The sequence below is a fragment of the Amphibalanus amphitrite genome, unplaced genomic scaffold (assembly GCF_019059575.1).
Source record: "Amphibalanus amphitrite isolate SeventyFive unplaced genomic scaffold, NRLGWU_Aamphi_draft 000496F_arrow, whole genome shotgun sequence".
Taxonomy (NCBI): domain Eukaryota; kingdom Metazoa; phylum Arthropoda; class Thecostraca; order Balanomorpha; family Balanidae; genus Amphibalanus; species Amphibalanus amphitrite.
In genome coordinates, this window is record NW_024881990.1 from 1 (window position 1) to 220,000 (window position 220,000).

At 52.0% G+C, this 220,000-nt stretch overlaps 8 protein-coding genes and 1 long non-coding RNA gene across 45 annotated transcripts in view; 3 read left to right on the plus strand and 6 right to left on the minus strand.

The window, feature by feature from the left end:
• Nucleotides 1-3,356: 3,356 nt before the first annotated feature.
• LOC122392676 (transient receptor potential channel pyrexia-like) lies at nt 3,357-41,887 on the minus strand. Of its 2 annotated transcripts, none has more exons than XM_043387814.1 (2): nt 41,426-41,887; nt 3,357-6,195 (listed from the first exon to the last, which is right to left on the minus strand). In XM_043387814.1, exons 1-2 carry the CDS (start codon nt 41,604-41,606, stop codon nt 3,923-3,925), a joined length of 2,454 nt encoding a protein of 817 aa, XP_043243749.1. In that variant the 5' UTR covers nt 41,607-41,887; the 3' UTR covers nt 3,357-3,922. The 2 variants fall into 2 exon arrangements, with proteins under 2 accessions (XP_043243749.1, XP_043243750.1); XM_043387815.1 differs by lacking the exon at nt 41,426-41,887 and adding an exon at nt 15,465-15,947.
• Nucleotides 41,888-45,648: 3,761 nt separating this feature from the next.
• Nucleotides 45,649-59,364, minus strand: LOC122392672 (dyslexia-associated protein KIAA0319-like protein). Of its 2 annotated transcripts, none has more exons than XM_043387808.1 (16): nt 59,315-59,364; nt 57,431-57,832; nt 56,772-57,106; nt 56,317-56,511; nt 55,528-55,762; nt 55,015-55,138; nt 54,412-54,516; nt 53,809-53,953; nt 53,391-53,502; nt 52,821-52,966; nt 51,076-51,266; nt 50,408-50,560; nt 49,775-49,951; nt 48,811-49,030; nt 47,774-47,965; nt 45,649-47,372 (listed from the first exon to the last, which is right to left on the minus strand). In XM_043387808.1, the coding sequence occupies exons 2-16, from the start codon at nt 57,538-57,540 to the stop codon at nt 47,209-47,211; spliced, it is 2,604 nt and encodes an 867-aa protein (XP_043243743.1). In that variant the 5' UTR covers nt 57,541-57,832; nt 59,315-59,364; the 3' UTR covers nt 45,649-47,208. The 2 variants fall into 2 exon arrangements, with proteins under 2 accessions (XP_043243743.1, XP_043243744.1); XM_043387809.1 differs by lacking the exon at nt 59,315-59,364 and adding an exon at nt 59,101-59,161.
• A 275-nt stretch (nt 59,365-59,639) lies between these two features.
• On the plus strand, nt 59,640-127,741 carry LOC122392671 (nuclear hormone receptor FTZ-F1-like). Of its 8 annotated transcripts, none has more exons than XM_043387806.1 (9): nt 59,640-59,734; nt 60,659-60,914; nt 62,739-62,759; nt 102,980-103,276; nt 115,153-115,706; nt 124,539-124,797; nt 125,118-125,218; nt 125,574-125,718; nt 126,081-127,741. In XM_043387806.1, exons 2-9 carry the CDS (start codon nt 60,668-60,670, stop codon nt 126,104-126,106), a joined length of 1,650 nt encoding a protein of 549 aa, XP_043243741.1. In that variant the 5' UTR covers nt 59,640-59,734; nt 60,659-60,667; the 3' UTR covers nt 126,107-127,741. The 8 variants fall into 8 exon arrangements, with proteins under 8 accessions (XP_043243741.1, XP_043243737.1, XP_043243742.1 ...); XM_043387802.1 differs by having other exon boundaries at nt 59,641-59,734; nt 125,109-125,218; XM_043387801.1 differs by lacking the exon at nt 59,640-59,734 and adding an exon at nt 59,803-59,821 and having other exon boundaries at nt 125,109-125,218.
• A 5,534-nt stretch (nt 127,742-133,275) lies between these two features.
• Nucleotides 133,276-140,944, plus strand: LOC122392663 (F-box/WD repeat-containing protein 5-like). Its single transcript, XM_043387790.1, has 13 exons — nt 133,276-133,490; nt 133,776-133,820; nt 134,151-134,310; nt 134,628-134,788; nt 135,152-135,326; nt 135,609-135,751; nt 135,969-136,298; nt 136,483-136,561; nt 136,779-137,022; nt 137,437-137,542; nt 137,780-137,886; nt 138,248-138,398; nt 138,914-140,944. The coding sequence occupies exons 1-13, from the start codon at nt 133,449-133,451 to the stop codon at nt 139,034-139,036; spliced, it is 1,866 nt and encodes a 621-aa protein (XP_043243725.1). The 5' UTR covers nt 133,276-133,448; the 3' UTR covers nt 139,037-140,944.
• On the minus strand, nt 140,794-144,285 carry LOC122392664. The gene is made up of 3 exons (XM_043387791.1): nt 142,360-144,285; nt 141,887-142,017; nt 140,794-141,515 (listed from the first exon to the last, which is right to left on the minus strand). The coding sequence occupies exons 1-3, from the start codon at nt 144,012-144,014 to the stop codon at nt 141,499-141,501; spliced, it is 1,803 nt and encodes a 600-aa protein (XP_043243726.1). The 5' UTR covers nt 144,015-144,285; the 3' UTR covers nt 140,794-141,498.
• Nucleotides 144,286-144,413: 128 nt separating this feature from the next.
• Nucleotides 144,414-158,129, minus strand: LOC122392665. Of its 2 annotated transcripts, none has more exons than XM_043387793.1 (8): nt 158,068-158,129; nt 156,023-156,204; nt 149,629-149,820; nt 149,203-149,344; nt 148,462-148,601; nt 147,594-147,746; nt 146,364-146,489; nt 144,414-145,843 (listed from the first exon to the last, which is right to left on the minus strand). In XM_043387793.1, the coding sequence occupies exons 2-8, from the start codon at nt 156,194-156,196 to the stop codon at nt 145,643-145,645; spliced, it is 1,128 nt and encodes a 375-aa protein (XP_043243728.1). In that variant the 5' UTR covers nt 156,197-156,204; nt 158,068-158,129; the 3' UTR covers nt 144,414-145,642. The 2 variants fall into 2 exon arrangements, with proteins under 2 accessions (XP_043243728.1, XP_043243727.1); XM_043387792.1 differs by lacking the exon at nt 158,068-158,129 and adding an exon at nt 156,998-157,147.
• Nucleotides 158,130-163,927: 5,798 nt separating this feature from the next.
• On the minus strand, nt 163,928-166,389 carry LOC122392667 (endocuticle structural glycoprotein SgAbd-1-like). Its single transcript, XM_043387794.1, has 3 exons — nt 166,333-166,389; nt 164,522-164,668; nt 163,928-164,229 (listed from the first exon to the last, which is right to left on the minus strand). The coding sequence occupies exons 1-3, from the start codon at nt 166,339-166,341 to the stop codon at nt 164,059-164,061; spliced, it is 327 nt and encodes a 108-aa protein (XP_043243729.1). The 5' UTR covers nt 166,342-166,389; the 3' UTR covers nt 163,928-164,058.
• Nucleotides 166,390-203,634: 37,245 nt separating this feature from the next.
• On the minus strand, nt 203,635-208,219 carry LOC122392659. Of its 3 annotated transcripts, none has more exons than XR_006258568.1 (4): nt 207,873-208,219; nt 204,531-204,834; nt 204,136-204,283; nt 203,635-203,958 (listed from the first exon to the last, which is right to left on the minus strand). It is a non-coding gene; the product is annotated as an uncharacterized LOC122392659 (long non-coding RNA). The 3 variants fall into 3 exon arrangements; XR_006258569.1 differs by having other exon boundaries at nt 204,531-204,823; nt 207,447-207,878; XR_006258567.1 differs by lacking the exon at nt 207,873-208,219 and adding an exon at nt 207,447-207,735.
• Nucleotides 208,220-208,279: 60 nt separating this feature from the next.
• The window catches only part of LOC122392660 (salivary glue protein Sgs-3-like), a 17,070-nt gene continuing 5,349 nt past the window's right edge, over nt 208,280-220,000 (plus strand). The window contains exons 1-7 of one of the 25 annotated variants that reach the window (XM_043387774.1): nt 208,280-208,317; nt 211,034-211,116; nt 212,358-212,525; nt 212,685-212,951; nt 213,327-213,410; nt 215,117-215,213; nt 215,550-215,941. In XM_043387774.1, coding sequence (XP_043243709.1) covers nt 211,047-211,116; nt 212,358-212,525; nt 212,685-212,951; nt 213,327-213,410; nt 215,117-215,213; nt 215,550-215,553 — 690 coding nt within the window. In that variant the 5' untranslated portion in view covers nt 208,280-208,317; nt 211,034-211,046 and the 3' untranslated portion in view covers nt 215,554-215,941. Of the gene's footprint in view, nt 208,656-209,522; nt 209,681-211,033; nt 211,117-212,357; nt 212,526-212,684; nt 212,952-213,326; nt 213,411-215,116; nt 215,214-215,549; nt 215,942-220,000 lie in introns of those variants that run through there. The other 24 variants (XM_043387773.1, XM_043387770.1, XM_043387775.1 and 21 more) reach the window with 24 other exon arrangements.

The window sequence follows — 220,000 nt, forward strand, 5'->3', positions numbered from 1 at the left end:
TCTCTGCCTCTCTCTCTCTCCTCTCTTCTCTCTCTCTCTCTCTCTCTCTCTCCTCTCCCTCTCTCCCTCTCTAGGTTTATTCACTATCTTGCCCCCAATGATTGTGCCATATATCGACGCGACTAGCCTAAACCATACTACAACACAGTTAGTTAGAGACCTAGACAATTCAACTAGCCGGAGAGAGGCTGGTTCGAGCCAGGCCCCTGTGCCTGTTTTGACTCTGCTGACACCGTTGATCACTGCGAGATGGGAAATGAGTATTCCGTGACTCGATGAATTCTACTGCGTATTCCCATGAAGTATAGCAAAGGCACCGAGCGGCTAGCCGTCCGTGTCGACCGGACTTTGAAGGGCTAGGGCTAATATGTAAGAGTGTAAGAGCGATAAACGAGGGCAAGGTTGCCGAGTTATAGTGTCGCGGAGTGGCTCCGCCGAGGTGTTCAGAAGAAACACAGAGTTATAGTTTCGCGGAGGGCTCCGCCGAGAGTATTATCGTTTAGGAACTTATCCCTCAACTGAAGCACAACCGGACCACCCACAACACCGAGTCGACAGACCGGCAGAGGTGCGTACAACCGCTGTTTCCTTTGAGCTTGGGCGAAATTATCCGCACTGTGGCAGTGCGCGCGCGCGAGAGAGAGAGAGGTGGTCGATGGAAATGTAAGAGTTGTTATGCGGAGTGGCTCCGCCAAGAGTATTATCATTTAGAAACTTATCCCTCAACTGAGGCACAACCGGACCACCCACAGCACCGAGTCGACAGACCGGCAGAGGTGTGTACAACCGTTGTTTCCTTTGAGTTTGGGCGAAATTGTCCGCACTGTGGCAGTGCGCACGCGAGAGATAGAGGTGGCCGATGGAAGTGTAGAGTTGTTATGCGGAGTGGCTCCGCCGAGAGTATTATCATTTAGGACTTTATCCCTCAACTGAAGCACAACCGGACCACCCACAACACCGAGTCGACAGACCGGCAGAGGTGTGTACAACCGTTGTTTCCTTTGAGTTTGGGCGAAATTATCCGCACTGTGGCAGTGCGCGCGAGCGAGAGAGAGGTATAGTCGATGGAAATGTATGCACTGTGGCAGTGCACGCGATTGAAGAGCAGGCAGTGGCCGGGAGCGCATGAGAAACGTAGCTTCAATGGAAGAGAGTAATAACGTAAATGGGGTCAGAAGGACACCCAGTGCCAATTTGCTTAGAATTCAGGGACTTAAAGGGGCTAATACCTCATTATACGCGCATAAGTACCAAACAGGGTATAAACTCACCTCAGGAGATAACCATGCAAATTTCAGCGCCACTGGGAGGATTAGATGGAAACGGGAGGGTCGGTTTGTCTAGCCGAATGTTCTTCGTAGATGTATGCATGATCGAATAAATGGATGCGTGTGCGGATGAAAAGGGAGTAATGAATGGTTATATTAAGGACCAGTGGGAGCTAGACACTCATGCTCGAATTGCATTTTATTTCTCTGATGGGATAGAGCCCTTGGCATCGAACGGATACGAAATGGGAACATGGGAAGGCCTTGCCCTGGGGTTTAAAGCCAAGCAATTCCATCAGCCGGTGACAAATCCCATCCCTTCCAAATTGGACCTATTCCTCCCCGAGCAGTGAAGACTATATGTTGTAAGGAAATTGCAAGCCTCTCAAATAAATTTGTACTGCACGACGACGGAGCCAGTGCCATGTGGGAATCAGACAGGCGTTAAGGAGGAGACGATACACCTGCCCACCCGGTGTCGTCCTCCGAGGCGGACGATCACACCGCTTACAGCCTCACGTCACTCACACGGCACACGTGCACCGCCAAGCCGCCCAGCCGCACCGTTACAGATAGAGCGGTAAGGCTGCTTAGTTGGACTGCCGCGCTTATTGTGTTGCGCGAAAAGTCCGTGCTTAGCGATTCATGGCGAGGGAAAATCAAGACTGGGTATTGCATTTTCGGGACCTAGGTGAAGGAAGCATTTTATGTTAATTTCCGTTATAGGTATGTAACGTTCTTCGTCGTCGCAGCTTCTACGTAAGGCGGTATTTTCGCTTGTAAATAGGTGTGGACATAATTGATGTGAAGAACACGAGCGACAAAAGTGTAGACATCCCTTACTATCAGGCTGATAGAGAATGCTATTTTCAGATTTTGTGGTGCCTCTCCTGAACCGGAGCTTCGTCAATCACTTGTGGTGGAAGCGTCTCAGAATGATTGCGTCGGTGTACTGTGTACATGGGAGCTTTGAGTTTGACGTTCCAACATTCTTTACACTATTATGTTGATTTGTGGCCATCGACAGCGACCAGCGGGCACTAATACTTTGAAGACGTCAAATATTGTCGCAATAAAATTTATCAACGGGCTTCCCCTGACCAAAAGAAGCGTCTCTGACGGGATTTCTGTCATAAGTGTTAATTACGGCTTACTGAGGTGACCACGACTCTAGGTGAGGACGAAATGGCTGCAACGGCGACAAGCCATTTTCCTGATAGTGATCTTTGGGTGTATTCTATTACGTGTACTTCTTGACCTCAATAGCGAGCATTGTGCTCTTGGTGTCACTGAAGCCGCCGATTGTCTTGAACTAGTTACGTAAATGCCAAGGTAACCTTTTTTACCTCGAGCTGCTTGCTAACTCGTGGGCCTGAATGAACGCGTAACGTTCGTTTTACCATGTACATATGTACGACACTTACCTACGAGACCTACACAACGCTTATGCTCAAACCACCGAAGCCATCGACGACGTACGGTGCAATGGTCTGAGATGATCATTGAGCATCACTGATATTAAAATTATCATTAAATGATCAGTGATCCTGTATGCATACATCAGCTCTCCGTCGCCGTGTCCGTGTCTTTACCCTGCCCACAGTTTCCACAAATGGTCCAGATTGTAAACCCGAGCCTCTGCTCCTTGTCTGCTGTAGTGGCAGTGACGGGCACTCTGTCCTCTCGATACCGGATCCGACCGAGCCCATCCGTCGGGACGACTGCGTCCGGCTGACCGCTGATGGCGAGACAAGGTCACTCTGTGGCGACCAAGGGGCTGCCCGAGCCGCGGATACAGCTTTGGCACAAGGGGAGACGAGCGTACGCCCCAACCGCAAGCTATGGAGACGGAATCCCGTGGAGCCGGACACCGCGGCGCACACGGGACACACATCGAGTGACCTTCAGTGGGTTTAGGTCTATGGCTGGTGATCATCGATCTCTTCAGATTTTGATCCATGGAACATCATGGCTGACATTAACAATGTTCGTGTATTTGTCTTGTAGCATTCACCAATACAAGCAAAAGTCAACGACGTAAAGCGTGACCCTTGAAAAATATACACACCTTCCAATAAATACACTCTGTAAAAGACTAGCATATATCTCTTTAATCGGCTTCAGAAGGACACACCATTTCTATTTTCAATGACATTAAATAGAAGCCACATGGAAGTGTACTTGTAGTAAAATGGAACGAAGCACCATTAAAGCACGAGTCACAAGCACATCTGTTCGGAAGTTTCAAATACAAAGCAACGCCAATAGACTTCTCACAACTCACAATGGACGCTCTGGAAGGCACTGACACAGCGAGCTCCGACACCATCCTGTATCGCTCTTCACCGCATCACAGAGATCGCAGACAAACTGAACCAGCACCGGACCGACCTCATCCGCCGCGCTCCTAATGCCCCGCCCGGTCTCTGCCGCCGCCGTCACAACCGTTCACCTTTCAGGCACTATAGTGTAGCCATCAGGACATGTTACGGCTAACGTCCCCACTGCGACAGGGCATCTTAATGACAGTCCGGCGACGCAGAACAGCCCACTTCCCCCTACTCGTACAGCTGCCATACAGAGCCCACGGCAGCACACATTCTCACAAGCACAGCGTCGCTCTTGGAGCGCCCCATCCCGCCCCGTTTCGCGCCTCAGCTGCTAGCAGTCTCTGAAGTGTCTCGCTCATTAGACGACTCTGTCCGTGTCCGGGCGGTCACCTCAGCCCGCAACTCGTCCAGCTGACGCTGCAGCTGCGCCGTCAGACGCGCCTCCATATTACTCAGCAGGTCCTTGATGTCTTCGAAGGAGACGGCGCGGGCTGAGGCCACCTCGCGACCTCTGTGCATGCGCAGACCGCCTTCAGGCTCGCTGGGAACACGCAGCGAAGTGTGGCGTCTGTTTTGTCCGGCCGCCACCGGCGGCTGCTGCTGGCTGCGCCCGTTCGCCGTCGCACCACCCGATGATGAGCCACCCTCGTGGCCCTCCTGCGCGTGCAGGGCGCGCCATATACGCTCCAACATCTCCTTGTTGATCTTGTGCTCGCGGATCGCCTTGGTCTTGTAGTCGAGGATCTGCAGCTCGTGCGACTTCTGTGGGTGGTTGGGCATCAGGAAGACGCGTTTGGAGAGCACGTCCAGGTGAATCGAGTCAAGGATCGGACGCGTCATGGAGTGTAACCAACCGCAATGGAAGAGGGACTTCATGAAGGCAGTCATCAGCTCTGTGTTGTAGATGAGCTGAGACTGTTTCTTTAGGCGCTCCAGGTGCGCGCCAGCCCGCAGCCCCTGGACGTCGTTGACAGCCAGGGCCACCAGGAGGTTGGAGAGGATGATCGACACCAGCACGAGGAAGAAGAAGAAGATGACATGGCTGGTACCCCTGAGAGGAATTGCCGCTGGGTCTAGAAACAAACCCTCATAGTCCACCTCGCCTATCATCAGTGTTAGCGTTTTCATAAACGAGTTGAACGGGTCCTTGAAGGCACCGGCCTTGCGGAAGGCAAGGTGGAAGCTGATGGAGAAGGCTACCAGCAGGCTGAAGTACACGAAGAAGATCCTGCAGAACACCTTGGCAACTCGGATGAACATGCTGACGTAGATACCGCAGCTGGGGAACTGCCCGATCATGTGCATCGTTTTGGACCAAAGGAAGAGCACGTAGAAGGCGGCTAGGTGCGTCTGCCACGCGCCATCACTGTCAGCACTCACCGCGAAGAACATGCAGAATAGGATCCAGTTGAGGCACGACACACCGTTGGTGAAATAGTTGGACGCCGACGAGATGATGTTGAGAAGCTCGTGTATCACCAGGATGACCACCATGCTCACTGACGTCCAGTAAAAGCCGAGTTCCCACTCCATTATCCTGGTGGCGAACGCGGTCACACTCTCACTGTCACCGAGCTCACCAGACTCACCGGACGCGTTCGTCGCGCTCGCGTTCACCGCAGGGTATATCACACGGTTGGTCCTATCCCACACAAACTTGTTCAAAATGAAGAACGTGCTCACAATCACAAACACCAGGTAGAAGAGCAGCTTCAGCAGAAACAGCTTGACGACGCGATGCCACTTGAGCGCGAGGAACGATTGACACACAGGATGAATGAGCACCTCTGACTCTCCGATCTTGATGAAGTTTCTCAACAGGTCCGTGTGGCATAGAGCGTCCGCACGAATCAGCGGCTTGAAGTTGATGGTGATCTCGAAGTTCTTGTTGTTCTTGGGCAGTTTGTTCGGCACCAGACAATGATCAAGAATCTGATCCAGCGCGTTTGGGATGTTGCGCAACATCATGGCCAGCGCTGTCTCGCCTTCCGAGTTCTTGGCCTTCAGGTCTGCGCCCCCGTTGAGGAGGGCCACCACGTTGGGTATGGAGCCGGCCTTTGCGCACTTGTGCAGTGGCGTCTCGCCCTGGTTGTCGGGTAGGTTCACCTCTGCGCCGGCCTCCAGCAGCAGACGAACGCACCGCACCTCGCTGCCCAGCGCGGCGTCGTGCAGCGGCGAGTAACCTCGCATGTCCTGCACGAACACAGCCGCCTTCTGCCGCGCTAGCAGCACGCCCATGCACTCGGCGCAGCCGGCCACCGCCGTGAAGTGCAGCGGCGTCTGGAAGAACTTGTTCTCGATGCTGGCGTCGGCTCCGCGCGAGAGCAGCAGCTCGACGCCGTGCCGCCAGCGGATGCGCGCCGCCTGGTGCAGCGCCGACTCGCCGAAGAAGCCGTTGACGGCGTTGACGTTGGCGCCGCGGTCCAGACAGGCGGTGACGGCTTCCAGACTGCGCCGGTCGATGGCCTCGAAGAGCTGCTGGTCGGCCTCGGTGGGCTGAGGCGGGTTCAGCGGCGAGTAGCGATGCGACATGTTGTGCTTGCGCCGCGACATCTCCAGCCAGCCGGACGGCTGGTGACGCAGAGAGCGGGCCATCACTGCAACGGAGAGATGGAGAGCGGTCAGAGATTGACAGACGGAGAGCGGTCAGATGCTGACAGGGGTGCTTAAAGACAGGTAACACACGTTCAGAGACTAGCAGTGGCATTAGCTTGAAGACCGTCCTCAAACGGCCAGACACTGGCAGACGGATACTGACATGCTGCCAAAAGTAGCGAGACACTGGCATCAGGCATACGGCAAACGCTCAAACACGGGCACAGACTGCGTCGGATGCTGACAGTAGTCGGCACATGTTCAGAGACGGACGGACGTTTGCAAACGGTAAGCAGAGGTTTACCGACGTGGTCTTGTGAGGCTGCTGCAAGTGGCTTTGTCAAAACTCAAAGGTTGAATGGAAGAGGTAAACTCGTGTGCTGGTAGACAGGTCACGTGTTCAGTCAATAACAGAATAGACCCGATGGGGGCTGCCAGGAGCGCAAATGGACGGGACAGTCCGTTGTACATGGACGGAACGCCGTGTCAGGAACGCCGTGCCAGTTCTTCCGTGGTAACCCTAACCAGATAAGTTTTTTTTTTACCCTAACCAGATAAGGTGTTATCATGAAAACTGAACAATTTTTTCAGACACAGCAGTCATGGTGTAGAAAAGATCAGCCACGTACCGGGCCCCTGACTGAAACATGAACTATACAGTTACAGGAATGTTGCTGAGAGCAAGTACTAAATTGGGACTGGTTCCCGGGCGCCCTGTAGGAAAGGCAGCCGATACGAGTCCCTAGAAATGCCTGTACGAAAGCCCGACATTTCCTCAGCCAATGAGTCCCGCGCACAATGCCCGTGGTCGCAACGTTTCGGTCAAATTGCTGACACCGAGTGGACAGTGGTTCGGGTTCCCTTATACGCTAATGTCAGTCGTTACGCGTAGCGTAAATACATGTGTATATGTGCCGCCAGATCATCAAGAAGGGATTTCATGTCGCTCGCCTTGTAATGGAGCCGTTATCCCATAATCATTGTGAATGTTATTTGACAGCGATTATTATCGCTGGTTGTGTAGGGGCCAGAAGTAAGCGAAGGAAGGCGTGTGGTGAACAATTTTTAATGTTTATGTTGTAAAAAAGATAAGCACTTCGCAGGTATCTGCGCTCAACAGCTTTCCTTAGCGGCTAGCTGGGTAAGGTAAACTTTGCGATCAGTACTTTGTGGATACGGCTTTGATGTCCGTAAAGAAATTGGCCCACGCAAGAAATTCTGATGGATAAAGGTTGCAGATTCGGAAGTTTATCTGGCGAGGAAGGCATCATGTACGAATGCCGAATGCATACATACATAGGTAGGTACATATCACATATGTACATGTGTAATGACTATTGAGTGTCCGTTTATCTAGGTACTACGTTATAGGGACGGCTGATTGTCTAACCCCTATCGCCGGGTATTGTGCACAATATTATTTTAACGGCCCACATTTATACCACTCATTTTATCCCTCATGGCTCACGTTTTGATAATCATCTAAGCAGATAGTGGTCGACCAACGGCACGCAATGAATGTCGCCGTCGCTGCATTCGCGATTGTTCTCTGAAAAGCTCATGTCGGCATTGTATCGAGATTGGTGCAATTTTATGGCTCATCAGCCTACACTGAGATCGTCGTGTGGACATGCCCCCTACGTTGTGACATTCAGCGTGTCATCATATTTCGCGATCAAAGAACGACGCCGACCGCTGGTCAAGCGCACGTTTACGGAAATAATGACGCCGCAGGAGCCGGTACAATAAACAGAGTGACGCGTAAAACGGCACAGAAATAGCGGGACGGGATGCGACAGTCATGTTCCCCCGGCCTTCGTTTGTTTTCCAATAAATTGCGAATTATGTTTCTTATATATTATATGGCGAGACGGCTGTTTGTTTCGTCCCAAGGCCATTGGATCATTGAGTATGGATTCAGTGCCACCTGCCATATCAATGAAGCTCGTCATTTTTTAACTAAATCAAGGGCTTCTAGCAAATTAAGCAGTACCTACTTGCTTAGGTAGTATTGGTAGTATTTTTTCATGGATATACTCTTTTGCTTTTATCCGCTCTCAACAAGCGTGATCTCGAAAAGTTGCATTCTTTATCCATGTCATCTACAAAGGAGGTGATAACTTCAAATAAACTGCGGTTTTTAATGCATAATGTCTCGCAATAATCCACCAAGCACTCACAGCAGTGAGTCGAGTCACCTTCCACGGTGCCTGGTACAGAATATCCGTCTGTTTTATACGCTCGTGCCGAACCCGTTACACAATTCACTCACGTTTCTGCAGGGAGAGCGACAGACTGCGCAGATTGTGTTTGGCGCTGGCCGTTTTCGCCTCGGCCAGTCCAGGCAGGTGACCCGCGTCCCAGACCCGGTCAGGGATGCCTGAGTCGCTGGCGCGTCGGTTGAACACCACCTTGCTCTGCAGGTCAAAGTCGTTGACCATGATCGCCGGGGGCTGACAGGGGTCTGGGTTGCCGCTTGGAGGCGGTGAGACCATCGCCTCAGCGGTCATCTCAGTCACCGTTCCGGCCTCCATTGCCGCGGGGCAGCGAGGCCGCTCCGCTGTGGTATGTAGAGACCTCGGATGTCAGGCGTCCGATATATCACCACTATACTCGGTTCCACTGCGCCCCGACTCAGAACGGATGGCTGTAATCACTGTGTCACGGCCGGTCCACACATCCCAGGGGCGTCTCGCTCTGCCGCCGTCACGGGGCCGCTGCCAGTGCCCTGAGGCGCTGCCGGCCGAGCGCTTGCACACCTGACCCACCGTCCAGCCGATTGACGACTCGACTGTGTGAGCGGCGGGCCGGCGCCGCGCGCGCGGATCAGGTAAAGATCCGACGGCCTTGGTCTCCGCTGGGGCGGACTGTCTGTTCCTGCCTCGTAAGACGCGGAGCTGAGCCGCCTCTAACCGGTCCCCGCAGACGACGGAGGATGGCCCACTGCCAGCCAATGAGCGGAGATTACTGCACCCGTCCACCAATCGTGGGCGACACCGCCGAACCCACGGAAACGCCTAATGTCACGATGAGTGACGCGGGCGGATTGTTGTGCGCGTCTGGTAGGTCGTGGCCCGGTCACCTGGGGTCTCTATGCCACGCGCCAGGCACGCGCTACTTCTTCGTATTGCTCTTTCCGTGACCGTGCGGTCGAATGAAGGGGCGCGCTTCGGCTGATTGCAGCTTGAGTGTCCGATTTAGGGTAGTGATGGCATGAGACAGCCTCAAAAAAATGGTCACAGAAGGGTCATCGTGCGTAAGCCGTCGGCAGAACTTAGCACAGCGCTTGGGTCAGCTTCTGTATCTGGCGTAGCTTGGAGATGAAATAGCTCCTGCCCATGCTGCCGTGCACGAACTCCGAAGCCGCTAAGCCGCTTAGTGTCAAATACAGCTGGGTCTAAGGGCTTCCGCTAATGCTAGTTAGTGCTGATATCCGGGAACGTCGACCCGGTAGGTAGAGGCCGATGCCAGGCGATCGCTGCGAGATAGCTCAGATCCCTGATACCATCTACAAGTGGCGGAATGCAGATTCCTCATCGCGTGTAGATAGGGCTAGAGCCGCGCTGCGAATGCGATTATACTTGAACCGGGCTCAGCATCTATGTTCTCCCCAGTCATGACGTTCCAGGGTCCCGGAAGCTAGACATGCGGTCGCGAAATATTCACTTTTCGATATTCATTGACCCGCCACTAACAATCACTGTGAATGACAGGCCTGCATGATAACTGATTTGTCTGATGTCACAGTAAGCCAAGGTCAGGGTCGCCAATGCAATGGGATTGCAGAGGACATATCAGAGCTGCTCATACATACCTTCTGACAGTTTGCGCATCCCCTCTCTCCACGCTGCGCTCTCCTCACTCTTTCCACTCCACTCTCTCTCCTTGGAGCCCGGTGCTCCCCGGTGTTCGCCCACAGGAGCCCGGTGCTCCCAATGTTCGGCCACAGGAGCCCGGTGCTCCCCGTGCTCGGCCACAGGAGCGCGGTGCTCCCCCGCTGTTCACCACAGCACCGAGACTAACGGCTCTGCCACTCTGCCGGGCCCCACCGCTAGGTTCGAGTTTGTGTGTGAACGAAGCCACTCCCGCTCATCTAACACATACAGAGGAAACCGGGAGAGGAGACGACCGGGCTGCCGGGGCCGCTCGGCCGACACATCATTAGCAGATAAACAGCCGACTGCTGTGGGCTGGCAGCCACGCCGGTACCGTGCGTACGCAGGCTGCAGCGGAGCCCGCAGCTTGGCTATATGTGGACCGGACGCGACGGAAATATAGGAACGCCGGTTTGGTACGCAGTGGCACTTTCAGCTCCGCGTGGCACCGGCGCCGCGTGTCCCGTTTAGGAAGGGTCGACTTGAACGTCGACGATGGAGAAAACAACAGAAAAGCACCGGGCTTATTGGGAATAGTTTTCGACCATACCTCGCATGCATTTATTTGTGCCAGCCAGCCATTGCCCACAAAAGTGACACTGGCTGGCTGGCTGCGTGATAGTTTACATTTCCACCGCTAGGTGGTTTAGGCGATAAACGCCTGAATATATACTGCGCCACATTACAGCACTTCGCCCGCGGCCCGGCCCAGATGCGCAGATGGATCAAAGACGGCACAGTGGTGGGTCCAAGGGCAATTCGTGCATTTGACCTTTCCGCAGAGTCCGATATTGAGAAGTTATGTTGTTGTTTTTTCTCGCGTAGAAATGAAACTGCGTTTTCCTTTGCCATATCCGAATTGTAACCTTATTCAAAGCTTATTTTTTACTGCACGGTAACGCGTAAGGAAGCGAAATCTGCGGAGTCTCTTCTGGGGATTAAAACCACTGCAATATCCCGAACCACTTCTGGATTTAGTAATGGCCTGGTAGCGTTTTGAGTGCCATAAATCAATCGTCAGCAATGAACACTGAACAGCCGGTTCGGGCTCCTCCGGGTCCCGCATCGCCGCAGCGTGCCCAAAACGAACGCGGCTGCTAAATTCAATCAATAAATGGCGGCGCACATGTCAGTCACCACCCGACTGCGAACGCAAACAACCCGCTCTGACTCCCGGAGCGCGTGAATTCTGCGCAGGTTGTGCGGTCACAAAAACGTGACGGGGTCGAGCTTCGAGTCCCTATGGATAGCAGAAAGGTCATTGAGCCTTAGGCTGGTTAATATAAGCTCCGATGACGTTTGGACAGTGTGTTTGCGTCGCACTTATCAGTGAAATTCTGGTACATTCGCTGCGCTTCAGGTGAGCGGTCAACTCGTATCGGTCGGTGTCTGATTCAGTAGAGGTCGAATTCCTCTCGTGGTCACAGTTTCAGTCGACCCCTTGTTTTGCTGGTGAGGCGCCGGTGGAACGACGGGGGGCGTGTCAGAACGCCGACTGTGCGCCGCGCTGTGCCCGGCCTCAAGGTAAACGCTGCGGCCTATTTCTGTGCCCGGCTCCGCCACCGCAGCCGCCCCTCCCCGCCCCAGCTCCGTCGAGCTCGCCACAAGCTCCGATTCATGGTCGCCGTGCGGCTATATGCTGCCGAGTTACGGTCTTTGAAACAGATTCATGGAATACCGGCACGATCCGTGACTGAATCGATATTCCGATAGAGCGAGGCTTAGGTTTTAATTCCGTCGGATGTCGAATGCCGTATTTCAAAGAATGATAAGACGTCAGCGGTGACGTTGTTTTCAGGTATTCGGCCGTTACGTAGTTCATACTGTCACAGCGAATCGATTTTCGTGCAGAGCACCGTTCTGTTAGATTTGCGAGCACCATTCTTTCAGAACTAAGACTGAAAGTTGATGGATATTTATGAACTGTCTTGGTTGTGATGCCATGCCATTCGTGCGTCACGAACTTGAATTATTATTTGATTCAGAAGTAGGTAATCATCGAAAACTGATGGAGCGGACGTGCATACTGTAGGCAATCTCTTAACTTCCGTCCTGTTTTGCATGTGCATAAGACAAGCTGTGATAAAAATGTTGAATATCGCTACCGAAATTAGATAGACCCAGTGACAAGGGACGCCGATAATTTTGTTGAATCCATTCACATGTTAATCTTTTCAGGATAGTCTTTTATTGGCTCACGCAAGGTTACAAAATCTACCTGCTCTTATTTTCCGTTGTCGGAAGGCACTTCAGTGACCCAGATCAAGCCCCTAACCTGCCCGCATTATTCATTTACCACCTCGTTTCTGGTAGCTTGCAAATCTACCTTCTCGCTGCGGCGTGGCACCTCTCAGAAGCCCCTTGTGCTGAATGACAGATGAAGGGCTGCAGTCTGTTCACAGCGAGATGGGGTGGCGGTCCTTCCCCGGCATTTTCTGGTAACCTCTGGCAGGGAGAGGCCCACCGAGTGGGTTCACTGCGGCCGAGAGGATGACTTGTCAAACGAGTTTTGTTTTGTTTATACGGAGGCACGCCTGCCCTGAGTGTTCAGTGTCTATTCGTGGATTTTGAGGGCATTTAGCGCTGCAGTGACTCATGGTTATGAAGCGCGGCTGGTAGCGACCATTATGCAATGAGCCGCATCGCTAACCTTCACCTAGTTACGAGTCAAATGCCCGTGAAAAAGTTTCAATGGCTGTTTTAAAGCCTACCTTGGTGAAGTGACGTAACGTCAGTGGCGGATCCAAGGGGGGGGGTCACATGGGTCATGCCCCCCCCCTTGAGGCCCGGGGGCCCAAAGACCTGCCAGGGGCACCACCGGCCCATCAGGGGTATCACAGTCCTGACAGGGGCACCACAGGACCGCCAGGGGCAACACAGGCCTAGCAGGGACACCACGGGCCTGGTGCCCCTGGGCCCTGACAGGACTGTAACGCCCCTGACAAGCCTGAAGTGTCCCCGGCAGGCACGTGGTGCCCCTGACAGGCCTGAGGCGCCCCTGCAAGGCCGGTGGTGCCCCTGGCAGGCCTGTGGTGTCCATGGCAGGCCTGTGGTGCCCTTGCTAGGCCTCTGGTGCCCCTGACAGGCTTGTAATGCCCCCTGGAAGGACTGTGGTGCCCCTGGACCCTGACAAGCCTGAGGTGCCCCTGACAGGCCAGTGGTGCCCTTGCTAGGCCTGTGGTGCCCCTGGCAGGCCTCTGGTGCCCCTGACAGGCTTGCGGTGCCCTTGGAAGGACTGGTGTCCCTGGGCCCTGACAAGCCTAAGGTGCCTCTGACAGGCCCCGTGGTGCCCTTGTTAGGCCTGTGGTGCCCCTGGCAGGCCTCTGGTGCCTTTGCTAGGCCGCTGGTACCCCTGCGCCCGGAGAGGACTGGTGCCCCTGAAAAGTCTGAAGTGCCCCTCGGCAGGCCCGTGGTGCCCCTGACAGGCCCAAGGTGCCCCTGCGAGGCCGGTGGTGCCCCTGGCAGACCTCTGGTGCCCCTGGCAGGTCTGTGGTGCCCCTGGCAGGTCTGTGGCGCCCCTGGCAGACCTGTGTTGACTGGTGCCCCTGCTAGGTCGCTGGTGCCCCTCACAGACCTGTGGTGCCCCTGGGCCTTGACAAGCCTGAGATGCCTGGCTATGACAGGCTTGTGGTGCCCCTGATAGACCAGTGGTGCCCTTGCTAGGCCTGTAGTGCCCCTGGCAGGCCTCTGGTGCCCCTGCTACCCCTGCGCCCGGAGAGGACTATGGTGCCCCTGAAAAGCCTGAAGTGCCTCTCGACAGGCCCGTGGTGCCCCTGGGCCCTGACAGGCCCAAGTTACCCCTGCGAGGTCGGTGGTGCTCCTGGCAGGCCTCTGGTGCCCCTGGCAGGTCTGTGGTGCCCCTGGCAGGCCTGTGTTGACTGGTGCCCCTGCTAGGCCGCTGGTGCCCCTCACAGGCCTGCGGTGCCCCTGGAAGGACTGTGGTGCCCCTGCCCCTAGGGGTGCTCATGGGCCCAACAGGCCCGTTGTGCCCCTGACAGGCCTGTCGTGTATACTTGCTAGACTTGTGGTGCCCCTGCTTCCTGGCAGGCCTGTGGTGCCCCTGGCGGGCCTGTGGCGCCCCTACAAGGCCGTAGGTGCCCCTGACAGGTTTGTGGTGTCCCTGGAAGGACTTTGGTGCCCCTGACAAGCCTGAAGTGTCAAGGACAGACCCTTTAGACGCCAGGGTCAAGTTCGTCGGACTGACAACGATTTGCTTACCTGATAACGTTCCTGGTAAGTACTCACTACTCAGCGTCCACAACATATATACACATAGCACATTCATATATACTTGCTTACAATTGGTAAATGTGTTGTGGCTAAGAGTTAAGATACTGACTAAAAATAAAAAATAAAAATAATAAAAAAACTGAAAATGGGGGCACCACCAAAATGAAGTGGACGAAATCCGTTGAGTTTTTAATTTTGGGTATAGGTAGGGGCACCACTTCGATTCATGACCCTCCCCTTGGAGTTTTCCTGGATCCGCCCCTGCGTAACGTGCGCCATTGAATTGCGAATACAGGACAACTGTTTCATTGGCAATTGCGGGAAAAGGTTGTATTATCTGTGTTGCATAATCAAGGTACTGGGATGTCGCCTGGCCCTGCAATATGTTGGTGCTAGGATAATGGTCCGTTACGTTAAAACAACCATTTATCTCATGTTTCGCCGATTTATCAATACCATAATCCTATTCCCATGTTCCCATTTTCCATAATCCTACATTGTACACCCTCATAGCCATAATATGAATCGTTTTTACTTGTTCTATAGACACTGTCATAAGCAGGGTTGTGCTTGACTCATGAGTCGAGTCAGAAATTTGACTCAACTCTGACTCAAATGAGTCAGATTTGAGTCGAGTCAGATAAAATGTTGAGCTGTTGAGTTGAGTCAGAGTTGAGTCGGACAAAAATATTAAGGTGTTGACTTGAGTCAGAGTTGAGTCAGTAAAATAACTTTTGACATTGAGTTGAGTCAAGAACATTTAGGAACATGAGTCAGCTGACTCAACTTTTTAGAAACAATGTATAGTATAAGTTTTTCATTCTCCCCCCGCTTAACAACTTAGGCCTGGCCCTGCTGCCGGATTTTTTCACCCCCCCCCCCCCCCCGCTCAACAACTTTTTTATCTGAGTCAATTTTGAGTCAACACACTTGACTCAACAAAAAATTTGAGTCAAGTTTGAGTCAACTCATATTTTCATTGAGCCGCTTGAGTCATGAGTCGAGTCAAGGGAAAAAACAGCTCCTTGTTTGAGTCAGAGTTGAGTCAGGGCATTCTGAAGTTGAATGATGAGTCGAGTCGGCAATTTTTTTTTTTAGTCGAGCACAACCCTGGTCATAAGAATGCTTGGAAGCCCGCGTTTGGATTAGTGAGTTGACCAGCCTACCCCAGTTTGACCCGATGGTAGAGTTGGGTGGCTCCTCTTCTTTCTGCTCCGTAGTCGACATCTGAGCCTCTTTTTATACCGATTGCCGGTTGATGGTAAACACACTCCACATGGGCCAGTCTCGCCAGTCAACAAATTCAGCCACACTGCATACTGTCTGTGAATTCAACCATATCGCGCTGTCCACCGGCAGCGGATGCCTGTCACTGTTCACTGTTCAGCACGGAATCGAGCCACACTGCACTGTCTATAACTAGCGACGGATGCTTGCACTGTTTGATACGCAATCAAACCACACTACACCACCCGGCGGCGGCGGATGTCCCGTTCACCACTTCGCCTAACCACTCTGCACCGTTCACCGGTTAGTCTGGTATCTGAGCACACCTTTCGCCGCGAGCTGCAGCTACACTGCATTGTCAGGCAGCTCTCGTCGCGAGCTAGAGCTGCACTGCCCCGTCAGGCCGCCGCTGATCGGGCACTGGTGCTTACTGATCCGGTGCGGTCTCGTCGCACCGCGGAGGCCCACTGACCGTGACGTTACCATGGTAATTTACCGAGCGAGTCCGTGCAGTGTGGCCGACAGACCGTGGATTGTGGGGGCTGCGCCGTGCCAGCCCTCGCCGATCGGTTATACTTGATACAGCCCGTCAGAGGGACGGAGTGATGACCTTCACCGCGTCATCGCCAGAGATGTAGCGTGTCTAGAGGCTGGCTGGTGGTTAGAAGCATGACTGAAGTAGCTGCAGCGAGCATGCAAGCAAACAGCAAACAAGCAAATACCGAAGTAGCTGCAGCGAACATACCAAGTGGCGCCGCAGCACGCGTGCAAAGTGCGTGGTCTCAACATGACTCATGCGGCCATGCCGTTACCGCCCTGGCCCGTCGGTATAATGTAATTAGCGTTCTGCCGGATTACCTGCTGTCAGCCATGTTTGTACCGCTTTGGAAACACCAACATCAACATCCAACAGGTCACTACTAGTCAACGCTACATATCGCCTGCTTCAACTAAGCACCAGGCAGGAAGACGCTACGTAGGTCCCCGTTCTCCATCAGCGCTCAGGAGTCGGCCATTTCTTCGGCATTCCTGCAGCTCCAGGCACCCGGCATCGGGCCGGGAAGTGTGCAGGAATAGTCTGCGATTGTAACACGCGGCCCCGGCGGATGCGGCGGCAAATATTTGGTGTCGGTGACCGGGCATGGAGTGCGCCTCAGTCGGGTGCAGAGTGAGGCGCCGGCGGGGAGAGGAAGTGGGATGATTGGAGGGGGCGTCCCAAGGGATGCAGGGCTGTCCAAACTGTCATATGGCTGTCCCAACTCATGTGGCTGCTATATGACTGCCTCAGGCAGGGCTGCGGAGTCGGGAGTCGGAGCTGGAGTCGTTCGTAGTCGACAATTCTGCCCGGAGTCGGAGTCGATTTTTGAAGCCGGAGTCGGAGTCGAAGTCGGAGTCACTCGAAAATCCATCGACTCCGCAGCCCTGGCCTCAGGTGTAGCAGGGCTGTCCCATCTGTGATAACCCGGCCCCAGCTGTCAAAGTGTGTGCAGCTGTCACATGGCGGCCTTCACTGCCGCAGGACTCTGTCGGTTGAGGCATTCCGCAGCGGCGGCGATAGCGTGTCAGTCGCTTCTCGGCTTCTCGCTTTCAGCAATGCCCTTGCCCTTTGTCTGCCGAGTGTTTCGGGGGCTCGGCATTATCTAGTCGTTGGGGACGAATAGTTTCGGCCATCTGCGCCTTCGCACTTCGCACCCTGCACCTTTTGTAAAGGGTAGGGGTACGAAGCAGACGTGCATGGATCTGGGAAAATGGATCTGGGATCCGATCCCACGGATCTTAATCTCAAATCCTCGGATCCTGCTACCTTAATTAAGCATTGCCGTGAAAGATAAGACTAGCATTTTGTATAAATTGTTCAGTTTTATTTCACAGCAAGAAAAACGATCAAATTTCGTCAGTTTTCCGACGCTGCGGTAGGGACAAATAGTTCAAAAACGACCACCCTTTATTGAACCCGCCAGTAACAGACAACGCAGTCGGATGCCACGACTCCAGAGAGTTTAACTGAGCCCACTTACAACACCTTGATGTATTGTATAACCCTGCAGGTGCACTGTGCAATCTGCATAAAACATGTGACTCCCATGTGTTACGGAGCCCGTCATCATGCCTTTGTGTGGTCTGACTGGCTAATTAAGGACACGTTCAGTCGAAATGTAACGATTATCATCTCGCGGGTGGTGGCGGCTGAAGAAAAATACATGGTAAATAATGTTGATAGCTTCATTTCTACATAGGCCAGCGCGGAAGCCTTGCGACAGTATTTTAGCCTTTACAAACCCGCTACCCATTAAAGACGGCTGTAGCCATCTGAGCTGCTCTCCCCGGTCGTTCTAATAGAGCCCAAAAACAATTAACATATTTACACTATATACCCACGCTGATAGAAGAAAGCCGTTCGTGGAGGGCGAGCTATTTACTGTGCCTGAGTTGCTTGCGAATGGGTGAAGCATATACGGTAATTTAGTTATGTGTAACATGCTCCTTATGATTACCTTTATAGCCTTGCATAACTTTACGAAAAGTACGTCAGTAAAAAATTTAGTTATGTGTAACATGCTCCTTATGATTACCTTTATAGCCTTGCATAACTTTACGAAAAGTACGTCAGTAAAAATGGTGATCTATGGGCAATCATTACCTACAGTTATTATTGAATGTAAAGCTTTGAAAGGATTTATGAAGCTACGTGCTGCTTTTTCTGATACATATGCATACGAGTATAATGTGCTCCGTAAGTCGTAGTAGCCTGTGAAGAGCAGAAAGCTTAATGTATTGCCCTTTACCTTACCAAATTTACTTGGTAGATAGGCTAAAAAAGTCAGCATCCAGCGCCCTAACTAAATACATTGTTGATTTAGGTAGTGTCCTCTGTGCATTTTCCAAATATGACGTACCGTCTCTTTCAATGTGGTGCAAAGGTACACTACGAATTAGTCCACATTCACGTTGTCGGTATATGTTAATCAACACTTGATGACTATTAATTGTTTTCCATCCCTTTGTCCGCCTTTGGTCGGCCCACCTGTGTCGTGTTTCTCCTTAGGCCGTCTTGTGCTGCAGTCCGGTTATTTGGTATAGAGCGGTGAGGACGCCCACCCGCGAGCCTGCTGCCCGGGGCGAGCACACGTGACCCCGCCCCTCCGTCAGCACCGTCCACACTCCACACCCCCTGTGTTCCGGCTGAATACAAATGGGCATCGATAGCAGGTGTTAGAACACGCCTCGCCACCCACAACGACCGCTTACCTGTCACATGTTCAGCGCCGATGCGCTGTCTTCGTGAGAAACGCATCCTGGCATGGATATATCAAACAGCATCGATGCTCCATTACTTATATCTATTTATTATTTAATATAACCAGCCCCGCGCGGGTTAACCCGCGCGGGGCTGGGGTCTCCAGCCGAACGCGCGGGGCTGGGGGGGGGGGTAAATTTTACCCCCCCTGTTATCTCCCGAACTAATGGTCCGATTTGGAAAATTCAAACGCCAATCGAAAGCTCTCATCACGAACTACTAAAAACATGTACTTAATTTAAAGTTTGAGGTCAAGGTCAAGGTCAGGTCAAGGGTACAAATTGCAAGTTTCTACAGTATCGGCCTTGCACCGTAGTTACCGAAGAATGGAGTCATGGACTGAGACTGATCGCCCAAAACGTGTTCTTAGGCTACCATGACAATATTCGTTGCATACAATATCATTCAGAGGTCAAGGTCAAGGTCAGGTCAGGTCAGGTCAGGTCACCAAAAAACAAAATATAGAAAAGGGCATGTGCGACACATGTTTTATGGGTCATTTTACTCATAGAATTCAATAGGCACACTCAATAAGTGATATGGACCACCTCTGGATGAATTTCAGGTCGAGGTCAGGTCAAGGTCAGGTCAAGTGAGGTCAAATTTTGATGTTGGTTGTTAAGGCCTAAAAAGGTGTCTATCTGATGCAGTTTTTCACGGCGAATCGAATGGTGCTATTTTTGTTTCCCTACGAGGTCTAGAACTTCCAAAAAAGTCATTTTTCAAAAAAAATTGTGTGTCGTGATGTCATAAAATTTTGAATAACTCCCACATTTTTGAACTGATTCTTCTAAAATTTGGTATGTCGGTGCACATAGACCACTTCTCTGACATATATTCCGGTTTTTTCGATAGACTCAAAATTTTGGATTTTATAATGATTTTCCCAAAAAAGTCAGTTTTTTGAAAAAATTTAGGCCAAAATCCAAAATTTTCAAAAAACCGAGATAGCCATTTGATAGACAAAGTAAAATTACGTATAACCTTTTTGTTACGTCTTGATTCCTTTAAAAATGAAGATGGTAGCGGCGTTTGAACTTTTGCCGTTTTTGAGGCGAAAATGGCGAACATGACGTCACTAAAACGTCAATTTCTCAAAAATTTTCCGACGGATTTTGCTCAAATTTTCAGGGAACGTGTCAAATTGATGTAAGAAAAGGTACTGAAAGTTTTGCGGCGCTGAGCGCCGCCGTTTTTGAGATATCGCAAAAATTCGCGAGGGGGGGTAAAATTTACCCCCCCCCAGCCCCGCGCGGGTTAAGTAACGTTTCGCTAGATCGTTTCGTCTAACCTTATTCTTACCTAACTGCCTACTGAGAAGTGAAAATGGATGAAGCGTTTACTACGTGCTCAACATTTTTGCCGGTGCCGGCCATTCACCGTGCCCGCCATTGAAGAGAGACGTGGCGGGTCATTGGCGCCTCGTCATCGGAAATAATTTCGGCCGATTTAGCTATCAGCATCGGCCGCCTTTCATGTTCATTAGATATGGGCGGGACAGATAATTACATGGTTTTCGAGGGAGGTCCATTAGAGCCTCCACTTGCGCAACCGAGCCCCGAATATCGCATTGGTCGCGGTCAGTTCGTTTGGCACTGATCGCGAGACGGGAGTGGTGAATGGTCTCCGGACGGACCTCGCCCCCTCCCCTCTCAGTCAGAGATATGTACGGGGACGGGGAGGCGTTTCGGACCACCCCCGGTGCCTGGAGTGCCGATGACGTCGACCCGCTACGACTCTATCGTCGGTAATGGCTTTGGGCACGTGCGACGCCACCAGGTGTTTCGTTCCTGTGCCGCCAGGTGGCAGGGGCGGCCTGGACGGGTCGGGGTAGCATGCGACACCTGGCGGAGCGGTATCTGTCAGCTGCACTGAAAAAAATCGGGGAACCCCATTTCTTACAATCTGACACCACATACTCCAAAATATTCCTAAATTAGGCTCCGTTTTCATGATTTTAGGATGTCATGGGTGTTGTGACACCCGACACGGGAGCCCCATTACCTTTTGACGCCGCAAAAATGTACATGACCCCCTTGGGAGAGGTTCGGCTAGCGAACTCCCCAAAAATTGCAGGCCAAAAAAATTGGAGTGTCGCTGAGACACCCCCGTTGAAACCCCTCTGGGGTGTTATTATCCTGGAGTGACACCCCGTGTTTTCAGCTTCAAATCCTACCGATAGATGGCGCAAACTAAAGTTAGTAAAATCGGGACCTGTTTTTCACGAATGGCTGGTGCATGTTTGGAGCTAAGGCAAAAGCGTGCATAACGTAGAGTGGCCAACTATATCATGATGATATCTAGACTGATTACCGTGTCATACGTTGGTCGTGCACACTACAGGGCGCCGCAAGGCCGCGAACGGAAAGAGTAACTCCTCACCCGGTTATAAATATAGTCTGAGATTCTCGTTCCGAAGGACATTTAATCCTCGCCGGGAGTTTTTCGGAAGTATAGGGGAGTGAAACTTCTCTGAGAGATTGCTTGCTGAAGGCGCGGGGTTCCCCGCGTGGGGGTCAGGAACAATATGGGGAGTTATATCAGAAAAATAGGGGAGTTGAGCTGCTATATTTTACACCCTAATTTGGGAGTTTGACACCCTGTCGGGTGCTTAGGGACCAAAAAGGGGTGCTCGGCTGATATTTGAGGGGTGTCACCTGCAGTCTAACGGAACCCCATGTGGGCCGGCGCTGACCCCCCTTTAGCGGCTGCGACTCCCCACTATGCACTGAAAACAATTCAACCCGCGTACAGCGAGTAAAACCTGCTGCTGGCGGGTACACCTACCCACCACCTAATTTGACACTCTACCAGCGGGTGCGTTTACCCGCATATCGCAGGCTGTCAACCCGAGTATATTGTGTACCTAACCCGCATAGGATGGGGACTCAACCCACACACAGAAGGCAACCTACCCGTTCGCAGCGGGTACACAATCCGCACATGGCGTATTACCTGCGCTGCGTGGGTTGGGAACTCGCTTTCTGCGAGTAAAAATATCCGCTGGTAGGGTGTCCAAATCAGCTGGAGGGTAAAGTACCCTCCAGTGGCGGCGTTCAAGGAGGAAAACGCCGCCAACCCGCCGGGATTCGAACCCGATATCTTTGATATTGCAAACCGATGCGCTACCAACTGCGCCACAGGCGACCTGACGCAAAGCGACTGAAATGTCGGTGTATATCAGATTAAAGTGAAGAACTGACGGCGGACTCAATACAGAAAGTAAAAAGGCTTATCTTAGACAATTGACATGAATCCGCCTAAAGTGTTTTAAACATTAAGGAATAGTTTGGACAAATATTTCATTTGCATCGGGAAATATTTATTTATCCAGGCTTATTTTTACCAATAAAATGTGCTAAGAACGGTCTGCAAACTTCACCACAATGCGCCAGATTCGCGGACTACAGAATATTCTGCTGAGCGTTCCAGCGAAATATTCTGCCGGCCAAGACGAGAAGGGCTGAAGCAGGCCGGCGCATGCATGGCCTTGGACCGGCGTATGCAGGCAGCGGCAGCTTCCGCAGAAAAATCCAGAAAGTCCACGTGGTCATCATGGCATGCGTGATCAAGGCAACCTGCGTATAGCATGTCACTTACCTTGGCGCAGCGAGTTACACGATGCAAAACCTGCGTGATGCGCTTACTCCGTGGGCGCGAGTAACGCCTGCCGCCACAACCCGCTGCGGACGAGTGATTGACCCCGCCAGAGGAGGTTTCATGTATCCGCGCATGACGGGTTGCTGTTTTACCCGAGTATAGCGGGCGTTGACACCCGTGAAGCGGGTGAAAGCTACGATGATAACGGGATGCTCTGCGAAACGCGGGAAGCTAAACGGGTAGTCAGCCTACCCGGCAGCAAAAACTCGCGTAGAGCGGGTAATTTCTTCAAAATACCCGCGATACTCGGGCCAACTCGCAATCCGCGGGTTGAATTGTTTTCAGTGTGCGTCGAAACCCTCCTGGGGTGTACGCCAAACACCCCATTTATAATAGCTCAGCGACTCCCCTCAAAACACCCCACTCGGGTGTTATTTTTGACATGACCGTCAATACCCCGTACAGGGTGTCATTTTTTCTTTCAGTGTGGGTCTACGTCTGGGGGAACTGACAGCTCCAGCAGGCCTAATTTGACTACCCATGAGGTTCTGAAGGGAAGCCCTCGGGTGTTGAGGCGAGGCAGTTGCTCTGCCATAGACACTGCCACCTGGCGAGACGGTGCCTCTGAGCTTGGCTTTGAGCTCAATACCTACCTCTGCTTTGCTATGAGCACAATACCTCTGCCTTGCTTTGAGTTCAATACCTCTGAGCTCAATTTGACTATCCACGCGGTCAGAAGAGAGGGTAACACTTTCTGCAGTATGACAGATTGATCTGCCATTGAGCACGGGTTTCGCAGTGAAGCGAGGGCTGCTGAGCAGCTGATCATCTACATATTAATTAAGGTATAGCGAGGTACCCGAAATCAAATTCGACCTTTCTATCCTCAGGATAAATCCTTCCTCGTCCTTTAGCACAATGCCGTGTGCGGACTGACGCGTCCCCCTACCAGACCGTAGGGTTCAAACCCGAAACGAGCGTACCCTCCGGATTGACCATCTGAGCGCCTGGACGGATAGCTTGTCCAACCGAGACGCTATCGTCCTAACAGACTCAGCCTATCCCAGCAAGATAAACGCTTAAAATACGCATGAAATTAACGGAAACCGCACCATCATGCGGGCATTTAAAATGTATTCTTTGAAGAGTAGACCGTAGCGACTATCGTAGCTATACAACTCGCTAAACGCCGTGATAACGGTACCATTCAATGGCTTAATTAAGAGGTTAATGGCCTAGCTTAGGGCACCTACAGCAATAATTAACCAGAACAAATTAATCACTGTTACCAAACTGGCAGTTACAAACACCGTCTATGACACACGCCGTCTTCAGAGAGCAGAGTGAAAGCTGCCCGGAACTCCAGTAATGCCCGTCTCCTCCAAACCCATTGGGTTGTAAATGATCGGCCTGAAAGCAGCCGTCGTGACACGCGGCTTTGCCCAATCAGACTAAAAACCGCAGTAACAGACGTCACAAAAAGATCGTGAACATCTTCATTAGCCTCTCCGCAGGGGATGGAGAAGTTAATCGTAGGCCGGTTATACGGTCACATCATTGGGGCTGTCGGGTCATGACCTCTGCTGAGTGAGTGAAAGACCACCCACCGTGGAGGGGGGGGGGGGGGTGCCAAAGGGACACTCCAGCCACACACGATTCCAGAAACTACGCAGACATCGACACAAAACTGGGGCCATTGACGCGTTGCTTACGTGTGGACAATGTGTAGAATCTGTGTCATGTGTACCTAACGGTTTCCAGGAATTCGATTATTTCGAGCCAAGCTGCGTAGGCATTCGACGCATCTTGCTCATCAGTGCTTTACGAAACACGCAGTACAAGAAATCAGATATCTTCATGCATGTCTTGTCATTAGAAAACCAATCAAGGATGATGTTCTTGTAGTAAAAGAGCACAACGGAAACCTGTCTGTCATGTTCATTTAGCGTTGCACCCAATGTTGTTTCGCGCAATGTCCGCCGGCCACTGATAACACGTCACACTTATGACGTACGAGCGTTAGTGCACGTCAGATCATCAGCACGTCACAGCCGGGCAGCTACGCACCGTGAATACCAATTCAGCGAGACCAGGCACGAATGGTGAAACGTCCAGAAAGCAGCAGCATACTGATCGCCAGAAAACCCGCTAAAATTTCCTGCCGTGATTTGTGGTATAATAACCGGGAGCAGAGCAGCAGAGCAGCTCTATTTAGGGGCACATCCATCAGTGCAAGGGAGGTAGCGTAGTAGGGAATAACTCACCGGTACGGCATTGACCCTGCCAGGGCCCGTATGATGTTCGCTTTGCGGGCGGCGGCGATCGTTTTAAGCAGGTCAGTGCCTACATATACGGGCTGATTTAGTGTGAGACCGCTCGCCTCATGGCCGATTGGTGAGGCACGCCGCCGAGCCGGTCTGTGGGTTTTGACTGGTTTACACCGGGTCAGCTCACAGAGGTCACCGTCTGTGTGACCTCTCACGGCGGTGGGTGTCGCCGAGCGGTGCATCCTGAGGCTGTTCGGTACGACCTGGGTCACATTGGTCATCGGTAAATGACCTCTCACGAATAGGTGCGATGGTCGGAAAGAATCACCATGATGACCTGCCATGATGATGAACCACCATGATGAAGCTTTAACCAATGAGTCATTTGGCAATTATTAGCCCTCTGTCTTGTGCCTTCTCCCACAGTGTTTTGTCGTCTGTTTCTGTCCCTCTGCTATTTTATGTGCAATCCTTCCTCTATTCACAACCATCTTCTTCTTTTCTCCACCTTCCTTTTTCATTCCTCCCCTCTTCTCTTTGTCTTCCATCCTCTACCGCACAGAACTATAACCATAGCACGATAGCAGCCTCCGCTGCTCCAGCCGACCACCCACAGTATCACATACCCACACCGCCCGGGGCGTCAGTCTGCCGCCAGGTACCGGTGGACTCGGCGGCATCGGTCAGATCTGACCGTCGGCTCTAGATCAGCTCCGTCAGACGGGTTTACGGTTAATCAATGCGCCGTAGCGCCGCTAATTTGCTCTGCTTCTCACCCAGCAGAACATCTATAAAAACGGTAGTTCGGGACTGGTTAGGCAGCAAAGGAGCATGGCTGATGCGTCATGTGACGTGGTTATTAGGTACTGGTCAGAATTGATGGTCCTCCTGACATCAAATGCAAGCATTTTACGCCGTGAAGTCCCAATTGCGCGTCAACGTTCGAATTTCGATGCCAGAAGTCCTGGTTCGGAGTACGATAGTTCATGGGGACTGGGTTTGACATTCGATTAGCCGGCACTGTCGACGTATAGGATGTCGTTAAATTTCATCACCGACAGCCATGACGACTGTTTAAGGCGCCGGCCGCATCGTCTAACCTGTGTGACCTCTTTGACCCGTCTGATCTCTGTGACCTTAGGGCATGTCACGCCTAGCTCTGTTGTGGAATGAGTCTTACGACCTTAGCGGTTAGGGAAAACTAGGCAGGCACGTGAGATGAGAGACAAACAGACAGACATGGGAGGGAGAGAGAGAGAGAGAGAGAGAGAGAGAGAGAGAGAGAGAGAGAGAGAGAGAGAGAGAGAGAGAGAGAGAGAGAGAGAGAGAGAGAGAGAGAGAGAGAGAGAGAGATAGAGAGCGAGAGATAGAGAAAGACAGACAGACAGACAGACAGACAGACAGATAGACACGAGGGAGAGAGACGTTTATTTGTATGTCTGTATGAAGCCATTGTGACGTCAATGTGACCCGAAATGTGACGTCATTGACGTCCACTGGTGGTGGTTTCGTCAGTGTCTGGGAGGACAAAGCGGACCTGTCTGTGCGGCGGGCGGCTCCCCACAGCCTTTCCTAAGTCCTAACAGCGCTGGCCAGCACCACCTCCCCGATCCAACAGCTCCCAGCAGAGCTGACGCAGCTCGCAACCACGCCGAGAGCTGCCGTAAGCCGGTAATCTCCAGCTTCTTCTCTGGCTTATCGGGGCCAACAGGGACGAACAGAGGCTGCTGGGGTGATTTAACTGGCATGTCTCAGTCGGGTGGCGTGCGGTGGGAGCCAGGCTTCCCTTGCAGGTATTTGGGACGCCTTGCTGTGCCTTTGTCAGTCTCGGAGGCTGCTGGGATGAAGCGAGCCTTCACGGGAGGTCAGCGAGTCACAGGGGAACAGCCGGTCGCTGATGTTAAGGTGCAGCTGGTGTGGCCGTGACCTGGGCCAGCAGAGAGCTGAGCTGGACGACGCTCGACAGAGAGGAGGGAACACTGCCGACAGTAGACACACTGGACATGATTGGACATTGGACAGGGGACAGAGAGCTGGGCCGTTCCACGCCACCGTTCTGTAACGGCAAACGAGTGATGCTTCCCGCCAGCCGTGCTATGGCAGTGACGTCTGTCATGGGAGGCGGGAGCACGCAAAGACAGTGCAGTGTGAGTGGTACTGGTCTGTGATGCCCACTAATAGTAATGCCAGCAGCAGGGCTGAAGGCGTTGTTAGACATTGTTGGACGCTGCCACTTACCACTGAGGCTGAGACAGCTCGGTCACGCCACGAACAAAACTATAACGGCGGCCATTCATGCCCACCGCCCACCCCTTCACCGTTTGCCGTTTGTTAGAGAGTAGCCGCTGAGCAGGTCACAGAGCGGTTAGGCTTCCCGCGGCGGCAGCCTCCCGTTTTTGATCACGTCTGGCTCGTGTGTACGGCCCTATTCATTCCGGCATCCCGCTAACGAGGCTTCATGGAGAGCCCCGGCCCTGCTGCTGGAGAGGTTTCTCCCGTCCGTCCATGACTCCGTGACTCCAGGTCTTGACTCGGTGACTCAGAGGTCGGACGAGTCATAGGGTTACCGGGACTAGCTGGCGGTGATAGGAAAATGCCTGGGTGGCGCCTGGCGGTTGCATCTTACTGCCGCGACAGTCATTGGAGGGAGATGAACGGGATGAACGGGAGCGGGGAAATCAAATGGGTATGTTGGAGGAAAAATAATAGATTCGATTACACATTGGAATGGAAAGACAGAGAGAGAGAGAGAGAGAGAGAGAGAGAGAGAGAGAGAGAGAGAGAGAGAGAGAGAGAGAGAGAGAGAGAGAGAGAGAGAGAGAGAGAGACAGACAGACAGACAGAGAGACAGAGAGACAGAGCGAGAGAGAGAGAGAGGGAGAGAGAGCGATAGAGAGAGAGAGAGAGAGAGAGAGAGAGAGAGAGAGAGAGAGAGAGAGAGAGAGAGAGAGAGAGAGAGAGAGAGAGTTATTATATGGAAGCAGACAGGGAGGAGAGCCAAGACAGAGGTCGGCGGAATGGCTGTAACAGGCCACTCGGTATATCTGGAGAGCAGCTCTTCATCCAGCCCTGCCTGCGGGTGACGTAACTCCCGTGACGGCCCCTCACGGAGTGCCATTGACGCCGGCCACAATGGCACACGACTCCCGACTTCAGATCTGAATGGAGACCCATGCTGCGGAGATACCATCGGCTGTATACTGGAGAGAGTCGGCTGGATGCTGGTGTTGGTTTGGTCGCTGTTTGGTGCTCCCTTATTGGTTCTCTCGCCGAGCTCTCATCCAAGCCATGCCACAGCACAGTCACCCACTCAACATTCTCCCTTATTTTATCACCCAACCTCTGTCCGCCATCTCGCCACAGAATACCGCGCCGCCCCACCCACTTACCCACTGCATCCAACATTCTCCCCCATCCTCCCACCCAGCCCCGCCCGCACCGTCTCACCCCAGCACGTTCAGACCGTTAAAGCCGTCCCTGGCGAGTCGTGCCGGCAAATTATCCAATATCCACCAGCCCCATAACTCAAAGAGGCCGCCTCATTGGCCATTGGACACAATTTGAACAGTGCAGCCGGCCCCGTCTGGATGACATACCGTGGAGTTACCACTGTGTGCACTGTGCAGTCCATGGACAGGGGTTCTCTTGGCGCTGGCTGAGGTTGGTGTGAGAGCAAGCACCAAAAAGTGCCCTGTGATGTACCCCTGAGACCGTCTAAGCCCGCCGTTAGGGTGGAGTGTGCGCTGTTGCTGTTGGCGAGCTGGCACAAGCGCCGGGTTGTCTGGAAGGGGCAGAAACCAGGCGGTGAAATGCTAGGGTCGATGTACAGGGTGATTTTTTTTACTTGTTAAAAAGTAATGAGGTTTAACGGCGCTAAAATGCAAATATATATTGTAAAATTATATACCAGCATGACGAGCATTCTGGGACATTTTGATTTCATGCAGACACGATGTGAAGGAACGTCCATCGTGTATTTTACTTGTGCTTGAAGTTACCCCCTCTCTCACCAATACGAATCAGCCCGCCTGAGCACGTGTTGAACAGCACCATGGACTCCCATGCTCATTAGGCGGACTGAAAAGGCTCCTATCACCCATTTTCAGCTCTGCCAGATATTTCCAATGTTTTCTTGTTATATCTGCCATACCTGGGTCCAAAAATTAGAAGTCTAGAAAGGGCAGGTCGAGGATTTTGCTACTGGCGGCCCTGGTGGTGTCTGATTCGCTGTTTTTGTTTCTCCCTGAAGACTGATTCTTCAGAGGCTGCAGATACGCCAGATGGACCGTTTGAAGGTTATTCATGACTACAAGCTTGTTCGTACATTATTTGACGTCTTTCTGAGGCATCTCCTTGATGATCGTATGCTTCGAACTGCCTCAATGCTTCAAAATCATCGTTTTGTGTCGTTCCTTACTGAACGGCGGTGGACCATGCGTGCCCGATTGGTGGGACATTTTCCGGCTCCATTGGGGCCGAGGCCTTCGGTTAAAAGGGACAAATCATGACACCATGCAAAATGTCCCAGATTTATCTATCACGTGCATTGCTTTTTTGCACAAGATTTTTCGATTTAGGGACCACCATTGACGTTTACTTTTTAACAGTTAAAAAAAATCACCCTGTATATTTTACTCTGCTCTGCTCCTCCAAAGAGCAGTGTGTTAGCCGCGGCTGATATACGCGACCGAATTCAACAGAGAAACAAACAGTGCTTCTCGAACCTTGTATGGATGGGCTTCCCACTTGTGATTGCTGGATGCTTTTTATGACGTCTCTATAAGCGATTTAAAAATAGACTTCGCGACTTCACAAATAGTTAGGTACTAGGAAAGCTCGACTACGCCGTTCATAGCATCTTTGCCAACTAAGTCGACGAGAACTGTGCCTACTGCCTAAGGCTGAGGCCCTATGGCATCCCCTTAGACTTGAGTATACCGTTTTACAGTGATCCCAATCAGACTATAAGGTGCTAAATCGTCCATTTACTGTGCTATATTTAGCAGAGAGCTCGACAGGTCTCCACTCTCTATAGCCCCTTGCTCTCGTATATAAAATTCACCGTGATTGTATCAGTGGCTCTAACGTAAGGGCACCGTCAACTCTCATAGTACAGGCTCACTCCGCTAGCACCCACCCACGTATTCTCACTCATACACATAACCATTCGCATAGTCATATATTCCTGTCATATTGCTCTCGCTAAGCGAGCATGAACCTTCTCTGCAAGGAGTGGTGTCTGGTAATTTCTGCGGGCCGAGGGTATAGGTACTTCGTGTCTTACATGTCAGACTTGGCCCATATAACGCGGGTTAGTGAGGACAGGACGACGGACCGCAGTTGTGTCAAGTGAAGTCCCTGAGGTGCGTCAAAACCTCGCGTGGGATGTCGATAAGCCTGACTGGGTGGCAAAGGTAGTTGATGTTACCGGACACCCGAATGGAAGCGTGATACGAATGTTGTCATTTAACCGAGAACCGAGAAGATGGATTGTTGATAAGAAAATGAATAATTTATATTTCGTTAAATTAATGTGCTTTTTCACAAAGTGCGGCGTACTGAACCGGATCAGATACGGATACGAATACTGGATACAACTGCAGCTCAACCATAAAAGCAAAGGCGTCAATTGCAATCAGCATGAATGGTAAATTACTAGGTAGTGTAACTTACCACTAAATGTCATAAAAGCGCCTGTGCGTTTGTCGGAATTCATTGTCCAGCGCTGCTCGAGTTATCAGCGAAGCCAATAAATCACCAGAAACATGAATGGCGTGCGGTTACGCCGTCGCATCTCGCATGTATTATGCTAATGTCCCATTCCTCGGCTCGCATGCAACAGGCGATAACCGATGCGGTCGGTCAGTCAGCTGACATTCCGTGACCGATACCGTGCCGTGCACGGCTGGCGGCAACACGCGGCCAGGTAAATTGGCCGAGTGTTTGCCCACCGGCCGGTCGCGTGGGCCACGTATATGATGATGGGGTGATGTCGTCGAGCAGGACTTGGTGACAGGAGGTGATGGCCATTGGTCCTGGGGAAGTGGGGACGGATGGTCGTGGATACGGCACGTGGTGGTTGACAAGACAGGATGGCAGGCAGTTAAACCATTGGCCCTTGCGACCAGCACGCCGGCTACATGCGTTATAACAGAGCATGCACTCATATTTGCAGTCCCACGCCGACGCGTCCGCAACATGGAGCCGTGCCATGGCCGGAAACCGCTCCCGCCTCCTCGGTGCAAAGGGCAGGTCGGAACGGTGCGAAAATGAAAGTAAGTGTGTCAATTTCGACCTGGATCTGCGCGTGATGGTTTCACTGGCGGCTCGCTCCGGCCCGGAGCGATATGCCGGCAAGGATTCAGGCCTGCTGGCACGCAACCATCGTCTCAAAGTTCGTCCCAAAGAGTTGATCGGTACGATGCGTCACCATTCATGATTATCGTTTTCATTTTCAGGATATGGTAATTGGGCGTTGTGCGGAAGGAGTTAAAGTGATCTTCGTCCTTCTCTTCTGCAGTTTTGGAGCATCGCATTTGCGACTATTTTATGTTAGTTACAGAGCACTGTCCGTTATCAGATATCTCACAACATCTACCTAATAAAGCTCATTTATACGAAGAGCGAAAAGCTCCGCATTTAACCTTTTGCACAATTGGAACTTATCTAACAGCACTGTCGTATTCTCGAGTAGGTCTATGTATATGGTGCGCTGGCGTCACCATTGTTCTGGTGAATGACGATGCCACGTTCTGCAGGCTCCGGGGAACTTGCGATGAACTTGGTCGTGCAGTGGAATGGTTCGCAGGACATCATATTCACGACTGCGTGATTTGCAGGATCACGTTCATCTCATGATGCCAAGACCAGCTCAGATGATTGTGAAGTCGGCAGTGATAAAGACGCAGCCGTGACCAAAATTTCTGGGCCACCTTTTTACTGCCGTGCTGCTTATCCAAAGATTAGCCGTATTCTGGCAATCTGTGTAAACCCCACGCTATTCCCGGCTTCGTGCCGAGCCCCTGCTCTCAGCTCAGGGCTGAGTGACGTCAAGCTCGGCACGTTTTGGTCTTAAGTTCGTCAGAGCGGCGAACTTCACAGCACAAAAACTAATAACGGCAGCTGTTCCCAGCAGAGTGTGGAGACTACTCCGGCCAAAAATAGAGGTGCGGCCGGTGCGATTCAGTCAAGAGTCGTGACATATGCCCTGCACGGTGCCTTGTCCTCTGCATATCTGACGAAAACTGTATCTCCTTTGACTCTTCTCACCTGCCAAAATATCTAAAGCCAAGTCAGTTTTAGAAACGGTAAAAAGATCGCAACTCCGACAAAATCAAAATATCTTGATTCTTGATAGCGTTTGTGATAAGCGCGCGTGTTAATCTCCATGCTTAGCAGCAGAGCATTTGCATCTGGCAGATCAGTGTATGCCGCTGGCATTGTGTGTTTAAATATTTTTAAAATAACTAAAGAAGCTCCTAAATGCGGAACAACGTTCTTAACAGACATTAGAGAAAAAGTGCGATGATAGGTAGGTATTCTGCTTTCACTATGGCAAGCTCAAGTGAGGTGTTCTCGGCCATGAGAATGGGGTGGCATCCAATTAGCAATATCGTTATCCGACAATTTACCGACGGTCATTAAATCCGCCCCCGAACCAGTCCACAGACGCTGCTGGCTTCTGAGCCGATAATATGGTCTGTGCTCCCTCCTCTCACTACGTCATCGGTGAGAAACTTTTATCCGACCGAATCCGATTGCGGTGCTCCGCAGCTGTGCCGCTAACACCGCTACCGGTACCTGTCTACTGTCTAGAATCCCCCCGCTAGCCTATGGGGATTGGGGAGCCCGCCAGCTGGCGTGGTAGCCTCCCTCACCAGCATCACAGTCACCATTGCCTTCTACCATCGGATATAGATCCTCACCAGTTCCGACACTCTCATCGGCACCCGACCGTCCTCGCCCCCTGCGTCGCGAGACGACCTCAGCGCGTGCGTTGCACCCGTGACGCCCTTGGCCGACGTGACGGGGTGTGCACTGTGGCGCACATACCGTTATACGCGACGGGGGAGCGGGCATGCAGCGGGGAGGGGTGGGGGCGGCAGCACTGCACGGCCGACCGTCCTTAGCGCAGAGGTCGGCTGTCACTCGGGTGGTCGGCGGGGACGTGTCGCCACCAGAGAGGGGGGGGGGGGGCAGCGGCGCACGCCGTGTCAAAGCGAGTCACGTGACCGCTTCATCATTGCGAGGCTGCAATGCCCGCGGTGGGGCTGCCCCTTCTCTGACCAGCTGTGGTTGCGGCCACGTTGCGGCGAGGCTGCACAGTGGACGTGTCGGCCAACCGCCATGTCCAATTCATCACCCCTCTAACGACCAATGATTTAGTCGGAGCAGCTAACATGATGTCACCACTCGCCCCTGCTGCTGACCCACCGAGCCACAGGCTCGCCGTCAATGCTCGCTGCATATTGAACAAGTCATCGCGCCTAATCTGACTATCGCCGTGCTGCTATCGCGTGGGGAATGAAAGGCTGACACCGCACGACCACGCTGTCATCTGGACACGGCGGCTGATTCCAATCGTACGCTCTGCGGGAGGAGACAAATCACATGTTGAGCGGTCTGATTATTGTGCGTTTTAAACAGAGAATCACTGCGATAGAGAAATTAACGGTACGGCCATAGCAGAAACGAAGGTTCTGTATCACATCAAACAAATTGCATCCGCCCAGAATCGATATTCATAGCACATTCAAATCCACTGCCTGCTGCCACAGATGAGTTACGAGGTACACGGCGTAGAGTTTGTAGGGGAGAGTGGGGCAAAGCGGCCACCCTAACGCTTTTCACGATGCCAACGCTTGATTTTTAAACTTGGAAAGATTCTTTCTATACCAATGTGATCCCTATTAAGCTGCCTTTTATTTCAACTGCGTTTTATTTCCAAAGGCGTTCATATATGAAAGATATTGACAAAACTTTAAACCTATGCATATTGGCCACTTTGCCCCATACCCTGGGGCAAAGCGGCCACCGGCGTCTTCTCAAGTCCCGACATGAGAAACAAAATAGTTGCCTCGTGTACGACTAGGGTATTTGATGGTGACAAGGTTAAGCGAGGATGGATGTTGACTTTATCATCTTCCATCTGTAGGTAAACAAAGAAAGGATTTTCATAAAAAAAAATTCATTGCATTATTTGGTAACTCATGCAACTGGAAAGTGGCCAAGATGAATGCATGACGACACATATGAATATAAATAATGTTTTTTATCCAGATGGAAGCAGCTCATGGCCAATTGGGGGGTGGCCACTTTGCCCCGGCCACTTTGCCCCGCGCATACCGTCCGAGACAAAAATATTCCAGCTTAGCTATTAGTGGGGTAAAAAACATTAAAAATGGTAGAATACATGTACGATAACCATGCAATGCATGGACAAGAACACTTATACAAATTCCAAACGGTTATGGAATAACATAACATTTAAAAATTGTAAACATAGTTGGTAACCTGGCAAGAAATGCTTTTCCGTGTTTCACAGAACAATGGTGATGGGCCTGAAACCCCGGTCTGGCTCATTCGAACGACCGTGAAGAGAAGTATAATTGGAAACCATAAATTGGAACTGACGCCAGCTATGGAGGGCTAAAACGATGGGTGGCCGCTTTGCCCCGGGTGGCCGCTTTGCCCCACTCTCCCCTACCCATCAGTAAACAGACATTTATCTCTCACTTTATGTCGCTCTTTACTTTCACGAGGCCGCGCCGCTGGTCACGGGCGGCCTGAGACCCCCTGCTCAGTATCGCGGGGCATTACGGAGTGTCCCGTGGTGGAACACGTGGAGATAGCACCGCAGACCCCACAGGAGCTAAGCTTGCAAGATCCCAGCGTCGTGACTGCGAATGCGAGGCTCTACAGAACTGCGCCAAGGGCTTTCTGCTACGCCCCCGACAGGATAAAACCCTGGTAGGTACTACGATGGCACAGGCAGGAGTCATTACTCATTACGCCGCCAAGCAGGCAAGCGTTCTAGCAAGCCTCCCTTGTAGACAGAAACCGACGTGACCCGGTGCCGCGCCTCCTGGGACCGCGCAGTCGGCAGAGAGGAGGCCGCGGACCGCACCCCACGGCCCGGTGCACGGTGGTCGTCTCTCCGTGCTCGGCAGACGCTCGCGTGCACGGTGCACCACCGGTGACCCGTGCACGCTAAGGCGACCTGTGACCCGCGCCTCTCGGGCCGCCGACCGTGCGAACCAGCGCGGCCGCCGAGCACAGGCCGCGGCGAGACGCTGAGCTGGCGCCGCGCCGGTCCACAGAGCCAGTGCAGATGGTATCAGCGCCGACACCACTTGTCTGATACCATTAAAATTAGACTTAAATTATCCGTGAATAGTGCGCGTTGCGAAACGGTCCGGTCTGGCTCGCGTGTAAGGCCGGCCCGACGTCTGATTGGTAATTTATGGACGGCGGGTGACCCGGCGGCGCTCCCTGGTACACCATGCAGTGGTGCTGGGACCGGGACTGTGCAGACCGGGTGGGTTATAGGCCGGGTCACCGCTGGGATAGAGCGAGCTGCGCCAGCTCGGCGGGCGGCGACAGCTCTCCCTGACGCAATAGTGCAGCTCTGAGCTCTCAGTACTGGGTGGCCGCAAGATGTCTGAACCGACCATGCCCATGGCTGGCTAATTGTGCTGCACGGGGACGTGACAAGGGGAAAAGAGAGGACCAACTGATGATATGGAGAGCTAAAAGCTGCAGGAATGCAGATTCGGCACCTGGCAGCATCAACTAGTTTAAGCAGAGTGAATTCCAATGTTATGAACTTAGGTTAAGATGGATATTTCCCTCCATCATTCCTTTTCCGTATTATTTTACAAAGTGGAACTTTTTGGAATAACTCGCCTATGTGAGATTCCCACACTCTTTCTACAAGACTCGGTCATGAGTATGACTCGCTGACCATTAGCCATGGATTATCGCCTGTTGGGTTACACATTGCACGTTCAATCCAGCGTGATGTCATGTTGAGTAAGTCGTGTTATTTATGAACCGTCTGGCTAAGCGGTACTTACCGAAAGATTATACGCACAGTTAACAGCATCCCACCCATGAATAACATCGATTTCTGCACGCGTCTCCGAATGCCTGGCTAAAGCCCCCGGAAGCCAGACATCCGTGCCGGAGCTCTGAATCTGTGACGTCATACCCGGAGTCTCTCCCGGACCTCGTCTCCGGCTGATCTCCGCCTCCGGCGCTCCCGGAGCGCCACAAACACCGACCGACACTGCTGAATGCATGTCCGTAAATACGGCGGTCTGCGCTGCGGTGCTCTGTAAATACTGGGCCGAAGCGAGGAACGGACAACTTCAGGGGTGAGCTCAGATCGCAAACCGTTTGAGGCGGCCGCTGCTGCAGGTAAGGACTCCGTCCCTGCTGAGGTGGCCAAATTGACAGGCTGTCACGTGCGCTCGATGCGTCACCGCCGTCGTGTCAGCCTGTCACCGGAGAGGAGCGTCAACAAGCAGGTCCAGTTTGACTTGGCGCTCCTCGGGTATGGCTCGGGATTTTCGGGGCGCGTTGGATGGCGTCGGGCAGTCCAGGGGGCCCGGCAGGGATTATAGCTGGACGGAACATGGGGTGGGGTCGTAGCGAAGGCGCTGCGACTTCGTCCTGTGAGGACACGGAACGGTTCTCAAACGGCACACCAACCAGCTGCAATCGAGCCGACGGAGACTGCAACTTTTGGACTGACAGGAAACGGTTTGTGATACGCTCGCCCTTTGGGGTGAGAAGTCTGTTCGTGAGACGCACTGGAGTCGAGCTCACAGGCACTGCGACTCCAGCAACCTTTGGGCGACAGGAAACGGTTTGTGAGTGACACACGAACTGCCCTGGTCGACTAGTACAGAGAAGATGAGTGTGACCTCTGAGGGACAGGAAGCGTCTCTCGAGCGGCTCACTAACCGCGGGCATTGAGTCGACCGGAGACGGACGGGCGGATGTCCTGCCTCGTGCAGCTCCGTGCCGGTCGGCCGTTCCTCAGAGGACACGTCACCGTGCGCCATAGACCGGAGATGGTCCGAGAAGCACTCACAGCGCCGCCACGGCTGCCGGGGACGTGCACACAGGAAGAGACGGAAGACGCTCTCATCTGAGTCATTACATGCAGACGGTGATGACTTGAGAATTGAGATCATGGATGCGTTGAGTCTATGACTCGCCTCAAGACGAGTATAAGAGCCTAAACGTGACAGGCAAAATAGATGCTAAAATGTAATGCAACTCCCACATAATATATTATCTTAGAATTTAGATGGTAGGTAACCTGAAATTCGACGAATGCAATAATGCTCTCCGTTGATAGTTTATCTTTAAACCCGGAGCTATCGATGTTTTCAGGGAGACGATGATAAGCCAGCCGATTATTTTTAGGTCTTCCAGGTTAAAATCATGAGATTAGCCCATCGGCTCATAGCATACTACGGCTTCGCTATTAACGGCAAAAATAGACGAGACATTCATCACCACACGTTTTAGCACCACATTAGTTCATAAATTGACAGCATCTCCCGATGCTGTTTATGAGCCAAATCTTGGCCAAATTTGCGTAGGAAGTTGTTAAAAGCCAACGCGATGTTTGTGTTTTCCAGCAGATTGTGTACGGATCAACCCAAGATATAACACATCACCCGTAGGGGAGAGTGGGGTAAGATGCCCAGGGTGGGAAAGACGCCCCACCCCCTCTAGCGGCGAAACAAAGAATCGAACCTGGAAATTAATGTTCTTTGCGTAAAGCGGAAGCCTGCCTTGTTAACTGCACAAAAATTTGCGAAGCTCAGTTAGGCAACGGCTGGCTGGTAATTGCATGTTTTTTATTTGCTGCTTTCAAAAAATATTTTGGTGTCAAAACATTGTAAATATCAAAGATTGTAGATAATTTTTGCGTCCCTTGCTATAGTCGTGATACATTGACATGCGTGTACTGTGTCCCAAACACTTTGTTTCAGGGTGAAGTTTTATGGCTAACAAATTGTACTGATTTGATGTTGCTTCGGTACCTTGGGGTAAGATGCCCCCTGTCCTGATGGGGAAAGACGCCCCCTAACTCCGTAGGCTGTCCTTCAAGCAGCCCGTCAGATCATTTATTACATACTTGTGATGAGAGACAAAAGCCGATCTGGGACTATTGAGAGTCCAGTACGGTCGGGTGCTCCCCATGCCGGTCTCTCGGCCCACACAACGACTTTTTTGGCGGCATCTGACTCTGAGAGCCCTCACGACGACCTCTGTGGGTCCCATTATTGGCTCCAGGGCCCCTCACGACATCCTTTGAGGGCTCCCACGTTGGCTCCACGGGCCGCGCTGGCATCTGAGGTCCCCACGATGGGCTCGAGAGCCCTCAAGCATCCTGAAGACCTATACGGGCCCCACAGTGGTCTCCGAACGCCACCACGGAGGCTTGTTTGGCCGCGCTGGACTATGATGGCCCTAACGATGACCTCTGAAGCCCCTTACGACTACTTTTGAGGGCCCTTACGATGACGTTTGGTGTCTACTGCAGGCTCGAAGGGACTACTGATCGTTCAGGCGATTCACGTGCCCATTTATGTCACTTATAGTGCAGGGGGGCATCTTCCCCAACGGCAGGGGGCGTCTTTCCCACCCTGTGGGGTAAGATGCCCCCTTTCACTTCTTCAGGAAAATGCTTAATAGCAAAAAAAGTTATCATATTTCAGGCACGAAAGTGTGATATTTTTGGAGAAAAATGATGTCGGCTTCCGTTGAAACTCCAAGTTTTTGCTTTCCGATCGTCATTTTCGAATAATATATGACATAGTAAAACCCTGGGCATCTTTCCCCACTCTCCCCTACCCATAACCTATAATGGGGCTGATATGCATACCTATCATTTGATCAACCGGGAAGCGCCCCTTAGGTCGACACCAAAATAGATCGTTACGATTGGATCGGTCGTCATGCGTGCCTAAGGTAGTGGCTGTATTGTGATCGTGACGGTGATGTGCTGTGCTGTGGTCCAAACCAGTCACTCGACCAGACCCATGTTATACATATTTTTACTCTTCCTGGTGTTCCCCTTGGGTAGAGAGAGCATAAATCTTGTCTGCAGTATAGATGGACCCCTCCCTCACATAGAAAAAGATCTGCGTCCGGCGGTTAGCGCACGACTGAAATAGCCCCTGCGCCGCTGTCTTTAGACCGCTGAAAACTGGTTGAAACGGCACAGGCCCGGCTCGGGCTCTCTTTCCAAACAATGGCTCGTCAGCGCGGCAGCTGTCGACAGGCGTTCGGCGCCGCTGATAGGCCCGGAGCGGCGCCGATGAGCGATGGTGCGCCATGGGACCGGAGCGGCGGGCCGTGAGGACTGAGGGATCGTAAAAAAATGACAGCTGAAGAGCAGCTCTCAGACTCACTCTCACACTACTTCCTCCTGCGATAACCTGCTTCCCCTCCGTTCCTCACTCCCTCCTCTCCCCCCCCCCCCCTCTCTCTCTCTCTCTCTCTCTCTCTCTCTCTCTTTCTCCCTCTGACCTCCTCTCTCTTTGCCTTTTTCCTCTCCTCTCTTCTCATGTTTTTTTTATCTTAGGTTTTATTACCGTCTTCTCGCATGCAAGGTCCCAACTCCCAGTATTGATAAATTGGTGGTATAATTCAACTCGTCATCGTCCCTGAACATCGATTAAAAAACGTCCCTTCGCTGAAGCGTGGCATGCCACTGTCGCTGACCGATTGGTGGTCACCGCGACCCATCGTGATGTCAGCTCGAGGTAATAAAGCCGCCGCTCACGGCCGGGGTTCGTGAACACCGATCGACGAGTGACACCTCCGGTCTGTAGCCGTTCACTCACGACAAGAACCATGCAGAACAGAAGCCGTCGCAAACAGGAAAGCGACTCGCACGACCCAGCAACAAGATGGCGGGGCGCGGCCGTTTGTCAGAGTTGTCCGCGTGCAGCGTTCGTGAGGTGGCTGCTTCATCATTTCCGTTTTCCTTCCCAAAAATAACTTTCCTCATCTTGTTTCAAATATTTGTCGGACGTACCTAATTCAATTTAATCGATCGACTCCATGCCAAGTGACTCAGCTGACATGTTGAATAGGATACCTATTGAACAAAGTCAATCATCTTCAGGAACGTGGATTAAAGTCAGCGTGTTTCCAAAATCACAACCAACTTTCTAGGTGCTCACTGGTTAGGTAGGAAAGGAAGACATACCATGGAAGTGCCCACTTGGTAGATAGGTGGGTTGGTAAGCGAAATTGCGACGCGTGTAAGAGCATATACGGACTAAGACCAGTTTCGCCAGATGCAGAAACAGTAAGTAAACCGTTTTTACTTTCAAAAGCTCATCAACTTGCTACCTACTCACTTAATGATACCTAAATGATAAAAGTAAATATGGCATGGAATGACTTTGTAAATATGTCAGTAAAAGGATCATGAGGGGATCTTACTTGCCCGAACGAGTATCCTATATACAAAATAAAAAGGATCGTGTTCACTGGTTATCCTGACGCATTGCTTTTTTCAATCACAACACCATCGAAAACATACGGCTCATAACACGAAACAGAGCTCTTCAAAATTCATGTTCGATCATCATCAACTAAACGTTTAGCAAGGGACACGTTATTTTGAGCAGCAAAACAACACCAGCCACGAAGCAAACTATAGCCAGAACATCGGCAGCCGATAAACGGTGAGGAGAGCACAAACAACTGTGATGCAGACGGACAAACGAAATTGCAATGATACACAACAAGGAGGTCATCCCAAAACGCCGCCTTAGTCACTCAGGGTCGTGTGAAAAACACATGCTTTATATCGTCTATTTCATTATAAACGCAAGTCTGAAGCAAACTCCTTTCAAATCGAATTGCGGAGCCAAATTGAGCGGTGTGAAAATACTAATGCCGTATGATTGAGGGACACTCATGCATAGAAGAACCTAACAAGATTCTCCTCTAAAGGAAGGTCGATTGATTGTAAATTTCAAAAATCGTACTCGAGAGCACACGGACAAAGGAACGGAGTGAAGTAAAAGGGATTTCTCTCAAGTTCGTGCGGCTCGACCGACACGCTCGTGCATGATTATCGTGAAGCAACTTCCTCCAATAGCGGCATTATCTCTGAAATTGATGTGTTTTCCGTGCAGCATTCAGCCGGATATTGTTCCTGAGAGAACCGTCTGGAAAGCCTCGCATCCCGGTATAGGTAAGCGTCTGCAGAGTGTGATGGGATGATGTGTAACCTTACATTCGATGAACGACCGGGGCTCGCTGATAGCGGCTCAATGACAGTCGTTGGCCCAGAACTGAACCCCGTGCTTTTCGCATAACTATAGGGGTCAGACTGGAGAAACACAATACACACAGACATGGGACACCTGCGGTTGGTCTCGACAGTCACATGTCAGCTCAGCTGCAGAGTAATCGAGTGCACATTCGACCGCGCCCATGACCATGAGGAGGATCGACTTACACAACACACATGGCTGGGACCAGTGGGCACAAAGCTGCAGAACGATAGGACCAGTGGCGGTCTGGGAACAGACTGCGAGGCTGTCACACAGTTGCACCAGACGCGGTCTCGGTCCACATGAACCCAGCAACTCGGAAGGACCCGGCCGGTGCCCTGCGGTCAGCTGGGGCCATGTTTCCAGGTTGGGGTCGGCGGACCGCCGGCCACAGCCCGGTCAAATATAGCGCTCACCTGAGACGCTGCCGAGGCTGAGGACGGTCCACCAGGGGCTGCGCTTTCCGGGCGGCTTATGCGGGCCGCGACGACCGTCTCCGTTCTCCGACTCGTCTGTCACATAGACCTGGACGGCGTGTGGCTGCAGCGGGTCGGAGCCGCGCCGCCCCAGCCCGTGGTCCTCCGTGCTGGTTAGCATGGCGGCGAGCGGAGCCCGACACGGGCGGTACTGACACTGGGTCACGACCACAGCACCGACACCGGGTGTAACTAATTCACTGAGCCGGCACGAAACACTGTTTTGTCACCAACACCACACCACCACAGCACCAGCGTCCGCCGCCCGGTCGGCAGCAGCTGGGGCGGCACGTACTCCCGGGCCGCGAGTCGAGACCCTTCTGACGTGCCGCGCCGCTCCGCCGCCCGGGCGCCGCCGTCACTTCCCCGCACGCCGCGCCGGCCGGCCGGGCGGTGGGCGCCGCGAGCTGGGTCGGCGCGGAGAGCTCACACGCGCCGCCCCCGCGCCGGTCGTAGCGGCGGGCGCCCACCCCCACCCCCGCCATGCCGATAGTCTGAGCGCATTGTGTCAAAAGGGTCCCCAGCTTTTCTAGAACCTGTAGTAATTTGAGGCGAGCGTCTTTGCGGAAGTGTATTTATAAATAACCTTGCGAATATTTTTCAGTCACCTAAGGTCGATAGTTAGTTTTCAGCTTCCGGGGGGCAAAAGTGTCAAAATTACTATTTTCACTGGAAATGTTTTTATGCTCATAACTTTACTCGGGATCGAAAAACTTACATTTTTATCCGCATTGTGTTTGTCCTCTAGCCGCATCGAATGAACTATAATTTAACCTAAGGACAAGTTCATGACCGAACGGGAAAAGGTCTTTGAGCTGAACACATTTAAGGGTTTTCATTTATCTAGGTCGCCTATATCATAAGCTACTGTCGATTGATTAATGGTGACCTATAGTGACCTAGTTTGACCTCAGGGATATACGTTGGGTAATGGGTTACGTGTGCATTTTTATTCGGTATTCAATATTATTTTTGCGCGATCTTCCAGGGCTGGAAGTGCATATGAGTTGTGTCCGAAAAAAGAGCAGTTCAGTTAGGTACCTATCTACTATTGATCGGATACCTTCAATTGAGAGCTCGTGAAATTGACCTGACTAGGTCAACGATGCTTAAAATCCGTGATAAACGTTAGATACCTACATTTATTCGTAACAATCGCCTTTTTCGATCATTGCAAATTTCAAAGCAATCGTTCCGTCTGTGATATCTGGCTATGGTTAATTTTCAAATACTTCTTGAGGTTGGGTAACATGACGTGACCGTTACCTTGCCCTGAGTGACCTGGGTCTGAGATTTTCGAACCACGTGCAGAGAAGATGCATCATAAGGTAGGCCGGCCTACGTCACATGTGGGGTAGGCCGGCACGAGGCTGCAGCCTCGTGGGATGGGACAAAATAAATAAAGTGTAAACGGTCCCGGCGTGGGGAAGTCAATTGTCTTTCAATTTCAGTTTTTTAACTCCATGGCCATGGGCTTGATATGAATTGCTTCCTTTTAGCTCAATCTAGTCAATAATCCTCTTAGGAGATCGAGCAAAGTGATAGTAAGGAGAGGGAGGTGAGCCATTAAGGACGAGTCAAGGAGTCAACTTGACTCCTTGACTCGTCCTTAAGGACGATTTTCCATCTCTAACTGGGCGCATGGCTCTTGGAGCTCTCGTTTTTGGCAGGATTTTTTTCTTCTTCTCTGGAATGGTTCAAAACGTGAATATACGGCAAAGATTTTGCCAGAATCGTGATTCCCTCGTCGCTGTAGCGGTCCTTAAGTCGCTGTAGCGGTCCTTCAGTCGCTGGAGCCTGGAACCATGGATTATGGTGAGCATTTACTTTTTCTTGAGGTGAAGTCACTATGACGGGATTTGGTGACCTGACTTCGAATGACTTGGGCTTAACGATGAACGAGCTTAATATGACTTTGGCATGCTCCGGTATAAGTCCGTCTAACCGGCAATATCCGAGAAAATAGTGCATGAGCAGGAAATTGCTTAGCAGAACATTCAGCAGAAAGCGAGGCGCAAGGCGAGGCGGAGTGAAGCTGGGAGGCCATAAATGCGTGACACATCGCTAGAACCCTGTCATCAGACGGTGCTTCTTCCCGCTGTGTAGCACTCTTCTTTCGCTGGCGGGGAACCCACTCCACGGCGCAGCGATGACGCTCATTAAAAATCCGTCAGACGGCGCCAGCTGAGTCCACAGACCCCCCCTCCAGGGAGACGCACCTCCCCTCGGGGGAGTGTGCTCATTACCGTACTGTGTGAGGCACGGCGCGGCTGCGTATTCAGTAAACCCGCTGCCACTTCCACACAAAGACGCGCATCCATGCAAAGACCTCAGAAGGAAACGGCACTCGCTAACGCTGACGCCGGGGCAGGACAGGAGAGGAAAAGGTCAAGGGTGGCAGGCAGCAGTTGCCGTCACGATCAGCTGAACAGGTACCGCTGGGGTCCTGTGACGTGCATGATCAATGAAACGCACGAGCTAGGTCGGGTGCCAAAGCCACGCTGATCTCAAATCTGTAGACTTACCAACACAAACACTGTTGGGCGGAACAAACTGGAAATAAGAAGTTATTCCCCGGCTGTAACGTTGTTATAGATACTAGATATGCAAATTGCAGCGGTGAACAGAACAGTCGCCTGCTCCTTAAGACGTCTTTGCTCTGCTGATTCTTGAGCAAGAGAAGTAACGAGGTAGACTGACAATATTTTATCCGTGACGTTACGTAAATAGACCTCATCATCTGATATGAGGCAGATTTGCTCCATGAATGCTTATCTCGGAGATGAATGCATCCACTCCCATTTCAAAAGTCATGCGCCTATTGCTACAAAAGTGTCCCTGCATGACACTAAGCGTCACAGCGAATCCTGTCGTGAAACACAGCGGTGCTCATTACAAAGCAGACTAATATCTTTCCCAGCGGCACACCGTTACGAAGCTGTCAACTCAGAGCAGCATGATGCGAGGAGCGGAGCTTGCATGTCGATGGCCCACTGGTGAAATGACATTGTGCACTGCACAACATACAGCATTGGACAACGGACATGTGCAATGAACACGACAGACGGCACAAGTACATATAGGTCCTGTTAGCGAACCGGTCCCCGAATTCAGCGTCATGCTAAAATCTTGGCCGATATTCTTTAACCCGCGCACCGACGGGGGTCTGCGCCAACTTAGTACCGACGGGGGGGGGCGGATGACCGCCCCCCCCCTGAGATCTCGAGAACGAAGCAAGATAGCGACAAGCGGTAAACGGCATCGGATACGCACGGTCAAGATCTACAATTTTTACTAAGGTCATTTTCAGGTCAGGTCAAAGATGACGTCACAGGGGTCGAAAAAGTCAAAATGGCGGCGCTAGATATGGAGAGAGTTTTTCTCGAATAACTTTCGAATTAGTCAAGATAGGAACAAACTAAGGGCATCATCGTGATCCTCTCGTCAATCCGCATCGAATGATATATATGTTGACCTCGAAAGGTCAAGGTCAAAGGTTGACCTCAGGTCACGTGACCTCGAGGTCATCATGTATATCATTCGATGCGTCTTGACGAGCTGAACACAATGAGACCATCCACGCGTCTGTATCTTGTTCCTGTACGGAGTTATTGGCCAAAAACCTTTGGTGACCTTTGATGACGTCACATGACCTCACAGCTGCCCAACAGCAAAACAGACCTCAAGGTAGTGAAGGTTGATCGTATATGAAGTCATGTATGGTATATGGGGCCATTCCGACCCGTTTTAGTGGTAAAAACAGGGAGTTGATTTTTCCCCCATTGACTTATAATGGGGAGGTCGCGAAATTGACCTGACCTTAGGTCACCGATATCAAAATTCCGAGATATACAAATTGTAGCTACTAATGACCTAATAACATCCTGCGACTTTCAAAGGCCTCCGACATCTACTGTAGCTCTGGCACGGTGACAAAGTTGCAAAAAAGTGACTTGAGGTTGGGTCATTCAAAGTGACCTGGTGACCTGACCTTGAAAGGTAGGAGGTTCAAACTTGCACACCATGTGTAAAATTGATAAGGGAATAGTCATACCAAATTTCGCGGCGCTACGCGCCGCGGTTTTCCCGCTATTCGCGAAAAACCTCAGGGGGGGGCGGATATCCGCCCCCCCCCGTCGGTGCGCGGGTTAAGTTAAGTGATATTTACGAGCATCCACCTGTATTTAATGGCTGAGACCACGACTGCACGTAAATGGCATACAAGACGCACCCAGCGACCCGGTGCTCGGGGGTGGGTGGTTCCCCAATCTTTCCAGACTACAAACCCCACCATGCACACGCTCCACCCGCACCTAATGCCCGCGGCGCCGCCGCCCTAGGTCCCGCACCACTCACTGGCAAGAACAAAGCACCGCAGAGCGCTCGCTACAACATATCACAACCACGACCGCCGCCACGGCGCCGGCGAAGGCAATAACAAACATCGCGCCGCGTTGGTCAGGTCTATAACGTAAAAGAAACGGCACTGAATCACTCACAGACACACGGGCGAAATGCGCTGTCCGGACTATTGCACTCTGTCTAGAGGGAGGCGGCGAGGGGACGTCCACCTGTTAGATCGGATTCGGGCGTTACCGGTTGGGAGGACGTGAGACTGGCTCAGACAGACCAGCCGCACACGCTACAACGGTACCTCGTTTATACGGCGGATTAAATATGTCACAAATAAGACTGCAACGACAAAACACAATCACACATACACCATTCAGTAAACTTCTCCCAGGAGAATAAGATCAACCCGAACTCGATGACTAAATAAGCTCAAAGTAACCGATCGGGAAAGCTAAACACCAATCCACCTAACACTGTTCAGCATGTAGATCACCAGTTAAACACTGACCTATGAAAGAGATGTCTTGCGCCAGCTAAACCAGGCTCAACCTTCACTGACCGAACTTGACTCAACCAGGGTATCCACTGACGTGACTCAAGGGCGAGTCATAGTCATGGATGTCTTTGCACCTCAGCATTGCACTCCTCAGGAACCACTGGCACTCACGACATCCTGCTGAGCTGATCCCGCGACCTCGCTCAGACCTGTCTCAGTTGTGACCTGTACCTGTAGTCCATACCTGCTCCTGTCTGAGGCAGCCGAGGCGCCTTCAATCTCCATCAAAACCCCCTATCGCCGGCAGGTGCAGGGCCCATAGTCGGCCCGTTTTGCGCCCAGAGGACGGACCTAACCCGGCCTGGCCTGGACGCATGACACGGTGCATTCAAAGCGTGCCGTCGAGCGCGCAACCAAGTCCGTTCAACGGTGAACACAGATCGTCAACTGAACACAGATAGACGTCACCCTCGGTGGACGTGAACGCGACGATTGGGGGCCGCCAGAGGACGGACCGATGTCCCCCTGGCGGTCGCGGTCGCGCGCGGAATGCATCCTGAGGTATCACAGAGAGATACAAGCCGACACTACGATCGGCATCTCTGACCGAACGTTACACACTACACGTCATGAGCGACTACACCACGAGTCGCGGTAGTCAGTCACCGCCGGCACAGTCCTGACTCCTACGAGTCAGCACAGTCCTGACTCCTACGAGTCACTGAGCCAGTTGCCGGCTACGGGCTGGACTTGCGTCCACTCTTCGCGCCTTGCCGACCCGGCGGCGACTCCAACCAGCCTGACTGGCATCTCGACCATCACTACTGACCTAGATTATAACCCAAATCACACCTATAGGTCCCCAACGTACCACCTACATCTTTTTGCCGGCTTTGGGCGGACGTGACACGCCGTTTCGCTTACGGCGTTTGTTGTTGTTTCTGGATGGTCGCCGCCGACCGGAGGCGGCTTCAAAGAGAGGTTCGCTCTCCGAGTCGGTCTCTGAGGCCATCAGGCTGCTGGCAGAGTGGCCGCCGTCTGTCGGGGATTCAGAGGATTGTTAAGAAGGGTCAACAGACAACAGACAGTCAGGAAAGGTCAGCAGACAGCCAGAGGGATCAACAGGGGCAACACGTCGTAACAAAAGATCAGCAAAGTCAGCAGATGCTCCAAGAAAGCCAAACTATAAATTACGAGAAGGAAAACCAACCGGTAGCACAAGGCAAAATAGGTGTACCAAGAAGAGGCGATAAACTCAGTAAACATTGCGGAAAGTGGTGTACATTCTTCTCTAGCAACACAGCTTCGCACTGAACAACGGTATGCACCAATCTCGCTAACGGTTCCCCATCTCCTCCCATGCTCGACTCATCTCTTTCCCAAACAGCCAGCCTCCCCTGACACTGTGTTCTACCCACCGACCTCCGCGCGACACCTACTTTTGGGCAGCATCTGTAGTCCCTCAGGATCGCTGACGGGCGTGTAGCGCGCGCGGCGGGTCCGTCTCAGTCCGGAGCCGACTCCGGCGGAGCCACAGCGGCGACGCAGCAGGCAGATGGCCGCCCACACGGCCACGCCCAGCGCGACGACCAGCGAGAACGAGATGATGATGACGTACAGAACGCTCCAGTCTGTGGAGGGGGAGAGGATGTGGAATCATATATAGCGCTACGTCTGGTGACGGGGAGGGGATAGGTATTTACACACGGCGCTCCAGTCTAGTGGGAAGGGGAGAATTAGAGAATTATACACAGTGTTCCAGTCTGGTGGAGAGTGGGACAATGCGGAATTATACACCAAGCTCCAAACGTCTACTGGGAAGGGGACAAGATGGTATCATACACAAGCTAACGCTCCAGTCTTCGGAATAAATCACTCCACTACAGTCATGGTGAGGCTTCAGTATAAATCGTTCCAGTGAAACTCATGATGAGAATGCCGTATTGGTACGCGGTTAAAGTTACACGCTAGCGCGAGAAGCAATGGGAGCACGGTTGGGCGGGGGGGGGGGGGGCGCAGATATCGGGCTGCTGCAAACGAAATGTCAGAGGTTAGGCTGGCGTGCAGCGGGTTCAACTGCAGGGGGAACGGATCAGAATTCAGAGGTGGATGTCTCAATACTGAGAATAGAGCGGTTAGATCAGGTAGCTTCCAAGGATGGAAGGGGACCGCAAATATTGATTCCCAGAATGTAAATGACAGCTAGCATCGAAGTATGCGACGAGACGAATACTCAGCCAGGAGACAGATAACACAGCCTGTCATGCATTTTCTGCAAATCGGCCGTGCCTACGTAACATCGTAATATAGTCGGTCACCCACCAGACGTACATGTTTGCCTTTGAAAGCACTGGAAGTGCCTGCATACAACACTAAGGCCGGCATTTTATCGCTCACCCATGAGACCTAGTGGCGTGCTCACATACCCGACAGACACACGCTACCCATGCCCCAGCTTCCCACACCCTCCACTCACCACAGTTCGCCTGTCCATCGCTGCCGAGCCTCTTGAAGAAGTTCTCCGTCCAGAATCGGTCGCAGACACAGAGTCGCGTGGTCTCGTCACACCGTCCGTGACCTGAGCACGGGTTCTGGCAGGTGACTGTGTCTAGGAGGAGGACGGCGTGGTCCAGCGCCGACGGGTCCGAGCGGAGGTGAGCGCGCAGAGCGGATACGACCGACACGCCGGGCAGCATCTGAGGTAGAGAAAGGGGAGTTAAAGACAGGAACAGTATCTACCGCCAAAACACACACCGGGCAGCATTTGAGGTAGAGGGAGGCCGGGGGTTAGATAGAGGAGGAACATAACCATCACAATCGACACACACATGACACAACAGCGTCTATGGCAACAGAGGGGAGGTTTAAAGCAGACGATGGTAGTTTGGGGATAGCTGCTCAAACGAAATGCATTGTAGGAGCAGGGAGAGATAACACCACCGACAACTAATAACATCTAAGTCAAGAATGGTGAATAAGATATCACACTGAACACATTGATAGATAACTGATCCTCATATTCCACATCATGTGGATATGAAAGGGGAATGTTTTTTGATACCCAATCTTAGGATAACATCCGGGACAAGAGAGCCCGCCCGGCCTGGCAAAGCGCGTCAGCTTCTGTCGTCATCTGCCCATTTTGTATCTGCCTGATTACCAGTTTTACGCAGTTTATCAATCTCCGGTAATTTGCTACTACAAATGACCTTTCCTATACGGTTGCCTGTCCAACAACGCGTAATAAAATAAGCCCTTGCTATGTGGTTAGCATCTCCTCAAACCAGTATGGGCGGTAAAATGTAAATGACATGGATTTTCAGCGCGCCCCTCCTGAGCAGGATAATTGTACTTCTGGCATTTTCACATAAGCCGTGCAACCGTCACGTCCAGTCATTATCTCCGATATACCGCTGGATTGGACCAAGCCTGTAACTGACCTTTATCTGCGGTTTGGCGCCGTCTGACAGGGTAGTCTCAGACGCAGTGAGCTCCACCAGAAGGTGCCCAGTGCGGGGCTCAGCCGACCAGCGCAGCAGACGCACCTGTACGTCCCCGCTGGAGGGTACCAGGAGAGCCACCTTTCGCACCAGGGCCTCCTGCTGCGCCTGGGTCCACTGGAACACACACATAGGGAGGGAGTGTTACACAGGGTACCGGGAGGGCCACCTTCCGTATCAGGACCTCCTGCTGCGCCTGGGTCCACTGAAACATACAGGAGGAGGGAGTGTTATACACTTAGCGCCCAGAGGATAATTATAATGGAAACCAGTAGCGTCATCTACTGACCACAGCAGACCCAAATATGTAACGGAATCTGCCTTCAAATCTATAAATTAATTTTCTAGGAAGCACATTAATCGGAAATGAAAACTCATGGGCTGGTGATCACTTGCAGCAGGACGCACAATTAACTGAAAACTAATTATTTCATCACACAGCACACGATGTGTACAGTGTTTGGTCATAACAATACCACAAATAACTAGACAATACCCACACTCATATCATGATAGCTTGGAGTGAAAAATAGCTCAACCATCCCCGCCCAGCAGTGATGTTGCACAGCGTACCTGTCCGAATGGGACGTCGAGCTCGACCCTGATCTGGCTGTCGATGTACGGGTCCTCCTGGATGACCACGGAGACGGTGTCGCGCGCCGTGGCGCCCTGCTCGTCGGTGACGGTCAGGTGGAACCGGTACAACCCGGCGACCATGTCCACCAGCTGGTGGACAGAGCGGGGGAGGAGGGGTGTCAGGTGGAACCGGTACAACCCGGCGACCATGTCCACCAGCTGGCGAGCGGAGTAGGGAGGGTCACCGTAGGAACAGGGGGTCATGTGCACCACCAGAGGGCTACGGGCTAATTACGTATTATGCGTGACTGGGTATACTTCGTGCATTACTGTTAAGAAGTGCAGGATTTTGGTGAAAGCTGACGCTCAGTAATACATACCGTAAAAATCAATATAGTTATCAGTAAACCATAAGACAAAAAAAGTCCGAGGTAACTGAAATGCAAGGGATCGCGGCTAGCCAATCGGGCAATACAGCTCTAAAAGAAGAACAACGACAAAAGACACCCCTAACGCCGTACCAACATGCAATCATTTTTCACTGCTCTGACTTTCCTAACTACACGTCCCGCTAGACCCCTAGCCTTTGCTCTCATACTTCCCTTGCACCACTCCCACTCCTCATTAACAGGGAGCAAACCGCATACAAGTCCCCGCCTCCTCACCTGCAGCGAGCAGGCCGTGTCCGTATCGCCCACCACCCGGCCGGCGGCCAGACTGCTGCCGTCCCTGCTCCACTTCCAGCTGACGATACGGACGTCGTCCGATGACCGGGAGCCGTTCAGGGTGACCACAGAGACGGGCAGGTGCACCGTCAGGTCACCGCCAGCGTCCGCCACCGGCGGCGCGTTCGTCGCTGGAAGGAGGGGGGGGGGGGGCAGAGTGGTTAGACATACCAGTGACGGTGCATCTGTTAGGTACTGGGATTGTCTGATGATTGAAATATGAGTGACAACTCACGGTAAGCCCAAACACTGCATGAGGACTCCTCCTCTTGAGATTTCTATGCGCATTAGTTGTTTAGTCTCAACTATTACCTGGTACCGCTATTATATTTTGTTCTGTTATATCATTGGCAAATACAGTATCACCCTCTCACCCTCATAAAACGATAAATACAGACTATACCCCACACAAGACACTTAACCCGCGCCCCGTTGGGCTCTGCCGAGCAACGCGCCCGGTTGGGGGGGGGGCCATTTTGGCCCCCCCCCCCCCCTAAGATCTCGAGAACCACGCAACATAGCGACAAGCGGTAAACGGCGTTGGATAGCCCCAACGGGGAACTATCTTGTGACCCAATTTTATTGACCTAGGTCAAACCGATGACGTCACAGGTCAGGTCAAAGGTCCAATTTTCACCGTTTACGGGCACTTCAAGAAATGCGTTGTAAAATCGAGTAAAATGCATTTCATTGAAAATCATCGATGGGGAAATGTTCTTCAAACACATATTTTGCTATTTGAGGTCACTGATACCAGGTCAGGTCACAGAGGTCAGGTCACGGGGGGGTCACAATATGAAAGTGTCGTGTGATACATGTTTTATGGTCCATTTTACATGACAAATGCGATTATATGGGTCAGGCAGCCTTTGGGGCCAGCTTAGATCACGTTTTGGTCAAGGTCAGGTCAAGGTCAGGTCAAGGTCAGGTCAAATTAGGTCAAATTTCAAAGTTAATATTTTTGCATAAAATGGGTATCGAATCGATGCAGCTCGTCACGGGGAGTTCAATGGTGGTCTTTGTTTTGCCGTACGAGGTCTAGAATTGCTAAAAATTGAGTTCAAAAATTTGACGTCATCATTTTTGAACAGTTTTTTCGCTATAACTTGGCCAAAAAACGAGATATCGATCTGAAATTTGGTATGTATATAGAAGAGCGCTGGGACTATCACATATATTCCGGTTTTTTCGAAATTCGGAAAATTTTTGGATTTTTTCAAAGTTTTTCTAAAAAAATAATTTTTTGATTTTTTTTGGTCAAAAACCAAAAATTTTGAAAATCCGAGATAGCAGTTTTGTAGCGCCGCCTTTTGTCTACTAGACCATATAAAGAACTTTGAAATTGCTTGATAACTGTAGATTTGGTGAGCGTTTCAAGATTGCATGTTTTTTGCTCATTTTTGCTCGAACATGACCTCAGTTTGACCTCAATAACTCCTGACCTAAGGTGACCTAAGACTTGAAATTTGGTGTGAAGGTGTCAAATTGATGCCCGGGAAGGTACTGAAAATTTGGCGGCGCTGCGCGCCGCCGTTTTCTTGCTATTCAGGAAAAACCACAGGGGGGGCCAAAATGGCCCCCCCCCCCAACGGGGCGAGAGTTAACAGGACGAAGCCGCCCATCCTTCAATCGGTGTAAAGCAAGTCAGCCCCGAACCGTGTATTGTACACGAGCAGCTCACCCACCCTGGATGACGGTGACGTTGGTCAGCGCGCTGCTGTTGCTGGCGTCGTCCCAGACGGTCAGACGGAACACGTACAGGCCGCGCGTCAGAGACGTGGCGTTCGCCACCGGCTGCGTCGAGTTGACGATCTTGGAGGTGGTCGGGCCGCTGCGACAAAAAGATGGGGACGATATTAGGTGCAGTCAGATGCAGTTGCTGCCTGACTGGCGTCCGCAGGATAAGGGTGTCAAAAAATGTTGTATGAGCTTCCAACGCGCCATGAACAACAATCCAAAACATGTTATAGAATAGGTGGAGTCTGCGGGATTTAATAATGATCCTATTCGGATCCAGCACCACCTGACCTCCACTGATTCTGGACCGACTCCGACGTCCTGTTCTCCGGCCGCTAGTGGCGCACCCGCAGCTAAATTCACGGCGGCCCCTCAGAGCCTTCCTCCCACGGCAAGCAGACCACTGCACCCACCACTTACACACCCATGACCCAGCTGACCACGAACTATCCATAGCTCCCGGTAACCACACCAAATTGTGCTCAGCTGGTGAACTTCCTTATCGCGCACTGACCCACCTGATCTGCTCCCAGAGCCAGCTGGTGACACGCAGGTTGTCGTGGCTGCCGGAGCCGTCCAGAACGGCCCAGGTGCGCGGCAGCGTCAGCGTCTGATTCTTGCCCGCCACGGCTGTTGAAAGACGCGAGACGTAAAGTTTCAGTGCACATAGTTAGTGAAACGACATAACACAGGCTGGGGGATGTCGCCAAGAGAACACAGATTACAAGTCACAGCTATGCGAGTCAACACATGATTCCAGACACAGATTCCAGAGAGAAAATGAAACGGATGGCTGGAGTTGGACTTCCATGAAATGCATTTGAGACTGAAGAAAAGCAAGCAATTTCAATGAAAATCACTATATAAAGTGTCGCCACAAAACGTTTCCATTTTCTGGAGGCGATAGTGACCACTGCGTGTCAGTTTCTTCCTCACCGGTTGGAGGAGTGTTGGGCTGCGATTTCACCACCACCAGCACACTGTCCGTGCTCGTATGCTCGGCCGAGTCGGTCACCTTCAGTATAAACTCGTAGACGCCCTTCTCAAGGTTGGACAGATGCAGAAACGGTTTGTGGGTATCCTGTCAACAATCCGATAAACATTAAAACCATCGCCGGAGACTGACTCGGAGAATTCCGCTCCCACATGATGAAGGCTGCAACACAGCTTTAATATTTACATTTCTAATATAGCAAGAGTCCATACAGGGTTCAATTTCCACCTCCTATCGAGTGGAAGGTACAGATTGAATACGACCTTATGATACGGACAGACCACCGTCGCTACTTGAACTGTGCTATCAACTAGGTCAGCGCATCAAGCACAAGGAAAGCCTAGACTTTAAACCACCTACGTTGTAATGCTGTGATCGGTAATCATCAAGGAAAAAAGGAAATAAAATGATTTAAAGAAAAGGAAACAGCCATTGCATATAGCGCCTGCGAAGTGCGAGTGTGAAAAATACAGACGTGCTTCATGTAAGATGACGATCATTAACGATGACCCACGATGCAGTTATGCGAATTGTGCCGTAATTACCTGCATATCGACGGCTCTATCCTCAGAGCCCGGTGCCTTGGTCCACTCGTACGAGACAATGCCCTTGTCGTCTGTGCTGGCGTTTCCGTACAGTGTTACTGCATTCTGCCGCAGAGAATGGGTAGAAATGTAGCGGGTTAACTGAGGACACGATATCGGGTTGATAAGCAGCATAGCATCTTCATCGATTATTCCCCGATTAAAATATTTGAGCTTAGGGCAATTACCTACTCATCACATGTCGCCAGTGCGTTCGACTCGTACCGTGGCCCATCTAAGGCATCAATGGAACGAGGCCATCGCCACAGTCTACTAGACACAAACATCGGTCCCATTCCATTTCATAGCTATTCCATTTTATAGCTATCAACGACTCGCTCTCAGAGCCGTTATCGTCAGTCTTAGCCCGAGTCAGCAACACTTACTAAATGACCAGTGACCAGAGTACACAACACTGCTGAGAGCGTTGCCTCGGCCAACATAAACTTCAATAACACACTGACTTTTCTTTACATGACAACTACAGATATATTCGTGATATATTCTATATATAGACATAGATATATCTTAAAGATAGCGACTGAGCATCAAAGGGCGACTCACCGTGGGCAGGTAGACGACCACGTCTTCGCCTGCGTTGGCCTGTGGCGCATAGTCGACCTCCTTCAGCACTATGATGTGCGCGTCCGCGGAGGAGCTCAGATGTTCGGCGTCCTCGACCGTCAGCCTGCGGCACACACAACGTGAAATTAACAATACAGCAAGCATTTACACAGGCATTTATATTTTGGTTGGTGCCTTGCAAACACCGGCAGCTGCCTGTCCGAACGTGGTCTAGACAGGGCACATGCATTTCATAGCACACACTAATTCTGTGAGAAATTTGATGTGTAACAAGTCTTGCTCACAGACATCATTCAAGGGCAGCACAATCAAATTGATCAGAATCAGTTATAAAACAAAACACATACTTTTTAATGGATCACTGCGGGCTACAAGCACTGATAACTTCTACCCTGACTAGGCCTGAGCTACTTCTCGGGTTCTATGGAGCTTTCTATCTCTCCCACTAACGGCGCAGTCGGTAGTGGGAGACTCCATACGGCCAAAACTGACCGTATGGTGTAGTTGCCGGGCGTCAGGTTCTCCAGCTGCAGTGTGGCGGCGCGCGGCAGCTCCTGTCCGGGCCAGGTCAGCGGTGCCGCCACCACCTCCCAGTTGTAGACCAGCTGGTCCGACGGCAGATCGTCAGTCGAGTCGGATCCCTCCAGCAGCGCCTTCGAGTTGGGCAAGTAGAGCGTCTGGTTGACCGGCGAGACCACGGCCACCGGCGGCTGGTTCACCCGGGGAGCTGGCAGCGGCCGAGCACAGAATGGTCAGCAGAAGGCCGAACACTGAATGGTCGGAGGGACTCGGGGAGAAAGAGGTCGTACCCGCGGCAGATGTATGATCATATACAGCTACTTCGCTGTCTTTATGAATAAATATCTCGTCTCTTCACGTCAGTCTATTCGTTCGCCTATGTCTTCGTTCATCTGCCCGTCCGTTCACTTCCATTTCAGTCCATCTGTCCGTCCTCTCACCTTCCAGTCAGTCCATCTGTCTGTCTGCCCCTATTCGTCAGTCCGTCCGTTCGTTAAAGTTCGTTTGATCATTTGTCCGTCCTGTCACTCTTCAGTTGATCAGTTCGTCCGTTCTTATCCGCCCGTCTGTCCGTTTCTATCGAGCATTTCGTTCGTCCGCTGTTTCATATACGTGTCTATCCACCCGCCTGTTCCTCCACTCATGCGTCCACTCGTTCGTCCGGCCTTCAGTCACTTCTTTCATCTGTTCGTCCTCCTTCCTCATTCTGTCCTTCCATTATACTCTAAATCCATCCATATCCTCCCGTATCCCGCGGCTCACCAGGTTTAACGGTGACATTGGCCACGGTCCTTCCCAGGGAGTGACGTCCCTCCACATCCAGCTGGAACACGTACACGCCGGCGGTGAGGTGCCGCAGCTTGAACTGCGCCTGGGCTGCGTCACTCATGGACGCTCCGTCTGCCACCGGGGTGGATACCTCCGGTAGCAGCTGCCACATGTAGGTGTATGACTCGCCTGGCCGCGGGGAGGAGGTCAGGTCAGTGAGGTAAACATGGTGTACTTGTGAGTCAGATAACTAGTGAGAAATGCAACGAAAAAAAAACTTCAGTTTGAGCGTCGTACGCTGTCATACGACAGAGTCGGGAGGAGCACGAAATAAGCGAACACAAACAGCTTTGTGCCCGCGTTATAACCCTCCAATCCATGGACAACGATTGACTGCCTGCCAGCCTCATGACCAATGGAACACTCGAGACATCTCAGCCGCTCCTTACCGTCTGCCGGCGGCGGGTCGACGACCGCCTCCAGCTGGACGTCACTCTCCGGCAGCGTGATGGTCTTGTTGACCACACGGACGGCCAGCGGCGCTGCCGTGGAGACGGTGGGCGGCGGTGGCTCGGTGGAGGCGGCGGCGGCGGCCGGCGGGCCGCACTGGCCGCCCTCCCCCAGCACCTGACCCGGCGGACACCGGCACACGCCCGCCTCCGGCCGGTCGGGCAGCGGCTCGCACTGCTGTGACGGCGGGCAGGCGGCGCTCACAGACGGCTCGCACGGCTGGCCGGTGGCGTCCCGGGACGGAGACGGTGGGGGTGATGCAGACGAACTGTCGCTGGGGAGACGGACAGACAGACACAGTTCAGTCAAGAGCTGGGAATACGGAGATCATGCACAGGCGTACCAATTTGCAAACTAAAGCGAACAGCGGTTATGGTGTAAAATGTACATGAAATAGACTCAGCACATTCATTCATTCTTAACAAAACAGTATAGAATAGAAAAGTGGCATATACCTTGGCCCTAACTCAGGTGCCTAACTGAGGTGCATCGTTTCTTATTTGAGGGCAAATACCCACAACCTCTCTGCATTTTTTTTTTGGGGCCTTAGGGTGCATCAACAGCAGTCATTAACCCCAATCCCTCCAGTCCAGCTCACCTGGCCAGCAGAGCGGCAGTGGCCGGCAGCTCAGCGGCAGACATCTCCCAGCTGATCAGCCATATCTTCTGCTTGTGACCGCGGTGACGCTTAGGTAGTGTCACAGCCATCCCGTCCACAGGCCAGCAGCACACACTCGTCCCCTTCCAGAACAGCCAGCCGGCAGCGGGGCTGACCGCAGCACAAGTGGGGACAGCTGGTAGTAGCTGAGGCTGTGCTGATGTTGGCTAGCTTCGTCAGGCTCGGCGAGGTGAGATCAAGACGGCGACCTGATTGAACGGCCGCTGAGCAGCCGGCTGGCAGAGGGGTCTCTGTGACTGAACTGGCAGCTAGGGTGGTCTGTGCCCCAGACAGTTGGCAGCTGGCAGCCAGCAGCAGGCAAAGCCACATTGCTGCTTGACACTGCAACAAGGCAGGATCTGGTCAGTTATTGCCTACCTACCAGAAAAATTAGATAGGTGGTAAAAGATACCACACCACACTTCAAAACAATGAAAACATAGTGGCAAAAATGACAAACCACAAGAGCCTGAAGTCATATCTGCTTTCTACCATGCGAGTTCCACCAATGAGACACCAGGAAATTACAGCATGCTGATAAAAGAAAAAAGCCAGCAAACAGCCATCTGTAAATTCATGAGACCATTCACTGACAATCAACAGGGGACATATTGCTGATTTCCATGCAGTATTTAATGCATATCTTGCCTCTTCCTTGCGGTGTTTGGGCTTCTATAATTAGTATGCAATGTTTCTGCCATTATTTGGTCACATTACAGTTCATGTCTTTTTAGTCCTAAATGGAGTCATAATAGCAATAGTATGTCATGACCCACAGCAAATGGGTAACTATTATCTGCAGTCCAGGCACCAGTCAGAATACACATTTTTACTTGTCATTCTGATTCAGGCTTGCAGGCCCTTACCTCAGTTGGGGAAACTACGAGGCGAAGATCCAAAAATTGATCAGCCAATCAATGGCTGGAGTGGGTGGGGGCTGGGGCGATGACCATATATGGTCATAAAATCAGAAAACTTCCTCTTTTCCATGGATCCTAGCATTCAAATAAAAAATAGGGCATTATAATGTTTTTAACCACACAAGGCCTACACTCACTCGGTGCACAATGCACTGGCCGCTCTAAATCACAGAGTTAGGACAAGGTCAAACAGTGATTGGCAAATATGGCGGATTGAAACAGACGTGCCAAAAAATGTAAGCACCACCATGGTTTTAAAATGTCATTAATTTCATTATTTTGCATATTGTTTTTCCAATTCAAATTGTGGTTAGATTATCATTTTAAAACTACATATCTTTATTTATTGTAATGAAATTAAATCTTATAACAATTTTCTTTCAAAATATCAATCCATTTATGGAATGGCCAGCTGATTGTGACGCCCACAACCCGCAGAAAAGCTGTTTTTCTATCATCATTTTGGAGTGAATTCGTCAAATTTAATTGAATCACGTTAATTCTTAGTGGGAAATGGAAGCCTTTTCTCCGATAAGTGGACGGGATACCGCAAGTACAGGCAGGTTATACCGTTTTTCACGGCCGTGTCCCGTAGAAGCGAGGGCTGCATTTATGCCCATATATGGTCATCAAAAGTCCATTTATTGACCAATCCATTTTTATCTTCGCCTCGTAGTTTCCCCAACTGACCTTCATAACAGAAGACTGCCAATTTCAGTGCATGCAGTATGTACATAATTTGGGATATTTTAGAAGGCGGGCGGTAGGTCGGTTAATGACTCCACATCCTGATCATAAGCAAGCAAACAAGCTGATCTCTAACATGAAAGGTTACTTAAACTTCCATGCAAGCTTCCATGCATCAAAAAACATTAAAATAATTAAGAATAACTATGAATCTCACCATCTCTCATTCTTCAAGCAGCAGCACAGTTTAATCTCACACAAATTTGGCGCATGGGAGTCAAAATAATCACTGGTATGCGGCATTCCTGACGCAGTCAAAATAAGTGTTTTCAAGAATATCAGTATTTCTTTAAGTACCATACTTTTTCGCTTTTAGTTTTAATCTTTTCAACAGAATTTTCGAATGATCAGAGATAAATTTAAATGATCAAAAACCCAGAAAAGTAACAAATTTTTAATTGCAATTTATACGTAATCCCTCAATGTTTTTGGTTACCGCTAGGGGCCGACCTTACTTTTGTATATTTCGAAGTCCATGATACCGGTTGTAAATGGCGAGCGTTGTGTGTGTCGACACGGTGTTGGAGTGCCCCAGTGACCCAATTTTCGCTCTCGACCGGGAATAACGAAAGAAAAAGTAATGACCGTCTCGTTTCCACGCTTAATAGCTATTGTGTAATGTTATGATGTTTGGTTTGTGCTGAATTGCGGTTGGTTTTAAGATGTACGTGCATTTCTTTGTAGACACGCCTCAAACAGCAAACTGAACGTTGCTGAACTAGGTTGCAGGCAGGGACGGCATGATGATCGTGTTAAAATCCCTTTGAATTGCTTCTGTTGGTTTTCTGCATGTTGGATATTGTCTTTCAATCTGAGCTATTATTTAGCTTGGTTGTGGATAAATACCAAATTTGTATGTGCACTTTACTTCCTTCCTGGATGTCTTTTGGGGTTGCCATGCATTGTTTTGCATCCCCATGGCTTATCTATCTTGATCTCATGATTTGAATTTTGAAGATTCATGATAACCTTGGCAACAAGTGCTGAATTTTCCCTTTCTTGTGAGATGGTGTAACTGGTGTTTGTCTGAAATCTCATTACTGCATTAACACAAGTGCCAACATTTTTATTGATTTATTTTTATTACTGCTCTTTGCTTTGAAGGATGAATCAATTTGATGTCCTGCTTTTCCTTTTCTCGGTGAAGCATGCAGTGGTAATAGTGATAAAGTGTAATAATCATTATTTAATCTTAAATTTAAGTTATATGCCCAATTCCAATCAACCTGCATAGGCAAACATGCATGATATATTTTACAACTGTATGTCAACACAAGGTTTATACAATAGTTAATATTTAATTCAGCTTTAAATCTGGATAAGTCTCATCATCATTTTTGGGGATATCATGAGAGTGAAAGCAAGCTGCCCTTGCAAGCTGCTGACTTCATGGTGCTTTATGTTTGGTTCTGGTCTTCATTCAAGGTCACTGCGGCTGCGGCTGTAGCCTAATCTGCCGGCTCTGTCGGTCTGCTGACGTCCCCCCTCCCCCCCCCCTCAGACGGAGCCGATGAGTACGCTCGAGCTGGGGATGGAGACGGTGGTGGTGGCCTCCGGGGATCCTCCGGAGCCGGAGCCGGAGCCGGTGGCGGCCCCGGAGCCGGCCACCAACGGGCAGCCGGAGCCGGCGCCGCCGCCGCCGCCGGCCGGCACGGTGCTGATCGTGAGCCGCTCGGCGCCGTCGGCCTCGGCCGGCGCTGCCACCGTGCACGCGCCGCCCGACCTGTTCCTGGTCACTGAGGAGGACGAGTCGCCAGGTGGGAGCCGCGCGCCACAGCGCCGACGGGACGGGACTCAGGGTGGGATGGGATGGGACTCACGGGCGGGATGGAATGACAGGATGGCATAAGGGAGGGGACTGACACAGGCCAGGATGAGGCCAATTTGGGACAGGAAATGGTGGAGCAGGGGCTAGACGGGTTTGAAACACAGGGCTAGCAAGACGCATTGACTAGATTGCGTCAATGCGAAGGATGGACCGCATTGATGTGTAGGCCAATGGGCGGAAATCAACCACAAGCGATTACGGATATCCAAATGAGGGCGCTTATCAGGCAGTTCGAATGAAAGCTGCCATTTAAATTGAATCATGCCGTTGCACATTGGATGCAACCCTTCGTAATCGTGTGGAAAGTTTCCGATTTTTTTCACATATGGAGGTTTCGTGCGAGTATCTTGTGTGCTGTGTGGGTCGTATGCACGATATCTGTCCGTGTTCTTCTGTTATACCTGTAACCCGTGACTGTCGGCCATTGTGGATTTCCTTTGTTCTGAGGCGGATTGTTTTAGTGGCAGTGCTCAGGTAATTCAACATCGAATCCGTGAGGGATTATTTAGGTAGCGCCTGTAGACAGTGTTGCTGCGATGAAGTAAAGGTGCTATAAAACCAGAACCCAATGCTGTTATGTTACACGTTGAAATCCCCGTGATTCGCTCCGGATATGCCAGCTCTCCGGATATGGTCGGATATGGTCGCATATGCCAATCTTAACCCGTCGATATTGCTTAAACCGGGCGTGTACCCCTGTTGGCTGCGCGCCGGTTCCGTCATGGGCAGGCCCCAACGACGCTAGCCAGTCGGACGGGACCTTTCGAGCGGCCAGCCGCGCCGCAGGCACCGACGACGAAAGCGAAAGTAGGCCACCCGGTCACCCCATGAACTTGGCACTGGTTTTTATTTATCCGTGCGCCGGGCGACCGGTTGCGCCATGGCCGGTGCGCGGTGGCCGGCGAGGGCTCGGAGTCGGATAGGGGAGCTGCCTTAGCTGCCGGCGCGGCGGGGTGATATGGTCTCTGAGAACGGCACGCCTACGTGACCGCCAGTGGCGGTATCAGGTGTCCGCCCGGCCGGCCGAGCTGGCGGCGCCGCTGGCGGGCCGGGTGCGGCGTTATGTGCGGCTATTGATCAGCGTCCCGTCGGCGTGCCGGCGCAGCGCGCCGCCCTAACCCACTGCACTTGGCCCACTCGGAAAATGGGTCAGCGGTGACGTCACGCCTGCCGGCCGACGCGAGTGGCGCAATAGCCAGATGTCGCCCGTGCAGCAGGGAGGGGGGGGGGGGGTGCAGCAGACCGACCGGTCGGGGTATGGGCGACGAGAACGCCGTGCACGCCCGATGAGACGACCGCCGTGGCCGCAGCACTTTCGTTTTGCGCAGCGAGCCGCCGTGGCGCAATGATGGTCTGTGAGCGGCGGTGGTGGCAGCACCTGAGGGGACACCTGGGCCGTCGTTCACGCGCAAAGTGCTTCGACAGACACTGTCTCTGTCAACGCGTCAAAATGTTATTAAAACCAAATTTAATTAAAATGACGCCGGCTTTTGACCTATAACAACAGGAAAATTATAAGTATAGTTAGTATAACACCGCTAGACGGCCATGAGCCATCTGATTGCTGGGCACGTCACGTCATACACCCTGTAATTCATGCAGTGACCCTGTTGACACGTTCCTTTGATTTATGACCTGTCTCAGTGCTTACTATCGGCTGTGATCGGTGGTAGATGGTCTCTGCTCCACTTTCGTTATTATTACGCATCTGTCTATAACCCCTTCCCTTCGCTGACGTGCTCTCTGTTTTCAGTTTCGCAGTCGGACGAGGGAGGTGAGTGTGCCCAACACCTGTCCGTCCGTCCGTCCCCGTGTGTGATGTGTGGTGCCGCTTGTCCGCCCATAGGTGGAACTATGTGCCGAACTGGGGGTGCCCGGGCGTAGCAAATTCGCCGCCGCCATATAGGTTACCTTGACCTCCGCCGTTTGTTGCGGCTCCAGAGCCAAACTCGTGTGGAGCTGAGAGAGCTTGGGCACCCCTAGCGCGGTATAAGCCTCCAGCTATGTGTCCGCCCTCACCTGTGTGTGGATTGGGAGCTGCGAACTGTATGTCTGTATGTTTTTGAAAGATTTTATGCCGCGCTGCCAAGTGTTTCACCCTGCGCTGACCTGACCTGGCCTGACCTCATATGCCCTGCTATGCTGCCCTGCATTACCCGCTCATGCGTGCGTGGCTGTGTGAGCTATGTTCGCGCGCGCCACAGCTCGGTCAGCCGTCGGCACCGACCGCCCACGGGCGGCCCGGGCGCGCCTCCGTGCCGCCGCCCAGGCCCGCCAGATAATGGCGGCCACGATCGGTGTCAAGGTCACCCCCTCCCCTCCCTCCGCCGCCCGCCGTGTCGCCGACGGGAACGATAGCAGAACGGAGCGCCGTCCGCCGCGCCGCCGCGCGCTCTTTCGGTCCGATTTGGCGCCGGTTTTTATGCCTACCGGGAGGTCCGCTGAAGCGGGAGCGCTGCAGAGGTGCAGAAATAGGGGTGGAGGGAGGAGGGTTCGGTTACCGGACAGATGCGCAGTTAACAGACCAGACAGACTGACAGTGCAGAGCTTTACGAATGCTGTCGCCGTTAGAGGAGAGCGTGTGGCTTTAGTATTAGCCTGTAGGACACTGCGATGGTGGGATCAATGATATTTTTGGAATGCACAAAAAGTTGATGATTATGAAAAACGAACAAAGATAGTCCGTATTATTTTTTATATTTATACTCTTTCTATTATGCCATATTCATTATGATATGATATTTATATTATATTATATTTTAATATATTTTTCATTTTTATGATAGTCATCACAAGGCATACCCCAAGCTTCAGTGTTGCCTCTTACGCTGTGCTATTTGTTTTTTCTTCTTTTCCTTTTAAATGCTCCACCTGCTACACTTAAAGCCGTGTAAGAGGTTCAGGCTATCAAGCATCTGCATTGCACTTAGCAAAGCCGATGCATTCTTGTTACCTACCTTCCAACATAGTTATATAACCCTGTCGCGGTGTCGCTCCCCGCCCTGCCGGTCCCCTGTCTGAACATCATACCAGTCCTGGTAGGAAGGCGACCGTGCCCCAGACCGCTGCTTTGTCACAGTCACCTGTGTGCCTTCAGAGTTGTGCCTTCACCAGTGTCTTTAGAGCACGACTAGAGCCCTACCTATCAGTAGACCAGCCATGTGACGCGATACAACCGGACCGTATATAGTACGACCTACACGATGTCTCTTCACGCGAATTAGCGAGTTCGCAGAAACAGGGATGGTCCATCAGGTGCATGCTAGCGAAAGTCTCCAGGCATTTGTTATTGTGGCATGATTGTTGGCTCGGTATGCAGCCTTTTGTGGCTGTTATTGCAGCCTGCCATTCTCGAAACGTCTTTGCTGCTTTGGTCAGGCAATGAAGCAATTCTTTGTTAAACATTTTCCAAAAATATTTGCGTTTACTCAGTCGGTGAGAATACCGTCCAAAATAATTTCTCAGTTGTGCGCCTGCCTATCATCTAGTGATGTAATAAACGCTGAAACTTTTATAGCAAGGAATGTGGTGCAGCTCGCAGGAATGTCTTTATGTGACAGAATGATAGCCGGGAATTTTCACAATTATCGCTCGGCCGTCGAGAGCCTGGTCAGCGACTCTGCTCCCCTTTGTATGCTGTCTGGGAGATGAGCGACTCTCACCTCGGTATATACCGGTGCTTGAGTTAGCGAACCGACCCGCAGTCGTCGTCCGTTGCCGGCTCTGTACTCCGCGCGGCTCTTTGTTGTGCAGTTGCTCGCCGGCCGGCGCGGCGTGGCGAGCCCGTGTGATTCGGTAAACAGCTTTTTACGCATCGCGACTGCCCTTGACGCCAGCGTGCAGCGCCCGCGGCGATGCACGCGGCTCGCGCGGCGCACCCTACAACGCAATGCGGGACATGTTGTGCCACAGATGAGCTGGCTAGGGAAGGCCTGCTCGTTCTCTGGCCTTCGATTCACTTCCTGAAGACGGCGTGGTGCCGCTGTGAGCTTTTCAAGTGCTGTGTTATGTCAGATCGAAGTAGAGCTGGCTTTATGCGGTATTCTTAACGTCTGCTGTATGCTAAAGTTGATAAGACCGACGTGCCATTGAGTTAGTTGCTGTTATTTTTGCTTGCGGCTTTACTCTAAAATGTCGGGAGATAAGTCGAGGGTCATTGGTGTGATCGCACACCAACTCCCACTATGCACATGCTCTATCCCATTGACTGCCAACGGGTCCACACTCCACGTGACTCGCATAGACGGCATGGTTCGTAGTTCGCACTCTGTGGTGTCTTGAGCCACACCACACGGTGCTGGACTCCGTGCCCGGAAAATGGCCCCCTTCACGGTCCCGCTGGCTGAACAGGTAATTTCCTGTCGTGGTTTGACAGCCGCCGTCCGGTCGCGCCGTCCTGTTATGGGGGTGTACTATCACTTCTGTCACCAGGAGGTGTCGATGTCAGGGAAGCTGTCGTTGATGTCGCTGACACGTGCGTGCGTGTAATCATTCACGCACATCTGGTGACTGACCGGCTGTCCTGGAGCGGCTGTTTCACGGCTCTGGCAGCGAGGGATGCGTCAGCTTCCTCCATCATCTGCGTGTCTGTCCTGGTGTGCGTGGGCGTCCGGGCGGACCCGTCTGGGCGGCCCAGCACTCAGCAGGGAGGAGGGGGTCGGGGGTTTATTTTCGATGGCGAACGGCACTGGGTCAGGGGGCTGGAGGGCGGGGAGGGGAGGGTATCTGGGTCGGCGCAGACACCCCAGGCCAGCGCCGTGCCTCTCCTCTCCCCTCCCCTCCCCTCCCCTCCTCTCCCCTCCGCCCGGAGCTTCGTGACGCAGTTGGCTCTCGCTTCTCATCCCCCCCCCCCCCCAGTTGGGAGTGCAAGATCCACACAGGCCGAATGTGAATGAACATAGGGCTCAGCTTCGTGACCTCCCATCCCTCCCTCCAGTCGCACGGCGTGTAATCCCCTGAGGATCGGCCAGGGCTTGCAGCTCTCAATGAACCGATGTGCATGCACGGTCGGTGCTCGCGGGGCTCCATGTGGTAGAATATCCACCTGGGACAAACGTCACACTTGGCTGCCTGGCTGTAACAAATGACAAAGTTACACGCAATGCTTGGGTCTATAGGAATTAGTGAAAAGACAAGCTGCTGGGATCTTGAAGATCTTCCTCCAGTCTGTCAAGACAAAGTTAGTTAAACCCGACCCCAGTGTTTTGCTGGTAGCTATCTTTTTGCCGGGATGGATCTTTGGCGATTTATTCAGATAAGTTGTATGGTGTGCATGGTGCTTCATGTTCGTAAAGAAGCAGTTACGTCCTGGCCTGGTGGTGACGGGTGGTGCGTCCTGGCCTGTAGACATTGGGACAAAAATCTTTTCGAATCCCCGGTCAAGGATGCCTCTGTTGCCGCCTTGAGCGAGGCTGTATAAAATGCCTTAGACAAGGCAGCTTATGAGCTCATTTGCAGGCCTCTGCTGACCTGCACAGTGCACACAAGCGAACATCTTCCCGTTTCAGTGCCTGGCTCGGGCCAGCCTGTGTGTCTGACGCTTTCTAGCGGGCCGTTCGGTAGAGTTTGGCCCAATTGCCAGCAGCTCATCGCCGTGGTTCAGATTTGCCGTTAATCGTGCCTTCAACCGACACCTACTAAGCCAGCCGCCGACAGGTGTTCTCCTGTTGGTATGACGTCACACGTTGGTGACGTCACCTCTGACCCGGCGTGGCCAGTTCGGTCTCCGTCCTTCCGAGCGCCGTCGTCTCTCAGCGCTGCTCGCCGCCAGGCGCCAGCCCGCCGGCCACTTTCTCTTTCTTGGGGTGTTGAGCGGCGGCTGAGTGGGCGGCTCGGTTGCAGACGCCCCCCCCCCCCCTCCTCCGCCGCGGTGGGGAGGGGGGGGGTGATGACGTCAGCGGTGCGGAGGAGAGCCGAGGTGCCGGAGTTTCGTCAGGCGCCCGGGGAGACTGCGCTCCCGGCTGCTCGGCGATGGTCTGTCGGCCTGCAGCGTTCGTTGCGTCACGGAGTGCGGCTGTCCCGGCGCGGACCTGGAGGAACCGCCTGAGGGATATTACTGGCGTGAGCCGAGAAAACGCTCAAAGGACAGGTGTGTGACGGGACCGGACACCGCTCTCTTCACAGCAAAAGACGTGGTCGAAGGCATATCTCGTGAAAAATCGTCCGCGTCTGATGCGGCCCGATGTTTCACCCGTTTTGCCAAGCAGCGGGCTCTCTGAAAGCTGGTTGCGCAAATCGACTGTCGCGGATCGACGCGACTGCTGCCACTGTCAGGTATCACAGATCTCACTGTCATCTTTCTGCGACCTGCAGCTCTCCAGCTGAGGATAAAAACACGAGCAATGTGGCGACGGGACGGGACGGTAACCAAGCCTGGGCGCCGTGCATTAGCTCCATTCCTTCAGTTCTTGTTGACACGAAAAACAATACTTATTTCCAGCTACCGATGGCTCTATCGAAAATCGTGTAGATTGCATCACATGGTCATTTTTATGAAAAGTACAACATTCTATTCCTATTCCTTTGTTATTTTTGTCTAACAGTCTGGGTACTACTGCTCATAGAATTCAATAGAAATGGACAGCCGTTTCTTCTTATCTCACCTTTCTCCACACTAAATAGCTAATTTGGGTTTCAAGTAAATGCATGCTTTATGCAATAGTTTTCCCAGAACTGGAGGAAAACGGCCGATGGTATCCGTGGGTTGCATAACCCTCTAATGGTGTCAGGCACAGGCGCGGGGGCCGGGTCAGCCCGCTATGGTCGGCCATATTGAGGTCAGCGGGACGCCCAAAGATGGCCCATTGCAGGCCCATTATACTCTGAGTCACCGCAACCAACCACGTCCTTTGCATAAGTCCTTAATCATCGCCAATCGGCGTAAGCTGTGTCGCAACTCTCAGGTGTGCGTACAGCCGCACAGTTATGTAACAGAGTAATCTGTCGATAATTTGTATCCGCCACGCCGCTGGAAATTCAGCCACTCTCCGGTTGGCTTCCACTGCTCAGTGCTCTGTGGCGTAGGTACCCAGTAATCAGCACGGCGCAGTCTGCAGCGGCAGCGGCCGGAGTCTCTGTTTTGGAGCCGCCTGTCTGCCGTGGATTAGGACTGGGCCGGCTGGGCTGGGCACCGGCCCATCACGCGATGTCATGAGCACGGCGGCTGTGGCGGTGGCTGCAGTGGCGATGGGCAGGCACGGTAGACTACAGACCTACAGAGCCCGTGCCGATTGATGTCCGTGCCGTGTGCGGCTGCACACACGGGGTGGAGTGACGGGTAGACCGGCCCCTCTCCGAGTCGGTCCGACCGCGCCAGTCTGATGAATGGTCAGATATATCGGCGGCGTAATAGAACTCTGCAATATCCGTCTGCAACACTGGGTGGGTGGACGTGTTGGGCCCCCCGGCGTGTGCCCCAGCGTAGCCCCCATGGGGCCGCGCCGTCCAGCCTATACCCCGCCGCTGACGGCGCGCTGAGCTGGCGCAGCCCCCGGCGTGACGTCAGCGCCTGTTTGCCGAGCTGGCCGGCTGGCTGTCTGACCCACTAACCAGGCCGGCCTGGCCTTGACACACTGCACTTGGGGCCGCTTTTTACCGCCTCAGGCTCGGCGCCGCTCGGCTGACCGACCAGCCCGGTGAGTGAAAGTGAGCGGCGCTCCGAGCGCGGTGCGGCCAGACCTTTCGTTTTCGAACGCCTGGTAACCAGGTCGTGCTGCCACTCGAGTCGGGCCGGGCCGGGCCGGGTCGGGTCGGGCGGGTCGGGTTCAGAGGGGCCGGGCCAGGTTCAGAGGGGCCGGGCCAGGTCGGGTCGGGTGGGGTCAGGTCAGGCCGGGTGGAGCCTCGTTTAGTGTTGACGGTGTCGCAGTCGGTTTACTAATGAGATGCAGTAGAAGTTAGGGCGAGTCATCTCGTCTTGAACAGGCTAGTCCGTGTCCGTGATATAAATTTTAATTCCATCATTGGCAATGTCTCATCAATAAGTTTCAAGTCCCAATGAGTATCAATAACCAAAGCTAGAGCCGTTCTTCTCCTGATAAGTATGAGTCCAGGCCAGGTGCGGCAGTAGCAGTCGCCGCTGCCTTGCTCGACGCCTGTTCCTAGCTCCGTGCCGTGCCGACCTGTGTGCCCGATCGTGACTGAGCCCAGCCCGTGGCCGGCGGGCAGCCATTTTGGCAGCAGTTTGGACCGCCGTGCATGAGTGCGGCCCGGTGTGGGTCGGGGCCACGCCGAGTGCTCGTGCCGAGCCGCTGCTGGGGTCTACTCAGCTCCGCTCCGGTTCGGCCTGGCTCCGGTCACTCGCTGTTCCGACCGCAGTACAGCATTGTGGGGTATCGATGAAATGTCGAACACCAGCCGCTGTGCTAGGGACTAGACAAATCATGAATAGTCAAATGGATACGAGCATTGGTTGTCTGATCTCGATTCCAAAGTCTACCAAGAATAAATCATCCCTAAGAAGTCCTGCGTTCGTGAACCGTTTTTGTAAGGCTTAGCCCACCCTGGCTGGTAACTTGTAATTCCTTGTCCCTAGATGGCACTGCGGGCGGGCGCCTGAAGGTATGCTGTGCCGCAGTGTCCGCGCACCCGGGCCGTGATTACGACGATCAGCCAATTGGAGCGGACGGGGAGGGCAAACGAATTGTCACCGCTGAAGGTGGCTGCTGTCAAAAATGAATCCAGTCTCAAGTGGAAACACGTTAACTGTTCAATTTGTGTTTTGTTGTCCAATGTCCATTATATTCGTTTCATGAGACTGAATTTCTAATGTAGATTGTGAGAACGAGATCCCTGATTGTGGTTGCAGGCTGCTGCTCTTACATTGAATGAATTTCGAATGGAGGGTTTGAATACCTTTTATCTTGTCTTCAACAAATATTTAAAGCCGTCGTGAATGATCAGATATTTTCATTCAGATACAAACTTGTAACTTGTGGGCTTGTAACAGCAGGGACCGACCGATTGCCTCAAGTAGACTATGGAAACGCAATAAAACGATCGATTTGGTTGCACGACCGACCAGCCTTTATGGCCGATGAAGGGTTTTTACGCGGCGGTCTGACTTCTGACCGGGTTTTAACTGTGTCTCCTGGCGTGAGCGGTATTATCCGGTGAATCAGATAGGCGGAATGACAGTCGGCCGGCCGTGGTTTCCGTGATTAGTATCGTCTCCAACCTGGTGGCAGAGCGAAAATGCCAAACATTTATGCGGAGACCTGCGTCGGCTTTTCGACGTGCAATATACCGCTGCCTCATAATCTAACGATGTGGATCTTTTCTCGTCGAGCCGGCAGATGCGTTAGTGTGCTGAAGCACACAGCCCCTCACCGGGCGTTGATCACGCTCACTGGATGGTGCAACTGCAGGAAGTGACACTCTGAAACTCGTCACCATCCTGAATAGAGCTGTCATGTCTGCGATAGTGCAGCGTTGTGCAACGAACGGTGCCGCTGTGAGATCTGGATTAACGGACGTGTACGGACGGTGTGAACCCTGGCGCCGGGACAGGAAATGTCCTCGCGGATTCCGCTCATGGTGCAGTGGAGGTGGGGCCGCGCTTGAGTGAAACTGGGTCTAGCTGAAGGATTATTGTAGAATAGAAAGTTCACCCGTGCCGTACAATTAATTGTTCAATGTAATTCGATTGGAATGATTATTAGTCATTCCAGTGCGCGCTCCTTAATTGCTATGCGGTATGGGAACCTCAACATTTGCGAATCACTTCCTGTTATGTTACGAAAACTTCATCTATGTATGCTCATGCTCTGAAGGATTAGTTGAGATGCTCAGCGGCATCAGCATGCCATGCACTTATTCAACGTGATGTTCGACACGCCATCCGGCTTCTCAACTTTTTGCGATGGCTCCTCAACAAGCAGGCGTGTTTGTCGCTTCTGCAGCCTTCTCGGTATGGTCCTCGTCATCGATACGGCGTCGTCCATTCACGCAGTACCCCCGGCACAAAAACGACCACCGTCCTATCAGCGTTCCGTTTTTATCGAGCGTCACGTGCACATCTGATGACTGGCTAACCGTGTGAGAGGCTGTCATCGTTTGAGTGTGAGAGGTTGTCATCTAAATTCTGACTCACTCAGTCCCTTCGTCCTGGTTTATCCTTCCCTTATCGTTCCAGAAGCGAGAATGTCATCCTCTCCATCCGTATCCGGCTCTTTTCCATCAGTTGGTTTAAGGAGGGGGACAGTCACCCCACCCGATTCGTCTGTACCGGTCTCTCCGTCCTGCACAATTCATCCCCGTTCATTTTTGCAGGATGAAGGGCCCCCGCATCAGTCAAGGCTACTGCAGGGGAGCGAGAGGGGTGGCACTTCGGGGAGAGAAAGGGAGGACCTTGGAGAGAGCGAGTCGGGACACTTCCCCACGGCGTCGGCACTGTGCATGATGGGTCATTGGGAACTGCCCGGAAGGGGGCATCTCTCGAGAAGCCTTGTGGTGTCGAGAGAGGCACGCATGTATGGAAATTTGACGAAGATTCACCTTTGTTCTAGTTTCGAACGTTCCCAGTCTCGACTGACTCGTGGTCGGCTTTGGCGCTCTTGTATCGATCACTCAAGTCTGGCAGAGCGATGACCGATGTGAGACGGCCGACTGGCTATCATAATAACTATTATCGACTGAGCGGCTCCCCAGGGCTCCTCTTGTGAACGAGGGAACCTGGTGCCGATTACACCAGGCTGCGTGACCTGAGAGTTATGGTACAGCAATTCACTTTCACAGTCGCACCTCAGGTAATACCCGACTCACGGCTCCATTTCCCGGAGTCCAACTGTCGGTCAGGCATTGTGTCATGGCTCGCGGGATAATATGCCAGAGCTGACAACTCAGTAGATGATACTCATCATTGAGAGAGAACAAATGTGTGAAGTGAATCAATCGAGTTGGCTAGTCGTTATCGTTGCTAAATAATACCTATTTCCTGGGTCTGTCTGCCTCATTGAAGTGACTGTTATTTTTAGTCATTTTCCGCATATGTTTCGTTATCAAACATGTGCATTTTGCAACATGTATGACTCACGCCCCCGTGTGCGGGTCGTTGGGTATGGGCTGTGTCGCTCCGATTCTGTATACGGCTGCGCCCCATTGCGACCAGCGGTGCCTCACAGTGACCGAGAGCAGTGGACACTGGACATTGGGCCCTCCATCCGTCCCGCCGGGTCGCTTCCGTGTTGGGTTGGCTGCCGGACGGCCATGACCCAGATCCGCCGGCCGGCAAAACATGCCGCTGCTGCTGCCGCCCGTGCAACGGCAGGCGCTGTTTCCGCGTCCGACCGACCGACCGAGCAGAGTGGTCCAGCGGCGCCCCCTGCCCCCGACCCTCGGGCGCCAGTGCCTGTCCGACAACGGACAAAAACACGAGCCGATGTGGTCTGCAGGGCGGCAAAAAAAAAACCGCCGTGGGTGCTGGCTGACCTATTTTTGGTGGTAGATGGGGAGATTGTGTGACATGGACGAGCTGGATTTTACGGAGCAATGTGCTGCAATGTATGGGGAGATGGCGGTGTCTTCTGTCCGCCTGGTGGCCCAGCGGAGCAGCGTATATTAGCAACCTATGACGGTTGGGTGACTGTGTACCTACCTATGTGAGCCGAATTCTACATTCATTTATCAATACATTCATGTATCAATGGATACCTATATGTGGGTCGAGCTAGATTGCATGCATGCAGTCGATACGTAATAGGCATTCCTGATGTAAACACAAGTCATGCCAAGAATGCAACTGACCTAGTTGTGGTCAATTTCGGAAAGTGAATACGTAGATCATTCAGCCGACCGCCTAAACTGGTCATAGAAAATGTTTTATTGCATGGTATTGATTACGGACCTTCCGTCATTACTGCTGTATCATGGATACTGTTGTCAGGCTAGGCGGCATTTTCGGTGAATTTCGACGGTATGCGTGCCTGTCTGAAGGATTGACCTACTAAAGTCACGCCATACAAGCCTGACAACTAAATATCCCCAATCAAATCGGCTTATGTGGCCCATTTAAAGCATTTTCCGTGACATTGCGACCCCGGATTGATCTCTAATCTGGACGAAACATTGAGCCGTAGTCGGTCCACTCGCATGCTGATTACATGAAGTGCTCTACTAAATGGAATTTTTCCATTTGCTGGTCATTTTCCGCGTTCTGCGTCGTGTGATCCGTTCCCGTTGGCCCAAGTGGCAAATGCTGACCACGGTAAATCCCTCATGTTTGCACTAGACAGTCGGTGCACCGGAGTGTCAGCTCGAGTCGATGGAGTGAGTTCCGTGGCTCCACTCAGCCGCCCACTGCCGGCGGACGGCGGGTTCCATGATCTGCGCCGAAGGCCGCAGCTCACGTCCATGCGCTGCTGAGCTGAACGGCTGGCTATTTCTGTAGCTCCACGTCCAGTGAACGTCGCAGTGCCTCCTCTCGTTATGGCCACAGAGGTGCTCTCCGATAATGAACTCGGGTACACAGTCACGTCACTGGAACTCTCCTGCGGGAATACAACACCCTCTCCACTATTTTCCTTCCGCATCGCTCAGGATCCACTGTCCTTGCCCTATCCCGTTCCCAAGTGGCGCGATAACCCCCACATGCAGCCGCATTGACTCCATAACTCAGTTGTGTGGCATATCGGCACCTGTCGCCTGAAATTCTGATGCTTCAGACGGACGGACTTCGTTGTCACTGTCCAGAAAATATGTTGTGTTACCGTATTACTATGGCAACCTGGCAGTCTTTATTGTGTGACAGTCCTGCGTGCTACCTTCTTCCTCGCCCGAACGGAGCCACCGACGCAGAAGCCGCATTGATCTGGACCTGCTGGTGGAGCACCGCTCGATTTTTAATACCTCCTCTTCCGAGGGGATTTATGCGTTTCCTTGGGCTAGACGGGCGCGTTATATAATTGAGTGTGACCAGCTCCAGTTGTAGTGCGACTTGATCTCCTCGAGTGGACTGGGATAGGGTACGCAGGCTGCCGCCGACCGACCGGTCGGGACTGGCGACTACTGCGGCGTCATAGGCCTCGGTCGGTCCTGCGGCGGCGGCGGCGGCGGCGGCGGCGGCGGCGGAGCGTCGGTCGATAGGCTACACATCGGCAGCGTACTGCGCCACACCGCCGGGTGACTGGTGACGTACCGGCCCCAGCTGTGCCACTACGGGATATCCACCTGGTGCTACTGTCGACCCCATGCCCGGCTGACCCGGTTTCCTAGGGGCTCAGCCCTCCTCGGCTACCGCCGCCGCAGCCGCGGGCTCCGGCGGCGGGGCTATTGATTGACCCCAATACAGCGCGGCCCGAGTCTGGGTGACGCGGTCACTAGACCTGCCGGTCGAATCGATGCAGGCCGACGGCGCTCCCACGTATACGGTGGTGTACCGACGTACCGATGTAGTGGCGTGGCCGGGTACTGGCGGAGTATTATTGAGTCATACAGTCAAACAGTCAGACTCTGAGTCGGGCAGAGTAGTGACCCCAAGAGTGTGACTCTGTCTGTCTAGCGCCGCCCACGGGCCACAGGTCACGGAGCCAAACGGCGAGCTCCCTGGCGACGCTTGTCTGGAGAAGTGGTAGGGGTGGGGACATCAGGGGTGTCTTTAGGGGCGCGCTGATAGTCGGTCACCTTTTGCAGGATGACAGGGTGGGGGTGGACGCTAGACAGACTACCGTACCGTACAGGGCGTTCTGACGGCCCGTCACTGGATGCATGACGGACGTGCCGTCACATCCGTCACAGCTCTAATGACGAACCGTCATCCCGCCCTGGGCGCTCCGCCTGACTCCACTGCCGCTAATGGAGCCGGGCGCTCCGCTCACTTAGAGCGCCCGATGAAATTTGCCGCCCCTCCACCCCGCCAGGGATCGGAGTATTGTGAACGACGGGGCAGCGCCGCCGGCGGGGAAAGTCGACGGCAGAGGGGTGCCTCGGAGCGCGGATCGTCCTGCGAGTCGCACGTTGGGTTAATGGCCTGTGAAATGGCGGCTGAGACGGCCATTGGTCATCTCGAGCGTTTGATATGGGGTTTGTGTAGGACATGGTCGCCGCTATGTGGGAATGTTCCGCCCGAGATTTCACCGGTCCGCGGTGGTATTCCTGGACGGCGTCTGGCAAGCTTCGCGGGATATATGGCATGCCAAACTAATATTGTTTTGGAAGTCTGTCGCCTTTCGAGTAGCCCGTCACAGCTGGACATTGTCTTTTGATAATGCGCTCATATCTTTTATAATGTCTTGATATTTTTTTGTCATATTTTAGGTTACTCATCGCTCTCCTCTCGACATTAAATCATTTCAAAAGTATTGAAACTCAATCATCACCTTTCAACAACAACCTTTTCATTATCCATTGCGTGGAGCCTAAATCGGGGCTCGTTTTACCCGCCACGGACACCACTGATCGCTGCTGAATCAGCCCGCCGTCAGAAGCTTGGGCTCGCCGCCGAGGCACGAGCGTCGTGGCCTACATTCGATTATGCAACCCGATGGCATTTGAGGTGTTGAAATCCTCTCTAACCACATAGATACACGTAAATGGACCCCAATTACTGGACTGGAACGCCGGGCTCTGGATCGGGGCGGGCTGCTGCTCGGCGGCGGCCCCCTGAGCTCGTAGGCTGACCCGCCGAACTCGACTGTCGGCTGGCTGGTAGTTCGAGCGCTGGCCGCTAGATGGCAGGACAGCCTCCTCCGGGCGCCGCGGCGGTACCGTCGCTCCGCTATGGGCGGTATCAGCTCCACACTGCTGTCACAACTGCACCGTTCTGTCCCCAAAAGGCGGCGGCTGAATTCCAGTCTGTCGTGCCGGCAAAATGTAGACCCCCTACCGATCTCTGCGATCCTAACAGGAAAAGTCGCATAGTACGCTACTTTGGTCTTTGATAAGCAGTCCTGGCCTGCGGCCCGGGAAGTTCGTCGGAAAATCGAATTGAACGCATATCGGCACTGGTGAAAATGATTGATTATGCATTCACTCAGATTGATGATACTTAGGACTCCGCGCTCGAATTTCGCCGTAAATTGCCTGCATGCCAACCCATCGTTCCTGCGCTGCCTTCGATCGAGCCATATCCCAGTCCGATGAAGGATCTGCTCTGAGCCAGTCTCAGTCGCAACTCGCAGTCAGGTGCCGAGCCAGTCAGGACCCAATCGGATGTACAGCGCAAGATGACCTGAGCCTTTAGGATAACAGTCCTGCACTGGTCGTCCTGCACAGCTATGCACTGCACTGGTCGAGCTGTTATCCAAGCTCGGCCAGAGCACTGGCGTTCCGCTGGTCAGCAGTGCTCTGGCTGTCGCTCTGCTGGTCCACAGGGCACTGGCTGCTGCCCAGTGCCCACTGAAGTGGGCTGATCAGGATGTGTGCTGGGATGTCCTCTGCTCCCGGGACTCAACGGATGGTCTTTCTGATGGGAACTTCTCTCCTCCTACGGTGGCTCAGAGGGAAAGTGCACTCTTCGGTCTCCGGTAACTCCAGCCACTGGCTAGTTGGCTGCCATTCTACCGGTGTAGTTAATCCTACGGAGGCCGGAAATCAGGCGCTGGGGCTTTTTGTGATTCATCGCAAACTGAATGAGCGAGGAGTGAAACCGGCCTTCGCCTTCCGAGCCCTTTCTTTGCGCTCCTACGCATAAATGGTGTGCAGCTATCGCAGTGCAGAATCTTGCGCTGCGTTTGGCTATGCGAAGAGTGGAAAGTGAATGTGGACTTGCATCAGCCTACTATCTTTTGAATTACAGTCGAAGTTGAATTCAGGACTTCTTTTAACTCGAGCAGAGGGTTGACTAGTGCTGTAGTGCCTCAGTATGTCACGTGGCCCGTCAGCTGCCAGCTGTTCTCTCTCTCTCTCTCTCCCTCTCTCTCTCTCTCTCTCTCTCTCTCTCTCTCTCTCTCTCTCTCTCTCTCTCTCTCTCTCTCTCTCTCTCTCTCTCTCTCCCTCTCTCTTTGTCTCCCGTGCTCCATTTTCCCACTATCCCTAACCCCCCATATTCCCTCTCCTACTCCCCGCTCTGCTCCCTTTCACTCTACCCGCTCTGCCCTACCTCCGTCTCTGACTCCCGCTCCCTCGTCGTGCCACCACAGTGACCTTGACAAGTGTGAGTCACACGGCCCGCCACTGCAGCTGCCACACTCTCCCTCCCTCTGTCCCGCGCTCCATGTGTGTCTGGCCCGTACTCTCTCCCGCTGAACTCAGCCCTCTCTCCCGCGCTCGGTATTTCCATCACTCTCCCCTCACCTCTAACAGAAATACTTTTAATTCTCAATCACTATCCGGTGCTTTCCAGCTGATATTATGTCAAGTAGTGATTTGTGCCTTCTCAATGGTGGATATGCTGTGCTTACTATTCAAGACGTTCTATCTCTATCCGCCCTACTACATAGCTATATTTGCTATTGCATCAAATTGCAATTACATACCTTTTTAGAATGTATGTAAATTTTTAGAAAGCATTAACCTATTCTTCTGACCAAAACATGTTTTCAGTTTTCGTCTGTTGGCGCTATGCTATGTGTGACCGCTTTGAACGTGCTTCTTGGTTTCTTCTTTCGAACCGTATCAGAGCGCGTGTCCGTTTTTCCATTCCGCCAGTAGGTTATGAGTGGACTCCACTGCTCCTGCTGCTCACATCTTTTCAACCTTTTCGTCTTGTTCAAACCCGCTATCTCCCTCACTCGCGTCATCCTGTCCTGGCTCTCATTGACTTCAAGGATGCTCCGTGTAAAATGCCGTTGAAGACATGGCCTCTTGGTAAGACGGACCCCGGATCTGCCTCGCCCTTCCCTCTCCCGCTGAGTCTCCTTCTCTTGTTCCGTCTCTGATATTCCATCTCTGACGTCAGCCGGCCTGACTTCCCGTTGCAGGGGGCGGCCGACGCGACGCCCTTGACCGGGCCGGGGCGCGGCTCGGGCCACTTCCGTGTGTCACGCCGGAACTGCCGGGCCCGACGGCACGCCCGCCCCGCCCTGCGCCGGTCGTCCGGGGTCGGGGTCGCGACACGCCCAGCCGACGACTTCCTCGGTAGTTGGGAATGACTACCAGAAATGAGTACGGGCACTCCCAAGTTCAATGTCGCTTTGAGGCGTGTAGCTAGGAACGGTTGCTGGGTGACCTGCTCGCCGGCGGTGGACGGTCGTCCGGTTTGTCTTTGCTCTCTGAGAGTTTTCCTGGGCCAAACTTTTCTTCTGCTCGCCCATTGAGCGTCGTTTCCGGTGCTCCGTAGTTTACCTGTACTGCGCCGTCAGCCGTCGCCTGGGCTCGCACGCCATAGGGCGGACCATGAGGGCCACGCCGGCCGCGTGGGCGGTGTGAATCACCACTGCACCACGGCTCTGGTGCTGCTGGTGGCGCTGCGGGCCGCCCCCGGCCGTCTGCCGGCGTCGGGCTCCACCTGCCTCCGCGAATGGCCCGTCGAGCATGGCCAGGAGCCGGCGCCACCTTTGTGCCCGGCATTTCCGCAGTGTGGGCGCCGCGGGCCAGCCAGCCGGCCGGCGGGCGGCACCTGCCCCCCTCCCCCCCCCCCCGTCCAGCGTGCCTATACCTACCTCAGCCGGGGCTGTGTCCGGGTGTAGGACTGGCGGACCGGACCCGCCGACTGCTGTAGACACCTGCGTCGGGCGTCCACCAGTCCGAATGCCGACTGAGCGAGTGGTGGATACAGCTATCCGTGTGACATATTTAGGTCATCTTTGGCTGTATCTGTAAAGGCTGATTGATTGACTTGTTTCAATACGCGTTGCACACTAATGGTGGTATTGAACTCCGTACCATCGCTGATTGAAACCTAAATCTGACATGGCTTATGGTCGACCAGGCACAGTGTACAGTCGTGTATTGTCGCACTGCCCAATGCCTTCGCTCGATAATCCTCCAGTGAGACACGTGTAGGCGGGCATTATGTCGACGGGAGCATTATTCAACGGCGGGGATTTTCAAACACGCTACCCTTTGGCTCCTCGGAATCATTTATCGTTGACACGTGACTGCAGACGTTGTAGAATTGTCGCTATTTCGCTGTGACTCCTGTCCTTTCCTGTTTGATTTACCTCTTCCCTGTATTTTCTTCTTCCTTTTCTCTGTCCTGTGACAAGCGGTGATGTACCGAACAATAACCGTACTAACTTTTCCATGATTGAAGTGAGCTTCAGCGCTATTTCCGAAAACGGACGAATTAACACAGGTGAGCTGTGTGTTCTGCACTCAGTTTACCATTTTTCACATGGATGCCGCAGTGTTGATCGTTCCCTTCCTTCCTGTGGTGGCACCTTCCCACAATGAGTTGTTTGCAGTCTGAACTTGTGGTCGCCAATGGACGCTAACTCAACTGCCCATGGGTAACATTGACCAAACTGCAGCGCTCTGTGGTGATCGCTGACGTCCGCTTGACGTTATGTGGCGTCACTAAGACTTTATGTATTGTTCTGAGATGTTCCCTAGGCGTTCTGCAGTAACGCCACTGCCCCCTGCAGACCGCTGTACGACTCCTGGACGATCGTGCAGTGAGTGTGACTGTGAATGGTTGCCGGTCCCGCCGGCGTGTCGGCGGCGCTTCCATTGGAGGCTATCGGTGCCGATCGGCCGCCGCTCAGCTGGCCTGGCGGGCCGCTCTCTCACGAACTCACCCCGCCCGTCACTACCACCGGCCAGTCCATTCACCGGCTGGTGATCGGTCCGCCCCGTGCCGTGGTGTAAGGGCAGAGTCCGCGCCGGTCTGAGATCTGAACGGTGCTCATTTGCAAGTCAGAATGACCACGTTCGCTTTCGTTGGAGGTTCTGTATGATTGGGTGGTACTGAGTAGAATGCTGTCTCTCCAGGGAGGCTGGTGTTGTTAGACCAACCGCCTCGGCCTGTTCAAGTGTTCAGTGAATGACCACACTCTGGTGGTGTTGAGACGGCGTAACCTAATGGTCTGAGCCACACTCCGCTCTGCTTAGGTGTTTAGCACAGTGACCGAGATGCCAGCGGCTGTCGGATGGACCTGTCTGCGCCTCTGCTCTCAGCGCCAGCACTCCCCAATGTGGAGCACCCCTCCCCCAATGGACAGGGGACATGACTTCCGTCTGACCCAGCCGACAGTTGTTGCACGCCGTAGTCCACACCCACACGCCAACTGAAGCTGCAAACTTTCTATAGCAGCGTCCAGTGCAAAAATGTTGTCGGCAAGTTGCACTGAACTCGGCACGTCCCGACGAGTTCGCAGAAATTTTCGCTCGAGTTTCCCCAAAGCGGGCTTTCTCATCACAGTTTGAAACCACCATATAAGTATCTGGAAGCGATTGATATAATCTGAGCTTGCAAAGACTACAGCAACACAGTCCTTTCCACGTGTAATCCAGATAAAAAGAGAAATCCTAATCCAATCGTGAGGTGGAAAGTGGGCTAAACCGGTTGCCAACAGCGCGACCTATTATCTCATTGATTTCCTTTGTAATAGTTTTGATAAATTGTTTGATAAATTGTTACGAGATTTGACGGAAAATATTGTCGACGGCTTGCTTCTCTGATAATGTGTCTCGTTTTCTACCGTCGTCTCGGCTGTTATGTGATGCACCGGTTTGCAATGCATTGCTCTGGTGGTGCACCATTCTTTAGCTGTATTACATGCGAATTTTCTAGTGGGTGGTCCAACCACTTAAAGTTATAAGTTCTGATCGGAGCGGTAATGGACATTGGAGTCAGGAGCAGATGGGATTCGGAATTGATGGCAGGACCAGCAGTTAATGGGATGAGGGTATACGGGAGAATGAGCACCTATCAGATCGCAATTTGTCCGTGGGTAAGGGGTTTGTGTTCCTATCGTGCGTGCGGATGGAGTTTCTCCAGATAGTCCTACTGAACGCAGGGCGAATCGGAGATGGACCTGGTGATAGGGAGTGTGCCTTGAGACCACAGGAACATGACTAGGACGAGTCGAACCCATTGGTCGGACACCCTGGGGTCTGAGGCCGCTGGGACTGTGTGGGGTTGGGATCCGTTGGGACTGGGTCGTGACGCCCAGGGGCCGCCTGGGACTAGGTCAGGTCCGTTGGGGGACTCTGTCGGGGTGGCGGACCATCGCCACCGCTGCACTCTGGCCCAACCGTCCCGTCCCGTCCCACCGCGCCGCCGCCGCTGCCCGTCGCGGGTGCGTTGCGACACGACCGTGGCGAAATGAGCGGTCCGATCGGCCCGCACCAGACCTGGGATTGAGGACACTGGCAGGGCCGGCCGCTGAGGATGGCCTGACACCGCCATTGCGTAAATCGAGGATAAACAAATACGGCGCCCCTAATGGAATGATCATCGCCTATCGGAGGTGGGCCAAATTTATAACAGAGGACCGGTTCGGCTTACCCGGCTGTATGTAATCACAGCTGCAAATGGAGAGGTTTCTGGTGCAGTGAGTTTCGTAACGCAGCTCTGCTATTGCGTGGCCGTCATTGCAGAGTAGGCCATGTGAGTACACACATACCTGTTCCATTTTACAACTGCAGAAACCGCTGTGTCACTGTCTGCCACTAAGGTGTGCCTTGCACGCGGGCTGAGGGCGAGACGTCAGCGGCCCACGGAGCTTCCATAATGCACGGCCGCTGCATCGAACAAGTTTGAGCGCCGCGCCGGCCTGTCGTGAGAACAAAATGTTAATGAGCGTGACTTTGTATACTGGCGTTGAATAATCCAACCTTCCTTCCTGGATGGAGGTTTCCTTGTTCTGGGTTCATGCTGTGGAGGTTATTTGGTTCGAAGAATATGGAGCTGCTAAGACCTAGTGCCTACTGCCAATTGCTAGTCCTAGTGCTGCTGACTGGTTACCGTGGTCAGGGAATGGAGACGAACACTGCTGAATGGATAAAGTCGGTGCAGATAATAGTCATACCAACTTCATGACGGTGTCCCGAGCTGCGTCCTTTCGTTCTACCATCACTGCTGGGCCTATCGGACGGAACGTCCCATAACTTGGTCTTAATTTCACTGCACATTGGTCTTTGTCGCTTCACCAGCTGGTCATCGCTTTATCAACCAGCCTTCACTGAATCAGGAGATGGGGAGCATAGAGTGGCTCCTTGGTTACCTAATCTGGGCCGAGCGTTGACGCGACCTGACCTGACCTGACCTGACTCGAGCCGTATTGCAAGACCGAGCCTGCCGAACTGCCGATTATTTCAGCAGTGGATGGCATATTCCCGAGCGTGAAGGACTGGTGACCATTTAATGGAAGCCTTTTCGGCCTGCCGCCTGTACCTGTACATAGACAACGGTCAGGTGGACATGCCTTCTTGATCAGTGCTGGCCAAACAGGGGTGGACACGCGGCAGTTGAAAGACTGCTGCATAATACCACATTGTCCACAGACCGCCAGATGACTGGAATCATAGTCCATATTGCTTATCACGCAATTTAGCGTGTCTGCTGTGGGTGTGAAGACAAACTGGACAGACCACGTCGCTGAACGTGCTTGATAAACGACAGTTTGTCATGGCAGTCATGTGGTGACTTTTGCGAGGGGGAGCGCCATTCTGTGGTAACACTTGTGTATCGAGTCCAACATCTCCCACCTACGTAGGTAGGTGGGAGATGTTGTTGATGACATGATCCCACAGCTTTATTCCGCGTTGACTAAGCACCATTTTCATCTGATTTTCATGAACGTTTTGTGGCTTCAAGCCCCAGAAACACCAACACATGTGACGGGTACCTATGCCAAGACCACTCTGCTAAGATGCCTTGACATCAAAGGTATCCCGGTAAAAACCCTAATATTCGCCGTGAACGACAGCTCCGCGACGCTGACGGATTGCCAATCAGTGTTTTACGGCAGCCATCGGTCGAGGCCGTGGGGATCCGCGTTTACAGTTTCTTCGGCAGGTTTGGTAAGTGAGCTGCCGTGTTCTGCTGACTGTTGATGAAGCTTCCTCTCAGTCTCGAAGAACGTTGCCAGTTTCTCAAACTCGAGCCATTTGCGACCTTTGGCCTGAGCTGTGTTCTTCGGCCGTGGTTTCCTAAAACATCCGGGTTAAAAAACGGATCCGACGCAGATGGATTCAGGTCGCTGACAACACCGCGACATAAATAATAACATGACTGCCGTCGGCACTGGTTCGGAACCGCCCCTCCCCCCCCCCCTCTCTCTCTCTCTCTCTCTCTCTCTCTCTCTCTTTCTCTCCCTTTTGCGACCTGACGCCCGCCGCCATGACCAGAACTGCGGAGTCGGAGTCGGAGTCGGAGTCGGTCGGAGTCGACAGTTGTGACCGGAGTCGGAGTCGGAGTCACCGAAAATCTGTCGACTCCGCGGCCCTGCCAGGTGTGCGGAGTCGGATTCGGGAGTTGGAGTGGATCGGAGTCGACATTTCTGCTCGGAGTCGGAGTCGGAGTCGGAGTTGGTTTTTGAAAGCCGGAGTCGGAGTCGGAGTCGGAGTCGCCGTAAATCCATCGACTCCGCAGCCCTGGCCATGACCCACCAGAAGCTGAACTACATGGAACTGCAAAATGTCACCACTTATAGGGGCGTTCAACCCGTCCCTCCGTGCACCTGCCTAATTTTCTGGGCACGTGCCTGTCGTCCCCATGGCGCGTGCCCGAATCCGTTATGGGCCTCGTGTCCCATCCCGTCCCCGTCACGGCCTCATCCCCTCCGCACGTGTCTCCTGTCCCGCCGCACGTGCGGCCCGTGCCGGGCGGCTGTGAGCGGCGCCCCGGGCCGTGCCGCGCCCCCTCGCCGTCCATGGCGTCGGCACATTGTTCCGTCTCGTTATCCAATTGAGCGGCCGAGTGGTGTACCAATTCCGCGTGATTAACTGTGGTGTTTGGTGGCGGCGCCGTCGGCGGAGCCGGGGGCCGGCTGGGGATCGCTGCACCGTCTCGGCCGCCGGCCCTGTGCGTGTGCGTGTCGTCCTGTTGTGATCGCACGGGTGGCGTTGACCGGTCGGTGAAAGTCGCCTCAGCGCCCGGCCGAACACTTTCGTATTTATTTTGGTCGTGCGGCAGGACGATGCCCGGGAACGCCGGCCCGTTCTCCGGCTATAAATACACACTCGTCTCGGTGTGGTACACAGCCGGCGCACCTTTCTCTCGGTGGGACGGCGGGTCAGTGGCCGGGCTGTGACCCAGGTCACTGTCCCCCTCTCTACTCCCCGTCATGGTGGGAGGGAGGGTGCGGACGTGACCGGCTCAGGGGCCGGGCCGAACCGAGTCACGGTGGCATGAAAATAAACCTCGCGCTAGGATACATGCGTAATGCAATCGCTAAGATAATTTGTTGTGCCAAACTTATTTTGTGAACATCAGAAAGTTTGGTTAGAATCTTAATTTTTAGGTTACGATTGTATTCTTATGCTTGTGAGGAGTAAAAGTACGGCGCTATTAGGTGAATTGGTATACTACGCAGTTTTAATTTCACGTTGCCAATGTTAATGAGCACATGAATGTGTGTATTTAACCAGTAAAACGCCTTTTGGGCGAAGAACGAGCGAGCGAGATAGTGAGCCCTGCACGTGCGGAAGGGCGAGAGGGTGCTTCCAACGGGCTTGCGCAAAGCACCCTTCTAACCGGTCGCTAGCGGTGTGCCAAATTTGAACGCAATCGGCCCAGCCGTTCCTGAGATCTGGAAGCGGCATTCTGCACGTGCGCACGTGCAAACGGGGTCCAAAATGACTTTTGCCCGGCACCCTACTAACTGGTCCCCAACCGTGTACCAAATTTGAGCGCAATCGGCCCAGCCGTTCTCGAGATCTGGAAACGCCCCCTGCACGTGCGCACGTGCAGTAGCACCCTAACCGCAACACATGGGAATGCATTGCCTGGTGGGTGCCTACCTGTATGCCAAGTTTCAGCGAAATCGCCCCAGTAATTACCGAGTTACTGAAATGGGAACAAATTTGGCACCTCTTATTGTTGTATTTTGCACGTGCACTGAGGGTGACCCACATGCATCGAGACTATCCTATTTTGGGTAGAAGGGATGCTGCTACCCTACAAAAATTACCGCAATTCAATCGCCCAAGCGGCTGCTGAGATATGAGCCTCTCAAAATCACTACTTTTGCAAAACAGCTTGAACACCCTTGACTTTTCACGTGGCACGTGCCACGACGGTCACTGAGATGTATCAAAAGTAGTCAATTACGGGGTAGAAGGGATGGGGCTACCCAACAAAAAAGACCGCAGGCCAATCGGTCCAGCGGTTGCTGAGATATAAGCCTCTCAAAAGCGTTACAGGCCGGGCCGGGCCGGGCCGGGCCGGGCCGGGCCGGGCCGGGCCGGGCCGGGCCGCTCATACTGATATTTTTCCGTTATATTGAAAAGACTCACTTCGCTCGCTGCGCTCGCTCGCTCGTAATTATGTTTATTATATAAGCGCTACGAAGGATTGACTGATCAGACGGTGGCCGTCCTGGAACTGCTCTGTTTATTGCCACGCTGAAAACGTAAACGGAACTCTGCATTTTAGGTCACTGGAGCAGCTTGAGAGGCGCCAGTTCGGCACCGATTCAACAGCTGCATTAAAAAGGAACGTTTTTAAATGCGAGCAGCAAGTGTTAGTGATGCCACGCTAACATGCTTCACCGATCGTTTTGGCGTGCACTTCATGTAGATGGCTGCTGTTTTGAAACTGAAGTTAAGCCCTCGTTACACGAAAATAAATATCGCAACAGTAGACAGGTGGCTCATGCATTCTATAGTGGCACGCGGTCAAGCCATGCCTTTCACCGTGGCTTTGCATAGCTGAGGCGATTTGGACTGATTTTTCCTGTCGATTATTTCGGCCAGTGCTTCGTGCTGGTAAGGCGGTCGTTGACTTCGGGCGACTACCTGCGCCTGACTATGGGCTCTCCTTCCACTGAATCCGCCACCACTATTCTTGGACTCGGAACTCACCAAAATCTCCACATCCTCGATTCCCTGCCCACTTGCCTAAGTTCCCATTATGCTATCCGCTTTTTGCTCTCTGCTGTTCAACTTTCTGGTTTCTGCCATTCCCTTGTCGTTTCTGTTTTCTGCCCTGGTCCTGATCTTCATTGAACTTTTCGGCTTCCCTTCTCCGGTCTCTCCGCTTCTCCTTTCCTCAAATCCCACCCCAGTCTCGGCTGCGTGCCCCCGCTCCTCCCATTACTCTTGCTCCTTACCAGCAGTGTCCATACTGCTGGTTGTTCCGATGTACTGCCTCCTTCAGTTCGCATCACTATACCTTTAGGTGCACCTGGCGGACCTGCCGACCATCTCCGTTCACGATATCCTAGTCCGGACCGGCGGGGCATCCCCCTCCATGCATGGCAGTGGCTGGTCCGGCTTCATATCAGTCCGCCATCACGGCAGTCGTGCGGCAGCCTTCAGGCCGCCAAACATCGGCCGCTTGTGTGTGCTCATCGAGGCCTGGTGCATAACGGTGCATTGAATGTCTTTCATACACAGCTCGAGTGTGTTCTTTGTTTCACGCTGCTCGAAGTTACGAGTCGCTGATTCTTCGCGGCGCGCCGTGCACGTTATGTAGCATGGTATCTGCCGTTATTAAAATCGATTGATTTGCTGGGTGAATTGAGAAACCAGGAAGAGTGCCCCTGATAGGCTTGAGTGTTTCCCAGTCGGTTTTCGTATCTTGTTGAACGCTGGTTGCATACAACGTACGCGGCATGCTGCAAGCCGACAGGTGTTGTAAATGTTGCACCGTCAAATTGCATGGTTTTTGCAGCGAAGTGGTTAACGCTGATAAAGAAAATAACGGTGCTTTGTGCTGCAATTTTTTTGGTGATAGTTGCTGGTTCGTTTCTTGCTACTAGAAACTGTAGGTTTGGTTATGTTGAGATGCTGTCGAAACTCAACTAGGCAGCAAGAAAGGAGTTGTCAATCGTGATAGTTTTGCGTCACGGATTGTTTATCCCCTTGGCCACCCGACACCCGATGCTCAGAGATATTATGTTGCACACATCCGCTAATCATATAATCTGTCATCGCGACATTGTTTCTCAAGAAAATTGCCAAGAGCTCGGTGCTTCTGCAACAGGTCAGTTGCAGCGCTGCCGCCCCGAGGTGGAGCTCCCGTCTTACGGAGGGTAGGCTGCTGAACGTTACCGGCGGGGCAGCTTACTGAACAACTCTGCTACTGAATTATTCTGCTGCATGTGGGTGCGGGGGTGTAGGATATCCTCCCATGACCATCTTGTGTTTGATTTATCTTCTGGATGCATAGAAAATCTGATAAAGCGAAGTGAATAACGCTGATAAAGAAAATAAGTGGACCATCGGTTGCATTGCGACCTCATTGCGTTGGTGACCATCGATGGTTTGAATTTGGTTAAACACTACTTTATCGAGTCAATTTCTCCCGGAACCCCTTTTGACTCCTTTTTTTGTACCGAACATCTATTGATGCAGTAAAAATCGACGTTTAAAACATGTTCGCTCCAGCGATCAAATTGAATGGTTTCTCGTTCAAATAGACATGCAAGGGTTGATCCCATACTATTGTGGAGTTTATGTATGTTTGACTAGCTGACTTCCACGCTTTGATTGTGACTGCAGTTGTTGTCACTCCTGAAGTTATCGCCTTTACGTCGTGGAACTGCATCCTCAGATGGTGACGTCACACCCACCGTGCTTACGGCACGTGCAGTCCGTCTCAATCGGTTAACGAATGCCGCGACGTTTTCACTGTCGCAACTACTACTATGTAGTTGCAAGGCATTGTCTGCAACAAACACGACTGTGCATACACTCGGGACCGGTTTACCAATGCCCATGTTTTATTCACCTCCCAAATACACAACTGTTATGGCCCGTTTTGGTGTGTTGCATAACTCTTGGTCAGAGGGACGCCCGGTGAGCATTTGCATCTGTCTCGTCCGTGTAGTAATTGGTTAGACCCAGGGATGCGGAGCCGTGGAAATTTCAGACGGCTCCGGCTCCGGCTCCGGCTCCGGAGAAAAAAATCGGCTCCGGCTCCGGCTCCGGCTCCGGCTCCGAGTAAAATGGTCCGGCTCCGGCGGCTCCGGCTCCGGCGGCTCCGGCTCCGGCTCCTACTCAGTACACCCCCTATGCGATCAGTTAAATACGGGTGGAAGGAAAAAGGCGATGGGATTGGTACACATTGCTTCTGTATTTTATAACAAGGCTATTTTGAATACACATTGTTTTACACCTTGTACTGGGGCATTCCATGATAGATCGACAAGCAAAAGTGAAAATTAACACGGCACATCTCAGATTTTGTTCAAAATACGTTCATGGAGTTATCTGATGCGCTGATTTCAGCTCTGCAAGTTTCAGATCGATTGGAGCAAGCATTACGGAGTTATAGCATCCGGCATTTTTAACAGGTCACGAAACGTGACGATATTTGATGGCCTATATCTAAGTGAAATAGGTAAAGCGAAAGTGCAAAACTTTAAGATATGGATGTGTTCACAATGAACATAGCAGTAAATTAACACCTTTGTTTTTACATTTTTTCGTGTTTGACCTCGTGACCTCGTGACCTCAGGTCACGTGACGTGACCTTTATTCGAGGGAAGTATTTGTTCTGCTTTTTTTCTCTTGAAAAAGTAACTTTTACAGGTCTCCTTTGCATGGTAAAATTTTGGGAGAAAGGTTATTTTATAAATATTTTATTTTAATTTTTTTAGTTAAACGCTTTATTGGAATTTTCCGCCCGGGCGAACAACTTTACCTTGGTGATTGCCCCTAGTTGAGGTTGTGCCACGAAACTGAAAGAAGCGTATTGGGCATCATGAGAGGAGGTCAACTACAACCGGTCAACTACAACTACAACCGCCGTCACCTTCCGTGACGTCATTTATGACGTCAAAAGTGTAATAAGAGTTTTTCGTCAATAACTCCCGATCAAATTGAGCTACCGAGTCGGGAAAGCCACCAATGGACTCAGGAAGACCTGTCGAATCGGATGATATGCAATATGACCTCCTTTGACCAACTTCGTGACCTGAGGGCCCTGACCTGACCTTGACCCGAGGTCAACACGGCTGTTTCGCCCCTGATGGAGCTAGAGCCTCGCAGAAAAAACGAGCGTGTGCGCCGTTACGAGACGCAGCGACTATTATCCGATTTTAAGGTCTCGGGTCAACCTGTGACCTCTGAGATTACCTCAAGTGGCCCAAGGCACGGACTCGTTTATTTTTATTAATCACTTCGCGAAAAAATGCCGCAGGGCCTCGATTTTGGCATCATGGTGTTCGCCTCGTTCAGGTGCGTCGAATTGTATATTTTTTGCTTGGCAGAGGTCAACTTAAGGTGTTGACCTTGAGTCAAGGTCAGGTCAGAGTCCCCTAGTCATGAAGTTGATTGAAGGAGGTCATATTGCATATCATTCGATTCGGCAGGTCTTCCTGAGTCCATTGGTGGCTTTCCCGACTCGGTAGCTCAATTTGATCGGAAGTTATTGACGAAAAACTCTTATTACTCTTTTGACGTCATAAATGACGTCACGGAAGGTAACGGCGGTTGTATTTGTAGTAGACCGATTGTAGTTGACCTCCCTCATGATGCCCAATACGCTTCTTTCAGTTTCGTGGCACTACCTCAACTAGGGGCAATCACCAAGGTAAAGTTGTTCGACCGGGCGGAAAATTCCAATAAAGCCTTCAACTAAAAAATTAAACTAAAATATTTATAAAAAATAACGTATCTCCCAAAATTTCAACATGGAAAGTAGACATATAAAAGTTACTTTTTTCAAGAGAAAAAAACAGAAATAGTACTTCCCTCGAATAAAAGTCACGTGACGTGACCTGAGGTCACGAGGCCACAAGGTCAAACACAAAAAATTGTAAAAACAAGGGTGTTAGTTTACTGCTATGTTCATTGTGAACACATTCATATCTTAATGTTTTGCGTTTTCGTTTTATTTCACTTAGATATAAGCCATCAAATATCGTCATGTTTCGTGACCTCAGAAAAATGCCGGAGGCTATAACTCCGTAATGCTTGCTCCGATCGGGCTGAGACTTGCATAGCTGGAATCAGCGTATTAGATAACCCTATAGAAGTATTTTGAACGAAATCTGAGATGTACCGTGTTACCCCCTTGTCGATCTATCGTGGAAGCCCCTACTGTCAAACCGGACTAGGTAGGTAAATAATTTTTTCCTCTTCAAAAAAAAAAGAAGCCGGAGTCGCCCCCTTTTTTGACGGCTCCGGCTCCGGCTCCGGCTCCGGGCTATATTGTTTCACGGCTCCGGCTCCGGCTCCGGCTCCGGGCAAAATATGCCGGCTCCGGCGGCTCCGGCTCCGGCTCCGGCTCCGGCTCCGCATCCCTGGTTAGACCGTCAGGTTTACTGAGGGGATCGTCTGTGACGGCTGTGTCGCGGATCGTAACATGTGTGACGCGCCGTGACGACTCCGTAACGGCCGGACGCCGTCCGTCGTGACGCGTTACGACACCGGAGCGTCGTCACATGTGACGCGCGACCTGACCCGTACACATGGAGGGTTGTTACGTCATGAGGCAATCGTGGTAGCGAGTGGGATGGGGAGGGGGTCGTAGTAGTGCCGTAACGTAACCATTGCGAACGCTGTGTATTGTAGAGATAGTCAGAGGACCCGATTATGCCCTGGCAGAGGGGGTCCCCCTGCTCGGCCGGACGTCGGTGAACAGCAAACACGGGTTACGCCGTAACACAGGCGTGTTTACCGCTCAGTCAGCAATCCGTGTGCGCCACCACTGCTAGTGGCCTTGGCTGTCTCGGTCGGGTTCTCCTAAAACCTGAAACTTTGGCTTTTATGACGCATAATAGGCCGATGCCGCTCATAAGCGCATTCAGGCGTACCCAGACGCTGTGTCTTGTTTTGGTGGTAACGCCCAGGGAGGCAAATTTACAGGCTGTATACCGCAGTAAGTGGCAACATACCGGTCATCTGCCTGTGTTTTCTGGTGACTGAGTGTGATTTAGAAGTTTTCGGTTGTGCCCTATGCGCTTGCGCTATTTTTATATCGATGTTTGTATTTGGCATGTCCTTGGAAATGCCGTTTGGGTTAGTGACTCCTAGCTATATTTCGTTACCTTTACATACTCCAACCATCCATCTTCAAATCCTGTTTCCCAATCTGGTCGTGCTGACCGAAGAGCTATTTGTGTCATCGATTGCGTTTGGCATGAAGAGCAGTAGCGGTTTATTGATGTCAAGAGATTTCTCACGATTTCTCACGTTGTTCTACCTCTGTAAACGGTGCGCGCGTGCCCGTTTACGACATTTTTTATTATGTGAGTCATCGGCCGTTGTGTGATCCAGTATGGGATCCAGAAGAGACCAGTTTTTGGACTTCTGCCAATTGGCTTCTATGGGAGTTTCGAGGAATCAAATTTGTGGGGTTTGGCTTGACACTACAACCTCTCGCCTTTGTAATATTCATAAATCATCGCTCTTGTTCGATATTTGGAGAGTATGAAGATAATTAGAAAACAAAGGGTGCGTTGCCCCACCCCGTGCCGTGACCCACTTCTCCCCCCAAATGTTAGGGTAGGGGTCAGCCGGGCGGTGCGCGGCCCTCCCAGCCGACCAGGTGGTGTGTCCGCGCTCCATTTGTGCCCTGGTCAGCGGCGCGGCAGCTGCCCGAGACTAAATAAATCCGCGCCGCCTGTTGACGTAGACACCACGCCGGCCGCTGACGTTGCTCAACAGACCGTCGTCGGGCGCGGCGACCCAGATACCGACACCGCCACTGACGGCTCCACAGGTCACGGGTCAGCCGGCCAGACAGGTCGGGTCAGAGGGGGGTCGGAGATCGACAGGCCAGGTCAGGGCGGGTCGCAGGTCACCGGGCAGCCTGCATCGGACTCGGAGCACAGATCCAGACTTAGGCTCATAGGTTGTTGTTGGACGAGTTGCTGCCTTAGCAAGCTTTGATAGTGTCACAGGTCATGTTGATCCGCTGGACTAGCCCGGTTAGGACACAGCGAAGCCCATCGGCTATACATGGGCCATGATCGGGGGACTCTGCCCCTTCCTTTATCGATTACAAGACTGGCCCCTCCTTGGGTCGGTCTGTAGATGATAGGCATGCATCGCAAATGTGACAAATGTGAAATGAAATTATTACAAAAGTCACGATCCCATGTCCTCTCACGTCTCCTCGAGTTGGCTTGCCTTACTATGCCCAGTGCCCACCACCCAGCTCTCTGCCCGACTAACAATTACGTCGTGGCGATTGTTAGCCACTGGAGCGGAGAGCAGGCCCCGGGGGACCCCGGGGCGGCCTCAAGGTCGCCTGGACACGCACCGTGCCTCCTCTCACCGTCGTGCCGGCCGTGACGGTGACGTCACGCCGCCGACCGTGACGTCACGGGATGGCGGCTTTTTGTGTCGACCGGCCGTCGCGAGCGACCTTGGCGGCCCAGATGCTGGCTGGCGCGGCCGCCCCGGTACGCGCGCACGCACAGGTCGTGTCGCGTCACCCGGCGACGTGTCGGCATGTAGGGAATGGCCTGTCACGGCCAGCGAGCGGCGGTGGGCTAGAGTGCGCTAACGCATCGTGCATCCATGCCAACGTATGCATGTTCGTAGGTAGGTTGTGGTCAGTCGTTAAACGTGACAGGCCATGTGATCAATATGATGACGCTGCTTTATAGTCGTGTACCGTGATTGTTTATCTGATGTCGAAGTCTCGATGGGTACTCGTGTTTACTGCCTTGGATAACAATGTTTTTATGTTTTGTCTTACCGTTGTAAGTAGGGCGACAGCATAAATCGAATGCGTTCTCTTTTGAAATGATGAATTAAATGTTGTTTATATTTGAATACCATGCTTAACCTTCCAGGCGGTGGGGGGGGCAATTTTTTGCCCCCCCTTTAGTTTTTTTGATATATCTCGAGAACCGCTGCGCCGATCGTCACCAAACTTTCAGTACCCTCCCGGGAGCAGCTAGCGCACATGGTGACCAAAATTTTTTTCCAAAGGCTATGATAGGTTGGCCGCTAATGACGTCAGAGTGACGTCATTTTTGCCATTTTCGACCCAAAAACAGGTTTCGCGGGAAGAGCTGTCAGGCCTACAGCTTTAGAGATACAGAAAAATGTTTCAGACATAAAAGGTGTGGAATAAAAAGGGCTACAAAACTGCTATTTCGGTTTTTCGAATTTTCTGGATTTTGACCCCCAAAAATCAAAAAATATATTTTTTGAATATAATAGCCAAAAAATCCAAAAAGTTTTTTGAATTTCGAAAAAACCGGAATACATGTGATAGCCCCTACCGCCTTCTATCTACATACCAAATTTGAGATCGATACCTCTTTTTTTGGCGAAGTTATAGCGAAAAAACTGTTCAAAATTGATGACGTCAAATTTTCAAACTCAATTTTTAGCAATTCTAGACCTCGTAGCGCAAAACAAAGACCACCATTAGACTCCCCGCGACGAGCTGCATCGAATCGATACCCATTTTATGCAAAAATATCAACTTTGAAATTTGACCTTTTTTGACCTGACCTTGACCTGACCTCCACCAGAAAGTGACCTAAACCGTACCTGATGGTCTTATAACCAACACCATTGAGTTGGAAATGAAAAACTGGCCATAAAACATGCATCGCATAACCTTAGTAAAGTTGGGCTCATGTGGTGACCCTTGGTGACCTTTGGTGACCTGACCTGTGACCTGACCTGGTATGACCAGTGACCTCTAATAGCAACATAGGTACTAGACAACTGACGCCTTATTGCTGATTTTCGACAAAATGCGTTTTACTCGGTGTTATAGCGCTCTCCCTAGAAGCCCCGTGAACGGTGAAACATTTTATCTTTGACCTGACCTGTGACGTCATCGGTGACCCCGAGGTCAATGAAATTTGGTTTCCCTCGACAAATTTGGCAGGGCTATCAAACGCCGTTTGAATTTTCCGGATCCGTCCAGTAGTTTCGGAGATACGGGGGGGGGGCAAAAAAGTGCCCCCCCCCACCGCGCGGAAGGTGGCTGGTAGGCCCACCGCCTGCCGGGTTAATGTAAAACTTTCATCGTAAAAGCTGTATTCATGAGCTCAGCAAGACATTGTCTCCAACAAGAGCCGACAATGTAGAACTCTCAGACCCCAATGAGTTTAGACTTTGGAGTGTTGTTGCGTTAGCCATGACCCGGCTGAGCCGAGCCGTATGACTGGCAGCTTTCACGGCACACTGAAACGGGCGGCTGAAACCCGGGCAAAAACCGCCGGCCACACGGGTGCAGCTGAGATCATATGTCCGACTGCGGCGGCGTGGCCCAGTCCGATGCCGGATTTCCTGCCTGGTCCAGATACTATGCGGCTGTTGATACGTTATCCGAGCTGCTCTCCCGACAAATGGGGCCGGGTGACTGCCAAGAATAGAGTAATGCCAGATGTCTTCTGCTGATGTACCGATCCTGCAGCATGCAGTGCCGACCGACCGACAGCCCTCCGGCCGACAGTTCAGTTCCAACAGCCTATGACCGACAGTCCCTTTGACCAACAGACTCCAACCGACAGCATCTGTTCTACCACAGTCCCAGCGCGGCCCCTCACGGCCAGAATTTACCGATCGCAGCTCGCAGGTCCGGCCTGTCGGCCTGTTTAGGGCCGAGGTTGCGTGTCGGGTACGTCTGCCGATCCGCTACAAGATTAAATGGTCAAATGTTTTTTTGGCGATTTTGACGTGAGGCTTGGTTGGTTGGGTTAACATTTTTGAAATATAGGCACCGATGGAAGTTAAATTGATGCCGATCGTATCCTTTTCAGTTGCCATGAGCATGCCATTGCATGCCGTTGCATTCTTTCCCTTCTTTGGGAAAATGAAGACGGCTCTTCAACAACATAAGCTTGCTGGCATGCAGTCAGTTTTAAGCGGATTTAGGACTGAATACGGATGAAATGACGTTCAGTTTGCACTGTTGTGAGCTGTCTTTCGCAGTCACTGTGTAAGAAATTCGGAGATCCGCACTTGCTTCCGTGCTTCGTCTCTTTTGTACTATTTCCTCTTCTTTGTTCACCGTGTTTAACTCAAGCGCAGAATCCAAATGCCTTTTATTGTGGCTACACCACCCAGCCAGTGCCATTTAAACTGTTGTCAACTGCAGTCAAGGAGAAATGTCAAGTGTGCAGACCTAACCGAGCCGGAGACGGTTGTCGGCCGCTGGGCGGAGTGGTGCACCACTGCGCGTTGAAACTGGCGCAATCGACCGATCGCGCAGATTTGGAAAGTGGCCTGACAGCGTGTCGACCGGTGTCGTGAGCGTGGCTCGGTGGGGTGAGAGGGGTGCTGGGGTGGTGCAGTGGGGGTGGTGTCCCCAGCCCCGGCTCACACCAGACCCCTGGCACCAGGGTGAAAACAAGTCTCAGAGGGAGAGAGGTGAAGGTGAAGGGAGTCTAATATTGTCTGATGGACAGACAATGATCATTGCCAACTGCTCAGTGACCACTGATCATTGCCCAGCGACCAGTCACCGGTTACCTGTCCTGTGTAACCAGTACTGGCAGAGCCGGAGCCTCCCCCTCCCACGCTCCCTCCCTCGCTGCAAAGAGCGCCGGCTTCTCTCGGCAGCGCTCCGGCGGTCGAGGCAGTCGTTTGGAAAGTGCATGTAATTGGTTGCAAAATCCTAACTTGAGATGGATAAAAGAAGCTCGCACTGCGCCGGGAGTTTCGAAAGGAAAGCGCACGACTGCTCCTTGCACCAGCGAGCGTCGCGCCCGGCTACCACAAGCGATGCTGAAAAATAACACCGAAAGATCCTGCCGCTGACAGCCGGTGCAATCTCCTCGATAAACGTTATCCGTATATTAGAAAACTCTCAGTTTTCCCTGTTCCTGAATGACAAACTATAGGCAGACTGACTTATCAAAGGACCATCTTCGGACGTTCTTGTGAAGTATAGAAAATGCTGCTCCGTAACCGGCTGGTCGGAGGAAAACGGTCGCCAATTGATTGACCTGAAAGGGCCCGCGCGTCCGGCGCTGCTCGCCGGGTGCCGCTCCACGCCGCCGCGGGCCCGGCCGCGCGGCGAGGCGCCTCCCGACCGACCTGCTGACCCGTCCGTCGGTCTGCCGTGTCGGCCGATAGCCATCGGCCAGTGGCGTGTGGCAACAGAGCGACGGCGCCGCGAAACCACCCCCAGCCGCCGGCCGGCCGGGCGGACGGGTGGGCGGGGGACGGGTGTCAGCCGGCCAGCGCCGCGTGCGGCCCGTGAAAGTCCGCCCGCTCGCCGAGCCCCGACAATTGGCCAACGGACGCCGCTCTCCGGGCCGACTGGTTGGACGGAGGAGGCTGCTCCGCTATCCGATCGAGTTGGGTCCGTCTGCCGACTGCCCGTCGCCCAGCGCTCTGGTTGGGTGAGATGTCTGGGAGGGTGCGGCCGGCTGCGCCGCGTCCTGCACGCCGCAGCCGGCGACTGATTGATGCCACCCGGCACCGAGAGGCAGCGGCGGTTTGAATCGGCGCCCGCGGCGCACCGGAACGGCCGCACCGGGTGGCGACGTCAACTGCACTGCAGTGCGCAGCACCAGCACAACTGAACCAGCACCAGCACAACTACCGCCATCACCAGAGGTGACAGCAGCGGCAGTGGTGACGGTCGGGTGCCAGCGACGCGACTGCCCCAGCAGTGGAATGGGGAACACACATATTTACCCAGAGGCGTTAATTGTGTGCCGACATAGCCGGCCGTCTGTTTGTTTCGGGCGTTCCGTAAACACGGAGAGGGTCATTTTCACCGGCATGCGTCATTTTCATGGTTCAGATCGGTGGCAACGTAAACACACGTGTTTATATGCTTTGACACGGCTGACAGCGAGATATGCAGGACTGTCTTCAGTCCGGCAGTGATGCATTCTCACGGAGGATATCTGACCTGATCGCGCTCAGCCAGTCCCCAGCAACACCGTCGAACTCGGCAACTATGTCGATGATCTGCCTGTGATGTCAGATTTCAGAGACTGATGTATAATGGCAGTGCGGTGCTGCCGTCGATGCAAGCTAGCCCGTCGTCTTCCAACGCTTCTCAGTACTTCGTGGACTTGATTGAACGCTCCTCGCTCGATTTCCTTCCAACCGACACCGTTTTCATCGCATACTATTTTCGTGTAGCCGGTTCTCGTTCCTTTTCCTTCTGCTCGGCGCGTTTCTCCTTGGCCGTTTCGTTTGCAGCACACCTAGTTACCGGCTGTCTGATTCTGGTGAAGTGTCGACTCTGGCTGGTCGACTGACGGGGCGTCCATCCGTCCTGCACCGGCTCTCCCCGCGTCCAGCGGGACAGAGGCGTGCGCTGCGGCCACGACGGGCGCTGGTGAATCTCGCTCTCGCCGCGAGGTTGACCTGCCGTGCTGTATGCGCGCGCACGGTGGCGGCGCGGCGTGCTGCAGACACGCCATTGACAGCCGTCGACAGGCTGATGGCGGGGAGGGCATAGTCCGGCCCGCTTCCCGCCCGGCTGCTGTTTTAGTGATCAGTGAATCAGTGATTCACCTCGTGACCGGTACACAGTGAACGCTTAGCTTGGTGAGCGGCTTCAGAGGCGTCACCGGTGGCTGTTGCATGTTCTCAGAGATATGGAGACGTTAAATCGAGTGACGATTTTTGATTAGTGACCGTCAGTAGCCGCGCACAGGTGTCTGAAATGCTAAGAGCTCGTGTGTCACCTTCAACACATTTTCTTTCGCTGCACGTCGACAGTGAAAGCACACGATATTGCAGAGCTGACTGCCAATAGGGGCCTGCTCGTGCCGACTTTTTGTAGCGATTCGCACCCCGATTGATGTCATGAACTGCCTCCCCCTTCCTCCCTTCCCGGGGCTCGTTGTGACTCATCGCCCTCCACCCCCCCCCCCCTTCAATCCTCGAGACCCCGGGAGCGTGTATTGTCACGTGGGCGATGGAGCCTTCTCCAAACGGGGCCGGTACACTCCTGAAACAATATTGCTGAACCGACGCACATGGCGCTGCCTGTGCGGCCGACCACGCCTACCAGCATGGGAATGCGTCCTGCGTCGAGCGTTTGCAGCTGCTGTCATATCCCACATGGCAGTGAAGCACCGCTCTGTAAAGGTTCAGAAAGAGGGTTTACTTGGCCAAGTGCAGCTCATGGCCCCTTTTTTCGGTTTTGCCGAAGTATGCTTACATGGCTGTCTTGCCTGTCGTGATCTAGATGTAACACTCACGATGAAATGGTAAGAAAGTATCAACTATTAACCTAGTGCTGTGAGCTTCATTGATCAAACGGCTATTGCGCAAGAACTCGTCAATCGTTATGTGAAACCCAGCTTTTACCAAGTCATTCTTTGAAACGATTCAATCGAGAAATTCATTTAATTACGATACGACAAAAGTTATTCGTCAATGAGTAACGCGCCCCGCAAGTATTTCGAAGATAAAAGCCTCGATATGGTCGTAAATACTGAGCTAACAGTCGTGCAGATATCCTACAATGACTTCTTAGTGCTGCCTGCGAATCAATCTTGCGGCCGCTTACAACGGGGATCCAGGGGCTTTGGATGACCTGGTGACAGTCTTCATATTGTGAAAGCTTTTCACTTGCAGTACATTGAAGTGGGGATCCGGTTTTGCAGTGGCGGTGGCGGCGTGGTGACGGTCGACGGTCGACACCACAGACTCGGCTCTAACGGCCCTCCCACCCACTGTCCGACAGACCGGGGCAGGGGGACAGGTGTCGACACCTGCCCCCGCACCCGAGCCCGCGCCAGACCCCCCCCCCCCCCCCTGTCCGTCCGGGCGGCGGCGGCGGCCATGTGCTGGGACAGAGTCTCTGTAGTCTTTACAACTGGGACACGAGGCCGCATTGGCTGGAGTTTCCAGCATTGCTGCCAACTGTAGCCTCAAACTGTGTCGAGGTTCCCCGTGGTGCGGTCCGTTTCAAAATGTACTGCAGGATAAAGCACGACATCATGAATATCCGCTGAGAATACTTGTAATGGTTTACGCAACATGCATACCGGGAATCTACGATATGCAAGGTTGTACCCGACACCACTTACATGTTGAGTGATCCTATAGGGCTCAAAATCAAACGCACCTAACCGCAATTTTAATAATCCGTTATCAGCACTAAAATGGCAAGGCTTCTGCTATTTCCATTCACAAAATGACATTTGGCACACTTAAACTAAAGAAGAAAAAAAATCCCTGTAGGCTGACCGATCGACCATTTGAGCGTTTAATACTGATCAATCGCTACGCTCCCTCTTAGGTGTATCAATCATAAGCTTATTGGTACTTTTACATCAGCACGCTCAGTTAATGGTCCTTTCGACTGTCATTGATGAGGCACGCTGTGCGCACATTGTGACAGTATCGGCTCCTCATGGCCCAATTTATCGGCGAAAAGGTTCCACACGACAGGCCATGTGTCGGCGGCGGGTGGGTCGTGTCCGTCTCTGTCGGCCTTTTTCCGCCTGTCTGCAGCGTTACGCGGAACCCTCCGCCCTGACCCAGTCCGGCGCCGCTCTAATCCCCGCCCCGCGCGCGGCAACTGCCGGCGACCGGTACTTTTCTCAACACCCCCGTGAGCGGCTCGAAATTTCCCGGCGGCAACGCGGTGCGGGATATGACCCAGATGTCTCCGGGGCTCTGGCGGATTTCAGCACAGCTCAACCCGTCGGCGTCTGTGCCGTCATAAGTGGCCGTCGTTGGCGGCAGGGGCTCTCGGGAAACTGCGGACCGCCGCGGTATCCTGTGTGCGTGCCGCTCGGCGGGCGTGCTATGCGTGTGAGCGCTGCGGCGGGGTGCCGCGTCATCCCGGGACTGTGCGCGCGTGTGTCGGCACCTGCACTCCTTTCCCGCTGTGTTACAACACAGGTGTGCGTCGGAGCGCTCACCAGTCGGTCGACAGGCCGTCAGAGCCGCCGCACGTGAAAGGTGCGCCCACGCCCGACCCGACCCGGCGCGCAGCCCGCTCCCCCGCCTGTCTCCGTTCTCCAACTCGCAGCGGACTGAAAGTCGGCTGCAATCCCGAGAAAGGCGTTACATGATGAATCCAATTTAGTTCCGGTTCAACTTGACCAGTGACGGCACTATCTAGAGAAGAGTTCTTACGTTTTAATCTGTATATTGCCTCTTTTCTGGCTTATTTATCACGTCCGTTGCCATTGGAACCCAGACATTAGTCAGGAAGATTTTTAGTTTTTGTCCTAGTCAATGTTTTGCTAGACTTTTTCGTGCCAGTATGAACCGGTAGATATAGGTATTCGTAGGTTCCCACTTTCTTTTCCCAGTTGAGATTTTTTGGCAAAGAAAAAGAACTTTGATCAGGTGCTCTACCGAACATTGTTGTTATGAAAAAAATATTATGAGGCATATGATAGCCTTTGCTCATGTTGTATTCTTGAATTATTAAAATGAGAATATGATAGAAATATGATCGGTATGTGTCAAATATCGAAGTAACCTTAGCAATGTAGGTAGCGTGTCTGTGGCAGGGGCCGCACAGAAGCCAGGTAACGTGAGTGAGCGGAGAGGACCGTGTCCAGTCGTTAGGGCACGTTAAACGTTCGGACAAAATTCTGCCATACAACTGGAATTGCGCGATCGGGTGGTGGGGTCAGGGTCAGCACAACAAGCTATGCTTAGTGCGGGCTCTGATTCCTCAAATCCACCCATTCAGCCGTTCGGACTAAATTTATAAAAAAAAAAAAAAAAAAAAAAAGCGTGATTTTAATCTGATAAGGATGCGTATTGTGTGCCATCATTTATAATGCTACCATAATTGAGTAAGTAGTACCTAAGTCTGGCTTCAAAAATTAAGTTTTGTGTGAACACTTGGTCGAACTTCTTATTTTTGAAGTTTTGTTGAGAGGCGATGGCAGCTCGCCATTTTAAATAAAGATACCTTTTCGTTATTATATTTTTTAACCGTTTATACATATGTTGATATTGTTCGCATATCATATCGATTAATATCATATCAATAATTACTGATAGTAGCCATCAGGGGCGTAGCCAGGATTTCCTCTAGGAGGGGGCCAAACTTAAAGGGGCCCAAGGTAAACCCCCTCAAAATCCAAAAAGTCATCGGATTTCATCCACTATTTTTTAGGGGGCCCAAATAATGTGCCCCTTACCGTACTTATGACACCGCGATGGGGCCGGGGGGGGGGTATGGCCCCCGACCCCCCCCCCCCCCCTTGGCTACGCCCCTGGTAGCCATCAGTGGCTTTGTTTATTTTTCTTAACATTTTAATAGAGTGATAATTTCGCACAGATGAGCTGTGACACTTTTCATAGTGGTATTGACGAGCGTTTGAGAAGACACAAAAATCAGTAAGTATTTTAAATGCGGTCAGATAGTTGCAAAAAAACGAAGATGTGGCAGTCAGACTTTATTCACATGCTCTCTATAACCCCATATATACTCTGCAGTCTGTATGCTATTATGTTAAAGTTTACGATTTTTACACTGGCCGATCCAGGGGTTGGGCATTTGGGGTAAATTCCCCCGTGGCGTCCGAAGTCGACGAAGATTTTCGTTTGTTGAGAATAAAAACTATTGTTGTACCTGATTAATTTTCATTTTTTGTGGGTAAAGATATTTTTTAATTATTTTCGTTCACTCTTATTTTATTTTATTTTTTATTTTTTATTAGGAAAAGCTTGTTTATACCTAAGTACACAGCAGTGCGTAAGAAATCAAAATCCAAGAAATTCTTGGATATTAACGTTGCGCTGTAGTAGAATGACTTTGTTATTCGAAAATTAACCGTTAGAGCTCTAATTTTCAAAAAGTGGTGTCCTTGTCTCTAGCAATTGATTTGTAATTTCTCGCTGTCACTCTGAAGGGTACGAGCGATTGGTGGAAGCTTTGTCCCAGACTAACAAAGCATTGTTTTATCACTAGCCTTACACACATTTGAATTTTACAGGGGCGGGTTTGGCGCCTTTCGAGTCCTCCCTTTATCCACATCGACCCAGAAATGGAAAGTTCTTGGTCCACTCACTGGCCGGAGAGCAGCCGTTTGATTGCGTCACCTGCCCGCGCGCGGCCGTCGGTTTTCTATGGGGCAATACGTCCGCTGTTGCTAGGCGCTCGCGCGCGCGCGACCCCCTCGTTGGCGGGCACCCCACTTGCTCCCCATATAACGGCCTAATCGGCTGTCGCGGGTACCGCTGAAATACTACAGGACAGCGCCGCGTGCAAAAACAGCACACGCAGACGGCGGGGGTGCGTCGCACCGCGGCTGCCGCCGCCGTGCCGAGAGGCGTTTTTACATGTCGCGAGTCCCGTCGGCGCGCGGACAAGAGCGGCCCGCGCGGCATCGATCGACGACTGCGCGCGGGCCGTTGTTGCCCGCGGCGGCCAAGTGGGTCACTGGGCTAGCAGCGATCAGCCTTACATAGGCCCTAAAGAAACGGAATTAGGCCAGCTCCGAATCACTTTCACTATGCGCCGCGGCGGCCCGACGGCGGCGGCGCGCCAGTGCTCACTCGTTTGCGGTGCGAGCAGCGCGGCGGAGCGGCCGGCAGAGCGAGCGAGCCAGCGCCCGTCCGACCGTCCGTCCGTCCGACCGTGTGTGTGAGCGAGCGGCGGGTGAGCGGTGCGGCGGCACGGAGGCCAGTTGGCGCCCGAGACGGGCCGGCGCAGCAGCGGCCGGCGGCGCGCCCCTCGCGAACGGACCCTCTGTGAACACCGGCGGACGTGAACGCAGTGCGCGAGAATGATATCGGACATGGAGCTGCCGCTGGCCCACGTGCAGCCCAGCTTCAGCAGCCTGGCTGTGCAGCACGAACAGCCGCCCGCCCCCCAGCAGGCACCCCCGCCGCAGCCGCCCACCCCGCAGCCGTTGCAGGACTCTGAGCAGCAGCACCAGCAGCAGCCAGAGCCGGAGCACCAGCACCACCACCAGGAGCACCACCACCAGGATCACCACCAGGATCACCATCACGCGGAGCCGCAGCAGCAGCACACGGCGGCCTCGTCGGCGGCCGGAGTGCAGTGTTACAGTATGGTGTCGTCCCCGGCCTCACTGACTATCGTGAACGCCGGCCCCGTGTACTCCCACGTGCAGGTGTCCAACAACAACAGTATCCTGGGCTCCCCGCTCATGGATAACGCGTGTCTGTTCTCGCCAGGCGCCACCAGCATGTCGGGCGTGGGCGACCACCAGTACAACCTGCACCAGGACCCGCTGCCCGACACCAAGGAGGGCATCGAGGAACTGTGCCCCGTCTGCGGCGACAAGGTCTCCGGCTACCACTACGGACTCCTCACCTGCGAGTCCTGCAAGGGATTCTTCAAGCGCACTGTGCAAAACAAAAAGGTGTACACATGCGTGGCCGATAAGAGCTGCCAGATCGACAAGACGCAGCGCAAACGGTGTCCGTTCTGCCGCTTCCAGAAGTGCCTCAGCGTCGGGATGAAACTTGAAGGTGAGTCCCGCCTGGCGGGTGTCTTTCTGTCTCTCGTGCTCCGCGGCTGTTAGCCGTGGTTTGACTCATGCAGTGTGCTGTCTGGTGGGACACATTCTGCGCTTTGTGTTTGTGGTAACATGTTTTACCGAATGTGTAAAACTCGCATACCTTGTTAGATCTGTCTATCCCTTGGGTACTTTTAGTTGCCTGTGTCTTTCGTTACCAGACTTGTGCGTTGCTGTGTTGTACTGGGTTCTGGCTAGCTGTGGGTATCTGTCGAGTTAACAGATCTGGGTGGTGGGTAGAGTTTGTTTAGACATTGTCTGTATCTATTGGCGGCCCAGATTGCCTTTCGGATCAATAAACACGGGTCGATTTGAAAAACAATTCTTATTTTACTACGATCAAATTCAGTGTAATTGGCTTTTGCTTTCCACCCTTACCAGCAGCGTAATGTGTCTTTCTTGTCTATTGATATATCATTTTCGTGGCTAATTTGTGTGTTGTACATGTATGTTCTATAAGTGCGGGGTGTCACTTTTATCGAAGCGTTTTTTTATGCTTTACATATTGTAGGATCAAACATGCATCACAAATACCCTTGTCCATGTCCGTCTGGTGGCTCGCCAGCTACCACTGTGTGCTTACGCGTGGGTTTCAGCCGCCGATTGTCGTGTCGTTATCCGTGTTCCCGTATCGTGTCGTTTGCTTTGATACCGGCTGCCCGTTCTACCGAGGCCTCCAGACGCACACACCGTTGTATGGTAGAGATAGGCTGAGCCAGACGCAGCTGCATGCAGTTCTGTATGTGCGGCATGCCAGGCCGTAGGTCCGTTTGTCCGTTGCCTTTCGATAACAGTCATTCGCCCAGTCACCGCCGCCGGTCACGGCTATGTAATCTTCACGGCTGGACGCTCGCCGTAGCCCTTGAAATCGAGAGCGGCTGTTTCACGGGCGGCCGACGGGCGGTGGTGGCTCCCACGCGGCGCCGCGCCCGCCGTGATCACCGGGCGGCGTCCGTGGTGCCGCCGGCACTCCGACGCCGCCTGAGGGTCATTGGGTCCGCCCGTGAGCCAGCGCTACGACCACGTGGGCTGACACAGACTCTCCCGGTCCTCAGAAGTACTCAGTATAACTGTGTGTGTGTGCGTGCCCTAACACACCTCAGTAGTGCAGAGGTGAGCCGTGTCGGCTGTCCTCGACTCTCGTGTTTGGGTGTCCCAGTTGTGGAATGCCGGCCGGGGGCTGGGCCGTGGAGGGACGGTGTTGTTTACTAACGGCCCGGCCAGGGTATACGGTATCATTCCGGAGTGGGGCGGGGTGCGGTGGCACTCACAGAGACACCCGCGGAACCATGCTGTTTTGGGTTGTTTCCGCTAAATGCTACTGGTGAACGTCAAGAGGCCGTGCTTGTCTGCGTGAGGTGTTATTTTTACTTAACTGAGAGGATTAGCTGCGCCACTGTACGGTCGACCTTTGCTGACATTTCGGCCGCTGAGTTTAGTGTTGAAACGGGGTCGTGAGCAGCCGCTATGGGCTCTGACAGGGACCGGCCATGTCCGCCGTGCGGCAGTGAGCGAGCCGGGTGACGGCCGGGCCGCGTGGCGTGGCACCGGGGCTGTGTGGACTGCCCGTAGCGTTATCGTGACCGCCGGTGGCTGCCGGAGCGTGTCAGGGGCACGATACGCCGGCAGACCGGGCCGACAGCTGGTCGGTTCGCACCTGAGTGCACCCGACCGCCGCGCCGCGGGATCGGCCCGTGAGCTGTGACAGCGGGCGGGGCTGTGACAGCACCCAGAGCTGTGCTGCGCGACAGGTTGCCGGTTTGAAAAGGCCACCGTTTCGTCATTTTTATCTCGCCTTGTCCCACCCCGTTCCATCTCGGTGCGTCGAGTTTTATCTTGTCCGATCCCATTCCGTACCCTGTGTCATGACCCCGTCGGACGGACGCACACCATGCAGCAGCGGCCTGCATCGTCATCGCCGGCCCCTCTCGCAGCTGCTAGGGGCCGGTCGAGAGAGAGACGCCACCCTGCAACGTAAATAAACGGCCGGCGACCGATCGCGATAGACGGAGCGCTGCCGCATGTGGGTCGGGTCTCGGAGGACCGACTGCGCGGCGTCTGGCGCAGCTGCAGGGCCCGCTAGCCGCCCTCCGTGGCCGGCCGGACCAACGCGGAGACATGGCGTGGACTGGAGTGTGTGCTATGAGAGCAGGAGACTGATCAGAATGTTGACCGGGGCTCCCTGTGTCAACTGCCGCTCAGTTTAACCGTGGAATTCGTCCTCATGGGTCGGCCTAGTAGGTGCTTACTAAGCATATGGATGAGCTGCCACCGTCTGAGGTCATGAGGTCCATCTGAATATCAGCATGGACCGAACCGTCGGAGGACCAGTCATGGACCGTCAGTTCTGACTTCCCGAAGGCTGTCGCGTCAATTAGCGACATATGCACCGTCGTCGGACCAACCATGGACCGTCGGAGTCCCGTCAAGTGCGTCGTCGTCTCCGTCTGATGTCGTCTCAACCGTGGCGGCGGTGCTAATCCAATTGGCGAGGGCGCCGCCGGGCGTGCGGGATCCGATCGATGTCCATTGGCCCGGCGTCCACACGTGGCATGAGGCCAGGTGTAGCCGGCATCGACGGTCTAGCCAGAGCAGCTGAATCATAGCTCAGCCACTGGGGTTAACGGCCGCGCCGATGGAACTAAGACCGACGGCGTTTGATCTCTCAGTGATAAGATTCTGGACGGAGTTGGAGCTGAGAGTCCCCTTTGATGTCGCCTATTGGTTGTGGCAGAACCGTCTGGCTCAGCATGTCGACGTTTTGAATGAGTGGCTCATGGCGTGCGTGTCAAATCACTCCCGAATCGAAGCAGCTTGGCTTTGACTGTTTTATATCGATTTGAGCTGCGAGCGTAATTACTGAAACAGTGATGCCGGTCCTAGCATGCTGCGACTCTGTGCCCGCCTATTGCGGCTCCGGGCGTAGGTTGCTGCGACGGTGGGCCGCAACATGCCGCCGGCGCCGGGCCCAGCTTGCTGCGCCTCAGTCGCCATGAGTGGCCGCTCGAACCGCCGACAATTGGCGGGGCCGCGCCGCCAGGATTGCCGGAACGACGCTGACTGGATTTATGTGACGAGCGCTGACAGCACGGCGGTGTCCGGGGCGCCGGCGGCTCCGGGTAGAGCTGGCTGTGAGGACGTTTCCTCCCGTGCTCGACGTATGGCTAGTGGTCCAGTGTCTGGTGCGTCAAGTGTAGTGTCTGCTTGGATGTTTGGTTAGTCTGATTTATTTTGCTCCGGTCTGCGCCGCGACTTTTTGCCTCAATATCCGGGAGTGGGCTGTGGTGACCGTCTCTTTGTTGTGTCCCGCTGTGCAGCCGTTTGTGTGATGTGACGCACTGCTCGCGGCTCACTCGACTCGGACCACCGCCGGCCTTGGCGGTCACAGGCGAGCAGGAACCGAGAACGTCTGGGTGTGGTCGGCCGTCGGTACCACCCTCGCCCTTCGGCTGACCACTCACCGCATCAACAGACCCCTCTTTGTCACACTGCACCAGGAAGCACCGTGTCCTTTAGTGCAACGATCACGGCCGTTCGTCTCTGTCGGGACCAGGATCTCCCTGGTCCGGACTACCGCGGTCTGGTCTGGTCTGGTCCCGCATCTCACTGCGTCTGGGCTGGTCTGGTCACCGTCACATCAGGAAGTGACCGCTCTCGGCTGCTGACGGCGGTGATCGACTCATGTGGGTCGACCGCGTCGGCCCCGGGCGCCTTGTCCATGTCAAACGTAGGGCGGCGTAGTGGAGATCCGACAGCGAGTCGATAATGTCGGCGTTCCTTAGGGGTGTTTGCGATTTGTTTTAGATGCGGTCATCCCTCTGGTGTGTATGTGTGTGTGTGAGGATCGTCTGAAGGCGCCGATTGCTCGGTATCCTGTCCGCTGGCCAGTGAGTGGGACTAGAGGTGGCAGACTGAGGCGGCGCCGTTTGGTTTGGCCGCCGGCCCGCGGCGCGCCGGTCAGCGGCCGTACCCAGTGCAGTGACCCGGAGCGTGTGCGGCCATGGAGGGCCGTCGTCGGTATGCGTGCCGCTGCACAGCCTCCTCATCCCTCCCCGCCCCGTCCCACAGGCCGGCCAGAGCCATCTCCGAGCGGCGCGGCCCGCTGCGCTTTCGCTTTCAGACTCGTCTCCGTCTCCGATGCCGGCGGGCGGTACAGCGCGCCGCCGCGCCGCTCAGTCCTTTCACTGGCGACGGGCGGCGGCGTGGAGGGATGGAGATCGGAGCGCCCGGTAACGAGCGCCGCTCATCAGAGGACGAATGGTTCGCCCCGGGTCACACGCAGTGGATAAGCCGGCTACGGACTCACGGAGGGCTCGACTACTGTGTGACTGAGTCTGCCGGCTGAAGCGACGCAGCGAGTGATGCTGTGGCGACACATTAGCAGCTCGTCGTGCCCAGCTGCTTTCGCAAAACTGCCTCACGCGCAGTCCGCTATGGCTCCTGTCTTTCTCTATAGGTATGCTGCACATCGGTCTGTGGGACAGCATATTTAACCACCTGAGGGCCTGCCATCTGCGCCTCCGCCGCCGCGGCGAGCCGAGCCCTATGTACGCGCCGGTCCCGAGTGGGCTGCCCATTCAAAATATACAGATCAGCTGAATAGCCAGTCGGCCGCCACCGCCCTGTAAATGTTGATGCATTGGGTGCTGGCGGTCGGCCAGCGGCTGTGTTGGGTCGGAGTAGCCCGCGCCATGAGCGAGGAGCCGGCGTTTTGCCGTCGTGCGGCGACTGCGGCCGCCGCGACTGCCATGCACCGGTGGGCCGTTGCAGGCGGTGATTGTGATGTGCTGGCGTGTGACCGAACTCGTCAGACCGGTCTGGCCGGCGGCCGGCGGGCCAGTCGGCCGGCCGCCCCCCGCTCAATGGTCGTGCTGTGTTTTGGTGGGGCCGGCCGGACGGCGCACGGCGGCACTGTGTCGCACCATATACCGCTCACTGGGGTAGCAGTGGAGCCGACAGAGACCGGTTGGCCGGCTGGGCTCCCGGTACCGTCGGCGCGCCCAAGCTCAGTGGCTGAGCTGTAAAGTTTCATTGCAGAGCGGTGGGTAACGCTGTCCAGACCTGCAACACCTTGCAGTCTTATCACCTTCCCCTCCCATCACCGACCGTGCCACCGCCGCGATCCCATCTCGGCTAATGTGTCCGGCAGGCATTTTCCAGCGCGGTGACTTTCTAAACTCGGCGCCGCGTGTGCCGGTGACACAATGGCCCGCCCGCCCGCGCGCGCGCGCCGCGCCGGCCCGGTTGCGTCACGTCGGTCGGTTGCACGCGGCGAGCGCTATGCCGCCGTGCGCCGCTCCATGCCGCGTGGGCTGTGTCGGGGACAGACCCCCGGCGCCGGGCTGGGACAGCTGCTGGACTGTGGACGGTTTGGTTCTATCCCACATGGACTGCCGACAGACCCTGCACGCTGTGCGCTGTGCCACCGACAGCCGAGCTGCAGCGGGCCGCCGCACCCCGTGTCGGATGGGGCCGCCCCGGGTGTGGCTCGACGACACGTGTTTTGACTCCGGCCCGCCATGTGATCTCAGTTGGCGCGCCGGCTGCAGTTGTGGCGCGCCACGCCGTGAAACCGTACCCGCCGACGGCGTGCTACCCCCCCCCCCCCTCTCCTGGGAACTGGGTCAGCCAAGGAGCCCCCCCCCCGTCGGTAGCCCAGTCGGCTGCTCGAAGGGAGAGCTGGAGGGGCGTGTTGCTGGGCCCGATCTAGGTCACAGTCTCATTGGACCCGCCCGACGTCTCGAGCCACGCGTCGCCGTCGTCGGCGCCGTCGGAGGCGACGGCTGTGAGGGGGGGGGGGCGGGAGGTGGAACGCGGCTGTGACGCCTTGTCACCTGGGGCGCCGTCTGTCTACCGTTGGTGTCGCCGCCGTCGAACTACTTACTCTCCGGGCGCCGCGGCGCGCCGTCACACCGGAGGGACCGTTGGGTAAGCGGCCCGGTGTGGTAATTTCGACGGCAGGCCCGGCCAGGCCATCAGCCAGGACTGGGAGGGGCGGCGCGCTGCCGCCGGCAGGCTGCACGCACACTCAGCACTGCCGGCAGCGCGTATCGAGCGCCAGAAAACGGGGTCAGTGCGCCGGCGGCGCGGCGGTGCGCAGCCTTTGTCTCCGAGCGCGCCGTGTGCGTGTCGATGCCGGCTGAGCGAAACGAGCGAGGGAGCCGCGCCGCCGCCGGGTGCCGGGTGCCGGCGCCGCCCTTTGTGGCCACTGCTGATGGACTGGCCATTGTGTGACGGGGGACGGGCCAGAACTGGGCCACCACGGGACGGGCTGCGTGTCGAACGGTGAGGGCCCAGTCACCGGCTCCATGACGACAGAGGGGTGCTGGTGTGGCCTGTTACCGCCCCGCGTGGTAACCGACCGACCGGCGGGCTGGGAATAGGAACACACACTGACAGCCGACGGTGATTGGTGTCCTCCCTCCCTTCCTTCCCCTCTCCCTGCCGGTCTACGCTAAGGTATATAGGTATTTCACTATACCCATAATACTGGTCAGTGGTCTGCATCGATGATGATCGATCTCTGAAGCTGTTTCCTCACCTCGTTTCTTTCTCTCGCTCCTTGGTTCTCTGATTAGGTCCCGAGGCTTTGCCAGCTCCCTCCAAGGCTCATCGCTAGCGCCATCTCTTGACGAGAATCGAGGGACATTCGTGCCGTATGTCTTTGTCGACGACTAGCACACAATTGCGTGAACTGCACGGACACCAATAACTTCCTGTTGCATTGTTTTTATATTCGTGGCCTCACATACTGTGGTGATGACTGATGAGCCATCGTTGACGATATCGTATGCGGGTGGGGCTGAAATGGCGTGCTCGCGTGGAGCCCCACCCTGCTCTCTGTGAGGGCCGACCGTACCGTAATCAGTTAGCTGTTCAATTTGGAAATGTGCGCCAACTGGACTGTGATAATGGGACCGTCGCGTCGGTCACGTCAGTCGATGATGTGCCAGTCATTGACGCCTCTGCTGGCGAGCGACCAATCACCATTTGCAGTTGCCCGATGCGTTTCGATGCTGCGCTTACGAATCTATCTCGCTGAGAGCTGATAGAACCCCTGTCCCCGGCTGGTCCGCCGCCGCGCTAGCCGCTCCGTCTACCGCCGGGCTGTGCCGTGCGGTCGCCGTGATGCAACTACACCCGTCGGCGGTACTCTCGGCCACCATCGTGTCACGCTCCTCGTGAGCGGCTCCCGCGCCACGACGGGCCATCTGCCATTCAGGCAGCGGCCGCGGGAGCGTCGGTTACGTCAGCGGCTGGCGCGGGCGGGCGCGCTTGCCGTTCGAGTTGTGCACCTTCACTTTCGGCGCGCGCGCGCTCGGCTGGCCCGCTGGTGACCCAGATCGGCGGCGTACACCGGGTGCGCCGCGCCCGACAGCCGTGCACATTGCACGGTGCACGCCGGGAGGAGAGGGGGGGGCGCCAATGTGTCGCCGTCACCGCGGCCGCATCAATCTCGACTGAGGAGGCGGCGCAGCTGCGAAAATAGCCCTCTGTCCATCCGCTTACGGTGGAGTTTTCTGCCGGCCGTTTTTGTGGGTGTTTGTGTGCCCCAGTTTGGCGCAGCGGGCTCAGTCGAGTGCTGACAGGGCACACCCGGACAGGTTGAAGGAAGGGTACACGCCGCCGGGCCGCTCCTGGCGAACAGATGCCGCCGGTTCCGCTCCGCACGCCGGATGTGGAGCTCCGGGGGCTTTAGCGTCACTCTGACGTGTTCAACCATTCATCCCTCTCACTCCATCCGTGACGACTTGCTGCCAGTTGGCGCTGTGGATCCCGGCTTACTGCATGTAGCAGGCTCGCGTGACCCCTCCCCCTCCCTATCTGCCCCCCTCCCTTTAATCATGCGTTGGTAGGTGGTGCAATGAGTTCCGTTCGATCCAGCCCGGCCCCCTCGGTGAGCAACTAGCTTGGTGTGTGTCTGGATCCCCTTTCCGCCCATGCAGCGTGCGTTGTTTGCGCCAGGTGACACTATTGCAGATAAGGCGCAGCCTGTTGTGGATTATGGAGTGACGAGTGTGCCGGTGGTCAAGTGGACCCGTGGATGGACGAACGGATGTTCTGGGCGGTTCATTAATAAGCTGCTCCTGCCGGCTGTCGCCCGCTGCTGCCGGTTGGCTCGCAGTCGTGTGTGGTCCTGCTCTGCTGCTGCTAAGTTGATGGATGATTCGCCTCAGCAGTCGGCACCAGGCAGTCATCCTAGGTGCCGTGCTGAGGGATGTGGTCGTCAGTGAACGTCAGCCGTCCACTACAGGATGTCAGGAGCCGTCTCCTCTGATGCCTTTGAGTTGTCGTTATTGCCATGGCCCCCTGCTGTCTCTGATTTATCCGATACGTCCGCCTCTTTCCGGTCGACTTCGGTCCCCTGAGTCGCCCTCATTCCGCGCCGCGTGGCCCGCGATTTCTCCCAGTGGTCGGCCCGTGTGGTCGGCCGATTGGATCCCCTGGACGGGCTGTTTCCGGCCCACCTGACTCGGCATTTGTGTCGCCTCGGCTCGTCTGTGCGCGTCTCACGTGTGTCGCGCACCAGACGAGCCGTCGCCGCCGCCTCTGCCGCCTCGGGAGGCGACTGGAGTGGCTGCTGATGGGACCGTGGACAGGTCACAGCTCGTGCTCGCTCGTCATGTCCATCTCTGAGAGATCGGCGTCTCCGTCCCGGTGGCAGGGCACGCGCAAACAGCTTTCACCCACGCACCGGCGGCACCCGTTGGTGTCTGGCGCCTGTTTGCTGAGTTGCGTGGGGCCCGCGTGGCCCGGCGCGGCCCGGCACCGTTCGCCACTGTGTACCCGCTCTATGGAGTGTAGCGGGACCGACTTTCGCCGGCCGGCCGGCCCGGTCCGCGACCCCCTCGCGCCCCGCCGGCTCCGATCGGGCCCGCTATTCGCGTCCCCTCCCCCTGTGCGGCTCGGCCTTTGTGTGGCGCCGGTGAGCCAATTTAAAGGGACGGCGCGCCGCTCAATGGCGGAATGTGGGCCGCGGAGGGGAGACAGACGGGGCGACGGAGAGAGGTGGTGATCGGATCGGTATGGGCTGACGGTGGGGCGCAGACGAACGGGGACGGAACGGGACGCCCCTGTCGTCAACACCTGCCGCGCAGAAGACCGTTATTAGCTGTAGCCGAGCGCGTGGGCGTGGGGGGAATTTGAGCGGTGGTGTGATGACACCCTGACCGCTCGGAATCACCTTGGTGTGTAACTAATGACACGATGAACGTCCCAACAGCATGGGCGGCCTAGTTAGGCGCCGGTGCGAATACAATGGGCGTTTTTATCATTTGTCCCCTGACCGTTACAGTGCAGCTAACCTGAACGGTCTCATGCAATAGGAAGTTGTAGCCAGAGCCGGTCAAATGTCCTCATGCGCCATGTCAAAGTTAATCCCTTCCCTCCCCACCCGCACGCATGCTTACACCCTTCCCACGCTTTCTCATGGATGTCTTGCAGTATCTCGAAGATGAGTGGTCACAACTAGTCCGTCGGTAAGGAGCTCTATCGCTCTGGACTGAATCCGGACCAAACGACCCTACAGCTGTACAAAAATAAAGCGGACCGCTGCAATCCATAGCGGCGCCTGCAATGAGGAAAAACTCCCCTCCCCGCCTCCGTGAAACTGGACTCTGAACATTCCGAGCGTTCAGGAGCGCGGCTCCAAACGGGGCAGCCGTAATCCACACCGCGCGTGTGGCGGCGGCCTGCTGCTGGCTGATGCTAGTGGACGCCAGGCCGGGCCGGACGTTTGGAGGCGTCGATTGGCGCTCGTTGTGGCTCGACGCCGTACCAGAGTTTGATCGTGGTTTGGCGTCCGTACGTATGCATTATACAAGAAGGGTTTTAGAGCTTGTACGCGTTCGACTGCGTTCTGACGCGCATGTATCATCGGAAAAACGGTTTTGCGTGACTCGGAAGCCGTGAGACCATGCCAAAACGACTCACCCCTCGCTCACCTCGGCTGGGTCACCTGGGCCGCGCAGTCCACAGTGCACAGTCTTATTCTCATCAGCGCTGTACACTCCTGTCTCTGTACCCTACCTCGAGCCGCCAAGTCACCTACAGCCGTTGTCCGGCCCGGCGTGGGCCGCGCTCGTCATTAGCCCACTCACGACTCTCTCACGTGGCCCGGGGGAGGCGTGAGGGCCGGTCCTGCAGCGGGCGTATGTCGGTCACCGGGCTCCGAACGGATGTGAAAGGGCGTCCGCCGCCCCACCGCCCCGCTGCGCCGCCCCGCGCTGCTGGCCCACACCGCCGCGTCACCGGCCAAATTGGCGACCCCCCACCGGCCGTTTTGGGGTCAGCGGCGCCGATGAGTTTGCCTGTCCTACCGGGTGTTGGGGGTGCACGGGGACGTGATGGGACGCCGGCTCGGTGCAGGAGCGGCGTGTGAGACAGGATGTGGCCACTCGGCCGTCCGTACGTGCCGTGTCGGTCTGTGGACGTGGCGGGAAGGACGCCATGTGAATCACTAGAGCAGTGGATCGGGGGACTGCAGCGACCGGTCCGGGCTGTCAGACGGGCCGGACCGGGTGGTGGCGTCACCCTGTCACCCCCCCCCCCCCGGACCGTTCGCAGCGGTAATCCCAGACGGACCGGGCGAGCGCGTCCTGGTCTGCCGTTGATTGCGCTGTGCAATGTGCGGTGTGCACGTCTCATCCATCAGTCCATCTCTAAATGTGCTAACCCGGCCTAGTCCCGGATGACACGCGGCAGGGCGGGTGGCCGGGTTAGTGTCGACCGTCGATTTCTCTTCAGGCTGGCACCCCGCAGTGTCCTGCAGAAATCAGGGCACAGCGGCTGTCACCGACTGTCAGCCTCTGCTGGCGGGCTTCTGGAGCCGACTGGTGGGACGGTGTGTCGTTTGGGACAGTGGGACAGCTGGGACAGCGGGCGTCCTCCCCCGTCCCACCTGATGAGATCTCAGGGCGGTGGTGGTCGCTCATCTAGGAACAAGGATTACATCTCGGCCTTTCACTACGGCCAGCTCTCCGTCGCAGTCGCAGTCTCGTCACAGCGCTGCAGATCCGTGTCGCCTTTCACGCGACGGACGTGGCGTGGGCTCTTATGAGCTGCTTCCGCCGCTGATAGCTGTCTATATGGAGCCGGGATGGACGGTAGATGGCAGATGCTGCTGACTTCAGTAAGCAGCGATGGTTTCTGATGTCCACTGATGTTTGTCACTCCTGGCGATTTTGTACTCGTTCCCGGCGCCGCTCTCACCCGCGCGCTCTGTTCCGCGGCGCTCCATCGCGGTCCATCAGCCGGTGACAATTAGCGGTGCGGTGCCGTGCCGGTGCGTCACCGTGCCGATCCGCAGCGCTTCCTGTTTGTGCGCCGCGCCGTGTGGCTGTCCGCGCCGCCGGCAGCCCGTTAGAGCCGTGTTTGTCAGCTCGGAGCGCGGTGAAACCCTGTCCGATTTATAGTGGCGGCGGACGGCGCCGGTCCCCTGCGACAGACACTCGGAGCCATGGAGACGTCTCCGGCAGAACAGGACGGGAATTTACGGGGGAAAAGGATTGTCCGACCGCCTATTGTCAGCGACTTTCTCCGCATGTCGCGCAGTGCCCAGCGCCGTGCTGGACTGGCGAGGAATGTCCTGTACACCTATGAGACGGACGACGTGTCGAAAAGTGTGTCGTTCTGAAAGGGCAGTCGTGTCCAGTGTCTCTGTCTCAGTCGTGTCTGTTTGTTTTAGGTACCCGTTACTGTCTGGAGGTGTTGTGTGCTGTGTTCCGTTGCAGTCTCCCCTCGCGTGTAACGACTCACGATGTGGGTTGCACTTACTTGCCCTGCATTAGCTTACGCTGAGTCTGACATGCCCCTTCTCTGTGTCTGCAGCTGTGCGTCAGGACCGGATGCGAGGCGGACGGAACAAGTTCGGCCCCATGTACAAGCGGGACCGGGCGCGCAAGATGCAACAGATCCGGCAGCGGCAGCTGATGGGTCCACAGCGCGTCGGTCTGCCGCCGGTGGGCTCCGAGGCGGTCACCATCAGCTACCCGTCGCCGGCCACCTCGCTGCCCATCACCTACAGCGCCGGCAACGGCTCCAACATCACCATCAAACAGGAGATCCAGTACCCGGTGCTGAGCTCCACGTCTGCCTCGTCTCCCGACTCGTCGCCGTCGCCGCTGCTCGGCGCGCCGGCTGGCAGCGGCGCGCTGCTCGAGCCGTGGGGCGCCGGACGCACCGACGTGCCCACCATCATCCGAGAGCTGGTGGCCTCCCTGGACGACCGCGAGTGGCAGCAGCAGCTGTTCCGGCTGCTCCAGACCCAGACCTACAACCAGTGTGAGGTGGATCTGTTCGAGCTCCTCTGCAAGGTGCTCGACACCAACCTCTTCACACAAGTCGACTGGGCGCGCAACTCTGTCTTCTTCAAAGATCTCCGGGTGAGTACGGGGTGTGCGGTGCACGATGCTGGATGAAATGTGTGCGTGGAGCGGGGATGGCGATGACGCCCGCGCGCAGTGAGGCTGAATAGTGGCCGAGTGTAGCGCTATCGTGCGCCAATCGCCGAGCTAAGCCATCAGAACGCCAGTGAACCTACTATCGCGCCGCCCAAATAGTGACAAAAAACCGTCTGCGGCGCGGCGCCGGCCGTGTGCCCAGCTGTGCTGTGTTTCGGACGGAGTCGACAGTGGTGGTCGCCATGCGCCGGGATCTCGTCCGTCTGGGTAGTGTCTGACGGGACCGCCGCGCCGAGCCGGTACCTCTATGCGTCACCCCGTCGACGCCGAGAGACGGCCATTTTTTACCGCCGCCGCTGTCTGGCTAATGTTATCCATGGCGCGGCGATGGCGGCACCGCCCGCTCGCGGATGAGACAGGAAATGCCATTGGACGGAACGGACCAAGACCGACCGGCCGGCTGGGCGGCGCGTCCGCCGCCCACCACCGAGACCAGTCGACGGCGCCGGCGGCGGCCGACCCTGACCGCGCGCCGAGCCGCGGCGAAAGTGGTCGCCGCGCGCACTGGGTCAATGTCAGACGCCGGTGGTAAGACGCGCTCGCTGCCGTCGAGAGTGAGAGTCGTTGGGCCGGCTGGCGGCTCGGCGACGGAACCACCGACCGAGACGGGCCGCCAGGTGCTGGAGCGGCGCTGGACGGACCGGTACGCACGGGCGGATTAGCATATGACTCGTTTGTGGCACGGTGGAGTGCTGGCTTGGCAAGATCAAGTTTTTAACTTGGAAGGCAGCTGCTACAATCCGATGTTAGTGTTGAGATAGTATTGTGATGTCCCTCGATCTTATGATGGCTGCCGGTGTGTACGGCATTTCCTGCAAGTGGTTGATGCGTGGACTGGGTGCCTCTCGGCCGCGTGCGGCGCTAATCTGTCCGCTGCTGTGCGATTGCCGGCTATGAGGACGGCCTATCGTGAGCGCCCTGGTCTGGACAGCAGGTGTGTAGCCGTACTGGGGCGGTGGTTCGTAATGCCAGGACCGTCCCCTGGTCCTCTGAGGGACGTGGTCCTCTCCCGGTGGTCCGTTGCTCCGCCATGCTGCCTCTGTGGGCCGCCGGTGGTCGCCTGCCATTGGTGGTCCGGCCCGCTGGAGCGCCAATCAGGGCTACTCGGGCCCGCCCGCCGACCGGGCCCCCTATCTCCGGCCGTCCGGCCCGGGCTGACCACCCACTGGGCTGGCTGGAGCCGTTCCCCGCCTCCCCGGGACCGGCGGAACTGTCCAATCCCCCGTTCGCCCGCCGCGCCGACCGTCGCTCCTGCTCAAGACGGTCATGGCCATGTTTGGCACACCGCGTGGCGCACAGTCTTACTATCCAGACTGGGGCGTTATCTGTTCGAGAATCGGGCGTGAAGCATGCCTGCGACATTCTCCTGTGCGAGCCATTAGTGGCATTCCAGTCGTTTTCATTGCATTGTCCGCTTTGCCAGTTGGGCCGTCGGATCTTTAGGCAAAGTGCCGACTCGCCGTGTGTGATCGCGATCTTGCTGACTTTTTCACCACTCCTAGTGTAGCGGTGAAAAGACTTGGCGTGCCGGATTGCACCCGACTCGGTGCATAATACCTAACGCTGCCCGACCTCGGCACGTATTTTTGTGCATGGGCTGCAGCTGTCTAGTATTAGACCCTAGCGTTGGTTTTTGCCCGTGTTGGCCTGGTCTGGTCGCCGCGTCTGCTGGCCAATCCAACTGCCTCCCCGGGGGCGGGGACGGAGACGGTGACTGGCGCCGACCGTCAGTCCGACAAATTGGCATTTCCGGTGGCGTCGCGGCGTCTCCAGCCGTTCGCCGCTGCAGGGCTCCCTCCGTCCGGCTGGGTATTTGAAGTCATATTTCATCTGTGAGGAAACGTGGCCCGTCTGTTTCTAGACAGGAGCTATGCGTTTGTGAAAGACACCGGACAGAACGCCTGACCGGTGACCGCCTTTCCCCTGCCGTCCGCCCTATCTTCTCAGCTCTCGAACGACCGCCGTCCGCTCTTTCTATCCTCTGCTCGGGTCCTCCACCCTTTCTTTCCACCCTCCGCCCTGTGCAGGCAGCGCTCCGCGGCGAAAGTGGGCCCCGGGGCGGCGCCGGGGGCCGGATGGGCGGCGGTGTGCGCCGTGCGCACTGTGCGTGCCGGTTGCGTCAGCGAGCCCGCAGCGGCGCCGCGCTCCAACGGGGTCACGCATAATGACGTCTGCACCATGTGGGTCGCCCAGTCGCGGCTGCAGGGCGGCGGTCGATGTCGTCAGAGGCCGCTGCAGACGGCTGGAGCAGGCGTCGAGGGGAGGACAGGACGTGGGGAGGGGGAGAGTGCGTAGTGGTGGATGGTGATGGGTAGGGAGAAAGGGGTAGGGTGTTACTGAGGGACCGGCGGTTTTCTGGCGGTGTTCGTCTGTTGATAGCCTATCTCCTGCGGACGGATGGCTTCTGCCCCAGTGATCTCAACTCAGCGCCTGCTAAGTCTGAGATTATATGTCTGTCTGCCTTAAAGTGAGATTATGTCCGCCCTAGCAACTAAATTGGGTCCCGTTTTCGGACTCTGTGTATAATCCCGGCTCTCGCAGCGGCGGCCCCCCGTCGGGACAGCTCAGTCGGCTGCCCCGCCGCCTTTGCACACACGCAACCCATTGTGGCGCGACGGAAGTCGGCGTCTTCCCCGTCGGTCCGGAAAAGTTGCGGCGCGGCCAGTTAGGCGTTTGTTCTGTGTGTTCCGACCTGTTGCCGGGCTGGTGCGTTCAATCGTAGCGGTCCGTCGGATGTCGGTCGCCCCTTCAGGCTGCGACCGATCGGTGCGTGATTCTGCGCCGGGGTCGACGCACGCTGACCTTTGCAGGCGTGCAGGTCGTTGCACTACGCACCGGTCATGGCGGGACGCGTCATTCGGCCGGTCAACGCCCTCAGAAGAGCCAGCGTTAGCAGAGCCCGCGAAGGCTCGACAGCATGCCTCACGGAATGCCGACAACTCACTCCAGGTGCTCAGGCCCGCTTTTGGCGTGCGACAGGTGCGGCTGGGAAGCTTTCTTCGACGTTTGAACAATGCATCGGAAGAAATTCCTCTGAAACAAAACTTGCCTGCGCTGTGTCGCTAATGGAACAATGCAGGCACCCTGCATGCCGTTACATAGCGTTTAATTAGCGAACCGTGCGGTTTTAGTGTTGCAGACACCGTGCGGCGCTTTCAAAAGTTGGACTGTTTCCGCGTTGTAGCGTGGAAGAGTCCTCAAGCGTTGTGACAGCGCCGCTAGGTGTGTGCCGCGCATGCCTGCTGCGGGGACTGACTCCTTCAGCTTGTTCGTCCCGCTTTGTTGCACAGGCTTTGTTCGTCACACTGCGATAGCTAGTTTGTTCGAAATAGTTTACTGGCCGCAACACAAGTATTGTTGCGCGTGACATGCTGAGCAACCATGCCATGCAATTTCTTCTTTGTCGCGTTCCTTTGTCTGTTCTTTGTTTCTTGTTCTTCGTTTTAGTCTGATCACTGTATAGTGTATTGCATTTCTGCATGCAAATTGCATTTTCCATCGTTTATTGTGGGTTTCCTGCACTCGAACATTCAATTTACGATCCACTGCGAATCATTCAAGACAAACCCGGCGGCATTGGCTCGTTCCAACCAGAGCCGTCCTGATTCCGAACTACAGCGCCTATCCGTAGCGTCGCACACTCCTAACGGTATTTCCTCGCTGTCCCGCTCCGTCCCAGTCAACCTAACGGCGTGCCGTCCGTTTTCCCGCTGGGCTGTCTGCAATATTCATGTCCCAAACTGGAAAACTGGGCGCAGACTTGCCGGGTTTCCTGGTCGGCGGCCGCCTGGGCGCTCAGTGCTGCGACCGACGACGGTGGTAGCGGCCCACTGGGAGTTTTAGTCTGTCGTTGTCGCTGAGGGTCTCTCAGCGTTCCCTGGTTGGACCGGGAGTGGGTCACCCGGCTCACTCCGATGGTAGCGAGCCGGCGCAAAGCCAGCCCTGCCGACTGGCGTCAGATTTACTGAGAGCCGTCACAATGCCCGGAGTGAGCCGCTCTGCCGCCGCGCTGTATTGTATCCCTTGAGACGGTGGCTCCGTCGGCGCCCTGTTCTCAGGCACAGGGCCGGGCTGGTGTGACCAGGTGTGGCCAGGTGACTTCCAGCGACGCTTTATGTCGCAGACTGGCCGTCGGAGCCGGGCCACAGGCTCCGCTTCCGTCCGTCTACGGCGCCCCTTTGTGGCCGGCCCGTCCACGTGGCTGGCCCCGTCTCGGCCCAGTTTCTCAGTGGCGCAGACAATACAGACCGGCCGTCTGGAGGACGGGCCACTCCGCCCCTCCGCGCGCGCAAAAAATGGACCCCAGTCGCGACAAAAAAAAGCTCGGGCTCGATGCTGCGACGACGGCGGCGGTGGCGGCGGCGGCGGCGGCGGTGGCAGCGGTGGCCTTGGCTGCGAGTGAAAGTGCGGCGGTGCGGTCGTCTTGTGTCACGGCCCGACCGAGTGGTCGGCCGGCCGGAGCAGCCCCAGGCCCCCTGAGGCGCGGCCGAGCGCTACGAGAGCTGCTCGGATCCCTATGCACGCCTCTGGGACCCTCTCATAAGCTGAGGACCATGACTGTGACGTGAGGAGCGTATGGCCCTGCCATGACAGTCTCAGAACTGCGCCGCTACCGACCGCCGCCTCGCCGCCGCATTGCGAAACGCGCCGCCGCCGTCTCTGCGGGTCGCGGTGGAGCGAAGGGGATAGATTGAAGTGGAGTGGAGAGAAGTGGAGAGGACCGGCTGTCGCCGTCAGCCGTGTGTCGTCATCTCCAGGCCGTTCGGCTCCCGTGTCATGCGGCCCGGTCTGACTGGCTTACATAGCGGTCCTAGACGGCTGGATTCCAGACCCACGAGACGGCAGCACAGCAGTTTATGGTAGTCCTTACTATTTATATATTTATATATGTTACAGTTAGTATGCGAAATCCGTTAGTTTGCAACGCAACTAGTTTCGTTGCAAACTACCTGACCGGCCAGGTAGTTTGCAACGAAACTAGTTCCGTTGCAAACTAACTGACCGTCCAGTTAGTTTGCAAACTAACTAGTTAGGATGCAAACTACCTAGTTACTTTGCAACGGAACTAGGTGTGTTGCAACGGAACTAGTTGTAATGCGAAATCGACGAGGCAGTGGCTCTATCTGTCGTTTATAATTCATCTTTTACGTAAATTTTAGCAGCGGTTGTTAAAACAAAGCTGTGTTTTTCTAACGGGTGACACTAGACATACGTGTAGGACGAGTGGTCACATTTATGGATGAAAATTGAAACAGTTTCGACTACATAATGTGACGATCACTGGCGGATCCAGAGGAGGGGCAGTTCCGGGGGACATTTTACGCTTCTTTTTTTTTAGACACCCACTAACACCAGTCACCACCGCCGCCGCACAGAACAGAACTGAACTGTATTGTCCCATATTGTCCCGTGATCCGGGGTAAGCGTGCGATCAAGAATCTGTCTCACCGGCCGACTCCTACTGCGACTTGCCTAGCCAGGTGACCTAGCGGTGCCGGGTCATTCGGTAACAGCCAATGATCAAAGGGCAGGTTGCGTCACAGACTGATCGGTTGTGGAGGTAGGAGCTCGTCAGCGACTCGGTTATGGAATATTCCGAAATCGGCAGCAGAACCTTTACTTTCCGCTTATCCCGCGCCCCACTGGGGTCTGTGTAATGTGCTGTATAACACGCCCTACTGGGGGGGGGGTCATTCGGTAACTCCTTACTCCGAAACTACTAAGCCGATCGTCAAAATTCAAACGGCATCTAATAGCCCCGGAAAAACTGTTGAGTGAAACCAAATTTCATTGACCTCGAGGTCACCGATATCGTCACAGGTCAGGTCAAAGTAAACATTATCGATATTTGGCTTGTTCACCTTTTCGGCTCTGTGACTGCCGTCTTACAAGTCAGATCAGGCTGATTTTTGGTTTACACACTCGTGAACAGATGCTTTAGATGCTCTGAGGGTACCAAACTTGTACTTTGATTTTCAGGTCAGGGTCAGGTCATCATAGGTCACGGAAATCTTATGTCATAAGTCGCTCACATGACCCATGTTTTATGATCCGTTTAGGCCATAGATTTCGAATTCGGTGTCGCCTGTGTCAGTTGAGGCCATTTTCATCTGAATATAGCTGAGGTCAGGTCACTTTCAGGTCAAAAAAGGTCAAATTTTAAAGTTGAAATTTTTCAACAAAAACATGTCTATCGGATGCAGTTTGAGCTCAGGAACACGATGGTGCTGTTTATATTGGTGTACGATGCCAAATTGGTACAGAAAAATTGATTTGAAAATTTAACATTGTGAAATTTTTGCTATACCTAATGCGTATAACTTGGCCATTTTTGAAGATATCTGGCTAAAACTTGCTAGAGTAAGTCATAAGCATGTGTTCTATCATATTTATTCCGTTTTTTTTCGAAAAGTCCAAAAGTTTTTGAAAAAAGATAAAAACAAATTTTAGATTTTAATATGTATAATTTTCAAAGCTAACAAAATTTTGAAAATTTTGAAAATCGAACATGACGTCACTCTGACGTCATTTCCGGCTGACCTATGATAGATACGAAGTTCAAATTTTGACACAAGGTGTCAAATTGATGCAGCCGAAGGTACCTACTGAAAGTTTGGCGGCGATGCGTCAAGCGGTTTAGAAGTTATTGCAGAAAAACGGGAGGGGGGGCTATGAATAGCCCCCCCCCCCAGTGGGGCGCGGGTTATGTCTACACATTTATGGTGATCACTGGCGGTTCCAGAAAGATGGTCTTAAACGTTGCGGGAGACATAATCCCAAAAGTTTTCCAAAAACCTTTCGGATTTTGATTCCAATCCTTTCACACGGCTATGCAATCTAACACAAGTATTTGATTATAAAAGTTGTTCAGTTTTCGTTTAGTTCTCAAAATAAGTAAATATTTGTCGCTTTCGGGCGCTGCGTGGATGGCGGAGCGATTTTGCCCCCCCCCCCCCTCTGGATCCGCCAGTGATCGTAACGTTATGTAGTCGAATCCGGTTAATTCACTGTTTCTATCCTAAATGTGACCACCCGTCTTATGTCTAGTGTCACCCGTCAGAAAAGCACAGCTTTGTTTTAACAACCGTTGCTAAAATTTACATAAAAGTTTAATAACCTACAAATAGAGCCACTGCCTCGTCGATTTCGCATTACAACTAGTTCCGTTGCAACATACCTAGTTCCGTTGCAAAGTAACTAGGTAGTTTGCGTCCTAACTAGTTAGTTTGCAAACTAACTGGACGATCAGTTAGTTTGCAACGGAACTAGTTTCGTTGCAAACTACCTGGCCGGTCAGGTAGTTTGCAACGAAACTAGTTGCGTTGCAAACTAACGGATTTCGCATACTAACTGTAACATATACACTGGTCCTTACCACGTCTACGTCTATCATCACCGCATATGAAGAAATCATTCGTAATAACTGCGAGTGAAATGGGTGCCTTTGCATGCTTATGCTTGGGCGTTATCCCGAAATGGGTATGGAACTGAGGCAGCTCTTATCCGAGCACTCTATTTCACATTTCGCTGAATTGGTTTTGCGTTTGGCCGCCTCAAACACTTCGTTATGCAACATGCATTTAGCATTCCTGGCACATTCGTGATATGTTGGACTTTCGATCCTGCACGATAAATTAATTTGATTACGTGTAACCAGTTTTGCGACAGCTGAATTTACCGGTGACAGTTACTCGAGTGGGCGTAGGTATTTCGTAACGCGCCGCGTGTCGTTTGAATTCTGCAACTCCCCGCGCCGGGCTGGGCGGTTGGTTGGGCCGTGCCTGCGGGCGCTGTGGCGGGGAGCGCGTGCGGCTGGAAAGTGGCAGGTACCGGTCGCTGGTCGGTCCGGTCAGGGCAGCAGTCGCGGCTCGCGCCCTGACCCAGCCACGCGCCGACAACCCTGCCTTCCACCGGGCGGCTATTGGTCACGAGTTCATGCTGTTAGAGACCGGCGCTCATTAGGCCTGTCTGCAGGGTCTCACGTCTGTCTTCGGGCGGCTCATGAGAGGAGAAAACGTGCGCTCAACTATAGCGCGCTAGTTAGTCCAGTTAGACTTATGATGAAACTGTTTGGTAAAGTGACACGAGAAACCACTTTCAGTTGAGATGAGGTCTTTGATGAACATGGCGTCTATCATGGCTGACCAGGGCCTCGGCGTATTAGAGACATTGCTGTGATATTTCCCCGACAATGTTGTTCGCTGGACGTTTGGCCTGCGCCGCTGGGTGCTCCAGAGGGTCTCTCGGGCTGTGGGGAGGTTAGCGCAGTGTGCGCGCGGCGAGCGGCCTCCTCGGCTGATGAAACCTGCCGCGGCAGCGCGGGTCAGCGGTGCAGGCCCGCTATTCAGCCGAGTAAAAGTGTGCGCTGACATCGATAGACGTTGCAAAACTCGGTCGAGAAAGAGAGAGGTTACACTGAGCGGCGACTGGTTTACCGTTTGACAGCAAACGCTGAACTTTATGTGGTACTGCGCGTTAGGTTACACGAGTTTTACCTGTTCAGGTATTGTCTAACCCATGTTTGTAGTTATGAAATGGGAATTGCCTGTAAGCGTGTCGCAATCGCTAAACGCCAGTCGAAATAACGGTGTCCGTGCACAGCGTGTGTGTCAGCGATTGCGTTACCACACTTTTACACCATTCGTAGCCCCGCCATCTACGGCCGCTAGCGCCAACTGCTGGTTGTGCCGCCCGCCGCTGGTGGCAGTACCGTCGCCCGTGCGCCGCATGACGTTTGCTCTCTGTTTCCGGCAGGTGGAGGATCAGATGAAGCTGCTGCAGGCCACCTGGTCAGTTATCATGATCCTGGACCACATCCACCAGCGGCTGCACAACAACCTGCCCGACAGCACCACACTGCCCAACGGCCAGAAGTTCGACCTGCTCACCCTCAGCCTGTTCGGCATGTCCGAGCTGGTGCCGCAGCTCAACGACGTCACCGCCCGGCTGCAGGAGCTCAGCTTCGACGTGTCCGACTACATCTGCCTCAAATTCGTCCTGCTGCTCGACCCCAGTGAGTAGCGTGCCGCCGCCCGGTAGTAGCATGCCGCTATCTACCGCTAGTGTATTTGATATCAGAATGCCTAGCACTTGAAAAGTCTGTAACACTAACTTCAGTTGAATATTGCGTCGAATCTCACGTTTGGTAGGTGTGTATTTCACTATGGCTCACTATGCTATGCATTAAACCACAGTTCTACTGTTATCTATGATTATCTGTTCTACTGTTATCTGTGATTAAACGTATTTTCCCCAGTGATGCCTCTGCCAACGCTCTCCTGTCATCTCACACACACTGACCTTTGCCCCTTCTGCTCTGCGCTGGTACCGCAGACCTACAGACGCTGGGTAACCGGCGGCACGTGCAGCAGGCCCAGGACCAGGTCAAGCAGGCGCACATGGACTACTGCGCCGCTGTCCACCCCGATATTCAGGTGAGAGACTGACGGGAGTGCGGGACGGAACGGGGGAGGGATGCTGGTGGTCGCTCATGTCTTGAAGGGCCTCAAAGCTTTGGTGGTTTTGGTATTGGACTCCGAATGGCCGAGCTGACTCAATGTCGATTTCTTTTCTGACCTCTTCTATGATGTTGGTCATTACCACTGCCATTGGTATGTAGTGGTATCTGCTTTTAGGGAGCGTTAGTGTGCGTCAACTTGCAAATGGTACCCTTTTCTAATGCATTCAGCAGCGTAACTCTTGGCGGATGCTCGCGCTTGCTCCCACCTTTCCACCTTCCCCTGACCGATGTGCTGTGTCTGGCGACCACTAACACCCATCTCTCTCCAGGGCAAGTACCAGCGGCTGATGGCTCTGCTGCCCGAACTGCGGGACCTGGCTCTGCGAGGGGAGGATTATCTGTATCAGAAACACGACCAGAACGATCACAACCGAGCCACCTCCCTCCTCATCGAGATGCTGCATGCGCGCAGACGTGAGTAGGGACGGGGATGCCGGATGGGAGTCTTCTGATGGACTTTTACATGGTTGATGGTCAGCAATCAGATCGCGAGCACACCGGTAGTGCTTTTATTTTGCAACCGTAAGAATGTTATGCAATGCTGGGCTGCTACCTGATAGCAACCAGAAATGAGAAGTAGCGTTACTAATCGGGATTGCATGATTTCGATTTGTATATTTTAAAAAAGTACACAACTAATTTCAGTCATAAATGCCGGATGGCAGTCTAGTTTCTTGAGCCTCGGGGCAGTAGTGTTTTGTCTTGGGGTATTTCTTCGGCACCAGTGCTGACGTATTGTACGGCCCTTGCTGATATTTGTGCTGCTGCTGTTTCAGATTGCGGTCGGCTGCCGGCGCCCTGAGACGGCCTCCCGCGCGCGGACGGAGCGCGGCCCTCTCCGGACCGCCCCACCAGTACAAACGCCGAGGCGGCATCACCCTCGCCCGCGCGCCGGCGGGCGGCCGCCGCCAGCCGCCCCGATCGGACGCTATCATTCTGTGCATACTTCGCCGCTCGCCGCGCGAACGCAACGGTGTGAGTGAGAGTGAACGTCGAGTGATCCGTGGAAACCGAGTGAGGATTGGTGGAGAGAGAACCGGCGCCAGCCGCCGCCAGAGACTGGTCTGGTCGGGCCGGCCGCCACAGTGCAACCGTACTGCCCTGGTCTGTGAGGCCGCTGCCGCCGCCGCCGCCGCCGTTGCTGCCGCTGCCGTCGTATGTATGTGTGCGTGTCCGTCTGTGTGCGCGGCCGGCCGCCCGGCGCGCGCGGCGCCGCCCGTTGTGTGTTGTGTGGTGTGTCGCCGGCAGAGGTTTATTTTTTGGTACTCGGCGCTCGGCGGGCTGCCAGCTGTGGCCGAGAGGCCCGCAGTACCTGACGCACCGTTAATGAAGTCCGTATTTTGCTACTGGAATGGTTTAGTCGGCGTGGCCTGCCGCCCGGTTTTAGTTGAGAAAACCGAGGAGCGGCGGCCGGCTCGCGAGCACCCGGCACCCGTGCCGGTCGGTCTGTATGTCTGTCTGTCTGTCTGTTTGTCTGTCGGCGCGCGTGCTGCCGGCGGCGCGGACCGGCAGGCCGTGTGATGTGAGGGGACGCCGAGCTGTCGGCCGCCCGGGCCGCGCCGGCGTCCCACTCGGACCTCTTTTGTTACCATATTGTTATAAATTATAGAGGGTGCGCGTGTCCGCCGGTGGGAGGTTTGTGTGTGTGTGTGTGTGTGCGTGTGAGGGATGTCTGTGAGGGGCTCTGCAGCGCCGCGTGCCGCCCGCCCGCCGCCGCCCGCCGCCTTCGGTACGAGTGTCGCGCGTGTAGTGGGTAAGTTCGCCGTCCGCCGCGCTGCCTGCGTCGGCCGGCCGGCGCCACAGCCGTCCGGGAGCGGGGCATTACGATACTGCTGCGGCCGCCGCGCTCCTCCTGTCTTTCCCCCGCTCTCGCTCTCCGTCTCCGCGCCTCGCTCCGCCCCCTCCCTCCGGCTCTCCTAGTGGTAGGTCTGTCTCGAAGACGCGCGCGCCCGACCCGCGGCCGGTAGCGCCCGTTTGTGTCGCACTAGTCATGTGGTTATTTTTGCTAGTCATCTCGACTTGTGTTCAGTGGCCGATAGGGCGCGCGCGCGCGCGAGCGCACGGCCGCCGGTATGTGCGCCGATTTTGACAATGTTTTAACATTCCATAGGTGCGTATGGTGGGTGGGTGGGGTACGGCCGGCGGCCTGGGTGCGGTCGCCCCGGCTGCCTATGGCTCGGGCGCGCGGTGGGGTCGGGCGGCCCGCGGTAGCTGCGAGCTCGGGATGGAAGTGACGACCCGGCGCGGCAAAACCTCTCCGTCTCGGTGCGTCTGTCTGTCTGTGTCTCTGCGTGTGTGAGATTGTGTGCGAGTGTTGTGATGGAGTGTTTTATCTGCATAGAGCACATCGGAACGTGATCGAATTTGCTGCCCTGATTGTGAAAGGAGTGTGAGAGGGACTCATGGTGACACGAATAAAGGTACATCACCTACCATCGGAGACGTCTCTGCCTGCCTGCGAGTGTCTGTGGGGGGGGGGGGTGAATAGAGGTAGCGACATTGTTTGAGTAAAGACGAGAGGACACAAGTATGTCTGTTCATTGGCTAGTATCATGAAATTAGCCCTAGATGAAATTAGCGGCATTCTATGTAGTACCTACGTCCTGCAGTTGCGGTTGGGGAAGATGATCAAGAATGCTCGTCTACGGTGTTGAGAGCCAGATAGCTTTAATGGTGGTGTCAAGGCCAAGTGGTGGTGTTACGAAATTCTGTTATATGGCCTTGCGATATTCAGCGCTCGTGATCCTCGAGATTCTGATCTTCCGTGGCGTGAAGGTAAATAAGCATACTCTCCCAAAATTTTACCTGATATGGAAGCACAAGGAAAGCTGCTTTTATGGCGCACGTGTTTCCTAATAATAATTTGCCTTTCTCTGTTTGTGGTCGTGTGAGTTGAGGGGTTTTCGGGTTTATTTTATTTTATTTTAATATTTTCACACAATTTATTACTTTTATTTTTGCTAAGAGGCTAGAGCACTATGGTAAACAGTAACCTACGTAATTTTATACGACCTTGGCAATGGCTTCCAATAAGGCTAGATTAGTTGAAATTCAAGCTTTTTGATAATTCAAATTCTGACGATGACAATACACTCAGAATATGCAACTTGCAAGTAGACTGAAATCAAGAAATTGAAATGCCTGACTGAGACTGAAAAAGCTTTTGCTGTTATACTCAGGGACCAGGGTAGTCAGCTGTTAAATCAATGTTAGCGTATGCAATTAGTATCATTGACGTCATCGGTCATTCTGATGTCATTTGTGGCCAAATTGCCATAGCCCCTGAAAAAATTTGGTCACAATGTGTAAAATAGATGCCTGGAGGGGTCCTGAATGTTTGCTGGTGATATCTCCAGCTGTTAAGGAGATATCTACGAAAAAGTACATGGGCCCGTTCCCACTTCCCCTCCTCTATGGGGCGCAGGCTAAGGATCACAATCATATCAAATTGGATTCAATTGCAGGCTGCAGCCCCATGGCCTCAACGGGCTCAACTTAGTCAAAATCATTGAGAGGAATCAGGAAAGGGGATCCGCAATGCTGCACCAGACCATGATATAGAAAGTGAGCCAAAACACAAAACCATTCCATGCATTCCAGTTCAAGAAAGTTTGCCACCATCCTTACGAGAAATAAATGTATAATATCATCATGGGCTTCGGAAATCCACACGGTGAGGCACACTGGTTATTTGATAGGCTAGTGCCTGGTGGCAGACTGGCCACATTGATTCTTCAAAACATTTTGATTTTGAAAGTGCTTTGCCAGTGCTGCAGTTCTGTAATGAACGATGAACCTCAATGAAGGCTTTTATTCACAACATTGCTGGAAAACAGGGAACCAAGCATTAGGCTCATAAACCATGCAAAGCACATGCAACACCATGCCACAGCCTGCACATGCAACAACATAAATATACAACATTCACCGTCCCTCAAGACTGAGCGTGCCAAAACTACGCTCAGCAACACTAACACAAAGACAAACTCCTCGCCACACCATGTCAAAACGCTCGCCTGTCACGGCTTACACATCTGATAGTCCATTAATCGAACAGGCACCTGCTTCACCCTGGTTGACCTTCGCAGAGGCCGATCCAAATTCGTTACAGTGGTATCAGGACAGTCAGGCGAGATCTCGGGAGGTACATCATGAACATCCGGTGCAGAGACGGACACAGCATCAGACGAGTCGCCACGCTCAGCGGGACACACAGGGTCACAGGGCGAGTCAATAGGAGGCACGTCTGTGTCACTCGATCGATGATCACCCATCTGGCAGTGCTCCCCAGCGCTCTCACCTCCCATGGGCGAGAGATGACGGATAGAGACAGTCGGCTCACGACCACTCGGCAGTCGGACCTTGGCGTACGTGGGAGTAACGTGCAGAAGATCGACCTCATCCACCAGAGGCTCGTACTTGCTGGCGCGGTTGAACCGACGGAGCAGTACCCTGTCTGATGTCACCAGCCAAGAAGGGAGAGCTTGACCATTGATTGACCTTCGAGGATGTTTGAAGAATCGTTCATGAGGCGTCTGGTTCGTGGCTGTGCATAGCAACGAACGAACGCTGTGCAGAGCCCGGGGGAGGACGGTTTCCCAGTTTTTCAAGTCGATGCTGTCAGAGTGACAGGCCATGCACACAGACTTCCAGATGATGCCGTTGTAACGCTCGGTTTGACCGTTGCCTGGGGCGTTGTATGCCGAACAGAAGCTCTGGGCGATGCTGTTCTGTAGGAGAAACTGCTTAAATCGAGAGGACGTGAAGGCGGTGCCCTGATCGGAATGTACAAACTCCGGTGTGCCAAACATAGTGAACAGAGACATCATACACTGTATCGCCGAATCCGCAGACGTATCGGCAGTAGGAAAAGCGAACGGGAAGCGGGAGAATTCATCTACCACGACAAACATGTACGCTCTTTGAGTGTTTGATGGCAGGGGACCCTTGAAGTCAACGCTCAATCGCTCAAACACTCTAGTCGCCTTGACAAGCGTGTTAGAGGTATGGACGAATCGTGGTTTGTGCTGTGCACAGGTTCTACACTGCGTTACGACTCGCCTTACATCATCCACCGAACAAGCCACATTCCGCGACCGGAGGTAGTGCCACAACCGCGTTACACCAGGGTGGCAGAGTTGTCCATGGAGAGATCGGATGAGATCTTCAGTGTCCGTGGTGGTTGCGCCACAGACAGCCCTGGATAGCATGTCGGGAACTGTGTTGAACTTCCCCGGACGATACACGATCTCAAAGCTCATGCACGCCAGCTCGAGACGCCAACGCAGTATCTTGTCGTTCTTGATGCGTCCTTTGCTCGCGCGGTCGAACATGAAGGAGACCGAGCGTTGATCTGTGATGAGCTTGAAGTGGCGTCCAATCAGAAGATGCCGCCACTTTCGAATTGACTCGACTATGGCTGCAGCCTCCTTCTCAACGGATGCCTGTTTGCGTTCTGATGGGTTTAACGTTCGCGAGAAGAAGGCGACCGGCTTGTCGTTCTGAGTAAGAGTGGCTGCGATCGCATTATCAGACGCGTCCGTCTCTACCACAAAGGTAGCGTAGTCGTCAATCGCTGACATGGTAGCAGCACCGATGTCTTCCTTCAACCGCTGGTACGCCGCGACCGCGTCAGGCGACAGGGGAAAGCAGTCGCCGTCGATCAGCGGCCGGAGCTTCTCGGAGAAGGACGACACCCACTTGGAGTAGTGTGAGAGCATGCCTACAGCTCGCTTCAGTGCCTTCGCGTCCTCGGGCACCGGCAGCTCCATCAAGGCTCGAAGTCGCTCTGGATCAGGTCGAATCGTCCGGTTCTCCACCACATGCCCCAGGATCCTGACGGATGTCTTGCCATACTGACTCTTCTCTTGATTGATCGTCAGCGAGAACTTCTTTGCAGCGTCGATGAAGCGCTCCAGGTTCCTGTCATGTTCTTCTCTGGTGCGACCACAGATGGTCACGTCGTCGACGTATGCAAATGTGTCGCGCAGGTTCTCAGCTCGGATGACATCGTCGAGGATCTGCTGAAAACAGGCGACCCCATTAGTGACCCCGAACGGGATACGAAGGAATTCGAAGAGTCTTCCATCAGCTTCGAAAGCTGTGTACTTGCGATCTTCAGGATCGATGGGGATCTGGTGATAGGCACTGGTCAGGTCTATCGTGCTGAAGTAGGAGTATTGAGCGATCTTTTCAACCTGTTCGTTGATTCTTGGCAGCGGGTAAGCATTCAGCTCCGTGAAGCGATTGATGGTCTGGGCGTAGTCCACAACCATCCGACGTTTCCCGCTAGGAGATGCAACCACAAGAACTTGAGCACGCCATGGGCTGGTGCTGGGAGAGATGATGCCTTCCTTTAGGAGACGATCGACCTCACCCTCGATGAACTTCACTTCGGAGGCGCTGTAGCGGCGTGACTTGGCCTGGATAGGGTGACAGTCCTCCGTCAAGTTACCGAACAAGGATGGTGGCGTTACCACTGCGGGAGTCAGACAGCACAGGCTGAGCGAGGATCGAGAGCCACCGAACGTCAGGGACACGCTTTCGTGTGCCTTGAGAAAGTCATGACCGAGTAGCACAGGTGCACACAGATCGTCCATGACAGAGAACAGGTAGTCATCATATGATTCATCTTGAACCCGTAGTCTCACCCTACACTGCCCCGCCACCTTGACATGATGCTGTGTGGAGGCCATGCACACAGTACCATGTGCGGGTTCGATGTTCAGGTGAACGTCCTCTGCGACCCGGGTACGGATGAAACTCTGAGAGCTACCAGTGTCGATCAGCGCTTCGAACTCTTGACCATTGATTGTGACACGTGTCATAGCAGACCGTAGACTCGGAATAGAGGTTTCATGCATTGCTGACAGTATCGGCATAGAAGCTGTGGTTTGTCTCCGGTCCTTGGTCGGTTGTGCTCTTCTGGACCATCTCCCCATCTGGCAGACTGAGGCAAAATGCCCCTGCCTACCACAGCTTGAACAGGTAGCATTGCGTGCACGACACTTGTTTCGAGCATGATGTGGACCACCACAGAAGAAGCAGGTACGTTCAACTGCTGCAGTCACTTCCTCTCCTCCTCGAGCGGATGGCACTGTCTCCTCCGCAGAAGAAGGATCAGACTGAGCATGGGCTGTCACTGTCACTGGTGACGAATCACTGCTGTTTCTATGATACATTTCAGATTGCTGCTGGGCCATCTCCAGAGCACGAGCCTGAGAAACAGCTGTTTTCAGATCAAGCTGAAGGTTCTCCAGAAGACGCTGTCGAATAGCACTGGATGACAGGCCATTGATGAAGGCATCACGTATGGCATCCTCCTTTACTTTTTCAGCTGTAGCTGCTTCAAACTTGCATTGAGATGCCAGGAGCCCCAGTTCCTCGAGATAAGTGTCAAGTGATTCCCCAGCCTGCTGTCGCCGAGAAGCGAGCCTGTGGCGAGCATAGACCTCACTGTGGGGTTTCACGAACCTTGCTTCCAGCATCTCGACAGCCTCATCAAAGGTAGTGGCCGCCTTGATCAGCTTATAGCATGCACATGACATGTGAGCCCGAAGAAGCGTGAGCTTGTTGGGATTTAGGGCCGGATCGATGGAGTTGAAGAAATCCCCAAACTTTGTAATCCACATATCCCACTCATCTTCAGCAGATGGCGATTTGGGATCAATGTTGAGTTCTGGGGGCTTGAGATACTTGTCCATCTTGATTTGCCAGAGTCATGCAGCATGCAGGTTATGTTGTGAATAAAATTGTAATGAACGATGAACCTCAATGAAGGCTTTTATTCACAACATTGCTGGAAAACAGGGAACCAAGCATTAGGCTCATAAACCATGCAAAGCACATGCAACACCATGCCACAGCCTGCACATGCAACAACATAAATATACAACAAGTTCACACTTCAGCTTCAGGCTGGCACAATATGACACCATTCATTAGCTCAATGCTTCATTTGTTATGTTGCAGTCATGTCATGGTCCATTTAAGATTTTATGATATTCATCAATTCAATATAAAATTGAAGAGTTCTAGCTATACTATTCAGTGTTCATCAGTATTTGTTTCAGATGGTTATCATCTGACAAGGGTTATGAATATGTTCTAATGCTTATTGTTTTGCAAGGCCAGCATCAATTAAAATGGACATCGCTACAGATGAGGCAATGCCAGAGCAGGGTTTGGTGAGTTTGTGATTAAGTGTTCCATGCCATAGCATTAATTTGCATATTTTTTATACTTATGTACCAATTTTAAACAATTCAAACTTAATAAATTTGCAGCAGCTTGGCAAATTACATGTGGTTTTGTAGTCTTGAGTTTTATGTGTACTTAAAAGTGTTTGGTATGCCTATTTTTTGTTAGTAAATGGCTATGCAATGTCAAGATAACTTTTGAATTGGCCTTGCCACTCTGATGTGATTTGCACTCCTATTCACTGCGCATTAACTATGCCTCATGTGTTACAGGCGAATTCAGGATGGAGCACCTTACCCCATGAAGTTTTGGCACAGGTGGGTGCAAAAAGAACAATTCAGATCACAATTAAGATAAAATATTTGCAATTATATGAATTTGTCTTTCTTTTATAATGTAAAAGTGGACTCACGAAGGGCAAACTTTTATGTAACGAGTATCACTTTATCAAAATTGTTTTCATTTAGAACTACAATGATGTCTGTGATATGTTTTCATGAGTTTTGATTGCAGGCTGGAGTAACCTTAAACTTTCTGGTGTCAGATTGTCTGCAGCTGTGTTTGGGTGGTCTTTCTCTGTCTGTTGGGTCGCTGCTGCAGTGGCTCTGCCCCCCTGACATCTGGTGCCTGTCTGCCTGTCGCTGCAGATATTCAGTTACCTGGATGTGAGCTCGATCGGCCGCTGCGGCCGCGTCTGCCGCGGCTGGACCGAGGCCGTTCACGACATCCTCCTCTGGAAACACAAGTTTGCAGAGGATTTTGGCCTCGATGTCACTGCCTGCAAGCTGCCTAAGCCAACCAAAACTGGTCAGTGGGCACAACGATTACAGCATTTTGCAGATTTTTTGGGAAGGGGACGGTTGGGGACGTGTTAGGGGTCTTCATTCGAATCATTGATAACTTTTCCCATACGACTTACGAGCCTCAACCTATGCAAAAATTTGCTAATGGAACTTTTCTTTAGGAGCCTTTTCTTTTTACGAACATTGTCCCATGCGAACCTTTCTCATCCAAAGATCTTGCACGCAAACCTCTATTTTTACGAACTGAATGTTTACGACCTTCGCCCGGATGCCTTTCCGCGTCATTCCCGGCCGGAGAGTAACTCGCCGGTCGGCCGCCAGGTGGCAGTGTGACGTGGCGCAGCGAGTACCGCCGCGTTGTGGAGACGACACCGTGCTTTCTGACGGACGAGCTGCACGACCACGACCATCAGGTGCTGCACGTGTCCTTCTCACACGACGGACGTCACTTCGCCACCTGCTCCAAAGATGGCCATGTCTTGGTGCGTAACCCGGACAGTCTCGCATATCCTGGTAGCTAACTGAGGAGGAATGATAGGTGAGGCTCAGTTTTAGTTTATTAGCCAAGCATCTTATGGAGCAGAACTTTTAAGAAAGCTGGCAGAGGGCTGGCAAGAAAGATAGCAGCCCCATTTCATGTGGCTTACCATGCTGGTAGCTGACTAGGCGGTGCTACCACATACAAAATCAGGTGGCTAGCAAGGCCGTGTTGCTAGTTGGCTGCTTTCACATAAATGCGTAACCTTCCGGCGGGTATTTAGTATGTGGACGGCCACCTCTGTACGCTATGTCACTGACTCACTTTGGAGGCCAGTGAAACTGACGCCCTCATCCCCTTGTCACAGCTCTGGGACGCAGTGCACCCGGTACGGATCCGACAGTACCGTGACATGCGTATATTCGGCTGGAAGTACACTCAGTTCTCCGAGTTTAACGCCGACGACTCGCTTCTGCTCGTGTCCGGAGTGCATCTAGGAGACCACAGCATCACTGGAGAGATCGCCGTGTTCACTGTGGACGGTAGGTCTCGGACGGGGTGGATAGTGGATATTGATGGTGGTATGCTGCTCGGGGCCGCCGGGCTAGGATAATAAAAGGGTAACCTGTTTGCAGGAATAATACGATTAGCATGACCATGACCCCGCGTTAATATTCATTATTGAACAATAAAGTAGAACATTCTGGTGTCTGAGAATTGAGATTGCGACGGTTATCATCAGCATAGCCTTGACTGTTTGCCGAAGAAGTGATTTTTATGTTATGTGACTCGTATCGTGTTTTCGTGCCTCCCTCCATCCTCAGATGAGTTTGAGCTGCAGTGTCGGATTGAGAACAAGCCGTACGACATTTTCGGCACCTGGTTCAACAGCGATTACGTGGTGTCGGGTCAGCTGCGCTGGCTGAGCCACGGCAGGGTCTCCGAGTCCAAACTGTGGCTCAACAAGGTAAACCGGACGTCTGAACTACGATCGTGCCAGAAATAAGAGATTTTTGTGTCCCCGTAACAATAACATAAACCTAACTGGAATTATTGATCATGCAAGCTATCTGCATTCTTAGATAAAATATATCAGTTCTAGCTTTAATAGTTGCGTGTGATTGGTGCATTTTACATCGCGAATTTTCCCTTTTATAACCTCAGCTCGCTACTATCGTTTGCAGGCGAACCAGGAGATCACCTCTGAGCACATCTCAATCGTGCAGCCCATGTTCCGTTTCTTCAACGGCAACGTGTGCTTCTGCCGGATGCTGCGTATCGCCGAGTTCTCCGTGCAGCCGTCGGTGATCTGGGACGGGGAGGTCGCCGAGCGCGCGCAGACCGGTAACCCGATGTCGCGCGCCGCCGCGCCGCCCGGCCAGCGCTGGGTGGGCCTCGGCTGGCGCGAGGTGGAGCCGGATGGGGAGGCCGGCCAACAGCTGATGGATACGGGAGAGCCGCCGCCGCCCCCGCGGCCCCCGGTCGGCGCAGCAGCGGGCGATGAAGCAAGAATGGTGAGGGGATGGGTTCCATGGGAACGAGTCTACCAATGAGTAGGAAGTAATTCGCAGCTACCGTCATGGTTCCTAGTTGACGTTCATGTGTTCTCGTATTCGCAATCGTTTTATGATGAATTTGTATATTTACTTTTTAATGGTCTGTATATTTAATGTGACCGTTTTCTTTCATTGATTTCAGTCAGGGAAGGAGGAGAAGCAACGAGTGAAATATTTGATCTTCACAACCGGATCGAAAACTTACACACCGCATCAAATTGGTGTGTGCCTTTTCTTGTAAATTCATCAAAGTTCAACATTGGACGTTCAACACACCATGCTCCTTTTTCAACGTCTCGTCATACATTCAATATTGAATTCTGATGTTTTCATCTTGATTTATGGACTTTACTTGCTGCCGTTAAAGACGCAATCTGCTTGCTAACTAATGTATCATTTCACATCACTTTTTAACGTCCCTCTCCCACCCTCATACAGGGTTTAAGCGTCTGGACGGGTTCCGGATCCAGACCCGGATCGCCCCTGGTCCCTCACTGCGTGAGCGTGTCGAGTTCCGTCGCCGAGCCGAGCAGCTACACGAGGAGCTGCGTGCTGCCGGTGTGCCGCCGCCAGAGCCCGACTATAACGACTGGGAGTCGGTGTGTGACCAGTTTGACAGTGTGGATCACGTGATCGACCTGCACGGACACATCATCGGCATGTGTCTCAGTCCGAACCAGAGGTCAGTGTGCCAGCCGGTCGCCGGAACAGTCAGGGATATGTGGATTAACTGGTAGAGCGCTGCATGGTGCGGTATCACTGCTCTGGGTAACTATGCTAGCTTATGTCTCAATCTGAATGAGAAGCCATTAGACGGGCATGGGAAGGTGGCCGGGCGGGGCTGTTTTTTACGGGTGAAGGAGGGGATGAGAGTGTCATTGGTTTGTGGCATGCTATCAGTGTTCTCGGGTCCCCATAATTAGCTCAAGGGCTCGCTGGAGGTTACCTCCTTATCCAGCATTTGACAGGTTTATAACTGCATACAGATTACAGGCTGTACTGTTTCCCTTCACTAACTGTATCCCTAGCTGTTATGTCTCCCATTTGACCTGCGCTGGTGACCTCTGACCTCTGACGTGACCTTTCCTATCACTAGGTACCTGTTTGTCAACACGCGCCCGTGGCCGGAGAACTACGTCATTCGCAACCCGAACGATCCGCCGCCGATTGCACGGGAGATCGACATTCACGTCATCGATGTGGTACGTCGTCAGTCGTCACTAAACTTCAACGATTGGTGATGTATGAAGTTGATGGGGTGGGATGACTGATGTGTGCAGCAGTGCTGATACGGTGTCTGCTATCGATATCTGTGGTGTGTTGCCAGGAAACGTACTTACCATAATCCATAGTCCTGATTGGGTTTCTTATGCGTCAGTTATAAAGAATGCTTTGCTTACGCTATTTTTCTTAACAAAGTTGTGTTTTTCTTTTGTCAGGCGACCAAGAAGCAGATTGGCAAGTCTTACCGTGCTCACCGTGCGTATACATGCAACGAAGGCTGCTTTTTTCTATTCGTGGATGTCACCAAACATTTCGTGGCGAGGTATGTACGTATTGGCAGCCCTGGCAGTGGAGTGGCGCTGGTCTCCGGTCATCCCGCCTCCAGTGGCTCGAGGCTGTATGATGTTAAATGTGCATCGGTGAAAGCACTGTGATTCATTAGTCGGAGAGCGGGGTCAGACTTGTCTGGCGGTCACGGAGAGTAATTAGTAAAAAGGTTTGACGCTGTCACTGGTACTTTTGACGAGGTACTCGTAGACGTTTGGACCGTTTACTTCTAAAATAAGTACTACTTACCTACTTACCGAACAAGTACTACTTATCAAAACAGTACTACTGCTAATTATAACCATTGATCGCTTATTGTTCCCTGACCTTGTACTGTATTCTGTGACTCTTTCCAGCGGCGCCGAGGACAAGCACGCCTACCTGTGGGACCGCCACCACGCCGTTTGTCTGAGCCGCTACCCCCACGCGGACGTGGTGAACGCTGTGGCCTTCAACCCGGCCGACCCGGGAATGATGGTCACCGTCTCGGACGATCGGACTGTGAAGGTCAGCGACCTGGGGCGGGGCTTAGGGAGGAAACAGGCGTTCACTGGCAGGGGTTGGTATGTGTTATGAATGGAAAGCGAAATGATTGGGCTTCTGAGGTACTGGATCTAAATGACTGTAGCTGTTGGACTATAGTCCATGAGTGAACAGCCTGAGAACGGCTAGACCCGTCTCTACGTTTTTTGTTTTGTTTTTTGGAAAGTCTAATGGATTCTTTAAATGGACATCTTCCCCAGTAAGTTCCCTCACTGGGGACGTGATAGTTTGACACCTCTAGCTTTGGGGATGTGGTACCCATTCCCAGGGTATATTGAGTGACCCATTCGCTCCCTGCCTGGGCGGGGGACGTGGCACCTCTGCCATGCTGGGGTGGACTGGAAAATCTCTCCCCTCGTCCAGCGAAATACTGGAAACTACCCGACTCTACCGACCTCTCCGGATGAATAGGACACCGTCTGACTACCCTCCTTGGCCGAACTGGTGGACACTGCCTGATTCTATCCCGCCGTCTTCAGGTCTGGCGTTCTCGGCTCAACTGTGAGCAGAACGGCATAGACACTGCAGACCTGCCTCACTGTATCAAACACCGTACACGACGCACGCGGCCGCGGCGGCGAGCCCACACTACTGCCACCTAGCGGTGAGGTTTTGCACTGCAGCCTACTACCGCCGCCGCCGCGGAGGGCAGGCGCGGTAGTCAGTGCCAGGGCACTAAAGACTCGTCAGTGCCTTGCCGAGTGTTCATCGCATTGGTGCTGCTTCGGAGTGTGCTACTGACTAACTGTTTTCTGTGATATCGTATGGTGGGCCGGGTCGGCCCGCGTGGTATGCCGCTACCGGAGAGTAAGTTAGTTCTGGTGGGCGGTCCACATCAGTAGGCGGATGGTCTCGAAAGTCATCTCCCACTTCCCAGAGTAGCGCGGAGACGCAGTTCGGGAGGTGCTATTTGTGAAGTCCTGTAGGTCTCCGGGAGGAGAGGGTCCGTCAACTCCACCCGTCAGAAGCGACGACTGCCGAGAGCTTATGAGGACGAGGCCGGAACTTTGGTTTGAGCCTGGGTAGGTACTGATGCTGATCATGGGATTGACACTGGGTTAATTCAGCGGCGATTTGGAGCTTAATTCGAGACTGATGTGTCTCGGGAGTCTTGCCCTCCATAGTTGAGACTTGAGACAATAGTAGCCGAGTCGGAACCTCAAAACGAGCCAATATTTGTGGTTCGTCATCGAAGGAATGGTTGTGTAACTTGTTTTGCTTTTACTAGGGTTTTTTAAAGTGTGTTAAGTAGCGAGCTTGTCACTATTCGTAGATTGATGATTGTAGATTCGTATAATCGATTGTGTTATTGCTGGATTGTCATTTAGGGGGTATTAGTTGTGATTGAAAACCAAATGAGAGGTATCTAGCAGACAAATGAACCAGTCTGGCTACACTGGTCGAATTGGACTATAAAGGGTTCTGTCGTCTCCCGTCCACAATTTTTCCAAGTTCACGTAATGAGCGACCTCTTAGGCGCAGTTCTGCGGAGAGCGAGTGCCTTCGGACGGCTCGGCTCGTCTCGACAGTATATTTGGAGCCCAGTGTTCAGGCCACATAGTGGTATATCCCACTTCATTCAACTATTAGCTTTATTCAAACGTCCGCTGTAGCTCTGCTTCTCACTGACAAAAGACATTTTATTTTGTTCGAGTTACAGTCACTCTGTGATTCGTAGTCAGATGTTATTACAGCCACAGTATAAAACTCTTGCACTACATATTGTGGCTTATGATCATACAGCACCGTCATCGCACGTCTCACGACGTCTTTACGGTCGGTCTGTAGTCCAGAGTCACACCACAATTACTTGTGAAGCCACCAAAAAGCTGTGAACGAGACAGATCACAGCACATTGCGGTTGCAGTCGGGTTGCAAGATATGCACGACGCACAGTCAGCTGTCGACACCAGTCAAAGCCGCTTTTGTCTGTTCACTTCCTTTCGTGCGTGGTGTTCGAAACAGAAAACATGTCGCCCCCACCGCCTGTCGCTACCATTGTCCCAACGACAACAAAGCCTACCCTGGTAACAAAACCAGCTCCCAGCGACAACAAAGCCTACCCTGGTAACAAAACCAGCGTATTTCTGATCAAATCTTGTGATATGTCAGTGGGATATACCATTGGCAAAAATAGACCCGAAGGATATCAATTGATCGTAGAATTAGCTGTTTCGCCGGTATATTCGGCCAATAGTCAGTACGATTTGCAGCAGATTTCACAAAATGGGTGACTGATATTTACATCAGTCGTCTCCGTAATAGCTGTGTCTCCAATCTACGTGTGTTGTTCGTTGTCTGTGTGTACTCGCTGGAGCCCGTTTGTTCGGCACTAGCTGTGCAATGGAGCCGGAGGGTGTTAAGACGTGCTGCTTTATTTACAAATGATTCACATATGCCAATGTCGGAGCGCACTCATCGATATATGTACTCGTTGGTAGACGCCTTATGCCGGATTGTTTAGCCGCGTGCTGGGTGGTGCTGTGTAATACAGTCTATTTTATATTTAACCGGTTCGCCGCTCTTTGCCTGGGCTGCTTATCACTTCTCTTGTCGATGTTGACAAATCACATATCGACATTTCCAGATCGACTGATACCCTGTGCTGGCGATTCATCTCGGTACCTACCTTTACCCGCACATCGCACCAAATCACGCATAAGCCACAGACAGTTCAGCCGAAACATCTTTCCATCGTCGTACCTGGCGCACCGAACGGATGGTACTGGTTCGAGAAGCTACTCTATCCGTGACACACTGCACACGCAGAACCATCACATCCAGTCCATCAGCATCATTGTGCGGGGTGCTACGACAATTGTATGACCTACTGTGGACCACAGCGATAATTAGATCAACACAGAAAAGAGCTTGAGGAGTAGCTATCACCACTGGCTTCTCCATGGGGTAGTTCTTAGCTGGTTTCCTCTCGTCTGAGTGGATCCCCTGCTTTCCATCTACCTGTCCTTCCGTCCGTCCGCCTCTCGTATTTTCAGTTCTCACCAAGAGGTGGTACATGCACGTCAGTGGCAGTTTTGGCGGGTCCACCGGAAGGACAGGATGGTCACAGTAGCAGAAACACTGCAACAGACAGCAGAGAGTCGGTGGTCAGCCCGGTACCTGCCAATGCTGTCAGGTGACATCCCCCCCCCCCCCCGTGTGTCAACTCCCACTGGTTACATTTATAAATCACGGGACGCTGCAACCCATGAATGACATCGATGTGTTGCAGTGTCTGGCTTCATAAAGTTCGCTCTATGTTTTGCAGTGTCCTGGCTTCACAAAGTTCTCTACTGGTTATTGCGTTCTGAGGTTGTCCTCCTCTTACGTTCGAGATATTTATGGACTGGGAGCTGATCGTTGCTGACAATCCATTCAGTGGACGGACCAATCGTATGACGGCTACGTGACTGGCTAGGCTACCGATGATTTTATCTCACGTGCTTAGTTACCTAAGAGGGTGACGGCTGCGGCGGCGACGAGCACAGACGTGGTGACGGCCGTCCAGCGCAGGATCTGACGCCACAGCAGCCGCTGTGTGAGCGTGGGGTCCACCAGGCCGTCTGACTCGTTACCAGAGGTCCTGAGAACGGGCGACGGGAATAGACGGGCGTTAGACGAGGGCAGTCATTACAGGACAGGGTGGTTAAGCTGAATACGGGTGAGTGCCAGTGCATGGACAGTCAGGAGGGCCAGAGTGGACAGGAGATGAGGGGATCAATAGAGCTTTATGGCTCTCACGAGTCACAAATGTTTAGGGGAACTTCGTAAAGCGTGGGCGCTACAGAATCGAATAGCAGATACATTATACCTGTCATTGAATAATTCTGTATGCTTCTAACACCGAGGAGTAGTGACTTTCCTGTGGGGTGAGTGACAATTTTCGTCCCTGTCTCTGGCCTTTTCATCGTGTCCTTCGACTGACCTGCTCCGGGGCGCCGTCCAGTTGGGCGACACGGCACAGAAGGCCTCCCGCGGTGGCCGGTCCAGGTCGGGTGACGACGTCCGGATGACGGCCGACGGGCCGCCGCCGTCCGCTCCGTCCGGTTCCAGCTCAAACACGGCAGTGCGCCGGCCGTCCTCGTCATCCGAGGCCGCTCCGCCGGGCTCCAGCCAGGAGGGCAGCACGGGCTCCTCGGAGCGGCGCTCGGCGCCCACAGCGGGCGGGCCCGACCACCGCCGATCGGCCAGCCGAGGTGGTTTGGGAGGCCCTGTGCCGTGCCAGCCGACGGCCGCCGTGACCGGCTGGTGGCCCCGGCGGCCGGGGCTGGTGGGTACCAGCGGCGTGGCCTCCGGCGCGCGGTGTACCGCCGGCCGGGCCCGCGGCGAACGGAGCACGGCAGGAGCGCGGCCCGACGGCGGCCGCTGGCTGACGGTCTCCTCTCGTTCCTCCCCGACCTCAGCCGGCCGATGCTCCTCCTCCCGGCCCGGTGTGGCGCCGCCGCGGTGGACACGCTGTGTGGACATCACCTGAGAGAGTCGCTCCAGCACCTCAGTGGCTGAGGTGGCAGGCCGCGGCCGACCGACCCCGTACCGCTCGTACTCATTCACCGCAGGAGGAGAGGTGGCTTTGATGGGCTCCGGGAATCGCACCGTCTCTATTACAGGGTGGGAGGAGCGATCCACCTGGTCCCAGTTGAAGTCGGCCTCTCGGTCACGTGCCTTGTGTCGTGATCGTGACACCTGCGTGGACCGTGACGTTAGTAAAGAATCAATGACGTCATCAATGGTTTCGACGTTGCCGCTGTCGAATAGCGAGTGTCCAGGCGGCACGGCCGGAGACTGTGCCGCCCGGTCAGAGGGCTCGCTGCGGGCTGACGAGGCTCCGGTGCTGCTACTGGACAGCGGCCGCGGCGCCGAGCGAGGCGTGGCCAGCGAGTCGACCCCGCTGGGCGGTCGCTGTGCCGCCTCGTCGCCAGGTGTCGGTTCGAAGCCCGTCTCCTGGCTGCTGCCGCGCGTGTTGATCCGCGGGCGGTACGGGTAGGCGTCGTCCTCGAACTGCGAGTCCGTGCTCTCGCCTGATAGCGGACGGGGCCGCGACGCCTGAACCTCCTCCCAGCGCTCCAGCAGGCTCTTGCGGCGCGGCGGCGGCGGCTTGTCGCCGCGCCGGTTGTCGGGGCTGGGCGACTGCTGGTACTTGGTGGCGTGCCAGCCGCTGCGGTCTGTGGAGCGGGCCGAGTCGCCGTTTGACATGTTCTCGTCGCTGCCGTTGGCCGACGGCAGGTCGAGCAGCACGGCGCTGCGCTCTGTCAGCAGGAGAGCCTGCTCGGAGCGGCTGAGCGGCCGGTCGCTCCCGCCCTCCGCTCCGCCCCGAGCCCCGTCCTCGGGCGACTGACCCGCGCGGACGCCGGCCTTGCTCGAGTGAAGCCGCCGAATGGACGTGCGCCGAAGATTACTGGCGACCCTCGCAGCCGCCATCGGAGACGGCGTCCTGCTCACGTAGGGCTCTTCCTTTTTGGTTGCCGAAAGCTGGGAGTACTTCGCCAAGAACTGGTCAATGGTCATTTCCCCGGATAGATCGCTTGCTGTTAGTTTGCTCGAACGCTTTTCGATAGGAGGAAATGAGTTGTTTCTAGACATTTTTGCTTCTGGGATTGCACGTATCTCAGTGATTGTTCATATTCATGCGCATAGCGGATCTTTTACGGATATCTGACTGACCACGGCACATCTTATGATGTATAATTAGTTCGAACGTTATTGTGTGCTTCATAAGTAAATTTCCTTAGATATATTCTTGTGAATGAGTCGATGATCCATGTTGTTGATATTTTATCCAAACGAGTCGTGTTGCCGCGCCATATCTGTCAGATAATTCGAAAACCGGTTTGCCTTTATTTTGGAAGTTTTCTCGCTCGTGCTTTTCATTCAGTTGCTCTCCATTACTAAATTTCCCCCGTTCTTCTCTCATGTGTTTCGTACCAAAGTGTGCACACTATTGGCTATGTCATTATCTCACGTCATATACAAAGCAGAGCGTAACTTGTAAGTAGGTATATTGAAACGAACAAGAATATCGGTACTCGCAGTCTTGCAATTACATCTTTTGTATGTCGAGAACAACATAATGACAGATGCATAAAAATTCCATAAATAAATTTCGTTACGGGGCGATAGGCATGACCGACCAGCAATAACATAAATCTATGTAAATATATCAACCAATCCGCCATTGGAGAGTCACGATATGTTTTTCCTTGATTGGGAAACGCAGTGGAAGCCTTGCTGGGCCACTGCATCCGCATTCCGCATTAAAACAAAAGTGCAACTCTATTTGCATGCATAGCCGACCCCCGGGCCATCCGCTCGTCAATATATGGCACATCCTAAAACGAATTTATCAGTTCTGTCAATCTGAGATGTAAACTTATCCTAGCACAAAAATATTTTGCATGCATAATTTTTAACCAGGTATATTATAGCATTGCATAATGACAGATCGTATCGTATCACCATAACTGTGCGACATCGCGTTTAAGTGAGGCTCGTGGTACTATTCAGAAAAAAAAACGCGTTTTAAGAGCTGCACAATGCCTCTAACTTAGCTGTGCCCGATCCATACAATATTGCCATGGGCGGGCAAGAACTCATAAAGCTAGCACTATCTGCCAAAACTCGTTCACACAAATGTACTTGACGTCACTGACGCTCTTATGGTTTGCACAACCTTGATTGTGGGGTGTGTTGATAGAGAAATAAATGTGTAAACTAGCGCTTATCGGTCTATGGGGGGGGGGGGTGCCGGTGAAGACAGTCGGGATGAGTTGTCTAGAGGTAAAAACGACATGTCCTATTCCCCCACAAAGTACTGTTCGAAGTGATTTACGAATACCGATTTATCATTCGGTAGGCCACGAGAGACGGGAGGCCGATCAACAGCCAACGGTGACAACGAGAGATGGAGGTAAAGGGAGCTGGGAAACATTACAGAAGTTAACATAAGATAACGCTAGTTATATGATTGTTAAAGGTAACGTACGCTCACGCACTATCAGCTGACGGCACGACGACGCGCATGCGTTGTGCGCGGCGCTATCCGCCAGTCGTCGCTCGCCCCCCGAGAGCGACGGACGTGACAGCTACACGGGTGATTCACAGATCAGTCTATAGTCGATACCGATGGGCAGAGACGTTTCCTTTCTTCCTCACTGGCTGACACGATGCATGACTCTCCAACACTACGACGTTGAACGGTTCTTCCTTCCCCCTCAATGGTCGTTGTGGCGCGAGCTGTGGCCATCCGTGTCTGGCATGGGCAGCGGGCGCGGTCCCTCCTCGGGCAGCGCCATTCGGACGCTCCGTCCGCCCGGCCGGCGGTTCCTCTTCAGTTCCTCGCGTCCATCGGCGCCGTACCAGATGGCGCGCAGCAGTCGCACCAGGCCCAGCTCCGAGTGGGCGAATACGTCACTCTGCCGACACACACGGGATGAGGAGTTGGTGGGTGGGTGTGCCTGGGGTTCAATAAGGGTACAAACGGTGTGTTGAACACACGGGATGGGTTCAGTGGAGGTGTGTGCCTGGGGTTCAATAAGGGTGCAAACGGTGTACACGGGGGCTGGTGTAAATTTGAAGCAGCTTAGGTGTTCCGCGTCATCGGATCGACGATTTCCGTTAAAAAGAAAACAAAATCAAGTTCAGACAGTACCTTAGCAATATTGTTTTAACCTGGAATAAGGTTGATGCAATGAGTGAACAAATACATCGGCAAATAAATGTCTATCATCTGTTTTAGATTAGAATGCATTGAAGCTCTAAACATTCTTAGAGTGAACTCTTCCCGAAGACGGTTCCCCAGTAGTTTCTGTCTGGATCTTGCTGTCAGTGGTCATTGGACTCGATAATCTGATCTAAAAATACGACTGCCGACTACGCCCCCAAGCAGTGTCGGTCCCTCCCCTCCCCCTCCCTTCCTTCCCTCCGCGTACTTACGACCCACTGTCCGGCCGGCGTCTGCGCCAGAGAGCTGATGAGCCTGGCGATGGCGCCGTCACCCCTCTCGATGTAGTCCCGCACCATCTTGACCAGCGACATCAGGCTGCTCTCCAGACCGGTCACCTGTCGACAGAGTGACACACGTGTCAGAGACGTGTCAGTACCGATGTCAGAGCTGTGTCAAAGCTGACATCAGTTCTGTCAGTGGTCGGTGTCGGTGTCAGTGTTGCTAGAACAGAACCATGTCATGTTCGGTTTCAATGAGAGTGTCAGCTTCAGTACTGTGTCAGGACCGGTGGCGTTAGCTGTTCTATCATAGACGGATCGATCCCGGACCATGCGTCTCTGCAGAGACGAGCAACAGACCATCTCCAGGTTATGTCATGACATAACCTGGAGATGGTCTGTTGCTCGTTTTGACGCATTATGCTTGGGCAAGTGCGTGTTCCGGCTAGTCAGACGGCGGAAAGGGACAAGTTTTCTTCACTGACGACTGACGCATGCAAGTATCTAAAAGTTGCTGGTTTTCGGAGGTGGAAAACCAGCAATAGTACCAACGTGTGTCATACCGGGTGTCACATACACTTCTGTAACGTTCGGAATGCTGTATTGACATATTTACACCGGTGCATTTATCCGGCAATATGACAATGTGCTCATACGAACGAGAAAGACAACGCATTGAACGCTCCTATAAACAATATAAACCACAACCACACACCACAACCTTCTTAGATGTTGGGCTCACACAACCTACGTAGATACTTGTGTCACAACGTTCACGGTAAAGCGAGCTGTGCATTTGGGAATCACTTAAGGTCAAGTTCTAAGCTTCGCTTGGTGTTTCCTCACTACTGCTGAAATAACAATCTGTCTCACTCCCTGAGATTAAATACGCTTCAACGCGAGTTGACTAGAGTTTCGACACTGATACACAGACCCTCATTTATACGATCACTTCATTCGCTGCACAGCGCGATCGCGTACCTATCAATAATCATACATCCTATTGTCGAACGTTCAAACCATCGCAGGGCAGCGGGGCACCGCATTGGGCCCTCCCTATAACGGATGTCCTGTCCTAACCTCCCGCTCTCACTGTCAATGTCCATGATACTCTGGCGGCGCGCCGTACAGGGACATATGCAGTGCGACCACCGCTAGTACCCAGCCGGCCAGCGGCAGCCACAGACACAGGGTGCACGAGCCGAGCGCCAGCTGACTTACTTTGAAGCAGATGTAGTACGCGTACTCGGTGGCAGCGATGACCAGGCCGAGCCAGGCGTAGAAACAGTAGGCGGCCGTGTCGCTGGTCCACTGGACCCAGTCGGAGACCTCGTGTAACACGGCCAGAATGTTACCGATGTTCCAGTTCACCACCTGGCGGAGACATAACGAACTAGTGATACATTTTCTCGCCACATTGTGCACGGTCGGTAATGAGTAGGTTTTCGCAGAAAAGTGGACGGTAGAGGAGCTTTTGTCGTATTACCTATTTATTCAATGGATGCGAGGACAAGAAACATTGCACACTATCGTGTAACTGATCCACCGAAATTCAAGGAGCCAGTCGTACCATCTGGCTGATAATTAGGGGCCTTAGACATGGCAAAGCTATGCTTTGAATACGATGCACCTTTATTTTCACCTTTTGGAAAAAAGTTGATACGTTCCTTTACAGCTTTTCATATAGGTTTACGGTTGGAAACTTTTTAGTATTTCTTATGTCCCATGACAAATTCTTCATGGTTTTCTATACCACGGAAGCTTTGCTTAAATTCAAGTTTCGTGTGCGTATCTGCGGATTCCATATTCAGGACTTCGGCTTAATTTCGGAAATTTTGATAAGCCGTTTTATCTCATGTCAGCAAGACGTTGATTAGAAATTTTCGTTTCATGCATTGCATCACGTCTGTATTTCGCGTCGAATTTCCAATGCAGAATTCATCAGTCGCCAGTCATACACATCACAAACTCTTTCGTACCACTCACCAGCCCGGTCAGAACATCTAACACTCACCACACACTCCGGTATAAATAACAACCGCACAGTCGTCCTTCCTGGTCACATCACCGCCATTCAGTTAACACGTACCGCCCACGTGACCCGCGAGGGGACGGCGAAAGCGTGCTGCAGAGTCTCCGAGGGATGAGAGACGAACTGCAGCGGTAGGTAGATGTACGTCATCAGCAGCAGCGTCACCCACTGGCCCAGCAGACTCTTGGTGTCAAAATCTGACGGCACGGCATGTCAGTATGCGTTAGTGGGTGCTGACAAACGACGAACTGCAAAATGACCTTGTAGTCGGCGCGCCCTTAAGCCCCAACAAACGACGAACTGTAACGAAGCCACACAATTCGCTTAGTTATCTATTTCTGGACTCAATGGGGGAGGAACCCCCATCCTTTGGTTGCTACGTGGTGGAGGAAGTTTTGAACTCGTTTGCAAGCTGCTTTTCCCCGCGGTGTCGGTCCGCGTCTCCGTGTCGTGCGGTACAGTCTACCTTCAGGCGCTCACTACTAGTGACATCTATCGGCAGGAATACAAACTCACTCAAGCAGCCGTGCGGGTCTCTTGTCAACGTAACTTGTTCAAAACACGAGCATTTGGCAGTAATACGAATAAAAGTTATCAAAGTATAGTTGAGATGTACAGGATAAGCTACTTAGTCTTCTGACTTCTGACAGTCTCTGTGGCGACAAAACAAACACTTTTGACGGTGTTCCGATAGCGGCCGTGGGGGAACGGAACACGGTAAGCTCTGGAGGCCTCTCGTATGGAGGTGGATCACATAAATCTCGGGCTGCCTTACAGAAAGGGTGAAAACTCACTAACCTCTGGCAGCTTCCCTGAGAGGCGGGAACACGCTGACATACTGCTGAGCAGCCCACTGAAGAACACCGCGTGCCGAGGCCAGACACAGACTCAGCGGCAGAAAGAGAGCCGTCACCAGCAGCTCCCCGTCCAAAGACATGGGCTGGAATGGATTAGAACGGGAATTAGGGACGATGCAACTCGTGTCGTTTGGAAGTCAGCGACTCTGCCTAGTGCCTAAACAGCGACGAAAATGCCGGAGACGTCATTTTTAATCACCTTACCTGTTAATTGGAAATACGTATAATAATTTATTTAGTATGCGACTTCACTTCACTTACAATAATTTTTGCTGTGACATCCGTGTTAAAATAAAGCATTCGTGAAAGAGCCCGGCCACCGAGCAGCACGGCATCATCAAGTGTCTAGGTCGGCACCATTACTCACATCAGCCTTGTCTTTGAGTCGCGGTACAGCCCGCTCCAGAAGACGAACGCCCTTGATGCTGAAGTGATCGCCGATCTTGAGTGGTGTGCGCGCGAACGGGGATCGTGCCACGGGCAGCACGATTAGCCGGCAGTAGAGACCGAGTAGCGTCTCAGCGAACGAGAGAACCAGACGACCCGAGTCGCTCCGCTTCTGTGGGTGGGAGAGGAGGGGTCAGTTGGTGGGAGCCGTCTGATCGTCCAAGCAGTAATCATCCTTGCTTTGTGGGGTACATCTTTCGTACTTTTTGTAGTACAGGGTGACACAAAAAAAGCGGTCATCACCAAAATTCGAATAACTTCGGAAGTTTTATTCAGATCATCACCAAACTTCGGCCACTTAAAGGTAGTGTGCCAGCTTTCTTGGACCGTATGGAGTTAATGGCCCAGATAAGGAGAACCGGATTTTTAGAACTTATCCATACCTTCAAAACTCATGGAAACGTCTTAAATTCTTCAAATTTTGAGTACCCCAGTGCGAAATTCGCCCCGACGGGTTGTCGGTCGTACCCCAACCACATTTCACACCACTATGAACAATAAATGCACACACTGAAATCGCTATTACCGATATGCTCATCCAATCAAGTTTCGATAAACCCGTTCATCATCATCTCCTGCGGTTTCGAACACGCCTGTTAGGTGGCTTCTGATGCTCGTCGAGGTCGGAATTTCCAAATACGCGTGGTGCGTCGGGCCGCGCGCTCTGACTTCGGCCAAGAAAAATGCGTCAGCTGATCATTGTCATTTCTGCCACTTGCGTGTGGTGAAATGGGGTCATAACTTATAAGACGGCTTTTTCATATAAATTATTTTACATAAAATCATATTTCAAACCATAAATAATGTTCGACAGCCAAATAAAAGAAACAATACCAATACGGGCTTACAGTTTAAGGCTCGACATTGTGTTGTCTACGATTAGACAGCTGATAACTCATTCCCGTACGTCGTATGGTCGTAACACTATAATGACCTTTGCTTATTGTCACAAGTGCGCCGCATTCGCGATTGTTGCCCGACGCCTGTTTGCAGGTGAGCCCACTACAGTTGTTATACATATCTAAAAACCGAAAAACTTTTAGGCGAAAAAGGCACTATTCCAGGCCCATTTTTGATTTTTTTTGCGATATTAGGTAAAAACAGAACCTTCTTATCCTGGGAAAAATAAAATGGGAAATCTTTCAAAGGTGGCACACTACCTTTAAGGTCACACCTATGTAGCAGACATCCACCAAGTTTCAAGTCTTCACTACGAATACTTTTAGTACAGTGTGTGTTTTACGGACGCTCCACAATGTGCTCCAGGTGAGCGCCCCGGCGCTGCAGGGCGTAGGCACACCTGCATCCGGCGGGCAAAGTTGCCGATAACCCGATAAGAATAACGTTTCAGGGGTAGCACATCCCCTGAGCACTGTCTCCAGAGGCCATTGCACTCTGTAAAGTGCACAGCCATCGGGTTATCGACAACTTTGCCCGCCGGATGCAAGTGTGCCTACGCCCTGCAGCGCCGTGGCGCTCACCTGGAGGACATTGTGGAGCGTCAGTAAAACACACACTGTACTAAAAGTATTCGTAGTGAAGACTTGAAACTTGGTGGATGTATGCTACATAGGTGTGACCTTAAGTGGCCGAAGTTTGGTGATGATCTGAATAAAACTTCCAAAGTTATTCGAAATTTGATGATGACCGTTTTTTTTTTGTGTCACCCTGTATGTTGCAGCTTGCAAACCGCGCTGTGATTTACGCTCACAATACTTTTATGTCAGTTCCTCTCGTCATTTATGCGTAACCTTGACCACAGTAGCTCAACGGTGAAACGTCCAGGATTGTGATAGACAATATCCCTTTTCGCTAATAGGTACATGAGCAAAGATGTGCACTGTAAACGGATCGGCAGCCGCCACTCATTGCAAAATCTGTGTACAATGCGCAATCACTTTGTTCATTTATCTGCGATAAATCAATCTCGTTTCTATGCGCACTTATAGTGCTATGATGGTATGTGGTTACTGGGTGCTGGTGACATCCCTCGGATCGGTGGGTGGTATCCCGCTGCTGACGTATGATCGCTACGGAGCTCGTTTACGCTATCGCTCGCCAGAATATAAACAGTCCGACCATCGTCTGGGTGACTCAGCAGATGCGCGCGGGTGTAACGTCTAGGTCAGCTTCCGCTTCACAGTGTGATGACAAAGGCCACCTTGCTGGAGCGGTCGGAGGGGACATGGTACTGTGAACCTTGTCCCATGATCGGCTGTCACACTGGTCACGAAGGTGGCACGAGCAGACGAGGTGGCGATTGGTGGACGGACAGGGTTCACGTGATTTAACACTGACTTAACATGTGTGCGTATAGACGCCAGCCGCCAGGTCAGGACTAATGCCGTGACAGACACGGGCATGACGAGCACGCGTGACCAGTGTAATGTAGGTGCTCCTGGACCGGACAAGCATGCACTTTGTGAACTGTGTCTGAACTGTGATGCGACAATATTCGGGAATCTCCAGGTGAAACGGCATACCTATGGATCCATCATTTGGTCATGTTTAGTCTGTTTAGAACATCATCATGATACCATAAGTGTTATATTAATTTGAATGGCTCACATAATTTGATTAACATTGTTTTCTTTTGTTGCAAATTACGGTATGGTAACACTACATCAATATTTCAAGCGACTCCAAGTCTGCTCCGTAGTTCACATCAGCCGATATGGGATGATACTGTGCCGCATCACACATCTGCCCTCCGGGTAGCCTACATCTCACACATGCCAGACTGGGCGACAACTCCTGCACTCGGCGTTACGCGAACAACTTCCTGATTGACTGTATTTTGGGCGTTTGATTGGCTATTTATAGATGTTTATTTTTGTTTTGTTTTTAAAAATGTTGCATTCGTCTGGCCTTTTTACGGAGAGGGGGTGGGGGAGAGCGAAGCTGCAGGCGCAGCAGCGCAACATGCTAATCAATGCAACTGCTATCGGTTGACTCGAAGCTGCTTTGATCACCCGAAACTACAATTTGCTGCGGAAGGGCAAAATAGGAATAAAGAGCGCGGCACGGCTCAGGCGGCAACGCGTTTGATCTTGTGATTGTTTCTGTAAAAAAAGCTTTGTCGCCTGTCGGGCATTGCATTCTGAGGATGCATTGGTGAACATATTACTCATTCGCGAGAAAGAAACGTATTTCAGTCAGCGAACGAAATCAATATCAAACCTTTGAGCACACATGTTGATGTTACACACCAGTAAAACGCCTTTTGGGCGAAGAACGAGCGAGCGAGATAGTGAGCCCTGCACGTGCAGAAGGGCGAGAGGGTACTTCCAACGGGCTTGTGCAAAGCACCCTTCTAACCGGTCGCTAGCGGTGTACCAAATTTGAACGCAATCGGCCCAGCCGTTCCTGAGATCTGGAAGCGGCATTCTGCACGTGCGCACGTGCAAACGGGGTCCAAAATGACTTCTGCACGGCACCCTACTAACCGGTCCCCAACCGCGTACCAAATTTGAGCGCAATCGGCCCAGCCGTTCTCGAGATCTGGAAACGCCCCCTGCACGTGCGCACGTGCAGTAGCACCCTAACCGCAACACATGGGAATGCATTGCCTGGTGGGTGCCTACCTGTATGCCAAGTTTCAGCGAAATCGCCCCAGTAATTGCCGAGTTACTGAAATGGGAACAAATTTGGCACCTCTTATTGTTGTATTTTGCACGTGCAGTGGGGGTCACTCACATAGATGAAGAGTATCCGACCTTTGGTAGAAGGGATGCAGCTATCCTATAAAAATGACCGCAAGACAATCGCTCAAGCCGCTGCTGAGATATGGGCCTCTCAAAATCATTATTTTTGCAAAACTGCTTGAACACCCTTGACTTTTCACGTGGCACGTGCCACGGCGGTCACTGAGATGTATCAAAAGTAGTCAATTACGGGGTAGAAGGGATGGGGCTACCCAGCAAAAAAGACCGCAGGCCATTCCGTCCAGCGGTTGCTGAGATATAAGCCTCTCAAAAGCGTTACAGGCCGGGCCGGGCCGGGCCGGGCCGCTCATACTGAGATTTTTCCGTTATATTGAAAAGACTTCGCTTCGCTCGCTGCGCTCGCTCGCTCGTAATCAAGAAAACATCGTCGAGAGTGATAACCCTCTTTGGCGAAGCCCCTTGACAATTCGTCCCGTTAAAGGAAAAGGGCCACCTTCGTGAAATATGAAGATATCGTTGTTTTTCATTTTGACATTATTATTTTTCATTTTCTTTTTAAAACTGGTGCCAGAAGTGCACAATTCGCGAAAAAGTATTTAAAACTATTTAACATATTGGTACTATGTTGATACTCTCTACGGCACCTACTGTATGATGGCATGATGGCATAGCCATGACGTCACACTCAAGCCAATCAGCGTTCAGAAGACAGACTCGTCGGATTGTGTCAGATAAGCTGATTGGTTAAAGCTGAGCTGGTTGGAGCTGATTGGTAAAAAACCAAAGCCTCGCCGCGGGTGGCTGTATTGTCGGATAAGAACGCATTCCTCGGATAAGGACGCAGTCACGCATTCCTGGCGTATTTTCTTTTAAAATTGCCGATAACTACGAATGGAGGCCGAAATCGGCCGTAAGGAGGTAGACAGGTAGGTTTCCGGACACGGGCTACAAGATGGCTATCTCAGTTTCAATTCCCATGTTAAAGGTGGCCCTTTTCCTTTAATGGGCTATGTGCTGCCTCATAGACCACTATATATCATAGATAGATATATAGTGATATAGTGGTCTATGGCTGCCTGTATCGGTTCCTTTATTGGTTTCCTTTGTTGTAGTGCCGGTTATGCTTGGCCTTGTGCCAGAGCCACTGAACGTATCATCACCTACGACTGCCGTATGCTCCAGTGGTGTCATGCAAAATTTAGTAATAGCCCTGTGCGCAAACACGATTTGAAGCTAGTCACAAACACTCATGTAACGAATTGGTCATTCCGGTCATTGTAACTTTTTGCTGCTCCATAGAATTTTGAAATGATTATTCAAGTCAAGCTTTGTGAAAGGCATGAAACTATTGTTATCAGGTCGTGTCAGGACAGTTGGTATGCAGAAGTCTGGAAGTCATAATGCGTAGCTGGACGCTTGGTTCCCTAGATCTGGTCTAGCGTTGGCTGATAAAGGAGAGCGCCTTGATCCATGAAATTGGCACTGAATTTCCTCAACACTCTGGTTTTGGCTATCTCGCTGGCCGGGTAGAGACGGCGGCGAAGATGTTCAGCAGTGGGGTCATGAAAAAGTCGAGACCGAATGGTTGAAAGGATGGTCAACATAATTGTCATCCTGCTCGCACTGTGCATCTGTAAATCAGGGTGGGAGGGATGGCGACGAATGGACATCGCAAGCGGTACATTTTCTTATAAAAGAGGGTCGATAAAGATAACTGTTGAAATAGATGACAGTCACGTATATGACAACTGGCACACTCCAAACCAATGATGTCGAAATAGAGCTTTCCACTGGGTTAGCTTCTAACGGCTCGTGCAATCATGTTGAAATCTTTACCTCGTTTGGGTAACGCATCATACGAGCTAATTTTCGAAGTTTGCGTTGCGACTTGCGAGACTGCTTGACTGATTATGCTGTGCAGCTACCGCGCGCTGCATACGTTTTCTTTATACAGGTATGCCAGATAGGCACAGACGCGATGACTACCCAATGGGATCCCATGCATGATGCATATATGGCAAAAAGTTACATTGACAAAGTACGCATAGTTATTGATAACGCACACAAACTTGTGGCTCGACGCGGAAGTGATTTTGACATGCGTAATGCGTTCACTTTCGGTAAAACATCCGCTTTGCGTCATCATAACGCACTATAACATCATGAGCGGCGATTTGCGGCATACCGTAAGCGGTTCAGCCAACGATCCGTGGCTTTGGCAAGTCATTGACAAATAACTTTTTGATATGCATAGCATAAAGCTGTGCGAATAAATGTAAGTCACAAACCCAGAAACACTAATCATTATTCGTCCTGCGTTGGATATAGCTTACGCATATCTTATTGCAAAACTTGCAGATTCTTTTTATATGCCCGTTATGCTTTGAGAAGCATATATGTATTACCTACGATTTCAAGATGATGACTTACCTAAGTGCATCTATGGTAATTGCAAAGCAGCAGGGAACATGGGAAATAAAATACATAATACTGTCATATCTGCAATGGCCATCGATTGTTCCCACTTTCACTTTCACAACTTTTCAACAATAAACGAATCAAATCATACGGCGTTTTCAACATCACGCAATAACTGAACTGTCCCGATGGCACACTACTTCCCCGCCAGCACCAGGTACCGCGTCTGACCTTGAGTGAGGTGTAGTAGTCGCCCAGCTCGGTGGACGTGTTGTAGACGAGTGGCCAGCTGGTCACCGTGTCCACCGTCTGGTAGCGGCGAGCCTCCTTCATGATCTCAGTGGTCACCGGCGGTGTCTGGAGACCGCCCCCTGGCGGCTGCTGCAGCGGCTGTCTCCGCGCCATCGTGGTAACTGGGGGGACCGGGCAGGTCACCGTGAGGCAGGTGATGACCGCGGTCTTTTGAAAATGACATGGCACAGCAAAAAGTCATTGGACACAGTAAGCACAAAAGGGCGCTGGGCAGGACAATGGGCAGAACGCAGAATAGGTCACTTGATGGTGAGCACGACCCAGCTGAAGTGCGCACAGGTAAAGATGTTTTATGGACATTGGACAATCTTTGCAAAAGCACGACATCGCAACAATCACTACAGTCCTCATGATGTCACGAAATACGATTCAATAAGTGATTTGCGGTCTTTATATTTAATACAGACGACGATGTCGGTTTGATATATCGTTATCATTTGATGAGCACGGCTCGTCTACTTCAACCTATGTCGCCCGACTATAATGAATCAATCAGGGACTCTTCTAGTAAATATCGGGCGAGGCTCATACTGTTTCAGCTTTTTGCCTTTTTTCTCAACTATATTATTTCGCTCCCAGCTACCGATGAACCTCCGATATAGTTTAACATAGAAAACACTCTAGCGTTAGTCTTTTAGAAATGTGTTTATCTCATCGTATGGTATTGATTGCAATTTGCATACCGGAGTTCTTTATTACAGGCTTCCCTCCGAGCACTAGACTTTGATATCAATAAAACGTCTCGATAGCGTAGAAATAGCGCGAAATGCGTGAAACTCCTGCTCCGTAGCCAGCACCAGCATACGCTCTAGGCACACACAAGAGCTGTGTTCGCTAATTCCTTTCTATACCCAGTCTATTGAGCTCGAGGCAGAGCTCAGTGACCGGACTCACCGTTCTTTCAGCAGAGGCACGAAAACCCTCAGAGCTGGCGGTCGGTCCTCCGTCCACAGCACACCACCCCTCACGCACGGAGTCCGGATCAGGAGTGCGCTGCCGACCGCACGCGCTAAGTAGCCAGTGGCCGGCACGTTTGTTTACGTTAATTCGGTACTGGCATGGGCGGAGCCAGGATCGCCGTAGGGAGGGTCAGTTACATCAGAGATAGAGTTGGATGGGAAGAGCATCTCTTAAGTCTCTAGAGATGCCTGAAATACTTCACAAGAAAGTAATGGATGCATCCTTGCAATGAAAAACATGCATGAATATGCATAAAATGCGAAATTAATACAAGCGAGGTAGGAAAGGCGTTAGAGCGGTATCAGTGCTCGTGGTCTGGTATTGTCCAGGCTCAGTTTATTCCATCTTAAAATCTGACTTGTCCGTTTGACGTGAATCACGCAGTGACTCACGCCCCGCGACGCCTGGAATACCGCGGGTGGGGGACTCGGTTCCCCGCGCTGGAGTGTGGGTCAGGTCAGGGGTCAGCCGACTTAGCCCCGGTGATTAGGGGCCTCTTTTGCCACTCCCGATTATCTATATAAAAAAATAAGAATGCTAGAAATACGAAGAAAACAATCGAAGACTCCCAATAAGTTCTTCCAGATTAATCAATAGCATTTTTCAATCAGGTCAATGTTGTGGTCGCTGAAAATCATAAAGGGAAGAATTTTGCCATCAAATTTTTCCAATGCTGACATTTTTCAGACCGGAGCATAACTCTTAAGCCAAAAGTGCTAATTGTATTGGTGTTAGTCATAGGTCATGTGATAGGTACTCCGGCGCACGAGCGCAATATTTACAGCAAACCGTGACTAAAATGAACATGTTGTGTCGCTCGTTCTCTGATTCTAACGGCTGTGTTTCGCATGGCGGCAACTGACAATACCCGGACAGCAGCACCAATAAGGCCATAATGACCTGTGTTGTTTGTCAGCAGTTTTTACGCCGTACGTATAAGGTACCTAAGTATCTCACCGTGAGCAGCTTTTAATCGGTAGCAGCTGCCCGCAAGCTGTGCTTACCGTTTGTGAACGGCCTCAAGGCCCTAGACCAGCGTGCCTCTGTTCGATCACTGCACGAAAGAGAATACGGTCAAGGTATGGCTGAAAGGGAGGCTCTAGGTGCAGTGGCGGAGACAGGAACGGACGGGGGGTGCTGCTAGAACGAGTCTTTTTTGTTTTCTATCTTTGCGATATCTATCTCTTTTTATAAAACTAGTTAGAGTAAATAAATATCGTGCCTTTTCCACATTGATAGGAACGAATACGGTAATAAATTTGAGAGGGACTACCCAACTACCCGCTCCCCATGGAACGGTGGCTGCCTCCGCCTATGACCTGGCGTTTCATCATGTAGCCCGAGGCGTGCCAGTGACCTGGGTCGCTCGTCCCGGCCCGCGCCGACCCCGGCCGGGTCAGAGCGTGTCGGGAGGTCGTGGGGCGTGCGGGGCTGTCCACGGGGACTCGGCATCTTTTCCAGCTCTCCTCGTCAGCTCAGTAGCTGGACGAGAACAACATCGGCTACTGGACTGCACCGCAGCCGAGCTGCGCTGACTGCAGCAACACTGGAGCGGCAGTGGGATATCATGGCCTCGAACGTCCACTATGTGCTGTGCGTGTATGGCAGCGTCCTTCTGCTGCTGCGCCAGGCGATCATCATGGACTTCCTGACTGTGCAGGATCCATACCTGGGGACTGACACCCTGCTGAAGCTGCTGAAAGAGTTCATAGAGTCCTTCATCCACGGCCTGCTGCTGATGGGACTGCTCCGTGACCGTCGCTGGCGCTTCATGGTGACGCTGTGGCTGTACGTGGCGCTCTGGCTGGAACTGATCCACATAGTGACTGGCATCGTCATGGAGCTGCTGTCCAGGGACGTTTTGGAGACGCAGGCAGTGGCGGTCGCCATGATCGGGAGTCTATGGCTTCTGGTCTACTCCTACGTGCACTGGGACCAGGAGGACCGCGACCGGACCCGCAGAGGAAGAGGATCGGCTCGCGGCGGACGCGCTCAGCTCAACGGGCAGACCGAGCCGACTCCTGAGCTGTACCTGCTGGTGCCCTCCCACACCGACCCACCACTCCGCTACGCGCCCTTCTGGGAGACCGACCTGGTCACCTGGCGCTGGATCGCCCGCTTCGGCAACGCCTTCGTCAACCTCATCTCTCCGCAGGACCCGGAAGCGGTGGCAGAGGACAGGCCCCGTGGCTAACCGTCAGACGGCGAGCAGCGACGGAGGGGCTTCTGCGGAGGCTCCAGCCGCGAGGAGGGAGGGATGGCGGAGGAGCGGAGTGGAGCGGAGGAGCGACTGGGGTGGCGCGCCCCGAGCGGCGGAGGTGAAGAGCGAGGAGCCTCTTGAGGAGGATAGCTGGTTCGGTCTGAAAGGAAGATGGTGAGCTAGATGAGGTGGTGGGGCGTGCACTGGAGCATGACAGATACCTGCAGTGAGCGGTCTGCCAATGCACAAACTGTGGGTTTCAATCTCATACTTTTTATTCTGAGGTGGTGGGATAACTGCTGACTGTTGTGGTAGTAGAACATACCTTCGTGCGACTTTCTACCAGATCGCACAAGTTCCGGTCTTTCATCGTGACATCACCGGCCGGAAGCTGGCGTGATGCGTTGCCTGTGCTTTGTGCGTTGAGGCGGCCGATTTTAGATTTAAGGACTGGTGCTCGCCGTGCCCGTTTTACACAATTCATCTGGAGTGCTTCTTCGGTATATGCTCGTTTTTAATACCATTTGCATCCAACCTTTCACATAAATTTGAGTCCCCTGCATTTTAAAGCTTTTTTTGTGCTCGTGTCAGTAACTTTTCAAACCGTGTCTATTCAAAGTCTAAAAGCTTACGTCAATTACGCTTATTGTATGGCAAAGAACGGGTGCCGCGAGTGCCAACATTTCCTTTTAGTTTACTAACCACCCTTACCTGTAGTGTACCCAACTAGGATCTTTGTGTGCTATATTTTTCTGGTATGAGGGATTGTGTGACCCGTGTTCCTTTGACGCGATTTTTTTAATAAAAATCATAACATCCACCGCTGTTTGGAGCGATTATGTAGTGCGGTTTTGTGTTGATAACGTGTCTGGGTTTAATGTTACTGGGTTTAATATGACTGGATTTTACGTGACTGGGTTGAAAGGCGGCTGGTGGAAAGGCATGACTGGTTGAAGCGTGGCTGGGTATAAGAATAACGTGGCTGCATTGCATAAAAGGTTTCATAAAGGTGAATAGCTGGCTGGGTAATAAAACTAGTGACACGCAAAGCAGCTTATCCATGTCTTCCGTCTATTCAAACCTTAATTCGTCTGGAGCAGGAGCATGACATTGGGATTTGGGTTGGTAAAAACGGAATGCTTACTGCTTAGAGTGGTCAACGAGTGTAGGATTTACCAAAGAACGGATATATAGGGCGTTTATAAGCAGAATGCAGCGTCTATTCCGATTCCGAAGCTCGAGTCTGTAGAATTACTGAGACTCCGTCTCCGACCCCGAATCATTCGCTTATCAAACGGTCGAATCCGATCAACTTCGACTCAGACTCTGATTCTTCTCTCTACAGCGTCTTTTTACATATATTTCATGCTATTACATTTACACAATATCGCGTCGTGTAGCATCGCTTCAAAAATATGTATTTCGCTCACTGCATGTCCAATCCTGATATGTGTAACTGCTCAGTTCGATCGACGAAGTGACCCGTTATTGTGATAAGGGGCAAATTGTATACCACAAAACAAAGCCACACATTAAACGACCATTTCCCGATCAATCTAGCATCAGCGATATGCACATTTCGCTGACGCTCAAATCCCGCTCTCATCGACACGTGACCTTCTCTCCCGATCACGTGACACTCCCCCTCTCCTCCAGTCTCCGGCACGTGACCCGTCCGCCCGTGCGGATCGCTCATCTAACACGTGGCAGTGTGCCGGTGGTCGCTGTTCCGTTTACCACGTCACCCTTCGCTGAGGCAGCGGCCTGCTGTCAGCACGGTGATGTAGCTGACAGTCTTTCGTGGGTTCCGGGAGATGCTAAATGAAGACAGCATAAGAAACGGTTTACTTGGGTTGAAGTTCTGCTTTTTTAATGTTCCCCTAAAGTTAAATTATTTAAAATGAAACCTCTGAAGAAGGTAATCAATGATCGTGCTTCAACTTTGTTTCAATTTTAACCATCAACTTCAACTTTGACCGTTATCGTCATCGGTGACTAGTTTGATTATAACATTATCAATGAACGGTACAGTGACATGTTTGACATTTTAATACGACACTCTGTCCGTTCAGATGGCTCTTCGTTTTCCCTGGACCCTGCTGATGAACGGTGGCTGTTGCTAGCAGATTTCCAAAGACCTCTTCAGTCACCCCTTGATAAGGCTAACGAACTATGATAATACTGAAGGCACAAATAATGCTTAGAATTCACAGTGCAGCACTGTACAACCGCAGGATTGCATGCGATTATTGCGAAGCAAAATTAATTGCACTAAATGGCTGTTCATCTAGCATAAGGAGACGGAATAATTAAGTGATATCATATTAGATTTGTCAATAAATTTTGTGTATGGGCAACAATAATGAGAATGGCATGACATCTGGTCTGTTGGTTATGTTCAAAGCCATTGGTGGTTTGAACCTAACCAACAGTGGCTTGAAGGAGAGAAAACACTTCGCCGCCTCACAAAAAGAGCATTCAGCACCTGCATGCGTCATTTAGGTACTGGGGCCTCGTCCTTTTACTTCTTTTTTACAGTGCGCACACAGTTATTTAAAATTTCAGTGAACATCTCACCAATAATTCCCCCTCCCCCCAGCCCCCACATTTTAACTTGGGAAAGACTCTTAACACATATACTAGCTGTTTTCACGACGGCCATCTGGTACACATTTGGTGCACATTTGGTGCAGATTATGTGCAGATTTGGTCAAATTAGGTTCATTGTGTCTCTTAGTAGCTGTCAGCTAGGGTTGCACTAATTGCTTATATGCCTGTTTTGTCATATTACCTTTCATAGAGTATCATCGAGTAAAACACTGAAATAAATCCATGAAATAAAGATAATTTGATGTAAAAGAGATTAGCTGCAGATTTGGTCAAATTAGGTGCACTCGCCGGATAGCCCGTCGTGAAAACGGCAACTATATATACCTGCATAGTGTGCAGCGTGTATAACTGGTTTTGCAAATTTTCTCGATCTAACCTCCGACTGGATAAGCTCCGACCAGCGAACACTAACCTCTGCCCTCTGAATTCTCACTCGGACGTGAGAGATGTCCTGTGACCCCTGACCGACCCGTGGCGGCTCTGTGCCATCCGGGACTCGGCACGTGACTCGATGACTCAGTGGTCCTCTGCTGTGGAAGACGAGCTGACTCAGGAGCGACTCTGACGCGCTATCAGCAGCTCGGTGCTCCTCTAAAGTCGGTGCCGACGTGACTGGTCACGCACCCTCAGACGCGCCGCCAGGCCGGCTGTCACTCTCGGGCCGCTGTGAAGGTGTCCTATGTCCCCAGCCCAGATACAGACGCTGCACCGAGCCAGCACGAGGGGTATGACCGCAGGAGCCAAAGGTTACTCAGCACTGTGAGCGTCATTCGACGAAGGCTGAGGAAGCAGCTCGGTTCACCGAGCGTGGAGCTGGGACGAGTGTTAGTGAAGAAGCGCCTGTGGTCGCGCGTGGGTGGCCTGCTGACACGTTTAGGCCACCCGTCCGTGTGAGTTAAAAGTCACCACTGATCGATCTCCAAACTCACCAATCAAACACCCCGGTCCCGGTAATTGAGCCCCAATTATCGCCGGAACTCTGGCGTATCGGCCGGGCGCAGTTCCGTGCTGGTCCCGCCGACGGGGTCGGGAGTTCCGGACGAACAGAGAGGAGCGGCCGGCGGGAAGGTCAGGTGGGCGAACCGTGTGTGGAGGTCAGACACTGACCTCGGGGTCAGCCGTGGGGCGGAGATGGCCTCCGTGCTCCCTCATTACTATCGGCGCGGTGTATCTCGGACCGATCTAATGCGCCCCCGCGGCGCTCCCAGTGACGCAGCTATGTAGGTGCGGGGGGGGAGGGGGCAGGCAGCTTCACTGGCACTGATACAAACCGACTGAATAGCACATCTCGACAAACGGCTCCGGTGTTCGGTGACCTGCGGCCGAGAGCAGAGCCTCTCATATTGTTTAGTTTGACCCGCCACGGGTCAAACTAAAGCTAGATCGTCGTATCGAGGACGTCATAGTGGTGCAGTAAGCAGTTTAATGGTCAGCCCTTGATTGGCTTACATTAACTAAACACAGGGATGATAGCACACTCAATGGCAGCCTGAGAAATATCTGGTCGGGGAGACCGGAGGAAAAATCTGTTTGACAGAGTTCCGTGGACACTTTATGCCTAAAAGATAAAAGAAAGGAAGGTAATAATAAAGTAAGATAAGACAGTATAATTGTTTTAATTTCAACAGTCGCTTTCGAGATGCATTTAATTAATAGCGAGATATAACAACAATTTCTAAGAGGAAAGCATCACTGTTTTAACCAGGCAAGCTTATTTGCATGCCATTGTTGTCTGGAAAATTCTAACTCGATGTGTGACAATTTACTCATTCTCTTTAATGAAGCCAAAACTATTTAACCGTCTCCTATCCTTTTCTACCCCCGATATAAAAAGCTTCATTTACCAATAAGCTCCTAACACTGACCAGTTCGACCACCTGACCTCTGGTGAACGGACGGCCATCCTCTGGCCTTTCAAAGACCACGCACAGACCTTAAAGTACCAGCCACAGACCGTTCAGACGGTCAACCAGTAGCCTCCAATCCTTCACATAGTCCATAGCCGTCCTGGCCATACCACGTTAGGTGTTATCCGCCCGAGAGACACGCCACAGTACTGAGATTGATGTGTATTCTCGACAGATGACAGTAATGAAGCCGCCACACGCGGCGCACATGTATGATCGGAGCCTCATCTCGGCAGAGGGGTCGTTCGTCCAACAGGTTCAGTGGTAGCCACAGGTGTTTAGACAGTGGGAGCCTTGGGGATGGCGTCACCCTCGGCGCGGTAGCCGTTCTCGTCGGCGGTCCAGGTGATGGTCACGGTCTGGCCCTCGGGTGTCTCGTAGCTGTACGAGCCCTGCATGACGGTGCCGAACTCCTCGCCGATCTGCTTCAGCTGGCCCTGAACGTCAGCCTGCGGGGGAGAGGGAGTGTCAGCACTGCAGAAGAGACGGCCGGTGGTCCGGGAAAAGGGTGACTGCGGCAGAAAATACATCCGATGCAAGCATTGAAGGATTTTCCGTCTGACGCCGAGAGTGGCGGAGATAAGCTATGCACGGTTGAAATGAAAAACATTCCGACTTTGTTTGATAGCATGAGCGAACTCCGATCGCAAACACGCCGATCGTAGCCGGACGGCACGAAGAGCCATGGTGTGCGCTGTGTGTTTGCGCGTGACGTGACTGCCATCGTGTCTGTCTGCCCACCTGGATCTTGTTGGCCGTCTCGTACTGGTACTGGAACGAGCCGTCCTCATTGCTTGTGCTGTCCATGCGCAGGATGGCGATGGGCTCCTTCTCGAGGTTATCCAGCTTCTCGGCGGCGGCCACCGCGACCAGGGCGAAGACGAGCAGCTGTGGAGGTCAGGTCGGGTCAGTCACAGACAGTAGGTACAGTCAGCGGCCACTGCGACCAGGGCGAAGACGAGCAGCTGAGGAGGTCAGGTCAGGTCAGTTACAGACAGCTACAGACAAGCGGTGGCCACTGCGACCAGGGCGAAGACGAACAGCTGAGGAGGTCAGGTCGGGTCAATTACATGCAGTTAGAGACAGACAGCGGCCACCGCGACCAGGGCGAAGACGAACAGCTGAGGAGGTCAGGTCGGGTCAATTACATGCAGTTAGAGACAGACAGCGGCCACCGCGACCAGGGCGAAGACGAGCAGCTGAGGAGGTCAGGTAAGTCACGACCAGTTACAGTTATGGTCGTAGCCAGAGTTGAAGTCACTGTCTTTTTTCTTAACTCGTATTGGTATCCTTGTGACTTTTGTAATTACACAGGAAGAAATCAAATAAAAACGTACTAAGATAAAGAGCAAAATGCACGAAGTGTTGTCGGGGAGTTGGAGAAGTTGTGTTAGATTGTTTAAATGTTTTTGGTATAACAAAGCAATGTGACGTACTGTGGGGGCCAAAAAGCAAACGCTGGTTACGAAAGTGACTGCTATTGTTAAACAAATCACGAGCGCGACCTTCCATCCTACCCGTGCTGTCATTAAACTGGCTCTCGGCTCGGAGAAGCTAACAGTGCGGGGTGTTTTGTCATCCCGTTCGACCTTCTCAGGCATCTGTTGTTTACTCTCCGTCACGGTCAAGTCGTCTGCAGCTGTAACTAGCAATCACGGCTCGATAATAGTGGGAGAGAATGGTAACGCAAGGGCGCGTCTGCTTTTTTGTGACAGAAGCTCAGGGGTTCCGTTCTTTGTTTCGTGAGCTATGTGCAAGTGATGTGCTCACTGTACAGCCGTACAAATAGGACGATCCAGGTGCATTTCAGTCGACTATTTTAATTCGATTTACTCCTAGGGGAGCGGGCGACACGCTGGAAACCGGTAAGGCTCGTGAGCCCACTGCATGATTACCACTTTGTTTATTGTTACGACTTACGATTGCTATGATAAGAATTTAGAATCTATCGCTGTCTTATTCTGAAATGTTTATGTAACATTGGATTGCTGATTAAATTTGTAATCTGGTACGAAAAATGTTGCAAGAGGGTATATTCCTAAAGGCTTTAACCAAGCCTTAGACGCCAGAGGCGTTACAAATGTTTGTATGTATTGAGTCTTCTTGAAATTGCTTTGTTCACTAATTTGCTGTTCGAGCAAATAGTTGCGCAAAAGCAAGTCTTATATGCCTTTTATAATTGACATTTGGAGTAGCGAGGCTAATTTCCGATTATTGGAAAGCCGAAGCCAAAATAAATTTCGAGCAAACGAATATAAAAATGATGAAAGAGAGCGAGCTTTGAGCGTAAGAAATTAAGGAAAAAATATTTTTCAACAAATAAAGAGCATTTGGTACATTGTCGATGATTTGCAAATAAGAAAACACATTACACTTCAATACCAAATACCAAATGAGTATTGGTTTGGTTTGGTATCAATACCAATTCTGTATACAGTTGCCAGTTGATATCCGATTGACGGGGGATAGTCTGACTGCTGTAAGTGAGAGACTGTAGCTGTTGCCATGAACCAACAGAAATCCTTAGAAGGCGGCTGGAGAAGAGCACTCACCAGCTTCATGGCGATGTGATGTGGGGCGCTGGGGCAGCTTCACAGGTGACTGTGCCATCTGCCCGGCTGGCGCACCTTTTATACGGCAGCCCGAGGACGGACAAGGCCGCCACATCTTCAGCCGGCGGCGACACGGAGAGGTGGGCCGACAGAAACAGACGACGGGCGCCGAGAGACCGGACACAGACAGACAGACAGACAGACGGCGGGCGCCGAGAGACAGGACACAGACTGACAGACTGACAAACAGACACAGACACACGGACAAACAGACGGACAGACAAACCAGACAGACGGCGGGCTCCGAGAGACCGGACAGATAGGTAGGTATACGGCGCACAGGACACAGACGGACAGACCGGACAGACTTACCAGACAGATGGCGGGTGCCCCGACACCGACAGACGACGATATGGGCCGACATAGTCGGAATGTGGGCGCAGGGACAGGTGGGCCCGGCAAACAACCGGACAGTCGGGCTCGCGACAAACAGACGATGGGCGCCTCGACACAGACGGCGGGCGCCCCTGATCAGACAGACGGCGGGCGCCCCTGATCAGACAGACGGCGGGCGCCCCCGATCAGACGGCGGGCGCCCCTCTCAGACAGACGGCATGGACGCCGGTGACATCTGAACTCTGGACGCCCTAAAATCCTGGATCACAGCACATCACATGGACAGACGGCAGGCTCCCCGACCAGACAACGACGGACGCCCTGGTCCGACACAGTTAGGCAGCATGGGCGTCACGGCATACAGACGCCCCGGACCATACCGGGCAGACTGGCGTGGAGCATCGGGACAGGATGACAGGACCAGATCCGTCTGGCGTCAGACAGGCCCAAGATTAGTTTACCTTATTTTAATTTAGTTTTATTGGTCGGCCCTTCGGACAGCATGAGTTACCTAATTATTGTGATCAGTAACACTCTGGAAGACATACCTATTACCTACTAAACAATTTTTTCATACCTACCTATAAAGCCAACACTGATTTGGTATGTCAAACTACATAGTTCTCCTTACCTTACGTTTAACGATCACGTTCTTTCACAAGTTACGAGTTGAAATATTTATGGAAAGAAACAACGTGGTTGCAAACTTGCATGGTAGGTATGCCTTACCCACCTACCATCTCACAGATCGTTAGGTATACGGCTTGCATGACAAGTCGAGCTGCCTAGCCAACTCATCCCCAGCCTGCCCTGAATATAATTAAATGCTAGTCGAGGGAGCTGTCCTCGCCTAATGTAGTCTGGGATCTGGCGGATCCGGCTGGAGTGGCTTGTCCATGTCATCATTGACCATGGACGTGTATAATGTAGATGACCACTCAACGATCGCCTCATGGGCACCTCCACCCACTCTGCACCAAGGCCGCACCAAAGGTGCATCTTGGCACACCGATGCAGGTGGGATTCCACACCCAGAACGACATCGTCTGATGTATTATTCATCATGCTGAAGCGCCGAACACTATCATTCCCGGAGAGCCTGCTGTGATAAGTGAAACGAATGTCTGTCATCATATCAACGAGCAAAGAAACGGGCGTACTTGCCGCTGTACCAGCAAAACATGCCGCGGCTGGATCCGACTGGCGCAGTTTCTGTATGCCGTTCATGTAGACACGTTTAGAGGGCGAGGACGCGTCTCCGTGGTCCTCGCTGTCGGTCAGCAGAGCCACTAGCGACTGGTCACATTAATCAGCTGAGAGGTCAGGTCGGGGCCGCCCGCTGACTGCCCCCTCCTCCTCCGCCCCCCCCCTTCCTCCGCCCCACTGTCCGCAGTGGTCACCTGTTCAGGGACGGGACAGACCCTGAGGCGGTCTGCCTGGCATCCGACCAGCAGTTAATCGAGTGACTGTTCGTTTACGAAAGTTGGTGCCATGTGCCCGAAAGAAGTCATTTCTGGTGTTTCACCTGCCATGGAATCTAATAGTATGCAGTGAAAAATGTCAATTCACGATATGACGAATGACGATGCATAAAATATGAAACAATCGTGATCAAGAAGCTTCGTTTCAGTCCATTTAAAGCGACCGCGCGCTAGTACAACACGAAAAAACATATAAGTTTATTTTCAGCCGCTTTGATAGCCTCTCTATATACCACTCTAACAAAGGCATCGCTTAGGGGATTTTCCGTCTGGGACTCTGAACCAGTAGCAATCTATAACATACATGATGTCGGCGTAACTGGTAAAACGTGAAGAGCACGCACGAAAAGGAGGGATTCAGTGGCCGTCCACAGCAGCCTTTCAGAGGAAGGTCGCGACTTGTGATATATGCTACGTCAGCTGCATCATGCTAGTGAATAGTAACCAGTGACTCAGTGATGACTGCGACCTTGACCGGAGAGGTGTGACAGACTACGTACAGACAGACATTGGGGGATGGTTAGAACTGTGAGAGGGGGTGAGAAAGAGAGATAGAAAGAGAGAGAAAGAAAGAGGGAGAGAAAGAGAGAGAGAGAGAGAGATAATGAAAGAAAGAGGGAGAAAGGGAGAGGACGAGAGAGAGGAGACAGATAGGGAGAGAGAGAGGGGGAGGGAGGGAGTCAGCACGTCCAGGCTATCGGACCACAGGCAGCCTATCTCACATATCCCTCGTCTCCCTGACAACCTGGTGCCGTTTGGCCGCACATTTGCATGTTGAACAATACATGAATTGTGCATGGCGCCGCCAGAACAGGCTGACCCATACACAGCTGGCTGTGTGCCACGGTGGGTGATGCAATAATACCGACAGCATGTGGTGCCTATCGAATACCTACAATGAACGGGCTACTGTTGAATACTGCTGCTTAGCATACGAAAGTGACGTAAAGGCTATGGAACGTATCGATGAACAAATGAGATCAATAAAAGCCGTTTTCATCGGGCAAATGCATCAAACTTGACCTGAAGTTTGTGTATTAACCCTCGCCGGACTTATTGGTCTTCTACATACGCGCCAGACGAGGGGGGGGTACGACCCCCGACTCGCCGTTTCGCCCCTGGTGGAGCTAGCGCGTCGCGGAAAAAAGAGCGTGTGCGCTGTTACGAGACACAGAGATTGATACCTGATTTTAACCCGCGCCGGGCCGGGGGGGTGTTTGAACACCCCCCCTGCGGTTTTTCGCAGATATTTCAAAAACGGCGGCGCGGAGCGCCGCCGTTTTTGGCACACCTGTTCGTGCATCTTTTCCGCACATGTTGTGAAAATTTCAGACCCAGGTCACCTTAGGTCAGGTCACCAGGTCACGCCAAGTGACCTCACCTCAGAAAAAATAAGAATGCTCGTCATAGCTACACCGATTGATCGATTGCCTTGAAACTTTCAGCGATTGATTAGAGCAACAATATCTTTAAAATGTTTATCTCGGAATTTTGATATCGGTGACCTAAGGTCAGGTCAATTTTGCGACCTCTCCATTATAAGTCAATGGGAGAAAATTGAAAAGCGTCTGTTTTGCACGGCGCTATTCTAGACAAACATCGAGATGTAGGTAAAATGGACACACTGAACCGGAAAATGGCAACAATGACCCCTCGTTATGTCCCCGAGGTCATCTCAGGTCACGAACAGAATCTAACAGTTTTTCGCTAATAACTTCTGATAGAGACGTGCTAGAGCGCTGAAAACGCCTTAGATGTGTTCGGCTCGACGTTGCAGATCGACTGATATGCAACATGACCTTTTCCGGTCAGGTCATGACCTTGACCTGAGGTCAAATTTTCAAGTTGACCTTTCAAGGTCAAATTATAGTTCATTCGACGCGTCTCGACGAGAGGAACACGATGGTGGCAAAAGTAATGTCGTGGCTCTTTTGAATCAAAAGTTATTGCCGAAAAAACGTTTTTCGTAAAAACGGCTATTTTTGGAGTTTTTGCCCTATGGAGGCTAAACCGTTGACCTGAGGTCAAATCTGAGAAGATTACTCAGAAAGGTCTGTAAAAGGGCTATCGAATGCGCTTTTCCGCGGCGCTGTAGCTCTATCGGTTCCCGAGATAGCCGTTGGCAGTTTCCAAAATGTTGAAATAGTAGACATTTGACCTTTGGTGACCTCTGGTGACCTGACCTTTGACCTGACCCAAAAAATGACCGAAGTGTTTTCGTCCTTATTTTGGACGTTCTTTCGATTGCCGCTTACCGCGTGTCGCTACGTGGCCCAGGAGCCGAGTTAGAAGGGGGAGTGTTCAGACAACCCCCCCCCCCCCGGCCCGGCGCGGAATCTCAGAGCCTCGGCCCGGCGCGGGTTAAGGTTCTAGGTCAACCGGTGAAATCTCAGGTCAGGTCAAGTGCCCCAGGGTACGGTTCCGTTTTGGGCGAATAACTTCGCAAAAAACGGCCGCAGAGCCGCGATTTTAGCAGCATCGTGTTCGCCTCGTTCAGGCGCGTCGAATAATATACTTTTTATTTGGATGAGGTCAACTTAGGGTGTTGACCTCAGGTCACGGTCAGGTCAGCACCCCCAGGTCACGAAATTGGTCGAAGTAGGTCATGTTGCATATCATTCGATTCAGCAGGTCTTCCTGAGTCCATTGGTGGCTTTCGCGACTCGCTAGCTCAATTTGATTGGGAGTTATTGACGAAAAACTAATATGACCCTAATGACGTCATAAATGACGTCACGCAAGGTCAACATTGCAAAAGTGACAAATCTAACCTTTCCAGGAGTGCACCAAATCACGACTCTGTGTGCTTGAGATATGTAGTTGGAGGTCGTTCCCGGCGCCAGAATAGCAGTTTTTATTTCCCCATTGAATTATAATGGTGAGGTCACGAAAATGACCTGACCTCATATGACCTCTACGAAAAATCCGAGATATACACGTTGTGAGACTCGTAATAGATATTAGATCCTGTAATTTAAATTTTCATGTGTGAAAGCTCCTCTGGCAGTGAGGGCGTTGCGAAGTTGCGACATCTGAAGACCGTGCAGAGGTTCACTTATGAGTGACGTCATAGGTCAGTGACCTGGCCTGATCCGAAAATGCGGTTTGTGTCAAAAGATCCGGCTTGAATCAAAGGTCACGTATGCCAAGTTTCAGCTTTCTGTCGCCATGTGTTCGGAGCTATCGCGAAAAACCCTATGGGGGGGGGGGGGGGCGGCACCTTCCCCCTCGGCCGGATAGGCTTAAATCTTTTTTCCAACAAATATGCTATCATGAATTTATTTCACGGTTTAATCGAAAATAATGACTGATGATTAAAAAGCAGGCATATAGGGGAGAGTGGGGTAATTTGGCCGCTTTTTTTAGAAAACGATGTAACTTAAAATTGACGACCCATTTCTGCATTTTCTCAACGCTGGCAGGTGTCGCATTCATTTTACTTTACTGGACAGTGAACTTGAAATGATAGAGTAATTACTTATATTGAAATTGTGACGTATTACAAAGGTCTGCAAGGCGGCCAAATTACCCCACTAGCAGGGTTATTTGGCCGGGGGTGTGGGGCAATTTGGCCGGTGTTAGTTTGCGGTCAGGATTTTCTGTTATATTGCGAGTCAGCTTCAGATTCAGCAATGACGTGTGTCCTATGACGCATTTACCACATTTTGGAGGTTGACTCAGTGGTCACAGGGGTCAAAATAGCCAAATTAGCGGCTCTAGATGCGAAGACAGTTTTTTACGAATAACTTTTGAAGTAATCAAGCTAGGCCAAAACTTCGAGTACCATCGTAATTCTCTCGTCATTCCGCATCAAAACATATATGTGTTGACCTCGAGAAGTCAAGGTCAAAGGTTGACCTCAGGTCACGTTACCTCAGGTCGCTTGACCTCAAGGTCACATGATTTCAAGGTCATCATGCATATCATTCGATGCGCCTTGGCGAGCTGAACAGAATGAGACCATTTGTGCGGCTGTACCATTTTTATGTAAGGATTCATTAGCAAAAAACGTTTGGTAACCTTTGATGACGTCACATGCTCTTACAGTTGACCAATCGGAAGTAAGGCATCAAAGTAGTCAAAGTTGGTCATGAATTATGTCATTTATGGTACAATTGACCATGAAAACTCGGCCGTCCCAGCATAGTGACCATGAGCGCACCGGCCAAGTTGCCCCGCTAGTCCCGGCCAAATTACCCCATATTGCCATTCTGAAAATTTTTGTGTATTAAGTCATCACGGCCATACGGAATTAGATGAAATTGCTCTTGGAACCGCTTAACACCCCCAAGAATGGCGCTATAATGTCTGAATTCGTTTTTAGCCCAAATACTACATGTTATACAACTTTGTAAACAGAAGTAAAAGTTACCATTTTCTAATGAAATTAACGTTTTATTAATTTTAAATAAAACTACGAGGGGCAAAGCTTTGACATTTGTCCTCCAGTTATTTCTACCCATGACAAACGAGTAGAGACTAGAGTTATTTCACTCACTTTTATCAGACATCGTACAGGTGGGGGCGGCCAATTTACACCACCGGCCAAATTACCCCACTCTCCCCTACCTAAAGGCCGCCCCACACTGGACCTCGCATGCGGGTTGCGAGTTTGCGGGTTTTGAGTTTGCGGGCATAATACTAATTCATAGGGTGATTAGACCGTTCTTTATGGCAACTTCATGAATGCAGTGAAGCCGGTACACCTTCAGAAAATTACACATAGTCGCAATACCAGCGCAACGAACCAAAATTCGGCTCCAACGAAAAACCCGCAAACCTCGCAGAACTCGCAGACCTCGCAGCGAGGAAAATCGAAAGTTGACTCAAAATCAACTATTGGAATGCGATGCAAGGTCGCTCGCAAGCTAAAAACATACAGACTCGCCTGTTAGATGGTAGTGTGGGTCACTCAGCTTAGATTGTATGATTTGAGCTTGAATAAACCCGAAAACCCAAAAACTCGCAACCCGCATGCGAGTTCCAGTGTGGGGCGGCCTTAAGCAGCTCCCAGCCGAAACTCATAACTACTAAGAAGTGCACAATAAACCGTATTTGACCAAATCTGCACCAAATCTGCACCAAATGTGGAAAAAATATGCTTCAGATAGTCATTGGGAAAAGGCTATTATCACCAAGTTATGGAATGAGGAGCTTTTGATTTTCCTAGTTTTTACGACACTGAAGTTTGTAATCGAATTTTACTTTGTATGTTATTGTTGTTCTCTGCTTTTGTTTTATTTTTTGTCTGATTCTTCCTAACAATTTTAATCAAAAACTGAATGTAATGAAGTGAATCAGCCGCAGCCAGTGAACTTCGTCCGGACATTGCATTGGACACAGCCTGATTCTGAGTCCGTTTGTATTGTAAGCAGTTGAATATAGATACAAACCTTTGCTGGCTAAATACGTGCAATTTATGCGTCACAATTGTTGCCAGGTGCATGCCACTGTATAGATGCACGCCGTCTGGAGTCTGTCGGCCAGCGTCTGCAGCTGCAGGAAGCTGAGATGAGAAGTGGGATTATTGGCTGAAATGGTAGGTTTGTACGCAACCGAGAAGGCTTGTTCTTTTTGGTACTCTATCATGGCTCCTCTCCTTGGTGTTACCGCGCATTGTCTGTTGGCTTTCAAATGAAGAGAGGATACGGTCCACGCGATGTAAATGCATCTCCCATCGGAATATCGTCTGTGAATGCTGGTGTCTGATTTCCCTATCAGGGCAGAGGACAGACGTCTGAAAGGGACGTGGTCCGTCCGACCGAGGTCAAGGCCGAGAAAAGTGGTGCCTGCCATTAGGTCCGGCCTTTTCACCTATCTGCTGTAATTACTACACATACCATACAGCAGACCTGCATGCATATGAGTGCATGTTATCATATGCCCACCGGGAATTCTAATATGCTCGAGTTTTGCCTGTCTCATTCGAGGGCCAGCTCGTCAGGTAGAGACATTCGCTGGCTCAGTTGTGTACCGGCTACAGCTGCGCCCATTGCCTGTCACCAGCCTGCCCTGTCCGGCGTCCGCACTGTTTTAATAGAGGTCGCTCCAGCGACCCGGTGGGTCTGTCTAGTGCGGTGATCTGTGGCTAGGCTGGGTTTGAGTGACGTGGCACTCGGACCGCCTCCGCAGAGCAGTTACGTCACATTATCCACGTAATCCGTTAGACCACACATGATGCCGTGTGACCTCTGTGAAGTGCTTCAGTCTGGTGTCAGCGGTGTGACACGTCGTTCAAGTGACCCGGGGTGTCAGTGATGTCACACTGATTGTTTCATTAAACTTTAAAGTGTTCTTGCAAGGTGCCAGTTGTGTGACACCCTGAGTGTCCTTAGGGTCTCAGAAGTGTAATACGCCGTGTCGCTGATGTGTCACTAGCGGCAGTGGTGTCACACATCCTTTTACTGAGGTGTCAGTGGAGTGACACACAGTGTCACTAAGCTGTTCCTGAGGTGTCAGTCGTTAGTGCTGTGATCGGTATGCTTTGTCACTGCACTGAAAAAAATCGGGGAACCCCATTTCTTACAATCTGACACCACATACTCCGAAATACTCCTAAATTAGGCTCCGTTTTCATGATTTTAGGATGTCATGGGTGTTGTGACACCCGACACGGGAGCCCCATTACCTTTTGACGCCGCAAAAATGTACATGACCCCCTTGGGAGAGGTTCGGCTAGCGAACTCCCCAAAAATTGCAGGCCAAAAAATTGGAGTGTCGCTGAGACACCCCCGTTGAAACCCCTCTGGGGTGTCATTATCCTGGAGTGACACCCCGTGTTTTCAGCTTCAAATCCTACCGATAGATGGCGCAAACTAAAGTTGGTAAAATCGGGACCTGTTTTTCACGAATGGCTGGTGCATGTTTGGAGCTAAGGCAAAAGCGTGCATAGCGTAGAGTGGCCAACTATATCATGATGATATCTAGACTGATTACCGTGTCATACGTTGGTCGTGCACACTACAGGGCGCCGCAAGGCCGCGAACGGAAAGAGTAACTCCTCACCCGGTTATAAATATAGTCTGAGATTCTCGTTCCGAAGGACATTTAATCCTCGCCGGGAGTTTTTCGGAAATATAGGGGAGTGAATCTTCTATGAGAGATTCCCTGCTGAAGGCGCGCGGTTCCCCGCGTGGGGTCAGGAACAATATGGGGAGTTATATCAGAAAAATAGGGGAGTTGAGCTGCTATATTTTACACCCTAATTTGGGAGTTTGACACCCTGTCGGGTGCTTAGGGACCAAAAAGGGGTGCTCGGCTGATATTTGAGGGGTGTCACCTGCAGTCTAACGGAACCCCATGTGGGCCGGCGCTGACCCCCCCTTTAGCGGCTGCGACTCCCCACTATGCGTCGAAACCCTCCTGGGGTGTACGCCAAACACCCCATTTATAATAGCTCAGCGACTCCCCTCAAAACACCCCACTCGGGTGTTATTTTTGACATGACCGTCAATACCCCGTACAGGGTGTCATTTTTTCTTTCAGTGTGAGTGTCAATGGAATGCCGATAGGAGTCGGAAGGAAAATGTATCGGCATCAGTATCTTAATATGTTGGTCTTGTCTGAAATGAAGCTCTGAGATAATTGACTGATTTTAGTGTCACCATGCCCTTCTTTCGGTTTTACATACAGAAGCGGCTAAAATTGATCTACTGCTACCGTTACTTTATACTTTATAGGTATTTGGTTATGTCACCATCCAGGTGAATTGCGGATTGGTGAATGGGATCAAGGATGTCGATGAAGCATGCGTTTATTACAAGCAGCTGTAGCTGGGCTGTGGCACGTCATTTAGCTGGCAGGTGTTCAGAGACCGTCTGAAGTAGGTATCTAAATTCGCTCAAACAAACGTCAGGCGCCGAGTTAAAATTAAAATGGACCTTTGAAGAGGTAAGAAGGTAAAAAGGATACCTTACAGATGCCTACATAAAATTGAAGTGCAAGTAAAATATGAATCAGCCTATCAGATGTTCGAATCCGTCACTGTACCTAAATATCTGCCTGTATCGATGCTTGTTTCTTTTTCTGTTTATGTCTTTCTCTGTTTTATATTCCCCTCTTTCTCTTTCCCTCTCTCTCTCTCTCTCTCTCTCTCTCTCTCTCTCTCTCTCTCTCTCTCTCTCTCTCTCTCTCTCTCTCTCTCTCTCTCTCTCTCTCTCTCTCTCTCCCTCATTCTGTGACACTGATGGTCGCCACGTCTGTAATGACCTCTGCCGCACCCGCCGTTATGGAAATCACGGTCATACCACTCGAATGCTGACGGCCACCGCAGGGGGATGGGGGGGGGGGGGGGCTGAGAGGGGCGGGCGGTGACTCCAACGCGGCACGGACGGAAACACCGGCGACCGGCCAGCCGTTTCTACGAACACGGGAGGTCGCCGGGGTGGTGACCTTGGCTGGCTGGCCCGTCTGCCGCCGCCGGCGCTGGCTACTCGATCCAGCCCCTGTCTGGAACGACCCGGAACGCCTGTCGGCACGCATTCCGTGCGTGTTCACAAGGGGAAGCTGCGGGCTGGTTTCTCAGTTTCTGGTCAATGGTCCCGGTCGGGTTTTGGTCTTGAATTGCAAGTGCATGTGAAGTGATGCCGATAGTTTAACCCTCGCCCGCACATGCCATTTTCCCGTCCTAGAACGCACATGGGGGGGTGGTTGCCACCCCCCCCCCGCGCCATTTCGTTCCTGTTGGAGATAGAGCTTAGCGGTAAAGACTAAAAAGATTCTTTGGGAAGAGACGAATCCAATGATACCCAGTTTTACCTTCTCAGGTCAGTCATTGACCTTTCAGGTCAGGTCAAACTAAAAAATGTTGCTGTTTTGGGACACCGTTTGATATCAAGTGCGCTGCTTATCATATACCGATGACGATGCCATTTTCTGGTGCCAAGCCAGCTAGAACCTCTTTCTCACACTACCCGACCAGTTTTTTGCTGCTGAGGTCATTTCAGGTCAAGTTAGGTCAAGGTCAATTATATGTGTTTGTATGTCTGTGTGTGTCTGTGTGTATACTGATGTGTGCACCGATTGTTTATGTGTCCATATTACATGAAATCATGATCTGAGAAGCTTTTACCAAAAATGCAGTCAAAAAACCACAAAAGGCAAATTCCGCTTGCCTAAAACGTAATTATCTTAGATGACCTAGGTTGACCTTGACCTTGACCTTGACATCTGTACATCGTCGAACAACATGTTCCATGATAGGTGGGAGGTAAGACTGGTAAAAAAGGCCGAAATCAAGGTGTCAAAAACTCACAAGGCCCATAGCCAACGCAACATGTCGAGAATTGGCCATTTGGGTCATGACATGACCTGAAAAACAAGGTCATATCTCCGAAACCAAAAGTCACATAACCTGAAATTTTCAGTGGACATCAAGAAAGGATAGAGGAGCAGCTATACGAAAAATCAGCCTTCTAGCTCTAAAAATGTTGAGTGCAGAGCAGAAAGACTACCTGGGGGGGTGGCAACCACCCCCCCATGTGCGGGCGAGGGTTAATCTCGCGAGACCTGTACATCAGGCACACTCCTCGGGCATAAATGATACTTTTACTTGCCAATTTTCTACATTTTCTCATGCAAAGACCGTTTTAAAGAGACCCGTCTGCCAGTGAGGATCACCGTGCCTCCCTCCTCCCATCGAAAGGTCCTGGATACATCCTTGCCTGAGCTGACCCCGGGCCCCCGGGTGACTCGCGGGCCCGGGGTCAGGTGACCAGCAGGTGAACCCCTCTTGGGCGAAATTTTGGGTACGTGTCCGACATGCATCGTACATACATCCTGCATCCTGTTGATTTGATTCATCTGTTAAACATTAAATAAGTTATAAGCTGGATCTCTAGTCTGTGATCCCGCATCGTATCAGATATAATGACATTTCATGTCGATGTGCCTAAAAAATATGCGAATATACGTGAAAAAGGAGTGCTGCTCCCGCTCTTACACATCCGGGCCAAACAGTGACCGGCCCATGCTTCTAGCCACCCGGGGCCGGTCGGCCGGCCGGCAGTCAGTCGCTGCCCGGGGCTGATTTCTGAGGGACTTGCAAAAATGTTTATTAATGAAATGTTTTACGTAATAAATTAGATGATTAGGTATATGTAACGGCTCTGAGTCGCATTTGAGAGAGAAAAAAACATGCTAGCGTAAAAATATTAATGTTTTGAAAATTAAGCTGGTACCGAAATAATTGTTTTACCATGCATTGACAAACCAACTGCTCAAGCATCAAACCAACCGAAATATAACCCCATAGGCCGTATTTTTTTGGGGGGGCCCTTCGGAATGGGGGGCCCAGTTCGAAGGTCGTGCCCCCCCCCCCATTCAAAAATCCTGTGTGCACGCCTGTCGGTGACCTTGGGAGGTAATCCATGCGGCGTTTCTGTCTGTGGCAAGTATTCTACAACTCAGGAGCTATTGAGCTGATCGAGACAAAAAATGCCGCCAGTCGATTTTATAGCATGTAATTTCTTCAGCCGTTCTGAATATGGTGACCACAGCCCACAGGTGACCTCAGTGACCTCAAGAAGTTAACTGGACGATTTCGCCTATTGTCGTTCCGTAACTCACGAACCGCTGATTTGCCGTATGCGATTTGCCGTATGTGATTTGCTCATGACCTGTTTTCTTTCTTTGCTGCAATTCATTAGGAGACCGTACGTATGCACCCTTACCTGTCCTTTCGCACCCCACTTGGAAGATGGGTGTTTGAAGTTTGAACCCCCCTGGGTTTTGTAAATATCTCTAAAACGATTTTTTTAGGGGGGATACGATCGTTTCTATGCGACAAGTGATCACACACGCCCAGCCCCAGGTCCGCTCACTCCCTTTCCATACCCCCCTCTTTTCAAGCCTGTCAGATCGCTTTATAAGCAGCAAGCACTTAAATGAAAAACACTCGTGAATTGAAGGCTCAATACCTTTGACACTGGCCAGATACTTTTACTTTTCACTTTACTTTTTGACATTCTAGAATTTATTCATTCCTATTCGTCTCGTGGCGTATACCTACGAGTATACCTATTTAATGATTAGACAGGCTTTAGAAAAATCCGACTTAACTAGTCTGGCAAGCCTAAGAAATAATGGATTTAAAGTGCTGCGGCCGTTGATGCATGTGCATTTATATTAGTTTTTGTCACAACTTTTCACACAAATTTCTCCGAACCATACATTTCAAGTGATCAAAACACGTGCAATGTGATTGAGGCGCTTTAACTCCGTTCTTTCTTAGGTTTGCCAGACTATAATTCCGATGGTTCAGCAGTAGGCACATGACGTTGCATGATGAGAAAGGCTTTTGTACGTATCCCTAGTCAATCATTAAAAGTCTACCGATAATGTTCAGAAGGTGACGCAGCGGGAGGCGTGGCACCAGCACTGATAAAAATTTTGACACCCCACATCTACGACGACTCCATGTTTTAGAGTCTGAGTGCTTAGATTTTGGTGTCCGACTCCAAAATGTACGGTCATTGACCCCATCGTTTGGCGTCGGTTTCCGACGAAGCCAAAATATGGTGTCCTCCTGAGAGGGTCATGACACCCTTAAATCGGATCAGTGAGCTCTGCGAGGGTGTCCGACACCAAAACGGCAATAGTTGACGCCTTTGTTGGGGAGTTGGCTATCTTTAAAAGGGAGTCGTGCATTTTAGCAAGGGAGTAAGACACCCCTTTATGAGAGTCAAGTTAAAATGAGGTGTCTTGACTCTACGTTATTGCACTCATCTTAACATGGAGTCGAGACTCCTTTTACACATTTGACTCCCATAAAAGGTGCTTTACTCTCTTGCCAAAATATCTGACTCCTCATCAAAGAAGGATGACTCTCTTTTGAACGTAGGTGACTACCTTTGGAGAATAAGTGATTCCCTTTTGAAACTGTGTGACTCTCGTTTGAAAATGAGTGACTCCCTTTTTAACATGTGCGACTCGCCCTAAAAATGTGCAACTCCCTTTTCGAGAGGTACAACTCCTTTTTGGAAATGTGCGAATCCCTTTTGAGTTAGGTACGATTTTCTTTTAAGATATGTACGACGCCATATATATATATAGTTTACATATAGGTATGACTCGCTTTTGAAGGTGTACGACTCCCTGTTGAATGATCCCTTATGATCTACCACTCCCTTTTGAAAATTTCCATTGATGTACGGCTTTCTTTTAAAGAACTACGACTAAATACCTCGCTGAAGATATGTCTCTCTAACAAAAGTGTGACGTTTCATTACGGGAACGTTAAACTCTAACAGAAAAAGTATACTCCCTATTTAAGGTTTCAGACTCCTCTACGACTCCTTTAAACGGATGTTATATAGGTGGCGCTGCTATCGTGCTGTTACTGAAAGTTTTACTTTTTCTCATAGATGTCGCTGATTGTGACAGTCTTTTTTTGCGTCGAACTTTCCGCGTTTTGTCTGTAGGTTTGACGTTCCTTGTCTTTCTTTCATCATTTTCATCAGTTTGGCAGTTTGAGATTTAGGACTGGCCCATCACAACTTCTGTATGATGTAAGATGATTGTGTGGTAATGCTTTGACGGCTAAAACTCGGTGAAAAGATTCATGTTGCATATAATAAAGCTTAATACTTGCATGGGCGTGGTTATACTGATTAGACTCCAATCTTGGAGTCAAATCAAAGTTTGCAGACCGGATGTGGACATTGAAGTCATATCTAGAGATCTTCCGAGAACAATACCTTGAAATTTCTCAGGATATGATGGAAATGGAAGACATCTATACATGTCACGGTGACAACAGTGAATGGCGGCACCGTGGTTTGCTGTTTCGCTAAAGAATGGTGAAACACCAAATAAGACGATTCTGCTGAAGCGCGTCGCGCGTAGGGATATTTGACACCTTTAGGAAGATAACACTCCAGAAAAGTGTCATTTGCACCTCGGTAGGGGGTAATTCAAGAGAGCTATGACTCCATTTAAGGTGATATGCCAAAAAGTCCGCCCCATAGGAGTGTCAAAATACCCTCTTTTGGGGCATCATTACCCCAAAAGAAAGAGTCCTAAGGGGAGTCGTGACTCTATTTATGGTGACATGCCAAAAAGTCCGCCCCACAGGGGTGTCAAAAAACTCTCTTTTGGGGCATCCAAACTCCGAAATCAAGAGTCCAAGTACGCCAATAAACGGCGTTCACGGACACCATATTACGGTGTTATGATGCCCCAAAAGAGAGTTTGTTTGACACCCCCGTGGGGCGGACTTTTTGGCAGAGTCACCCTACCCCCCATTTGGTGTCATTTTTTCTTTCAGTGAGCCCCGGCTCTTTGGCCGGAAGGGTTAATTAGTTCCACATAAGTCTGAGCAAACAAAATTCAGTGAGCTTGAGTGATTTAGGTACTAAAGGAGCTTTAGAAAACTTTGGTTACTGGCAAGCCCTATCCAGAAAGGTTGAGACTTGAGCTGTAGACAATTGATTTTTTTTTTAAAGTTTGACAGCATTGAGAACTGATATTTTATCTGTGTTAATTGTTTATTGTTCCCTGGGCCTCGTTTCATAAAGCGAGTCCGTAACTTACGCCGTGTTGCATGTGCATGTCAAGCGATACATTTATTTCCCCCATCTCCCTTCTGTTCTTGCTTGCAAGATAAATAAATTCAACGATTTAAGGCATTTCAAGGACCCCTTGAGGCTTTCTAAGGGCCCCTTGAGGCTTTCTGAGGGCCGCTTGACGCCAGTTGAGGACCGTTGGACTCCAGCTGAGGACCGTTTGAGGCCTTCTGATGGCCATTTGGCGCCAGCTGAGGGCCATCTGGCACCAGCTGGGGGCCCTCTGACACCAGCTAAGGACCCTTTAGGGCCTTCGGAGAGCCATTTGACGCAAGGGCATGGCCCTCTGACGCCAGCTCAGGGACCTTTGACCAGGGCTGCGGAGTCGAAGTCGGAGTCGGAGTCGGAGTCGGTCGGAGTCGACAGTTGTGACCGGAGTCGGAGTCGGAGTCGGAGTCGATTTTAGAAACCCGAGCCGGAGTCGGAGTCGGAGTCACCGAAAATCTGTCGACTCCGCAGCCCTGCTAGGTCTGCGGAGTCGGAGTCGGGAGTTGGAGTCGGTCGGAGTCGACAATTCTGCCCGGAGTCGGAGTCGGAGTCGGAGCTGGTTTTTGAAAGCCGGAGTCGGAGTCGGAGTCGGAGTCGCCGAAAATCCATCGACTCCGCAGCCCTGCCTTTGACACCCTTTAAGGCCTTCTGACGTCCGTTTGACGTTAGCTGAGGGCCCTTTGAGGCCATCTGAGGGCCCTTTAAGGCCATCTGAGAGCCCTTTGAGGTCATATGAAGGCCCCTTAAGGCCATATGGGGCCCTTCGAGGCCATCTGAGGGCCCTTTGACACCATCTAAGGGCCCTTTGACACCAGATGAGGGCCCTATGACGCTAACTGATGGCCCTTTGAGGTCATCTGAGGACCCTTTAAGGCCATTTGAGGGCCCTTTGTACACGGTCTTCAGTGGTCTAAGGATTATCTAGAGGCCCTAAGATTTGAGATTTGATAAGACCTAAGATAAGGATTAGTTAGAGGCCCTAAGATTAAGATTTGAGGCGGCCTTCGGCCGCCTCAAATGGGCCCCTATTCCTTCGAGCAGGGCCCCCCCAACTCGAATGGGGGGGGGCACGGGCCCGTGTGCCCCCCCTTGTGTGCGCCCTTGGTCACCGAGGTCACCTGAGGTCACTTTATTTGCAAAAGCTGGTGAAATCTTATACGGTGAATCGATATCGATTGTCGTCATTTGCGTCTCGATCGGCTCCGCAGTTCTTGAGTTATAGAATCGCTGATGGCTGTCGTTGCTAAAAATGCTCAAGCCTCAAGTGACCTCCCAAGGTCACCAGGGTAGGGTCAGTGGTCACCTGAGGTCACCATACTCGAAAGAGCTGTACAGCTGTACGCCAGTGTGACCTGGGGGCCTGGGTGTGACCACGGTGTGTATGACGGTGTGACATGGCATACGCCGAATCAGCTGTTGTTATTTTTGTCTCGACCGGCTCAGCAATGCTCGTTGAGTTGTAGTATAGCCTCAGAAGGTCACTGAGGCTACCTGAGGTCACTATTTTTTAAACAGCTTATGAAATTGCCTATGGCAAATCGACTGGGAGCATTTCCATTTCGAATAACTGAGTGGTTTCTGCGTCATAGAATAGCTTTAAGAGTAGCAGTTGAGTAATGAATAGTGTTGTCGGACGTCCGCTGACGGGTGAGTATTGAAGCATCCAAGAGCGCAGCATCCAAGGGACGCAACATCCAAAACCTTAGCGTCCAGCGATCAAAACGTCCAAATAACATCCAAAACCGACCCCTTAGGGATGATTCAGAGCATCCAAGAGCGAAACATCCAAAACTGCAAAATCCAGGACCACAGCATCCAAAATCGTATCATCCAAATTGGCAGCAACCAAGGACGAGGAATTGCAGCATCCAAGAGTGAAACATCCAAGGGTGCAGCATCCAAAACCGTATCATCCAAAAAACATTTTTTGGCACCGCAGCATCCAAGACCGTATCATCCAAAATAGTGACATCTGTTGTACAAGCTGTAAACTATTAGTTCAATGGCTGTCCGATAGGTGGTAGCACGTACAGTTCCTAAGTGACGGAATTGTATGACATCACTGAGTCTCTATACAGTGGCATCCCTATAATGACCTTACATCCTCAAGACGGAGGTGCGTAGCTGCTGGTAGCGACGTCGCTGCGATACCACTACAAACCTGACATATGACATGAAGACACATTGCAGCGTATCCAAGCGCGGCACGTATGTAGGTAGGCTGAAGTGTCGATAATGGAGACCGATACCGAAAGTGGGTTTATTAATTGCCCTTTCAGTTTTCACACCAGAAGTGCCTAATAAGTCGTGTAGTGTCCACTATCCCAGTAACCAAGCCTCCGCAAGGATCTTCATCTCACCGTCAGATCGCGCTTATCATCGTCAGCTCCTCCCGTTCCTTCACAGTTAACCTTTTTCCTGTCCTATGTGATATATTCCATGTTCCAGAGGGCAAAAAATATAAAAATAGCCGTTTATACCAGGGGTGCGGAGCCGGAGCCGGAGCAGCCGGAGCCGGCATATTTTGCCCAGAGCCGGAGCCGGAGCCGTGAAACAATATAGCCCGGAGCCGGAACCGGAGACGGAGCCGTCAAAAAAGGGGGCGACTCCGGCTCTTTTTTTAAGAGGAAAAAATTATTGACCTAGTTCGGTTTGACAATAGGTACAAGCAGGGCTGCGGAGTCGATGGATTTTCGGCGACTCCGACTCCGGCTTTAGAAAACCAGCTCCGACTCCGACTCCGACTCCGGGCAGAATTGTCGACTCCGACCGACTCCAACTCCCGACTCCGACTCCGCAGACCTAGCAGGGCTGCGGAGTCGACAGATTTTCGGTGACTCCGACTCCAACTCCGGCTCGGGTTTCTAAAATCGACTCCGACTCCGACTCCGACTCCGACTCCGACTCCGCAGCCCTGGGTACAAGGCCATGTGGTATTCACTATTAAATTAGCCTTGTTATGCAAATACAGAGGCAACGTGTACCAATCCAATTTCAATCGCCCTTTCTCTTCCACCCGTAGGTATTTAATTAATCGCATAGGGGATGTACTGAGAAGGAGCCGGAGCCGCCGGAGCCGGACCATTTTAGTCGGATCCGGAGCCGGAGCCGGACCGTCTGAAATTTCCACGGCTCCGTCCGCATCCCTGGTTTATACGAAAAAAAAGTTTTAGGTAACAGATTTTGACTGAAGGGAGCCACGACATTACTTTTGCCAGCAACGTGTTCCCCTCGTCGAGTCGCGTCGAATGAAATTCGGACTTTTAAGGTCATTTGGAAAATTTGACCTCGGGTCAGGGCATGGCCTGACCGGAAAGGGTCATGCTGCATATCAGTCGATCCGTATCGCCGAGTTGAACACATCTGACATGTTTTTTTACCGCTCTAGCACGTCTGTCGTCTCTTATATCAATTCAAAAGAAATAGTTTAAAAAAAAAACTGCTGGCCCTTCATGACCTGAGATAACCTCAGGGTCACACAAAGGGGTAACGGGTGCAATATTCGGTGTGTCATGTTTTCCAATAAACCGATGTTTGAGAGTGTTTATAGATAGCATGGGCGTCGAAAGCGGGGGGACGGGGGACGCCCCCCCCCCGCCGGCAGTCGAGGAATCCGTGGGGGCCGGGGGGGAGGGACGTCCCCTCCAAAAAATCGGCCATAAAGGATTTCAAAAGTGACTATTTGCAACGGTCATTCAATATGGAGTCATTCATGGGCGTCGAAACCGGGGGGGACGGGGGGGACGCGTCCCCCCCAGTCGAGGAATCCGGGGGGGGGGACGTCCCCCGCAAAAATATCCCCATGAATGATTTAAAAAGTGACCTACGACATTGGTGTATTGTCGTTTTGGGATGAAATTGCGGATACCTACTCGTATACAAATTGAATCTGCGAATTGCTGACACTGTACCCTTGCTTACAGGGCTGCGGAGTAGATGATTTTGGTAACTCAGACTCCGGCTTAAAAAAAAAAAAACGCTCGGAGTCCCCACTCCATCTCCGACCACGGCATGCCTCGGCCCGCATCGGAGTGAAAAAACATGTAATGTGATGCTTTTGTCTCTTTGAACGTTTCTTGGCACATAACATTGCCTACGAGGTGCAGCTCTGGACTGTCCGTCCCAGGTCCTCGATAGGGAGCCAAAGCTCCGGTTGTAGGGGCGACCATATCCAACAAGGGCTGAAGCTCTGTCCCAAAGTCTCAGAGTGCAGTAGGACAACAGCTTGCAGAGACCACACATTTTACATAGGATATTCGTAATAGTCAAGACCTTCAGCTCACTCTCAAACGGCCCTCTTCCCGTTCGAGGCCATCCGACAGCAGAAGGTCTCACCATGGCCTTTGAACGCTTGATGCTTGAGGGTGAGAGGACCTCGTCCTGGCCTGAGAGAGCCCAGGAGGACGTAATGCTCAGTATGCCCCTACATTGGTCTTACCATGACCCCTACAATCACCACAGCCAACAGAATCTCCAGCTCTTATTCGACCCACCCAGCTCTTATTCGAGGATGACCCAACGTCATCCTCGGGGATGACGTTGACTCTGACTTCAGAGCTGAAGTCTGTTACGATTTTGGTGACTCCAACTCCGTATCCGACCAAAACCGTCGACTACGACCGAAGTCGACTCCGACCCCGCAGTCCTGCAGCTACACTGCACAGAAGTTGGAAAAAAGCTGTACCTATGGTTGACAGCGGTTTACAGAGGACCACACGATTTTTTAGAGGCAGGGCTGCTGGACTTGGTGACCAGACCCTAACTGTCCTGGTACCTATCAAACTTATTACGCGGGATGCAAAATTTATGCGTTTTGGGACTGTTTTGCCAAGAGTTTTTGCCAATTTTCGCGGCGCTTCGCGCCGCCAATTCATGCACAGGTAGAAAAGAGTGTGACTAATAACGCCTCCACGCGAGAACATGAGAACATGTGTATTGTGTATGCGTTACAAGTAGTGCATAGGCCTGAAATTGTACGGTAAACTAACTAACTTTTGGGTTTTTAGTCAGCCAATCCGTCCCCCCCAGTCAAAAATCCGTGGCGACGCCCCTGAGTCATGTAAACAGAAATAAACCATTTTAAAAAGAATACTGATGCTGGTCAGTTCGACGGTACAACTGAGAACTCAGACACTTCAGCAGCTCAGGTACAGCCCACGGCTAAAGTAATGTAGGTTTTTACCAATCTCAACGGTTGGCTTTGACTGGCGATTGTTTAATGTGGAGTGATCGAAAAGAAGATGTCAATAGCTAAAGTTGCAGCTGCAAGGGTGACGGTACATATAAGCTACATTCAAAGTTTCATTGTAGTCTGGCTAATCGTTCCTAAGCTTCATAAGCAGAACATACCCGCATGACTGAAACCCGACATTACTTCTGCTGTGGACTGTACACCCACCAAAGGCTGAAGTTCGGTCCTGTGGGTGGGGTAAAAGCTGCATAAGCCACACATTCGAGTATTCACAATACTCAAGCAAGACCCCCACTTCTAAACGGCCATCCTCCCGTGCTAGGCAAAACGACAGCCGAAGGGGCTCACCAGTTCACCATGACCTTAGAGTACCTGATGCTGGTGTGAGAGGTCAGAGGACCTCGCCACGGTCTGGGACTTTTTTATTGGGTTAGGACTTTTCGGTCTGACGAGACCATTTCAGAGCCGGAAGGAGATGGGAATTAGGGGGAGGGGGAGGGGGGACATTTGGTCTGGGCGAGCACCCTGGTGAGTCGACGAGGCTGAGCCCGTCCAGAGGGCAGGCCGACCAGCACCCCAAGCACACACCAGTCACCGCACCCGGGTTACGGGCGTGCTCTTATCGGGGGTTCCCGCATGGGATAAAGTTGCCCGTCCAGCCCGGAACAAGGAGTTGAGGCGTGGAGGAGAGGGATTTGACTGTCCTGAGGACAGAAATGACGGAACGGTGTGTGGTATGAGAGGCTCCAGGAGGTTTGAATACTCAGTGTGGGCCTATATTGGTCTGACCTCTTTACTGATACAACCACCGTCCACCAGTCACAACGGTCAACAGAACCTATACATCTCTTATCCCACCTGCCCACGATCGGCTAAAACGGCTTCATAAATTTCGACTAACCAGTTAAAGGGACCCTCCCACCTTAACATTAGATTTGAGTTGAGATAGCCAAAATGGGGTCCCTGGCTCACAATTACCGGTTTCGGCACTCACAACATCGAGAAATGCCTTAAATCGGAAATATTGAATTTCAAAATTGCAGCATTTTGATTCAGAGGGGCTAATGCTTAGGAATACCCCTCTGAATGTGTGACGTCAGCGCAAATATCTAACGATTTTTAAATGTTTGACTAAAACGTTTTGTAGCACGTGGTGGTATATGCTATTTGCGCGCAACATCTGCCGCAAACGCCGCACTTCTAAAATAAAGTCGCTAGAAACAGCGGAGATCCCAAAAAAGTAAACAAAAGTAAAAGTCTAATATCTTGAAAACCGGTGAATATTTTTCGGTGAAATTTGGTAGATATTCGTTCTCGCTCTTTCTGAACCGAGCGACATCACTTTCATGCCAATTCATAAACTTTTTTGAAGGTGGGAGGGTCCCTTTAAGAGCAATGAGCATGACTTCAAGCCAGAGAATGTCGACTCTGACTTCGGAGTCGAAGTACAAACGACTTCGGTGACTCCAGCTCCGACTCTGGCCAGAGCTGTCAAGTCAAGCTGACGAGCTGTCAAGCTCCGGCTCCGATCTCGCAGTCCTGCACTTGCACTACACAAAATTTCAAACTTCTAGGAAATAAGTTATACGGTTAAAGGACCACATTTTTTTAGAGGGCTACTTGACTTTGTGACCAGACCTTAGTTAAGTGTTAAGGAGCGGACCTTAGTTAAGGAGCGGGTTGGATGCCACATTTCGAGTCGGGAGACGTCACTGCAGACTTAGAAACTCCAAAGTGACTTTATTAAGCGGATTAATAAACTATGGATATCTATGGAGAAAATCCGGGAACAGCTCAAGCCAGTAGCGGCGGAACACCTTCAATTAAGGGGGGGGGGGGGTGGGCACTGCCGACTTTTGGTTCCATTCTTTCCATGCATCGCCCATAGGGCTAATGTTAAAATGCCAAAATCAAAAGGGGGCACGGTGCCCCGGTGCCCTTCCCGTTTCGCCGCCTATGGCTCAAGCGGCCACAATAAGCGGCTGGATTTATTATTCGAGGATTTATTAAGCAGATTCCACTGTACAGCATTAAAAAATAAGTCCACTGCAGGCCTACGTTGCTAATGGGTAGGTATATCGAATAGTGACTATTTGCTTAGTTTTGATATGGCCCGAGTTTTGATATAGCCGTGAGGAAAACAGTGGATTCTAATACCGCCCGGTCGGTATTAGAACTGCCCTACCGGCCGATTACCTACTGACCGGCCCGAATTTATACGGGCCGGCCTTACGGTCATTATTGATACGGGCCGAGCAGCATTATGTAATACGGGCCGAGTTTTCAAACGGACCGTAACGTTAAACATACCTAAGTGTTTAGTGTTCTATAAAAAGCAAGACTGCAAGCTTTTGCGTGTAGATCTTTTGCGCTGATGTTGACATTTTATTATACAGAATAATTATATTTTTAAAAACACTTTGGTTTATGGGGCTGCGGATTCCGGCGAGGTGGGGAGGCAGGGCATGTGCAATTGCAGACGGTGAAAATCCCAAGGTGTGCAAACTGCAAACACTAATTTTTGCACATCCACATTTCATTGCGGGCTCATGCGGGCTAATAAGGGCTCTCACAGGCGCTTGCTTGTCTCAGCCCGATGCTCGAGGGCCCCAGCCCGAGCCTGATGGCCCCGCACCGGAACTTTAAGTCCTAAACAGGTACAGTCCACAGCAGAAGTAATGTGTGGTTTCAGTCATGGGTGTGTTCTGCTTCTGAAGCCTAGGAACGATTAGCCAGACTGCAACGAGACTTTAAATGTAGCTTACATGTACGAGTATCTTCACCCTTGCAGCTACAACTTTGTCTATTGACGTCTTCTTTTCAATCAGTCCGCGTTTAAAAATCGTCGGTCAAAGCCATACGTTGAGATTGGTAAAACCACACATTACTTTAGCGGTGGGCTGTACATGCGGGTGTTATCTTGCAGGTTATCTCAGGGCCCCATGGGCCAGTATCGAAAGGCTCTCGCCGGCTCTAAGGGCCCCAGCCCCCTTAGGTCTCTTGGGGCCGAAGTCGGAGGGCCCCGCACCGGTACCTAAAAGCCCAGTTATCCCAGCTGGCCCCACGCCAGTTTCTAAGGGCCCTCACCGTTTCTGGAGTGGTGGGGATGACCTTGATACCATTTGCTGAAATGGATAGGTCATCTGAGGTCAAATATGGTAAAAAGTAGTTTTTCCACGATATAATGGTGCTTAAAACTAGTAAATAGTGTGGTACCAAACTGTCATGACATGTCGATCGCTAGGTGCAAAAAGACCTGCTTGGGTCAAGGCAAGACCTGACCTTGACGTGGGTGGAATAGTGAAAGTGACTTACCGACTACCGAGGTCTATCAAATACATATTTCGAACCATCTCGACGGAAAAAGGATGGTACAAATTTTATGTCTAACGAGTTCAAAACGATTAAGCTAAAACGGTCGCAGCTTGGGCGGGGAAGCCCGCCCGCCTGCCCCCCCCCCCCCATCCCCGTGGCGACGATAATGATTGAAGCCCAGAGGCTTTGCCTGTAACCGTACTAAGTTGAATTATCGGGCTGCAAATGTCGGTACAGGTAATCGGTCGGCTGCCATTAACCCCGCTGGGGGTGGGGAGGGGGGCGGGGACTCTACAGAGAACTTCCCTCGCTTTTCTGCATGGCATCTTCTAAACCACTGGGCGTATCCATGCACACGAAACTTGCAGTACCTACTACCTTGAGGCTTGAACCTTCGGCTCCATCACTTTGACACCTCGTGTTCCAATGAAAATTTCTTCGCTTCTCATAGGTCAACCGGAAATAACGTCAGAGTGACGTCATGTTCGGCCAATTTCGATGCAAAACATTCAGCTACGGTAATCGCTCCCAAGAGCTTAGTTTCTTAACTAAATCATTTTTCTTAGATGAGAAAACTCAGAATACATACGGATCTGTAGGGTAAGGTGCCTAATTAGCGACTCCCTTAATTTGAACCGTCATTGCTCACGCTCTATGGGTGCCACTGTATTACTGGCTTGATCTTCGAAGAGATCGTACATTTTGCTATTAAAATCCATTCATTTTCTGCACCAATATCCACTAATTTATTTGCACTGAGCATTTTGGCAAACCATTGCAAAAACGCTAATAGGGAACTCCGCTCGTCCTGATTAGCGACCACGGTGAGGGTTGCTAATAAGTCTATGGATTTTCCCATAATAAAAATGGCAAAAAAATGCGACGTCTGCAAATTTGCAATATGGTTCCAAACAGGCAACTTATACGCAAAGCACTCAATCATTGGAACAGGAGCGTTTGTCCAACACCTTTATGAAGGTGAAAACTGATCACGTGATGCACCAAAGGCAAAAATAAAGCGAAAACCCATATATTGCGGGCTATCTCGCATGATATTCGAGGCCCGCCCTGGATTCGGCATCGGCACCCCTGCAGTCGGTGACGACAGTTGGTATCACCCGCCACACATAGCAAACTTCAGCAACACCTCATTTTAATTTCTGTCTGTTTCCTTTCTTTCCCTTCTTGAGCTATTTGCGACCGTGTTGGGCGCAAGTAGGAAATATGGGTTGCGACACATTTTTGACTACCATGCAGTGCACAGTAACGCGATTCACTACGGGAAAACGGCAATCAATTGGAAATGGATTAGTCGATTTAGAATAAAAAGGTGCATTATCTTAATGTGCATCGCTTTTCATCAGATAGGGTCCAAATGCACACGTTTTGGATAAGAAACTGGCCATTTTTATCGCAACTCCCCTAAAACGTTTCACCAGAAGCACCGACAACCGGAAAAGAATTTAGTTTGATAACCAAAGTATGGCAGACCTTTTGACATAGTTTTTACCCCGATTTATCTTCCCAGCTTTTCTGTAGGGAGGTAGGTCGCAAATAGGAAAGGGTCGCTAATTAGGCACCTTACCCTACAGTGGGGAAGCCGGGGAAGCCCGGCATAATAAGCTCTTTTTTATTTTTATGACATACCTTGCGTGATGTATAAAATGTTGATACCTTGTTAGCTTGATAAGTTAACTGGCCGTGTGTGTTGTCCCAAACACGGTCGCCTGGCCGTGTTGTTTATGTTTTTCATTTTTAGATTTCACCTCTGTCGATCGTCCCCCCCCCCTAGTCAAGAATCCGTGGCGACGCCCCTGCCTGCAGCCTCAACGAATAACTTCTAGTAAAGTTATCAATCAAACCAAATACCATCGACCTCCTAACCTTTCGGTAATGCCACCAGGCGCCAACAGCTAACAGCTCTGTCCGCAATTCATTGCGCCTTTGTTAAAGGGACCCTCCCACCTTAACATTAGATTTGAGTTGAGATAGCCAAAATGGGGTCCCTGGCTCACAATTACCGGTTTCGGCACTCACAACATCGAGAAATGCCTTAAATCGGAAATATTGAATTTTAAAATTGCAGCATTTTGATTCAGAGGGGCTAATGCTTAGGAATACCCCTCTGAATGTGTGACGTCAGCGCAGATATCTAACGATTTTTAAATGTTTGACTAAAACGTTTTGTAGCACGCGGTGGTATATGCTATTTGCGCGCAACATCTGCCGCAAACGCCGCACTTCTAAAATAAAGTCGCTAGAAATAGCGGAGATCCCAAAAAAGTAAACAAAAGTAAAAGTCTAATATCTTAAAAAAGGTGAATATTTTTCGGTGAAATTTGGTAGATATTCGTTTTCACTCTTTCTGAACCGAGCGACATCACTTTCATGCCAATTCATAAACTTTTTTGAAGGTGAGAGGGTCCCTTTAAGTGCATCTGTACCGGCCGAGCAACGAGTTGCCACGCGGCGCGCAGCCGGCGCCAAGTGCAGCTGCACCTAGCGAGCGAAGAGCTAGCACGCGGCGCGCCGATTTGGCGCGCTTTTGGTTCCCGCGCTTTCCTGCTATTTGGCGGGAGACAGAGTGGCGGCGGCGGCGGCGGCGGCGGGAGCACAGAGCAGCCACCGGCAGTCGGCTCTGGTTGTTAATAAATATAATGAGGATCCACTGTATAATACCTAGTGGCGTCATATTACCTAGTGACGTCACATCGTGAAGATGTGCCGCTAAACACGACGCATTCGCCACCTGTCAAGCAAGCCTAAAACTTATAGTTTATAACACATATGCCAGGTGGCGCTACTGAGTCTCTTGAGTGGCTCCATCTTTTCTGTATTGTTTTGGATGAAACGATTCTGGATGTTGCATGCTTGGATGTTTCGCTCTTGGATGAACCGTCCATGGATGATACGATTCTCAGATATTCTCGTGCTGCCATTTTGGATGATACGGTTTTGGATTCTGCATCCCTGGATGCTTCGCTCTTGGATGCTCTGAATGCTCCCAAAAGGGCCGATTTTGGATGTTATTTGGAGGTTTTGATCGCTGGATGCTGCGGTTTTGGTTGTTGCGTATTTTGGATGCTGCGCTCTTGGATGCTTTAATAGTCCCCCCCGATGACAGCGCTGACCAGCGCTGACGAACCTGACGAACACTCTGCTTTAATTCAAAAGTGGCGCAGCAGTTACAGATTCGTCGTCAGCAACACGTTCATAAAGTTGGCTTCAAATTCGGATTCGGATTCCAGCACCACATTCGTGGAAAAAAATGACAAAAACGGACCCCTCAGAATCGATTTAAATTAACAGGATAGATAGACCAGGACACGCTTATTACGAAAATAAATCACCTAGGCTTGGCACCCCCTAAGAACTGAGGAATCTTAGGTCAAAGTTCAAGGTCATTCTCGGCGGACCCTTTGGATTCTCGTAAAAATTGGTACAACTATAGTCCATGAAGAGCTGATTTCAAAAATATCAGTTTCTTACTTTGGCAAGCAGCACGAACTGATATATAGTAGGTCAAAGGTCAGAATCAAGGTCACGTATGTGTAATACAGGAAGTGGAAGTGACCACGTGGCCAGGTGAGAAAGGAGGACCCCTTAGATTTCAATAATTTTTTGCTCAATAATGCAACCAATGTTGGAGATGCTACTGCTGGTTTTTCTTGTTTTGGCAAGGTCAAACTACGGAGAAATGACGGGTCAAAGGTCAAGGTCATTTTTAGCGGACCCTTTCGATTCACATATAAATTTTTATCCCAATACAATTTTTAATGCTGGTTATTATTCTGCGTATTGTTAGGCTTGGCAGGTCTTAAATTATTTTAAAATATTTAAATAATTTAACCTTTAATTCACCTATCCCAACATGGCTACCGTGCGAGCACCTATCAAAACCTTGATGAAAATAACAAACCGAAAATCTGAGAAACGCGATTTGACCTTGGACGTGCCCCGTGCCAGTGCACTGGCCTTAGGGGTGCTGAAGAACTTGATTTGGTAGGTATAGTGTGTTTTGGTGTGGGTTATTGTAATTTTAATGTATTGCACATTGCCTAATTTGCGACACAACTTACAAAATTGAAATAGCAGTTGTAAGTAGTGTCATTGTCGCAAGTTGACCTTGCCTTGGGGTATACCGAATAGGTCACAGGTCATTCGGGTCATTGCCTCGAAATTTACGTGGTACGTGTAAAATTGTTTGAACTTGAGATCCTGAAAATTTTGTTGCAATTGGTTGATGCTAATGCAAGTTATAGAGCTTGAACTGACAGGTCGTCTATGAGGCCTCCATCCATGCCAGCGAGGCAGCAAGAGTGTTGAAAATGGTCCATAATATGCTATTTCACATTTATTGGGGTATTCAGGAATTGGAAGTAGCCTAACACCATTCCAGCAACTACTGGCGAATCCAGAAAGGCGGTGTTGGACGTTGCAAGGGTCATACCCCAAAATTCTCCCGATTCCAAAAACGTGTCCCAGATGACCCCCATGACCTCCAATGAGCTCTGCGATGACCCCAAGTTGACCTTTTTGACCTGACGTGTCCCAGATGACCTCCGTGACCTCCAGTTTAGCTCTGATAACTCTAAGCTGACCTCTGTGACCTGGCATGTCCCAGATGACCTCCATTTGAGCTCTGTGATGACCCCAACTTGACCTCTGGGACCTCACGTGTCCCATATGACCTCTGTAACCTCTAAGTGATCTCTCTGATGACCCTAAGCTGAACTCTGTGACCTGACATGTCCCAGAAGACCCCCAGTTGAGCTCTGTGATGACCATAAGTTGACCTCTGTGACCTGACGTGCCCCCAAGTTGCCCTTTGTGACCGACGTGTCTCAGCTGCACCAGTGGTCTCCAATTGAGCTCTGTGATGACCCCAAGTTGACATCTGTGACCTGACGTGTCTCATATGACCTCTGTAACCTCTATGTGACCTCTATGATGATCCCAAGTTGACCTCTGTGAGCTTATGTGTCCCAGATGACCCCCATGATCTCCATCAGAGCTCTGTGATGACCCCAAGTTGACCTCTGTGACTTGACATGTCCCATATGACCTCTGTGACCTCAAGTGACCTCTCTGATGACTCCAAGCTGATCTCTGTGACCTGACATGTCCCAGATGACCTCCAATTGAGCTCTCTGATAACCTCAAGCTGACCTCTGTGACCTGACATGTCCCATATGACCTCTGTGACCTCTAAGTGACCTCCCTCATGACCCCAAGTTGACCTGTGTGACATGACATGTCCCATATGACCTCTGCGACCTCTAAGTGATCTCTCTGATTACCCCAAGCTGACCTCTGTGACCTGACGTGTCCAAGATGACCCCCATGACCTTCAATCGAGCTCTGTGATGACCCAGGTTGACCTCTGTGACTTGACATGTCCCAGATGACCTCCGTAACCTCCAATTGGGCTCTTTGATGACCCCAAGCTGACCTCTGTGACCTGACGTGTCCCAGATGACCCTCAATTGAGCTCTGTGATGACCCCAAGTTGACCTCTGTGACTTGACGTGTCCCATATGACCTCTGTGACATCAAGTGACCTCTCTGATGACTCCAAGCTGATCTCTGTGACCTGACATGTCCCAGATGACCTCCAATTGAGCTCTCTGATAACCCCAAGCTGACCTCTGTGACCTGACATGTCCCATATGACCTCTGTGACCTCTAAGTGACCTCCCTCATGACCCCAAGTTGACCTGTATGACCTGACGTGTCCCAGATGACCTCCGTGACCTCCAGTTGAGCTCTGATGACTCCAAGCTGACCTCTGTGAACTGATATGTCCCAGATGACCTCCAATTGAGCTCACTGATGACCCCCAAGTTGATCTCTGTGACCTGACGTGTCCCATATGACCTCTGCGACCTCTAAGTGACCTCTCTGATGACCTTAAGCTGACCTCTGTGACCTGACGTGTCCCAGATGACCTCCGTGACCTCCAATTGAGCTCTGATGACTCCAAGCTGACCTCTGTGACCTGATATGTCCCAGATGACCTCCAATTGAGCTCTTTGATGATCCTAAGCTCAGCTGACCTCTGTGACCTGACGTGTCCCAGATGACCCTCAGTTGAGCTCTGTGATGACCCCAAGTTGACCTCTGTGACTTGACGTGTCCCATATGACCTCTGGGACATCAAGTGACCTCTCTGATGACTTCAAGCTGATCTCTGTGACCTGACATGTCCCAGATGACCTCCAATTGAGCTCTCTGATAACCCCAAGCTGACCTCTGTGACCTGACATGTCCCATATTACCTCTGTGACCTATAAGTGACCTCCCTCATGACCCCAAGTTGACCTGTATGACCTGACGTGTCCCAGATGACCTCCGTGACCTCCAATTGAGCTCTGATGACTCCAAGCTGACCTCTGTGACCTGATATGTCCCAGATGACCTCCAATTGAGCTCTTTGATGATCCTAAGCTCAGCTGACCTCTGTGACCTGACGTGTCCCAGATGACCCTCAGTTGAGCTCTGTGATGACCCCAAGTTGACCTCTGTGACTTGACGTGTCCCATATGACCTCTGGGACATCAAGTGACCTCTCTGATGACTCCAAGCTGATCTCTGTGACCTGACATGTCCCAGATGACCTCCAATTGAGCTCTCTGATAACCCCAAGCTGACCTCTGTGACCTGACATGTCCCATATTACCTCTGTGACCTATAAGTGACCTCCCTCATGACCCCAAGTTGACCTGTATGACCTGACGTGTCCCAGATGACCTCCGTGACCTCCAATTGAGCTCTGATGACTCCAAGCTGACCTCTGTGACCTGATATGTCCCAGATGACCTCCAATTGAGCTCACTGATGACCCCCAAGTTGACCTCTGTGACCTGACGTGTCCCATATGACCTCTGCGACCTCTAAGTGATCTCTCTGATGACCTTAAGCTGACCTCTGTGACCTGACGTGTCCCAGATGACCTCCGTGACCTCCAATTGAGCTCTGATGACTCCAAGCTGACCTCTGTGACCTGATATGTCCCAGATGACCTCCAATTGAGCTCTTTGATGATCCTAAGCTGACCTGACCTCTGTGACCTGACGTGTCCCAAATGACCCTCAGTTGAGCTCTGTGATGACCCCAAGTTGACCTCTGTGACTTGACATGTCCCATATTACCTCTGTGACCTATAAGTGACCTCCCTCATGACCCCAAGTTGACCTGTATGACCTGACGTGTTCCAGATGACCTCCGTGACCTCCAATTGAGCTCTGATGACTCCAAGCTGACCTCTGTGACCTGATATGTCCCAGATGACCTCCAATTGAGCTCACTGATGACCCCCAAGTTGACCTCTGTGACCTGACGTGTCCCATATGACCTCTGCGACCTCTAAGTGATCTCTCTGATGACCTTAAGCTGACCTCTGTGACCTGACGTGTCCCAGATGACATCCGTGACCTCCAATTGAGCTCTGATGACTCCAAGCTTATCTCTGTGACCTGATATGTCCCAGATGACCTCCAATTGAGTTCACTGATGACCCCCAAGTTGATCTCTGTGACCTGACGTGTCCCATATGACCTCTGCGACCTCTAAGTGACCTCTCTGATGACCTTAAGCTGACCTCTGTGACCTGACGTGTCCCAGATGACCTCCGTGACCTCCAATTGAGCTCTGATGACTCCAAGCTGACCTCTGTGACCTGATATGTCCCAGATGACCTCCAATTGAGCTCTTTGATGATCCTAAGCTGACCTCTGTGACCTGACGTGTCCCAGATGACCCTCAGTTGAGCTATGTGATGACCCCAAGTTGATCTCTGTGACTTGACGTGTCCCATATGACCTCTGTGACATCAAGTGACCTCTCTGATGACTCCAAGCTGATCTCTGTGACCTGACATGTCCCAGATGACCTCCAATTGAGCTCTCTGATAACCCCAAGCTGACCTCTGTGACCTGACATGTCCCATATTACCTCTGTGACCTATAAGTGACCTCCCTCATGACCCCAAGTTGACCTGTATGACCTAACGTGTCCCAGATGACCTCCGTGACCTCCAATTGAGCTCTGATGACTCCAAGCTGATCTCTGTGACCTGATATGTCCCAGATGACCTCCAATTGAGTTCACTGATGACCCCTCAAGTTGATCTATGACCTGCCGTGTCCCATATGACCTCTGCGACCTCTAAGTGACCTCTCTGATGACCTTAAGCTGACCTCTGTGACCTGACGTGTCCCAGATGACCTCTGTGACCTCAAGTGACCTCTCTGATGACTCCAAGCTGATCTCTGTGACCTGACATGTCCCAGATGACCTCCAATTGAGGTATCTGATAACCCCAAGCTGACCTCTGTGACCTGACATGTCCCATATGACCTCTGTGACCTCTAAGTGACCTCCCTCATGACCCAAAGTTGACCTGTGTGACCTGTCGTGTCCCATATGACCTCTGCGACCTCTAAGTGATCTCTCTGATTACCCCAAGCTGACCTCTGTGACCTGACGTGTCCCAGAAGACCCCCAATTGAGCGCTGTGATGACCATAAGTTGACCTCTGTGACCTGACGTGCCCCCAAGTTGCCCTTTGTAACCGACGTGTCTCAGATGACCCCCATGACCTTCAATCGAGCTCTATGATGACCCCAACTTGACATCTGTGACCTGACGTGTCCCATATGACCTCTGTAGCCTCTACGTGACCTCTCTGATGACCCCTAAGCTGACCTCTGTGAGCTGACGTGTCCCAGATGACCCCCATGATCTCCAACAGAGCTCTGTGATGACCCCAAGTTGACCTCTGTTACCTGACGTGTCGCTGAAGACCTCCGTGACCTTTATTTGAGCTCTGATGACTCCGAGCTGACCTCTGTGACCTGACATGTCCCAGATGAACTCCAATTGAGCTCTCTGCTAACCCCAAGTTGACCTCTGTGACCTGACGTGTCTCAGATGACCCTGAATTGAGCTCTGTGAAGACCCTAAGTTGACCTCTGTGACCTGACGTGCCCCCAAGTTGCCCTTTGTGACTTACGTGTCTCAGATTGCCTCCGTGGTCTCCAATATAGTTCTGTGATGACCCCAAGTTGACCTGTGTGACTTGGCGTGTCCCATATGACCTCTGTGACCTCTAAGTGACCTCTCTGATGACTCCAAGTTGACCTTTGTGACCTGACGTGTCCCAGATGACCCCCATGTCTCTCTCTCTCTGTCTCTCTGTCTCTCTCTCTCTCTCTCTCTCTCTCTCTCTCTCTCTCTCTCTCTCTCTCTCTCTCTCTCTCTCTCTCTCTCTCTCTCTCTCTCTCTCTCTCTTCTCTCTCTCTCTCTCTCTCTCTCTCTCTCTCTCTCTCTCTCTCTCTCTCTCTCTCTCTCTCTCTCTCTCTCCCTCTCTCTCTCTCTCTCTCCCTCTCTCTCTCTCTCTTTCTCTTCACGTGCCGGTGTCGCGGATCCTATAGGCAAATTTTGTACATACCAGTGTTGATCCCAAGTCTCTGACCGGACATGTATTTTTCCTTCCCTTAGGATGCCGGCGGCGGCGACGACAGTGCGCCGGCGCACATCTCTATGGAGGTGGACACGGCGACCCGTGGGCGACCGCCGCTGCCGCGGTTTGCTACAGGTGGCCATGGCCACTAATCTGTTGGAGGAGGCGCCCCCGGCACAGGTCCCAACCGCCGGAGACGCGGCAGAGACCGGGCAGTGGGCTGGCTTCCAGTAGCGATACGACGCGGTCGTGACAGCGTCTCAGTGCACAGGAGCTGCGGCTGTGGACGATTGTTGAGAGACGGCGCGGGGCACCGATAGAAGCTTGTCTGCTAGAGATCAAATCCTGTCTGCTGGTGGTATATAATGCCGCGTAGCCCCGTGTCCGTGATGATCTTTTAAGGCCGAGCTAGCTACACTAAGCGTGACCGTCCAGGAAACTAGAAAGCACCCACGTGTACTGCGTGTTCGTGCTCACTGGATTCCCTTGATACCCGTAGTTACGTGACCCGCCGACAGGTGGGACCGGTGGCGTTCGCCCTGCCCGCCACCGGCAGTGCGTGCTCGCTTTCGGCAGAGCTCGGAGCTCCCTGTGCGTGGCCCAGTCGCCGGTATTTGAGGCGGTTCGGGTCTCCGCATGTGCTTTGAGCGGTGCGGAGATGGAGGAGGCTATCCGCGAGTTGGCGGAAAAAGTGAGTGCCATCGAGGCATCAGTGCGCGTCATTGACGCTCGTGTGAGTGAGCCCAACGCCGGTCGTCGGCACGTGGCTCCAACGGCTCTCAGTGCAGCCGAGGCTGCTGAGCCCAGTGAGAAGCAGGAGCAGCCGAGTTTCGGCGCGTCAGCAGATCTGCAGGCTGACTTTCGAGCGATTCGGGACAGCCTGAGCAAGGTCAAGCTCCCTCAGGACTTGGTGGTTGGTGACTCCCGAGCCGGAATCGGCAAGGCTGATCTAGCGCGCTTCCAGGTCATCCAGAAGTGCGCCCGTTTCCAGGAAACCGCCTTGAAGATACTGTCTTCGGCGCAGGTAGCTGATCCAGTGATTGACCAGCTCACAACCGTGACGTTGGCTCAGCTCAGGTTCCTACAAGAGGAGTACACTCATCTGATTGTCTCCAACCAGTTCGACGACTCTACGGCGCAGCTGTTCAAAACGCTGCAACACAACCCGGCGACCTTCACGCCTGGAGCAGTGGAAAATCTCCAGCGCGCCGTGGCCATTGCCGGGGCGCGGCAGCATTCTCGTCAGGTCAGCCAAGTTCCTGACCGTGGTCGCTGGCGAGGTCCAGCACCGCAGGGCCAACGGTTATACGGCGGCGCGGTGTCGTCTGATTGGCGGAGCCGCGGTCGTCCCGGCCTGCCGCCGTCACGTGACCTGCCGAGGTCGAGTCAGTCTGGTGGGGCGGGGGCCGGAGCTGCGGACTGATAGTGAGAGTGGACATGGTGCTGCGGCCGGAGGCCTGGGCGGGGATCGGTGCGTCTGATACAGTACTTAACTGGGTGACGGAGGGCGTGCCCATCCCCCTCGTGCGTGAACCCGAGCGTAGAGTGTTCACCAATCCAGTGTTTAGTGGTGCAGAGAAAACGTTTTTGGACCAAGAAATCAGTGCGCTGGAAGAGAGGGGTATTATTCGGCGGGTTCGCGACATGCCCCATTGTGTATCGCCGCTGAAGGTAGTACCCAAGAGTGGCGGCAAGTTCAGACTGATATGCGACCTCAGGTACGTGAACTCGCATTGTGACACGCCAAAATTTTCTTCTGAGGGTATTGATGTGCTGCCGGAGATAGTGCGCGGTGGTGAGCAGGCTGTCACCGTAGACCTGAAGGATGGTTTTTATCATTTTCCGATCAGGGCTGAGTTCCGAACGTATTTAGGGTTTCAGTTTGGCGGTTTTTGGTGGGTGTGGTGCTGTCTACCGTTTGGCTTGCAATGTTCGCCGTTTTTCTTCCACAAATGTATTCGTGTTGTCGTCGAGTATTTGCGTGGTCCTACTCACTCTCTATCCCTGATGGCATATGTGGATGATTTTTATCTTTGCTCGTCAAAAACACGAATTCAGGAGGACATGCGCGTACTGTTGGATACCCTCAAGGCACTGGGGCTTACGGTTAATTTTAATAAGTCCTGTCTCACGCCGTCAGATTCAGTTACGTATTTAGGGTTTGACGTTCACTGTGCGTCTGCGTCTCGACCGCCTTTGATAACAGTTCCGAAGGCTAAAATCCGCAAGCTAAAACAGGACATTTCGAGGTCACTGAAACGTTCTAACGTGTCAGCTAGGGTGCTGGCTCGAATGGCCGGTCGTTGCGTTAGTATGCTCGCCGCGGTGTTCCCCGCAAAGTTGAAACTTCGCAATGTGTACCGACTTTTGAATTCCAGGTCGTCTTGGGGGTCGCTGCTGACGTGGTCCCCCGGAGCCAGGGACGATCTGTCGTGGTGGGTGTCCTCTCTGGACAGCTGGAACGGCCGGCTGCTGGTGCCGCCAGCTGCTTGCGATCTGCAGCTCGCCACCGACGCCTCGGGCTCCGGCTGGGGAGCCGTTCTCTCGGCGCACAGTTGTCAGCTGGCGTCCGGGTTCTGGGACTGTCGGGTGAGTGGCGAGTCTGTCAACTATCGAGAGCTGCTCGCGGTATATTTGGCACTCCTTTCATTCCGTTCAGCGTTAGTTGGGAAAACAGTGGAGATTCTGTCTGACAATGTTGCTACTGTGGCGCACATTAATAATTTTGGATCTTCCAATATTCGCTTGGATAGTGTCGCCCAAGATATATGGGCATTTGCGTTACAGAATGGCATGTCGCTTGTCGCGCATCATATAGCGGGTGTTTCAAACACAGGTCCAGCCGTTTAGCAGAAACGGCTTTTACGATTATCCATATTTTCCTTGAGCTACCGTATGCCCACGCAAGCGTGATAACGAGCGAGTACCATGCCGATAATACGATATGTATGAACAAGAATATCTTGTGATTGAAATTGCACAGCCATGCACTACCGAAGTTCATCGCTGAAATTGCATCTAGACCTGTGTAATTTCTTACTAACAGTAAGAAGCTCGACAGTAGTTTCGGTAGCAGACAGTATGTAGACTACTTGTGTCTTGTAGACAGTAGAGCTCGTCTTGACGGCGAAATGTCATTGTCCAATTTTTCACTGTCCGGCGACCGCGGGATGACATTAACACTGTATGTCACGCCGTGCACATTATGAGCTGACCTTTCCGTGACCTCTCACTGGTAGCCCGCTACATAGCGCCATGAGGGGTCGTTGTGTCTGTCGTTAGGCGTCCCGGCCGGTCCGCCGGTCTCCGGCTGTCTGGGTGACGAGCGGCGTCTGTGGCGACCCCGCTCAGGACGCACCAGCCGCTGGCTCTCCAGCAGACGGCGCACGACCTGGGTGTTGCCTGCTGCCATTATCCATTATCCATTAGCAATCCACATGTGCCTTTGTCTGTTTTCGTTGTGAATAAATGTTTGCCTTGACAAGCGAGCTGAAACATCTTTCAATCGCCCAGTGTCATTCGATGCAATACCCGATCACATGCCGTCGAAAAGGTTATCTCACTCCACGCTGGGGCTCCAAGATTTTCGCGCCTGATGGGGGAGGGGCTGAACCGTGAACCCCCCAGTGAAGGGGCTGAACAGCCCCCCCATTCCCTCGATTTCAACTCAGCTCCTTGACTAGATACGTGTGTTGGTACTTGGTAGTATTAGAACGAGTATTAGAACTCTACCTGAGACGAGGCCACTTGAAGCACCTGGTGCCCTCACCCTGCTGACCTTGAAAGACACGAGCCTAAACTTTTAGTGTAGCACATATGCATGCTAAGGCGTGCCAAAGAACGGCGGCGCTACCGTCTGATCGCTTTCAAAATGACCTCACTCTATTTCTCGTCAAAAACTGTAGCTTCATCACCAGGGTTCTATATTTACTTTGAAACTGAACACGCCCAGCGCTGGCACACACGCGGAGCGGCTTCACATGCGTATACACTCGGTCATCACATGTGGGCATTACACGAGGCCCGGCCGAACAGAACTTGGTGCCGCTAGCGGCCTGGTAGTGCACGGTCAGGCACGGCTCGAAGCCGACGCCACTGACGACGGCGAAGCGCTCCATGTCCTTGACTAGCTGTGCGGGACCGATGCGGTCCACGAAGCGGAAAGGTCCGCCAGTGAGTGGCGGGAAGCCGAGACCCAACACGCCGGCTTCGAGGTCGCCACGTCGAGACCTGTCAAAATGCGGTGCACTTAAGGCCTACAACTGAGGCAACCACAATCACGAGTCAGGAGTTAGGTTAATGGTGGCAATACGATTCATATAAATAGATTAAGGTAGATAAATCAGGCTATGAACTGAATTATTCGAGTCACATCCACCTTCTCAGCTAGCAATGTGAATCTCTCACCGATGTCGGGCTCGTCTTCCATAGCCTGTTCGGTGAGCCCCAGAAGCCGGGCGCCATCCACAGAGCGGGCGACGAACGCGTCGGCGTACTGGGCCAGACCGAGAGAGCGCAGCCAGCCGCCCACCGGAACGCAGCTCCATTCAGAGACCTGACAAAGAACGGAACGGTCACTCTACCTGTACCATAACATTGCAATATTTTCACTGTCCACGTAGCCATCGGGAGTCGGTGTGCCGAACCCTACCTGCGTGGTAGCAGCGCGAAGCGGAGCGCTGGGCATCGGGTGCACCACGACCGGCGCCGGCACTCCCACCGGCCACAGCATCACGGCTCAGTCTTAACAGCCTAATATCAGCAAACATCCGTCTCTAGAAAACCAGCAGCACGTGACGTACCGCTAGTAGCCCTGTAGTGCTCGCAGCAGCGTCAAGCTCTCCTGGCGCCAAAAGCGCAGACGGCGTCACGTGGCTCCCGCAGCTGCCATCCAACACCAGGGGGCAGGCGCCGTCCAGGGCCACCGCCAGCTGCTGCAGCTGGGTCAGCAGCTCGGCCTCCCGGCACGGCCGGCGCAGGGTCGGAGGACGAAGCGACAGCGCGCCGTCAGTTAGAGGTGACAGCCGGGTCAGCGCCGGCCGGTCCTCGGGCGGCAGCTCGCGGCGCACGGTCTCCTCGGCGGCACAGAGCTCAACTGAGGGTCATCTGGGACACGTCAGGTCACAGAGGTCAGCTTAGGATCATCAAAGAACTCAATTGGAGGTCATCTGGGACATATCAGGTCACAGAGGTCAGCTTGGAGTCATCAGAGCTCAATTGGAGGTCACGGAGGTCATCTGGGACACGTCAGGTAACAGAGGTCAGCTTAAGGTCATCAGAGAGGTCACTTAGAGGTCGCAAAGGTCATATGGGACACGTCAGGTCACAGAGATCAACTTGGGGGTCATCAGTGAACTCAATTGGAGGTCATCTGGGACATATCAGGTCACAGAGATCAGCTTTGAGTCATCAGAGCTCAATTGGAGGTCACGGAGGTCATCTGGGACACGTCAGGTCACACAGGTCAACTTGGGGTCATGAGGGAGGTTACTTAAAGGTCACAGAGGTCATATGGGACATGTCAGGTTATAGAGGTCAGCTTGGGGTTATCAGAGAGCTCAATTGGAGGTCATCTGGGACATGTCAGGTCACAGAGATCAGCTTGGAGTCATCAGAGAGGTCACTTGATGTCACAGAGGTCATATGGGACACGTCAAGTCACAGAGGTCAACTTGGGGTCATCACAGAGCTCAACTGAGGGTCATTTGGGTGACGTCAGGTCACAGAGGTCAGCTTAGGATCATCAAAGAGCTCAATTGGAGGTCATCTGGGACATATCAGGTCACAGAGGTCAGCTTGGAGTCATCAGAGCTCAATTGGAGGTCACGGAGGTCATCTGGGACACGTCAGGTCACAGAGGTCAGCTTAAGGTCATCAGAGAGGTCACTTAGAGGTCGCAGAGGTCATATGGGACACGTCAGGTCACAGAGGTCAACTTGGGGGTCATCAGTGAGCTCAATTGGAGGTCATCTGGGATATATCAGGTCACAGAGGTCAGCGCCTTGGAGTCATCAGAGCTCAATTGGAGGTCACGGAGGTCATCTGGGACACGTCAGGTCATACAGGTCAACTTGGGGTCATGAGGGAGGTCACTTAGAGGTCACAGAGGTCATATGGGACATGTCAGGTCACAGAGGTCAGCTTGGGGTTATCAGAGAGCTCAATTGGAGGTCATCTGGGACATGTCAGGTCACAGAGATCAGCTTGGAGTCATCAGAGAGGTCACTTGATGTCACAGAGGTCATATGGGACACGTCAGGTCACAGAGGTCAGCTTGGGGTCATCAAAGAGCCCAATTGGAGGTTACGGAGGTCATCTGGGACATGTCAAGTCACAGAGGTCAACCTGGATCATCACAGAGCTCGATTGAAGGTCATGGGGGTCATCTTGGACACGTCAGGTCACAGAGGTCAGCTTGGGGTAATCAGAGAGATCACTTAGAGGTCGCAGAGGTCATATGGGACATGTCATGTCACACAGGTCAACTTGGGGTCATGAGGGAGGTCACTTAGAGGTCACAGAGGTCATATGGGACATGTCAGGTCACAGAGGTCAGCTTGGGGTTATCAGAGACCTCAATTGGAGGTCATCTGGGACATGTCAGGTCACAGAGATCAGCTTGGAGTCATCAGAGAGGTCACTTGAGGTCACAGAGGTCATATGGGACACATCAAGTCACAGAGGTCAACTTGGGGTCATCACAGAGCTCTGATGGAGATCATGGGGGTCATCTGGGACACATCAGCTCACAGAGGTCAACTTGGGATCATCATAGAGGTCACATAGAGGTTACAGAGGTCATATGAGACACGTCAGGTCACAGATGTCAACTTGGGGTCATCACATTGCTCAATTGGAGACCACTGACGCAGCTGAGACACGTCGGTCACAAAGGGCAACTTGGGGGCACGTCAGGTCACAGAGGTCAACTTATGGTCATCACAGAGCTCAACTGGGGGTCTTCTGGGACATGTCAGGTCACAGAGTTCAGCTTAGGGTCATCAGAGAGATCACTTAGAGGTTACAGAGGTCATATGGGACACGTGAGGTCCCAGAAGTCAAGTTGGGGTCATCACAGAGCTCAAATGGAGGTCATCTGGGACATGCCAGGTCACAGAGGTCAGCTTAGAGTTATCAGAGCTAAACTGGAGGTCACGGAGGTCATCTGGGACACGTCAGGTCAAAAAGGTCAACTTGGGGTCATCGCAGAGCTCATTGGAGGTCATGGGGGTCATCTGGGACACGTTTTTGGAATCGGGTGAATTTTGGGGGATGACCCTTGCAACGTCCAACACCGCCTTTCTGGATTCGCCAGTAGTTGCTGGAATGGTGTTAGGCTACTTCCAATTCCTGAATGCCCCAATAAATGTGAAATAGCATATTATGGACCATTTTCAACACTCTTGCTGCCTCGCTGGCATGGATGGAGGCCTCATAGACGACCTGTCAGTTCAAGCTCTATAACTTGCATTAGCATCAACGGATTGCAACAAAATTTTCAGGATTTCAAGTTCAAACAATTTTACACGTACCACGTAAATTTCGAGGCAATGACCCGAATGACCTGTGACCTATTCGGTATACCCCAAGGCAAGGTCAACTTGCGACACTGACACTACTTACGACTGCTATTTCAATTTTGTAAGTTGTGTCGCAAATCAGGCAACATACAATACATTAAAATTACAATAACCCACACCAAAACACACTATACCTACCAAATCAAGTTCTTCAGCACCCCTAAGGCCAGTGCACTGGCACGGGGCACGCGGGGCACGTCCAAGGTCAAATCGCGTTTCTCAGATTTTCGGTTTGTTATTTTCATCAAGGTTTTGATAGGTGCTCGCACGGTAGCCATGTTGGGATAGGTGAATTAAAGGTTAAATTATTTAAATATTTTAAAATAATTTAAGACCTGCCAAGCCTAACAATACGCAGAATAATAACCAGCATTAAAAATTGTATTGGGATAAAAATTTATATGTGAATCGAAAGGGTCCGCTAAAAATGACCTTGACCTTTGACCCGTCATTTCTCCGTAGTTTGACCTTGCCAAAACAAGAAAAACCAGCAGTAGCATCTCCAACATTGGTTGCATTATTGAGCAAAAAATTATTGAAATCTAAGGGGTCCTCCTTTCTCACCTGGCCACGTGGTCACTTCCACTTCCTGTATTACACATACGTGACCTTGATTCTGACCTTTGACCTACTATATATCAGTTCGTGCTGCTTGCCAAAGTAAGAAACTGATATTTTTGAAATCAGCTCTTCATGGACTATAGTTGTACCAATTTTTACGAGAATCCAAAGGGTCCGCCGAGAATGACCTTGAACTTTGACCTAAGATTCCTCAGTTCTTAGGGGGTGCCAAGCCTAGGTGATTTATTTTCGTAATAAGCATGTCCTGGTCTATCTATCCTGTTAATTTAAATTGATTCTGAGGGGTCCGTTTTTGTCATTTTTTCCACGAATGTGGTGCTGGAATCCGAATCCGAATTTGAAGCCAACTTTATGAACGTGTCAGCAACTGCGTGAGAATTCGTCGAGATGGCCTTGATTCGTCGCAGTTTCTTTCCGTTGTGGTTTGGTGGGTTTAGGTGTATGCGTGGTAGGGTAGGGGGGCACGGTAAAAAATATTTTTGGAGCTACCTTGACTCTTCATCTTGGCGATATTGATAAAGTATTAAAGTATTTTTTCAAAGCCCGGTTCTTTGGTAATTTTCTTCTTGACGGGAATCCTCAAAACTGGATATCAATATCAAGATTTTTCACAAAGACTTGGATATTTTGGTAGTCATTAAGATATTTTCCAGGTTCCATGACATACTTGCAAATTGAACTTTGCTAGCTTATTTGTTTACTGTCTTCCGATTATCTGTTTTACATTGTTGAGTCGCAAGCTGAAGCTACGGCTAGATACATAAGGTGTGATCCATGATGATGGTGATGTGTTAATGCGTGCTTGTCTTGTCTGTGAAGTAACGGTGTGAAAATGATTTCAGTCACTCCCTCTGTAGGTACCTATTTAACCAATACCGATCCAGAACTAGCAGATTCAAAGATTTAGGGGCTGAAAATGGGGTTTATCAGAGCATGATCTGAAGTTGTAGCAGCTCCGGCAGAAGCCTGGCCTGGCTGAAGAGCTTGGAGCCAAACTGCTGTTGAATTAAAACAATTATAGAATTATGTATCTTCCAGTAATGAGCTTATGCTAGAATGGTTACTATCACATATGCAGGCTTCTATCTACAGCAAAGATATCTAATGTCATGATGGTGGTGTTGCTGAATGCATGTCACACACTTTTATTGCCCTTTAAACCTTTTCTTCCATTGATAGCGATATGCTTACCATGTGCAAAGGTGCATACTGCATAGTTAGGGTGCCTGATTCTGTTATGTCTGTATTAATTAATGGATACTGATAATGTGCATCCTCAGTCGGGCGCACTATGGTATCGGCAGTCCATTTATAGAAACGTTTCTATTTTTGGAAGAAAGTTCCAAAAATGGAAACGCTAAAAACCAACTGTTCCAATAATGGAAACGCTCCGTTTCTATTTTCGGAAACGCAAGGAGCACATAAACCTGTTCGGTAGTTTCCGCAACAAACCATAGATTTCCGCATCAAACGAAGGCCACCAATAAAAAGACCGCATTTCGCTTCATAATTCCAACGTTGAACAGAAAAATCGGCTGTTGAACAGGCTTGCATGGTCCACTTCCTTTTGTAAACAATAGATTTTTTCATGATAGGTGAACTTTTATGTGTCATTAATGAAATATATCTCATTTTTTTGTGGAAAAATTTGATTTTCACAAGAATGACAATTTTTTAATTGACAGACTTGCTGTCTGGTATTCATTAATATTTTACATTGCTGTAAAGCAAGCCCTGAATGGCGTGTTGGTGACCACGTGCGGAGATCGTCTCTCCGGCTTTGGAAGGCGGTAAGTTGGAAAATATTTCGTACAGATGCTTCTAAGTGGGCAAACTGAACTTGTTAGCACCCATTTAACTTACGAATGTGTGAAAGTTGGTAGAATGTATGTAAATAATTGCATTAAAGGTCTGATATGTTACTGCTTGTCGGAAGCGATCCAAGCTGTCGTCCAGTTTTAAACGATTCAATTATATAAAAAAGTGATGACAAGGTGTTATAAACAATTTCTATGGATAGGGAAATGCTCAAACTGTTCTAATTGCCCACTTTGCACCGTATTAGTTCAGTAGGCCTTCAGTTAGTGCCTGTGTAAGGCCCATTGAATAATGCTTTATGAAGCACAGTTTCCATTTTTGGAACAAATGACGAATTTTAACTCAAGTTGTACATACAGCTCACAGATGCAGTAGGTTATATGTATTTCAACTCTTATTTGCATTTAATGTTTTTAGAAGCACTTTCTGCCTTTCTCATTTCTAATAATCCACGAGAAGGTTGGAAAAGGTGCACGCTCCGACAGCATGAAATGCGAACCGGAGCTTCTGAACTGGCCTGATTAGGCCGAAGTTTAACTCCAACCTTACTTAAAAAGCCTTGCTTTTCTTGGGAAGCCAGAGTCTGTTAACCGCAATTCAGGGCACATCGCGACGCTTACTGCAGTCACGCATGCATGCTTGCAACAGTTAAAATATGTTATAATGTGGGTTTCGTAAGCAGTAGCAGCTTAGTAGGCAAGACGGTTGGACAGTTCTGGGGTTTATGTAGGTGCCTAGAAATTGGGGACTTTCCCCAGAAGACACATTTTCATAAGCATTATTGTACCAACATCAGCTTTCGGGCACCATGCCCAAGCAATTGGAGGACCATTCATGCGAAATTTTGATGCAAAGGGAAATCACCCATATTGGAACATGTACCGGCATCAATAGCTCGGCAATTACTTAGAGGGCGTGGGGTAGACAGGCCCACATATCAATAATATGGGTGCTTATGCCTTTTCCTGTGTTGGCTCATAGTTTCCATTTTTGGAACCTTCCGTTTCCAAAAATGGAACGTTGACAAGGGTTTGCGTCAGGGCATCAGATTCGCCATTTGCGTACGAAAATATTGTTGGATTTTACTGTTTTGGGAAAAAACATATCGAAGAAGACACGCCAGCTGAAAAGACTACTATTAACTTAAGAAATACAGAAATATGCCTGCTTAAAAATTGGCGTTTCTAATTTTGGAACTGGCGTTTCCATAAATGGAACAAAGTGCCTTCCAAATTTGGAAACGTTTCCTTTAATAGATACGTATCCATAAATGGACTGCCGATACCATAGTGCGCCCGACTGTCCTGGACCTGTCTGTTTTTCAGAATTGAATTAAAAATGGCAAAGCAGCATCTACTGTATGTGGCATTTTTAGCCACTCTTCTGGTGCCACACATCTTGGCCAATGGTAGGTACATTATGTGCATTGTCCTTTTTTTCTTTGTTCTTTTTTGTTGTTGAAGCAGGTATGAATTACATGGTTAAAGGAAATAGTTCACTTTCCTGAAATTAGTATTTTGCTATGGATTCATGTTTTTTTATGCTCAAAATGATCAGAAAATAAAACAAAACGTTTTTGTAAAAAGGATTATTTGCTATATTTTAGTATAAGAAGAACTATATTCTATATAAAATAATGTTTGACGCGGAAGCTTATTACGCGTTGACCAATCATATTGCGTAGGACAAACCCATCGGCTGTAAGCAGCGTTCTGATTGGCTGACGATGACGTGACTGCATTCCTCAGCAAGGCACGCATTCCTCTGCAAGGCACTCTTTTCGGAACGAAAAATGGAATATCTTCGTCTAGGGTGATCGTTGGGCCGTTAAAGCTTCTGATTTGTGCTAGTCTCAGCGCAAGCAACAAAACTGCTATTCCAGTTCCAAACCCCATGTTAAAAGTGAACTATTTCCTTTAACTGCCAATATGTGCATTAAAATCAACATGTGAAGGTTGCAGGCATGAGGCATGTAAGGTTTTCTGCTTTTTAGCTGACTGCTCTACTGGCATCTGGCTTTCATAATTTTCTTCAGGATATTCGTGTAAAAGCTGTGCCAATGTCACACGCTACAGTATTTACATATTGTGTTACATTGATGTTACATGGCTGATGTACATGCAGTCATGAACTTAGGTATCACCCTATCAAATAATTTGCTCAATAATGGTGGCAAAGGAAGGCTTTTATTTGACACAGTGTCATAGTATTGCCTTTGAAACAGGGTTCTTAGTGGAATATTTGGACTGTATTTGGATCAAATAGCTTAGAATATGGAAAATAAACCACAACATATTTTTCTTCACTGTTTTTAGGCTTCCTAAACACTGAACAAGTACCTACCTAATCTAATATTGCTTGCTGAGGACTTTATGACATCTAAATCTGAGAGCAGCCTTCCACTTCAGAGATGAAGTGTAATGAATGGTGGTTGTGCTTACTGCTTAACATTGTGGTAGCCTAATATGTAATTATTAATAGTGCCTATTGTCCAGAGATGGGCCACGGAAAGGTTGTTCACAGTTTGGTGCTGTATCGGGAGGCGCAAAGGCTGGTGTGGGAGCCGGGAGGGGAGGGTGGGTTTCTGTTACCAACGGGTCGGAGAGCGCTTGGTGACGGTCACCTTTCTCCGGGGGTGGTGAACTGCAGAGCCGGGCCCCTGCGACGTCGAGCCGCCGCTCAACTGCACGGCCTGCCTGGCGCTGGCCCCCGACTGCAGCTGGTTCGTCTGCGAACAGGACGGCAGCGCGCTGTGTGCCAACACGACCGCAGGCGCCGCAGAGGGCTGCCACCCGGGCAATGCCACCGACTGTACCGGTGAGCCGACCCGGCCGGCAGGGCCATGTGTGCTCTAGGGGAACCGAGCCCAGACGGGCCAGTCTGTGTGCTCGACGGCCGGTGTTGTGTCGATGGTACGCCGCCACCAAGAGAGGGTGCCGCAGGCGGCAGAGTTGACGGGGTCTCCTTTTTCTGCAGAAGCCGGCCCGGATGATCCGACGACCACCGTGTTCCCCACTACCACTGAGCCGCCTACGACCACTGAGCCGCCCACCACCGAGCCGCCCACCACCGAGCCTCCTACTGAGCCGCCCACCACTACCGAGCCTCCTACTGAGCCGCCCACCACTACCGAGCCTCCTACTGAGCCGCCGACCACTACCGAGCCTCCAACTGAGCCGCCCACCACTACCGAGCCGCCGCCCACCACTGAGGCGCCTACCGAGCTGCCCACCACCACAGAAGGTGGGGACTGGGGATACTGCGTGTAGGCAAAGAGTCGAGCAAATTGACTGAGTGTACCCCCAGGCCAGCGTGGCGGCTATTCAATTCATCATCGATCAAAGCCATCGTGCTCTTACCTGTGAAACATAAGCATGATCTGTAAATATCTTCACATATTTATTGTGTGTTTGTTAAATCAGTTTCTGCTCTAATCGGACAGGATTCCGGTAGTCTTATACATGCAAACTAAATTGAGGTTTTGAGGTTTTGTTTTTAAATTTAGGTAACTTGGCCAACATTGGTTCACGGCGTCTTGTACTGTAACAATAGGTACCTCGGAATTAAAATTGTCTCCCCTGGTCCCCGCACGTGCTGACGGCGTCCCTGCCTCGCCAGTGCCGACCACGATGGCTCCGCAGCCGACGCCGGGCCCGACTCCTGCGCCTCGCACCGGTGGCTTCAGCTTCGGCAGTTTCGTCGGTGAGTGTGACAGCCGCGCCGTCCCAAAATGTGGCGATCTTTGCTAGAAACGACATCGAAACGAAAATGTTTGCTCATTAGTACCTCCAATTTTAGGAGCAGTTTCCCGCTCCGTTGTACTGACAGTGTCTGCGCGTATGCTTGCATAAAATCCTACTACACAGATTTGTACATACATATACCAGTAAAACGCCTTTTGGGCGACCAACGGAGCGAGCGAGAGGATGGGCCTTGCACGTGCGAAATTGCGAGGGGGTACCTCCAACTAACTTTTGCACTGCACCCTACTAACCGGTCTTTAGCGATGTGCCAAATTTCAGCGCAATCGGCCTAGCCGTTCTCGAGATCTGGAAGCGGCACACTGCACGTGCGCACGTGCAAGCGGGGTCCAAACTGACTTTTGCAGGGCACCCTACTAACTGGTCCCCAACCGTGTACCAAATTTGAGCGCAATCGGCCCAGCCGTTCTCGAGATCTGGGAGCGCCCCCTGCACGTGCGCACGTGCTGTAGCACCCCAACCTTAACACATGCAGATGAATTATCTGATGGAGACCTAACTGTGTACCGAGTTTCAATTCAATCGGCCCAACCATTGTGCCGTTATTGAGGTTGCAATTTTGGGGGTTCTTAAAAAATGTCCAACTTTACCACGCGCCACGTGCGGTGGTTGGCAAGAACGCATGGTGTCCATCACACCACAGAACTTTTACGTCCAAGTGACATTCAGTAAAGAAGACCGCTTGTCAATCGGATGTCCCGTTCCTAAGATATTAGCTTTTGAAGAGCGTCCCCACGGCCGCTCATACTCAGGATTTTCCCTTCAGTATGAGACTCCGCTCGCTTCGCTCGCTCCGTAATAAACTTCTACTGTCCTTTTTCCTTTATCAGCGTCGAATTCCTTTGGTTTTCGACGCTGATCCCCGTTTTTGTGTATGAATTTTCCGCTATGACGCCCAATTTAATATATACTTGGACCCCGACGGTCGTGTCGCGGTGAGCTGCCACCGTGGGGTCTCCGATTGTCGGTACATTGATTCGGTACCCGGAATATGATGAATCACGTCACGGGCCGCGAATTGACGCACATATATCGCCAGAAACTGCTGTTTGTCCGCGAAATTCGGAGCTGCTCTGGCTGTGGCGATACCGTGTGTGGCACTTGCACCCTAATGTTTGTGGTTTGATTTGACGTTATCCCGTTCTTCATCTGATGTATGTTGTGCGTGGTGTTTGTCTCCACCGTTTTTTCCTCTACCTATCTACGCACTGTATTGTGGCCTGTGCTCCCATGGTCGTCCTACGATCTCCTTGCCCTGCGTCGTTTACTCACCATATGTGTCTGATCACGTGCTATCAGTGTACGATTTGTTTTGATCCGTGTCGGCTTGCGCCATGTACTGCTTTGTGCTGTTATCTGTTCTGTTTGTGGGCGCCGATGACCACTTAATCCGGGCGCCCAAAAACCCCAATTCATCATCATCATCATCTGTTCTGTTTGTTACGTGCGGGTGGTGTGCCTTATGAGTTATAAGTGTTACCTATGCCTTACCCTGCGCTCAGTCCGTGAGGCCGTCTGTCCCATTTGTGGCCCGGTATCGTGCTAACCGTAGGCGATGTCCTTTGCTGTAAGCACGCCGTGAACTGCTTCCATCTCCCGCCTGCCGCCTCCTTGTGTGTTAACCCGACCTCTCTCGCCGTATCGCAGGTGGCATGGTGTTCTGTATGGTGATTTTCGCCGGCGTGTTCGTCGGTCTCAAGATCTACCGCCGTCGGCAGGCCATGACTGGACGGTACAACAACCTGTGAGTTTGTCCCCTCGGCACCCCGCTGGTGGTGAACGGGTCAGCCTGTCCGACGCAGTTCGTTAGCTCGCGGATACTGGCAGCACGCAATTTTATTTGTCTATTTTGTTTTGTTACTGTTCTCGCTTTGCGATGCCCACGTTTGGTGTTGATGTGCTATCATTTTGTTCAATATTGTTATCATTTCAGTTGCACTAGTTGTGTCGCCCTGCCTCTGCAGTGTCTGTGGTGTCGGGCTTATCTACATTCACTGGCATGTTTCGTTACGTTCAGTTTCGTTTCTCACGTTATGTTTACTGTGTTGGTTGACGGTGGCTGCGACTCTCTCATTTGCAGGTAACCGGCGCGACCGACAAGGTCCGCCCCTGCGGACGGCGGCCCGTCAGTGGGCCCCTCTCTGAGACGGGAGGCGGGTCAGGAATTTGCCCACTCGGCGATAGGGCGATAGGGGATCCACGTCTGAACCCACGGCCGTATCTGGGGCGCGCGACCTTTGCCCTTCCGGCACTTCTCGGCAATGGGGTTACAGCGTGCCTTCAAATACCAGCTCAAAGTAGCGACTTCACACCGGAACTTGGAGATCAGCAATAGAAAGGATAGGACTGTCGGTGTGGAAACTCATTTCAATGAACAGATATGCATGTAATTCAACCTGTGCTAGCAGTTAAAATGTCAACGCGGGGCGCGGGCTCTCTTGATGGTTAAACATTACCTATTAATCTCGTATGCTTCACCTGTACAGTCACCAGCAGTTGCTACCCATCACCCCCGGACGGCGGGGGAGCAAGCTACCACCGCCCCTGCGAGACTAGCGCCGCCATGCGCCAAGAAGTGGAAACACCACGTGACTGACGCCACGTGAGGGCAGGGTCACGTGATGGAGGGGCGGAGCATAGTAGCTTTTGCGCCCGACACTAACTGAAATGCGGCGCTGTGATTGGGCGCCTTAGCATGAATGAAGCCCCGGCGCCAGAATCAGCCGTTCGCCTAATATGGAAAGTGAGCCTTTGCGTTTCACTGTTCTGTATTGGTTTGAGAGCCACGGCACCATACGAATTGAGAGCCCCTTTGAACGGGTCACCGCCCGAGGCACTGAGGCGACGGCTGTGCCGGGCAAAGTCTCGCCTGGTGGGAGAGGTGGGCCAGGGAAAGTGCGATCGAGCAGCCACTGGGACGTGGATTGGTATAATGCAACCACGACAAACGATGTCAGCAGCCTCTTCTCGTGTCATAGACAGTGTCTCTGACACGAAAAGCTAGACAGACAACGTGGGCAGTGCCCACTCAAAAGCTACTAAACGATCGATCCAGTTAAGAAGTTGGCGAGGTAGCCAGACCAAATAAAAAGTTTTTAATTCGATTTCGGTTGACAAATGACATACAAGCCCGCTGTGACGGACCAAAAAAGGAGCTGAACAGTTTATACAATTTCTAAAAAGCTCAACGGTTTAAAAATTCAAAAATTAAATGTTAAAATTCAGCCTGCATGTTTAAACTCTGGTCCGGCGCTGGCAGGAAGCTTATGTTGCCACTTGCAATTCCACTACGTTGTAATATAACCAAGAGTTCTGTGAGAGCAGCAACTGAAAGCCCCGTTGAGGGGGAGGGCGGCGCGAAACGGCCCCTCTCTCCTTTTCAGTCGATATCTCCTAAAGTATAGCAAATGTCGCCACCAAACTTTCAAGACCCCTCCGGGCATCATTTTTACACCTTGTGACCAATTTTTCCAGAGCTCTTATGAAAGGTTAGTCAGAAATGACGTCAGAGGGATGCCATGTTCTGTCATTTTCGACCCAATAAAAGGTTTAGCGGGAAGAGCTGTCACGCTTACAGTTTTGAAGATAACGAAAAATATTCAAGATAAAAAAGATGTAAAATAAACAGCGCTACCAAACTGCTAACTCTTATTTCCAAACACAAATTGATTTTGACCATCAAAACTATAGAAGTATAACACCCCGAAAATACCAACAACTTTCAAAATTATAACTGAAATATAGTATGTTATAGAACTATCTGCTCTAGATATGCCAAACTTAAACTCGATAGCTCCATTTTTAGCAAAGTTATGGCAAAAAAAACTACTAAAAATTTACTACGTAAAATTTTCAAATTCAATTTCTAGCCGTCACAGAACACACAAAGCAAGCCAAAAGCCACCATTGGATTTCTTGTGATGAGCTGCATCGAATAGATACCCCTTTTATGCAAAATATCAACTTTAAATTTGACCTTCTTTGACCTGGCTTTGACCTGACCTCCACCAGAATGTAATCTAAACTGGCCCCAATGGCCGTCTAGCTCACACCATTGAATTTTAAATGTAAAATTGGCCATAAAACATGTATCACACGACCCTAGCATAGTTGGGTTCATATTGTGACCCTTAGTGACCTGACCTCTGTGAACTGACCTGGCATCAATGACCTCTTTAGGCAACATATTTATTAGACAACAAACGCTCCATCGATGTTTTTCGATAGCATGCCTTTTATTTGATGTGTTAACTGACTGTAACGCTTTCCTTAGACTAAATCGGTGAAAAAATGCGACCTTTGACCTGACTTATGACGTCATGGGTTGCACCTAGGTCAACGAAACCTGGTAACAAGGTAGTTCCCTGGTGGGGCTATCGAACGCTTTTTGAATGTTTAAAATCGGTCGGTAACTTTCCGAGATCTCAGGTGGAGGGCGAAACGGCTGCACCATCCGATCAGGTGGTAGGGTCCGCCAATAGCCCAAGGGGGCGCGGAATATTTATTCACTCATACAAAGTCATTTATTTTGAGAACACCTTTCTCACGCCACGACATGGTCCACTCGTAATAGAACGAGATGAGGAGTGTTTTCACGCCTCCTTATGCACGGCTCTAGTGTCATTGAGCTATCAACTGTCAGCGGTTTTCGGACAATGAAGTTCTTAGTTCTTACTGAATCCAATTTTATTTCAAACGATTGTCACTGTGCTAGTTTTCTTCTTACACGTTTTTGAAAAAGCGCTGAAGAAGTCTTTGATAGACGAAACCGGTCCGCTTATTCTTTTTCTAATTGTTTTTTGAATATATTCGTTAGACTACTGGCTCTTTACTACAAAATTTGAGAATATTTGGAATTACTTTGACCCGAACGATGTGCAGCTGAATTTTCCCTCTTGAATGATTATGGACAGCTCGCGAAATTAACTTCAACCTAAACTACCGACAAGCAGAAGAAAATCCGATACAAGCCTACCTCAATCCTCTCACCGTATTCAACCGTTGAAACGTTAAAGGCATTTGTTCAGTCCGAGTTGCCATGTCGACCACCCGCGCCGTGCTGGGGGGGGGGGGGGGAGCGTTTTACGCCCTTCCCCCTCAGGTTTTTCGCGAATATCTCAAAAACGGCGACGCGACGCGTAGCGCCATTCAAGGTCAGGTCACCAGGTAACGTCAAGTGACCTTACCTCAGAAAAAAAAAAAAATTTCGAAAGCTCGTTGTAGTTACACCGACTGAGCGATCACTTTAACCCTCGCCGGCACAGGCCATTTTGCGTCCTTCGACGGCACAAGGGGTACGACCCCCCCTCGTACCAACCTCGTTGGTTGGTACGACCCCCCCCTCGAGGTTGGCCCCTGATCGAGCTAGAGCTTCGCGGAAAAAAACGAGCGTGCTGCCCGTCACGAGAGGAAGCCGATGATACCCAATTTTAAGGTCCTAGGTCATCGGGTGACCTTCCAGGTCAGGTCAATGACCCGAAAACCGGGAAAATCGGGACCTGTTAGAAAGTCGGAAAGTGTGGCTGCTATGTGATTTTCCGGGGTGCTGCTCACGAATATCATGTTAGTTTTGATCAGAGATGATGTCTTTAAGCATTTAGACCAGGTCGGGTCAGGTCAGGTCAGGTCAGCCGGTAGGGGTTGTGACGGGTATCCGTAATACGTGTCAACCGCCTCTGACAGCTTCGTAACATGTTACGAAGGCACCAAAACTACTTCGTAAATGTTCAAATGGTTGCTAAATTCAAATTCAGCTCCAAAAACTAGCCTAGAAACATGTAAAACTCGAAAAAGTGAACCGAGGTCACCCGAGGTCAGCAAAGGTCAATGACCTGACCTGACCTTCAAGTGACCTTGACACCCACCCCAATGTATGTGAGCAACATGAAACATCAAATCACATGTTTGAACGTTTGAAACCACGAAAAGCTTGCAAACGCGCGACTAACGCGAGCCGACATACGCCGAATCGCGATTCCGGCCAAACATGGGCTCGGAAAAGAGGTCACAGGTCAAAGGTCATTTGGGTCAGATCCATGAAATTTTCAGGGTAGGTGTAAAATTGATCAAAGCGAGGGTACTGAAAGTTTCGTCACGATCGGCCGCTTTTTACGCGAATTATTCGCGAAAAAAAACCTTAGGGGGGTTGCATCACCCCCCCCCCCCCCCTGTGCCGGCGAGGGTTAAAACTTTCAGTAATTGCTTAGGGTAACAGTATGTATAAAATGGATGCCTCGGATTTCTTATGTCTGTGGCCTAAGGTCAGGTCAGTTTTGCAACTGCTCCATTAGGTATAAGTCAATGGGAGAAAATTGAAATGCGCCTCTTTTGGATGAATTTCGTTCTACACCTCTCAAACATCGGTCCATAGGTAAACATGACACACTGAATCGGTAAATTGCACCTGTGACCCCTGCGTGGGCCCCTGAGGTCATTTTAGGACATAAAAGGTCTTCAGCTGTTTTTTGACTTTTGACAGAGACGTGCTAGAGCGGTGAAAACACCGTTGATCTGAGGCCAAATTTGAGGTCA

What these genes read in the sequence shown, in the direction of transcription:
- LOC122392676 (XM_043387814.1), bottom strand. Translation starts at nt 41,606, where the DNA reads ATGCTAACCAGCACGGAGGACCACGGGCTGGGGCGGCGCGGCTCCGAC. An exon ending in CAGCCTCGGCAGCGTCTCAG is followed by an intron (nt 6,196 to 41,425) that starts GTGAGCGCTATA and finishes TCTCCGTTGCAG; the next exon opens with TGATGGCCCGCTCTCTGCGT.
- LOC122392672 (XM_043387808.1), bottom strand. Translation starts at nt 57,540, where the DNA reads ATGGCTGTGACACTACCTAAGCGTCACCGCGGTCACAAGCAGAAGATA. An exon ending in ACTGCCGCTCTGCTGGCCAG is followed by an intron (nt 57,107 to 57,430) that starts GTGAGCTGGACT and finishes CCGTCTCCCCAG; the next exon opens with CGACAGTTCGTCTGCATCAC. An exon ending in CAACGTCACCGTCATCCAGG is followed by an intron (nt 51,267 to 52,820) that starts GTGGGTGAGCTG and finishes CCCTCCTTCCAG; the next exon opens with CGACGAACGCGCCGCCGGTG.
- LOC122392671 (XM_043387799.1), top strand. Translation starts at nt 102,565, where the DNA reads ATGATATCGGACATGGAGCTGCCGCTGGCCCACGTGCAGCCCAGCTTC. An exon ending in TCTTCTTCAAAGATCTCCGG is followed by an intron (nt 115,707 to 124,538) that starts GTGAGTACGGGG and finishes TGTTTCCGGCAG; the next exon opens with GTGGAGGATCAGATGAAGCT. An exon ending in CTGTCCACCCCGATATTCAG is followed by an intron (nt 125,219 to 125,573) that starts GTGAGAGACTGA and finishes ATCTCTCTCCAG; the next exon opens with GGCAAGTACCAGCGGCTGAT.
- LOC122392663 (XM_043387790.1), top strand. Translation starts at nt 133,449, where the DNA reads ATGGACATCGCTACAGATGAGGCAATGCCAGAGCAGGGTTTG. An exon ending in GCCTAAGCCAACCAAAACTG is followed by an intron (nt 134,311 to 134,627) that starts GTCAGTGGGCAC and finishes GTCGGCCGCCAG; the next exon opens with GTGGCAGTGTGACGTGGCGC. An exon ending in ACCAAACATTTCGTGGCGAG is followed by an intron (nt 137,887 to 138,247) that starts GTATGTACGTAT and finishes GACTCTTTCCAG; the next exon opens with CGGCGCCGAGGACAAGCACG.
- LOC122392664 (XM_043387791.1), bottom strand. Translation starts at nt 144,014, where the DNA reads ATGTCTAGAAACAACTCATTTCCTCCTATCGAAAAGCGTTCGAGCAAA. An exon ending in TGGACGGCGCCCCGGAGCAG is followed by an intron (nt 142,018 to 142,359) that starts GTCAGTCGAAGG and finishes GCCCGTTCTCAG; the next exon opens with GACCTCTGGTAACGAGTCAG.
- LOC122392665 (XM_043387793.1), bottom strand. Translation starts at nt 156,196, where the DNA reads ATGGCGCGGAGACAGCCGCTGCAGCAGCCGCCAGGGGGCGGTCTCCAG. An exon ending in ACTACTACACCTCACTCAAG is followed by an intron (nt 149,821 to 156,022) that starts GTCAGACGCGGT and finishes TCCCACCCACAG; the next exon opens with AAGCGGAGCGACTCGGGTCG. An exon ending in GACTCAAAGACAAGGCTGAT is followed by an intron (nt 149,345 to 149,628) that starts GTGAGTAATGGT and finishes AATCCATTCCAG; the next exon opens with CCCATGTCTTTGGACGGGGA.
- LOC122392667 (XM_043387794.1), bottom strand. An exon ending in AGACGGCCAACAAGATCCAG is followed by an intron (nt 164,230 to 164,521) that starts GTGGGCAGACAG and finishes TCTCCCCCGCAG; the next exon opens with GCTGACGTTCAGGGCCAGCT.